At 43.0% G+C, this 288,358-nt stretch overlaps 4 protein-coding genes across 4 annotated transcripts in view; all 4 read left to right on the top strand.

The window, feature by feature from the left end:
- The first annotated feature begins 66,694 nt into the window (after nucleotides 1–66,694).
- LOC124269392 lies at nucleotides 66,695–107,230 on the top strand. The gene is made up of 13 exons (XM_046704407.1): nucleotides 66,695–66,913; nucleotides 72,053–72,243; nucleotides 72,855–72,977; nucleotides 73,383–73,495; nucleotides 73,782–73,985; nucleotides 76,395–76,509; nucleotides 90,880–90,993; nucleotides 91,429–91,517; nucleotides 94,975–95,184; nucleotides 100,671–100,815; nucleotides 102,220–102,342; nucleotides 106,822–106,898; nucleotides 107,041–107,230. Exons 1-13 carry the CDS (start codon nucleotides 66,841–66,843, stop codon nucleotides 107,228–107,230), a joined length of 1,767 nt encoding a protein of 588 aa, XP_046560363.1. The 5' UTR covers nucleotides 66,695–66,840.
- A 1,036-nt stretch (nucleotides 107,231–108,266) lies between these two features.
- On the top strand, nucleotides 108,267–166,750 carry LOC124269407. Its single transcript, XM_046704415.1, has 9 exons — nucleotides 108,267–108,442; nucleotides 110,595–110,717; nucleotides 113,041–113,070; nucleotides 127,266–127,438; nucleotides 140,049–140,181; nucleotides 144,618–144,848; nucleotides 160,380–160,572; nucleotides 161,369–161,497; nucleotides 166,665–166,750. Exons 1-9 carry the CDS (start codon nucleotides 108,359–108,361, stop codon nucleotides 166,667–166,669), a joined length of 1,101 nt encoding a protein of 366 aa, XP_046560371.1. The 5' UTR covers nucleotides 108,267–108,358; the 3' UTR covers nucleotides 166,670–166,750.
- Nucleotides 166,751–184,865: 18,115 nt separating this feature from the next.
- LOC124269416 lies at nucleotides 184,866–276,495 on the top strand. Its single transcript, XM_046704425.1, has 17 exons — nucleotides 184,866–184,886; nucleotides 187,761–187,909; nucleotides 196,679–196,841; nucleotides 198,347–198,468; nucleotides 199,726–199,811; nucleotides 204,174–204,294; nucleotides 234,610–234,730; nucleotides 242,758–242,938; nucleotides 244,578–244,642; nucleotides 245,380–245,435; nucleotides 245,970–246,063; nucleotides 259,817–259,910; nucleotides 262,831–262,948; nucleotides 263,374–263,455; nucleotides 264,030–264,170; nucleotides 265,392–265,450; nucleotides 275,953–276,495. Exons 1-17 carry the CDS (start codon nucleotides 184,866–184,868, stop codon nucleotides 276,428–276,430), a joined length of 2,151 nt encoding a protein of 716 aa, XP_046560381.1. The 3' UTR covers nucleotides 276,431–276,495.
- A 4,098-nt stretch (nucleotides 276,496–280,593) lies between these two features.
- LOC124269427 (probable serine/threonine-protein kinase roco11) overlaps nucleotides 280,594–288,358 on the top strand; it is a gene marked incomplete at its 3' end in the record, with an annotated part of 48,088 nt that continues 40,323 nt past the window's right edge. Inside the window, exons 1-5 of the mRNA XM_046704435.1 lie at nucleotides 280,594–280,640; nucleotides 281,950–282,013; nucleotides 283,982–284,738; nucleotides 286,049–286,155; nucleotides 287,818–287,941. Of these exons, the coding sequence (XP_046560391.1) occupies nucleotides 281,975–282,013; nucleotides 283,982–284,738; nucleotides 286,049–286,155; nucleotides 287,818–287,941 (1,027 nt within the window). The remainder of the gene's footprint in view (nucleotides 280,641–281,949; nucleotides 282,014–283,981; nucleotides 284,739–286,048; nucleotides 286,156–287,817; nucleotides 287,942–288,358) is intronic.

Genomic DNA, 288,358 nt, shown 5'->3' on the forward strand with positions numbered 1-288,358 from the left:
TATTTGGGACTAACCTAACCCTAGCCTGCACAAGTTGAGGTAACGGTGAGTGTTAGGGTTACAGCTAGGGTTAGGTCATTTCGGCCCCTTTTGGTGGATTTGGGTGCGGTTTTGGCCTTTGGGCATGTGCGGGGGTGCTGGGCGGGTGTGGCAAGCGCAAAAAACCGCGTGTTTGGCACTTATTTGGGCCCGTTTTGGTCCTATTTTGAGTCCAGCGGCGGGCACCGTGGGTTAGCGTTTTGCGCCTAAGTCCACGGTGCTTAGTATGACGGCGGGGAAGGAGTTTCGGGAGGGATGCGGTTTGACTTTGGGCATGTGCGGGGGTGCTGGGCGGATGTGGGAAGTGCAAAAAACCGCATGTTTGGCACTTATTTGGGCCCGTTTTGGCTCTATTTTGAGTCCTTAGGGTTGGAGCTAGGGTTACGGGTACGAGCTAGGGTTAGGTTTATTTCGACCCCTTTGGTCAATTTGGGTGCGGTCTTCGTTGGGACGTGTTGGGGGGCTGTGTGCGGGGGTGGTGAGCGCAAAAACCGCATGTTTGGCACTTATTTGGGACTAACCTAACCCTAGCCTGCACAAGTTGAGGTAACGGTGAGTGTTAGGGTTACAGCTAGGGTTAGGTCATTTCGGCCCCTTTTGGTGGATTTGGGTGCGGTTTTGGCCTTTGGGCATGTGCGGGGGTGCTGGGCGGGTGTGGCAAGCGCAAAAAACCGCGTGTTTGGCACTTATTTGGGCCCGTTTTGGTCCTATTTTGAGTCCAGCGGCGGGCACCGTGGGTTAGCGTTTTGCGCCTAAGTCCACGGTGCTTAGATATATGACGGCGGGGGGAAGGAGTTTCGGGAGGGATGCGGTTTGACTTTGGGCATGTGCGGGGGTGCTGGGCGGATGTGGGAAGTGCAAAAAACCGCATGTTTGGCACTTATTTGGGCCCGTTTTGGCTCTATTTTGAGTCCTTAGGGTTGGAGCTAGGGTTACGGGTACGAGCTAGGGTTAGGTTTATTTCGACCCCTTTGGTCAATTTGGGTGCGGTCTTCGTTGGGACGTGTTGGGGGGCTGTGTGCGGGGGTGGTGAGCGCAAAAAACCGCATGTTTGGCACTTATTTGGGACTAACCCTAACCCTTGCCTGCACAAGTTGAGGTAACGGTGAGTGTTAGGGTTACAGCTAGGGTTAGGTCATTTCGGCCCCTTTTGGTGGATTTGGGTGCGGTTTTGGCCTTTGGGCATGTGCGGGGGTGCTGGGCGGGTGTGGCAAGCGCAAAAAACCGCGTGTTTGGCACTTATTTGGGCCCGTTTTGGTCCTATTTTGAGTCCAGCGGCGGGCACCGTGGGTTAGCGTTTTGCGCCTAAGTCCACGGTGCTTAGTATGACGGCGGGGGGAAGGAGTTTCGGGAGGGATGCGGTTTGACTTTGGGCATGTGCGGGGGTGCTGGGCGGATGTGGGAAGTGCAAAAAACCGCATGTTTGGCACTTATTTGGGCCCGTTTTGGCTCTATTTTGAGTCCTTAGGGTTGGAGCTAGGGTTACGGGTACGAGCTAGGGTTAGGTTTATTTCGACCCCTTTGGTCAATTTGGGTGCGGTCTTCGTTGGGACGTGTTGGGGGGCTGTGTGCGGGGGTGGTGAGCGCAAAAAACCGCATGTTTGGCACTTATTTGGGACTAACCCTAACCCTAGCCTGCACAAGTTGAGGTAACGGTGAGTGTTAGGGTTACAGCTAGGGTTAGGTCATTTCGGCCCCTTTTGGTGGATTTGGGTGCGGTTTTGGCCTTTGGGCATGTGCGGGGGTGCTGGGCGGGTGTGGCAAGCGCAAAAAACCGCGTGTTTGGCACTTATTTGGGCCCGTTTTGGTCCCTATTTTGAGTCCAGCGGCGGGCACCGTGGGTTAGCGTTTTGCGCCTAAGTCCACGGTGCTTAGTATGACGGCGGGGGGAAGGAGTTTCGGGAGGGATGCGGTTTGACTTTGGGCATGTGCGGGGGTGCTGGGCGGATGTGGGAAGTGCAAAAAACCGCATGTTTGGCACTTATTTGGGCCCGTTTTGGCTCTATTTTGAGTCCTTAGGGTTGGAGCTAGGGTTACGGGTACGAGCTAGGGTTAGGTTTATTTCGACCCCTTTGGTCAATTTGGGTGCGGTCTTCGTTGGGACGTGTTGGGGGGCTGTGTGCGGGGGTGGTGAGCGCAAAAAACCGCATGTTTGGCACTTATTTGGGACTAACCCTAACCCTAGCCTGCACAAGTTGAGGTAACGGTGAGTGTTAGGGTTACAGCTAGGGTTAGGTCATTTCGGCCCCTTTTGGTGGATTTGGGTGCGGTTTTGGCCTTTGGGCATGTGCGGGGGTGCTGGGCGGGTGTGGCAAGCGCAAAAAACCGCGTGTTTGGCACTTATTTGGGCCCGTTTTGGTCCTATTTTGAGTCCAGCGGCGGGCACCGTGGGTTAGCGTTTTGCGCCTAAGTCCACGGTGCTTAGTATGACGGCGGGGGGAAGGAGTTTCGGGAGGGATGCGGTTTGACTTTGGGCATGTGCGGGGGTGCTGGGCGGATGTGGGAAGTGCAAAAAACCGCATGTTTGGCACTTATTTGGGCCCGTTTTGGCTCTATTTTGAGTCCTTAGGGTTGGAGCTAGGGTTACGGGTACGAGCTAGGGTTAGGTTTATTTCGACCCCTTTGGTCAATTTGGGTGCGGTCTTCGTTGGGACGTGTTGGGGGCTGTGTGCGGGGGTGGTGAGCGCAAAAAACCGCATGTTTGGCACTTATTTGGGACTAACCCTAACCCTAGCCTGCACAAGTTGAGGTAACGGTGAGTGTTAGGGTTACAGCTAGGGTTAGGTCATTTCGGCCCCTTTTGGTGGATTTGGGTGCGGTTTTGGCCTTTGGGCATGTGCGGGGGTGCTGGGCGGGTGTGGCAAGCGCAAAAAACCGCGTGTTTGGCACTTATTTGGGCCCGTTTTGGTCCTATTTTGAGTCCAGCGGCGGGCACCGTGGGTTAGCGTTTTGCGCCTAAGTCCACGGTGCTTAGTATGACGGCGGGGGGAAGGAGTTTCGGGAGGGATGCGGTTTGACTTTGGGCATGTGCGGGGGTGCTGGGCGGATGTGGGAAGTGCAAAAAACCGCATGTTTGGCACTTATTTGGGCCCGTTTTGGCTCTATTTTGAGTCCTTAGGGTTGGAGCTAGGGTTACGGGTACGAGCTAGGGTTAGGTTTATTTCGACCCCTTTGGTCAATTTGGGTGCGGTCTTCGTTGGGACGTGTTGGGGGGCTGTGTGCGGGGGTGGTGAGCGCAAAAAACCGCATGTTTGGCACTTATTTGGGACTAACCCTAACCCTAGCCTGCACAAGTTGAGGTAACGGTGAGTGTTAGGGTTACAGCTAGGGTTAGGTCATTTCGGCCCCTTTTGGTGGATTTGGGTGCGGTTTTGGCCTTTGGGCATGTGCGGGGGTGCTGGGCGGGTGTGGCAAGCGCAAAAAACCGCGTGTTTGGCACTTATTTGGGCCCGTTTTGGCCCTATTTTGAGTCCAGCGGCGGGCACCGTGGGTTAGCGTTTTGCGCCTAAGTCCACGGTGCTTAGTATGACGGCGGGGGGAAGGAGTTTCGGGAGGGATGCGGTTTGACTTTGGGCATGTGCGGGGTGCTGGGCGGATGTGGGAAGTGCAAAAACCGCATGTTTGGCACTTATTTGGGCCCGTTTGGCTCTATTTTGAGTCCTTAGGGTTGGAGCTAGGGTTACGGGTACGAGCTAGGGTTAGGTTTATTTCGACCCCTTTGGTCAATTTGGGTGCAGTCTTCGTTGGGACGTGTTGGGGGCTGTGTGCGGGGTGGTGAGCGCAAAAACCGCATGTTTGGCACTTATTTGGGACTAACCCTAACCCTAGCCTGCACAAGTTGAGGTAACGGTGAGTGTTAGGGTTACAGCTAGGGTTAGGTCATTTCGGCCCCTTTGGTGGATTTGGGTGCGGTTTTGGCCTTTGGGCATGTGCGGGGGTGCTGGGCGGGTGTGGCAAGCGCAAAAACCGCGTGTTTGGCACTTATTTGGGCCCGTTTTGGTCCTATTTTGAGTCCAGCGGCGGGCACCGTGGGTTAGCGTTTTGCGCCTAAGTCCACGGTGCTTAGTATGACGGCGGGGGGAAGGAGTTTCGGGAGGGATGCGGTTTGACTTTGGGCATGTGCGGGGGTGCTGGGCGGATGTGGGAAGTGCAAAAAACCGCATGTTTGGCACTTATTTGGGCCCGTTTGGCTCTATTTTGAGTCCTTAGGGTTGGAGCTAGGGTTACGGGTACGAGCTAGGGTTAGGTTTATTTCGACCCCTTTGGTCAATTTGGGTGCGGTCTTCGTTGGGACGTGTTGGGGGGCTGTGTGCGGGGGTGGTGAGCGCAAAAAACCGCATGTTTGGCACTTATTTGGGACTAACCCTAACCCTAGCCTGCACAAGTTGAGGTAACGGTGAGTGTTAGGGTTACAGCTAGGGTTAGGTCATTTCGGCCCCTTTTGGTGGATTTGGGTGCGGTTTTGGCCTTTGGGCATGTGCGGGGGTGCTGGGCGGGTGTGGCAAGCGCAAAAAACCGCGTGTTTGGCACTTATTTGGGCCCGTTTTGGTCCTATTTTGAGTCCAGCGGCGGGCACCGTGGGTTAGCGTTTTGCGCCTAAGTCCACGGTGCTTAGTATGACGGCGGGGGGAAGGAGTTTCGGGAGGGATGCGGTTTGACTTTGGGCATGTGCGGGGGTGCTGGGCGGATGTGGGAAGCGCAAAAAACCGCATGTTTGGCACTTATTTGGGCCCGTTTTGGCTCTATTTTGAGTCCTTAGGGTTGGAGCTAGGGTTACGGGTACGAGCTAGGGTTAGGTTTATTTCGACCCCTTTGGTCAATTTGGGTGCGGTCTTCGTTGGGACGTGTTGGGGGCTGTGTGCGGGGGTGGTGAGCGCAAAAAACCGCATGTTTGGCACTTATTTGGGACTAACCCTAACCCTAGCCTGCACAAGTTGAGGTAACGGTGAGTGTTAGGGTTACAGCTAGGGTTAGGTCATTTCGGCCCCTTTTGGTGGATTTGGGTGCGGTTTTGGCCTTTGGGCATGTGCGGGGGTGCTGGGCGGGTGTGGCAAGCGCAAAAAACCGCGTGTTTGGCGCTTATTTGGGCCCGTTTGGTCCTATTTTGAGTCCAGCGGCGGGCACCGTGGGTTAGCGTTTTGCGCCTAAGTCCACGGTGCTTAGTATGACGGCGGGGAAGGAGTTTCAGGAGGGATGCGGTTTGACTTTGGGCATGTGCGGGGGTGCTGGGCGGATGTGGGAAGTGCAAAAAACCGCATGTTTGGCACTTATTTGGGCCCGTTTTGGCTCTATTTTGAGTCCTTAGGGTTGGAGCTAGGGTTACGGGTACGAGCTAGGGTTAGGTTTATTTCGACCCCTTTGGTCAATTTGGGTGCGGTCTTCGTTGGGACGTGTTGGGGGGCTGTGTGCGGGGGTGGTGAGCGCAAAAAACCGCATGTTTGGCACTTATTTGGGACTAACCCTAACCCTAGCCTGCACAAGTTGAGGTAACGGTGAGTGTTAGGGTTACAGCTAGGGTTAGGTCATTTCGGCCCCTTTTGGTGGATTTGGGTGCGGTTTTGGCCTTTGGGCATGTGCGGGGGTGCTGGGCGGGTGTGGCAAGCGCAAAAAACCGCGTGTTTGGCACTTATTTGGGCCCGTTTTGGTCCTATTTTGAGTCCAGCGGCGGGCACCGTGGGTTAGCGTTTTGCGCCTAAGTCCACGGTGCTTAGTATGACGGCGGGGGGAAGGAGTTTCGGGAGGGATGCGGTTTGACTTTGGGCATGTGCGGGGTGCTGGGCGGATGTGGGAAGTGCAAAAACCGCATGTTTGGCACTTATTTGGGCCCGTTTTGGCTCTATTTTGAGTCCTTAGGGTTGGAGCTAGGGTTACGGGTACGAGCTAGGGTTAGGTTTATTTCGACCCCTTTGGTCAATTTGGGTGCGGTCTTCGTTGGGACGTGTTGGGGGGCTGTGTGCGGGGGTGGTGAGCGCAAAAAACCGCATGTTTGGCACTTATTTGGGACTAACCCTAACCCTAGCCTGCACAAGTTGAGGTAACGGTGAGTGTTAGGGTTACAGCTAGGGTTAGGTCATTTCGGCCCCTTTTGGTGGATTTGGGTGCGGTTTTGGCCTTTGGGCATGTGCGGGGGTGCTGGGCGGGTGTGGCAAGCGCAAAAAACCGCGTGTTTGGCACTTATTTGGGCCCGTTTTGGTCCTATTTTGAGTCCAGCGGCGGGCACCGTGGGTTAGCGTTTTGCGCCTAAGTCCACGGTGCTTAGTATGACGGCGGGGGGAAGGAGTTTCGGGAGGGATGCGGTTTGACTTTGGGCATGTGCGGGGGTGCTGGGCGGATGTGGGAAGTGCAAAAAACCGCATGTTTGGCACTTATTTGGGCCCGTTTTGGCTCTATTTTGAGTCCTTAGGGTTGGAGCTAGGGTTACGGGTACGAGCTAGGGTTAGGTTTATTTCGACCCCTTTGGTCAATTTGGGTGCGGTCTTCGTTGGGACGTGTTGGGGGCTGTGTGCGGGGGTGGTGAGCGCAAAAAACCGCATGTTTGGCACTTATTTGGGACTAACCCTAACCCTAGCCTGCACAAGTTGAGGTAACGGTGAGTGTTAGGGTTACAGCTAGGGTTAGGTCATTTCGGCCCCTTTTGGTGGATTTGGGTGCGGTTTTGGCCTTTGGGCATGTGCGGGGTGCTGGGCGGGTGTGGCAAGCGCAAAACCGCGTGTTTGGCACTTATTTGGGCCCGTTTTGGTCCTATTTTGAGTCCAGCGGCGGGCACCGTGGGTTAGCGTTTTGCGCCTAAGTCCACGGTGCTTAGTATGACGGCGGGGGGAAGGAGTTTCGGGAGGGATGCGGTTTGACTTTGGGCATGTGCGGGGGTGCTGGGCGGATGTGGGAAGTGCAAAAACCGCATGTTTGGCACTTATTTGGGCCCGTTTGGCTCTATTTTGAGTCCTTAGGGTTGGAGCTAGGGTTACGGGTACGAGCTAGGGTTAGGTTTATTTCGACCCCTTTGGTCAATTTGGGTGCGGTCTTCGTTGGGACGTGTTGGGGGCTGTGTGCGGGGGTGGTGAGCGCAAAACCGCATGTTTGGCACTTATTTGGGACTAACCCTAACCCTAGCCTGCACAAGTTGAGGTAACGGTGAGTGTTAGGGTTACAGCTAGGGTTAGGTCATTTCGGCCCCTTTGGTGGATTTGGGTGCGGTTTTGGCCTTTGGGCATGTGCGGGGGTGCTGGGCGGGTGTGGCAAGCGCAAAACCGCGTGTTTGGCACTTATTTGGGCCCGTTTTGGTCCTATTTTGAGTCCAGCGGCGGGCACCGTGGGTTAGCGTTTTGCGCCTAAGTCCACGGTGCTTAGTATGACGGCGGGGAAGGAGTTTCAGGAGGGATGCGGTTTGACTTTGGGCATGTGCGGGGTGCTGGGCGGATGTGGGAAGTGCAAAACCGCATGTTTGGCACTTATTTGGGCCCGTTTGGCTCTATTTTGAGTCCTTAGGGTTGGAGCTAGGGTTACGGGTACGAGCTAGGGTTAGGTTTATTTCGACCCCTTTGGTCAATTTGGGTGCGGTCTTCGTTGGGACGTGTTGGGGGCTGTGTGCGGGGGTGGTGAGCGCAAAAACCGCATGTTTGGCACTTATTTGGGACTAACCCTAACCCTAGCCTGCACAAGTTGAGGTAACGGTGAGTGTTAGGGTTACAGCTAGGGTTAGGTCATTTCGGCCCCTTTTGGTGGATTTGGGTGCGGTTTTGGCCTTTGGGCATGTGCGGGGTGCTGGGCGGGTGTGGCAAGCGCAAAAACCGCGTGTTTGGCACTTATTTGGGCCCGTTTTGGTCCTATTTTGAGTCCAGCGGCGGGCACCGTGGGTTAGCGTTTTGCGCCTAAGTCCACGGTGCTTAGTATGACGGCGGGGGAAGGAGTTTCTGGAGGGATGCGGTTTGACTTTGGGCATGTGCGGGGTGCTGGGCGGATGTGGGAAGTGCAAAAACCGCATGTTTGGCACTTATTTGGGCCCGTTTGGCTCTATTTTGAGTCCTTAGGGTTGGAGCTAGGGTTACGGGTACGAGCTAGGGTTAGGTTTATTTCGACCCCTTTGGTCAATTTGGGTGCGGTCTTCGTTGGGACGTGTTGGGGGGCTGTGTGCGGGGTGGTGAGCGCAAAAACCGCATGTTTGGCACTTATTTGGGACTAACCTAACCCTAGCCTGCACAAGTTGAGGTAACGGTGAGTGTTAGGGTTACAGCTAGGGTTAGGTCATTTCGGCCCCTTTTGGTGGATTTGGGTGCGGTTTTGGCCTTTGGGCATGTGCGGGGGTGCTGGGCGGGTGTGGCAAGCGCAAAAAACCGCGTGTTTGGCACTTATTTGGGCCCGTTTTGGTCCTATTTTGAGTCCAGCGGCGGGCACCGTGGGTTAGCGTTTTGCGCCTAAGTCCACGGTGCTTAGTATGACGGCGGGGGGAAGGAGTTTCGGGAGGGATGCGGTTTGACTTTGGGCATGTGCGGGGTGCTGGGCGGATGTGGGAAGTGCAAAAAACCGCATGTTTGGCACTTATTTGGGCCCGTTTTGGCTCTATTTTGAGTCCTTAGGGTTGGAGCTAGGGTTACGGGTACGAGCTAGGGTTAGGTTTATTTCGACCCCTTTGGTCAATTTGGGTGCGGTCTTCGTTGGGACGTGTTGGGGGCTGTGTGCGGGGTGGTGAGCGCAAAAAACCGCATGTTTGGCACTTATTTGGGACTAACCCTAACCCTAGCCTGCACAAGTTGAGGTAACGGTGAGTGTTAGGGTTACAGCTAGGGTTAGGTCATTTCGGCCCCTTTTGGTGGATTTGGGTGCGGTTTTGGCCTTTGGGCATGTGCGGGGGTGCTGGGCGGGTGTGGCAAGCGCAAAAACCGCGTGTTTGGCACTTATTTGGGCCCGTTTTGGTCCTATTTTGAGTCCAGCGGCGGGCACCGTGGGTTAGCGTTTTGCGCCTAAGTCCACGGTGCTTAGTATGACGGCGGGGAAGGAGTTTCAGGAGGATGCGGTTTGACTTTGGGCATGTGCGGGGGTGCTGGGCGGATGTGGGAAGTGCAAAAACCGCATGTTTGGCACTTATTTGGGCCCGTTTTGGCTCTATTTTGAGTCCTTAGGGTTGGAGCTAGGGTTACGGGTACGAGCTAGGGTTAGGTTTATTTCGACCCCTTTGGTCAATTTGGGTGCGGTCTTCGTTGGGACGTGTTGGGGGCTGTGTGCGGGGGTGGTGAGCGCAAAAACCGCATGTTTGGCACTTATTTGGGACTAACCCTAACCCTAGCCTGCACAAGTTGAGGTAACGGTGAGTGTTAGGGTTACAGCTAGGGTTAGGTCATTTCGGCCCTTTTGGTGGATTTGGGTGCGGTTTTGGCCTTTGGGCATGTGCGGGGGGTGCTGGGCGGGTGTGGCAAGCGCAAAAACCGCGTGTTTGGCACTTATTTGGGCCCGTTTTGGTCCTATTTTGAGTCCAGCGGCGGGCACCGTGGGTTAGCGTTTTGCGCCTAAGTCCACGGGTGCTTAGTATGACGGCGGGGGAAGGAGTTTCAGGAGGGATGCGGTTTGACTTTGGGCATGTGCGGGGTGCTGGGCGGATGTGGGAAGTGCAAAAACCGCATGTTTGGCACTTATTTGGGCCCGTTTTGGCTCTATTTTGAGTCCTTAGGGTTGGAGCTAGGGTTACGGGTACGAGCTAGGGTTAGGTTTATTTCGACCCCTTTGGTCAATTTGGGTGCGGTCTTCGTTGGGACGTGTTGGGGGCTGTGTGCGGGGGTGGTGAGCGCAAAAAACCGCATGTTTGGCACTTATTTGGGACTAACCCTAACCCTAGCCTGCACAAGTTGAGGTAACGGTGAGTGTTAGGGTTACAGCTAGGGTTAGGTCATTTCGGCCCCTTTTGGTGGATTTGGGTGCGGTTTTGGCCTTTGGGCATGTGCGGGGGTGCTGGGCGGGTGTGGCAAGCGCAAAAACCGCGTGTTTGGCACTTATTTGGGCCCGTTTGGTCCTATTTTGAGTCCAGCGGCGGGCACCGTGGGTTAGCGTTTTGCGCCTAAGTCCACGGTGCTTAGTATGACGGCGAGGGGAAGGAGTTTCTGGAGGGATGCGGTTTGACTTTGGGCATGTGCGGGGGTGCTGGGCGGATGTGGGAAGCGCAAAAACCGCATGTTTGGCACTTATTTGGGCCCGTTTTGGCTCTATTTTGAGTCCTTAGGGTTGGAGCTAGGGTTACGGGTACGAGCTAGGGTTAGGTTTATTTCGACCCCTTTGGTCAATTTGGGTGCGGTCTTCGTTGGGACGTGTTGGGGGCTGTGTGCGGGGGTGGTGAGCGCAAAAAACCGCATGTTTGGCACTTATTTGGGACTAACCCTAACCCTAGCCTGCACAAGTTGAGGTAACGGTGAGTGTTAGGGTTACAGCTAGGGTTAGGTCATTTCGGCCCCTTTTGGTGGATTTGGGTGCGGTTTTGGCCTTTGGGCATGTGCGGGGGTGCTGGGCGGGTGTGGCAAGCGCAAAAAACCGCGTGTTTGGCACTTATTTGGGCCCGTTTTGGTCCTATTTTGAGTCCAGCGGCGGGCACCGTGGGTTAGCGTTTTGCGCCTAAGTCCACGGTGCTTAGTATGACGGCGAGGGGAAGGAGTTTCTGGAGGGATGCGGTTTGACTTTGGGCATGTGCGGGGGTGCTGGGCGGATGTGGGAAGCGCAAAGAACCGCATGTTTGGCACTTATTTGGGCCCGTTTTGGCCCTATTTTGAGTCCTTAGGGTTGGAGCTAGGGTTACGGGTACGAGCTAGGGTTAGGTTTATTTCGACCCCTTTGGTCAATTTGGGTGCGGTCTTCGTTGGGACGTGTTGGGGGCTGTGTGCGGGGGTGGTGAGCGCAAAAAACCGCATGTTTGGCACTTATTTGGGACTAACCCTAACCCTAGCCTGCACAAGTTGAGGTAACGGTGAGTGTTAGGGTTACAGCTAGGGTTAGGTCATTTCGGCCCCTTTTGGTGGATTTGGGTGCGGTTTTGGCCTTTGGGCATGTGCGGGGGTGCTGGGCGGGTGTGGCAAGCGCAAAAAACCGCGTGTTTGGCACTTATTTGGGCCCGTTTTGGTCCTATTTTGAGTCCAGCGGCGGGCACCGTGGGTTAGCGTTTTGCGCCTAAGTCCACGGTGCTTAGTATGACGGCGGGGGGAAGGAGTTTCAGGAGGGATGCGGTTTGACTTTGGGCATGTGCGGGGTGCTGGGCGGATGTGGGAAGCGCAAAAACCGCATGTTTGGCACTTATTTGGGCCCGTTTGGCCCTATTTTGAGTCCTTAGGGTTGGAGCTAGGGTTACGGGTACGAGCTAGGGTTAGGTTTATTTCGACCCCTTTGGTCAATTTGGGTGCGGTCTTCGTTGGGACGTGTTGGGGGCTGTGTGCGGGGTGGTGAGCGCAAAAACCGCATGTTTGGCACTTATTTGGGACTAACCCTAACCCTAGCCTGCACAAGTTGAGGTAACGGTGAGTGTTAGGGTTACAGCTAGGGTTAGGTCATTTCGGCCCCTTTTGGTGGATTTGGGTGCGGTTTTGGCCTTTGGGCATGTGCGGGGTGCTGGGCGGGTGTGGCAAGCGCAAAAACCGCGTGTTTGGCACTTATTTGGGCCCGTTTTGGTCCTATTTTGAGTCCAGCGGCGGGCACCGTGGGTTAGCGTTTTGCGCCTAAGTCCACGGTGCTTAGTATGACGGCGGGGGGAAGGAGTTTCGGGAGGGATGCGGTTTGACTTTGGGCATGTGCGGGGGTGCTGGGCGGATGTGGGAAGCGCAAAAACCGCATGTTTGGCACTTATTTGGGCCCGTTTTGGCCTCTATTTTGAGTCCTTAGGGTTGGAGCTAGGGTTACGGGTACGAGCTAGGGTTAGGTTTATTTCGACCCCTTTGGTCAATTTGGGTGCGGTCTTCGTTGGGACGTGTTGGGGGGCTGTGTGCGGGGGTGGTGAGCGCAAAAAACCGCATGTTTGGCACTTATTTGGGACTAACCCTAACCCTAGCCTGCACAAGTTGAGGTAACGGTGAGTGTTAGGGTTACAGCTAGGGTTAGGTCATTTCGGCCCTATTTTGAGTCCAGCGGCGGGCGCCTTGGGTTAGAGTTTTGTGCCTAAGGACTGCCATGCACCACCACCCACTGATTCAAGAAAGAGCTTAAAATCTGTCAATCCTTCCAGTGTCCTGACCCTGTGAGTTTTCCGTGTTGAGTCAAAGTAAGCAGCAGCTGGCTCCACTCCTGGTCATGCCCTTCCGTCAATTCCTGGGGACAGAATATGTAACGCCCATGACGACTTCAGATAAAAGGGATCAGCTACCTGTCACCTGCTTACAACGCTGCACCTTACATACAGGAACAGCATTGTTTAGACAGTCACACATTCATATTCAGTATTTAGACCACAAGCCCACTGCTCATTTTCGACATGGAGTAAAAATATGTAATTCCCTGTTTGTTTTCCAATAAATCGTTTTATCAAACCCCCCAACCATGATCTCATAACGTTCAGAATTTCTCTACACCTAGTGGTTATAACACTTCAACTAAAGCATGCATAGGTTGAAATGAGTGTGTTCTTCATGACATAATGGCGTATCTACAGTGAACATGCCACCCCTGTATCTGTACATTCGCCACCAGTAGTTTACCGTAGCATAACAGTAAACCAACTGCCCTGTGATGTGTGAAACTGTTGGTTAGTTTCATATTTAAAAATATCCATATATTTTAACTTTGATATCATTGAATGCGAAGTGTATTAAACTATTATTCGGAAATTCGGAAGGGCTGGGGAGTAGAACTATTGCACACCTAGCGAAGTCAGACCAATCTCATGGCACAGACATACGTAACTAACACGACAGGCAGGAATCGCCCGCAAATTCCCCAACCGAACTAGAGCTCTTCATATTAAACACTACTGTTTCAATGACATAAAGCGCTTAGATATTTATATTGTACACAGACCAAAATTTCACTCGAAATGGCATTTTGGATACAAGCTGACATATTTCTTTGAAGACAGATACTTTCAAGAAAATTACTGAGACGGTCCCCACAAAAGAGAAAATAGTGCCAAGTTTTGCACAGAACCGCGAATCGAACACCGACAGTTTGGAGAAATAACAGCCGCGGTGAGCTTCAGGATACTGTTCCGTACAATACTGACGATATCAAAATAGCGAAGGGCTATTTTAATTTTTTAGGAACTACTTTATATCACCGACGGCCCAGGGATACATCCATATTTTTATCATAAGTGAAAAATAGTATTTTACTGAAAACAGGAACGGGAGAATTCATTTCACGGGACATTCAAAAAGCGGTTCCTACTTCACATGCCATCTATACTAGTCTTGATTCCTAAATTTCTTCGTATATTATATATATTTATGATATTCAAGGACTATTAAAGCACTGACAATGTCCGATTGTGTAAAAAATATCCCTTACAAGTGTCATAACTTTATGGCCGGAGTTGCTCCCTTCCACCCGGCATCAGATTTCGCTAACTGCTTATGATCCCACAGGAGTATTCCTAAGTACTTGGCTTTGTTCAGGTAAGTAATATTAAGGATATAGAAGACATTATGTTCAAAAGTAAATCACCTTTGTGGCAACATAAAAAGTCCGATATATTTCTAATGACAATTTTAATTAAGCAAAATAATTATAAGAGAGCTTCGGTTTCCGTTCATGGCTTTCCCCAACCGAATCAAGTATGTTGTTGTCGGCTTGTCACAAACTTTTATTAATAAAGATGCCTTCAGTGGCTCCGAACAAAACCTTGCACTCAATAAATGCATAAATAACTTTGTGATTGTTTTTAACCGTCGTTTCACCAAATCCTGTAATTTGTTCTTGTTTCGAGTCGCCTTCATCTTGTGATACTTTTATGTAATGTGCACTTATTTACAAGTGACAGCTCACCTGTGGGAGTGTGGGTATTGTGTACTTGGCACTGACGACTGAGAGGGGAATGAGTGGATGAAGTACTTATTAATAATTCCTAATGAGAATATAATTGTTGTCCATTATACTCAATGGAACCCTTAACAGTAGTATGTAACATTGTGATACAATCCTGATACAGTGTGACATTCTCACTGTCACAGTGTTCTACAGTGTTACACAGTTTATCCTTTCTCACCCTTACACCCTTCCTTGTTAAACATTGTTTAAACATTGCCCATTGTTGGTAAGCCCTCCTGGGCTTTAACTGAGTTATTCCACACTTCATATTGAGACTATCAGAGCTGTTGGATGTTGTATGTAGGTGTGGTATGACATGTGAAATTGCTAAGCCTGTGAAGATTGAAGCTGACTTTCATTCAAAGCATAGGCCAGACTATACAGGAGCCATCATGCAGTGTTTCAACACTGACATGTGCTTCTTCACACAGGACAACAGAGGCAGATGTTTACAATAAACAAGAAGCATGTAATTGAAGTTGTTCGTTTAAAATGCTTCCCTTTGAGTATGAACAGACACTAATACAGCCAGGCAAGTTGTCTCTGTGTCTCCCAGCACTGACCCTTACAACTCCAAGGCTTTAGTGGAATAACTAACCTGAGTGGCTAATGTGTGTATACTGACAGAAACATGGCAATGGTTAATACACTGAGGGGGTAAATGTATCTATTTGACAAGTGATATTTTAAGCTTACATGAATAAAAAATATGATTTCACCTGTTTCATTTCATTTAATCAAGTGCAGATTGATGCTCATGCTGTTGATCACTGGATTGTCTGGTCCAGACTCGATTATTTACAGACCACTGCCACATAGCTGGAATATTGCTGGCTGCGGCATAAAACTACACTCACTCACTCACTCACTCATTTAATCAAGTAGCAGCATAAATTAAGCTGGGATACTGACACATGCACACTGGGTTCGTATTCAATGCCAATGAATAAGTTACACAGGCAGCCAAGACACTATTGGGTTCAGTAATGTACAGTCTTTCTTCAGTTTAATCATTCTCAACACTTTGTTCAAATCAGTATCCAGTATAGTGACAAGCAATATGGTGCATGTAGTATGCTACATCTGATGAGTTAAAGCTGGTATGCTACAGCAGGTATGCTACAGCTGGTATGCTACAGCAGGTATATTTCAGAATCTGTTTATAGAACCAGGGGATTCCAGAGCAAATCACCACCGCTTTTAGGAATATTCCAGCAATATGACTGTGGGGCACAGCAGAAATGGGCTTCACACAATGTACCCATGTGGGGAATCGAACCCGGGTCTTCGGCGTGAGGAGGCGGACAGTTTAACCACTGGGCTACCCTACCACCCAGGCCAGCTTTGAGTTAAATTACCCTGGTTTATATAATGACCAACAGAAGGACAAACATCCTCCCTGGCTACAGACCAAGCTATATAGATGTTAAGGATTCCAGTGTTAGTGCAGTGACACAAACAGTGTGGTACAGTGTACCTGTTGTTTAGTTCACTCATGTTTCTTCAGACCAGTATTGTATAAGTCTCTCTAGCACTTGAATGTTATCACTTAACACACTACATGATATTTGCTGAACAAAGTATCTTGCTGATTACATGCAGCTGAATAACTCTAGCTGTTGACTCATTATATACTGAGGGAAACAAATAAGAAAACACCACTTCATGGCGGTGTTCCTCTATTTATTCTCAGATTTCCTCCTACAGCAATTTTCAAAGCTGGTGATGAAAACTGGAAAATATTAAAGGAATGCCTGAACTTTCCTGGGTTCCTTTATTTCTTTCTCTCAGTATACATGCATAAACAAATATCTCACTCAATTCACACTGGTATTTCTTATAGGTCAATGGTAGCAGATATAAACAGCTGAGTGATAGCTGGTATAGGCTGTATAGACAAACTTTATCGAAAACAACTTCTGTATTTCCTGAAGGGGGTCTGCTTGAGGGTGAAGTGACTTGATATTTGTTCATAACATTATTATGGTTCCCATGTTTATGGTTGGTGGTCCTTATCCAGTGCTGAGATCAGAGATTCGAGATGGATGCAGCTGCTTGTTATTCCACATGTTCTTGTAGCTGGTTGTAGTTAGTTCCTGGGCTCCGAGGTCCCCAAAATAGTTTATTCTCTGCCAGCTATTATGATAAGGGTCTTGGCTCCCAGTGAGGGTTCTGGTGAAACCCCTTTCCAACTGGCTAGTCTGGTTGTGGGGAATGAGCTCAGCAAAGAGTTCAAGTTCCAAGAAGCTAATTACAATTCTATTACCAAGAACAGAAAAACATAGGGTGGCCACAGACAGCCGGCACAACCCGCTGGGCTGAGAAACATCTTGTATCTATGTAGTGGTAATGTATACCTTTTGAAATAGTATGTGAGATGAGTTGAGTTTTTATTACTTTAGCTATAGTCTTTCTCTATACTATTACTGATTATGATGAAAACTAATATTCTATATTAATATTTTCCTAATATATAAATCTTAAAACATATCGCTTACAGTGGTAATAATGAATATTTGTATGAATTATTTCCTCCATTATTACATTATGTCCTCAAGATTAATATCCCACAGTGGTGCTCCACTGACAGCTCACACCTATTAATATAGAAATTCCTTATTTTTAATTTGTACTTAAAACTGGCTTGTGTATATGTATAGATTTGGTGTTGTTGATATATGGCTGAAGTATTGCCGAGAGGATTAAAAATTTTCTTTCTTTCACTCACTCACCCACCTACTCACTCAGTGACACAACTTGGTCAGCTCACATTGATGACCTGGTTACAGTACTGAGGACCTCATATAGCACAGTTACCCTGACATACCACAGTTACCATGGTGTTCCACAGTTACCCTGGACAGTTACCCTGGTATACCACAGTTACCCTGACATACCACAGTTACTCTGATATACAACAGTTACCCTGTATACCACAGGTACCCTGATATACCACAGTATGATTACATAGACAACAGGCAGTGTCTTAATGCACTTGCAGTGAAGGTTATATACATCTGAAAATTATACAAAACTTGTTTTTACAGTAGTTGAGTGTAAACTCAAAATGTTGCTGGACCATTTTGGGTGCCTATATTCTTGAGTGTCCGCCCACATCACCTGTTTCTGACCAGTAAGAGTGGTACAAGTACAACAATGATCTGGGTGTCTGTGCTTCACAGGCTTTATCCAGTTACATAATGTGAGAGGGAAGGGCCAGCTTCCGTGTTCTTCAGAGGTTACACAGAGGTTGAACAAAAACAGAGATCAGTGATTCTAGATTTACTCAAAGCAATATTTGTGATGTTTTACTTGTTTGTATGAACAGTTACATGTACATAAACATCATACATTAATATTCCCATGTACTTACATGCTGTTACACTTGTTGACCAGGAATGTTATTTCACCACATCTTTATTACCATAGTAGAATGTTATTGCTTTTTTTACTTACAGGGTTTCCTCCAAAACAATAACTTTAGTTTTCATTATATTTGCACTCAATTTCAGTATGTTACAGAATTTGTGAAATGATTTGTCAGTCATCAGGAACTTCACCACATGTAACAGTGTCATCAGCATTCAATAATAACTCCCCCAAAACTGCAACATTCACATGGCTCTTATTTACATATTTAATATGTACGCCATTCTACCTAAGGTGATCAACAAGGATGGCGAACACAAGGGGACAAATGTCTTCCCCACACTGACATTTAAAGTAACTTAAGCAATTGCTTCCTAATTGTATCATATTGTTATAAAAAAATTATACATATTATTCAACATGGTTTTAAGGAGAAAACCTTTTCCTTGATGCCCATTTGTTACAGTTTAAAGGAGATATATTACACAACTGTTTGTGATATGTTATAAAGGAGATATATTACACAACTGTTTGTGATATGTTATAAAGGAAATATATTACACAACTGTTTGTGATATGTTATAAAGAAAATATATTACACAACTGTTTGTGATATGTTATAAAGGAAATATATTACACAACTGTTTGTGATATGTTATAAAGGAAATATATTACACAACTGTTTGTGATATGTTATAAAGAAAATATATTACACAACTGTTTGTGATATGTTATAAAGGAAATATATTACACAACTGTTTGTGATATGTTATAAAGAAAATATATTACACAACTGTTTGTGATATGTTATAAAGGAGGAAACAAAGCATACATCCACAGACAAAAATGTCACATGTGCTTTCATTGTGTTCTAAAAAGTAACGGCGGTAGTGTAGCCTAATGGTTAAAGCGTTGGCTCGTCACGAAGAAGACCCGGGTTCGAATCCGGTACAAATGGGTACAATGTGTGAAGCCCATTTCTGGTGTCCCCGCCGTGATGTTGCTGGAATATTGCTAAAAGCGTTGTAAAACCAAACTCACTCAGTCAGTCTAAAAAGTAACAAACAACTGCCCAAATCAGTAAGGCAGGTGAAGTCAGGCGGTGACGTCATAGATGCGAGACGACGGCCATTTTACTTTGTTTACAGTGCTTAAATATCTAAATGTTTGATCCACATTTTACAGTTGGTGAGTCAAAAATGAAACATACAACTTTATGAATGACAGTAACTTCCCTCTGTGGCACTTGTCTCTGTCACACATCACTGATGTCATAGGCCACAGTGGGAAATCGACTAGAGGCCGTGTGCCACAGAGGTACAGGTGACCAGTTTCAATTAACGATATGTGAATGGCTGAAGTTTTTTAGTGCTTGATTAACTAAGTGTTAGCGGGGTATAATTAATTAATTGTTAAATCGCTACTGATGGTAGTGACCGCCTCCGTAGTGTAGTGGTTAGAGCATCCGCCCGGAGTGCGGAAGTTTTCGACCGCGTCATACCAAAAGACGTTAAAATATGTTACTTGTTGGTCCCTGCCTGGCGCTCGGCATTAATGGGTACAACAAGAACTGGTCGGCTCGGAGTCAGTATAATGTGTCTGAGTGGGGTATTCATGCTTCACTGCGGTATGGTATCACAGTGGGCTACTATAAAACCAGCTTCAGTCTGGGCTAGTACAAGCAGCCGCACATACACATACACACGCATGCACGTCGTCATTATAATTTTATTTTTTTAGGAACTACTTTATATCACCGACGGCCCAGGGATACATAACAAAATGGGTCATAAGTTTCTCCGACATTTACGATACCCTTGCAAAGCATACGGCAGTCTGAAGGACAGCACGAAGACAAGTATGGCCGCTCATTCAAACAGGCACTCGAGCTGTTTCTTACCGATTTCCCCACACACAGAGGCAAGTCGTACACGTTTATTCACCGTGGCAGCATGGATAGCAGCGGAAAACGAACAGGTGAGAATGCAGTGACATGTTAATAACAAATACCCAGGGCATGTTGCATCTCTGCCAATCGAATGCTGTATGTAAATGTCAACATGTGCGTGTGGGATGCCTTGGCGTCACTTTGCCTGCTTAATTTCCCCCCTTATGATATATCCCATGGCGTTTCCCAACAGTAGATTGTCGTGAACATGTACGATATTTTTTCATGCTTCAAGATATACTTTACAGCCAGTGTTTTATTCACTTCCAAGTTAAATTTGTCAATATATATATATGGAGTATTAAATGACGAAAACAAAATATACAGTTGTTGCACTGACGACACTGGTAAAATGACGCAGGAAGTACATATACAAGGCCTGTTGTTATTTTTGTTTACGAAGACTGGATACATTTTTCACAATTAAACTTCAAATTTACATAAGTTCATGTTTTATGTGTCCTTCAATTATGAATACGGTATTGTGTTGAGTCAGTGGCGTTTGGTGGGGTGGGGGTGTGTGTGTGTGTGTGGGGTGTGTGTAGGGGTGAGGTGCTCTTGGCCATATCCAGCATCATGTGCCGCCACCTGAAGCATGTTACAATCACGCTACCAACTCTACCTGACCATTGAACAATGCACATTATGATCATGATTGAACAATGCTTTAACTTTGGTATATAAACAGTTCAGTTAGGATGACAAAGCTGATGGTTCCCTTATCCTAGGGTGTACATTTGTTCTACTACATTTATGTTTCAATACTACAATGTTGAAAGGCCATGTATTGCAACATTATTTGTCAATGATAGCTGTACTTTTACATGCTAACCTGCATGATATCCTGACAGCTAAACACAGTGTTCAACATTATTATACTTTGAGCAAACCTTTAAAGTGCCATATGTTTTGTAAGTTGCATAACCTACAATATTGATTTGCCTGGTGTCTTGTTTATATTGTATGTGTTCAGTTTAGTTCATGACTTCCTTCTGCAACACTTGTACTTGTATCTGATGAACAGCTGATCTCCTATGCAGCAGTATTTCTGCAGTATGCGGTGTATCTCACCATGCAGATCATGTGTGGGATACAGGAGCGCTGTGAAGTGGAGGACACTGGAACCATAGAATCACTTTACACGTGACCTTGTTTATGTTTAACATGACACTTGGTGGAGGTTTATGAACCAGGTGTGTACTTCTAATTCATGAATTCATAGATATGTGTTCGTATATAGGTAACGGTGTTTAGACACAGGTCGTATTTCTCACACCTAAATCATGCAAGATTATAATTCTAAAACCAATTCCACAGATTTTTTAACCTGATGATGCAATCGTTTTAATTTTATATTCTACATGAATTGTTCAAGACATAAAGCAAATTGATTCAGCAAAGTCTGAACGAATTGCTTGGGAAGGACATTTGAACTCATCCCTTTCAGCACATCAAGACCTCGGCAACTTTGGCAGTCACCTGATTGGCAGAAACGTCATCGGTATATGTTAATCCAGGTTCTGTAACTAGAGACAGGAATAACTGAACACGATATCAATGAACTTATCAAGTGGCTTGAACTATACTGATAATGACCTTTAAAAAATCACTCCAATGTTATGTAGATTTATGCACTGTAAACAAAAAGAAACAGCAGGTGGCTCACCGCTATGACGTCATAGCAGCAGTTCTGCCGAGACTGGGATTACGATATGCATACCTACCATCAGGTTGTGGAGATAGAGCAGTTGTTTGGTGCTTCTTAGATAACAATAAAATAATATTACTTGTGAATATTTTTCTTGAGTGGAAATAAGTATACTTTGTTTGTCCATTTTCATGTGTTAAGAAGTTTATATTCAATGTATCTCCTTTAAAGTCCTTTACTAGTAAAGGTTGCTTCGTGAAAGGAGCCCCTGGTCTGTGTAAAGAGGTGTGGAGAGGTGTGAGAGTAGTAGGGTCTGCTTCTGTCCTGGCTTTCCGTCCTTCTTGTTCTGGTATGCTTTCTCTTACTGCAAGGCTTGCTTCTTTCCTGGCTTTCCGTCCTTCTTGTTCTGGTATGCTTTCTCTTACTGCAAGGCTTGCTTCTGTCCTGGCTTTCCGTCCTTCTTGTTCTGGTATGCGTTCTCTTACTGTAAGGCTTGCTTCTGTCCTGGCTTTCCGTCCTTCTTGTTCTGGTATGCTTCTCTTACTGCAAGGCTTGCTTCTGATACAGTTGTACTGGCATAGATGTTCCAGGAGCTGAGGAACGGAGGAAGAGGTTAGATCATGGTGGAATTTCCTCTTCTCTTCTGATTAGAGGACATCCAGTGTGCTTCCAATTGTCATATTGGCCGTCTCGATTTTCACGGCTCTCACTCATTGAAAACATGACCCCAAGGTAAATAAAATGGTTTTTGGCTTTTTTTTTTTATTTATGAACGGAAATGTGCAATTCAAACACATATCAAAATTCACAACTGGGCCTTTCATTATCTCTACCCCACCATCTTCAAAAAGGTCGTTTTACTGGTAAAAATGTAATGAATTGACATATTTAACTGATTTTAGGAAAAACATTATAACTGACGTCACAATCAGAGATGAATTACAACAGCTGCCTGCAACACTATGAGACGGGAAGATTCATTTGCACGTGCATTGTCATTTAGGGGTCGTCTCAAATCGTGGCTTTCATCAATGTTAATTGTTGGTTTGGGTTTCATTGGTGTTCAATTTTCCTTGCCTGGCAATAACATTTATTCAAGTCAAAACATTGATTACACAACAGTCTCGTTTCCTGCTGACTGGGTTTCATCACTTTACGCAACTTAGTACAATACCCAGTCTAGAATTTTCAGACATATCTAATTCAACTGGATTGATAAATATTAATCAGTATTATATGATACATCTAATTACTTGTATATATTGAAACACTACACTCCTTCTAATTCTTGCAAACACGTCGTGCAGCGCGATCTGTAGAACAGCGTGCTCTGACAAACGGAAATCTGGAAATCTCAAAACGAGGCTCGTCTGCTAGAAAAGTTTGGCGGTCTGGTACGGACTTGATACTATATCAATCACATTGTACGTTACAAAACTACATTCAATTGGCGCAAAAAACACTGAACAGTGAGCCAGATGAATTGTGAATCAGTGTACGACCTCTTCAAACAGGGGCAGTATGTGACGTCTTAGTATACGGCATGCTGCCTAAACCGCGACCTAAATAAAGAAATACGATTTTATTAAGCTTTAAAATTAAGATTAATTTGTAAATACGATTTTCTTAAGAAGCAAGGAATTCAAATTCAGTGTAACCATAGTTGTTTGTAGTGTCTCTGTTCACTTTCACTTGACTGAATTGGTTAATGAGACTCATGTTTCGGTTTGGAAATTTCCATTTCTACACTATAATGTACATAATAAAATATGTATAATTAATAATGATGATGCACAACTGTCATCGATAAATGAAGTTTATGTCAACAAAATAGCTAGTGAAACAAAAACTCCTGAAAATATAAAAAATAATATACATCCATTTCTAACTGAAAGAAATGTAACTTTTTTTTATTGAGACATCTAACACATAGGGCTGTGCAATATTACCGGTAAACCGGTATATACCGGTACAGTATCCGGCGACACGATTATCGCGATATGGTTCAGATTCTGCAATTTATTGGGTCATCCACTGTTAGCTTCCTTTGAATTATCTGCCCTTGATTTCCATGGCAAAAACTGTGTGCTCTAAAAGTGCCAAAATACACTTTAATCTCTGTTGGTTACACATATCATTTTACAAGTGGAAGTGTCGTTACAAGTGGCTCCAAAAGTGCTAAATATTCTACCAAATGCTTTACGTTTTGTGATTTTGATTGCTTTTAACGGGAAGAAGTGGCCTCAAATGGACCAGTTTTTTTATTTGGACTTACAGTAGAGTCTCTGGCTCTGAGTGACCATTTCACAACTCACAGTATTTTGTTATTCTCTTTTGTTTCATAAAGGTACATGTGATATTAATTTAAACTAAATCATGTTTCTGTTCTATTTTGCAATAGTCCATGTTAACACATGTTTATATTGGAGTTGTATCTAAATGAATCACTGACATACAGAAACAATAATTACACGAAGTGCATTCTGTTGAAGCAAACGACACTGAAAATGATGTTATACTATTACCTTTATCGTTATGTTCGCAAAACTTTGTTGTAATGCTGCAATCAAACATTCCACGTTGAGCCTCTATATCATTGCATTTATCTGTAAACCATTGGCATACAGCCATACACAATTGGGACGGGGAGCCTGAAAGTATGGTGTAACAGCAACTGAGAAGATGATGTCGCACACAGAGAGCTATTATGATTTTATGATGTAAGCACTTGGGCAGAAACCTTCTAGTCAATATATCATAATATGTATTGCAATATCTCTTAAATTATTGCAATATATCGCAATATGACAATCAGAGCAATATCAAGCCCTACTAACACACTTAACATTATTATGATCGTACGAAAAACGTACTTGTAAATATGATGGTGTTTCAGTGTAATGTTGAGTATTTCATGTGTATTTGGCAGACATTCCTGTATGTGTGTCTGATTAGTAAGGTAAGGCAAATACTTAACCTCTCTGGCCTATCCTATGTATTTCATGACCCATTAACACTGGAAAAAAAATCCATCTTTCCAAGCTTGGAAATGTCTTGGAAAGATGATGTTTCCAAGACATTTCCAATTTTGGAAAGATGATGTTTCCAAGACTTTCCAATTTTGGAAAGATGATGTTTCCAAAAATTTCCAATCTTGGAAATATCCGCAAGGGGAGATAACTGGTGGGTGATGGTAAATTATTGTTCTGCATGGGCTAATTGCAATAGTGGCATGGGGCGGCATGAGTGTTTCATGGGGTCGTTAAGGCGACTGGCGGTAGTCTTTGATGTTTGGTGTTGTTTTAGTAATGGTTGTTTAAGGGGTTAACGAAAGGATTATCGACTTGACTAGTCGAAATTGCAGTGAACACATTTTAAGTGTTCAATGTTGTGGGTGAAAAGTGAATTTGTCACGTTGAGTTTAAATATGTATCATCATAAGCTTATATCTAGTCAGTGAGAGTTAATTTCGTACAAGGGCCACCGACCCGTTTTACAATTATAAAGATGAAAATACAATCCAGCGCCATATATAATATTAAGCTGTATGCTAACGTGTACAATGTCTCATTTAATCTTATACTCTATATTCAAAAACTTCGCTCTTTTGTCAATGTTTCACATGGATTATTTATGTAGTATTGTGGGAGAAGGCTGTTTCTCAGATCACAGTAAAATGAACATTCAATAAAGAATTGGTACTCTGATTCAATGGTAAGTACAATACACAGAGGGTAGAATCACTCATGTTGTTTTATATTTACTTTTCGCCCTTATTCCAACATTAAAGGATGGTCTGAACAACGAAACTTACTCAAAGCAAAACGAATCGTTGCGTTGCCGTCAATCGTTGCGTTGCCGTCCTGGGGGTCGAGTGATGGTGTCACCATGCACTAATTTCCACCGGACCCCGCAGTTCGTGCTAAATCATTTAGTAAATGGGTTATGTTTGTGAGTGCGAAGCGAGCGTTGTGGAAGCTTGGAACGATATCTTAAATTTGTCCAGATCGCTTCGCGGAAGTTAAAGAATCAAACTACTTACTACTTGTAGTACAATATATATATGATTGATGACCAAAAATATTTTCCATGACACAACTTCGCTTCCTCGAGAGAAATTGTTATGATATAACATATGTCACGCAAAATCCTATTGGACATCAATCAAATACATATTGTACTACCAGTAGAAAGTAGTTTTGATTTTGTAACTCGGTGAAAACAAACCTAAATAGCATTTACTCTCAGACTGGCGGATGTTCGCGACAGGGCGCTGCCATTTTTAATAATCGTAATATGACGGGCTAAAGTCTGTTAAAGAATTAATGAGATTATGGTTTGTTTTCATCAAGTTAGAAAACCAAAACTACTTTCTACTCGTAGTTAAATATGTATTGGAATCATGGCCAACAGGATTTGGCATGACACAACTTATAACATAACGATTTCTTCCTCGGAAGCGAGGTGGGGTCGAAGTGACATACTGCGCAATAAATATCTTGCTACATTCCCATGGTTAATGTCCACTCACCAGTATGTAGATACTAGTCAACGTGCGTCTTTCTATTTGGTCTTATAATCCTAATTAGTTTATTATCATACTTATGTGCATTTTGAAACTAAATAAAAATCAGGCGATCTGCCTTTACTTATAACTTGAATATCTAGACATTGTAAATCATAATTCGCACACACGCCCTAGTGTATGTTGTCTGTCTCGTTACTTCACGACGAAATCATGGATTCTGTGGAATGCTGCGACAAATGAATAAAAAAAAAAATGCAATTATTAACACTAAAACAGGTAGTTATAGTGATGTCAGGCTATTACTTTGTTCGAGGAATGTATCCATCAATATCCACAAAAGCGAGCCGTATGCCATTCACCTGCAGCTGTTCCAAATGATGTGTCTTTTAACAGTCTAATACATGTTCACGAAAAGTGATATATCGTTTCAGGTATTTTACATAGGTATATAGTCTCATTGGTCACCCAAGATAGCACACCTGGCCACTAATTGCATAATGTCCGCCATTCTTTACAAAAAAGTAATTTAGTTAGCCAATAATGAGCAATCAATCAATGTCTTGGCGGTTAATCCTTCGAAAGAAGGAAGTTGTTTTACGCAGACACAGACACGACAGAGTGTATTCAGTATTGATTAGTTAATCTACATACATAAACAATACCTTTTGACAAATCCGCTGTGTAAGATAAAAGTAATTAATCAATCAGCGTGTTATCCGTTAATCCTTTGATCGATGTATATTATATTGGGTATTTACTCCAGACACAAGAAATGCAAAATGGGAACCTTTGTCGGGTTATCTAAGTGGTGTTACCTGTTTTAAATTCATTAACTGACCATCAAGTGAATGATGACAAATAACATGTGTAGGTTTATACCACCTAACGCGGGTTAAAACATGGGAGTATTAATTGCTGTATTGCATGTGTAAACTTATGGGCCGACACTATTTTGAGAATACGGACAGAACTTCATTGTTGCATAAGAAATACATATAAGCATTTGCTGTGTGCTATAACTGTATGTACCTATTTACCTAAGTAAATTTTCAGAGCCTTCTAGCAATGGCAAAGTGGGGTTGTTTAGTTTACGGATTCAAATGGATCAAATTGCATTTTTTAATATTATACGTCATATTTTTACATGACGTGAATAAATATCGAGGTAAAAAACCCACAGAAATGGGATCAATTATGAGTCAATATGCCATCCACGCATTAGAAAACCCGCAAAAGCCCACACTGCTTTGATACTTTAATACAATCCGACAAGAACTACCGGGGAAATGTTCAAATAACGGCATCTGATGGGCATCCACCCTTCCTACTGTCGCACTGTTTAGGTTGAAATAATTTACCGTAACCGAGATGAGCGAGGCTGATCATAGTTTTCACTATCACTAGCGACTGGTCTCGAACAAATAAGGCCCAGCGACACCAGGCAATTACGACAGAATCGTCTATGAAAACAAGTTGTAACTCGGAAAGGGAGCAGGACAAAAGCCACCCAGTTATTTTACCATTACAGAGAGGACAAGTACCACCCATATTGATTTTAATGTATACTTTGATGAATAATTTGGTTTCTTAAAAAATGTATTCACTTTGATAAACATACAGCTTTCATTTTCACAACAATTGTCACGATTTCTGTTCCTGCTGAGCTGTAGGCTCGTTCGATATCTCGCGATGTCATTATCGCGATAATGCACCGAGGAGATCATCAAAGGAGTGGATTGCTTAAGCGGTGCAACTTGTATTTTGTTGGATTTAGTTGATTGTGTGAATAAGGAAGTTATCATAATATAACACTGAAATCAAGTTGATGTTAGCTTGATAGTGTTCCATGGTCAACATAGCAATGTTGATGAAAATGGTATTGTATTATACGCAATTTACTTTAATACTCCCGACTTTCATGCAAATGAAAGGATCCGAAAAGAAACGGATAGTGTCATACTTAAAATTGATGTTTATTTATATTCGGAAAAGAATTTTCAGATTGCACATATGTTGCCAAGAAGACAGAGAAAGATTAAATTTCATAAAAACATACCATGTACAAATTTACAAAAATATGTTACACAAATGTACATTTTCTTCAAAGCATACCGAGGCGGTTGGGGTAGGGTACATGTATAATTGTCAATTACTATTTATGCTACAGACTCAATGTATTTACCAACAAAACAATTACTTGATAATTACCGGAGAAATTATCTCTAATCAAATGTCAGCAAGCTTTTATAAATATGACTGTAGTTCAAAGTTGAAACAAATGGTTTGGGTAGCCTAGTGGTTAAGGCGTTGGCTCGTTACTCCACAAATACAAATATATAAAACATAATATATACAAACTTATAAGAAGTTTATAGCACTAACACAAGCAAATTTGTTTTGAACGTTCTTGATAAATCATATTGTTAAAGGTCACATGCAACCAAAAAATCAAACATAATTAAAACACAATTATCACTTTTTCATGACATAATATACATTGCTGATTATGAAAAAACATATAAACAAAATTATAAGCGTACAATCGCAAAATCAAAAGTGCAATATTTTGTACTTGGGTTTACTTCCCAAGAAACGAAGCAGCCGGGATACCGAACCCAGTCAGAGCGACTGGGTGAGCTCATGCAAGTGTAACGGCTGGTTCATTTGCAGACGCCCCTCACGGTTCATTATGTGTGTATATACCGAGATGTTGGATTTTGTAAATACATCCTCATTTTTTGTGTATAACATTTTGCAATCAACAGACATCATAACATGTCATGTGTACAAGTATCACACCTGCCTGTCTGTGTAATTACATAATGTGACAGAGACCGAACGCCATTAATCAATACGTTTTGTTTATGGTGTATAGCCTGATAGGTGTTAAGTTCAAATTGCATGTGGTCAGTGATCGAAGCTGTGTATTGAACATTGTCATTAGCAGAAAGGCAGGCAGACACATAGGCGTCAATAAAACAGACACTTGTCTGCGACAACGACATATCTGTGTCACAGTTAGCTATTCTGTCAACGCTAAATAATGACATTGCTTTTAAGTATCGAACTGAGAAAGTGACTCGGTAAGAAGAACGTGGTGAACAAGACAAATGAAATTATATAAACAGTTAAATTGGTAATATACTGTCATAACATAAAAAGCTCGCGCCTGTGAAATATCAACGAAACATTTAAAAAAATAGCTCACACCAAAGCCTTCACCGAGTATTCACCGAACAAACCGCTGCGCGAACCTATCGTTTTTGTCATCGCATTATTTTTCAACTTTATAAGTTGAATTTGCATTTTTGATGATTTGTTTCGGTAAATCCATACCGAAAGGTATCAGAATCTGCAAAGTTGTGTTTTACGTTGCATGTGACCTTTAACATAACGCTAGGACCACTACTTACATTTAAAAAAAAATAATGTTATTTTTGTTACAATCTATTTGAGATTTGATTTTCCTTGACTTCGTTGTAGAGATTATGTCGTTCAATGTTGAGACTGTTGCTCTGCAGTCTTTCTGACTGCATCTCCATGAGATCCATTCTCTCTTTCTCTCTTGTTCAGAATGAACATATACCGGTAACCGTTTACACATAGATATCGTCAACCACGAAAAGTAGGAAGAAACTTCATCTAACTGTGCATTTAGCACAACTGAATTTGTGGAAATAATGGTGAAAACTGTCATTTCCAAAGTTCTTATAGCAAGTTTCTGCAATAAAATGAATACCTCACAACTTGCGTGAACTAATTTATAAATCAAAGTGACTGTGTGAACTCACTAACATGGATTCAATCTCATACTGGTAGTCTGGTATACATGTCTGATTTCTTTTCTTGAGTGAACACGTTTTTTCATCTTGTAGAATCCCTTAAAACAACACCGTAGTCAAAACATCAAACGCTTTTTACCTTGACCCAAATGTCTAACGTACCATTAACCTCGATAATGATACAAGAATGAATATGGGAACCCTTACTCTATGCATCGACAAGAATACCTGTCAAACAAGCATGGAGTTGCTATTGGCATGGCGTCGTGTTCTCATTGCAGGTTTTAACATTTTCAAACGTATATAATTGTCACCACAGCGACAAACCTATTTTACAGTTGCGTAGAATGCATCCAACCTGACCTCACAATGAGCGGTGTGATAATTCAAGACATAGATATAATCACAAGCATCTAGACCTGACCCTTCAAAATAACTGTAACTGGGATATTAACATAAATTCCATTGGCTGGCTTATTATGAAATTAATCTCTTGTATAAACTGGAATCTTTCAAATGTATATTTGTCTCTGGAATCATATCTGTGAGCTTGTGGGCTGATTACCTTGATCTAAAATGAATGTTTTATTAAAACATTCTGTAACGTTTTGCTTGTAAATGATCACATTAATCTATATAGACTTATGATTCAGTAAAAAGGGAATTCATTTGAGTATCTGCTTCAATCCGCACATGTTTGGACAACACAACCACTTTTCTATTGACAAGTTAATGGGATTTTCGTGATATACTCCCATTGCATAACACCGTTATTGAGCACAAACTCAAATGGCCTCTCCCTTGTGACAGGTGTTAATTGGAGAATGTATTCTACTACGATTAGTTCCCATGAAGTAGACTTGTAAATATATAGAGTGATTACCTCCAAGACCTGGTGATCTCGAACAAAGGCCAGTTAATGTTTTAATAGGCACAAGGTTGATACAAAAGTTGAAGGGGTAAAGAAATGAAATAAGCCTAAACTGAATTTGACATTTTCATGACATAATATATTTGGTGTTGCCACAATTAATCATCAGAAGATGAAACATATCATGTGAAATATATCTCAACTATCATTTGGAGGGCCTTTAGCGATCTTCTAAAATCTGCCATGCCAACACCCCAAGTAATAATAAGATACATAATTTTCAAATCATGTATGACCTATTTCAACTTATTACTGACCCTACGAAGGTCACCCAAAAACTCTAGCACTTTGTTAGATATTAGTAGATTAATCAATAACTCTCGCGAGACGTAGACTGTATCATCCCCGTAGACGTTGAGTGAACACATGAATCAGTATCATTATAATCTCAGTGAGCTAAACTCAGTAAATTCGATCACATTTCAAAACATGTTCAGATTTTTATAGCACCCAGTCTCTTATTCCCGTATTACAACACCGACGCAACATGAACGAGATTATACTGTAATAACAAAATCCTACTTCACGGGAATACCCCACTACGCCATGGCACGGGTTCACTTTCATGGCATGTAATACACTCAGTCAGTCACTGTCATATAGTCCATAGAGATTAGGTGTATGGAATTTGTATTCATACGAATATTGAAAGGGCTGGAGTGGGAGAGTTGAAATTAAACACATTTGCGCGTTTGTGGATAACAACTAAAACATACACTTGAAACTGACTTTTGAAAATGCTCGCCATACTAGCGGTAAATAGAACAGTCATCATCAATTTTTGACACATAGAACAAGAAGAATGCAGATGAGTGAAGTTAAACTAATATATAGAATTGGTTCCTAGTTGGTCGCATAGGACGGCGAATAGTAAACACCTACTCTATATCCCAACTTTAAAAAAATTATCACTTCACGCGTGAAACACAGTTGCATTGATATCAAGCACAAAGGGATAATATGAATATATGGCGTATTCCTGCAGTTTTCATGAATAAATATGTCACATGCAAGATGCATTATCAACAATAAGAACTCTAACAGATCAAAAGATTCGTCAAATAGTAGTTCAGTCTATACACTCATGGAACATGTGTTATATTTGGGATTACACTTTCTTAGTAAAGTACAAATTCTAGTACTTTTTGAGTTGAGCACCATCCGGGATACGAACTCACACCCTCAGTCAGGCACCCTATCGCCAGCACACAAAATCAGCCTCCTAACCAACTCAGCTACCGCGACTTCCACAAAAAATGGAAGTCGGACAACTGGTAATCTAGACTGCGGGCTTTGTGTACCCCTCTGATAAGTGTTAATTGGCACGGCTCCCACGGCCGAAAGCTATGATTACACAATGCCATACACTCATGGGCCGGGGATCCTTGGGGAAAAGGAGAAATTGAAAGAAGTAGTGGTAAAATCCTTCCTAAATTTCCAAAAATTTCCAAGCCTTGGAAACATCATCTTTCCAATTTTGGAAATTTTTGGAAATACGATGTTTCCTAATTGGAAATTTTTGGAAATCACCATTTTTTTTCTTGTGTTAAATGTTTCAAGCCAATGGCTAACGGCTCGAGGAGAACAGACTGTAAAAGATCAGTTCTATCAAAACTGGAGATCTGACGTAGAGAGAAGCCCGAAAGGGCTTTATTATAAATACTTGAAAGATATTCCTTCATTTGATAACTATCTCCTTCTGCCTAATCAAATATACTACCCTCTCTTGAAATACAGAACTTGTAACCATCATCTGCCTGTCGAGGTTGGCCGTTGGCTTGGCATAGAGAGAGAATTTAGGACAGGTAAACTGTGCATGTCATCAGCAATAGCTGATGAATTCCACTACCTTTTTAAATGTGAAGCTTTTTATGAATGTAGATTAAAATTTATTCCAAATAAATACATACAATTCCTTAATATAATAAAGTACCAAAAATTGTTGGGTAGTAGAAATGTAAAAGAAATCAAGAACCTTGCACAATTCATCTGTAAAATAAATAAGTGCCTTCGAGTGTGATGGCATACATGAGTACAGAATTTCTGATGCGGATATTATATTTATCTGTCTAGATTTATACATTCATAATTGTTTTCAGTCACAATATCTTAATGTCGCCAATTATCTGTACAACATAACCGCCATCATGTAAAGTACAAATTATTGTTGTTTTGGGAAAACATTTCTCCTGTACCACCGTGGGTGGTCCCTTTTTGAGATTAAAATGAATTGAATTGAATTGATTATTTCCGCCACAAAGTGGAAGGTGGCTTCAGGAGTGAGAGATGTTCGTCCGTCCGTCTGGAAAATAACTTGAAAGTGAATATAGATGTCACAATGACATGTAGGAATCATAGGAATGATTATTTTTTGTTTGTTTGTACTTTAAGGATACAATTTCAACGTAAGAAACATCATGGGAGGCTTTGTTGTCGTATAATATTTTATCAGTTGTTTGAAGATGTGAAGCAAGCAGTGAACAGGTTCTTTTTTGTGAATTACTGATTAGAATATAGAAAAATAAAGTCATTTTTAGTATAATGTGACTACCTTTAGTGTTGATCACAGGAAGTATTTTAAGTGTTTTGATAACAATTACTAATCATTAGCATAGGCTTACACAGCGTTTTGTAAGTGAACACATGTCGGCGAGAAATGGGAGTATGAGATGATTATGATGATGATCTCTATCATTTTATTCACTCACTAATGCCACCAACAGTGGTACATGAGCATGCATATATATATTGACATATGATTAAAAGACGCAAGATGGCTATATACATTGATATTTGTGTGCAAATATATTAGTCTATAATTGATATAGAGTATCTAAGAACTGTTCATACATGCATGATTATAATACATTAAACGAAATGTCTTGATGGACATATCAGCAACGTTTTAAGCTAACATTTAAAAATGATCATTTCTCTAAGATTGTTTGTTAACAGTAGAATTTTAATTTTTTCAAATTTGGCAAGCCATAATAATAACTATTCATCAGCTGCACCCGCTGTTGGTGAAGAACCTCGCACTTTGAACAGTAAGTAGTGAAACTCGTGCCCAACAGCAGGTGAGTTACACAACTGACAAACACGTTCTTCCCTTGGAATTGCTAGATATCGGCCTGTTTCAATCGGAATCTTATGCTTATTTAGTCTGAAACGTAGAATTGGTATATAAATTGATCTAGGAAGGTAACGGTAGTTTTAAAAATTTGTATTTTCCTTTGAAACTTTGTAGTGTAAGCCTGTTGAACTTGCATTAATTTCTGACAGCCAAGTTTGGGGAAACTGATCTGTTAGTGCTGTATTAAGCATTGAGGCAAGCCATGATGTTGAGCAGATTGATAGGGTTTCAAAAATACGTGAGAGGCAACGAGAATTATCGAGAATTGCCTTCATAAAAGAAAACCAAGTATTATTATTTACAGTACCTTGAATATTTATGGACATGAAAGAATAAAGAACCTGGGAAGGTTTACGCGATTGCATATACTGCTTGCAAGTTTATGCCAGAACGAAATAAGTCTTTTATAAATAGCTATGTACAATGGACATCTTCCAAATTCACAGTAAAGCATGAACGTAGGAGTAGAGGTCATGAGAGCAGCCGCCAATTTTTAAAAACTTTAGGTGAACTCTTCAACAGCAACAAGATATTCATGACCTCACAACCACACAACAGTATCGGGGCAACCATACAACAGTGTCGGGGCAACCATACAACACTATCGGTACAACCATACAACACTATTGGGGCAACCATACAACAGTGTCGGGGCAACCATACAACACTATCGGTACAACCATACAACACTATCGGGGCACCATACAACAGTATCGGGGCAACCATTCAACACTATCGGGGCAACCATACAACAGTGTCGGGGCAACCATACAACGCTATCGGTACAACCATACAACACTATCGGTACATCCATACAACAGTATCGGTACAACCATAGAACAGTATCGGTACATCCATACAACAGTATCGGTACATCCATACAACAGTATCGGTACATCCATACAACAGTATCGGTACAACCATAGAACAGTATCAGTACAACCATACAACAGTATCGGTACATCCATACAACAGTATCGGTACAACCATAGAACAGTATCGGTACATCCATACAACGCTATCGGGGCAACCATACAACAGTGTCGGGGCAACCATACAACACTATCGGTACAACCATACAACAGTGTCGGGGCAACCATACAACACTATCGGTACATCCATACAACAGTATCGGTAAAACCATAGAACAGTATCGGTACATCCATACAACAGTATCGGTACATCCATACAACAGTATCGGTACATCCATAGAACAGTATCAGTACAACCATACAACAGTGTCGGTACATCCATACAACAGTATCGGTACAACCATAGAACAGTATCGGTACATCCATACAACACTATCGGTACATCCATACAACAGTATCGGTACAACCATAGAACAGTATCAGTACAACCATACAACAGTATCGGTACATCCATACAACAGTATCGGTACAACCATAGAACAGTATCGGTACATCCATACAACACTATCGGTACATCCATACAACACTATCGGTACATCCATACAACAGTATCGGTACAACCATACAACAGTATCGGGGCAACCATACAACAGTATCGGTACAACCATACAACAGTGTCGGTACAACCATACAACAGTATCAGTACAACCATACAACAGTATCGGTACAAGCATACAACAATATCGGTACAACCATACAACAGTATCGGGACAATAATAACGTCGAAAGCTGATAACAGATAATCAGTTGGTAAATTAACTATTTCTAACCTTTTGTAATGGAGAGAACATTGCTTTCGTAGCACTTTCTGACAAATCCTTAATCCTTAAGCCGCCTCGTTTGTATGAAACTTTATACCAACATAATGCAGAATCGTCTACTTTATCATCCAAAACTGTGTTCCACAGGAGATATTGCTTGTGTGAGATATGTGTGAGATTTAGAGAATAACCAACGAGGTACGAGTGATTACGGGAAATATGCCCGAGTTGAAATAATGTTCACAGTGCCGAGCCTTGGCGAGGCACTGAACATTATTTTAACGAGGGCATATTTCCCGTAATCACTCGTACCTCGTTGGTTATCTATTTATTACCCATAACGTAATTTAAAGGAAGAACCACGAAATAAAAACCACCCGGAGACAGGACTTGTGACCTTAAACAGCTGATTCGTATTCATGCGCGTATTAAACCTAACTTCTCCAGCGGTAATAACATAACTACGCTATGGAAATAGTACATCATAAAATCGCTTTAAAATACAACAAAATTATTATGCCTGGAATAATTAATTAACATTTGTTAATATGATAAAAATGATCTTTTAAATGTATCATGAACTTAATAAGAGCTAAACATTTATTCGATCAAGTCAGTGCGACGGAACATCGTTCATTCACGACTGACGTGTTTTCTAGTGACGGGTGACGTTGTAGTGTTGAAACACAATCTGGCAAAAACCTGTCAATTTTTGGGAAAGTCAACGGTTAAAAGTCGGGAAATCTAAAAGACAACCATCCAACGAATACATCTAGAAAAAGTTTTCTGTCAAGAAACTCAACAAGTTTGAAGATTAAACAACATTTTGTTCTGTGGAAGGCGTGTTACACTCTCGTCTTAGTAGAGTACAGCAGTTCCAAGAAGGATAACTCTAGTCGGAATCCGAGTCTATGAAATGTGTCAATCTCTGCATCGGCTACTGGGACCAACCTCTCGGATTGATTAGGAATGCATCGATATAAAAAGTCATCTTGAAGAAGAACATTTAGCACTGATTCCGGTAAGAAAGGAGCTGTTTTCTGGTTCGATGGCATGGACGCCGTGTCCGACTTACTTGTTACACTTTCAGATAACATCTTTAGTCGGTATCTTGCTGTTTCTATTTCCCCGAATTCAGTTTCAACAACAAACAGGTTTTGGGAATTCAAGGGCTGTAAAATTCTTATCACTCTTCCTATTTGGTCAGCGTGAACTTTAACTAGGTAAGTGACCTTGATCGGGGTTAGGCTAACGGTGGCCATGTTTGTTGACAAACAATGCAAACGATTGTTTTGGTGGGTTTTTTAAAGATTATATAATTTAAAAAGACTACTATTTATAACGCAGTTTTATTCCAATGTAATAACGTCTAATAAAAATAATATTCATATTCTTTAACCAAAATGTTTTCTTTTTTAGATCTCGGAATGTGTGATTACATTACATAATGTCAATTTATCAATGAATCGATGAAACTTTATGAATGAACGTAGTGTGTGAAAGTAGTTCCGGCATCCAATGAAAATGTACAAATATACGATCAACCAATCAACGTCGAGAATCACTAAATTGCACACTGTGCAAATATCAAAAAGATATTACACGGGATCTCCTCACCCGTATGGGTAATAACATATGATATGTCCTAGGAGATATCGTTTTGACAGTAGAATTTGTACAATGTCCTGACAATGCTATGACGTCATGAACTTGATGAGGTCACAATGCTATGACATCGCTGCACTGCAAGTCTAATGGCAGAACCCTGTTCAGAGATGTACATTTGTTATTGAAAACTAATGAAGAGTGATTTTGGATGATAAATAGAATCTCACCCTGGTGTCTTCTGATATCAAATATATCAACACTCGTTGATAAAAGTAAAAATATTCGTAACTTTATCAACTCGTGGTGATATATTTGATATCAAAAGACTCTCGGGTGAGATTCTCTATATATAGTTCGGTTCATAATTATTGAGAATTTTTCATGTCAGTTTGAACTCCTAGGTTTTTTCATGAGCTCCACTGATGATAAAATTCTGCTATCAGTCCAAGGGAGGCAACTCTTCTTGTCTTTCTAGACATGTCAGATTAGAGTTACCTCTCCTGAAATTTGAGCAGAAGACATTTTCCAAAACAATGTCCAAAATGGCTGCTGATGAGAAAAGAAGGTTGATTTTAGATTTGTACAATGGAAGTATCACTGATGTCCATACACTGTCAGAAAGAGCTGACACTCCTCTATCAACTGTGTACAGGGTTAAGAAGAATATTGAGAGTGGGAGCAGGGAGGCCAAGAAAATTGGAATTTGGAGATCGGGTCAGACTTGGTATTTTGGCTTCAACTAAGAAAAGAGCAAGTATATCCAACATCAGGTATGAGATGCTAAATAGAGGCTCACCTGGTGTTTCTAAATCACTGTCAGACGAAATTTAATTGATCTTGGATGGGAGAAAAAAGAGGGGAACGCCGACTCCAGACATGAAAGACGGACATAAGGAAACCCGTGTTTTGTGGTGTCAGGACCATGAAAACTTTGACTGGAGCAACACAATTTTCACTGATGAAAGTTCAGTCTGGGTGTATCCTAACAACTTTAAGATGTGGACAAAATCTGATTCAGCACCGGCGTACCACAGGCCGAAATACAGTCCCAAGTTTCATGTGTGGGGTGGAGTGTCGTTACTGGGGACGACTCCTTTGTGCGTGTTTGAGGGAATTTTGACTAGTGAACGGTACACATAGATATTCTTGAGAACGTTCTCCTTCCAAATGCAGGAGTCTTTTATGGGAATGACTGGATTTTGCAACAGGACAATGACCCAAAACACACAGCAAAGCACTCTAAACAGTGATTCCAAGAGAAAAACGTGACATTGCTCCCATTTCCCAGCTACAATCCGGATCTGAATCCCATTGAGAACATTTGGGGGATAATGAAGGAGAATGTCAACCAAAAGGGACTCACCAAACTTGAAGACATGAAGAGAGAGGTAGTGCGATATTGGGACAGTATACCCAATGAAACTCTAACCTCTCTGATAGAGAGTATGCCTACCCGCATTAGACTGTGCATGGAAAGTAACGGGGATCTGATAAAATATTTATTTCATACCTGTACAAGTATTGAATACTGAGTAATTTCAGATTTCACTCATAATCTGCATTTTAGTAACATTCATGGGATTCTCAATAATTATGAACCGAACTGCTACGATATTTATCTCCTTATTTAACTGCCTTTTTTGTATGTTTTGAGGGACCACCTCCAAAGATCACAATTTTTGTTTCCGAGATATTGACATTTAGTTTCCATTTCTTACAATAATTGTAGAAACTGGTGAGAGACTTTTGTACATCATCTGGGTTATCATTTAAGAGGACAGTATCATGAGCATACAACAATTATATGAAAGTGATGAAAAGGGGAATATTAACTGTGGTAATAGTTTCAATACGGATCATGAGACCCTTAGAGCCATTATCTTTTAGAAAATCATCAAGATCATTTATAAACAAAGAGAACAGCAGTGGCAATAGATTTTCTCCCTGCCTAACACCTGAGTTGCAAAGGAACAAGTCAGATATATCATTGTCGACGGAAACTGCTGGTTTAATCTGCTCATACAGTTTTAACAAGTCTCATATGGTCCGTTTATTCTGCTTTTAATTAGTTCAAACCAGACACCAGCTCTCCAGTGTCAAAAGCCTTAGTGAAATCAATAAATACACAATATAACTTTTTTTCTACTTTTTCAGAACTTGATTAAACATGTGTAACACAAAAATTATTATCAGTAGTTGAGAAGCCTTTACGGAATCCAGCTTGGGATGAATTTAGAATATTATTAACCCAGGTAATGAATTAACCTTGTGTTCATAATGCTGGTGAACAACTTACCCAAACAGCTTAAGATAGTGATTGGCCATAGGAGTTTGTGTCTAGATGATCGCCTTTACCCTTGTATATTGGTTTAATAATGTCCTTTAACCACGATTCTGGTAATATCTCTGAGCTAAGTATTAAGTTGAAATATAGTTCTAAAAGGGGAGTAATATGTCCATTGAATCAATCAAATAATCACTTTCGATGAGATCCATACCTGCCACTTTATTTCTCTTTAAAATATGAACAACTTGTTTTATTTCCTCCTTAGTAATGACAGAGTTAAGTACCTGAGTATCATAGTTCACTTCCTGTTGGGGGCTACAGATATCAGCATCATTTCTATTTTTGTCTTCGTTTAGTATGTATTTGGGACTTTGATTTTTTAGAAATTGCTTTTAGCTTTACGAAATTGTTTGCGCATATTTATACATTCTGGACCAAACCATGGTTTGTTATTTTTATTTGCATAGTTAGATTTTCTAGGTCTGTTATTGGGAATGGGTCAAACGTGCGTTATATCAGCCGAAAGTGAGTTGACTAGCTCTGGGTCGCAGTGACCTTCACGAGCTAACTGTGCATGCATGATCAGTCAGGGTGGTTACATTCTCAATACTTGTTGTTTGTGGAAGTGCATCTATCTGCCCTTTCTCGTAACGCGTCGGTCTGTTGTAATGGTTATTATGGTTTCCCCACTTGATGCAACACTATTTCAGCGCATCTGTCAAAAATGCAGAAAGGCTGACAAAGTTCACCGTAATGACCAGTCAGGTGGATCGCCATAGACAAAAAACAAACTTGCAATTTATGTCAGGCATACTGATGCTGAACTCTCTGGGTCAAACTGCTGGTATACAGTATACTGTAGTTTGTTTTGATAGAATTGAACAGTGAAAAATATACTATTTATTAACTAATCACATAAATGACAATACAACACAAAACAACAACATCTTTGCAAAACTCTTGCTTTTTGATTTACTGCGGAAGTACGGAAGTGTAGTAGGGCCACGGTGAACTTTTTAGTCTCATTATCTCCTACGTAGTACTTAGTATCTCCTACGTAGGTCATAGTATCTCCTACGTAAGTCATAGTATCTCCTACGTAGGACTTAGTATCTCCTACGTAGGACATAGTATCTCCTACGTAAGTCATAGTATCTACGTAGGACTTAGTATCTCTTACGTAAGTCATAGTATCTCCTACGTAGGTCATAGTATCTCCTACGTAAGTCATATTATCTCCTACGTAAGTCATAGTATCTACGTAGGACTTAGTATCTCATACGTAAGTCATAGTATCTCCTACGTAGGTCATAGTATCTCCTACGTAGGACATAGTATCTCCTACGTAAGTCATAGTATCTACGTAGGACTTAGTATCTCTTACGTAAGTCATAGTATCTCCTACGTAGGTCATAGTATCTCCTACGAAGGACTTAGTATCTCCTATGTAGGACTTAGTATCTCCTACGGAGGACATAGTATCTCATACGTAAGTCATAGTATCTCCTACGTAGGTCATAGTATCTCCTACGTAGGACTTAGTATCTCCTACGTAAGTCATAGTATCTCCTACGTAGGTCATAGTATCTCCTACGTAGGACTTTGCATCTCCTACGTAGGACTTAGTACCTACTATCTCCTACGCAGGACATACTATCTCCTACGTAGTACTTAATATCTCTTACGTTGAACATAACTCCAGATTCAAAGACAGGTGAACAGTTAGTATTTTGTCAAATCACCATGGGCAGCAATGCAGGCTTCTATGCGGCGGGGCATACTACTGATCAAAGAAGTTAGAAAGTCGTGGTCCATGCTGTCCCAATATCGGACCACCTCTTCTTTTATTTCAGGAATATTTGTCAGATTTTTCTTATTGACACTTTCCTTCATAAGTCCCCAAACATTTTCTATTGGATTTAGGTCAGGGCTATAGCTTGGCCAATATAATAATGTCATATTTTGGGTCCGAAACCAGGCCTGTGAATGCTTTGAACGATGTTTTGGGTCGTTGTCCTGCTGGAAAATCCAAAACTTTCCATAGAACACGTGAGCAGATGGAAGTTAATGTCCCTCGAGAATATATGTGTACCGCTCACTGTTCATATTCCCTTCAAATACACAGAGGGGCGTTGCCCCTAACACAGATATGCCACCCCACACGTTAAATTTCGGACTGTACTTTGGGCGCTAATACAAAGGTTTTTCAGTTTGTTTGGTCCAGAATTTCAGTGTATTAGGAAACAGCCACACAGAACATTCATCTGAGAAAATAACATTGTCCCAGTTAAAATTTCTATGCTGTAAGCACCAGTTCAACCGTCGCTCCTTTTGTTCAGGTTTCATGATCGGTGATGGAATTCCTCGACTTTTCTGCCAACCCATTGCATGCAGCTCAGTTCTAATTGTCTCTCCACAGTTCCTCTATCAATCATATCCAGCTTTAAGTTTTCTAAACTCCTTCCTTTGTTTTTAGAAACAAGAATACCAAGCCGCCTCCTGTCACCGACAGTCAATTTTCTGGTCCTACCTGCGCCTCCCTGGTGCTCAGTGCCATATCCATTTGCAATATTTTTCTAAACACGATAGACAGTGGACAAAGGGATGCCTGTTCTACTTGAAATCACTTTAGCTGATCTGATGTCTTTGTTATAATACTCTAAAATAAACTTTCTCTTCTCTAAATCATCCATACTGAGGATCACTGAAAATGTCGTCTGCTAGCAAGTAAACAAAGGGGGGTAACTCTTCAGAAACTAATGAAAAAGGATTGACGGAGTTGTCTCTCTTGAATGAAACCACGCACTTGATAGCTGGTCAAGGTTGTTTATACTAGAAATCCAATAAAACATATTCCTAAAATTCTCAATAATTTCTGGTCATACTATATATCAATTATATATTTTTCATCCAAAAGTCCAAAGTTTATTTTCACCGTGGCCCTACTACGCTTCTGTATGAGAATCATTCTGATTACTTACATCTCATATTTATGTACAAACGATCCCTGAATCAAAGAAAGGGTCCTCGCAAAATCCTGTGTATCCTTGTCAGCAAACCCGAGATTTTGTAAGAAATCGGACATCCGTAGTAATGGCATACGTCAACATTGTTGTACATATTAGGCAATGATTCCTGTGAGGTGAAGGTCGGTTGAACAAGTGTATACGTAATACAAAAGGGTGTGAAAGATATTACATACTGGCTCGTCTTGTATTTGATTTACCCGTTGATTTCTGATATCTCAAAATAGAGCTTGTGACATTGATAAATGAATCATTGACAGCATATAAAAGGGCATAGATCTATACATGTACTGGGAATTCCCGTATTCAAGCCCCGGTCTTAAATACTGAAAATCACTGTTCTAGTGATGAAATTTTTTAACCATATTTAAGCCCAGGACTTAAATGCGAAAATACACAATATTTTGATAAAAAGGAAAAGAATGAGGATTTTCAAAAACTCTTCAATCAGGAAACTGGTCTATAAATTCAAAATTTAAAGTTATGAAAATGTTTACTCGAGTGAATATATGTGAACTTGAATGATAAGTTGACAGTCTTATAATAATAATTGCTTTGTATAGCCCCCATTTCGAGCTATATGCAGCTGCTCAATGGCGCTTTACACGTTAGAAGTCACTTTATTACAGTTCAATCACTAGATGAGAAAAGAAATGTTTTGAGTTTTCTCTTAAAACTTGGGAGAGTCACTGTTCCTGATGTCAAGGGGACCGCGTTCCACAAGGCGGGAGCTGCAACTGAGAAGGCACGATCTCCAGCCTTTGTTGATGTTGATGGAACAACCAGTTTCTCCTGGGCAGAACGTAAGGTTCTAGATTGGTGGTAGACCGATAGAATGTTCCTTTAAATAAGTAGGCGATGACTCAACATAGAGAGCATTGTACGTCAAGACGAGTAACTTGAAACTGACCCCATAATGCAAAACACGATCTTCAAACTATTGTGAGAGGACTGACTGACATCTAAGACAATGACTATTCTCTACAGTGAGTATTTAGTTTTCAGAGTTCAAAGCTGTTAAAATCTTCACTCGAGTGAGTATTTTAATTGTGAACGGAATGATGAAGTTATAACAGTCTATTCAATGCAAAACATGAACTTCAAACTAATAGTTTGAGTTTAGTTTAGTTGGGCTTTACGTCACATCGGAATTATTCCAGCCATATAGTGACGAGATCAAGTCTGAATTCATGAACATTTTAACTTCAAATTAATATGACAGGAATGACTGACTGATATCTATGGCAGTGACACTATTCAGTCAAAGTCTCCGTGTTTAGAAAGGGACGTCACTCTAAACACCCAATAATTAAGTCCAAATTTAACCCCATGGGCTTACTTAAAGAATATCCCGTATTTAAGCCTATGGGATAAAGTTCGCGTGGACCTAAATACGGGCGCCTCATACAAAATTCCCAAGTTTGTACCTCACACTAGCAAAATACCGCTTGTAGCGGTAACCAGCAAAGTACCACGTGTAGCTCACAAGTTATGCACACACTCCGCATTGTTGATCGATGTTTGAACACTCGTTCACACTGTCTTGCTTTGGCAGTATTTACCGTTGCTAAGGGACACTGCGAAGCCTCAAAGCGGAAGTGGGTATTAGCAGGTGCGTGGTATATGCGACAGTCTACTAAATGTGCTGTTGAAGGTAAACAAGTTGCTTATCGCAGTTTGTCATACACTTTTATCTGTAATAGTTGTTGTGAAACCACGCACAGTCACTCCTATGTCAGGTCACCGTGATACACTGACGATAAATGCACGGTGTTAGAAGGTGGTGATACTATTCGCCAGTCTGCGCATTGAGGGGTTGGGGAGGGGGGTGGGGAACGGGACCGGTTGGTGGGGTTCGGATTGTTATTTATTCTTCATATAGCCCCCGTGCCTGAGATTCCATGAGTTTACACTGACGAAATTAAACGGTGTATGATTTTTTTTTTCAAGTGAACTCCATGGTTAAAGGATCCGTGTGCAAAATATAGTGTACCACTTGTTGATGGTAGATTTCGTGGTGTTCCAGCAATGTTCTCTGCTAATTGAAATGTCACAAATACGTCTGACATATTTACTGACCAGCCCTCTAAACACAACGCAGGTAGGGGTGGGGACTGTTATATACTGTCTTGTGTTAAGAAATATATAACAGTTTGTTGCAAGCTTGTACAGTACTAAATTCATAATTGTTGTGAGAACTTTATTATATCAAATGGTTATACAGTTTATCACAAAAATATATCTCAGATAGCATACCTTTTATAGCTTTCATAGATTAATTAAAATATCTACATAATTGCATGACACAAGCAAATATTACAGATCAGAAATATTGACATAGCTGTAGTACCGGGAAATAACAAAGGTAACCATACACATTTATGGAAGTGATTTGCCTAATGACTTTTTCTTTACCCATTGGCACCTGTAATCAACATTTATGACTCTCATAAAACTGCATATAGTGGTATAATTAAAACTAACCTTATTCTGTGGCAGGTACAAACAGTATACAATATTGTTGGTTGAAAGCTGTACAGATAGTCTAAGAATAAATAATAAATATTACACAAATATAGACTGCATGTTAACATACATAACGTTTCACATAGAAAGTGATAAATCATCAAACAATGATGACAGTGATGAACAATGTGGAATGGGATTGGGTTATCTCCCTTCCATCAGGTGCTGAGGTACTTCTGCCTCACAACTGAGGCCATGAAAATAAATTCTGCAAATGATGACTGATTTTCAGATTTCATTATATGTATATAAACTTCTTTTCATTGGAAAGATATTGCGATATTTTCAGCAGTTGAGCTGTAAGATCATGATATTGTGCGCAGATAATAAGAAAGTGGACCTCATCCTCAAGTATACTTCTGTTAAGTATGGTGACTGATTTCGTCCATTGCTTTCTCGCCTTAAAAATCGGAGGCAAGAAAGCGATAACACGAGATGAGAAAGCAATAGCAGGAGACGAGAAAGCGATATTGCACGAGAATGCGAAAAAGCAATAAAGCGAGAAAGCGATAGAGGGAGAAAGCAAGAAAGCGATATTACCCACAATTCAGTCCTGTCTGCGCATGATAGACTACAAACGGGAGCTCAATCGCCATTCGTAGTTTCTGAATAGTATTAAATGGTTGTCAGTAATGTTCTTGCCCATGAATGGCGTTGTATGACTTGACGTTTGGAGAATATCTAATACAGGGTAGACTTTCCTTTGGCATGCTATTTGCACGTAGTGATATCATGAAATAGTCATTTTGTGAAATAATGGAAACATTCATTTTTTGGAGTGACTAAGGGAATTACAGATTTTATGCCATGACTGGATTCAAATTGTTTTACCAACTTAATGACACCAACCAATTAAATCATGATATTGTGTGACCAATGTGTCGGAAGTGTCAGATGAAAGGGCGGGGGCTATGACAATAAAGGCATTGTGATGAGTATCTTATATCCTCATGGTGAGGGGCCAGCACTAAGACAAGCTAATACCGTATATTTAACCACATCCAAACCATCCTCCTGAAATAAAATCACTGCAACACCCTACCACATTAAGTGAGTTGTGATTTATGCCGCTTTTAGCAATATTCCAACAAATTGGGGTATTACATATACATCACATTCAGAGAGTTTAGAAGTATGTGATGCTATAAATGAGCCATATGTAGACAATTCTATAGTAATTATCTGTTCTCGCTGTCTGGTTGTAGGTGGAGGAATTAGAAATGAGGTATAGGAACTTAACCATTTATGTTTATGTCACTTGATTGTATTTCAGAGTGATAAACAATACAGCTGAAGTTTCTTTGAATAAATAAAGATAATGAAATTTATTAACTAACAATCTTCACCTACATGAACCCAATCACATTAAAGATGGAGGAGACGCATATGACAGTAAAGCACTTTGGTACCCCAATGTAGAAACAAAACCATTCCACAGTCAATGGTCTTATCTAAGCAAATAAAAGGATGCAGTCAAATGTTCGTCTAATCAAAGCTGAAAATAGTACGCAGGTAAACGCGTGTCTAACCATTGTGAACTTTGAGTGGTGTTTAGAAGTTGGTGTGCTGAACAACGGAGAAAGTTCTATGGATATAAAACTTCTTTATTATACTGTAAGCGACGTTTTGGTGAGGACCCTGTTATCAAGCAAGTGATGTACAATACTGCAGGAAGGGCTGATATATACATGAGTAAAGTTTGTTCAGTAAGTTGGTTGACGTTTACTCAATAGAAATGGTGCACGATGAAGCCAAGTGTCCGCCATATCACTCTGTAAATAACAACCGTTATAAATATATTATTGAGACAGTTTCATTGACATATATATGATGAAGGGGGGAGGCTGTTAGCCTGATACCTCCAGCTATATGGCAGCATTCTGTAAATAATCGATCTGGACCAGACAATACAGGAATCAACATCATGAAAATCGATCTATGCAACTGGGTTACAATGACATGTGTCAACCAAGTCAGCGAGCCTGACCACCCGATCCCATTAGTCACCTCTTATGGCAAGCATGAGTTGCTGAAGACCAATCTAACCTGGATGATCACAGGTAACATGGGGAGTAGGGGAGGTACTGGTTGTTAGGGCTTTGAGGGGTATTATCTCATTTCCTGATACTCATCCTTACAGCGTCACAGCAAATGTGTAGCTTTAGCCTAGTGAAAAAAAGGACTCGTAAAATACCTATGGTATTTAAGAGAATTTATGGATGTCAGCTTCTGTATTTGTGGAACACGATGTAATGGAATCTATTCTTATTCCTTCCTCAGGTGAATGAAGAAACTAGGAAACAGAAAGCTATATACGTACATTTGAAATAATGATGAGATAACAGGGGAAGCCAGTAGTTAGGGACCGTTCACAATTTATGGCCAGGGGGAGGTGATGATGATTTTTATGGAGAAGCATGTACAAAGTGAATGCCCCCTAAAATTTATGTACAAAGTAAGTGACCCCCATGCATGTTGTGTAAAAATCAATGACACCCCTCCCCTTCCAATATTTTTTTAAGCATAACTTTTAAATATTTTTATGTACAAAATTGCTGACCCCCTACAAACGTGTACAAAATACATATTGTTATAGCAGAATTTTTGAAGCTATATTGTTCTATCGTTTTCCCAAACTCGCCTCAGTGCTATATCCTCATGGGTTTGATATCACTTTATATCTTTCTCGCAGCCGAATTTTAAGGAGAGAAAGCGATGGCCCTAATCAGCCACCATAGTTAAGTTCAGAAATTGCACACCCTCTCTTCTGTATTGGTTCCTGCCCAACGCCCTGTTATCCATAAAACTTGTCATGTATTCATGTTCATCCAACTTCTAAATGCCTTTCAAAAACGTCCCTGTTTCCACACTGAGATGATGGTTAATGCATCTGAATTTTGAAAGCAGCCAGTCCTGTATCTGGTGATGTGTAGCACACTGAAATATGACTCCATTTCAAAGAAGATTTATATTTGCAATAAAGTGATAACTTGCTACTTTCATTTATATTCATCTCTGCTTGAACAGAATTAGAAATGATGATTTATTTTCAACTCCTTGATTTTCCCAAACACTGCCAAAACCATATGAAAAGAGCAAAACCCTGATTGATGAATCCCATGATGTTCTTTCTGCACCATCCGGACCATAAAGCATGGAATAGCATGAATTTGATACCCATTGGTGGCAGGCAGCTTAATAGACCATAAGGCATGGAATTGCATGACTTTGATACCCATTGGTGGCAGGCAGCTTAAACCAGAAGTTCAGCATTCTACACATCAGACCAACAAATAGAGGAAATCTCCCAAGTTCACCATAGATAATTGTACAACTTGAACTTGATTTGACTGATAAGATCCTTTTGCAAAATTTCAAGTGAATGTTGTCAGCACAGTAAGATTCTTCACAGCCCCAGATTTCCGGAGCATAGTTAAGTATTGGCACCACCATCCTATCGAAGAGAAAAAGTGCATCTTTAGTTTCAGTTTGAATTTGTTTAAGAAGTTAAAGAGTAGATACATGGCTTTCTCAGCTTGCTGTGCAGGAGTCTTATGAGCTAAACTCCATGACAGTTTGGATGTGAAACAGATAAACCAGTTCAATGTCTTGTGATTTGATGTACCACTTTTCACTGCTCCTTGCTATGTCACCTCTTCTGAAAACAACAAGTTTAGTTTTTCTTGAATTGATCTTCATTCCATATCTATAACAAACTTCTGCTACACAATCAGTGTGTTTCTGTCATCTCCCAACACTGTCACTCACATCTGAAATGTCATCAGTAAACATCAGAGAAGTAATGTTATCAAACTTTATTTACAAAACTTCCTGTGCACTCCGTAGCCTTGAGCATATGTGTTAACTCATTGATGAAGAGAGTGAAAATGATGGGTGCCAACTGTACAGGAGAAATAATCAGTAATTGTTAATTTTCTTGCAAGTACACAAGATTTCAGTTGATCATACACATATGAGATGACTCTAAACATTTTCACATTTACTCCATGGCACAGAAGAACATATTTCATAATGTGATGTTGTACACTGCCGAACATCTTAGTGAAGTCAATGAATATACAATAGAAGTGACCTCTTGATTTAGACAGATACCGTTGAGCTAAGAAATAAAGAGTGAAAATATGATCCACTCTGCTTCGACACTGTCTGTTACCACATTGCTCTTCACCAAGGATGTTATTATCAATGTATTGTTCATTATATTTTGAAAGTATTTCCATTTACAGAGAGGAGTGAAATACATGTACCTCTGGAGTTGTAAGGATCTAATTTACTGGGTTTCTTATGCAGAGGAAACACAATAGCCTCATTCCATCCTGCTGGGACGATTCCTGAGTTAAGAACCCCATTAATCAGTTTATGTAGATATGGTAATCAGTTAATGTAGATATGGTAATCAGTCTATGTAGATATGGTAATCAGTTATTGTAGATATGGTAATCAGTCTATGTAGATATGGTAATCAGTCTATGTAGATATGGTAATCAGTTTATGTAGATATGGTAATCAGTTAAGGTAGATATGATAATCAGTCTATGTAGATATGGTAATCAGTTAATGTAGATATGGTAATCAGTCTATGTAGATATGGTAATCAGTCTATGTAGATATGGTAATCAGTTAATGTAGATATGGTAATCAGTTTATGTAGATATGGTAATCAGTTAATGTAGATATGGTAATCAGTCTATGTAGATATGGTAATCAGTCTATGTAGATATGGTTATCAGTTTATGTAGATATGGTAATCAGTTAATGTAGATATGGTAATCAGTCTATGTAGATATGGTAATCAGTTAATGTAGATATGGTAATCAGTTAATGTAGATATGGTAATCAGTTAATGTAGATATGGTAATCAGTCTATGTAGATATGGTTATCAGTTTATGTAGATATGGTAATCAGTTAATGTAGATATGGTAATCAGTCTATGTAGATATGGTAATCAGTTAATGTAGATATGGTAATCAGTTTATGTAGATGTGGTAATTAGTTTATGTAGATATGATAATCAGTTTATGTAGATATGGCAATCAGTCTATGTAGATATGGTAATCAGTTTATGTAGATATGGTAATCAGTTTATGTAGATATGGTAATCAGTTTATGTAGATATATAGTAATCAGTTAATGTAGATATGGTAATCAGTTGATGTAGATGTGGTAATCAGTCTATGTAGATATATTAATCAGTCTATGTAGATATGGTAATCAGTTTATGTTGATGTGGTAATCAGTTTATATAGATATGGTAGTCAATGTAGATATGGTAATCAGTCTATGTAGATATGGTAAACAGTTTATGTTTATATGGTAATCAGTCTATGTCGATATGGTAATCAGTTAATGTAGATATGGTAATCAGTTTATGTAGATATGGTAATCAGTTAATGTAGAATGGTAATCAGTTTATGTTGATATGGTAATCAGTTTATGTAGATATGATAATCAGTTAATGTAGAATGGTAATCAGTCTATGTAGATATGGTAATCAGTTTATGTAGATATGGTAATCAGTTAATGTAGAATGGTAATCAGTCTATGTAGATATGGTAATCAGTTTATGTAGATATGGTAATCAGTTAATGTAGAATGGTAATCAGTTAATGTAGATATGGTAATCAGTTTATGTAGATATGGTAATCAGTTAATGTAGAATGGTAATCAGTTTATGTTGATATGGTAATCAGTTTATGTAGATATGGTAATCAGTTAATGTAGAATGGTAATCAGTCTATGTAGATATGGTAATCAGTTTATGTAGATATGATAATCAGTCAATGTAGATATGGTAATCAGTTTATGTAGATGTGGTAATTAGTTTATGTAGATATGGTAATCAGTTTATGTAGATATGGTGATCAGTTTATGTAGATATGATAATCAGTCAATGAAGATATGGTAATCAGTTTATGTTGATGTGGTAATCAGTTTATATAGATATGGTAGTCAATGTAGATATGGTAATCAGTCTATGTCGATATGGTAATCAGTTAATGTAGATATGGTAATCAGTTTATGTAGATATGGTAATCAGTTAATGTAGAATGGTAATCAGTTTATGTTGATATGGTAATCAGTTTATGTAGATATGGTGATCAGTTTATGTAGATATGATAATCAGTCAATGAAGATATGGTAATCAGTTTATGTAGATGTGGTAATTAGTTTATGTAGATATGGTAATCAGTTTATGTAGATATGATAATCAGTCAATGTAGATATGGTAATCAGTTAATGTAGATATGGTAATTGGTTTATGTTGATATGGCAATCAGTCTATGTAGATATGGTAATCAGTTTATGTAGATATGGTTATCAGTTTATGTAGAATGGTAATCAGTTTATGTTGATATGGTAATCAGTTTATGTAGATATGGTAATCAGTTTACGTAGATATGGTAATTAGTTTATGTAGATATGGTAATCAGTTTATGTAGATATGGTAATCAGTCTGTATATATGGTGATCAGTTTATTTAGATATGGTAATCAGTTTATGTGGATATTGTAATCAGTTTATGTAGATATGGTAATCAGTTTGTGTAGATATGGTAATCAGTTTATGTAGATATGGTAATCAGTCTATATGGATATGGTAATCAGTTTATGTATATATGGTAATCAGTTAATGTAGATATGGTAGTCAGTCTATGTAGATATGGTAATCAGTCTATGTAGATATGGTTATCAGTTAATGTAGATATGGTAATCAGTTTATGTAGATATGGTAGTCAGCTTATGTAGATATGGTAATGAGTTAATGTAGATATGGTAATCAGTTTATGTAGATAGGTTATCAGTTTATGTAGATATGGTAATCAGTCTATGATTTCACTATCTAAACAGTTGTCAAATACTGCATTTTCTTCTTCTGAAACACTTTCTGCTACATAAAGAAAACGGTCAGAATCTGAATACTGTCCCAAGATATTGCGCACCTCATGCCCTAACCATAACCCTAGCCAGGATCTGGAGATGAGGCACTAGACACCCTGCCAGGCATGCCATGAAATGTAGGATGCCAGAATCTGGACGTGAGGCACTAGCATGCTGCCAGGCATACCATGACCTGTAGGATGCCAGGATCTCGAAATGAGGCACTAGACACGATGCCAGGATACCATGACCTGTAGGATGCCAGGATCTGGAGATGAATGCCTAGGCGCTCTGCCAGGCATGCCATGACCTGTAGGATGCCAGGATCTGGATATGAGGCACTGGACACCCTGCCAGGCATACCATGACCTGTAGGATGCCAGGATCTGGATATGAGGCACTAGCATGCTGCCAGGCATGCCATGACCTGTAGGATGCCAGGATCTGGATATGAGGCACTAGCATGCTGCCAGGCATGCCATGACCTGTAGGATGCCAGGATCTTGAGATGAGGCACTAGACATGATGCCAGGCATACCATTACCTGTAGGATGTCAGGTTCTGGAAATGAGGCACTAGACACGATGCCAGGATACCATGACCTGTAGGATGCCAGGATCTGGAGATGAAGCACTAGCATGCTGCCTTGCCAACATTGTTCTGTATGGTTGTCAGAGCCTGCAGATGAGGCTCTAGCACCCTCTATCTTCAGGATATCCATGACCCCTAGGGACCAGGATCTGGAATGTAGGCACAGTGAAATGATAGGCATACAATGACAGTGATAGGATGCCAGGATCTGGAAACACTACTAGCTGTACTTGCCAGCAATGTCCATAGGTTGAAAATATGAAATCAACATAGAAAATACAGGGTTCAAAGGAGAAAAAGGGGAAGCAGTATATATATCATGTCAGTATATATATCATGTCAGTATATATATCATGTCAGGACTGCTTTCCCTTGACAAAGAAATATTAAATTATTTTTTTGTCAAGTTACAATAATTCATGCTCATTTTCCTTTACAGAACCATCCGTTGTTCTACATTTGATGCCACTGAAGTTTTTTGAGGACCTCACCTGTTCACCATGCAAAATGCAAGGAAACCTGATACAGAGAAAAAACAGCTGAATCTAAATACAGGTAGGGAAGAGATGGTCAAAGTCTGAACACGATGACCTGCTGAATAGAAAGGGATAATGTAAACACATGTAACACGATGACCTGCTGAATAGAAAGGTATAATGTAAACACATGTAACACAATGACCTGCTGAATAGAAAGGGATAATGTAAACACATGTAACACGATGACGTGTGTGTATCATTTCCCTTGTGTTTGTGTTTAGTGTGTTTATTATCTAATGGAGGGTATTATCAGTGCAATAAAGCAATCTGATGAACTTGGTATCCAAATCTGATAACTATGCAAATTACGTCAAGCCACGAACTACTTTCACAAAACTCCATACACACCATGCGAATCCTAAAACGTTAACATGTCATTGATGACATCGTCGCGAGTTTACACTGGACAAGTTTGTAAACAAACATGGCTGCCCCCATTCTCAAAATTGGTGATTCTGTAAGAATTGATGACAGAGGTTCTGGAGTTGTTACTGCAGTAATTGACGGTATAGGCGACTGACTTTGTGTGCTGGCAATTAGGTGCCTGACTCTGAGGGTGTGGGTTCGAATCCCGGATGGGACTCAACCCAAAAAGTACTAGAATCTGTACTTCCCTAAGAAAATGTAAACCCAAATATAACATATGTTACTTGAAAATAGAAACACTGCCAGGAAAACCCTGCCCGATTTTGTTGTTCTATTTAGACAGAAAGATCTTATTTTAAGCATGAGTTATGTTTGCACTGTATTACCGACTAGTCGCAACCATATGCTGCCGTCATGCCAACCTCCACCTAGGTATTCTTACGCCACTGCCATGTGACGTTGTGTTTCTGTTACAATGTGTGTGACCTTGTGTTTGTGATACAGTGTCTCTTACTGACCTTGTGTTTGTGTTACAGTGTGTCTGTCTTTGTGTTTGTGTTACAGTGTATGTGACCTTGTGTTTGTGTTGCAGTGTGTCCGACTGACCTTGGGTTTGTGTTACAGTGTCTCTGACTGACCTTGTGTTTGAGTTACAGTGTCTCTGATCTTGAGTTTGTGTTACAGTGTCTGACTGACCTTGTGTTTGTGTTACAGTGTGTCTGACCGACCTCGTGTTTGTGTTACAGTATAAATGACCTTGTGTTTGTGTTAGTGTGTCTGACTGACCTTGTGTTTGTGTTACAGTGTGTCTGACTGACCTTGTGTTTGTGTTACAGTGTGTCTGACCTTGTTTTTGTGTTACAGTGTGTCTGACCTGTGTTTGTGTTACAGTGTGTCTGGCCTTGTGTTTGTGTTACAGTGTGTCTAACTGACCTTGTATTTGTGTTACAGTATAAATGACCGTGTGTTTGTGTTACAGTGTGTCTGACTGACCTTGTGTTGTGTTACAGTGTGTCTGGCCTTGTGTTTGTGTTTCAGTGTGTCTGACTGACCTTGTATTTGTGTTACAGTATAAATGACCGTGTGTTTGTGTTACAGTGTGTCTGACTGACCTTGTGTTTGTGTTACAGTGTGTCTGACTGACCTTGTTTTTGCATTACAGTGTAAATGATCTTGTGTGTGTGTTACAATGTAAATGACCTTGTGTATGTGTTACAGTGTAAAGAACCTTGTGTTTGTGTTACAGTGTGTCTGACTGACCTTGTTGATGAGGATGCCTGCTTCCTTGGCAGAATACCCCTTCAGAAGTTTGTGGTAAGTGTGGTTGTGCTGTTTTTATTCATATGAATGCTGGACAGTGTTCCTGAATGCCTGTACAGAAAATATAGAGGTATTCTTTCAGGTGTTAGATTACAGGTATGTCTCATTCACTTATGATGCAGCTGGTACACTCTGTTTCTTTCAGACACTGTTAGAGAAGAAAGCAGAAATTGGAATTGTGAATTTGGACTTTCATGCAAATGGCTACGTCACAGATGCTGTCCTCCATGTCCTGCGAGATGTGCTCTGTAAAGAGGTGAGTCTGTATCTCTCCCATGTCCTCCAAGATGTCCTCTGTAAAGAGGTGAGTCTGTATCTCTCCCATGTCCTCCAAGATGTCCTCTGTAAAGAGGTGAGTCTGTTTTCTCTCCCATGTTCTCCAAGATGTCCTCTGTAAAGAGGTGAGTCTGTGTATCTCTCCCATGTCTTCCAATGTGTCCTCCATAAAGAGGTGAGTCTGTGTCCCTCTCCCATGTCCACTAATGTGTCCTCCATAAAGAGGTGAGTCTGTGTCTCTCTCCCATGTCCACTAATGTGTCCTCCATAAAGAGGTGAGTCTGTGTCCCTCTCCCATGTCCATTAATGTGTCCTCCATAAAGAGGTGAGTCTGTGTCCCTCTCCCATGTCCACTAATGTGTCCTCCATAAAGAGGTGAGTCTGTGTCCCTCTCCCATGTCCACTAATGTGTCCTCCATAAAGAGGTGAGTCTGTGTCCCTCTCCCATGTCCACTAATGTGTCCTCCATAAAGAGGTGAGTCTGTGCCTCTCTCCCATGTCCACTAATGTGTCCTCCATAAAGAGGTGAGTCTGTGTCCCTCTCCCATGTCCACTAATGTGTCCTCCATAAAGAGGTGAGTCTGTGTCTCTCTCCCATGTCCACTAATGTGTCCTCCATAAAGAGGTGAGTCTGTGTCCCTCTCCCATGTCCATTAATGTGTCCTCCATAAAGAGGTGAGTCTGTGTCCCTCTGCCATGTCCACTAATCAATGTGTCCTCCATGTCCAAAGTGTGAGTCTGTGTCTCTCTCTCCCATGTCCACTAATGTGTCCTCTGTAAAGAGGTGAGTCTGTGTCTCTCTGCCATGTCCACTAAGATGTCCTCTGTAAAGAGGTGAGTCTGTGCCTCTCTCTCTCCCATGTCCTCCAAGATGTGTCTCTCCCATATCCTCCAAGATGGTGAGTCTGTGTCTCTCTGCCATGTCCACCAAGATGTCCTGTGTATAAGAGGTGAGTCTGTGTCTCTCTGTCCATGTCCTGCCAAGATGTAATTCAAATTTGGTTCCTCTGTAATCTAGACCATGAGTCTGATGTCTCTCAACTTCCATGTCCACCAAGATGTCCTGAGGTGTAAAAGCTATGCTCCCAAGCTTTTTTGGTATGTTGCTAAATTAAATTTGTTAATTTTTAAACTTATCCTATCTCACGACTTGCACCTCTCTCTCTTCATTCGACCATGAGTGGAAACGAATTAAAACTTTCCTCCAGGCCTACCTTGTCCCTGTCCCCGTGCTGTGCATGCCTTCCTGCCTCAGTCATGCTCACTAGTCCATGACAGCACGAGGCATGTGCAGTCCTCACCCACGTGATCACCTCACATACTCATTCTCTTTCTTGTCGCTCCACTGAGTGGACGTGAAAATATTTTCGTCTGAGAATTGTTTAAAATGGTTAAGCCTGTTCAGGCCAGTAAACGGAAGTTTTGCGCCTGTTGTAATAAAGTATTTTCAGCATGGAACCCACACACATTGTGTGTTGATTGTGTGGGTTTTTGTGACTGGGACACACGCTGTCCTAAGTGTTCAGGTCTGTCTAATGAGGCGTTAAAATCTTACAAACGTGCTTGTGCCAGATGTTTGGCAGATAGGGCTAGGACTAATTCTGTGGGGTCTGGTCAATCTCCCGCTAAGAAACAATGCTTAGATCCCCCCACCCTCACTGCTCACCTTTCTAAATCGCCCGTCTCTCCTGACGAGGATTTTATGGACGCTTCATCGGATTCCTATTTGTCTGAGAACGTTAAAAGGCATTTAGGGGAGCTTCCCTCACCCAGTTTCAGTTCTCATGAGCGTACCAGGGTGGTAATGACCGATATTTCTTCTACGCAAGACCTGCGATCTACATTATCTCGTAGGTCTGTTTCTTCGGAACGTTCACAGACTTCGAGAATTTCTAAGCATTCATCGTCGAAGCGGGGATCGGCACAGTTGGAATGTACCCGCTCTCCTCTTTCCACGTTTTCATCTCACCGAAACAATTCACCCACACAAGTTGAGTCACCAACTGGTGCGAAGGTTCGAATACGTTCTTCCACTGCTGGGAGGAGTCGTTCTAGGTCTTGTTCACGCTCGAGCTCTTGTCAGCCTTCAATTGATTCACGTAGTCGAATGGGTTCACCAGGACGAATCAGTTCACTTTCCCGAGCCGGCTCACCCTGCTGAACCGGCTCACCCTGCCGAGCCGGCTCACCAGAACATCTTTGAATGGGTTCACCTGACCGAACTGATTCACGTACTCGTAGGGGTTCACCTGACCGAACTGATTCCCGTAGTCGAATGAGTTCAGTTGATCGAACTGATTCACGTAGTCGAATGGGTTCCTCTGGCCGTACTATTTCACGTACTCAAATAGGTTCACCAGGACGAACCGGTTCACATTCCCGACTCAACTCACCTCAACATGTGCTTCCGTTCGACTCACCACAGTGTTTTGATTCCTGTAGTCGTTCAGTCTCACCTAGTCGAAGTGGTTCGCCATTTCGATCCGGTTCACCTAACTGCTTGGTTTCTTTGCGTCAGAGGGATAATAGAAGTCGGTCTCATTCACCTCAGGTAAATCAGAATATCCCCTCTAGCCAGCCTAGTGCTAGTGACGTCTTAGGGCCAGTGCCTTTACATGATAGTACACTTCAGCAACGCCGTTCTGTGCGGGTGGTTTCACCTGCTAGGCAGCGTTATGCTTCAGTGGATCAGCGTTCACCTTCACGCCATTCCACTTCTACTTTGCCGGGGCGGTGGGGTAGCCTAGTGGTTAAAGCGTTTGCTCGTCACGCCGAAGACCTGAGTTCGATTCCCCACATGGGTACAATATGTGAAGCCCATTTCTGGTGTCCCCCGCTGGAATATTGCTAAAGCGGCGTAAAACCATACTCACTCACTCACTCACTCTACTTTGCTGCGGTCACAGGTTACTGCTGAGTCTTGGAATCCTGCTCTTGATTCCTCTCCAGCGCCGGATTTAGACACCATGCTTCGTGCCGTTACGTCGGCTTGGAATCAGTGTCGCTCGTCCTCACATGTTCAACAATCGTCTGGCGTACTTAGCAATAATCGTTCTGTGGATTTGAGGGATCGGACTCGATCTCAGACTACTTTACCTTCACCTGGGCAGTCGGACATCTCCACTCCTGATGGCAGTTTTGATGTTGTTGAACCTGCTCACGTGCTAGCCTGGATAGTTGAAAAACTTCAGCTACCTCTTAGTAAATCTCCAGGTGATTTGGCCACGTCTTATGCCATGACTAATAGAGATATTTCCAGTATCACATTTCCTTTGCGTCCATGTCTTGACAATTGCCTTCTTCTCTTGACTGGCTTTCAACAAGCTTAGAAGGGACGAAGGATGGTTTGTCTGCTCAAGTTTCGAACATCGACGGCACATACTCATGGTGTGCAACTTTGGTCAGCGGCACCTTCAGTCGATGATGACATTTCCATGGTCTGTGGCAAGCGTTCCAGTTCGCCGTATTTGGTGGAAGACAGGGAATTGGCTCACTTAGATACTACGGTTCGCCATGCTATCCCTGCCATTAGCTGCATTATTTCAGCTGTTGACGCTGTGGCGGAGGCTGTCAATCATGCATATATGGACCAGGACGCATACATCAGGGGTAGTATGACTCTGATTTTAGACCAATTCCAGGTGGTCTTCGAGCAATTGTCTCATTTTTTGGCTATTTACTTGCAACACGGCTTGACGGGTCCGTTGAATTTCTCCTCATGGGAAGATAGATTCAAGGCTGAATTATTTCGTCAACCATGGTCGGGGATACGGTGTTCAGTGGGGCTATTGCAGAAGTCGCATCCAAGGTGGACCGTCTTAACCAATTTCAAGTATCTATCGATCTCTTGGAATTGCAAAAGTCAGCTCAAGATTCTTTGCGCATCGCCGAATCCGCATTAATTTACCCCTTCCAACCCAGACCTCCGGGACTGTATGAAAGGCAGCCTTCTCAAGCAAGTGGCAGGGGCAGGAAGCCATTTAAATGTGGTTCCGCATCACGTAAGCCCCTATCGACCCGACACTGGAACTGGACATAAACAGTCCAAACAGTGACTCACGGAAGTCAGAGCTCGGATTGGTTCTGCAGGATCCGCCGGTTCCAGTGTTCGATTCCCCTATAGGAGGGAGGTTAGGTCTGTTTGCTCCCAACTGGGAGTTTCTGGGAGATCCATTTGTCACAATGACTCTCATTCACGGCTATCGACTGCCTGTGGTCGGGGATCCACCCCTCACCATTCAACCTTTGCAGCAAATATATCCTCTGGATCGGGCTGCAGTCCTTTCGGCTACAATCTCAACCCTCCTGGAGAAACATGCGATAGAACACCTCAATCCGGTGTGCATAACTCCAGGGTTTTACTCCCCGATTTTTCTGAAAAATTCCAGCAAGTTGCGTCTCATCTTCAATATGAAGACATTCAACGCTCGATTCCTACAACAACCACCTCATTTTCGAATGATATCAGTCAGTCTTCTCCGCTCAATTTTGAAGAAAGGGGATTTCATCATATCCCTCGATCTTCAAGACGCATACCTCCACATTCCGATTCACCCAGATCATCGGAAGTATCTGAGGTTCACATTCGAGGGCCATCACTTCCAATGGAAAGTCCTTCCATTTGGAATCTCTACGGCCCCGTGGCTTTTTACTCGGGTGACCAAACCCATCAGCAGTTTCCTGCATTCTCGGGGAGTAACCTTCGAAAGCTATATCGACGATTGTATTCAGGCACAACAGGATCCAATCGTTCTTCAAATCCATCGGGAGTTCACCATCATGTCGCAGGAACTACAAAGTCCATTCTGGCTGATGATATTTATTGTAAGCACGAAACCTGTGGGTCACAACAACATGTTAAGTTGCTGCCTGACATGGTGTGTCATTACACAGATAATATAAATGTTTATCAATTATTAAATACTCAAAATATATTCTATGGAATTAATTGTATTTAAACAATTAATTTTATCACTGGCAATTTCCCCATAACATTGTTTAATATCATGTTGAATATACGTCATACCTGAGAAATAAATACCTTTTGCATAATTAATTAAAACAATCATTCCAAATTCACAACATTCCAAATTCACAACATATCTGTGGGTCACAACAACATGTTAAGTTGCTGCCTGACATGGTGTGTGCTGGGCCTCTGACACATGTAGTTTTTATAGAGAGCAGTCATGTGACCTGCCTCTGCAACATTTGCAGGGACTGCATGTGCCAAAGCCCAGGATGTTCCAGTCAGACCACAAGTAAGGTGTGCTGTTTACACCAACATCAGTGAGAGTGCTGGAAAGTATGGTGCAGTGTTAGTGACAGATATTAGCCTGCGACAATCAGGCTGCTCAAACAGTTAGGGTGGCTCCTCAATTACGAGAAGTCGGAGTTAACACCGACTCGCAGACTTCAGTTCATAGGAGCAGTTGTTGTTCCTCAGGACAGGTGGACCAAAATTCAGCGTCTGGTTCCACTAGCCTTGGATTACCCCAGAACTCTACGCCAGTGGCAGGAGTTGCTGGGCGTCTTAACGTCAGCTCAGGCTCTGACTTACAGAGGTCAGCTGCAGCTTCGCCCGCTTCAGTTGTTTAAGCGACCTCATCTTCAAACCAACAACCCTCAGGAGTTGATTCGGTTACCCAGGGAACTACATCCAATTCTGCGTTGGTGGCTCAACGTACAGAATGTTTGCGCCGGCGTCTCTTTGGTGCCCTTCAGTCCAACCCATCAGTTGTTTGTAGACGCTTCTCTAGAAGGTTGGGGCTCCCACTTCCTTCAACATCAAGTGGGAGGGCAGTGGTCGTCCGACGACAAGTCACTCCACATAAACATTCTGGAGTTCAAGGCAGTATTACTGGCAATTCAGCACTGGGCGGCTCTACTCAAGAGGTCTCATCTGCTGATACAGTCCGACAACTTCGACGGTAGTGTGGTACATCAATCACCTAGGGTCGACGGGTTCGGCAGCACTCCTACAGTGGACGCTTTCGATTCTATCTTCTGATAGATTCTCTCAACACATCGCCGCAAGAGCCAGGCACATTCCCGAACAAAGAACGTGATTGCCGGCGCTCTGTCTCGTTCAGTCGCCCGTCGCCCACAGAGTGGCAACTCCCGCACAAGATTTTTCGGACGATAATTTACTCCGGCTCTCGACCGAAAGTGTCGACCTGTTTGCCACTCGGTTCAACTCCCAACTGCCGAGATTCGTGTCTCCAATTCCAGATCCACTAGCTTGGGATCACGACGCCTTAGCCATTCCCTGGGAAGGTCTCAACGCTAATGCGTTTCTGCCTCCGGCTCTACTTCACAAGGTCATTCAGAAAGTTCTGTTAACCAACAAAGTACAACTGCTTTTGGTAGCGCCCTTTTGGCCGGCGAGAAGTTGGTTCATCGGCCTAAAAAGCCTAGTCAGTCGAAGCAGCATTCCTCTTCCCGTGTTGGGCGACCTACTAGTTCATCCGCACTCATGCGTGTATCACGAGTCACCAAAGACGTTCAATCTTCACGTATGGCACATTTGCAGAAATCACTAATAGCCAAAGGTTATTCTCACAGAGTGGCCTCAGCTATCACTGCAGCTCATCGTCATCGTCTACCACGTTCTTTGTATGATGATAAGTGGAAGCAATTTGAATGTTATTGTCGGGTCAGAGGATCGCTTCCCCTACTACTGCTTAGCCCCAGGTTATTTGCGGAATATTTTACAACATTTCGGCGGGCTACAAGGAAACTCAAAGGGTTCCACTTTAGCCACCTACTTGGCGGCTATTAATTAGGTCCTAGCCATGACTTCTGAGTGCGAAGGTTTCGACAGTACGGAACTGCAGTACTTGCCGTTCTTCTTTAAGCTCGCCGACCAATCCAGGAAATTTAGGTCCACCAGCTTGGGACTTATCCGTAGTCCCTGCGCCATATAGTGTCGAGCATTATGAACCCTTACAGGACAAGGAATTTGAACAGGTTTCGTTCAAGACCTTTTTCTTATTGCCTTGGCAACGGCGTGCACGATATATCAGAACTGCATGCTCTAGATGTCAACCGTGTCCGTTTTGAACAGAGTAGACATGGCAAGGTATTTTTCGGATTGCGCTGGGATTTTCTCGCAAAAAAACAGTCGGCGGGTCAACCTGATCGTCTTTTTACAATCCGCCTTTGTCTACCATATTGGGTCCAGCAGATGTCGAAGATCTGTCTCTTTGTCCAGTCAGAGCACTTCGCATTTACCTTAAAGCATCGCAAGAGCGCCGCCGTCTGCGTAAGAGACTGTTTATACCCTTGTCTACTGCTTCCAAGGTGGAAGTCTCTCGCACAACACTCTCATACTGGCTACGAGCTACAATACTATGAGCCTACACTTTTGCCGGTTTGCCACCACCTACGGCAGTCAACCCTCATGAAACCTGGGCATTGGCTTCTACTATGGCGTTGCATAGCAACTGCTCGTTATCCGCCATAATGGAGGGCTGTTTTTGGCGATCTGACACGGTATTTTCGTCTCATTACCTCAGAGATGTGTCGGTGACGGATATTCAAGGCCTTCATCAGTTTGGACCACTCGTCTTTGCCCAGCAGTTATCAGCGGCACACCATCGCAGATAATGAACTTCCTTGGGCTACGATGCTATATGGATCCCACTGTGCAGTTGATCCCAAGTCGCGATCGTTTCTGCTTGTGTACAATCTGAATAAATCTGAAAAACTTTTTTCTGGTTTACGTCTTTGTTTCTTCCAGGATTTAGAGTTCTCCTCTCATTTGTTTGAGACTATAGAGAGTCGCCACCTCATTTACTGTCCTCTGCTCCACGGAGTAATTAAGTCAGTGAAGTGAGTCCTTCCCGAAGTGTTACACTTCATAGCGTTCATGCCCCTAAGTGCCTATACACATCTATGTGATCTTACTGTGGTTAGTAGTGGAAGTCATAAGATGATGTTGTGGTACTGAACGTTAAAATTGTGAGTTTTTACCGATTCAATTACCCTTTCACCCTCCTCGTGACGGTTCTGTGGGGGTTGTTTCGAAGCAGGGGCTGGCCCGATACTAGTCGTTCGACTTTTATTACGGGGGTAACTTGGAAAATCGTAGCGATGCGACTGATTACACTCGCTAAGCTATGTCCTTTCACTTTGTGAAGGTAGTGACTGAACACCACATTGCTCGGGAATCTCGGTCCCTGGGAGCACTTGTGCTTAGTAAGTCAATGGGTTCGCGACTAACCCTTGCGTAGTAACTTGGTAGTTATTGGCCTACCTTGTAGTTGCTTCCTACGGTTGTTTGGGCATAACGCTTAGCTGTTATCGCTTGAACTTCGGGTAATCTATGACCCACCTTCCTACCGTGGGATAAGTGCAAGTCGTGAGATAGGATAAGTTTAAAAATTTGGAAATTTTAACTATAAATTGTATATTTATATACTTATCCTATCTCACGCGATAAAGTCCCTCCCTACCTCCCCACTACATAGATTACCACCGTTTCGGTTTTGTCCTTTTATGGCTCAAAGATCGAGAATGAGTATGTGAGGTGATCACGTGGGTGACGACTGCCATGCCTCGTGCTGTCATGGACTAGTGAGCATGACTGAGGCAGGAAGGCATGCACAGCACGGGGACAGGGACAAGGTAGGCCTGGAACAAAGTAATCACATGTGGGGTGCCACAGGGATCAGTCCTTGGTCCAGTCCTGTTTGTGTTGTATACCGGATATGTCGGAAGGATTACTACAGACCACACAGTTTCTCATCATGCCTACGCTGATGACACCCAGCTCCTGAAAGCATTTCATCTGTCAGATCTATCTACGTCTCTTCAGTGCATCGCTGAATGTACGCAGGACATCAAGTGCTGGATGACAGGAAACATGCTCAAACTTAATGACACAAAAACAGAAGCAGTTCTCATTGGTACAAAGCAACAACTCAGCAAGGTCAAAACCAACACCCTTACAGTCGCAGACTCTGACGTCAGATTCTCTGATGTGGTTAAGGACTTGGGTGTCCACATTGACTCTTCCTTGACTCTGGATGCTCATGTTAACCGTCTGAGCAGGACCTGCTACTTTCACCTAAGATCCATTGGTAACATTCGGCAATACCTGACAACTGCTGCAACTCAAGCCCTTGTTCGAGCTCTTGTTACATCTAGGCTTGATTACTGTAACAGCATCCTTTCAGGCCTCAGTTCTAAACTCCTTGATAAGCTTCAGAAGATCCAAAGGGGCGGTTGGGTAGCCTAATGGTTAAAGTGTTGGCTCGTCACGCCGAAGACCCGGGTTCGAATCCCCACATGGGTACAATGTGTTAAGCCCATTTCTGGTGTCCCCCGCCGTGATGTTGCTGGAATATTGCTAAAAGCAGCGTAAAACCAAAACTCAGTCAGTCAGTCAGTCAGTCAGAAGATCCAAAATACTTCCGCCCACATCATCAGCAAGACTTCTAAATGTTCCCATATAACACCAGTGTTGAAAGAACTGCATTGGCTACCAGTTAGGGCCAGAATCGACTTTAAGATCCTCTGTCTGACATACAAGTGCCTCCATGGTTTGGCTCCCTCCTACTTGTCTGAACTCCTACATCCGTATGTCCCCGCACGCAACTTGCGCTCAAACACACAAAACCGACTGGTCATCCCATCCTACAAACTGAAATCCTTCGGACACCGATCATTCTCTTACTCCGCGGCTGTGCTTTGGAACTCTCTCCCATGTGCCCTTAAAAGCTCTGCCACAATTGACATTTTTAAGTCCAGACTTAAAACCCACCTTTTCTCAGTATGTTATGTATAACTTCATCTGTAAATACTCCAGTGTAATTATTCTGTAGCGCTTTGAGCATGCCTAGGGTGTGGAAGGGGCGCATTATAAATATGCATTTATTATTATTATTATTATAAAGTTTTAATTCGTTTCCACTCATGGTCGATTGAAGAGAGAGAGGTGCAAGTCGTGAGATAGGATAAGTATATAAATATACAATTTATAGTTAAAATTTCCAATTTGTATTTATCACAGGAATATATACAAACAAAATAGCATGAAAGAATGTAAATCTTGTCTATGTGCAGCTACTATTTGGTAATACCTTCTGTGTGTACCCTCTCTATATAAATACCTTCTGTGTGTAGCTACTATGTGTGAATACCTTCTGTGTGTAACTACTGTGTGAATATCTTGTGTGTAGCTACTATTTGGTAATACCTTCTGTGTGTACCCTCTCTATATAAATACCTTCTGTGTGTAGCTACTATGTGTGAATATCTTCTGTGTGTAGCTACTGTGTGTGAATATCTTCTGTGTGTAACTACTGTGTGAAAACCTTCTGTGTGTAGCTACTACGTGTGAATACCTTCTGTGTGTAACTACTGTGTGAATATCTTCTGTGTGTAGCTACTATTTGGTAACACCTTCTGTGTGTACCCTCTCTATATAAATACCTTCTGTGTGTAGCTACTATGTGTGAATACCTTCTGTGTGTAGCTACTGTGTGAATATCTTCTGTGTGTAACAACTGTGTGAATACCTTCTGTGTGTAGCTACTACGTGTGAATACCTTCTGTGTGTAACTACTGTGTGTGAATAGCATCTGTGTGTAACTACGGTGTGAATACCTTCTGTGTGTAGCTACTGTGAATATCTTCTGTGTGTATCTACTATTTGTGAATACCTTCTGTGTGTAGCTACTATTTGTGAATACCTCCTGTGTGTAACTACTGTGTGTGAATACCTTCTGTGTGTAGCTACTACGTGTGAATACCTTCTGTGTGTAACTACTGTGAATACCTTCTGTGTGTAACTACTGTGTGAATACCTTCTGTGTGTAGCTACTATGTGTGAATATCTTCTGTGTGTAGCTACTATGTGTGAATACCTTCTGTGTGTAGCTACTATTTGTGAATACCTTCTGTGTGTAGCTACTATTTGTGAATACCTTCTGTGTGTAACTACTGTGTGAATACCTTCTGTGTGTAGCTACTACGTGTGAATACCTTCTGTGTGTAACTACTGTGTGAATACCTTCTGTGTGTAACTACTGTGTGAATACCTTCTGTGTGTAGCTACTATGTGTGAATATCTTCTGTGTGCAGCTACTGTGTGAATACTTGTGTGTAGCTGCTATGTGTGAATAGCTTCTGTTTGTAGCTACTGTGTGAATAACTTCTGTGTGTAACTTCTGTGTGAATACCTTCTGTGTGTAGCTACTGTGTGAATATCTTCTGTTTAGCTAATATGTGTGAATACCTTCTGTGTGTAGTTACTATTTGTGAATACCTTCTGTGTGTAACAACTGTGTGTGAATAGCTTCTGTGTGTAACAACTGTGTGTGAATAGCTTCTGTGTGTAGCTACTATGTGTCAATAGCTTTTGTGTGTAACAACTGTATGTGAATAGCCTCTATGTGTAGCTACTGTGTATGAATAGCTTCTGTGTGTAGCTACTGTGTGTGAATACCTTCTGTGTGTAACTACTCTGTGTGAATAGCTTCTATGTGTAGCAACTGTGAATAGCTTCTGTGTGTAGCTACTGTGTGTGAATAGCTTCTGTGTGTAGCTACTGTGTGAATACCTTCTGTGTGTAGCAACTGTGAATACCTTCTGTGTGTAGCAACTGGTTGTGAATAGCTTCTGTGTGTAGCTACTGTGTGTGAATAGTTTCAGTGTGTAGCTACTGTGTGTGAATAGCTTCTGTGTGTAGCTACTGTGTGTGAATAGCTTCTGTGTGTAGCTACTGTGTGTGAATAGTTTCAGTGTGTAGCAACTGTGTGAATAGCTTCTGTGTGTAGCTGTCTGAATAGCTTTGTGGGTAGCTACTGTGTGTGAATACCTTGTGTGTGTAGCAACTGTGTGTGAATAACTTCTGTGTGTAACTACTCTGTGTGAATAGCTTCTGTGTGTGAATAGCTTCTGTGTGTAGCTACTGTGTGTGAATAGCTTGTGTGTTAAGCTGATGTGTCGTAGTCCCATTTCTGTGTAGGTTCACCTGGATGGCTTACAGCACGAATACCTTCTGTACTAAGCTGATGTGTCGTATTCCCATCTCTGTGTAGGTTCACCTGGATGGCTTACAGCCTGAATACCTTCTGTGTTAAGCTGATGCGTCGTATTCCCATCTCTGTGTAGGTTCACCTGGATGGCTTACAGCCTGAATACCTTCTGTGTTAAGCTGATGCGTCGTATTCCCATCTCTGTGTAGGTTCACCTGGATGGCTTACAGCACGAATACCTTCTGTGTTAAGCTGATGTGTCGTATTCCCATCTCTGTGTAGGTTCGCCTAGATGGTTGCAGCAGACTGACTGATGCTGGATGTGCTGTTCTCGTCAACACGAAGCCCAACCTCACCATATCAGCCATGGCTACATCCGTGGCACACATCAATCATGGAGCTGGCATGCGGGGATGCCCTCTTGTCACGGACCCAAACAGTAATGGATATAAGATTATGTTCATTTCCTTTCACTGTGACATGTCTAAACAGAATTTCTGATAAAACATTGCTCAATGAGATGTAGGCATAGATCTTCATTCAAAATGATGACCCTGTAGGAGAAGACCCTTGATCATTAAGTGCTGAAAATGAAATATATTGGATGATGAATATGTTTTGACATGTAACAGATATCTGGATCTAACGTAAGAAGCACAGAGGCGTGTCATGCTTAGAAACAGCGTTAGAAAGACATATAGGTATAAAGACCCTACCTTAGTACAAAATAATAGGAAAGGGATGTAACGACGGAACCACCCCCTCCTCAATCAAAGTTAGATTTCACCACATAAACTATTTTTAAGGCCCCGTCGAGGCCTACGGATCAAAAGCGAGATGATTTCCCTACAAAATGAGCTATAAATGGTCACAATCGGATCATTATTTCAAAAGTTATATGCCATGACTCACCAAAAAACAGCTACCTCCACAAATCCAAGCCAAAATCATGGATCGCCGAAGACAGCAAAAACTCACCTGTTTAATTCGTTGATTAATTCCAGTCACGTTGACAGCACCTATGTAGGGCTAGATTCGATCGGCAGCAGCATTCCACGGGTCTAAAAACTTACTGCAACGGGCAGTTTCTTCAAAACCATCGGCAATCCCACTCACTTGTCGGCCATAGATGGCCTTAGCATTCAAGTGATCTGAGCAAACCCGCAGAAACTGAATTGGGCCATCCGATTGGTGGAAAATATAATCTACTGTAAGATTTTGACCCACTCTCCTACCCAAAGTTCCATGCCGCATGTTATGTTAGTCACCGCTGTGGCGGAGTGTGATTTTGACCGTTTGCTAATGGGCGCGAAATATGAACTTTGCAATATTCCTTCTATTTTGGATAATGTACGGAACAGTAAATTGTTAAGAACCTCTAAAATTATTCTTACCAATTTACTGCTCATGTCACTTAAGTGTCAAGGATCTATGGCCGACAAATGAGTATGATTGCCGATGGTTTTGTTTTGTTTTGCCTGCTTATTGTTGAGGAAATGATTTGTAGATGTTGCAATAAGTTTTTGGACCCGTGGAATGCCCGCTGCCGGTCGAATCTTCCCCTACATAGGTGCTGTCAACGTGACTGGAATTAATAAACAAATTTAACGGGTGAGTTTTAGCTGTCTTGGGTGATCCATGATTTTGGCTTGGAATTGTGGAGGTAGCTGTTTTCGGTGACTCGTGACGTATAACTTTTGAAATAATGATCCGATTGTGACCATTTAAAACTCATTTTATAGGGAAATCATCTCGCTTTTGATCCGTAGGCCTCGACGGGGCCTTAAAAATAGTTTATGTGGTGAAATCAAACTTTGATTGAGGAGGGGGTGGTTCCGTCGTTACGTCCCTTTCCTTTTATATTGTACTAAGGTAGGGTCTTTATACCTATATGTCTTTCTAACGCTGTTTCTAAGCATGACACGCCCCTGTGGTTAGAAGTTAATGTAAGCAGTTGTTTGGAAGTTAATATTATAATATCTAATGTAAGCAGCGGTGTGGAAATTACTATTTCTTAAGATCTAATGTAAGCAGTGGTTTGGAAGTTACTATTATTAGATTTAATTTAAGCAGTGGTGTGGAAGTTACTATTATTAGATCTAATGTAAGCAGTGGTTTGGAAGTTACTATTATTAGATCTAATGTAAGCAGTGGTGTGTTATTAGATGCTTTTTCAGTCAAGAATCTTCTGCTTAAGTCAACTTTGAATAGACCAGCCAGTACAGAACCTTCCAGAAAGTTACATCATATGGGTATAGGAAGTGTCTGGTAACATGCTTGTGTTATACATTTCATCATATGTTTATAGGTAGTGTCTGGTAACATGCTTGTGTTATACATTTCATCATATCGTTATAGGAAGTGTCTGGTAACATGCTAGTGTTATACATTATGTCATATGTTTATAGGAAGTGTCTGGTAACATGCTTGTGTTATGCATTACATCATATGGTTATAGGAAGTGTCTGGTAACATGCTTGTGTTATACATTTCATCACATGTTTATAGGAAGTGTCTGGTAACATGCTTGTGTTATACAATACATCATATGGTTATAGGAAGTGTCTGGTAACATGCTTGTGTTATACATTATGTCATATGGTTATAGGAAGTGTCTGGTAACATGCTTGTGTTATGCATTACATCATATGGTTATAGGAAGTGTCTGGTAACATGCTTGTGTTATACATTTCATCACATGTTTATAGGAAGTGTCTGGTAACATGCTTGTGTTATACAATACATCATATGGTTATAGGAAGTGTCTGGTAACATGCTTGTGTTACACATGTCATATGGTTATAGGAAGTGTCTGGTAACATGCTTGTGTTATACATTTCATCACATGTTTATAGGAAGTGTCTGGTAACATGCTTGTGTTATACAATACATCATATGGTTATAGGAAGTGTCTGGTAACATGCTTGTGTTATACATTTCATCTTATGGTTATAGGAAGTGTCTGGTAACATGCTTGTGTTATACATTACATCATATGGTTATAGGAAGTGTCTGGTAACATGCTTGTGTTATACATTACGTCATATGGTTATAGGAAGTGTCTGGTAACATGCTTGTGTTATACATTACATCATATGGTTATAGGAAGTGTCTGGTAACATGCTTGTGTTATACATTACATCACATGTTTATAGGAAGTGTCTGGTAACATGCTTGTGTTATACATCATATGGTTATAGGAAGTGTCTGGTAACATGCTTGTGTTATACATTACATCATATGGTTATAGGAAGTGTCTGGTAACATGCTTGTGTTATGCATTACATCATATGGTTATAGGAAGTGTCTGGTAACATGCTTGTGTTATACATTTCATCATATGGTTATGGGAAGTGTCTGGTAACATGCTTGTGTTATACATTACATCATATGGTTATAGGAAGTGTCTGGTAACATGCTTGTGTTATACATTTCATCATATGGTTATAGGAAGTGTCTGGTAACATGCTTGTGTTATACATTACATCATATGGTTATAGGAAGTGTCTGGTAACATGCTTGTGTTATACATTTCATCACATGTTTATAGGAAGTGTCTGGTAACATGCTTGTGTTATACAATACATCATATGGTTATAGGAAGTGTCTGGTAACATGCTTGTGTTATACATTATGTCATATGGTTATAGGAAGTGTCTGGTAACATGCTTGTGTTATGCATTACATCATATGGTTATAGGAAGTGTCTGGTAACATGCTTGTGTTATACATTTCATCACATGTTTATAGGAAGTGTCTGGTAACATGCTTGTGTTATACATTTCATCATATGGTTATAGGAAGTGTCTGGTAACATGCTTGTGTTATACATTACATCATATGGTTATAGGAAGTGTCTGGTAACATGCTTGTGTTATACATTTCATCACATGTTTATAGGAAGTGTCTGGTAACATGCTTGTGTTATACAATACATCATATGGTTATAGGAAGTGTCTGGTAACATGCTTGTGTTATACATTTCATCATATGGTTATAGGAAGTGTCTGGTAACATGCTTGTGTTATACATTACATCATATGGTTATAGGAAGTGTCTGGTAACATGCTTGTGTTATACATTACGTCATATGGTTATAGGAAGTGTCTGGTAACATGCTTGTGTTATACATTACATCATATGGTTATAGGAAGTGTCTGGTAACATGCTTGTGTTATACATTACATCACATGTTTATAGGAAGTGTCTGGTAACATGCTTGTGTTATACATCATATGGTTATAGGAAGTGTCTGGTAACATGCTTGTGTTATACATTACATCATATGGTTATAGGAAGTGTCTGGTAACATGCTTGTGTTATGCATTACATCATATGGTTATAGGAAGTGTCTGGTAACATGCTTGTGTTATACATTTCATCATATGGTTATGGGAAGTGTCTGGTAACATGCTTGTGTTATACATTACATCATATGGTTATAGGAAGTGTCTGGTAACATGCTTGTGTTATACATTTCATCATATGGTTATAGGAAGTGTCTGGTAACATGCTTGTGTTATACATTACATCATATGGTTATAGGAAGTGTCTGGTAACATGCTTGTGTTATACATTTCCTCATATGGTTATGGGAAGTGTCTGGTAACATGCTTGTGTTATACAATACATCATATGGTTATAGGAAGTGTCTGGTAACATGCTTGTGTTATACATTTCATCATATGGTTATGGGAAGTGTCTGGTAACATGCTTGTGTTATACAATACATCATATGGTTATAGGAAGTGTCTGGTAACATGCTTGTGTTATACAATACATCATATGGTTATAGGAAGTGTCTGGTAACATGCTTGTGTTATACATTTCATCATATGGTTATGGGAAGTGTCTGGTAACATGCTTGTGTTATACATTTCATCATATGGTTATGGGAAGTGTCTGGTAACATGCTTGTGTTATACATTTCATCATATGGTTATAGGAAGTGTCTGGTAACATGCTTGTGTTATACATTTTGTCATATGGTTATAGGAAGTGTCTGGTAACATGCTTGTGTTATACATTATGTCATATGGTTATAGGAAGTGTCTGGTAACATGCTTGTGTTATGCATTTCGTCATATATCTATAGGAAGTGTCTGGTAACATGCTTGTGTTATACATTTCGTCATATGGTTATAGGAAGTGTCTAGTAACATGCTTGTGTTATACATTACATCATATGTTTATAGGTAGTGTCTGGTAACATGCTTGTGTTATACATTACATCATATGGTTATAGGAAGTGTCTGGTAACATGCTTGTGTTATGCATTACATCATATGGTTCTAAGAAGTGTCTGGTAATATACTTGTGTTCTACATTACAACATATGGTTATAGGAAGTGTCTGGTAACATGCTTGTGTTATACAATACATCAAATGGTTATAGGAAGTGTCTGGTAACATGCTTGTGTTATACAATACATCATATGGTTATAGGAAGTGCCTGGTAAAATGCTTGTGTTATACATTACATCATATGGTTATGGAAAGTGTCTGGTAATATACTTGTGTTATACATTACATCCTGTCATACTGTTATTGGTTGTGTTATGTTGTGGTTCCTTCCCAGACAGTAAAGAGCGTACAAAGCTTCAGTATGGTCAAAGCGTGATAGTCCCACACACAGGAGTGGACATATGTCTGTCGGAGTATCTTGCCAAGAAAACCCGAAATAGTCGTAATGGCGCCCTGCTGTGTCACATGACAGACTGGAGAATCAAGAATAGGTGTCTGGGACTCACAGAGATGGAACATTCCAATGTAAGTGGGATTGGTGTGTGTCTGAGATGGAACATTCCAATGGAAGTGGGATTGGTGTGTGTCTGAGATGGAACATTCCAATGTAAGTGGGATTGGTGTGTGTCTGAGATGGAACATTTCAGTGTAAGTGGGATTGGTGTGTGTCTGAGATGGAACATTCTAATGTAAGTGGGATTGGTGTGTGTCTGAGATGGAACATTCCAATGTAAGTGGGATTGGTGTGTGTCTGAGATGGAACATTCCAATGTAAGTGGGATTGGTGTGTGTCTGAGATGGAACATTCTAATGTAAGTGGGATTGGTGTGTGTCTGAGATGGAACATTCCAATGTAAGTGGGATTGGTGTGTGTCTGAGATGGAACATTCCAATGAAAGAGGAATTGGTGTGTGTCAGAGATGGGACATTCCAATGAAAGAGGAATTGGTGTGTGTCTGAGATGGAACATTCCAATGTAAGTGGGATTGGTGTGTGTCTGAGATGGAACATTCCAATGGAAGAGGGATTGGTGTGTGTCTGAGATGGAACATTCCAATGTGATATGCTGTAATTTGTAATGTGGCACGATTTTGGTACACAGTATCATGAAATAACCAGATGTTTTCTTATATCAGCCGCTGTTTGACATCCTGTTGCCTAGCAACCCAGCCCAGGTACTGATCCCAGTTGCAGCTGCCTGTGATTTGAGTGAAGCACGGGCTCACATCGCCACCACCATCACCAGAGTGCTGGGCAAGGTGAGTCTCTGTGATTTCAGTGAAGCACAGACTCACATGTCCACCACCATCACCAGAGTGCTGGGCAAGGTGAGTCTCTGTGATTTCAGTGAAGCACGGACTCACATTTCCACCACCATCACCAGAGTGCTGGGCAAGGTGAGTCTCTGTGATTTCAGTGAAGCACGGACTCACATGTCCACCACCATCACCAGAGAGCTGGGCAAGGTGAGTCTCTGTGATTTCAGTGAAGCACAGGCTCACATCACCACCACCATCACCAGAGTGCTGGGCAAGGTGAGATTCATGGTGCTACAGAGTGCTGGGCAAGGTGAGACTCATTTTCCAAAGCTTAAATGATGTGTTGACATAACTATGTATGTAACTTTCATACCAAAAGTCCTATACCATATGATATGTCACCAGGAATACATCAACCCCGTCTTGAGGCAGGACCAGCTACAGGCCATCACCACGGACCACTTCATGGACATCCATGTCCTACAGAAAATTGACTTCACCCCGGATGGGAAGATGAAGTAAGTGCGACAGCAGCCTGCACGCTTCATTGTCGTCCTACAACACATCAGTCACTTTCATGCAAGCATAGTTGATGTCTTTGAACTAGGGTTGTACTTAATATGATGTATTGAAATTCTACATTTCTATGCTGAGACAAAATTCAGAGAAGCCCAATGAAAACATTTAGAAGAACAAATACTTGCAAAGTCAAGTGGAAAAAAATATTTTGCTATTGTTACAAACACAAGTAACTTTGTTCCTGCAGAAAATCCACAAGCTGTTGAGGGGATGGTTTAATTCCAGAAACATCTCCCTGTCTGAGAAAGTTGTTGGTGTCTTCGTGTCAAGGCAGCCTCTGAGTCGCAGCAACACCTACTTTGAAGTGGAAGTCCTGGCTCATGACGGTACGAAGGAGCTCGGCATGGTTCTCGGATGCATGTTTGATGTCCTCTTCTCTGCCAGATTCCCCATGGATGTGAACGAACAGAAAGGGGGAGCAGTGGAAGGGTAAGTTTCAAGGTTGGTAGGGAGACATGGGTGTAGGTGGGACATGGGTGTAGTTGGGATATGGGTGTAGTTGACACATTGGTGTAGGTGGGACATAGGTGTAGGTGGGACATGGGTGTAGGTGGGAGACATGGGTGTAGGTGGGACATGGATGGGTGGGAGACATTGGGTGTAGGTGAGACATGGGTGTAGGTGGGACACATGGGTTTAGGTGGGACATGGATGGGTGGGGACATGGGTGTAGGTGGGACATGGGTGTAGGTGGGACATGGGTGTAGTTGGGACATGGGTGTAGTTGAGACATTGGTGTAGGTGGGACATAGGTGTAGGTGGGACATGGGTGTAGGTGGGACATGGGTGTTGGTGGGACATGGGTGTAGGTGGGACATGGGTGTTGGTGGGACATGGGTGTAGGTGGGACATGGGTGTAGGTGGGACATGGATGTAGGTGGGACATGGGTGTAGGTGGGACATGGGTGTAGGCGGGGACATGGGTGTAGGTGGGACATGGGTGTAGGTGGGACATGGGTGTGGTTGGTGGGACATGGGTGTTGGTGGGACATTGGTGTAGAGTGGGACATGGTTGTAGGTGGGACATGGGGGGTGGGGGGACTAGGGGGTGCAGGGGACTTGGGTGTAGGTGGGACATGGGTATAAATTGGGACATGGGTGTAAGTGGGACATGGGTGTAAATTAGGACATGGGTGTTGGTGGGACATGGGTGTAGGTGGGACATGGATGTTGGTTGGTTTGACATGGGTGTTGGTGGGACATAGGTGTAGAGTGGGACATGGGTGTAGGTGGGACATGGATGTAGGCAGGACATGGGTGTAGAGTGGGACATGGATGTAGGCAGGACATGGATGTGTGGGACATAGGTGTAGGTGGGACATGGGTGTTGGTGGGACATTGGTGTAAGAGGTGGGACATGGGTGTAGGTGGGACATGGGTGTAGGCAGGACATGGGTGTTTGTGGGACATGGGTGTAGGTGGGACATGGGTGTAGAGTGGGACATGGGTGTGGAGTGGAGACATGGGTGTAGGTGGGGGACATGGGTGTTGGGTGTAGGTGGACATAGGTGTAGGTGGGACATGGGTGTAGGTGGGACATGGATGTTATAGGACATGGGTGGGTGGGACATGGAGTGGGACATGGGTGTAGGTGGAACATGGGTGTATAGGTGGGACATGGAAGGAGGTGGGACATGGGTGTAAGTGGGACATGGGTGTAGGAGTGGGACATGGACATGTACATTATGTGTGGGACATGGTGGTGTGGAGTGGGACATGGGTGTAGGTGGGACATGGGTGTAGAGTGGGACATGGATAGGCAGGTGTAGGTGGGACATGGTGTAGGTGGGACATGGGTGTGGTGGGACATGGGTGTAGGTGGGACATGGATGTGACATGTAAGAGTGGGACATAGGGGTGGAAAATGGATGGGACATGGGTGTGGAGTGGGACATGGGTGTAAGAGTGGGGACATGGGTGTGGGTGGGAGGAACATGGGTGTAGGTGGGACATGGGTGTAAAAGTGGGGACAGGTGGACATAGGTGGGGACATAGGTGTACACATGGTGTGGACATGTAGGGACATGGTGTAATGGACATGGGTGTAGACAGGACATGGGTGTAGGCAGGGACATGGACAGTGGGACATGGGTGTAGGTGGGACATGGGTGTAGTGGACATAGGTGGGACATGGGTGTAGGTGGGACATGGACATGTAGGAGGTAGGACATGGACATGGGTGGTGGGACATGGGGTGTATGGTGGGACATGGGTGTAGGTGGGACATGGGTGTAGGTGGGGTGGACAGAGTGTAGACATGGGTGTAAGGGTGGACATAGGTGGTGAAGGTGGGTGGACATGTAGGGTGGGACATGGACATGGAGTGGGACATGGTGGGACATGGAGTAGGTGGGACATGGAAATTGGTAGGTGGGACATGGATGTAGGTGGACATGGGTGTGTAGGTGGACATGGTGTTATGGAGTGGGTGGACATGGACATGGTGTATGTAGGCATGGACATGGGTGTAGAGTGGGACATGGACATGGGGGTGGGACATGGATGTAGGTGGGATGGTGCAGGTGGGACATGGGTGTAGGTGGGACATGGGGGACATGGAGGGGTGGGACATGGAATGGACATGGACATGGTGGACATGGGGTGGACATGGTGGTGGACATGGACATGGGTGTAGGTAGGACATGGGTGTGGTGGGACATGGATGTTGGTTGGTTTGACCTGGGTGTTGGTGGGACATGAGTATAGGTGGGAAATTTGCTGGATGAAGAGATTTGCGTAGGTGGGGCGATTGTGGAGCTGGAAACAAGGGTGTAGGTGGAATGTAGACAGGTAGGCAGGGAGGACTGTTAATGTGGTTTTGTTGTTTTTTTGTTCCAGAGTTGAGATTAAGCCAGATGATGTCTTCGGTTTTGGAATTGAGGGAGAATGGGATTCTGAATATGTTCCGAGGGAAGGGGCCTGCAGCTTTTTCTACACGAAGAATGGAACTAGAGTATGTACTTGAAACTGACACAATGCTAGTGCTAGATACTTTTGAACACTAACACTACACTAGTATTGGACACTGACACAGTCCAGGGCCATAGTTAACTTTTCTTTTTAGGGGGGGCACTATCCATGTTCAAGGCCGCGAAGCATCCAAGCATCTGGGGGTCCTGGGAATTTCTTAAAATTAGATGCTCTCAGATGCAATTCTGAAGGTAAAATGGCTCCATTTATGCAATTTCCAATTTTGTATCAAAGTTTTTCCCTGCTATGTTTGACCATTTTTTTCATGTTTTTTAATAAAGTTTCTTTGTTCAAAATTGTAGCATCTGTACATAATGTTCTGAACTAAACTTTAAAAAATGTTTCGACATCCATTGTATCTGTATATATGCAAAACAACTGTTTTGTTCAGTTTAAGTGAGTGAGTGAGTGAGTTTGGTTTTACGCTGCTTTTGGCAATATTCCAGCAGTATCACGGTTGGGGACACCAGAAATGGGTTGTTCAGTTTAAGAATCAATCTAAAATATTTGTATTATTTAATTCAGTGGAGAGTCCAGAAATTGCACGTGACATTTACATCATATACATGATATCTTCAGGTTTGTTCAATATTACTCACTCACTCAGTTTGCTCATTGCACCTTAACAAGATAAGTCAGTCAGAAAGATTGCTGTATTTATAATCATCCCTGAAATTAACATGTACATTTACAGTTCCACAAGGGAATATCAAATATGATTTTGACTTCACTATACACTTTTAGCTGTATTTGAATTTCCTCCAGTCTGTCTTTAGACCACCTCCGTGGTGTAGTGGTTAGAGCGTACACCCGGAGAGACCGGAAGGTTGCGGGTTCGATCGTCATACCAAAAGAGCGGAAGGTTGCGGGTTCGAGCGTCATACCAAAAGACGTTTAAATATGGTACTTGTTGGTCCCTGCATGGCGTTCGGCATTAATGGGTACAACAAGGACTGGTCGGCTCGAGTCAGTATAATGTGTCTGGGTGGGGTATTTATGTTTCACTGCGGCATGGTATCTCAGTGGGCTATCACTATAAAACCAGCTTCAGTCTGGGCTAGTACAAGCAGCCGCACCTACACATACACACACATGCACATCGTCATATGAGCAAAATATTCTCAAGCACAAAGTTAAACCGAATTTCACCTCACCTCACCTCACCTCACTAGTCTGTCTTCCTAGAGTAGATAGTGCATGGACTTGGTATCAAATGTGTACTTCTGTGTGTGTGCAGCACAGCCAGACCAGTTAGATGTTCTGTGCTCATTGTCCACACCTTGTGCCTCGAAGACAGGAGATCGAAAGACCTTTCACAAGCCACACTGTCGACTGGTATGGTCATGAACACTGTCAGATCATGGTCATGGAGATGAAGGAATGGCTCATTATATAGCATATGTTCATTGGGTTCATAGTTCCAAAAATAGAGTCACTAGTTTATATAATACTATTTATATATTTTTACACCAATCAATGTTTCATTGTGTATTCATTGTTTTGTATGTTATTCTCTATTTTGTCTATCCTGTCTGAGTATATCCTGGTGTCATGTGGATTGACTCCTTCTTCTAATTGAGTCTTTTGTCGTTAATTATCATTAGGTATTGCACAATATGCCTTCAGTTCATAAGGTTCCCGGTTGTCTATATCATTGTCCTGGATTCCTTATTTTATTTATTAATGGTTGTTGTAATCATATGTAATTAGGTGCATCATTCTGGTACCGATCATCTGTCAGATTGGCTGCTTGCAATCTTTGGGTCTTTAATTGAGGTGTGGATTTCAGGGCTGTGGTGAGGGTATATCACTCATTCTCAATAATGGGGTGCAAATGCTGTCACTGCCATGCTTCTCCAAAACTAATTAGCAAATGTTATTTTCAGTGTGGTTGAATAATGGTACCAACCTGCCCAACATACATCATACACAAACAGTCCAATAACCCCCACGGTATATTTGTTACAGCTAAGGTAATAGGTCAGTTTGAAATGTTTGTTACTGTCGCCGGTAGCGAAACCTTACTTTGCAGTTTACTTAACGCACCTTGGTATACAAATACCTGGATATTAGGACATTGATATTGGTCAAAAGTTTCATTTTCTGCAAATTGTTAGGCCAGTGCATTCTTTTTAGATAAATGAATTTGGTCTAATGTCATGAGGAAATGTCCGTGATGAATTTTCAGCTTGACACGTGCATGTGTAGAACAAAGCATAATCTCACCCATTCACTTTGAATGAATACAGTTTATCTTTACATTAATGGTACTTGTCATTATTTGGGGCTTTGAATATCTCTCTGCATAACATATCTCAATACACAGAAAATATTCCATGCGTAGAAATAAGAGTGAAATGTCCGTTACCACCGCCAAATTAGCGAATTGTGCTCTTTTTGACATAGTTTAAGTTACATTTAGAACACGAAGTATGCCAGGTGGGAAAAGGAAAAATATTCAAAGCTTGTGTGTGGTTAATGGTAACTTAATACTTGATTTGCAAGTTGATTTGCAAGAGGATGTAATCTCCGTTACATAGCTTCTGAAGTTCTGATACTATTTTTCAAATATCACGTGACTCCTATCCCATCTGGAAAATCAAAGAGGATGCATAATTATACAATCACCAAAGTAGCGAACATTTCATTTCTAAATATAAAATCGACACCATAACTTACTGCTTAGTTATTTGTCACGTTTTGGAGTTTACAAAATAATGTCACTCTCTATTTGATAAGACAGACTTACAACTGGGAAATAGAAACATTACCATAACATCAATAACAACCACAAGGAACATTCCATCCTAGTAATAGATATTTCTGTCGCTTCGATTGGGTTATAATTGGTCTACAGTCCTATTATTTCCAGAATGTTTGTTGCTAGTCTCATGTTAAATAATTACAGTATAGGATTATATAAAATTAATACCCCAAAAATATTGAATGATAATAGGTAGATTTGAGTTTACTTCTCTGGCTTAAAACAGTTGACATTTATAAAGATATGTAGATTTTTAGTTTGCAAATTAAATTGCTCCCAAACATGCATTGCTCCCAAGACAGTGTTTCTGAAGACATGACATTGTTTGAATGTTCGTTACTTATATAGTGGTTTATATCTAGTGGTTGGAAAACTATTAAACCGTGTTTCCTTCTTAAATAGACGACATATGTGTTTTATGTTTGAACTTTAAGAGGATTTGTCACTTCATGGCATTTTGTTTCATGTGTATCCTGCGTTCCTAAAGTTTGTTTTCACACAGCTTAACCAATGTTTCCAAGTTTAGGTATGTTCTATCCGGCACTGTACTGGCTGGGGATTAGTTTAAGGAAACGTGTTTAAGGAGTTAAGGAAACGTGTACTCACAGGCTTGGTAATAAGGGCCTTTGATATAATGAAAATTTCAGTCTTAGGATTCTCTAAGAAGGTACCTATCTTGTTAGCTGGTATATTCAAAAGCCTTCAGCTCTTGTAGAATTCCTGTTGGTTTTAAGCAGGCCCATATGTTACCTTGGCAAAATAAATGATTTCACTCATATATAAATGGTTGATTTTCAATATTTTTGTGAGCCGGTTGCGATATGACACTCAAAAGAGTGTTATATCAATACTTTGATGTAAAAACAATAATCTGTAAAAAATTCTAGGTGGCAGCTGCCCCCCTGCCCCCCCAGCCTACCTACAGCTCTGTAGTCCTATTACTGGACACTGACACAGTGTTACTACTTGACACTGACACAATGCTACTACTGGACACTGACACAGTGCTACTACTTGACACTGACACAATGCTACTACTTGACACTGATACAATGCTACTACTGGACACTGACACAATGCTACTACTTGACACTGACACAGTGCTACTACTTGACACTGATACAATGCTACTACTTGACACTGACACAATGCTACTACTTGACACTGACACAGTGCTACTACTTGACACTGAAACAAGGCTACTACTGGACACTGAAACAATGCTATTACTTGACACTGACACAGTGCTACTACTTGACACTGACACAGTGCTACTACTTGACACTGAAACAATGCTACTACTTGACACTGAAACAATGCTACTACTGGACACTGACACAGTGCTACTACTGGACACTGACACATTGCTACTACTTGACACTGAAACAATGCTACTACTGGTCACTGAAACAAGGCTACTACTGGACACTGAAACAATGCTACTACTTGACATTGAAACAATGCTATTACTTGACACTGAAACAAGGCTACTACTGGACACTGACACAATGCTACTACTTGACACTGAAACAAGGCTACTACTGGACACTGACACAATGCTATTACTTGACACTGACACAATGCTACTACTTGACACTGAAACAATGCTACTACTGGACACTGATACAATGCTACTACTGGACACTGACACAGTGATACTACTTGACATTGAAACAATGCTACTACTGGACACTGAAACAATGCTACTACTTGACACTGAAACAATGCTACTACTGGACACTGACACAGTGCTACTACTTGACACTGACACAGTGCTACTACTTGACACTGAAACAATGCTACTACTTGACACTGAAACAATGCTACTACTGGACACTGACACAATGCTACTACTTGACACTGACACAGTGCTACTACTTGACACTGACACAATGCTACTACTTGACACTGACACAATGCTACTACTTGACACTGAAACAATGCTACTACTGGTCACTGACACAATGATACTACTTGACACTGACACAATGCTACTACTTGACATTGAAACAATGCTACTACTTGACACTGACACAATGCTACTACTTGACACTAAAACAGTGCTACTACTGGACAGTGCTACTACTGGACACTGACACAGTGCTACTACTTGACACTGATACAATGCTACTACTGGACACTGACACAATGCTACTACTGGACACTGACACAATGCTACTACTTGACACTGATACAATGCTACTACTGGACACTGACACAGTGCTACTACTTGACACTGAAACAAGGCTACTACTGGTCACTGACACAATGCTATTACTTGACACTGACACAGTGCTACTACTGGACACTGACACAGTGCTACTACTTGACACTGAAACAATGCTACTACTGGTCACTGACACAGTGCTACTACTTGACACTGAAACAAGGCTACTACTGGACACTGAAACAATGCTACTACTTGACACTGACACAATGCTACTACTTGACACTGACACAGTGCTACTACTGGACACTGACACAATGCTACTACTGGACACTGACACAATGCTACTACTTGACACTGACACAGTGCTACTACTGACACTGATACAGTGCTACTACTGACACTGACACAGTGCTACTACTTGACACTGAAACACAAGGCTACTACTTGACACTGAAACAAATGCTACTACTTGACACTGAAACAATGCTACTGCTTGACACTGAAACAATTGCTGCTACTGGACACTGACACAGTGCTACTACTGGACACTTACAGTGCTACCACTACTTGACACTGACACAATGCTACTACTGACATTGAAACAATGCTACTACTGGACACTGACTGCAGTGCTACTACTTGACACCGACACAATGCTACAACTGACACTGAAACAATGCTACTACTTGACACTGAAACAATGCTACTACTGGACACTGACACAGTGCTACTACTTGACACTGAAACAATGCTACTACTGGACACTGAAACAATGCTACTACTGGACACTGACACAATGCTACTACTGGACACTGACACAATGCTACTACTGGACACTGACACAGTGCTACTACTTGACACTGAAACAATGCTACTACTGATCACTGACACAATGCTACTGCTGGACACTGACACAGTGCTACTACTTGACACTGAAACAATGCTTCTACTGGTCACTGACACAATGCTACTACTTGACACTGACACAATGCTACTACTTGACACTGACGAAATGCTACTACTGGACACTGAAACAATGCTACTACTGGACACTGACACAGTGCTACTACTTGACATTGAAACAATGCTACTACTAGACACTGACACAATGCTACTACTTGACACTGACACAATGCTACTACTTGACATTGAAACAATGCTACTACTTGACACTGACACAATGCTACTACTTGACACTAAAACAGTGCTACTACTGGACAGTGCTACTACTGGACACTGACACAATGCTACTACTTGACACTGATACAATGCTACTACTTGACACCGACACAATGCTACTACTTGACACTGAAACAATGCTACTACTGGACACTGACACAATGCTACTACTGGTCACTGAAACAATGCTACTACTGGACACTGACACAGTGCTTCTACTTGACATTGAAACAATGCTACTACTAGACACTGACACAATGCTACTACTTGACACTGACACAATGCTACTACTTGACACTGACACAATGCTACTACTGGACACTGACACAATGCTACTACTTGACACTGACACAGTGCTACTACTGGTCACTGACACAATGCTACTACTTGACACTGACACAATGCTACTACTTGACACTGAAACAATGCTACTACTTGACACTGTGAAACAATGCTACTACTAGACACTGACACAATGCTACTACTTGACACTGACACAGTGCTTCTACTTGACACTGACACAATGCTACTACTGGTCACTGACACAATGCTACTACTTGACACTGAAACAATGCTACTACTTGACACTGAAACAATGCTACTACTGGACACTGAAACAATGCTACTACTGGACACTGACACAGTGCTATTACTGGATACTGACACAATGATACTACTTGACACCGACACAATGCTACTATTTGATACTGAAACAATGCTACTACTGGACACTGACACAATGCTACTACTGGTCACTGAAACAATGCTACTACTGGACACTGACACAGTGCTACTACTTGACATTGAAACAATGCTACTACTAGACACTGACACAATGCTACTACTTGACACTGACACAATGCTACTACTTGACACTGACACAATGCTACTACTGGAGACTGACACAATGCTACTACTTGACACTGACACAGTGCTACTACTGGTCACTGACACAATGCTACTACTGGACACTGACACAATGCTACTACTTGACACTGAAACAATGCTACTACTTGACACTGAAAGCAACTTGCTGCTACTACTACTGGACACTGACACAATGCTACTACTGACACTGACACAGTGCTACTACTTGACACTGACACAATGCTACTACTGGTCACTGACACAATGCTACTACTTGACACTGCAAACAATGCTACTACTTGACACTGAAACAATGCTACTACTTGACACACGAAACAATGCTACTACTGGACACTGGAAACAATGCTACTACTGGACACTGGAACACAAGTGCTATTACTGGATACTGACACAATGATACTACTTGACACTGACACAGTGCTACTACTTGACACTGATACAATGCTACTACTGGACACTGACACAATGCTACTACTTGACACTGACACAATGCTATTACTGGACACTGACACAATGCTACTACTGGACATTAAATGTATATACTACTGACACAATGCTACTACTGGACACTGACACAATGCTACTACTGGACACCGACACAATGCTACTACTGGACACTGACACAGTGCTACTACTTGACACTGAAACAATGCTGCTACTGGTATGCCTGGTGATATAAATGAGGTCTTCACAGGGTATACCTATTTTCCTTATCCTGACTCATGCTTATTGCTTGTCTTCTTCTTCTTTGCGAACATAGTGGAACACGTGTATCTCCCAATTGAAGTTCCCTTCAATAAAAAATCACTAATTAGTACTCACCACGAGTTACCTCCCTTCCACAAGCGCGGGAACGAGGGCCCCACCTCAACCCATGTGCCTCACTCTCTCCTTCTTCGCCCAGTGAGCTGGACGTGAGAGCACCTGTGTCTCCCGACACACTATATCCTTTAATTATATTTAGTTTAGTACCTCTTATACTCATTTATAGAGGTGTAACTAGTATCCTTATTCAACTTGCATTGATTATTAGTCGTGTTTCTGCTGTTTTATTCACGGTTCGCCGTGTTTGTTCAGCAGTTTACGTTAATGAGAATCTGCACAGGTTGTAAATTACGTTATTCCGCTACCGATCCACATTTAAAATGCCCTAGTTGCATTACTCCATGTTCTATTGTTTCACGTTGTAAATTATGTATTAATTTGCCTAATTCTGCCTTTGATAAATATTTATGTTCCGTCTTGAGACGGAAGGCAGATAAATCTCGTAAACAATCTTCAGTCATGGCTAATAGATCGGAAGCAAATGATACCCTGTCAACTGTTGACGGACGACCCGCTACCGGCTGGTGGCCCGCCTGAGTTTCCCTCGGGGGATAAGCGTGGGACGCAGTCCGCTATGTCCAAGAAGCGACCTGCATCTCAAGACGTTCCTTCTTCACAGTCTAAGACTAGAAGAGCTTCCACATCATCTCAACGTACGCTTCGAACCCCCAGGTCCACAGCTTCGTCAAAAGGGAAATCCACGAAAGCTATAAATAATTTTGCCTCTGATATTCTACCTGTCTCAGAATTATGTTTATATGATGATGACATTCCGATTATCATTCCAGATGTACGTCATAAGAAACGTCCAGTATCTGCTACCGTCACTACAGCGCAGATCAACACGCAACCAGAGATGCCTACGCTGACGCCGGAGATTATGACTGAGGGTCCCGTCACTTTCACAGAGAGGCCACCCTCAACGCCAGCGCAGACCGTCCCAGACGACCTGGTCAACCAAATCATGAGACTGATGGAGGACCGTTACGGTTTACAGAGGCCCCAGAGCCACGGGCCCCAGAGCCCAACCCATAATAAGTCATACAGGGCCCCAGAGCCCGCCTTGGCTTCGCGTAGGGCCCCAGAGCCCACAAACGTGCCTCCGCGAAGGGCAACCCAGCCCGTAGCGATCACTTCGCTAAGGAAGTCCCAGGCCGCCTCCGCGAAGGAGCTAGAGCCTCACCAGTTGCGAGGGACATCGCGAAGGAGAAGGAGCGCTTCGCCGAGCCCACACCCTGTAGAACACAGAGGTCGTTCGCGAAGCAAGAGCTCATATATTGATTCGGACTCTGACTCGATACCTTCGCGAAGGTCGCGAAGGCTAAGTGGCTCCAAGTCTACCCAGAAGATCTAGAAGGGATACTTCGAGAGCTTCGCGAAGTCCCCAGCGTTCGCCGAGGAAGTCTCCTCCAAGGTCTCCTTACACTAGCCACTCGTCAGTCCGTTCACCACAGTCCTCTCATCGATCTTCCTACAGATCTAGGACTCTTACATGTGACCCTACGTCAGAAGAGGAAGAAGGTATCATTTTCTCAGATGCAGAAATTAGATACTGGATGGTGAATGAGTTACAACTTGCTTCCCCATCGAAGAACGAGAATTCAGCTCAGACTTACTTGATGAAGGATGATGATGTAGACAATATCACCTTACCTCCTATTGACCCGATTGCAGCGGTACCAGCTAATCTGGATACAGCCTGTTCCAAATCCACGAAGTTCAATCTACACATTTCCCGGTCTTCAACGCCAAGAAATTTGCAGGACACAATATGGACCCCTTTTTGAAGGCCCAAGATATTGATGACAACTTTAAATTAATCAGTGATGCCAAGTCCAGAAATTACAGAATAGACGATCGCAAATTGGCCCAATTGGATACCATCTCTAGGAGAATGTTCTTTGGATTGAATAGATCTAGAACTATTAATGAAACTCTCATCACCAAGTTCAAGAATTCTACAGAGGAGGAAGATAGAATGATCTACTCGGCTCTACTCATGCAGAAAAGAGACCACCAATTTCTTACAGAGCACCTGTCAGCGCGCTTACTGAAACTACTACCATGGCTCGTCGGCAAGGCTTACTAGCCTCCTGCTCTTGGGATAAGCAATTCACAGAATCTCTCTACGCAGCTCCATGGTCATCGCCCTTACTTTTTGGTGGCAACATAGACAAGGTCTCCAAAGAAGTATCTAAGGACTCGAGAGAGGTGCTTATGATCAGATCCATGGATACCCTAGCGAACGTCATTAAACAGTCAACACAGAGATACTCTGGCAAGTCTAAGTTTTCGGGGCTACAGAAAGCACGGGACAAGAAATTAGCTGCAGCTAAAGATCCCAGGGATTCTTTTCGTCGCCCATACAGCAAATTCAGAGGAGGATCAGCTAGAGGCAGATCATCCAGAGGTTCCCGAGGATTTAGACGATGAAATTCAGGTTCGGAACGACTGGAGTCTTCCACCCCAAGCCGTTCCAGTACAACCTTCCCAAGTGGGTGGACGCCTTCAGCTGCACTGGGAAAACTGGGGAATACTACAAGATCCATATGTATCCAACATCCTACAGCACGGATATCTAATACAACTCAAGGCCAAGCCTCCGTTAACAGTCACCCCTCAGGGTTCAACGTTCAACCGGCACAACTACCTATGTTAAGAGAAACAGTAGCTACTCTGCTAAACAAACAGGCCTTAGAAGTTCTGGATCAACGAAACATCGTACCAGGTTTCTACTCCCCAGTTTTCCTAGTGCCCAAGAAAAATTCCAAGGAGAAGTTTCGTCTCATATACAACATGAGCATCTTCAACAGAGAATATCTATGCAAACCACCAACGTTTCGCATGATACACTTACCGCAACTTCGGCACTTAATTCGTCCCAAAGATTACATGGCCAGCATAGATTTGCAAGACGCATATCTACACATTCCGATTCATCCCAACTCAAGGAAATATCTAAGATTTATCCTAGACGGGAAACATTACCAATGGAAGGTTCTTCCCTTCGGGAATCACATCGGCCCCTTGGGTATTCACAAGAGTGACCAAGCCTATTGTCTCATACCTACATCGTCAAGGTCTTCGCAGCGCATTTTACCTAGACGACGGTATACAAGTGGATCCAGATCCACAGCGTCTCAGACTACAGCTGAACTTTATAATCAAGTTACTAACTCAACTAGGATGGTTAGTAAATCTACTCAAGTCGGACCTAGAACCAACGCAAGATCTGCAATTTCTAGGTATACGATTTCTAACAGCTCAGAATCGTATAGTAGTCCCCGGAGGACAGATGGATCAAGATCCAACAACTTATTCCTCAAGCCCTACTCTCTCCGCTACCACTACGACAGTGGCAGAGCCTATTGGGACTACTCACATCAGCTCAAGACTTGACAGTCAGAGGCAGGCTTCAATTACGTCCGTTACAAGTCCTCATCAATGCTCATCTCGAGGACCCTCTACCATTCAGTCTACCAGATTATGTCAAACCACATCTACTCTGGTGGACCAAGAGATTGAATGTTTGCGCAGGCGTCTCCTTAGTAGAGCCGGAATCGAAAACACATCTCTACGTAGACGCGTCACTACAAGGTTGGGGAGCCCACCTTGCCGGCAAGACAGCGTCAGGCCTATGGAGCAAGCAAGAGAGCAAATGTCACATAAATCTGCTAGAGATGCAAGCAGTCATAAACGCCATAAGTCACTGGAGCAACCTACTACAGAACGCTCAGTTGATGGTTCACACAGACAATTCAACAGTGGCGTTTTATGTGAACAAACAAGGCTCAACAAGGTCACAGAACCTACTGGCTCGATGTTTCAGATTATTCGATCTAATCAACAATCTAAACATACACGTCAGAGCTTGCCACATTCCAGGAGCAAAGAATGTATTAGCAGACGCTCTCTCTCTCGGCCACACCAACCGTCGCCGACAGAATGGATGCTCCACACAGAGATATTCAATCAAATAATCATGGAAATAGGATCTCCACTAATAGACCTATTCGCCACTCGATTCAACAAACAACTGACAACATTCGTATCGCCAGTTCCAGACCCACTAGCATGGGCAACGGACGCACTAAGCATATCGTGGGAGGGACTCAACGCGTACGCTTTCCCGCCTCCAGCGTTAATCCCACAAGTCTTACAGAAAATCAGTCAAACGCAGAGCCTCCATCTCATTTTAGTCGCGCCCTACTGGCCAGCGAGAACCTGGTTTCCAGATCTCATTCAAGAAATCGGAAAACCAATTCTTCAGCTCCCACAACGCGCCAATCTATTGATACATCCGCACACCAAACAAGTGCACCAAACACCAGAAGCATTCCAACTTCACGTATGGATTGTATCAAGGCATGTCTGAATAAGAGAGGTTATTCTGCCAGAGCGGCTAAAGCAGTCACGCTTGCACTACGTAACTCAACTCGCAACTTATACGATGACAAATGGCACAGTTTTGTCAATTACGCTGCTAAGAAAGGATTTACAGCCAGATATGCTACACATCCTCAAGTGGCAGATTTCTTATGCTATCTACGTCAAACTAAGAATCTAAAAGGCTCGACCTTGTCCACTTATCTTGCAGCTATAAGTTCTGTGATAACTATGAGAACGGGCGTCAAGTTAACAAAAACACCAGAGTTACTCGCTTTGTTACGAGCGTTCCGATTGGAGGATCAGAAACGGAAGTTTCACGCTCCAGCCTGGGATCTAAATATAGTGCTCCAACACCTCACTAGTGAGGCTTATGAACCATTGCAATCTACATCGTTTGAATCACTGACCCAGAAAACCTTGTTCCTGTTAGCACTAGCTACGGCTGCCAGGATGTCAGAGATTCACGCACTGGATTACGAGAGAACACGCTTTGATGATATTCATAACATCGTTCATCTGGGACTTCGCTGGGATTTTATAGCTAAAAACCAACTGCCAGGTCAACCAGACAGATTATTCCACGTCCCAGCTCTCTCATCCATACTTGGACCTCATGATACGATGGATCTATCACTATGCCCAGTAAGAGCACTGAAAATATATCTCCAACGATCCAAACAGAGCAGAGGGAAATTCAAGAGATTATTTATCCCTATATCTACAGCTACGCAGACGGAAGTCTCACGTACTACTATCTCTATCTGGATCAGAACTGTCATACTACGTGCCTACAAGGCTGCAGGACTCGACCCTCCAAGAGCTTCTAATCCTCACGAAATTAGAGCGCTAGCCTCAACTCTTGCTCTACATGGGAATTGCTCATTGAATACCATAATGGAGGGATGTTTCTGGAGATCCGATATGGTGTTTGCCAACCACTATCTGAGAGATATCACCACCGAGGACGTCTCAGGTATCCACCATTTCGGTCCCATGGTCCTCGCTCAACAGTTGACAGTTCCACGGAGAAGATAAGTCTATCTTACAGATTTTATACTTATCTGATAACAGTACTAATAGCTACAGGCTATCTATATATTTTGCTTAAGTTTAATCTATTATCTTAAGCTCAGTACTATGGTTTTATATCATACTATATATAAGCTAACAACTCCTAGGAGTTTTGCTATTATATATATAATTAGCTTAAGTTTCATCAATTCTTAAGCTCAGTTATATGGTCATATTCATAAATGTATTAGCTAACAAACTCTAAGGAGTTGGTTACTATTATACAGCTTAAGATAAAATTATATCTTAAGCACAGTACTATACTCTTATAGCTTAAGTGTATGCATATCTTAAGCTTAGTACTTTGGTTAATTCATAAAAGTATTCACTATAAACTCACAGAAGTTTATACTATCACATTAATAGCTTCAGCTTACATTAATGTTGTATATACTTTATCATAATAAGTACATTGTAATAACCTTTATATGGCAGCTGATAAGTTAGCAGCAGGAATTCATCAGTTCAGTGCCTTTATGAAGTTCCCATAGGGTTATTACAATCATCACAGTTCAAATCACTAATTATTAAAATCCAAAGTATTATATATTCCCACCTCCTTTTCCGTCGGATTCTACAAGCAATAAGCATGAGTCAGGATAAGGAAAAATATGTAATTTTTAGAGTAAAATTGATATTTTATACTTATCCTGACTCATGAGGTAAGCCCTCCCATCCTCCCCACTTAACACTTGGGATTTTTTTGGAAAAATAAAGTGTCGGACTCGAAACAAAAGGAGAGAGTGAGGCACATGGGTGGAGGTGGAAGCCCTCGCTCACGCCAGCTTGTGGAAGGGAGGTAACTCGTGGTGAGTACTAATTAGTGATTTTTATTGAAGGAACTTCAACTGGGAGATACACGTGTTCCACTATGTTCGCAAAGAAGAAGAAGACAAGCAATAAGCATGAGTCAGGATAAGTATAAAATATCAATTTTACTCTAAAAATTACTTTTTCTGATGTGATTGAAGCCTTCACTGGGTATACCTGATGATATATAGATGAGGCCTTCACAGGGTATACCTGGTGATATGAATGGGGCCTTTCAAGCATGCTCGTTGTTGCAGATGGAGGACAAGGCTGTCAAGGAGACGCCCCATATTGGCATGTACCCTCTTGTCACAATCATCGGGAACGGAGTTGCAGAAATCAAAGTGAAGAATTTGAATTCTCCTCCTCAGGTGAGTGTAACACTCATTGTTGGAAAACAGAAATCAACTGGAGAACTACTGCATTGTTACCTGTTGTAGAACTACTGCATTGTTTACCTGTGTTAGAACTACTGCATTGGTTACCTGTGTTAGAACTACTGCATTGGTTACCTGTGGGAGAAATACTGCATTGTTACCTGTTGTAGAACTACTGCATTGTTTACCTGTTGTAGAACTACTGCATTGTTTACCTGTGTTAGAACTACTGCATCGGTTACCTGTGGAAGAAATACTGCATTGTTACCTGTGTTAGAACTACTACATCGGTTACCTGTGGAAGAAGTATTACATTGGTTACCTGTGGGAGAAATACTGTCTTGTTTACCTGTGAGAGATGTATTGCATTGATAAAAAGAAGAGGCCCTTAATTCAGTATGGTATAAGAGTCATTATCGATATTTTTAGGGTTTGATTACCCAATGGGAAAGAGACAAGAAGACATTTGAACAAGGTTACCTTCAGAACATGCTTTGTGATGAAGACGGTGTACTATCGTAAGTATTGTGTGATGAAGACGGTGTACTATCGTAAGTATTGTGTGATGAAGACGGTGTACTATCATAAGTATTGTGTGATGAAGACGGTGTACTATCGTAAGTATTGTGTGATGAAGAAGGTGTATCGTAGAATGTATTGTGTGATGAAGACGGTGTACTATCAAAAGTATTGTGTGATGAAGAAGGTGTATCGTAGAATGTATTGTGTGATGAAGACGGTGTACTATCGTAAGTATTGTGTGATGAAGAAGGTGTATCATAGAATGTATTGTGTGATGAAGACGGTGTACTATCGTAAGTATTGTGTGATGAAGAAGGTGTATCCTTGAAAGTATTGTGTGATGAGAAAGGTGTCCTGTCATAGATATTGTGAAGGTGTACTGTAGTAAGTGTTGTGTGATGAAGGTGTACTGTAGTAAGTGTTGTGTGATGAAGGTGTACTGCAGTTAGTGTTGTGTGATGAAGGTGTACTGTAGTAAGTATTGTGTGATGAAGGAGTACTGCAGTAAGTGTTGTGATGAAGGTGTACTGCAGTAATGTTTGATGAAGGTGTACTGCAGTAAGTGTTGTTTGTGATGTGAAGGTGTACTGTAGTAAGTGTTGTGTGATGAAGGTGTACTGTAGTAAGTGTTGTGTGATGAAGGTGTACTGCAGTAAGTGTTGTGTGATGAAGGTGTACTGTAGTAAGTGTTGTGTGATGAAGGTGTACCAGAAGTAAGTGTTGTGTGATGAAGGTGTACTGCAGTAAGTGTTGTGTGATGAAGGTGTACTGTAGTAAGTGTTGTGTGTGAAGGTGTAGTGCAGTAAGTGTTGTGTGATGAAGGTGTAGTGTAGTAAGTATTGTGTGATGAAGGTGTACTGCAGTAAGTGTTGTGTGATGAAGGTGTACTGTAGTAAGTATTGTGTCATGAAGGTGTACTGCAGTAAGTGTTGTGTGATGAAGGTGTACTGTAGTAAGTGTTGTGTGATGGTGTACTGTAGTGTTGTGTGATGAAGGTGTACTGCAGTAAGTGTTGTGTGATGAAGGTGTACTGTAGTAAGTGTTGTGTGATGAAGGTGTACTGCAGTAAGTGTTGTGTGATGAAGGTGTACTGTAGTAAGTGTTGTGTGATGAAGGAGTACTGTAGTAAGTGTTTTGTGATGAAGGTGTACTGTAGTAAGTATTGTGTGATGAAGGTGTACTGTAGTGTTGTGTGATGAAGCTGTACTGTAGTAAGTGTTGTGTGATGAAGGTGTACTGCAGTAAGTGAGGTCTGATGAAGGTGTCCTGTATTAAGTGTTGTGATCCTGGAGGTGATACAGACATGAGAGTATGTTTTCAGTGATCCTGGAGGTGATACAGAAATGAGAATATGTTGTCAGTGATCCTGCAGGTGATACATACATGAGAGTGTGTTGTCAGTGATCCTGGAGGTGATACGGACATGAGAGTGTGTTGTCAGTGATCCTGGAGGTGATACAGACATGAGAGTGTGTTGTCAGTGAACCTGGAGGTGATACAGACATGAGAGTATGTTGTCAGTGATATTGGAGGACACAAAGACATGGGAATGTGTTGTCAGTGATCCTGGAGGTGACACAGACATGACAATGTGTTGTCAGTGATCCTGGAGGTGATACAGACATGAGAGTATGTTGTCAGTGATACTGGAGGTGATACAGACATGAGAATGTGTTGTCAGTGATCCTGGAGGTGTCACAGACATGAGAGTATGTTGTCAGTGATATTGGAGGTGATACAGACATGAGAGTGTGTTGTCAGTGATATTTGAGGTGACACTGACATGAGAAGACAGTGATGGAGGTGGACATGAGAGTGTGTTGTCAGTGATCCTGAGGTGATACTGACATGAGAAGAATGTTTTGTCAGTGATCCTGAGGTGATACATACATGAGAGTGTGTTGTCAGTGATCCTGCAAGTGATGCAGACATGAGAATGTGCGTTGTCAGTGATATTGTTGAGGTGATACAGACATGAGAATGTGTTGTCAGTGTTGTCACAGACGTGAGAATCAGTGATACTGCAGGTGATACAGACATGAGAATGTGTTGTCAGTGATCCTGGAGGTGATACAGACATGAGAGTGTGTTGTCAGTGATTCTGAGGTTGACATGACACATACAGACATGAGAATGTGTTGTCAGTGATCCTGAGGTGACACAGACATGAGAATGTGTTGTCAGTGATCCTGGAGGTGATACAGACATGAGAGTGTGTTGTCAGTGATACTGGAGGTGATACAGACATGAGAATGTCAGTGATCGTGGAGGTGATACCATGGAGGTATCAGTGATCCTACATTACATGAGACAGACATGAGAATGTGTGTTGATCAGGTGATACAGACTGAGGTGATGACAGACATGAGAATGTGTTGTCGGTGATCCTGGAGGTGTCACAGACATGAGAATGTGTTGTCAGTGATACTGGAGGTGATACAGACATGAGAATGTGTTGTCGGTGATCCTGGAGGTGTCACAGACATGAGATCAGCGATGAGGTGATACAGACATGAGCAGTGTGTTGTCAGTGATATTGAGGTGATACAGACATGAGAATGTGTTGTCAGTGATATTGGAGGTGAGACAGACATGAGAGTGTGTTGTCAGTGATATTGGAGGTGATACAGACATGAGAGTGTGTTGTCAGTTAACCTGGAGGTGATACATACATGAGAGTGTGTTGTCAGTGATCCTGCAGGTGATACAGACATGAGAATGTGTTGTCAGTGATATTGGAGGTGATACAGACTTGAGTGTGTGTTGTCAGTGATCCTGGAGGTGATACAGACATGAGAATGTGTTGTCAGTGATATTGGAGGTGAGACAGACATGAGAGTGTGTTGTCAGTGATATTGGAGGTGATACAGACATGAGAGTGTGTTGTCAGTGGAGGTAACAGACTGGAGGTGAGTACATGATAGTGATACAGACATGAGATTGGTGTGTTGTCAGTGATCCTGGAGGTGATACAGACATGAGAGTGTGTTGTCAGTGATATTGGAGGTGATACAGACATGAGAGTGTGTTGTCAGTGATATTGGAGGTGATACAGACATGAGTGTGTGTTGTCAGTGATATTGGAGGTGATACAGACATGAGAGTGTGTTGTCAGTGATATTGAGGATTACATGCGATACAGACATGAGAGTGTTGTCAGTGATATTGAGGTGATACAGACATGAGAGTGTGTTGTCAGTGATATTGAGGTGATACAGTCATGAGAGTGTGTTGTCAGGTTATATTGGAGGTGATACAGTGACATGAGGTGATACAGACACGAGAGTGTGTTGTCAGTGATATTGGAGGTGATACGGACATGAGAGTATGTTGTCAGTGATCCTAGAGGTGATTCAGACATGTGAGTGTGTTGTCAGTGATCCTGGAGGTGATACGGACATGGGAATGTGTTTCCAAGAAGTGATGCATCAATGTTAATGGTTCCTCTTCCAGATTTGCCAAATCCTACAAGACCTCTGACCTGAAGGGACTGTGTGTCAACCTACTCCCAATTACCAAGGCCAACAACAGTTGTACTGTTCAGTTGGTCAAGCAAGGACAGAATGGCCATGTTACTATTGGCCTTGGACCAGAGAACCTCTCTGGTGAGCAGGGCATCGGCAGTACGGCAGGGTCAGCTGGTTTCAGTCTCACGGATGGAATGTAAGCCCTTTGTACATTTCACCCCAAACTGTTTCCAAAGAGAATATCTCTTGGTAGAGATCAAGTAATAGCTCCTTGAAGATATCTGTACAATGGATTGCATGCAATGAGTTTGCTGAATATTGTAGTGTCGTTGTTTGGAATGCATCCCCATCTTGGTAGATTATTCATTTCTCTGCCAATGAAGCTGGATAATTTTTAAACATTCTTAAACATTGTTACTGTTTTCACTTAAGGGGTGTGTTAGTACTGTTTACACTCAAGGCACTGATTGTCACTTTCTACATTCAAAAACACTGATTGTCACAGTTTGCACACAATGCATGTCACTCATAGTACACCTGGACAATACCATGTCACTCATAGTACACCTGGACAATAACGTGCAATCATAGACAATACACCTGGACAATAACGTGGACAATACCATGTCACTCATAGTACACCGTGAACGTGGCAATTTCATGTCATAACGGTCTCATAGTACACCTGACAATAACATGTCACTCATAGTACACCTGGACAATAACATATCACTCATAGTACACCTGGACAATACCATGTCACTCATAGTACACCTGGACAATACCATGTCACTCATAGTACACCTGGACAATACCATGTCACTCATAGTACACCTGGACAATACCATGTCACTCATAGTACACCTGGACAATGTCACCCTGTCACTCATAGTACACCTGCACACAATACCATGTCATGTACATAGTACACCATGTCTGGCATAGTAATGGTTAATACCATGTCTCATAGTACACCTGGACAATACCATGTAACTCATAGTACACCTGGACAATACCATGTCAGTCATAGTACACCTGGCTAATACCATGTCACTCATAGTACACCTGGACAATAACGTGTCACTCATAGTGCACCTAGAAAATAATGTGTCACTCATAGTACACCTGGACAATAATGTGTCACTCATAGTACACCTGGGCAATTTCATGTCACTCATAGTACACATGGACAATAACTATTTAACGTGACACTCATAGTACCCCTGGACAATAACATATCATTCATAGTACACCTGGACAATACCATGTCACTCATGGTACACCTGGGCAACAACATATCACTCAAAATACACCTGGACAATACCATGTCACTCATAGTACATCTGGACAATAACATTTTACTCATAGTACACCTGGACAATACCATGTCACTCATAGTACACCTGGACAATAACATCTCACTCATAGTACACCTGGACAATACTATTTCACTGATAGTACACCTGGACCATAACATGTCACTTATAGTACACCTGGACAATAACATGTCACCATGTGCACTCCATAGTACACCTGGACAATACCCTGTCAGTCATTGTACACCTGGCTAATACCATGTCACTCACAGTACTCCTGGACAATACCATGTCACTCATAGTACACCTGGACAATACTATATCACTGATAGTACACCTGGACCATAACATGTCACTCATAGTACACCTGGACAATAATGTGTGACTCATAGTACACCTGGACAATACTATGTCACTCATAATAAACCTGCACAATAAAGTGTCAGTGATAGTACACCTGGACAATAGCATATCACTCATAGTACACCTGGCTAACACCATGTCACTCATAGTACACCTGGACAATAACTTGTCACTCATAGTACACCTGGACAATACCATGTCACTCATAGTACACCTCGACAATAACATATCACTCATAGTACCCCTGGACAATAACATATCACTCATAGTACACCTGGACAATACCATGTCACTCATAGTACACCTAGGCAATAACATATCACTCTTAGTACACCTGGAGAATACCATGTCACTCACAGTACACCTGGACAATAACGTGTCACTCATAGTACACCTGGACAATAACATGTCACTCATAGTACACATGGACAATACCATGTCACTCATAGTACACATGGACAATACCATGTCACTCATAGTACACCTGGACAATACCATGTCACTCATAGTACACCTGGACAATAACATGTCACTCATAGTACACCTGGACAATACCATATCACTCATAGTATGCCTGGAAAATTATGTGTCACTCATAGTACACCTGGCTAATTCCATGTCACTCATAGTACACCTGGACAATACCATGTCACTCATAGTACACATGGACAATAACATGTCACTCATAGTACACCTGGCTAATACCATGTCACTCATAGTGCACCTGCACAATATCATGTCAGTCATAGTGAAGTGTAACACGTGTAATTCAGACACCTGTTTACAGTAATGTAGCATAGTTTCTTCACTCTAATGCCAGACAGTATTTACAAATCAAGACAATGTCTTTCAGAAACTGGTTAAATGCAACGTGTCATTTTGGGGATTACACTTTCTTTGTTATCAAAGTCATTGCATATTCTTGGCTTTCAACTATAGGAGCTGTGGCAATTTACGCTAGTCAGGGGGTACACACAGTTCATGATCTAGTCAGGGTGTACACACAGTTCACGATCTAGTCAGGGGGTACACACAGTTCACGATCTAGTCAGGGGGTACACACAGTTCATGATCTAGTCAGGGGGTACACACAGTTCACGATCTAGTCAGGGGGTACACACAGTTCACAATCTAGTCAGGGGTACACACAGTTCACAATCTAGTCAGGGATACACACAGTTCATGATCTAGTCAGGGGTACACACAGTTTACAATCTAGTCAGGGGTACACACAGATCATGATCTAGTCAGGGGGTACACACAGTTCATGATCTAGTCAGGGGGTACACACAGTTCATGATCTAGTCAGGGGGTACACACAGTTCACGATCTAGTCAGGAGGTACACACAGTTCATGATCTAGTCAGGGGGTACATACAGTTCATGATCTAGTCAGGGGGTACTCAGTTCATGATCTAGTCAGGGGGTACACACAGTTCATGATCTAGTCAGGGGTGCACACAGTTTACAGTCTAGTCGGGTACACACAGTTCATGATCTAGTCAGGGGGTACACACAGTTCATGATCTAGTCAGGGGGTACACACAGTTCATGATCTAGTCAGGGGGTACACACAGTTCACGATCTAGTAAGGGGGTACACACAGTTCACAATCTAGTCGGGGGGTACACACAGTTCACAATCTAGTCAGGGGTACACACAGTTCATGATCTAGTCAGGGGTACACACAGTTTACAATCTAGTCAGGGTACACACAGTTCATGATCTAGTCAGGGGGTACTCAGTTCATGATCTAGTCAGGGGTACACACAGTTCATGATCTAGTCAGGAGGTACACACAGTTCATGATCTAGTCAGGGGGTACACACAGTTCATGATCTAGTCAGGGGGTACACACAGTTCATTATCTAGTCGGGGGTACACACAGTTCATTATCTAGTCAGGGGGTACACACAGTTCACAATCTAGTCAGGGGTACACACAGTTCACAATCTAGTCAGGGGGTACACACAGTTCATGATCTAGTCGGGTACACACAGTTCACAATACCTAGTCAGTACACACAGTTCATGATCTAGTCAGGGGGTACACACAGTTCATGATCTAGTCAGTACTCAGTTCATGATCTAGTCAGGAGTACACACAGTTCATGATCTTGTCAGGGGGTACACACAGTTCATGATCTAGTCAGGGGGTACACACAGTTCATGATCTAGTCAGGGGTACAACACAGTTCATGATCTAGTCAGGGTACACACAGTTCATGATCTAGTCAGGGGTACACACAGTTCACGATCTAGTCTAGAGTGCACACACAGTTCACAATCTAGTCAGGGGTACACACAGTTCACAATCTAGTCAGGGTACACACAGTTCATGATCTAGTCAGACAGTACACACAGTTCATGATCTAGTCAGGGGTACTCAGTTCATGATCTAGTCAGGGGGTACACACAGTTCATGATCTAGTCAGGGGTACTCAGTTCATGATCTAGTCAGGGGTACACACAGTTCATGATCTAGTCAGGGGGTACACACAGTTCATGATCTAGTCAGGGGTACACACAGTTCATGATCTAGTCAGGGGGTACACACAGTTCATGATCTAGTCAGGGGGTACACACAGTTCACGATCTAGTCAGGGGGTACACACAGTTCACAATCTAGTCAGGGGTACACACAGTTCACAATCTAGTCAGGGGTACACACAGTTCATGATCTAGCCAGGGGTACACACAGTTTACAATCTAGTCAGGGGTACACACAGTTCATGATCTAGTCAGGGGGTACACACAGTTCATGATCTAGTCAGGGGTACTCAGTTCATGATCTAGTCAGGGGTACACACAGTTCATGATGTAGTCAGGGGCTACACACAGTTCACGATCTAGTCAGGGGGTACACACAGTTCATGATCTAGTCAGGAGGTACACACAGTTCATGATCTAGTCAGGGGGTACACACAGTTCACAATCTAGTCAGGGGTACACACAGTTCATGATCTAGTCAGGGGGTACACACAGTTCATGATCTAGTCAGGGGTACTCAGTTCACGATCTAGTCAGGGGTACACACAGTTCATGATCTAGTCAGGGGGTACACACAGTTCATGATCTAAACTACCATTTGTCTGATTTTCTGTTTGTTGAAATCTTGGAAGCTGGGGGTTAGATAACTGACTTTGTGTGTAGTCAAGTTGGTGCCTTAGAATGTGGTTTCAAATCGCAGATTGGACTCGGCCCCAAAATACAAGAATCTGGACTTCTTTGAGAAATTGTAATTCACAATTCACTTCAAAATACTGTATATGATCGTCTATAAGCCGAATTCGTTTCGATCCGTGAGTAGACACAATACATATGACAGTGAATTTTTTGAATAATGTGGATTGACTTACAGTATGAGGAGGACAGTGACACGGAATTTGACGGGTTTACGGCCGATGACTTGTGAAAATCTCAGAACTCTCTTGCAGAAATGTCAGTGTTTGTTGTTAGTGGACTATTTTTCTTATTGTCATATATATATAGATGAAATATGGACACTTAAATAATATATTTTGAAACAAAAGTTGACTTCAGTTTTTATTTCCACCGATGGTACTTTTTCTCTCCATACTCACCGATTTCACAAATGGCGTCTCGTTGTTGATGCAAGCAGTGATCGTCGGGATATAAAAGGAACACAAACACATGTTGCCACAATACACGGTAATCTTTATTATGTAATATTCTTACCAACACTTACGCTGCATATCCACTTTCCAAATGGCGCCTCGTTGTTGATGCATGCAAGCAGTGATCATTAAAAAGGTAAAACAAACACCGTAATCTTTATTATGTAATATTCTCGTAATGGTGTCTCGTCGTTGATGGAACATACTTACCGGGTACTCTGGTCTCTGTTGGCCGCGACCCATCGCGGGGGGTCGGCCTATCCATGAGAGATATGATTTTGACACTGATTTTGAGGGTCAAGTTTGGGGGTCGGCTTATCCATGGGGTCGGCTTATAGACGGTCATATACGGTACTTATTTTACAGGATCATGGTTAACAAGTCAAGAACAGAGACCAACACCCCTTGCAAAGTTGGAGACAAGGTGACCTTGGTTGTCAGTGGCTTCACCACAGACTTGATTCAACCTGAACAGAAAATCAAAGTTACAGTCTCTGTCAACAAAAAAGAGGTACATTATTTAACACTGGCTGGCTGTCAACAGAAGGTAGTTACATGATTTAACACTGACTGTCTGTCAACAGAAGGTAGTTACATGATTTAACACTGGCTGACTTCATAATGTAGTTACATGATTAAACACTGGCTGACTTCATAATGTAGTTACATGATTAAACACTGGCTGGCTGTCAACAGTAGGGAGTTACATGATTTAACACTGGCTGGCTGTCAACAGATTGTAGTTACATGATTTAACACTGGCTGGCTGTCAACAGTAGGGAGTTACATGATTTAACACTGGCTGGCTGTCAACAGAAGGTAGTTACATGATTTAACACTGGCTGGCTGTCAACAGAAGGTAGTTACATGATTTAACACTGACTGGCTGTCAACAGTAGGGAGTTACATGATTTAACACTGGCTGGCTGTCAACAGAAGGTAGTTACATGATTTAACACTGGCTGGCTGTCAACAGTAGGGAGTTACATGATTTAACACTGGCTGGCTGTCAACAGAAGGTAGTTACATGATTTAACACTGGCTGGCTGTCAGCAGAAGGTAGTTACATGATTTAACACTGGCTGGCTGTCAACAGAAGGTAGTTACATGATTTAACACTGGCTGGCTGTCAACAGAAGGTAGTTACATGATTTAACACTGGCTGGCTGTCAACAGAAGGTAGTTACATGATTTAACACTGGCTGGCTGTCAACAGAAGGTAGTTACATGATTTAACACTGGCTGGCTGTCAACAGAAGGTAGTTACATGATTTAACACTAGCTGGCTGTCAACAGAAGGTAGTTACATGATTTAACACTGGCTGGCTGTCAACAGAAGGTAGTTACATGATTTAACACTGGCTGGCTGTCAACAGAAGGTAGTTACATGATTTAACACTGACTGGCTGTCAACAGTAGGGAGTTACATGATTTAACAAGGCTGGCTGTCAACAGAAGGTAGTTACATGATTTAACACTGGCTGGCTGTCAACAGTAGGGAGTTACATGATTTAACACTGGCTGGCTGTCAACAGAAGGTAGTTACATGATTTAACACTGGCTGGCTGTCAACAGAAGGTAGTTACATGATTTAACACTGGCTGGCTGTCAACAGAAGGTAGTTACATGATTTAACACTGGCTGGCTGTCAACAGAAGGTAGTTACATGATTTAACACTGGCTGGCTGTCAACAGAAGGTAGTTACATGATTTAACACTGACTGTCTGTCAACAGAAGGTAGTTACATGATTTAACACTGGCTGGCTGTCAACGGAAGGTAGTTACATGATTTAACACTGACTATCAACAGTAGGGAGTTTCTTGGTAAAACACAGACTATCTCTGCCAACATATGTAGTCACAGAACACAACACAACACTGGGTTACTCACTGTTGAAATTTCTGTTTGTGCAGGTTGGTAGTTGTGACCTGGTGTTCACTACAACACTGGGCAACAGGTGTGTGTTCCAAGTCAGCATAGACAATGAGGACAATCAGGTGCAACTCCTTAATTACCGGAAACCATACATGTCACAGGTGAGTGAAAACATGCAGGTGGTGTGACACAGGTGCTACAGATTACAGGTAGTCACAACATACAGGTGTACAACAGCCTTTAGATTACAGGTAGTCACAACACACAAGTGTACAACAACCTTTAGATTATAGAACAAAATTTATGGATAACAACTTCTTTTATTCGTGAGTGCGACGTTTCGATACAGATTCTTGTACCGTTGTCAAGCATAATGGGACATGAAGAAGGGGGAAGTGTATATATACTGGATGTAACAATGTAACAAAGAAACAACATAATTAACATAATTGGCTAGGCAGAAAGCTGAAGAAGCCAGAGAGTAGACAAAGGACAGGCGTGGAAGCCAATGATGTACAAATAATAATGAGATGTTTATACAGCAGAGTTTATACAGTAGATTGGGCTTGGTGGATGAGTGCATCATAAGCGGATGGAATGAAGTATCCTTGGTCTCGGTTGATGGTGGGCTTTTGGCGTTTGATGTGGATGGTTTTGGTGAGTTTGCGTTTAGTGAAGTCTGTTTGTTTGTTAGAGAGAATGGTGATGTCAGACCACTCTATTTGATGATTGGGGCTTGCTTTGATGTGGTCGGAAATGGCTGATTTGCTGTCGGTATTGGTCCCATTATGCTTGACAACGGTACAAGAATCTGTATCGAAACGTCACACTCACGAATAAAAGAAGTTGTTATCCATAAAGTTTGTTCTATATTGTACTTCCCAACTTCTAAAATGCCACTCAAAGAAGTTAACCTTTAGACTACAGGTAGTCACAGCATACAGGTGAACAACAACTTTTAGATTACAGGTAGTCACAGCATACAGGTGAACAACAACTTTATGATTACAGGTAGTCATAACATACAGTTGTACAACAACTTTTAGATTACAGGTAGTCATAACATACAGGTGTACAACAACCTTTTGATTACAGGTAGTTATAACATACAGGTGAACAACAACTTTAAGATAACAGGTAGTCATAACATACAGGTGTACAACAACTTTTAGATTACAAGAAGTAATAACATACGTGTACAAAAACTTTTGGATTACAGGTAGTCACAACATACAGTTGTATCATAGCATACAGATTACAGGTAGTTATGACATACAGGTGCACAACAACTTTTAGATTACACATAGTTATAACATGCAGATGTTCCAACAACTTTTAGATTACACATAGTTATAACATGCAGATGTTCCAACAACTTTTAGATTATACATAGATATAACATGCAGATTGCAACAACTTTTAGATTACACATAGTTATAACATGCTGATGTTCCAACAACTTTTACATTATACATAGATATAACATGCAGATGTTCCAACAACTTTTAGATTATACATAGTTATAACATGCAGATGTTCCAACAACTTTTAGATTATACATAGATATAACATGCAGATGTTCCAACAACTGTTAGATTATACATAGATATAACATACAGATTGCAACAACTTTTAGATTACACATAGTTATAACATGCTGATGTTCCAACAACTTTTACATTATACATAGTTATAACATGCAGATGTTCCAACAACTTTTAGATTACACATAGTTATAACATGCTGATGTTCCAACAACTTTTAGATTACACATAGTTATAACATGCAGATTACAACAACTTTTAGATTACACATAGTTATAACATGCTGATGTTCCAACAGCTTTTAGATTATACATAGTTATAACATGCTGATGTTCCAACAACTTTTAGATTACACATAGTTATAACATGCAGATGTTCCAACAACTTTTAGATTATACATAGATATAACATGCAGATTGCAACAACTTTTAGATTACACATAGTTATAACATGCTGATGTTCCGACAATGCAGATGTTTTTTTTTAGATTATACATAGTTATAACATGCAGATGTTCCAACAACTTTTAGATTATACATAGATATAACATGCTGATGTTCCAACAACTTTTAGATTACACAGTTATAACATGCAGATGTTCCAACAACTTTTAGATTATACATAGTTATAACATGCAGATGTTCCAACAACTTTTAGATTATACATAGATATAACATGCAGATTACAACAACTTTTAGATTACACATAGTTATAACATGCTGATGTTCCAACAACTTTTAGATTACACATAGTTATAACATGCAGATGTTCCAACAACTTGTTAGATTATACATAGTTATAGCATGCAGATTACAACAACTTTTAGATTACACATAGTTATAACATGCTGATGTTCCAACAACTTGTTAGATTATACATAGTTATAGCATGCAGATTACAACAACTTTTAGATTACACATAGTTATAACATGCAGATGTTCCAACAACTTGTTAGATTATACATAGTTATACGATGCAGATGTTCCAACAACTTTTAGATTACACATAGTTATAACATGCAGATGTTCCAACAACTTGTTAGATTATACATAGTTATAGCATGCAGATTACAACAACTTTTAGATTACACATAGTTATAACATGCAGATGTTCCAACAACTTGTTAGATTATACATAGTTATAACATGCAGATGTTCCAACAACTTGTTAGATTATACATAGTTATAACATGCAGATGTTCCAACAACTTTTAGATTATACATAGATATAACATGCAGATTACAACAACTTTTAGATTACACATAGTTATAACATGCTGATGTTCCAACAACTTTTAGATTACACATAGTTATAACATGCAGATGTTCCAACAACTTGTTAGATTATACATAGTTATAGCATGCAGATTACAACAACTTTTAGATTACACATAGTTATAACATGCTGATGTTCCAACAACTTTTAGATTACACATAGTTATAACATGCAGATGTTCCAACAACTTGTTAGATTATACATAGTTATAGCATGCAGATTACAACAACTTTTAGATTACACATAGTTATAACATGCTGATGTTCCAACAACTTTTAGATTACACATAGTTATAACATGCTGATGTTCCAACAACTTGTTAGATTATACATAGTTATAGCATGCAGATGTTCCAACAACTTGTTAGATTATACATAGTTATAGCATGCAGATTACAACAACTTTTAGATTACACATAGTTATAACATGCTGATGTTCCAACAACTTTTAGATTACACATAGTTATAACATGCTGATGTTCCAACAACTTGTTAGATTATACATAGTTATAGCATGCAGATTACAACAACTTTTAGATTACACATAGTTATAACATGCAGATGTTCCAACAACTTTTAGATTATACATAGTTATAACATGCAGATGTTCCAACAACTTTTAGATTATACATAGTTATAACATGCAGATGTTCCAACAACTTTTAGATTACACATAGTTATAACATGCTGATGTTCCAACAACCTTTTAGATTACACATAGATATAACATACAGATGTTACAACAACTTTTAGATTACACATAGTTATAACATGCAGATGTTCCAACAACTTTTAGATTACACATGGTTATAAGATGCAGAAGTTCCAACAACTTTTAGATTACACATAGTAATAACATTCTGATGTTCCAACAACTTTTAGATTACACATAGATATAACATGCAGATGTTCCAACAACTTTTAGATTACACATAGATATAACATGCAGATGTTCCAACAACTTTTAGATTACACATAGATATAACATGCAGATGTTCCAAGAACTTTTAGATTACACATAGATATAACATGCAGATGTTCCAACAACTTTTAGATTACACATAGTTATAACATGCAGATGTTCCAACAACTTTTAGATTACACATAGTTATAACATGCTGATGTTCCAACAACTTTTAGATTACACATAGTTATAACATGCTGATGTTCCAACAACTTTTAGATTATACATAGTTATAGCATGCAGATTGCAACAACTTAAAGTTTACACTTAGGGACCGTTCATAATTTATGGCAGGGGGGGGCTGGGGGTGATGATGATTTTAAGGGGTCACCCATTTTGTTCTGGGGAGGCAGTGGGGGTCATCAATTTTGAACTCATGTACTAGGGTGGTGGTGGTCAGCAATTTTGTACATGAAAATATTTTAAATATTATTCTTAAACAAAATTGGAAGGGGAAGGGTGGTGGTAATTGATTTTGTACATGACATGCAGGGGGTCACTTACTATGTACATAAATTTTAGGCTTCTCCATAAAAATCATCACACACACACACACACACACACACACACACACACACACACACACACACACACACACACACACACACAATTACACACGGTCCACACACACACGGCCATACAGATTACAACCACTTTTAGATTACACTTAGTCACAAAACACAGATGTACAACAACATACAGGTGTAACATCAACTTTTAGATTACATTTAGTTATTACATACAGGTGTACATGAACTTTTGGATTACAGGTAGTCACAACATATAGATGTATAACAACCTTTGGATTACAGGTGTTAAAAAACATGCATTCAATCACCTGTCTATTTGTCTTTACAGCCACCAGTCATGGACAAGCTGACAATGGGTCGTTCAAACTACATTAATGTGTACGATGATGGCACTCTTCAGTACAGGTGAGGCATCCAGGGCCCAACCTACTCCACATTAACTGTGTCTATATAACAATGACAAATGATGCAGATGTAAGAAGCACAAATTTCCATAGTTCTCGCTATGAGAAACAATATAAGATAATGTTTTTGTTCTTTTGACCAGAAAATTTGATTCTCGTGCACATTTTGGGCTGTACATGTCCAAGACAGCACTGAACGCCCAGCTGAGATATTTTGAGATGCAGATTCAGAGCTCATCCCCACACAAGCACATTGGTATCGGTCTGTGCCATCGCAGCTACAGGATCAACAACATGCCTGGCTCGCGGCTCCATTGCTTACCATGCGGATAATGGCTCCATTGCTTACTGACTGACTGAGTTTGGTTTCGCCAGCTTTTAGGACGGCGGGGACGGCCAGTCACACAAGTGCCCCATTGTCTTCTATAGGAATAAGTCAGGTACTTCCACTGACTGATTAACTACATTCATTTTCATTCCTAGTTAAAGTTGACATCTGCTATATTTGGTGTTACACTTTCTTTACAAAGAATATATTTGTCTACTGTGTTACTTTACTGAGGTCCTAAGTTTAACTGTGGTCTTGGTGACTGTTGACACAACACATGAACAATGAAAAGGTGGTTGTTATTCAATCAGTCCAATAACTGAACAACATGATATCATGAGTCTAAACATTGCACTGTGATGATCTGTGGTATTCTACATGACAGTTTGCAATCTATCTAAGTGACAATCTAGCAACTGTGGTCTTGTGTCTACTTAGTGTTGACACAACACATGCACAATGAACAACTGTGATCTTGTATCTACTCAGTGTTGACACAACACATGAACAATGAACAACTGTGTCTTGTAATCAGTTTGACACAACACATAGAACAACTGTGATCTTTTATGGATAACAACATGCACAATGAACAACTTATCTTGTTTATTCAGTGTTGACACAACACATGCACAATGACAACGGTCTTTATAGAAAATCTTTATCGATAACAACGTATTTTTTATTTGTGAGTAATGACAATGGTACAAGAATCTTATCCATAAAGCACTTTGTTCCTAAGTTTTGTAGTTGTAGTTCAACTTCTAAAATGCCACTCAAAGAAGTTAAACTGTGATCTTGTGTCTACTCACTGAAATATTGCTGCCTGTTTCCAGTCTACTGGGCAGTGGGGTAGCCTAGTGGTTAAAGGATACGCTCATCACGCTGAAGATTCTGGTTTGATTCCCCACATGGGAACATTGTGAGAAGCTCATTTCTGTTGTTCCCGGCCGTTATATTGCTTGAATTTTGCTAAAAGCGGCATAAAACTAAACCCAGTCAGTGAGTCAGTACAATCAACCATTTTCCTTCAAGGCTGTATCACAACTTCGGCCCATGGAAGTTGCTCAACCATCGTAAAGGATGACAGTACAGTGTACGGTCCAGGAGACATTGTTGGGTGTGGCATTGTAATGGAGACAGCCAGACTCACTGAAGATGGACGACTTCAGCCGCAGCAGCTGCTGGATGTGTATTTCAGCAAGAATGGAGTCAAGGTAGAGTATGCATCCCCTCATCAGTGTTCATGTAAAGTTCATATTACAAAGTAAACACTGTGTCTTATTGTAAGGAATATATATGTAGAAATCAACATGTGCATGTTTCACCACACATCTGTTTGGAGACACAATCTTTTACATAAGTCATCTGTTGTAAGGCACCATCCTTTAGACAAGTGACCTGTCAAGAGGCACCATCCTTTGTGTCAATCATCTGTTTTGAAGCAACAACCTTTACATGCTATTGTAATCAAGCTTGACCACTCAATCATGTAGAAGACTTTAAATCACAAACTGAGGAGTACTCCTGGAATTGTCTTCTCTTTGGAACTACTTTGGGTAATCATTCATCCTCAGCAGTCCAACACAGGAAAGGTTTAAACTTAAGGTTGCCAGCACTGTGGGCTTGTCATCCCTTGAGAATTGGGTGGGTAAGAATAGGTTGCCAGCACTGTGGGGCTTGTCATCCCTTGAGAATTAGGTGGGTAAGAACAGGTTGCCAGCACTGTGGGGCTTGTCATCCCTTGAGAATTAGGTGGGTAAGAATAGGTTGCCAGCACTGTGGGGCTTGTCATCCCTTGAGAATTAGGTTGGTAAGAACAGGTTGCCAGCACTGTGGGCTTGTCATCCCTTGAGAATTAGGTTGGTAAGAATAGGTTGCCAGCACTGTGGGGCTTGTCATCCCTTGAGAATTAGGTTGGTAAGAACAGGTTGCCAGCACTGTGGGGCTTGTCATCCCTTGAGAATTAGGTGGGTAAGAACAGGTTGCCAGCACTGTGGGGCTTGTTATCCCTTGAGAATTAGGTGGGTAAGAATAGGTTGCCAGCACTGTGGGGCTTGTCATCCCTTGAGAATTAGGTGGGTAAGAACAGGTTGCCAGCACTGTGGGGCTTGTCATCCCTTGAGAATTAGGTGGGTAAGAATAGGTTGCCAGCACTGTGGGCTTGTCATCCCTTGAGAATTTAGGTGGGTAAGAACAGGTTGCCAGCACTGTGGGCTTGTCATCCCTTGAGAATTAGGTGGGTAAGAACAGGTTGCCAGCACTGTGGGGCTTGTCATCCCTTGAGAATTAGGTTGGTAAGAACAGGTTGCCAGCACTGTGGGGCTTGTCATCCCTTGAGAATTAGGTTGGTAAGAACAGGTTGCCAGCACTGTGGGCTTGTTATCCCTTGAGAATTAGGTTGGTAAGAACAGGTTGCCAGCACTGTGGGGCTTGTCATCCCTTGAGAATTAGGTGGGTAAGAACAGGTTGCCAGCACTGTGGGGCTTGTCATCCCTTGAGAATTAGGTGGGTAAGAATAGGTTGCCAGCACTGTGGGCTTGTCATCCCTTGAGAATTAGGTGGGTAAGAACAGGTTGCCAGCACTGTGGGGCTTGTCATCCCTTGAGAATTAGGTGGGTAAGAATAGGTTGCCAGCACTGTGGGCTTGTCATCCCTTGAGAATTAGGTGGGTAAGAATAGGTTGCCAGCACTGTGGGGCTTGTCATCCCTTGAGAATTAGGTGGGTAAGAACAGGTTGCCAGCACTGTGGGGCTTGTCATCCCTTGAGAATTAGGTGGGTAAGAACAGGTTGCCAGCACTGTGGGGCTTGTCATCCCTTGAGAATTAGGTTGGTAAGAACAGGTTGCCAGCACTGTGGGGCTTGTCATCCCTTGAGAATTAGGTTGGTAAGAACAGGTTGCCAGCACTGTGGGGCTTGTCATCCCTTGAGAATTAGGTGGGTAAGAATATGTTGCCAGCACTGTGGGGCTTGTCATCCCTTGAGAATTAGGTTGGTAAGAACAGGTTGCCAGCACTGTGGGGCTTGTCATCCCTTGAGAATTAGGTGGGTAAGAATAGGTTGCCAGCACTGTGGGGCTTGTCATCCCTTGAGAATTAGGTTGGTAAGAACAGGTTGCCAGCACTGTGGGGCTTGTCATCCCTTGAGAATTAGGTGGGTAAGAATAGGTTGCCAGCACTGTGGGGCTTGTCATCCCTTGAGAATTAGGTGGGTAAGAACAGGTTGCCAACACTGTGGGGCTTGTCATCCCTTGAGAATTAGGTGGGTAAGAATACGGACTGTATAGTTTGTGTTTCACTGATCACTATGTGCTGAGTTGTACAAAACATATCAAACTATCCAAACTGACAAATGCTGCATGTATTCAGGTGCATGAAGCCAAGTTTTGCTACCAGAGTGATGGATTGTTCCCCTGTGTGTGCCTTCACCACGACCAAGATCGAGTCCAGCTGGCAAACTATTATCCTGGCTGCTTTCCAGTCGAGAAACAGGTATGTGTGACAGTCTTTCATTTCTCCACTTTCTCCTGCACCTCTTCCAGTAACAGAGGTGTTGGTGGTAAGACAAAGTCGTCATCATGTAGCAGAGGTGTTGTAGTAAGACAAAGTTGTTATTGTGTAGCAGAGGTGTTGGTAGTAAGACAAAGTTGTCATTGTTTAGCAGAGGTGTTGTAGTAACACAAAGTTGTCATCATGTAGCAGAGGTGTTGGTAGTAAGACAAAGTTGTCATCATGTAGCAGAGGTGTTGGTGGTAAGACAAAGTTGTCATCATGTAACAGAGGTGTTGGTAGCAGTACAAAGTTGTCATTGTGTAACAGAGGTGTTGTAGTAAGACAAAGTTGTCATCATGTAGCAGAGGTGTTGGTGGTAAGACAAAGTTGTCATTGTGTAGCAGAGGTGTTGTAGTAAGACAAACCTGTCATTGTGTAGCAGAGGTGTTGGGAGTAAGACAAAGTTGTCATTGTGTAGCAGAGGTGTTGGGAGTAAGACAAAGTTGTCATCATGTAGCAGAGGTGTTGGGAGTAAGACAAAGTTGTCATCATGTAGCAGAGGTGTTGTAGTAAGACAAAGTTGTTATTGTGTAGCAGAGGTGTTGGTAGTAAGACAAAGTTGTCATTGTTTAGCAGAGGTGTTGTAGTAACACAAAGTTGTCATCATGTAGCAGAGGTGTTAGTAGTAAGACAAAGTTGTCATCATGTAGCAGAGGTGTTGGTGGTAAGACAAAGTTGTCATCATGTAACAGAGGTGTTGGTAGCAGTACAAAGTTGTCATTGTGTAACAGAGGTGTTGTAGTAAGACAAAGTTGTCATCATGTAGCAGAGGTGTTGGTGGTAAGACAAAGTTGTCATTGTGTAGCAGAGGTGTTGTAGTAAGACAAACCTGTCATTGTGTAGCAGAGGTGTTGGGAGTAAGACAAAGTTGTCATTGTGTAGCAGAGGTGTTGGGAGTAAGACAAAGTTGTCATCATGTAGCAGAGGTGTTGGGAGTAAGACAAAGTTGTCATTGTGTAGCAGAGGTGTTGGGAGTAAGACAAAGTTGTCATCATGTAGCAGAGGTGTTGGGAGTAAGACAAAGTTGTCATCATGTAGCAGAGGTGTTGGGAGTAAGACAAAGTTGTCATTGTGTAGCAGAGGTGTTGGTAGTAAGACAAAGTTGTTATTGTGTAGCAGAGGTGTTGGTGGTAAGACAAAGTTGTCATCATGTAGCAGAGGTGTTGGTAGTAAGACAAAGTCATCTGTCAGGTGTTGGAGGTTTGTCATCAGGTGTTGGTGGTAGAATTGTTGGTGGTAAGACAAAGTTGTCATCATGTAGCAGAATTGTTGGTGGTAAGACAAAGTTGTCATGATGTAGCAGAGGTGTTGGGAGTAAGACAAAGTTGTCATCATGTAGCAGAGGTGTTGGGAGTAAGACAAAGTTGTCATTGTGTAGCAGAGGTGTTGGGAGTAAGACAAAGTTGCCATTGTGTAGCAGAGGTGTTGGGAGTAAGACAAAGCTGTCATTGTGTAGCAGAGGTGTTGGGAGTAAGACAAAGCTGTCATTATGTAGCAGAGGTGTTGGAAGTAAGACAAAGTTGTCATCATGTAGCAGAGGTGTTGGTGGTAAGACAAAGTTGTCATCATGTAGCAGAGGTGTTGGGAGTAAGACAAAGCTGTCATTATGTAGCAGAGGTGTTGGTGGTAAGACAAAGTTGTCATTGTGTAGCAGAGGTGTTGGGAGTAAGACAAAGTTGTCATTGTGTAGCAGAGGTGTTGGGAGTAAGACAAAGTTGTCATCATGTAGCAGAGGTGTTGGTGGTAAGACAAAGTTGTCATCATGTAGCAGAGGTGTTGGGAGTAAGACAAAGTTGTTATTGTGTAGCAGAGGTGTTGGGAGTAAGACAAAGCTGTCATCATGTAGCAGAGGTGTTGGTGGTAAGACAAAGTTGTCATCATGTAGCAGAGGTGTTGGGAGTAAGACAAAGTTGTTATTGTGTAGCAGAGGTGTTGGGAGTAAGACAAAGTTGTCATTATGTAGCAGAGGTGTTGGTAGTAAGACAAAGTTGTTATTGTGTAGCAGAGGTGTTGTAGTAACACAAAGTTGTCATCATGTAGCAGAGGTGTTGGGAGTAAGACAAAGTTGTCATTGTGTAGCAGAGGTGTTGTAGTAAGACAAAGCTGTCATTGTGTAGCTGAGGTGTTGTAGTAAGACTAAGTGTTAAATGTAATCTTGCTATAATTATGCTACCATTAAACATTTTCCAAAGTAAACTTTGGTCAATAGTGCCATGCTGGAGACTTTTTGGATTTTGTCATCAACAATCAGTATTGTTTTCAGGTGGATGACAAAACCACAAAACAAGCACAGGTACGTGTAGCTTATAGTGGTGTGAGCATCCAGGTATGTGTAGTATACAGTGTTGTGAGCATCCAGGTACGTGTAGCATACAGTTGTGTGAGCGTCCAGGTATGTGTTGCTTATAGTGGTGTGAGCATCCAGGTATGTGTAGCTTATAGTGGTGTGAGCGTCCAGGTATGTGTAGTGTACAGTATTGTGAGCATCCAGGTACGTGTAGTTTACAGTTGTGTGAGCGTCAGGGTGCGTGTAGTTTACAGTTGTGTAAGCGTCCAGGTACGTGTAGTATACAGTGTTGTGAGCATCCAGGCATGCGTAGTAGTATACATTGTTGTGAGCATCCAGGCACGCGGTAGCATACAGTTGTGTGAGCGTCCAGGCACGCGTGTAGTATACAGTTGTGTGGCGTCCAGGTAATGCGTACGTAGTATACAGTGTTGTGAGCATTCCAGATGCACGTAGTATACAGTTGTGTATGCGTCCAGGCACGCGTGTAGCATACAGTTGTGTGAGCATCCAGGTGCGTGTAGTATACAGTTGTGTGAGTGTCCAGGTAATTTGTAGTTTACAGTTGTGTGAGTGTCCAGGCACGCGGTAGTTTACAGTTGTGTGGAGTGGCCAGGTGCGCAGTAGTATACAGTTGTGTGAGCATCCAGGCGCGTGTAGTATTCATTGTTTTGAGCATCCAGGTACATGTGGTATACAGTGTTGTGAGCATCCAGGCACGTAGTAGTATACAGTTGTGTAAGCGTCCAGGTATGTGTAGTATACAGTTGTGTAAGCCGCGTCCAGGTAAGTGTAGTAGTATACAGTTGTGTAAGCATCCAGGTGCGTGTAGTATACAGTGTTGTGAGCATCAAGGTACTTGTAGTATAGAGTGTTGTGAGCATCCAGGTAACGCAGTAGTTTACAGTTGTGTAAGCATCCAGGCACGTGTAGTATATGGCAGTGTTGTGAGCATCAAGGCACTTGTAGTATACAGTTGTGTGAGGCGCCCAGGTGCGTGTAGTATACAGTTGTGTGAGCATCCAGGTACGTGTAGCATACAGTGTTGTGAGCATCCAGGTGCGTGTAGCATACAGTGTTGTGAGCATCCAGGTGCACGTAGTTTACAGTTGTGTAAGCATCCAGGCAATGCGTGTAGTATACAGTGTTGTGAGCATCCAGGTAATGTAGTATACAGTTGTGTAGCGTCCAGGTGCGATGTAGTATACAGTGTGTGTAAGCGTCCAGGCATGCAGTAGCATACAGTTGTGTGAGCATCCAGGCATGCGCAGTAGTATACAGTTATGTGAGCATCCAGGTATGTGTAGTTTACAGTTGTGTATGGCGTCCCAGGCACGCGTGTAGCATACAGTTGTGTGAGCATCCAGGCACGCGGTAGTATACAGTTATGTGAGCATCCAGGTATGTGTAGTTTACAGTTGTGTAAGCGTCCAGGCATGCGTAGTAGTATACAGTTGTGTGAGCATCCAGGTACGTGTAGTATTCATTGTTTTGAGCATCCAGGTACATGTAGTATACAGTGTTGTGAGCATCCAGGTAACGGCGGTATACAGTTGTAAGGCGATCCAGGTATGTGTAGTATACAGTTGTGTAAGCCGCCCAGGCACGCAGTAGTATACAGTTGTGTAAGCATCCAGGCATGCGTAGCATACAGTGTTGTGAGCATCAAAGCAACTTGTAGTATACAGTGTTGTGAGCATCCAGGCACGGTAGTTTACAGTTGTGTAAGCATCCAGGTAACGTGTAGTATACAGTGTTGTGAGCATCAAGGCACTTGTAGCATTATAGCCAGTGTGAGCGTCCAGGTGCGCAGTAGCATACAGTTGTGTGAGCATCCAGGTATGCAGTAGCATACAGTGCTGTGAGCATCCAGGTAACGCAGTAGTATACAGTGTTGTGAGCATCCAGGCACGTGTAGTTTACAGTTGTGTAAGCATCCAGGCACGCGGTGTAGTATACAGTGTTGTGAGCATCCAGGCACGTAGTATACAGTTGTGTGGCGTCCAGGTCCGTGTAGTATACAGTTGTGTGAGCATCCAGGGCGTAGTATGGTATTCATTGTTTTGAGCATCCAGGCACGTGTAGTATACAGTGTTGTGAGCATCCAGGTACGTGTAGTATACAGTTGTGTAAGCGTCCAGGTATGTGTAGTATGCAGTTGTGTAAGCGTCCAGGTACGTGTAGTATACAGTTGTGTGAGCGTCCAGGTACGTGTAGTATACAGTGTTGTGAGCATCCAGGTACATGTAGTATACAGTTGTGTAAGCGTCCCGGTACGTGTAGGATACAGTCGTGTAAGCGTCCAGGTATGTGTAGTATACAGTGTTGTGAGCGTCCAGGTATGTGTAGTTTACAGTTGTGTGAGTGTCCAGGTAGGTGTAGTATACAGCTGTGTAAGCGTCCAGGTATGTGTAGTATACAGTTTTGTGAGCATCCAGGTATGTGTAGCATACAGTTGTGTGAGCGTCCAGGTATGTGTAGTTTACCGTTGTGTCAGCGTCCAGGTATGTGTAGTTTACAGTTGTGTAAGCGTCCAGGTATGTGTAGTATACAGTTGTATGAGCGTCCAGGTATGTGTAGTTTACAGTTGTGTCAGCGTCCAGGTATGTGTAGTTTACAGTTGTGTGAGCGTCAAGGTACGTGTAGTTTACAGTTGTGTGAGCGTCCAGGTACGTGTAGTTTACAGTTGTGTGAGCATCCAGGTGTGTGTAGTTTACAGTTATGTGAGCGCCCAGGTACATGTAGTTTACAGTGGTTAGCTGTGAGCGTCCAGGCAGTGGCAGGGTTACAGTTGTGTGAGTGTCCAGGTAACGTGTAGTTTACAGTTGTGTGAGTGTCCAGGTAATGCGTGTAGTTTACAGTTGTGTGAGTGTCCAGGTACTTGTAGTTTACAGTTGTGTGAGTGTCCAGGTAATGCGTGTAGTTTACAGTTGTGTGAGCCAGAATGTGTGTGAGCATCCGGAATGCGTGTAGTTTAGAGTTGTGTGAGGAGTCCAGGTGTGTGTAGTATACAGTTGTGTGGCGATCAAAGGCAAGTGTAGTTTACAGTTGTGTGAGCGTCCAGGTACATGTAGTTTACAGTTGTCTGAGCATCCAGGTGTGTGTAGTTTACAGTTGTGTGAGCGTCCAGGTACATGTAGTTTACAGTTGTGGTCAGCTGTGTGAGCGTCCAGAATGCGTGTAGTTTACAGTTGTGTGAGCATCCAGGAATGCGTGTAGTATACAGTTGTGTGAGTGTCCAGGTACTTGTAGTTTACAGTTGTGTGAGTGTCCAGGTACGTGTAGTTTACAGTTGTGTGAGTGGCCAGGTACTTGTAGTTTACAGTTGTGTGAGTGTGTAAAAAAGATTTGGTTCCCCCATAGTAAAAGTTCCGGCGGAACTTTTCATTCCAACGTTTGTTCCTGTAATAGTGCATGCAGAACAATTATTTCGTTCCGCACACACTGAATTTATTCCGGGTAAAGAGGAACTTCCACACACATCATAAAAGTGTCTAAAAAGAAGGTTTTGTTTGTTGGGGTGGTCTTAAAAATTGGGGCGTGGGGAAACGGAAAGGAAAAAAAGATTTTCCTCTCGGTATTTGTTCCATATGGAACAAATCATGTGGCTATCAAGAAGCAATTATCGTATTGTGTGAAAGTTACTTAATTTTTTTATGAAAATACATTGTAGATTCCCAGAATTTTAACTGATGATTCTAAATGAATCTTGTGTTAAAAAGAGTTCAGTTATTATGTAACCAGGTTACCTTCATTAATCAGGTTACAGTCAGTAGCCAGGTTACAGTCAACATGTAACCAAGTTACAGTCAGTCAGTAGCCAGGTTACAGTTATTATGTGACCAAGTTACAGTTGGTCGGGTAGCCAGGTTACATTCAATATGTAACCAAGTTAGAGATTAGTCAGTAGCCAGGTTACAGTCAAAATGTAAACCAGCAGTTACAGTCAGTCAGTAGCCAGGTTACAGTCAACATGTTACCAAGTTACAGCTAGTCAGTAGCCAGGTTACAGTCAACATGTAACCAAGTTACCATGTAACCAAGAACATTTACTACTCGGAACTAAATCATGTTTACAAGTGTCCAGGTACGTGTAGTTTACAGTTGTGTGAGTGTCAATGTATATGTAGTTTACAGTTGGGACACATTTGTGGGTGTGAGATTTGCATGGAGTTGGCAGATGTGTGGGTGTCACTACTGACACTCAGGACACCTACACTCTCTACCTGCACAGTACACAGTTCACTACCGACTCTCAGCAACTACAGTCACTATCTATATAAGACATCTACACTCTCTACCTGCACAGTACACAGTTCACTACCGACACTCAGCAACTACAGTTGCTATCTATACAGGACACCTACACTCTCTACCTGCACACTACACAGTTCACTACCGACTCTCAGCAACTACAGTCACTATCTATATAAGACACCTACACTCTCTACCTGCACAGTACACAGTTCACTACCGACACTCAGCAACTACAGTCACTATCTATATAAGACACCTACACTCTCTACCTGCACTGTACACAGTTCACTACCGACACTCAGCAACTACAGTTGCTATCTATACAGGACACCTACACTCTCTACCTGCACAGTACACAGTTCACTACTAACATTCAGCAACTACAGTCACTATCTATATAAGACACCTACACTCTCTACCTGCACTGTACACAGTTCACTACTGACACATTCAGCAACTACAGTCACTATCTATATAAGACACCTACACTCTCTACCTGCACTGTACACAGTTCACTACCGACATTCAGCAACTACAGTCACTATCTATATAAGACACCTACACTCTCTACCTGCACAGTACACAGTTCACTACCGACACTCAGCAACTACAGTCACTATCTATACAGGACACCTACACTCTCTAGCTGCACAGAACACAGTTCACTACTGACACTCAGCAACTACAGTTGCTATCTATACAGGACACCTACACTCTCTACCTGCACACAGTACACAGTTCACTACCAACACTCAGCAACTCACACAGTCACTATCTATACAGGACACCTACACTCTCTACCTGCACAGTACACAGTTCACTACCAACACTCAGCAACTACAGTCACTATCTATACAGGACACCCTACACTCTCTACCTGCACAGTACACAGTTCACTACCAACACTCAGCAACTACAGTCACTATCTATACAGGACACCTACACTCTCTACCTGCACAGTACACAGTTCACTACCAACACTCAGCAACTACAGTCACTATCTATACAGGACACCTACACTCTCTACCTGCACAGTACACAGTTCACTACTGACACTCAGCAACTACAGTTGCTATCTATACAGGACACCTACACTCTCTACCTGCACAGTACACAGTTCACTACCAACACTCAGCAACTACAGTCACTATCTATACAGGACACCTACACTCTCTACCTGCACAGTACACAGTTCACTACCGACACTCAGCAACTACAGTCACTATCTATACAGGACACCTACACTCTCTACCTGCACTGTACACAGTTCACTACTGACACTCAGCAACTACAGTTGCTATCTATACAGGACACCTACACTCTCTACCTGCACTGTACACAGTTCACTACCGACACTCAGCAACTACAGTCACTATCTATACAGGACACCTACACTCTCTACCTGCACTGTACACAGTTCACTACCGACACTCAGCAACTACAGTTGCTATCTATACAGGACACCTACACTCTCTACCTGCACAGTACACAGTTCACTACCAACACTCAGCAACTACAGTCACTATCTATACAGGACACCTACACTCTCTACCTGCACAGTACACAGTTCACTACCGACATTCAGCAACTACAGTCACTATCTATACAGGACACCTACACTCTCTACCTGCACAGTACACAGTTCACTACCAACACTCAGCAACTACAGTCACTATCTATATAAGACACCTACGCTCTCTACCTGCACACTACACAGTTCACTACCGACACTCAGCAACTACAGTTGCTATCTGTACAGGACACCTACACTCTCTACCTACACAGTACACAGTTCACTACCGACATTCAGCAACTACAGTCACTATCTATACAGGACACCTACACTCTCTACCTGCACAGTACACAGTTCACTACCGACATTCAGCAACTACAGTCACTATCTATACAGGACACCTACACTCTCTACCTGCACAGTACACAGTTCACTACCAACACTCAGCAACTACAGTCACTATCTATATAAGACACCTACGCTCTCTACCTGCACACAGTACACAGTTCACTACCGACACTCAGCAACTACAGTCACTATGTATATAAGACACCTACACTCTCTACCTGCACAGTACACAGTTCACTACCAACACTCAGCAACTACAGTTGCTATCTATACAGGACACCTACACTCTCTACCTGCACTGTTGTAGACATAACAACAAGGTTTGTTCATTCTTGTACACGACGTTTTACTTCCTTTTTATCATGATTATATACATCGCAGTGTTCATTGCTTCTTGCATTCCTCCATATTGTCGGTTGTCGGTTCAAGCTAAAACATGATGGAAATGTTTTCTACTAACTTCACAGTACTAAATACCACTGAAAAATATTCCTCCAAGTTACAGAATAAATGTTACTCGGTAAATAAAGTATCCTCGGATTATGTTTTTGTGAATGAAATACACTTACTTTGGCTTTAGTTGCCAGAAACAAACATTACAAATACTTGTGTAATGCAACACGTTAAACATGGAAAATTGTGATTGATAAAGTCATGACAAGGTGTGAAATTGTTTCTGCAAGAACAACAGAAATTCCTACACTTCCAAAAAACCCAAAACATGAGGATACTGTTCACTTATAACAGTCAAAATAACATAAAACGTGACACTATTTTAGGCCAACCCACGTGTTCCTAAACGTGGAAATAACTGCACATTTATGGCTTAATTTAACATGTTTAAGTGTATTATGTAACTCTGTAATACATATATGTTGCGTACTACATGATTTGTAACTACAAAATTATACTTACAAAATTTGTAAACCCATCAAACTGTCTACACATCTTGTTGTCAACTTCACCACCGCGAAGCACATGGCAAACCGCAGTTCCCACTTTTGGAGTTACCTCCCTTGCCCCCTTGGGCATAAAAAATGTGGATCGCAATCCGGAAAAATTAAATCTTTCAGTTACATTCCCGGCCCCTAAATGTGCAGCAAAATCCAAAAGCAAACATTTATCTCTTTAAATCATGAAAACACTTCAAATCATAAGCTTCATTCAAAAGTTCCTGTTTTGCGCCATGTTCAGCAATATTTCAGCTATGCGACAGCTATCGGCGAAATCAAGTCAGGTACAGACACTCCAGTGGTTGACATCACGAGCAATCACCCAAGCAACACAATCATATGCATCAATGACCCTGCCAACAAGCATGGGCAACAGAAAATCAAAACAAAACGGGACCCAAAGTCCTCATTTGATGAAACAAAATTAGTCTTACTGTCATAGTTCAATCACAGAATCTCTGCAATAGTTCATTCAACATGTTCCAACAGACAAAGTTTGTGAATGGGTCTCAACAACAGTGAACCCCTCAACTTCACTTCCACAGATCTCACCAACCTGTCCTTTCCAGGAAATGTCCTTGTGACCCTAGCCAAAGGCCATATCTTTCGAGGTGTGTTTTCTTCCATCACTAACACAATGTCTCCGACACTCAAGTTCTCACTGGGTTTTAACCACTTCTGGCGTAACTGCAAAGTAGGTAGATACTCTTTTATCCACCGTCTCCAAAAGTATCAGAAAGAAACTGTACATGTCTCCACATTCGACCATAAACATCTTCCTTTCGAAATTTACCCGGTGGTAATGATATGTTTGAGCGCAATAGAAGTAGGTGATTTGGAGTAAGTGGCTCACAATCATTCACACTATCTGACACAACAGTTATTGGCCGGCTATTGATGACAGATTCAGCTTCACAAAATAATGTATTGAGACCTTCATCACTGAGGCCATTCTGTTTGCTAAGTAGAGCAGACAGAACTTTGCGCACCGTGCGAATCTGCCTTTCCCACGCACCCCCCGTGTGCGAGGCGGTTGGTGGATTGAAGATCCACTGTATGTCTCTATCCAGCATAGAATTGTAGATCTTACTTTGATCCAACTGCCGAATAGCTTGTTTAAGTTCTTGATTTGCCCCTTTGAAGTTTGTCCCATTATCTGATCTAATAATCTCTGGTTTTCCTCGACGTGCCTCAAATCTTGTCAAGGCATTGATGAAGGAATCTGTTTCCATAGAATCAAGTTTCTCAATGTGTATTGCTCTCACTGTCAGGCATGTGAACAAACATCCATATCGCTTTACCAAACTTCTGCCCCTTTTTACAAGAAATGGGCCAAAACAATCAACCCCAACATAAGTAAATGGCGGTTTGTGAGGAGTTACCCTTTCCTTGGGTAAAGTTGCCATTTGCTGTGAGCTCTGAATACCTTTGATGTCGTCGACAATGGACACATTTTCGCAGTATCTTGTTAATTGTGGTACATGCATTGATAAGCCACAACTTTTGCCGCATGTGAGACAAAACATGTTCTCGCCCTGAATGTCCAAGGACCTCATGGTAGTGAGATGATATGAGAACTCCAACATAATGATTCTTTGGAATGATCATAGGGTGTTTAGATTCTTCTGGAATAGGGGCGTTACCCAAACGACCTCCAACACACAAAACACCAAGACAATTCAAGACTGGATCAAGTTTGTAGAGTGGACTAGATTTCTTTACTTGTTCACCTCTTTTCCGACAATCTATTTCCTCATGAAAATGACATCTCTGTAAATACTTTACAAGCTGAACTTCTGCAGTCTTCAGTTCTTGTACAGTCAAATGTTTCTGATAAACAGTTGATGTAAATTCCGTTCCCTTTGATCTCTGAAGCAGCCACTGTTTGAATCTCAGAAGCCATGCTGTGGCTTTCTTCAGTTTCAGCCATGATGAGAATCTCTCCAGTAATCTGTCCATACCACACACAGTTGTATTCATTTGTACAAAAGATTCTACTGTGTTCTTAATTTCTAAAGAACTCTCTGATACCTGTAATATTTCAGGCATCACTGGCCATCTGTGCTCCTCTTGCCATAAGAAACTTGGACCATGAATCCATTGATCACGATGAAGAATTTCATCAGCATCTAAGCCACGGGATGCATCATCAGCTATATTCATGTCTGATCTAACATATCGCCAACTGTCCGGTGAAGAACCTGAATGAATAGCACTCACTCGATTTGCCACGAAGGTTTTGTACCGCAGGGACTTACTCTTGATATAATGTAAAACTGTCATACTATCAGACCAGAAAATGGACTCCCCAATTTCCAACCTCAGTTCTCTGCGTAACATTTGATCAATTCTAACTGCCATCAAAGCAGCAGATAATTCAAGACGAGGTACTGTCATTTGCTTCAAAGGCGCAAGTCGAGATTTTCCCATCACAAAAGCGCAATGTATCTGTCCTTCATTGTTGACTATTCGTAGATAGGACACTGTGCCATATCCCACCAATGACGCATCAGCAAAATGATGCATATCACACTTGAAGTTTTCAAACCCTGAGGGGATTAAACATCGGTCAACCACAAAAGTTTCAATCGATGGCAATTTCTCAAGCCAAGCAGACCATTTCTGGGCATTGTCTTGTTCCAGTGGGTCATCCCATTGTTTATGTAATCGACATTCACTTTGAAAGATGATTTTTGCCTTGAGGACAACAGGGCAGATGAATCCAAAAGGATCGTACACTGAACCAATAATGCTCATTAACCCTCTCTTGGTAGCTGGTTTAGATTTATTGGTAGTTCGAAACCCGAGTGTGTCATATTCTGTATTCCACTTTACTCCAAGAGCTCGCTCTTGAGGTAGAAAGTCACTAGCCAAGTCAATGTTCTTTATTTCTTTTGCTCTCTCTTCACTAGGAATTGAATCCAACACAGTTCTATTGTTACTGATCCACTTTGTCATCCTAAAGCCTCCCTTTGACAGTAGCTCACAGAGTTGCTTAATGAGTCGAATGGCTTCATTTTCTGCTGGCACTGACTTTAAACAGTCATCTACATACAAATTTTCCTGCACTGTTTGAACTGTTTCCTGATCAAAGTCATTAGCATTGTCCTCCGCTGTTCGTCTAACAGCATACGAAGCACAACTTGGGCTCCATACCCCACCAAACAAATGTACAGTCATTCTATACACCTGAGGTGGTTTAGTTCTGTCCATATTAGCCACCACAAAATCTCAGTGCATCCTTATGCTTCTCACTAACCTTCACTTGATGAAACATAGCTTCTATGTCTCCCATAAAAGCCACCTTGTGTTGCCGAAATCTCAGAAGTACACCAATCAGTTTGTTGGTAAGATCAGGTCCCTGTAGGACTTCAGTATTTATACTTGTACCTGCACACTGTGCAGAACAATCAAACACAATTCTTAGTTTGTCAGGTTTCTGAGTAGTAACTACTGCATGATGAGGAATGTACCATACTGGCTTATCTCCTGTAATGATTTCATTATCAGGCACCTTTTCTGCATATCCCCTTTCCAATAGGTCTTTTATTCCATCTTGATATCTTCCAGCCAAGTTCTGGTCCTTTGAAAGTCTCCTATACAAAGATTCCAATCTTGCTTCCGCAATAGCATAATTGTTCGGCAATTCTGGATTATCAGACTTGAATGGAATGTCCATCTTGTAATGTCCATGATCAATTTCCACACTTTGGTCCACGTGTTGACAACTTTCTGATCATTCACAGACATAGTAGTTTCACTATCCAGTCCATATGAATCCACTTTCCAAAATTTCTCCACTAAAGACTGTAACTCACAATCGTTTGGCACAGCTTGGACGTAATGAGATGTTACTGCACATGGGCTGCCATGCTCCAATGGTCCATTTACCACCCAGCCTAACATCGTTCTTGAAGCATAGGGTTCATCCAAACCACCTCTACAAATGTCAATTGGTGCCAGCGCTGAGGGATTGTCCTGTCCAATAAGAAGTTCTACCTTAGCCCCTTCCAGTTCATGCAGACTGATATCTTTCAAATGTGGCCATTTGTCTAAGTCTCTTTGAGATGCCATACTGTTTGAAAAAACTGGAATTTCAGGAATCACAAAAACATGATGCATCTTTATCCAGTGCTTACCACTCAAGTCAGCAACATCCAAATTTACCATAGTAGTGTCAGATTTTGAGTTATCACTAGTGAGTGTGGTCAGTGATAAAGTTGTTCTACTACCTTGAAGGCCAAGTTGTTTAACTATGTCCTGTGTACAGAAAGAATTTGTGCTTCCTGGGTCAAGTAAGGCATAAGTCCTGATGCAGTTACTTTCACAACCTTTAATGGTAACTGGTACAATGGGAAGAGCTATCCTGCTCATCCCGGCCCCATTAACCCCACACACTGAATTGTGAAGAGACTGGACTGTTGTTTGTGTAGATATTTCCTGATATTTCTTTTCAGCATCATTAGCCCGACTCCACTGGCTTCCTGTAAAGTGCAAAAGTCTTGAATGCTTACGTTTACATCCATCCACACCACATTTGCTTGGATGTAAACAGTTGTATGACATATGTTGATTGGAAAAACAGTTATAGCACAAATGTTTCTCGGTAACAAACTCACGCCGTTTTTCTGGACTCATCTGTTTGAACTGTGTACAAGTGTATATGGCATGGTCACCAGTACAATACTTGCAAGCAGGTAATTTCTTTCTTCCAAACTGTGTTTGCCCTCCATATCCTTTGTAGCCAGCTTTGGTTTGAATATTAAAGTTAGATGCAGAATTCCTCTTCGAATTCAACTTTGTATTCATTTTGACATCTCTAGAAAAGTTGATTGTTCCGAACACAGGATCATTCGCCTCCTCCGCAGCAGTCTCTATGAATCCAGCCAGGTGAGCAATGTCAGGGTAATAGCCAGTTGCCTTCAGAACACCAACAGCTTCTCTCTGCCATCTTCCTTGAAGAAAAGGTGGTAACTTTTCCACTATCTTTCCCATCCGCATCTGATTATCAATTTCATTGAGGCGACCCATGGTTGTTAAAGTGACAACACAACTCCTGATGTTGTCTGCATATCGTCGCAGTTCTGCACTGTCTCCATATCTCAAACAGGGTCTCTCAGTAACCTTCTGTATCCAGGCCTTTGATATGACAAACTGATTTCCAAAACGCTCACTTAAAAGTCTCCTTGCTTCCAAGTACCCAGCTTTGGGTTCCATTACTGCACAACATTCAATGACTGACAAAGCCTTCCCAGTGCAATACTGTAGCAGGCGATTCAACTTGACACTATTATTGACATATGCATCTCCAAAACTGTTCTCGAAGGAACGTACAAACATCCAGTATTTCAATGGATCTCCATCAAATGTCATTAGCTCTGTTTTAGGTAACTGAAGTAAGTTGAGCATTTGCTTCTGCATCGATAGAAATTGGCTATCACTGTGATGACTATCTGACTCATCATGCTTATCGACACGGTCCACTTTATCCAAACGATCTGTAATCTCATACCTTGGTAAAACATCTACATGAGATGAAACACTGTTTTGCTGCTGCAGCTGGAGAGCTCTTATCTGCTGATCTTGTTCATGAATTACATTTAATAATGCTGCATGACTCCATCTATCTGAATCCGTCTTCTCATCTGAAGCCTCATTATCATTAGGATTTGGTGGCTGATTACCATTTTCTACCTTCTCCTCCAAAGTATCAGTCCTTTCAGGTGTGCGTTGAAACCCCTGTTGCATTTCATGAGGTAACATACGACGTTTACCTGTTGACAAAGTATCACTTCCATAGGCTGCCATATATACACACTCTTCAGCTTCTATCGCTGCAATATCTGTCTCCAATTTGAGTGTTTCTTGTAATTCTTCAAGCTCCATTTGACGGCGTTTAAGCTCTTGTGTTCTTCTCAATGCATCAGCACGAACACCTAGTGCAGCCTTCTTAGCAGCAACTCTAGCAATCAATGATTTTGCGGGAAAGTTGACTTGATGCAGAAACCTGACTAACAGAATCTTCTGGATTTACAGTTGTATTTTTTACATTCATATCATATTTTCTGTTTCTGTCTGTTTCTCTCTCATCTTTATCTAATTCACCATCAGTGACATCTGACTTGTATGAGTCATTCAAAGACATCTTGACAATAACTTCTGTATCTCTCGATAACTATGTTAGTTCAAATTTTCTTGAACTTTTGTTGTAGACATAACAACAAGGTTTGTTCATTCTTGTACACGACGTTTTACTTCCTTTTTATCATGATTATATACACCGCAGTGTTCATTGCTTCTTGCATTCCTCCATATTGTCGGTTGTCGGTTCAAGCTAAAACATGATGGAAATGTTTTCTACTAACTTCACAGTACTAAATACCACTGAAAAATATTCCTCCAAGTTACAGAATAAATGTTACTCGGTAAATAAAGTATCCTCGGATTATGTTTTTGTGAATGAAATACACTTACTTTGGCTTTAGTTGCCAGAAACAAACATTACAAATACTTGTGTAATGCAACACGTTAAACATGGAAAATTGTGATTGATAAAGTCATGACAAGGTGTGAAATTGTTTCTGCAAGAACAACAGAAATTCCTACACTTCCAAAAACCCAAAACATGAGGATACTGTTCACTTATAACAGTCAAAATAACATAAAACGTGACACTATTTTAGGCCAACCCACGTGTTCCTAACCTGGAAATAACTGCACATTTATGGCTTAATTTAACATGTTTAAGTGTATTATGTAACTGTAATACATATATGTTGCGTACTACATGATTTGTAACTACAAAATTATACTTACAAAATTTGTAAACCCATCAAACTGTCTACACATCTTGTTGTCAACTTCACCACCGCGAAGCACATGGCAAAACCGCAGTTCCCACTTTTGGAGTTACCTCCCTTGCCCCTTGGTCATAAAAATGTGGATCGCAATCCAATCCAGTTACAGTCACTATCTATAAAAATTAAATCTTTCAGTTACACTCTCTACCTGCCAGTATTAGCCCTGAGTATCCGCCTTTAGTTTCTACACCAACTACCCACCCTCCACACCACCTATCAATGCCCTCCACTTGTTGATGTATATTGACTCTGTGCTTGCTGGTCCCCCAGGACAAAGAGGCTGTGTTTCCTGAAGGATGTCAGTTCGTGGTGGTGTCTGTCGCTTCTTCGGAGCAGGGGTCAGATGAGAAAGCCAAACTGGAGCTGATTGAAAACAGTCTTGACCTTCACCACGACATGACAGTGATTGCTGATCTGAAGTCAGAAGTGCAACGGCTTGAAAAGTAAGATCTTATGACCACCACTGAAGTCACTGATAAGCCCATTTCCTGCACTGTTGAATGTTGTCTTGTAGTCTGTAGGCTTATTCATTTATGCATCTACCTAGACAGCATAGAAAGGGTGGTGAAATAGGCATCATATATAGATCCAACTTGAATGTGAAAGTTCTGATCCCCTTTTCACATTTCAGTCTTTTGAACTTATGAACCCTTGATACAGTGGACTCTGTCAATACCGGCCTCTCTTAACACCGGCACTCTGTCTACATCGGCACAAAGTTTCAGTCCGGCAGAAATGCGTTATTATCATTTAGAAACTTCTGTAAACATCGGCATCTGTCTATTCAGGATATCGGCATTGTTTTTCAGTCCCAGCGAACAAGTTGTTATGAAAGCGAATCTGTAAAACCGGCACCTGAAAGGCGGCGTAACCCTTTGATGCAATTAGGTCCAAATGATGTAACAACACAATTGGCTCTGACTCGAGATTATTCAGAAGCGGGAAGTGTTAATCAGTATCTTGTTAATCAGTGAGTGGTGCGTAACACTTACCCAGAGTAATTAATACATATAGTGGGCAGTTTGACTGTATAAACAAGCAAGTGTTTACATGTTGTTGATTAGCGGGTATTGACTCGAGATTATTCAGAAGCGGGAAGTGTCAATCAGTTTCGTGTTAATTAGTGAGTGTACGTGTCACTTACATAGAGAGGCGAATCGTTTGATGGCGTGTATCGTTGAAAGCTCTGAACATCAACAATATCACTGTACTCTTGCGAGAGTATTTTCACATTTGTAAGAAGCGATTTTATTGGATAAAGATTGGTTTCTAACGGCGGCTTTTTCACTACACTCTGCTTATAAGGGTCGTGATTGGTCAAAATCAGACCGTGACCTAAGCAGCCAATCATATTATGGAAATGGATACCGTCCTAAGTAAGCGAAAAGTTTTAGATTAAGACAAAAGTTTTTGGGTAAATAATGCTATTCTGAACATATTAAGAAAGACATCGCTACCTATCGTAAATCATGGAGCGTATTGGACATATCGTGCTAGGTTATGGCCTATGACAAAATGCTTCAGCATATATTTTCACATTAAGCATCGTGTGAAAGCCGAGATGTAACTTGTCAGTGACTTGACTTACATTGCATGATCGCTCAAAGAATGGAAATAGTAATTTTATATATATGCGTTTGACAACTTTTATGAATGTTATTGTTGATTTCAATTTATTTAATGATTTCCTCGATGTTTGAAACATCGTTACTTTGCTCTTTGACAATGCTATTGTAGACCAGCTGCGAAGCATAAACAAGAATCGTTGTTTGCAATAACATTCGCGAAAAATAGTTTATAATTTTAATTCTGCCGATAATATATGATCAGTTGAAATTTAATAAGAGATTTCAGACATTTTTATTTGATTTAAACAACATGAATGTGCATTCAGACACTGCCTTGTTTCTTATTCAAACATCTTGTTAATGCTAGCGTGACAGTCACGACAGAGAACTTCCGTAATGCTTGGCGTCATAAGCGAACCTAGCTAAACCGGCACTCTGTCAAAACCGGCATTTTACTTGGTCCCGACTGATGCGGTATTGACAGAGTACACTGTATTTGGGCTAGCCTAGTTTATACCCTGGGGGTATATTCTGAACTAGGCTATAGTATACCCCCCTAGCCCAGATTATACCCCTACAGAAAACAAGTGATTAAGGATACTACTAAAATTTTATTGTACTTCTCACACAATTAAACACTGGTTACAACATTGAAATGGTCCGATACATTTTCCAGATACAAAGCATAATAAGTGTGAGTTTTCATGCTGCAGCTGGCAGCCATTGCATTGACTGACCAACTGCACTGTAAATATAAATGGCACATTTTAACAGACTGGCTGTTGACATAACTTCTGCATCTGTTGCCCACACTCCATCTCGTGAAATTCCCGAATTAGTGATGTACTCATTGACATTTGGTTCAGGAAATCTAACCTTGATGATATATCAGCATGGCTGCAACACCGGCACTCGTTGTAAGGATAAACAAACCAAAATGGCGGACACCACTGCGGATGCTTTTCCTCGAGTTCGAAACTTTAGAGTTAAGTCTTTAATTTAGAAACATTTTCAATTGATCTCTTGTACGATCACATCTGAGTCCTGAGAGTGGCCACTGGCATCGTTTCCAAAGCAAGGAAATAGTAATTTCATTACCTTAACCCATGTGTTACACTTTCATGATATATTGCAATACACATTGCAATACGCCAACACATATCGCAATATATCGCAATCATCTGAAAATTTTGACAATGCCCAATGCTAGTCATCTCTTCGGAGGATTTTAGCAATTACATCGTAGAAGATAGCAAAGATCTTGACAGGTGTGAACTGTCTGAATCTCTACAAGGCGACATTGCAGCCTCAGATATGTATCTTGACAAATTTGGCATTATTCAGTGAGAAAGAGGTAAAGAAACTGGTAGTAGCTTCAGAAACCAACCTTCTGTGTGATGGATCCAATCCTGTTTTGGGATATTCTCCTTCCATTCATTACACAGATCACAAACCTCAGCTTGGTCTTAGGACCGTTCCAGAATGCCTGAAGCAAGCTGCTGTGAAGCCTTTATTGAAGAAACCCAGCCTTGACACTGATGATTTGGCCAATTATAGACCCATCTCAAATCTATCCTTTGTGTCCAAGGTGCTGGAAAGGCTGTGAAGACCCGCCTTATTGCTCGTTTGAAGACCACAGTCTATATGATGAGTTCCAGTCAGCTTATCGAGACAATCACAACACTGAGACAACTTTACTTCATGTAATGGACACTCTGGGAGCAGTAGGCTGGCCAGGCTTGTGTACTTGTCCTTCTTGATTTATTGGCGGCGTTCGATGCAGCTAGATCACAAACAGCTTCTTGATTGTCTACAAAACTGTTTGGATTAGTCGGCTCTGTTCTAAAATGGTTTTCCTCATACCTGTCAGAATGATCTCATTTTGTGCTCCTCCAAAATATTAGATTTTTTACCTTTTCCTGCATTACTCCTTAATTCATTTACTGCTTTCCTATGACAAGATGAAGCTGTGCGATGGAAACATCGAAGAAAGTTCTTCCAACTAAGCGAACTGCCATATTGCCATTGCACTGCGCCCACGTGACCCGGAAAGTGCTGACTTCACGTACCTTCACATTACTGCCTGACAGGCCATGCGATTTTTTCCGTGATTAAACTTGCAATTTTACACAGTTTTTTTTTTTCTTTTGTAGTTTTCCTTTTGGATAGTTTCTTCAGAACCCGGTTTGTGTCTTCTCATATTACTATATATTTGAAGAGAAGTGTGTTATTTTGCAGTAATACAATTCAGATACATCTGCAATCTTATTTACCACACACCAGTTTCGGTTTTCATCATGCTCCATTGTTTTACATGCTGTCATCTGTTTTTACAAAACACATACTCATGAGCGAAACGAAATATTCCGCATCTGACAATACCGACACGACATCCCTCCCCCATCAGAGAAATGCAGTAATTACTGCTACCTTATTGCTTAAACAAATATAACATAAACTGACATTTCTGCAGAATCATGAAGTCTGGACAACTTGAGCCAAATAACTAAGCATATCCCCAATACTCTGCTTTATGAACTCCAGTTCTCGTGTCTCAGTCATTATCAACATAATCAGAACTGAAACTAAATGCTGCGAACTACTGAACCAAGTCAAAACAACATGAATACTTATGTCCATGAAACTGAACCCTCAGTCTATGCTGAAACAGTAAAAACTATCAACTTAACAATGGTTAAGCAATCAGATCCCCAATCAGTCAAGCATAACAAAGTCATCAAACTTCTTTGGAACAGACTTCTGTCTGTCAGACCTCCTAAGACACTGATCAATATCCACAGTCTCTGATTGGCTAGCTTTATTGTCATCAACTAGTGCACTGGTTGGTTCTGTCAGATTGTTCAGCTGTGACTGATATGGTTTCACTTGCGAAGTATTACGTCTATACTGAGCACCATCCTCACTTTGCACAGTCACCATGTTTGCTGCCTTAGAAACAACTTCAACTGGTGTTGGGAAATAAGGTGTGTCTACCTTACTCATGTGTTCCCTTTTAAGCAACAACTTGTCTCCTGGAACAATTTTGGACTCTGCAGCATGATGTTTTTCATCATTCTTTTTCAGAAAGATCGTCCTTGGGGTACATATATGCATTTTCTGCGGCTGAAAATGTCTTGTGACAGTTGTATCAATGTTTTAATGAGTTGAAGTCTCAGACATTATTCTTTATACAAGAGGTATTCAGCAAGGCAACTTCGAAACCGTCTGAGCGGTTGGTGACAGCAGAAGGAAGTTGAAGGCTCACTTTCGGTCAGGGCAGTAGCCCGTCAAAAGCTTTTGCATCGGCACTACCCATTGAAGAGATATGCTCTGCGCTATTTGGAGCAGGCCTAGCACTTTTATCAGGCACTATCAGCTCGATACACATTCCGCGTGATGCGTGCGGCGTTTTAGCCGTTCTGTTCTCTCCAGTGGACGGTGTCCTGTCACCCTGACGAGTGAGTCTTGGTTATCTGGTTAGTTGGCGCTTCTTTCAATTGTGTTTATTGATATATCCGCTGTTGTGTGATCTAACTCCTTCGATTCTCTCCGGAGATTATGGTGGGTTGTGAGTTGGTTTTCCTCCCTACGATTGCTCTCTAATAGACCATGATGTAGGTGTGGTTGTTTATTTTAAGCACTGTGTGCGAACTTGCTATATCTAACCTCACGAGGAATTCGGTTCTAAGTACCTATCCTCCCTATCGGTTACCCTCCCATAATGCCTCTCGTGGAAGCTCCAGGACCGTGACAGGTGAGTGTTGTTAGCGTCTGTTACATTATTCCTAGCGATCGCTATTCATGTGTACTTTGACAGAATTCCCTCCTCCCTGGCCTCCAGTCATTGGGAGTCTGAGTTTATGCATATATGTACCCCAAGGGACGATCTCTCTGAAAAAGTAACTAAACCTGCAGAGGTTTCCAATTCTTTGAAGAGAGTCGATCATGAGGAGTAGAACCACCACCTCCCGCAATTCTGCTCACTGATTTATTCAGCAGAAGGAATGATGATACGGGCCTATAGTTTGGCATGAAATGCATGTGGACCCGGTTTTTTGTAAATATCTCTTCATCCAATGACCCAATCGATCTCAAACTGTGCAAGTGGATGTTTTGTCAGACAACCTAATCACATTGTAAATCACCGATTTTAAGCATTTGTATTAAAGAATCTGTCTATGTAACTGTCAACAAAATAAACAGCAGAACGCAGAATGCTTGCAGAGGGAGGGAGCCAATGACCTGTAACAGAAGCAGTGTTGGGTCATAAAGGTCAACGTTCCCAAGGTTTTGATGGCAGTTCTGTTGTCTGAATAGGTTCTGGAGGACTCGGCTTGCTGACCAGCTGACAACCGTGACATGTTTTGCAGAGCCTTTCTGCATCCTTATCCATATTTGGCCTCCACACCTTGGATCTCAAGTTCTGCTTTGTACCAACAACACAAAGATGCCCTTCATGTGCAAGTGACAAAACTCTGGAGTGCAAACACATGGGAATCACTATGGGATTACCTCACAACACCAACTTCCCTATTCTGCACAATTCAGAACTCACAATCACATATTGCTTCAATTCACAATGATTCCAATCACTACAATCAATACACTGAAGCACCATTTCCAACTCATCATCCGTTGCAGAAGCTCTCTCGACTTCTCGAGGTGTTACAGCTTGAGGAGTTGCATTCACTGCTACAAATCTCACATATTCTTCAGCACTACTTGACACAGCTTGAGGTTTCACTAACTGTTCTCTCGACAACCTGGACAACGGATCAGCTATATTGCTCAAATGATAACCCATATATGTACGGGTGAAACTTCTCACACTCCCAATCTAAGTCAAGAGCCTCTTTTTCAGTTTGTGAGCACCTGCGTTGTGAGTACCCAAGTCCAACAGGACTGGCATCTGCAATAACTCTTGTTTTGGCAGCTAGACTATAGTAGCCTAAGGTTTCACTACTTGCAAGGGCAACTTTGAGTGACTCAAATGATTCAACTTGATCCTTTCCAAACACAAACAGCTGGTTTTTCCTTGTTTGTTGTCTCAACAGGTCTCGGCTAATGTGGAGTAATCAGGGATCAAACGAGAGCAGAAGTTTACTAGTCCATAGAAACTTTGGACCTCGCTCGCATTTTCAGGCTGTCTTGCACTCACAACAGCTTCAACTTTGTCTTTGGTGATATCAATCCCCTGATCTGACAAATGGTGCCCCATAAATGTTATACTGGACTTCTTGAACTCGCACTTGTCAACGTTTAAGGTTAAATTTGCTGATGAAAGTCTCTTAACGACTTGCTCAAATCGTTTGTCATGCTCAATTGTGGAAGGACCATGGACAACAATGTCATCTGATATATTGGCAACCCCTGGGATTCCTTGCAGGGTTTTCTCGATTTCATGCTGATATATCTCAGGTGCAGCATTTATCCCAAACAGCAGCCGCTTATACCATACAGTCCACAAAGAGTCACAAAAGTTGTAATGTTACGCGACTCAGGATGTAGCTCCAGTTGATGGAAACCCCACTTCAGGTCTAACTTTGAGAAGACTCTACTTTCGTTCATGTCCTGTAACACTTCATCTGTTGTAGGTATAGGGTGCCTTTCTCTCAAGATAGCCGTTGGCATGTCTCATATCAAGCATAGCCTTATATCACCCAAGGCATTTGGTGCGATGACAACAGGATTCACCCATGGTGTCGGTTCTTCCACGGCTCATTAATATCGCCGCCAATGCGTTCCTGAACTTTGGACTCAACTTTTCCATGCAGCCCAAATGGAGCCGCGTCGCGTGGCTGAGCAATGGGCTTAACTTCTGGATCAATTTTCAGCTTGATGCGGCTTATTTTCATTTTGCCAAGTCCAAGAAATACTTCAGGGTACTCATTGAGGCACTCAGGAATCACTGATGAAGAATGCACTGAATTGATATTAAGTCCAATCTTCAGCACGCCAATCTTCGTAGCGGTTTCTTTGCTGAGGAGCGGTTCTGCCCTACCATCAATCACAGTGAACATGGCGTCTGTCCTGTAATCCCCAGCTACTACTTCTGCTGTGAAAGTGCCTAGAGTTTTCAATGGTGTCCTACTTGAATGGGGAAACAACTATTTGCCACCCTTCTGTGACACACACCTGATGTTCTTAGACTTCAAATAGTCCCACAAGTCAGCATCAATAATGTTACTATCACTGCCAGAGTCAACAGTAATGTCAATGTTAACACCACCCACAGACACTGGAATGACTTCACTGCTATCACCATTGCCTCTGTTCACGCTGTGCACATTGCTTCTCATAAGGTAAGCATAACCTTGGCCTTCATTATCTTCATCATCACTGCTATCTCTGCCTGTTTTCTCAGTTTCTAAATGCTTCACATCACCACGGCCATGGGATTTCCTGTTAGTTTTCTTGCCTCTGCAACCACTTCTATCTCTCTTTACTTTTGATCTAGATGACTTTCAGGATAAGTCTGAATAGCATTTTGAAGCAAAATGATCAAACCCTTTACACCTTTGACATTGTTGACCTCTTGCGGGACATGTAGAATCTCTGCCATAGTGACCAACTTGCCCACAGCGGAAGCAGGAGTTGTCAACTTTCCCTGTCTGATTACTATTCCTGTTGAATGTTTTCTGTTCTCTTATTCTTTGGACCCTATCTGACTGTCCCCCTTTAGAGTTCATATCTTTCATCTGTTCCTCGATATCTTGACATGTTGCAGCCATTTTCAATATTGATTTCAATGACAGTTCATCTCCTTTTTCCAGAAACTTGCATCTCAAATGGTCCGACTTACAATTTTCAACCACCTGATCCCAAATCTGTTTTTCAACATCCGTATATTCACAGCCTTCAGATGCCTCACGTAACCTTGTTACATACTGTGACACAGTTTCATCACTCTGCTTCATTTTCCTGAAAATATGGTGTTGGTACGTCACATTAGGTTTGTCAGTCAGATGATCATTTAAAGCCTTGATTGCCTTGAAATATTCTTGAGACGACCCCCAATCTTGCAACGTCTTAAAACACCTTTAAGTCCAGCTCCGGCTATATACAACAGTAGTGCACTCCTTTGTGCCTGATTATCTACTTTTCCTTCCTCAGCAAATAATGCTCAGCTGTCAGCGTATGCCTCAAACTCCTCTATCCAAGCTTTCCAACGGATACTCACTGCGCTCGAATCACCAGTGAGGTCAAATGACGGCATGGTACGAACATCGCTAAATTCTGACAATTTGTCACTGAACAAAGTTGCAATTTACCCTTCTACGGCTTCCTTGTTAGTTTATGATCCTCGTCGCCAATGTTATTTTGCAATATTACAATTCAGATACATCTGCAATCTTATTTACCACACAGCAGTTTCGGTTTTCTTCCGCCACATGCTCCATTTATTACATCCGGTCATCTGTTTTTATCAAACACATACTCATGAGAGAAACGAAATATTCTGCATCTGACAATACCGACCCGACAAAGTGTAATTTCTGCACAATGATTATTGGATTCACGTTATTATTGTGCGTCTGCTTGTTCCACTTAGCCATGTTGAATTCAGTCAATGTACTCCACTCTGTTAGTCATGTATTATTCTTTGGTAATTTCTCTTATGCTTCTTGGCCAATGTTCTGCTTATATACTACAAGTTTAATTACTAAATACTTTTGTAATTTATTTAGTATATTGTTACAAACATGTAGTTTTCCCTTAACCATGTTTTGGTAGGTGGGAAATAATGTTTGTCTAGTTATTCATGTGTGTTTTCTTACACATTGTATTGTTTTTGGGCTTCTGCTTATTTTTGCAGATTTATTCCAGGTTGTATTGCCTGCAATAGCAGCAAGTCGGCAGTGTTCCCTGACATCCAAGTGTTCACATTGTCTCAGACTTTGTTTGCTTCTGAAGACTCGGTTATCTCCCCGGCTACTACGGAGATGCATGGTTCTTCGGAGGAGACGTTCCTTCCCCACCACCACCACCACCCCCCCCCCCCATCGACTATGGCGATGTCTGGTTTGTCTACAACAGCATCTTTGAGTGGTTTGTTGACTCTTCCCACCGCATCAGTGACTTCATCATCAACAGCATCAGTGGTTTTTGCTCCGACACCATAGTCAGTGATGACAGCTTCAACGCCTGTGGTGCCTCCTAGTTTACCTGCTGACCAGTGTGCGTCTCCGGCACCCTACATGGATCCAGGTTGGATACAGTCCTTTTTACAGTCTATGTTTGAACAGAGGATGGCGCCTTCAGTGGTCCCCCTGTTTACTCCACAGCCGGCGTTCTCCTCACACCCGGGACATGCAGTGTTTGCAGTGCCTCCGGCGCCTGTGGCGACCTCTTCTGACGGCAACTCCTCCCACACACTCGGTACCTCTGTTGTCTACTGCACAATCAGCACTGCCTTTACCTGCCGTGCCTATGGTACTCCCAGCACCTCCTTCATCTGTTTCTCCTCCGACTCCTCCGACGCTTGTGGCTCCCGTTACTGATTCGGTGTTTGTGGCGTCTCCTGGCATCTCTTGTTTTGGCTCCTTCAACAGTTACGGGTAGCCTCTACTTCTAGGGCTACTTCCTATCGTGATTGGACTTCACCAGGAACCAGTTCACGCCATAGCAGGAAATCCACTAAACAGAGACGCAGGTCGAGAAGTCGTTCTCCAGTCCGGAGGTCTTATAACTACCATTCTGATTCATCAGAGGGCGCCTTTGTTCCGATTTATGAGGACTCATCTCAATACTCACTCAGGACTTCGCCAAGTCCCGGATTGGATGGCGGATCGGCTTAGGATTTTGCCAAGTTATCCCTTACTCCATCCATTAAGGCGCTACGTTTTTGTAAGGATGATTTTCCTATCCATGCTCTTGAGGTGGGTGATTTGCCTCCCTGCAGCTTGATGAGGACTTACACCATGTGACAGGCTCATCTAAACCTGCAAGCAGCTTCATTATGCCAGACACTCGTTTAGCCTTTATTGAGATGGAAATTCGATGCTCCTTAAAACTTTGTATCGGCATTGGCTTCCTCTTTGAGGGTGATTAGTCAGGACTTAACTGAAAGCAATCCAAATCACATAGACCATCTCCCTGTGATGACTTTTCAACAGAGGCATATTGAGCATATAAGCAATCATCTGAAATCACGTCAACACGACGCCTGGGATATTTGGTTCTTTCTGAATGGGACTCTGAATTTAAACGACGTCTACTACATCAGCCTTGGTCTGCTTCCTCCATTTGTAATGGTGGAGTTTCCAACTACACTCCCGTGTCTGTGCTTATGCCCGTGATGAGACAGCCCTCAAGGTCTTGGAACAAGTTTGGAGGAATTCGGCACAAAAGGTTCCTAGGGTAGGAAACTATCAGCCCCGGCATACCTCTCTCAAGCCCCAGCCCAGCCAGCCCTTTCGGGGTAGAGGCCATGAAGGGGGGAGATAATCTGGTTTCATCTGCACGCCTGGTACATTTGCAAAGGGTTTTAAGCGCCAAGGGTTATTCAGCTAGAGGTAACTTTGGCACACAGCCCCTCTACTCGAGGTTTATATGATGACAAATGGAGATCCTTTGAGAGTTTTTGCAAGGACAAACACCAGGATCCTGTTACTGCATCACCTCAATTCTTGGCTGAATTTCTTCTGTTTCTGCGTAATCACAGACACCTCAGGGGTACATAATTACCTCGTATTTGGTAGCTCTGAGCTCATTGTTGGCTGTTCCAGATGACAGGAAGATGACCAAGATTCCAGAATTGCAAGCCAAGAAGACCAGAAGGCCAAGTTCAGGCTGCCTGCTTGGGACCTGAATGTGGTACTCCGGTTGTTGCGGGAGGTGCCGTTTGAGCTGCTTCACGTCATATCTTTTTACAACCTCACCAAGAAGACGGTCTTTCTGCTTGGGTTGGCCCCGGCAGCTAGGGTGATCGAGCTGCATGCTCTTGATGTCACCCGTGTTCGCTTTGAACAGTCCCTACATGGAGCCGTTCACATGGGACTGTGCTGGGACTTCATTGCAATAAGCCTACTTCCAGGACAGCCCACAGATCTTTCATGATTCCACCTCTCTCTTTGATTGTGGGATCTGAGGATGATGCAGAACTTCATTTATGCCCGGTCCGTGCACTTTGGTGTTTTCTCCGTCAGTCTAAGGCTCATCGTGGTTCGAGGAAATAGCTCTTCATTCCTGTCTCCAAGACATCCAAGGCAGAAGTTAGTCATAACACTTTGGTGTAACCCTCATGAGATCAGAGCAGTAGCCTCCATAGTAATTGTTCCATTAGATCCATCATGGAAGGATGTTTCCACTTTCCGGGTCACGTGGGCGCAGTGCGATGGTAATATGGCAGCTCGCTTAGTTGGAACAACTTCTCTTCGATGTTTCCATTGCACAACTTTGTCTTGTTATAGGAAAGCAGTAAATGCGTTAAGGAGTAATGCAGGATAAGTATACAAATATAAAAACTATCTAGATTTTACTAGATCTCAGACATACAAACTTTCGTGTGGCGTCCCGCAAAGGTTCTGTGTTGGGACCGATGATATTCACTCTCTACACCGTCTTGGGGACGTTGTTATTCTGCATAAAATCTTACATCATTGTTATGCTGATGAAACTCAACTCTTAAGAAAACACAATGCTAATGCTGCAAGATCACAAGTTGAAGAAGTTGAAGTGTGTGTAGGGAATGTGAAGACATGGATGACCGCAAGTAAACTCTAACTAAACTATAACAAACCGGACATTCTCATGGCTTGTTCACCAGTCAACAGAGATAAACTGAGTGTGAATTCACTTACGATAGGTGAATCTCGGATCTCTATGAGCCCTACAGTGAAAAACCTGGGTGTCGTGGTAGATTCTACACTTTCCATAGAGCCACACGTCAGTAACTTATGTAAAATCTGCTATCATCACATGAGGAATATCTCCAGCATCCGCCACCTATTAACAACTGACGCAACACACCATCTTGTAAGATCTATGGTGTTGTCCCGCTTGGACAACTGTAACAGTTTGCTAGGGAACGTGAACAAAAACCTGCTCTCCAGGTTGCAAAAAGTCCAGAATGCAGTTGCCAGATTGATCTGAAGAACCACCAAGCACAGCCACATCTCCCTAAAATCCTCATGTGTCTGCACTGCTAACTACTCCCAGCCAGGATAGAATACAAGATATTTAGCATGACTTACAGATGTCTTAACAATGCAGCTCCACCCTATCTCTCTAGTCTTGTCAGAGAGTATGTCTCAACCAGGACTCTGAGATCAGCCAATCAGTCGCCGCTCATCGTGTGAAGACACACAGACATCAATGTTCTTTCCTACTTGTCAGCTATTCTCTGGAACAATCTGCATGTGTCTCTCTAAGAATCCCCTTCAATAGCCAGCTTCCAATCTAACTTAAAAACTTTCCTGTTCAAGAAGCACTATGACATCTAAATGAACACCTGTTGTAAATATGTATATATGTCCTCTTCCAGGAACCTGGCCACCCTGGACTTCCAGGGCCAGAACTACTACAGCCGTCTGTGTTGGAAACTGGAATGTCTGCAGAGAATCTGTCAACAGAAGGACAGACTCCATTTCATGTCTGTCAACACCAAGTCAATGGAGGTGGGTATTGGAAGACAATATGTCAGTGTCACCACCACAGAGGTAGGTGGCCGAGAATATCTCAACGTCTAGTTAGGAGAGGTAGGTGTCAGGACGTTCTCCCAACATCTGGTTACAAAAGGTAGGAGGCCAAGAATCTCTCAACATCTAGTTAGGAGAGGTAGGTGGCCAAGAATCTCTCAACATCTAGTTAGGAGAGGTAGATGTCCAAGAATATCTCAACATCTAGTTAGGAGAGGTGGGTGGCCATTAATCTCTCAACATCTGGTTAGGAGAGGTGGGTGGCCAAGAATCTCTCAACATCTACTTAGGAGAGGTAGGTGGCCAAGAATCTCTCAACATCTAGTTATGAGAGGTGGGTGGCCAAGAATCTCTCAATATCTAGTTAGGAGAGGTAGGTGGCCAAGAATCTCTCAACATCTAGTAAGGAGAGGTAGGGGGCCAAGAATTTCTCATCTAGTTAGGAGAGGTAGGTGGCCAAGAATCTCTCAACATCTAGTTAGGAGAGGTAGGGGGCCAAGAATCTCTCAACATCTAGTTAGGAGAGGTAGATGGCCAAGAATCCCTCAACATCTAGTTGGGAGAGGTAGGGGGCCAAGAATCCCTCAACATCTAGTTAGGAGAGGTGGGTGGCCAAGAATCTCTCAACATCTAGTTAGGATGGGTGGGTAGCCAAGAATCTCTCAACATCTAGTTAGGAGTGGTGGGTAGCCAAGAATCTCTCAACATCTAGTTAGGAGAGGTAGATGGCCAAGAATCGCTCAACATCTAGTTAGGAGAGGTAGGAGGCCAAGAATCTCTCAACATCTAGTTAGGATGGGTGGGTAGCCAAGAATCTCTCAACATCTAGTTAGGAGAGGTAGGTGGCCAAGAATCTCTCAACATCTAGTTGGGAGAGGTAGGGGGCCAAGAATCTCTCAACATCTAGTTAGGAGAGGTGGGTGGCCAAGAATCTCTCAACATCTAGTTAGGAGAGGTAGGTGGCCAAGAATCTCTCAAAATCTAGTAAGGAGAGGTAGGTGGCCAAGAATCTCTCAACATCTAGTTAGGATGGGTGGGTAGCCAAGAATCTCTCAACATCTAGTTAGGAGTGGTGGGTAGCCAAGAATCTCTCAACATCTAGTTAGGAGAGGTAGATGGCCAAGAATCTCTCAACATCTAGTTAGGAGAGGTAGGAGGCCAAGAATCTCTCAACATCTAGTTAGGATGGGTGGGTAGCCAAGAATCTCTCAACATCTAGTTAGGAGAGGTAGGTGGCCAAGAATCTCTCAACATCTAGTTGGGAGAGGTAGGGGGCCAAGAATCTCTCAACATCTAGTTAGGAGAGGTGGGTAGCCAAGAATCTCTCAACATCTAGTTAGGAGAGGTAGGTAGCCAAGAATCTCTCAACATCTAGTAAGGAGAGGTAGGTGGCCAAGAATCTCTCAACATCTAGTTAGGAGAGGTAGGGGACCAAGAATCTCTCAACATCTAGTTAGGAGAGGTGGGTGGCCAAGAATCTCTCAACATCTGGTTAGGAGACGTGGGTGGCCAAGAATCTCTCAACATCTGGTTAGGAGAGGTAGGTGGCCAAGAATCTCTCAACATCTGGTTAGGAGACGTGGGTGGCCAAGAATCTCTCAACATCTGGTTAGGAGACGTGGGTGACCAAGAATCTCTCAACATCTAGTTAGGAGAGGTGGGTGGCCAAGAATCTCTCAACATCTATTTGGGAGAGGTAGGGGGCCAAGAATCTCTCAACATCTAGTTAGGAGAGGTGGGTGGCCAAGAATCTCTCAACATCTAGTTGGGAGAGGTAGGGGACAAGAATCTCTCAACATCTAGTTAGGAGAGGTGGGTGGCCAAGAATCTCTCAACATCTAGTTGGGAGAGGTAGGTGGCCAAGAATCTCTCAACATCTAGTTAGGAGAGGTGGGTGGCCAAGAATCTCTCAACATCTGGTTAGGAGAGGTGGGTGGCCAAGAATCTCTCAACATCTAGTTGGGAGAGGTAGGTGGCCAAGAATCTCTCAACATCTAGTAAGGAGAGGTAGGTGGCCAAGAATCTCTCAACATCTAGTTAGGAGAGGTGGGTAGCCAAGAATCCCTCAACATCTAGTTAGGAGAGGTGGGTGGCCAAGAATCTCTCAACATCTAGTTAGGATGGGTGGGTAGCCAAGAATCTCTCAACATCTAGTTAGGAGTGGTGGGTAGCCAAGAATCTCTCAACATCTAGTTAGGAGAGGTAGATGGCCAAGAATCTCCCAACATCTAGTTAGGAGCGGTAGGAGGCCAAGAATCTCTCAACATCTAGTTAGGATGGGTGGGTAGCCAAGAATCTCTCAACATCTAGTTAGGAGAGGTAGGGGGCCAAGAATCTCTCAACAACTAGTTAGGAGAGGTGGGTGGCCAAGAATCTCTCAACATCTAGTTAGGAGAGGTAGGTGGCCAAGAATCTCTCAACATCTAGTAAGGAGAGGTAGGTGGCCAAGAATCTCTCAACATCTAGTTAGGAGAGGTAGGTGGCCAAGAATCTCTCAACATCTAGTTAGGAGAGGTGGGTGGCCAAGAATCTCTCAACATCTGGTTAGGAGACGTGGGTGGCCAAGAATCTCTCAACATCTAGTTAGAAGAGGTAGGTGGCCAAGAATCTCTCAACATCTGGTTAGGAGACGTGGGTGGCCAAGAATCTCTCAACATCTGGTTAGGAGACGTGGGTGGCCAAGAATCTCTCAACATCTGGTTAGGAGACGTGGGTGGCCAAGAATCTCTCAACATCTAGTTAGGAGTGGTGGGTAGCCAAGAATCTCTCAACATCTAGTTAGGATGGGTGGGTAGCCAAGAATCTCTCAACATCTAGTTAGGAGAGGTAGGGGGCCAAGAATCTCTCAACAACTAGTTAGGAGAGGTAGGTGGCCAAGAATCTCTCAACATCTAGTTAGGAGAGGTGGGTGGCCAAGAATCTCTCAACATCTGGTTAGGAGACGTGGGTGGCCAAGAATCTCTCAACATCTAGTTAGAAGAGGTAGGTGGCCAAGAATCTCTCAACATCTGGTTAGGAGACGTGGGTGGCCAAGCATCTCTCAACATCTGGTTAGGAGACGTGGGTGGCCAAGAATCTCTCAACATCTGGTTAGGAGACGTGGGTGGCCAAGAATCTCTCAACATCTAGTTAGGAGTGGTGGGTAGCCAAGAATCTCTCAACATCTAGTTAGGAGAGGTGGGTGGCCAAGAATCTCTCAACATCTAGTTGGGAGAGGTAGGTGGCCAAGAATCTCTCAACATCTAGTTAGGAGAGGTGGGTGGCCAAGAATCTCTCAACATCTAGTTGGGAGAGGTAGGTGGCCAAGAATCTCTCAACATCTAGTTAGGAGAGGTGGGTGGCCAAGAATCTCTCAACATCTGGTTAGGAGAGGTGGGTGGCCAAGAATCTCTCAACATCTAGTTGGGAGAGGTAGGTGGCCAAGAATCTCTCAACATCTAGTAAGGAGAGGTAGGTGGCCAAGAATCTCTCAACATCTAGTTAGGAGAGGTGGGTAGCCAAGAATCCCTCAACATCTAGTTGGGAGAGGTAGGGGGCCAAGAATCCCTCAACATCTAGTTAGGAGAGGTGGGTGGCCAAGAATCTCTCAACATCTAGTTAGGATGGGTGGGTAGCCAAGAATCTCTCAACATCTAGTTAGGAGTGGTGGGTAGCCAAGAATCTCTCAACATCTAGTTAGGAGAGGTAGATGGCCAAGAATCTCCCAACATCTAGTTAGGAGAGGTGGGTGGCCAAGAATCTCTCAACATCTAGTTGGGAGAGGTAGGGGACAAGAATCTCTCAACATCTAGTTAGGAGAGGTGGGTGGACAAGAATCTCTCAACATCTAGTTAGGAGAGGTGGGTGGCCAAGAATCTCTCAACATCTGGTTAGGAGAGGTAGGTGGCCAAGAATCTCTCAACATCTAGTTAGGAGAGGTAGGTGGCCAAGAATCTCTCAACATCTGGTTAGGAGACGTGGGTGGCCAAGAATCTCTCAACATCTGGTTAGGAGACGTGGGTGGCCAAGAATCTCTCAACATCTAGTAAGGAGAGGTAGGGGGCCAAGAATCTCTCAACATCTAGTTAGGAGAGGTAGGTATCAGGACATTCTCTCATCATCTAGTTAGGAGAGGTAGGTGGCCAAGAATCTCTCAACATCTAGTAAGGAGAGGTAGGTATCAGGACATTCTCTCAACATCTTGTTAGAAAGGAGAGGTAGGTGTCAGCCAAAGAATCAGGTGAGTGGTGTTTTGGCAGAGAATCTCAGAGAGCTTGGGTTAGTCAAGCTTTGTAAAGACATTTTCTCCTTTTCATTCAGGGCTATGACAACTGGTACAGAACCATTGTATTGTGTCCATAATGTGTTTCTGTTCTGTGTCGTATTGCTGACTGCGGCGTCAAACTAAACTCACTCAATCACCATTCTGTACACAGGGCTATGACAAGCTGGTGGATAATCTGATCAGCCTCCATGAAAATCACAGAAACCAGTACCCCGTGCAATACGATGTCCACACATTTGTCCAGAAAGGCCTTGAGAAGATTGTTGCTGTTGTCAAGTCTCACAGGATTGTGCCTGTGTCAAGTTTGCTGAATCTGACAGAGGACATTCTGCAGAACTCCTGCCAGGTCTACAAAGAGGCTGTGCGGATCCTACACAACATGGTGAGTTCTGCTATCTGGTACATTCAGTCAGATCCTACACAACATGGTGAGTTCTGCTATCTGGAACATTCAGTCAGATCCTACACAACCTGGTGAGTTATCTGGAACATTCAGTCAGATCCTACACAACATGGTGAGTTCTGCTATCTGGTGCATTCAGTCAGATCCTACACAACATGGTGAGTTCTGCTATCTGGAACATTCAGTCAGATCCTACACAACATGGTGAGTTATCTGGAACATTCAGTCAGATCCTACACAACATGGTGAGTTCTGCTATCTGGTACATTCAGTCAGATCCTACACAACATGGTGAGTTCTGCTATCTGGAACATTCAGTCAGATCCTACACAACATGGTGAGTTATCTGGAACATTCAGTCAGATCCTACACAACATGGTGAGTTCTGCTATCTGGAACATTCAGTCAGATCCTACACAACATGGTGAGTTCTGCTATCTGGTACATTCAGTCAGATCCTACACAACATGGTGAGTTCTGCTATCTGGAACATTCAGTCAGATCCTACACAACATGGTGAGTTCTGCTATCTGGAACATTCAGTCGGTTCCTACACAACATGGTGAGTTCTGCTATCTGGAACATTCAGTCAGATCCTACACAACATGGTGAGTTCTGCTATCTGGAACATTCAGTCAGATCCTACACAACATGGTGAGTTATCTGGAACATTCAGTCAGATCCTACACCACATGGTGAGTTCTGCTATCTGGAACATTCAGTCAGATCCTACACAACATGGTGAGTTCTGCTATCTGGAACATTCAGTCAGATCCTACACAACATGGTGAGTTCTGCTATCTGGAACATTCAGTCAGATCCTACACAACCTGGTGAGTTATCTGGAACATTCAGTCAGATCCTACACAACATGGTGAGTTCTGCTATCTGGTACATTTAGTCAGATCCTACACAACATGGTGAGTTCTGCTATCTGGAACATTTAGTCAGATCCTACACAACATGGTGAGTTCTGCTATCTGGTACATTAATTCAGATCCTACACAACATGGTGAGTTCTGCTATCTGGAACATTCAGTCAGATCCTACACAACATGGTGAGTTCTGCTATCTGGAACATTCAGTCAGATACTACACCACATGGTGAGTTCTGCTATCTGGAACATTCAGTCAGATCCTACACAACATGGTGAGTTCTGCTATCTGGAACATTCAGTGAGATCCTACACAACATGGTGAGTTCTGCTATCTGGTACATTCAGTGAGATCCTACACAACATGGTGAGTTCTGCTATCTGGAACATTCAGTCAGATCCTACACAACATGGTGAGTTCTGCTATCTGGAACATTCAGTCAGATACTACACCACATGGTGAGTTCTGCTATCTGGAACATTCAGTCAGATCCTACACAACATGGTGAGTTCTGCTATCTGGAACATTCAGTGAGATCCTACACAACATGGTGAGTTCTGCTATCTGGTACATTCAGTGAGATCCTACACAACATGGTGAGTTCTGCTATCTGGTACATTCAGTCAGACTTGGCCCTGTTGTACATGATTAGTACAATAGCTACACATCAATAGACATTTATATATTACATATTGCCAAATAATGTACATTGATTGATGATGACTCTAGTAATATTCTAAATAAAGAGATAACCATATAATATATGAAATAACAAATGCATTATCAGCTATAAAACTTGGCGAAACATGTGGTCCTGATGGACATCGTCAGTTCCTGACCTCACAATGCTATGACATCACTAAGAACACAGCTGACAATGCTATAACCTCACTGGGATCACTGCTGACAATGCTATAACCTCACTGGGATCACTGCTGACAATGCTATAACCTCACTGGGATCACTGCTGACAATGCTATAACCTCACTGGGATCACTGCTCATGAAGCCTAATGGCAGTTTTGTGTTCAGATAAATTCATTCTTTTACTGATATTTGATGAAGAATGATTTTGGTGGATAAATAAAATCTCACAGTGTGTCTTCTGATATCAACACTCATTGATTTAAGTAAACATATTTGTATTTGTAACTTTCATCATCTCGTGATGATATATTTGAAGACACTTGGGTAAAATTCTCTAAAAGCCCTGTTTATACGGCGACATTTGCACACGTGTGTATATTTTGCATCTGTGTAAATTTGCTTACGTGAGTATATTTGGTTGTATTTACAACTGCAATTACACATATGCAAATTTTACTACCCCAAGCAAAAATACTCCTATCCTGGACCAGATGTAAATGTTTTATTACCGGTGAGTCAATGCTTATTTTTGGCTACCCTAAGCAAATGTGGTTGTATGAACGCATAGCAAATTTACTCAGGGTGAGTTTTTTCTTCCCGCTCGATTTTCATGATGGCCATTTTGGTGGTTTCCCACCAAAACTTTATGCATCTTTTAGGTCAGATATCTATCAGTTTATGTCAAGCTTCCATTAAGAACGGACACACGACAATGGCGAACCGGAAAGAACCTTGTAGTGCCAAAAGATGGGGTTCTGCTTGGAATGACGAGGAAACAAAATGCCTATTGGCAATATGGGAAGACAACAGTATAGAGGAATTACTGGAAAACCCCACAGCAGCAATGTTTCAGTTTACAATACTGTCGCGACGGATATGGCTGCAAGAGGATTCAACAGGACATCTGACCAATGTAACGTGAGAATCCATACCCTAAAGAGGACACACAGAGAGAGTAAATTTTACCTGAAGAAAAGTGGAAAGGGAAGGAAACTTTGAAAGTTTTTGAAGAACTGGACGCCATTCTTGGTACCAGACCAGCCTTGTCACCTCTGAAGGTTATAGATACATTGACCAAGAAAGTCGAAGATGAAGAAGGGGATCCTTGTGAACCAGATGCATATGACAGTACAGCACAGGCGAACACACAGGCTGTTGATGACAGTTGTGCTGACATTACACCTCTTGTTGATAATAGAACTGAAAGGGATGAAAAGGACGGAAAGAATGCATCTGATACGGAAAGCAGAAAGAATATAAAAAAAGGAATCAACTGGAGGGGAAAATGGAAAGGTGAAGAGTGAGAAGAAAAGAGCTCAAAGACAAGGATGGAAGTAGCACTGAAATCTGTGATGGATGGATTTAGTGCAGCAAACAAGAGAGCTGATGATAAGGTTCTTGACCTTCAATGACATAAAATAGAACTTGAACGCCAAAAACTTGATGTTGAGAAAGCCAAGATGGAATGAGATGAAAGACAGAAGCGTGAAGAGAGACAGCACTTCGTTGTTGAGGGGGATAATAATTGCTTTTATCTTCAGAAAATACTTTCATTTGAAGTTTAAAACATGTGCATGTTCAAGTGTACATGTTTACAAAAATCACCAGTATGAACTATACATGGTTTATTGAAAGTAAATGTCTTCACAAATGAATAGTGTCTTTAAAACACATCATTGCAGAAAGCCAGTGCTGTTTCATTCACGGAAAGCTTTCTCACATTGGATCCCTTCGTTGCCCCAAACCTGTACATCCAGTTGGTGGTCATTTTCTTCTTCGTCTTTTTCTGCATCCCAATCCTCCCTGTAGAGGTCACGGACACTCTCGCAAATGTTGTGGAGGACAACACAGCATGTAATTACCCTGCAGGCAAATTAGACGTCAGCATCGGCAAACACCACCAACATCTGTTCAAGGTCGCCGTGCGGTAAATTCGAAATTGTTTGAGTAATATTTTGCACTGCTGACAACAGTATGGCGTTCTCGGCATTATCTCCCCTGTCGTTGGGCCGGGTCACGTGATGACGCTGTAGGAGATGATTTCCTAGTTACCAACGTCATGTCAAAATCTGATGCGAAATATCGACTTCTCGCTTTATATGAAGATGGGTGCAAATCAGTTCAAAAGTTATGGACAATATTGAGGCTTCCTCGGAGTACCATTACCGACTTACTACCAGATTTAGTCTTAAGGCTATAGTTTTCAGCGAAAGCGTAAACTCGATGGAAATGACAGGAGACGACTCACACAACTGGCAGTGGTGCATCCAAACTGGTTGGCAAAACAACTAGGGGAGCCTGACACAGCTTTAGGGAGTACTAGAGTATCTGAATTGACCATAAGGCGGAGTTTAAAAGAATAAGGAATTTTGAAGAAAGTGCCGACAAAGATTCAGTTGATGACGCAAGAGCACAAGCGGAAAAGACGGAAGTGGTGTGAGCATAATGGGGACACTGACTTTTCAAACTGGTTATTTACAGACGAATCAAAGTTCCAATTTTTCCGAATTACAAGGAAAAGGTTGTGTCGAAATGGAAAATGCGAAAAATGTGCCCAAAGTTCTCGCTTTCTGTGATGGTGTGGGGTGGGATCGGGACATTTGGGTTAATGCCGCTTCTGGAAATTACAGGCTGCATTGATTCAAGGAAGTACTGTGAGCTTTTGCAAGAGGGACTGCTAGATTCAAATATCGGACAACATGGAATTCCCTATGTAATGAGTAGTATTAGGATGGGGTTCCAGCTGCAGTATGTGTTCTATAGGGTTATTGGTGCCTGAATAAGTCTCCCATCGATGGTGTAAAAATGGTTTGTTTGATGGTGGACCAACATTGGATGTGCCCTTTATTTGAAGTATTATTTTTTAAAGTATTTTTTTTAAACGTAACCGTAATATTGAGCGAAGAAGTGCTGGCTTGCATCTGCCATAAACTCATCAGAGTCGACTAAGGAGTAGGTTGAGTACGGGGCGGTGTGTTCTCTGGTCTTAAGGCTATAATCGACTAAAGTATCCATGAGATATTGTAACCGCTCGGTACCCAACAGACCTAAACTATTGTACAGGGCCGTGAATTGTCCTCGACATAGGGATGAGTAAATATTGAGTACATCGACGTCCACCCCGATGCAACTGAACAACCGTTTCTCGATCAATCTCCACATGATGATAAATATGCATATACAAATCTTTATAAGGGGGTAATACCGTATCGTGGGGTACGACAAGCAATTCCTCTCTCACGAATCCCCTACCTGGCCCATCATTCAAGTAATACAAATGGGGTTCATCTTCTTTGATGTCCACTCGCTCAATGTAGTACGTTTTGACAGACCATACAGGGTCCGTAGCACGACTTCGATCCCCTCCCTCAAGTTCACCAGGCTGATGCAAATACCTCACGCTGATCTGACCTGATAGTTTTTTCTGTCAGAATTTTTTCTCAGATCAGTATTCAATCTTATGTAAGGCTCCATCCAGGGGCTTTGATCAAATTTTAGAACTCGATGTATTTTTTTCAGCTTCATCCCAAATGACAGATACAGCTGTAGATTTCTATAATGCACGACGTACTTGGTCTTATCCATCAAGTTGGGAACGAGTTTTTCCACCTGAGCTTGTTTAGTCGTTCCCAACAATTCTCGCTGATAGTCCGACATCCATTCTTGTTCGATCATCAACCATTCAGGGGCCAGCGGATAACTGTTGTGGGTAGCGTGGAGTTCCGCGTCTCAAAGTTTTCGGGGATAGCCATAATGTTCTTCGTTTTTCGCTATTCGTCGAACCCGCCTGTAGGAAATGATTGGAGGGTTTACTCGAATCATAGCCTTTCACGTATTTTTAATTGGCTTTGGCCTAGTGCTTGGAGACCATCGTGACCCTGCCTCGCAGGCCTTTCTTGATAAACATATGCATATCGTAATCTGTTAATAATTCCAATTTGACTCTGGTTTCCTTCAAGAGCGCATCCCAAGACAGACCGGGGCTGGAGTAATACCAGGCTGGGTCAAGACCGTACTGTTTCAGACGTGTTTTTCTGAATATCTCGAATACATTGGCGAGCAGGAGCACATCCGTTCTCAAGTAGAGATCGTGGTAGTCGCCTAAATTCTGACAGCCTAGTTTCTCCTACACGTTACAGGCGTGGGTGTAATCATCCTCGGTGATATTGGATTAGGTTAAGAGACTACAAAAGCAGTGGATGGGAGGTAATCATGTCTCCGTAAACTTAGACCAATCATCCATGTACTCGTAGGGGTACACACCCTTCTTCAACAGCAAAGACGGAGTCGCCACATCAGTGTATCGATTGGTGATGGCGAAGGTATTGGGGTCATTGGCGTTCACCAAACTGTCGAGGGACGACAGGAGAAACTGAATGCTATCGATGAATTTCAGACCGTTTAACGAGAAGGAGATATATTTTTCCATGTTGTTGGGGATGGACTTGATGTTGCCATTGATTTTCAAGATGGCCTGCATGATCAGGTGGGTATCGTACCCTCGAAGGTTGTGAAACACCACAGGGATGGGTATCTTTGGGGATCGGTCCTTAGTTTCAAGTTGCACGCGTTGTGAGCTGCACCTCGGTACTGACCCGTGATGAGGCAATGATCTCTCACGGAATCACCGTTCACGGTTTGGTTACACACGTGGCAATTAGTCGACGTTTTGTGAGTTCTACAGTCATCCTTCATCATACACATGGGCACGATTTTAGATAAAGTGTCCCAGATTGCTTTTTCTTCATGTTGTAGATGGGTGATGGGCTCGCCAGATCATGGGAGTGTTCATTTGTTCGATTGTCAGATGACCATGTATCCGAAGCCACAAGCTTTTTGTCCTTGCGTTTTATACGTAAAACTTTGTTCGGTCGTGTCGGTCGTGATGTGTTCAAGCTGTTTGATGAGGGCTTCGAAGTCGGCGTAAATCACGTAGGGCCTGGGCGTTTGTTTGTTATAATGGTTAAAATTGAGAATATTTATATTTTCTTCTGGCATGTTGATCCTAACATCTGTCTGTTCCAAACCTCTACAGTCAAGAAGATCAAGAAGATCTAGTGTACTGTAACCGTGCAGGCACCGTTCGCAGAAGTGTTTCTTTTCCTTGTGGTTTGCTTTATCATCGAATAGTTTTGTCAAACCTTTAATCCACGTGTAGTGAAATTAATTATTTTTTTAGACTAGGAATAAATTGATCCTGGGTATGTTTTCTGGAACGGAGCTTATTCTGTGTACGATAGTACCCTTATTGTGTCCAAAGACATTGATGGCTAAATTGTTCTGTTTTTCCACCATAATAATTTGGGAGATGTGTGAGTCATACCACCGGTCATAGAGATGACAAAAGTCGATATGATGAACCCGAGTGCGGTCAATAGGCTACCGATGGTGATCCCTTTGTTCTCTAAATAACGTTTTAAGCCTTTTGGCTACCGTGGTGTCTGCCTGGAGGACTCGTTTGATGGTTTCGCGAATGCGACTGATTTGGGATGGAAGCGCTTCTCTGTTGCATGACGCCACTTCTAATCGGGTCGATCTTTCATCTCGCATGTTATGTGGCCTTTCCTGGATCCAATGTCAGCTGATCTTGTCATCGGAATCGTCCACATGTTCGAGTTTTGTTTGCTCTTAAGCAATACAATCATTGAGTTCTTTCAGTTTGGCCATGTTGTCCATGAGCAATCTACAAATGGTTTACAAGGCCTTGTCTAGCCCTCGCAGTTCCTGAACGGTCAATTCCAGCTCCGGTGTTTCTAATGTGGAATCGTTTAAGGTGGCCTGCACTTTTTGTAAAGCCTTGGCGGTCTTCGCAGAAATATTTTGTCAATAGCTGACTATATTTAATTTGTCGTGGATTAAGTGGGCACCGTGGCGACTGGCCAGCGTGGACAAGGCAAGGGGTTTTCTTGTACGGGAATGCATGAGATCGAGGTCCAGAGCACCTGTCAGTCGCAGTATCCCTCAATCATCGATTTCGAACTTAGAATAATTGCGATAAAGAGGACGAGATTTTCTTTTCGTTTTAGGGTATCATAATATTCATCCACAGTCGTCTTTAACAGGATATCGCCTATGCTTTCACCCATTAATGAGTTGTCAGCTTGTACATCGAGGGTTTATCACCCAAATCGTCCATTAGAATACCTTCACCACCTTCAGCCATGGTTCTGTTATATTAAAGATATAAAAACATACTTTCAATATAAATGATGTTGTCGGCATACGAACAAAAACTAAACCCTTTCCGAAGATTGAGGGAACCCCTGGGGGTCAAAGCCATTCGTCAATCCGTGACGAAAACCAAACGCTGTTGGTGCGCTTTCCCAACCTGGGCGTGAATGACGTCATCGTCAGTTTGGATTACAATGATGAAACAAGAGAAATCGTGACGAACATCGGTCGAGCCATCGTTAAAAAAACATCGACAACAGTGTTTTTCAGTTACACAGACCCCTGGAGATCTGCGAGTAAACGGTAAAACATGAAATGCCAAGGCATTTGTGCAACCGATTGTCTCTTGACTCGGTTGCACGTTGTTTATACTTTTGAACAGACCGATCTCGCCGATATACCGAGGAGACATGAGGCTATAGCCGAGGCATTCGGTAACCGATTTTGCATTCCACTCGACTTCCAACTACAGGAGGATCACATGCTGATTTACCAAGCCGCGCTGGGTGATAGGCTGGAATACAAACTCATGTTTAACAATTATGGCAACGTTGTTATTTCAAGTACCGGAGGCAGCTATACCATCGACAATATTTTGTTGGAGTTCGACAAGGTCACGAATCCAGAATTGGCTCGACAAATTCGCAACCAGTATTCAGGAACATTAGCCATCTCGTATGATCGCATGCTGCGTCATCTGAAGATTGTCGCGAAGGAAAGCAATACATTGTAGAATATCAATCTGAACGTACCCGCTCGATCGATGAAGGGTATTTTGATCATTCCCGTGGAAGATTTTACACTGTTTGAAAGAGTTAGCGAAAAATATTGGAGCCCCGAGATTATCAAAATGGAAGTGACTGTCCAATCAACTCTTTAGCCAAGTCATGCGAGCTTACCAGCAGTGGGACGAGATCCAAAAATAACCGGCGATCAAGAGCCCACTGGGAATCAACGATCTCGGTCTCGCCTCCATGACGCTAGGACAATATCTTACGACCAAGTATGCGTTGTGGTTGGACATGCGTTCCAAAACGACGATCGGCTTTATGGGAGCGGGTGCCGCATCGACAACGGAAGCAAAGGCATCACGATCAAAATCACTAAGAAGGCCCAAACCGCCGGTAAATTAAACTTATATTTGTACGTGATTATGGATGCGCAGCTTTATATTCAAGATGGAAGATTCGTGCAAGCCATCTATTAAGTTCGATATTGAGCTTCCCCTGGAGCCGCATTGCGCCATTGTGTGCAGTCAGACGGGGTGTGGGAAGACCATTTTTGTATTGGGTATGCTAGAAGGGTATTATCAGGATGTGTTCGATCATATCGTGATTCTTTGCCCAACTATACGCGTCAATAAAACATACACGGAGAGAGTGTGGGTGATGATGACACAGAGATTAATAAAATCAACCCGGGAGTACGTTTACAGGACTGGTTGCGCCCCTTTCACGAGAAGTTTCAGGGAGAATCGACGCTGTTTATTATAGACGATTGCAGCACGAATAAAGAGATCACCAAACAGAGAGATATGTTATCGTATTTAGCGTTTTCGGGACGTCATATGAAACACAGCGTTTGGGTCCTCACGCAAAAATTCAACTTAGTCCTGAAAGACCTCAGGGAACAGAGGCGATAGGTTGCCTTATTTCACTGCAAGGATAGGGATTCGTTCGAGGAATGTTTAAGAGAAAACGACACGATTCCCACCAAACCCAAGTGAGAACGCATGAGAAAGTTGTTAGCCAAAACAAAACAGCCAAACTAAGCAATACTTAGAAAAAATCAAGCAAAATCAAGCAACCTGCTTAGGAAATTGAATGTATAACCTTTATATAAAACCATGACGACGTTTTAAATTATTGTGTTGTTTTACCTGACATTCATATCGTTCTGTTTGGGTTATGTTCAATTTTATTATATTAGGTTTAAAAACCGATTGATGTATTATAAGATGGAGTTGGACGACATGCTCGAACAAATGATTTCTGAGAATATCTCGCCATGTGTGGGAAGGGGAAACAATACTTCAGTGAAAACACCACCACTGATAAAATTTATTAAATGTCCGATGGAGACATCAACAAACTGTACGCAAGATGCGAAGCCCGATTCCGTGCTGAAATGGCGAAACCATAGGATTGGCTATAACGCAATTTTACACCGTTCGTCTCTGCTTCCCATTCCACCGACACGTCAACTTCGTGGGAAGATCTCAACGCGGATCCGTTTATCGGTCACGCCTTGAACACACTCAGTTGTGAGTTGTATCACCGATATGGTATGTTCTTAGCTCCCGTCACCACGGCGATCATTACGGGCAAGCAGTGTTAATTTAAATATAAATGTTTGACTAATGATATACAAGATGACAGAGGCGAACATCGAAACGACCTCGACACCTGCAGAGGAGACCACCCAAGTGATTGATACCGTAACGAAAAAACCCAAGAATCCGAAAAAAGTAGCCGCCGGTTAAAAAGGGGGTTAAGCTAGGCATCATCATGAATACCGATGAATACCCCACCATGGATTCTGTACGCCGTGGCAGCCACTTTCATGTTTATCACTGCGGCTGTATGGTTATATCAACCAAACAAAAAGACGACACCACCGGTGATGGTCCACCATTAACAAAACAATTAGAGGTAAACCCACACGTTATGTTATAGTCATGTCTACCGCCAATGGAAAAAATTTGTCAACGATGCGTATCACTCCGCCATGGTTAGCGGTCTAGCCATCGGCTATGTGCATTTAAGTAAAGTGATCACGAAACAACCAACTCCCAAACTCGACATTGGCATGCTTGTCGTAGATTTGGGAATGGTGATAGCCACCAAAGCACCCAAACTTGATTTCAACCTGCAAGACATGGGCTTGGGACTGGTGATGGCCACCAAAGATATGCTCATCAAGCAAGGGATCATTCCGGAAAACGTATTAAGGTAAGAACCATTATATATCAAATATAAATGGCCACGATTGCCTTGATGGTTGGTGGGTCTTAGTCAACGCCCTAGCCTTGTCGGGTAGCAATTACCTTTTTTCTTATCTACGAACGTCGAACGTGGCCGAAATAGAAGCGGATCGGAAACGTCATGATTTACCCATCGAGAAATTTAAGCCGCACAAGCCTACTACACGAAAAAACACATACTAAAATAGATTTTATCCACGACCAACTCCAACGAGAAGGTCACACCATGCGAGCGTTTAAGGACGTGGGTGAAGCCATGCATGTCTATTATCTCGTCACCGTAAAACGACTCGACTCTAATCAATTAGACAAACAATATATCTAAGTGCATATAGCAAAGATGAGACTAGCTTAGTATCATTGCAAATATGTGCTTTGGGGAAAAGCCGAGACTTTCTGCAAGAAATGCAGGACAGAGTACTGCGGGATAAACATGTCTATCAGAAAGGGTTTCGTGAACTACACATGCACGGTATGTGGTATTGGAGTGAAATGTCATTATGGTTTGTGCAAAGCCCACTGAGCGGCCATGGTCTGAAACCAACTTATTTATGATAAGAAAAAAGATTATCTCAACAAACGTAACCGACTACTCAGAATAAAAAATAAAAAATTAAAAAATAAAATAATTCGGGTAATTAACCCCAATAAACCAATCAACACAAACTGCCGCAGGAAACCTCACTAAGGAGGTGCGGCCTGTCATGTGGCTAAGGTATCTAGGCCAGTCCAGCGCTCATGTATGAGTGCTGGCTTGACGTACAAACCTCACTAATGGGATATCTAGGCCGGTCCATACAAACATCACTCTGCTCACTTGCAAAAGTTTCCTCCGCTAGCCTGACTCGAACCAGAACCGAACCAGAACCGCAGGATTCTCAGTCCAGTGCTCTACCATCACGCTGTCGGGACTGCTGTGACTGCCTAAGCTGGCGAGCTAGTCTTTTTTTAGACCTCGCTTAGACTCCATACTCAGCTCACTTCGAGCCATTTAAGGACGCATCCAACGATGGTCCGCCATCAAACACACCATTTTTTCACCAACATTGGAGGCTTATTCAGACACAAATAACCCTATAAAACACAAACTGAACCCCATCCTAATACTACTTAATGCAACAAGATAGTGCCTGCATACACATGTCCGCCTACACCGAAGCTTGGCTTTGTCGGAACTGCATTCAGGTAGTGCATTTTCCGGCCGCTTCACCAGACCTGAACCCCATCAAAAATGTCTGGCAAATCATCAAGGACAAAGTGGAAAAGTTGGAACCGAAAGACATTGCAGATTGGAAATAAGTGATTCATGAAATGAGGTACAAGCTATCTGAGGAACTGATAGACATTCTTGTAAATTTCATGCCTCGGTGGACTGAACAGTGTTTGGAGCAAAATAGTGGACTGAGTCACTATTGACTCATTGTAAACGATTTAACAATGCATTATCTACATGTGTCCCAATTTTCATAGATTTATGTCAGTTATTAAATCAAGACATTGAATCAAAACTTGTCTCATATTTATTGCTCAATACTGTATGCAAATTTGCACATGTGTATATTTTCGCGGTATAAACAGGCCGGTCGATTTTATTGTATATATGTTTGCTTCTCATAAAGCATTTGATTGTGTAAATAGAGAACTATCATGGTATATTCTTTCTCAAAACAATATTCGGGGTAAAATGCTTTCAATAGTGTGTGATTTGTACATTAAATCAATTTCAGCTGTAAAACTATCAAGTTGTAGTATTTCAGTATATTTCAATTCCTTGAGTGGTGTACGCCAAAGATGTATACTCAGTCCATTGTTATTCAGTATGTTTGTAAATCAAGTCGAAGGGGATCTTACATCATCTGACAATAGAGGTTTTGTTTTTTTTCGAACGGAACTTTAAGAACTCTTTTTATTATTTTATGCTGATGATTTATGTTTATTTTCTGACACAGTTATAGGTTTACGAAGGAAGATTAATATTTTATCCTAAGTTTGCACAAAATGGGTTTTAACAGTTAATTGTTTTTGGCAATGGAGGTATACTAAAGATGACTGAAAAATGGATGTTTAAGAATGTGAAGTATATAAAACTACAAGCTATTACAGCTGCTAAATGATGCTCTGCCACTTCATTCTCTACACTGGTTGCCCATGCTCTACACTGGTTGCTCATTATCTACACTGGTTGCTCATTCTCTACACTGGTTGCTCATTCTCTACACTGGTTGCTCATTCTCTACACTGGTTGCCCATGCCCTACACTGGTTGCTCATTATCTACACTGGTTGCCCATGCCCTACACTGGTTGCTCATGCTCTACACTGGCTGCCCATGCTCTACACTGGTTGCTCATGCTCTACACTGGCTGCCCATTCTCTACACTGGTTGCCCATTCTCTACACTGGTTGCTCATTCTCTACACTGGCTGCCCATTCTCTACACTGGTTGCTCATTATCTACACTGGTTGCTCATTATCTACACTGGTTGCTCATTCTCTACACTGGTTGCTCATTCTCTACACTGGTTGCCCATGCCCTACACTGGTTGCTCATTCTCTACACTGGTTGCCCATACCCTACACTGGTTGCTCATTCTCTACACTGGTTGCTCATTCTCTACACTGTACACTGGTTGCTCATTCTCTACACTGGTTGCTCATTCTCTACACTGGTTGCTCATTCTCTACACTGGTTGCCCATGCCCTACACTGGTTGCTCATTCTCTACACTGGTTGCCCATGCCCTACACTGGTTGCTCATTCTCTACACTGGTTGCTCATGCTCTACACTGGTTGCTCATGCTCTACACTGGTTGCTCATTCTCTACACTGGTTGCTCATTCTCTACACTGGTTGCTCATGCTCTACACTGGTTGCTCATGCTCTACACTGGTTGCTCATTCTCTACACTGGCTGCCCATTCTCTACACTGGTTGCTCATTCTCTACACTGGTTGCCCATGCCCTACACTGGCTGCCCATTCTCAACACTGGTTGCTCATTCTCTACACTGGTTGCCCATGCCCTACACTGGTTGCTCATTCTCTACACTCGTTGCCGATTCCCCACACGGGCACAATGTGTGAAGCCCACTTCTGATAGAAATATTTCTTGTAAAATACTGTAAATATGTCGTTGGTGTTGGTATTATCACAACAGATACAACAGTTTTATCTGAATGCGGTTATTTATTTAACAAGGAAAATATAGACTGGATGTTACAATCTTTAAATTGTTGTGAAAACTGCTTATTAAATAAATCAGTGTTAACAATTAATTATTTTGAAAATCCCATGCATAACTAAAACCATAAATATATATTTGACAACTTTACACAACAAAGATTGACAAGGATTTTTATCACTTTTAAGATTAGGTGAATTGAATATCTGACATGAAGAATGCAAGAACAAAAAATAATATACAAAGAGAATTAAGATTTTGTCCATTTTGTAATAACATTGTAGAAGAGGAGGCTCAGTTTATGTTTATTTGCCCACTGTATAATGATTTCAGAATACATTATATGCTAAATATGGACTGTAAAGATTCTATCATACACCTTCTCCAAAATGAAAATAGTAACTATCTAAATATGTATGCAAATTATACCAAAGAAGCATTTATGCGACGTAACACATTCTTATTGTAAACATATATTGATATGTTCTAGTTATTGTGCATATCATTCCTTTTCTATTGTATTGTATTATACATTGTACATTGTACATCATCAGTAGGTGTACTGACACACACCAATACTACAATACCAACACAGCAATAGATGTACTGACAGACACCAATACTTACATATGTTATATTTGGGATTACACTTTCTTAGTAAAGTACAAATTCTAGTACTTCTTTGAGTTGAGCCCCATCCGGGATTCGAACTCACACCCTCAGAGTCAGGCACCTAATCGCCAGCACACAAAGTCAGCCGCCTAACCTATTCACCTACCGCGGCTTCCACAAAAATGGAAGTCGGACAACTGGTAGTCTAGACTGCGGGCTTTGTGTACCCCTCTGATAGGTTCCCACGACCGAAAGCTATGATTACACAATGCCATTTAGAAAGTGGTCAAATGTAACATATGTTATATTTGGGATTTCACTTTCTTAGTAAAGTACAAATTCTAGTACTAGCTTTCAGTCGTGGGAACCGTGCCAATTAACACCTATCAGAGGGGTACACAAAGCCCGCAGTCTAGACTACCAGTTGTCCGACTTCCATTTTTGTGGAAGTCGCGGTAGCTGAATAGGTTAGGCGGCTGACTTTGTGTGTTGGCGATTAGGTGCCTGACTCTGAGGGTGTGAGTTTGAATCCCGAATGGGGCTCAACTCAAAGAAGTACTAGAATTTGTACTTTACTAAGAAAGTGTAATCCCAAATATAACATATGTTACATTTGACCATTTTCTAAATGGCATTGTGTAATCAAAGACACCAATACTACCATACCAACACATCAATAGTTTTACTGACACACGCCAATGCTACAATACCAACACAGCAATAGTTGTACTCACACTCCTACACAGGCAAAGGTACTGTTTGTTGAGGTAAACTGTATGTTATTGAGGTAAACTGTATGTTATTACAGGCTTCCCTCATTTCAGGGTCAACTGTTCCTTGTTAAGTTCAACTGTGATGAGTTTGCTGTGGACCGAGGATTTCTCCACAAGGTGTTTGCCCAGGTGGCGTCTGTAGAGGGAGGGAACCCAAGACCGGCGGGTGGTGGTGGCAGGGGAGGGCACTCTGCTGTGGGAAGAAGACGTCATCACATCAGCAAGAGAAATGGACAAGGAACAGGTGGGGTCTCCTTACTAGTAAAGCTCACACCACATGTCTTGGTGACATTCATCATACAAGTAATACTCTATTCATATAGCACTGAGGCTGAAAGGGTCGTTGTCGGCACGGTTTATACAGATGTGTACCCCAGGTACGCTTCTGTATACAGAAATGTACCTTGGCCATAATCAGAATACAGAAATGTACCCTAGGACGATTCCATTCTGCATTGTGGAGTTTTCTTGATCGGAACTGTCATACTGTTGTATTAGATGCATTTGATTGCGTTATATAAGAGCATACACAGTATAACGAATATTTCACAGTGCACAACATACACCACTCGCAATCAGCTGAACGGGAATAACTACATACGATGTCGGTATTGGGTCGCGGAATATGGACTCGTCCGTCGTTTAGGGTACCGGGTACGTTTCTGTAGTTTGACTTTGTTTAGGGTACATGTCTGTATACAGAAACGTACCTGGGGTACATATCTGTAGTACCTGTGCCGACAACTACTCCTTCAGCAGCACTGAGCCCCAGCTTCCACATTATTATAGCCATGTCACTGGTTCCACATGGTTTTCAACTCCCTCAGAGGCACAGAAGGTAAACCGTGACACATTCACAGTTGCCATAATGCAAAACAAAGCTTCTTAGCTAAGGAAACCAAAGCCCTTGAAACTCAAGCTGCCAAAATACAGTCCTCCATCCTAATCCTCTCTGTGACAGATGTTGTTTCCACCCCAACTGAAGCACATTCCTGGAAACACTCAGGAGTAGTTTCATTGGTTACTGCGTCTCTCTTCAGACAAGTGTGTTGAAGCAGCTGCTGATCCAGATGGGCCTCCTCCGAGTTCCGTGTTTGAGGACAGACCCGTCAGACCCTTCCCACTTCTTTACCCTCACAAAGCATATTGGCCAGGCCAGCACAAGTATGGTGAGTAGCCTTCAAACTCCTGCCTGGCAATTAAAAACACAGACTCATATAACCCTGTGTTGTGTGTAGTCCGTGTATAACCCTTTGTTGTGTGTAGTCCGTGTATAACCCTGTGTTGTGTGTGGTCCCTGTATAACCCTGTGTTGTGTGTGGTCCCTGTATAACCCTGTGTTGTATGTAGTTCCTGTATAACCCTGTGTTATATGTAGCCCCTATATAACCCTGTGTTGTGTGTAGTCCGTGTATAACCCTGTGTTGTGTGTAGTCCGTGTATAACCCTTTGTTGTGTGTAGTCCCTGTATAACCCTGTGTTGTGTGTGGTCCGTCTATAACCCTGTGTTGTGTGTAGTCCGTGTATAACCCTGTGTTGTGTAGTGTATAACCCTGTATAACCCTGTGTTGTGTGTACTTCCTGTATAACCCTGTTGTTGTGTGTAGTCCCTGTATAACCCTGTGTTGTGTGTAGTCCCTGTATAACCCTGTGTTGTGTGTAGTCCCTGTATAACCCTGTGTTGTGTGTAGTCCCTGTATAACCCTGTGTTGTGTGTGGTCCCTGTATAACCCTGTGTTGTGTGTAGCCCCTGTATAACCCTGTGTTGTGTGTAGTCCCTGTATAACCCTGTGTTGTGTGTAGCCCCAGTATAACCCTGTGTGTTGTGTGTGTAGTCCTGTATAACCCTGTGTTGTGTGTGGTCCCTGTATAACCCTGTGTTGTGTGTGCCAGTAACCCTGTATAACCCTGTGTTGTGTGTGTAGTCCCTGTATAACCCTGTGTGTTGTGTGTAGTAACCCTGTGTTGTGTATAACCCTGTGTTGTGTGTAGCCCTGTATAACCCTGTGTTGTGTGTGGTCCCTCTATAACCCTGTGTTGTGTGTAGCCCCTGTATAACCCTGTGCTCTGTGTAGCCCCTGTATAACCCTATGTTGTGTGTAGTCCCTGTATAACCCTGTGTTGTTTGTAGCCCCCTGTATAACCCTTTGTTGTGTGTGGTCCCTCTATAACCCTGTGTTGTGTGTAGCCCCTGTGTAACCCTGTGTTGTGTGTGGTCCCTCTATAACCCTGTGTTGTGTGTAGCCCCTGTATAACCCTGTGTTGTGTGTAGCGCCTGTATAACATCTAGTTTGATTGTCCCTACTCTCAAGTATACAGCCAGTTTGATTGTTCCTCCAGCCAACATCCAGTTTGATTGTCCCTACTCTCTAGTCTACATCCAGTTTGATTGTCCCTACTCTCAAGTCTACATCCAGATTGATTGTCCCTACTCTTAAGTGTACGTCCAGTTTGATTGTTCCTCTAGTCTACATCCAGTTTGATTGTCCCCACTCTTTAGTCTACATCCAGTTTGATTGTTCCTCTAGTCTACATCCAGTTTGATTGTCCCTACTCTTAAGTCTACATCCAGTTTGATTGTTCTTCTTGTCTTCATCCAGTTTGATTGTCTCTACTCTCTAGTCTACATCCAGTTTGATTGTCCCTACTAGTCTACATCCATGGGCCAGTTTGATTGTTCCTCTAGTCTACATCCAGTTTGATTGTCCCTACTCTCTTGTCTACATCCAGTTTGATTGTCCCTACTCTCTAGTCTACATCCATGGGCCAGTTTGATTGTTCCTCTTGTCTACATCCAGTTTGATTGTCCCTACTCTTTAGTCTACATCCATGGGCCAGTTTGATTGTTCCTCTTGTCTACATCCAGTTTGATTGTCCCTACTCTTTAGTCTACATCCAGTTTGATTGTCCTCAAGTCTACGTCCATGCGCCAGTTTGATTGTTCCTTTTGTCTACATCCAGGTTGATTGTCCCTACTCTTTAGTCTACATCCATGGGCCAGTTTGATTGTTCCTCTAGTCTACATCCAGTTTGATTGTCCCTCTTCTCTTGTCTACATCCAGTTTGATTGTCCCTACTCTCTAGTCTACATCCAGTTTGATTGTTCCTCTTGTCTACATCCAGTTTGATTGTCCCTACTCTCTAGTCTACATCCATGGGCCAGTTTGATTGTTTCTCTAGTCTACATCCAGTTTGATTGTCCTACTCTCTCTTGTCTACATCCATTCCCTGTTTGATTGTCCCTACTCTCTAGTCTACATCCAGTTTGATTGTTCCTCTTGTCTACATCCAGTTTGATTGTCCCTACTCTCTAGTCTACATCCAGTTTGATTGTCCCTACTCTCTTGTCTACATCCAGTTTGATTGTCCCTACTCTCTTGTCTACATCCAGTTTGATTGTTCCTCTCTCTTGTCTACATCCAGTTTGATTGTCCTACTTCTTACTCTAGTCTACATCCAGTTTGATTGTTCCTCTTGTCTACATCCAGTTTGATTGTCCCTACTCTCTAGTCTACATCCAGTTTGATTGTCCCTACTCTCTAGTCTATTGTCCATCCATGGGCCAGTTTGATTGTTCCTCTTGTCTACATCCAGTTTGATTGTCCCTACTCTTTAGTCTACATCCATGGGCCAGTTTGATTGTTCCTCTTGTCTACATCCAGTTTGATTGTCCCTACTAGTCTACATCCATGCGCCAGTTTGATTGTTCCTCTTGTCTACATCCAGGTTGATTGTCCCTACTCTTTAGTCTACATCCATGGGCCGGTTTGATTGTCCCTATTCTCTAGTCTACATCCAGTTTGATTGTCCCTACTCTCTTGTCTACATCCAGTTTGATTGTCCCTACTCTCTAGTCTACATCCACTTTGATTGTTCCTCTTGTCTACATCCAGTTTGATTGTCCCTACTCTCTAGTCTACATCCAGTTCGATTTGATTGTTTCTCTTGTCTACATCCAGTTTGATTGTCCCTACTCTCTTGTCTACATCCAGTTTGATTGTCCCTACTCTCTAGTCTACATCCAGTTTGATTGTTCCTCTTGTCTACATCCAGTTTGATTGTCCCCTACTCTCTAGTCTACATCCAGTTTGATTGTCCCTACTCTCTAGTCTACATCCAGTTTGATTGTCCCTACTCTCTTGTCTACATCCAGTTTGATTGTTCCTCTTGTCTACATCCAGTTTGATTGTCCCTACTCTCTAGTCTACATCCAGTTTGATTGTTCCTCTTGTCTACATCCAGTTTGATTGTCCCTACTCTCTAGTCTACATCCAGTTTGATTGTCCCTACTCTCTTGTCTACATCCAGTTTGATTGTCCCTACTCTCTAGTCTACATCCAGTTTGATTGTCCCTACTCTCTTGTCTACATCCAGTTTGATTGTCCCTACTCTCTAGTCTACATCCAGTTTGATTGTTCCTCTTGTCTACATCCAGTTTGATTGTCCCTACTCTCTAGTCTACATCCAGTTTGATTGTCCCTACTCTCTAGTCTACATCCAGTTTGATTGTTCCTCTCTAGTCTACATCCAGTTTGATTGTCCCTACTCTCTAGTCTACATCCAGTTTGATTGTCCCTACTCTCTAGTCTACATCCAGTTTGATTGTCCCTACTCTCTAGTCTACATCCAGTTTGATTGTCCCTACTCTCTAGTCTACATCCAGTTTGATTGTCCCTACTCTCTCTAGTCTACATCCAGTTTGATTGTCCCTACTCTCTAGTCTACATCCAGTTTGATTGTCCCTACTCTCTAGTCTACATCCAGTTTGATTGTCCCTACTCTCTAGTCTACATCCAGTTTGATTGTCTCTACTCTCTAGTCTACATCCAGTTTGATTGTCCCTACTCTCTAGTCTACATCCAGTTTGATTGTCCCTACTCTCTTGTCTACATCCAGTTTGATTGTCCCTACTCTCTAGTCTACATCCAGTTTGATTGTCCCTACTCTCTTGTCTACATCCAGTTTGATTGTCCCTACTCTCTAGTCTACATCCAGTTTGATTGTCCCTACTCTCTAGTCTACATCCAGTTTGATTGTCCCTACTCTCTAGTCTACATCCAGTTTGATTGTCCCTACTCTCTAGTCTACATCCAGTTTGATTGTCCCTACTCTTGTCTACATCCAGTTTGATTGTCCCTACTCTCTAGTCTACATCCAGTTTGATTGTCCCTACTCTCTAGTCTACATCCAGTTTGATTGTCCTACTCTCTAGTCTACATCCAGTTTGATTGTCCCTACTCTCTAGTCTACATCCAGTTTGATTGTTCCTCTAGTCTACATCCAGTTTGATTGTCCCTACTCTCTTGTCTACATCCAGTTTGATTGTCCCTACTCTCTAGTCTACATCCAGTTTGATTGTCCCTACTCTCTAGTCTACATCCAGTTTGATTGTCCCTACTCTCTAGTCTACATCCAGTTTGATTGTCCCTACTCTCTAGTCTACATCCAGTTTGATTGTCCCTACTCTCTAGTCTACATCCAGTTTGTCCTACTCTAGTCTACATCCAGTTTGATTGTTCTAGTCTACATCCAGTTTGATTGTCCCTACTCTCTTGTCTACATCCAGTTTGATTGTTCCTCTAGTCTACATCCAGTTTGATTGTCCCTACTCTCTTGTCTACATCCAGTTTGATTGTTCCTCTTGTCTACATCCAGTTTGATTGTTCCTCTAGTCTACATCCAGTTTGATTGTCCCTACTCTCTAGTCTACATCCAGTTTGATTGTCCCCTACTCTCTAGTCTACATCCAGTTTGATTGTCCCTACTCTCTAGTCTACATCCAGTTTGATTGTCCCTACTCTCTAGTCTACATCCAGTTTGATTGTCCCTACTCTCTAGTCTACATCCAGTTTGATTGTCTCTACTCTCTAGTCTACATCCAGTTTGATTGTCCCTACTCTCTAGTCTACATCCAGTTTGATTGTCCCTACTCTCTTGTCTACATCCAGTTTGATTGTCCCTACTCTCTAGTCTACATCCAGTTTGATTGTCCCTACTCTCTAGTCTACATCCAGTTTGATTGTCCCTACTCTCTAGTCTACATCCAGTTTGATTGTCCCTACTCTCTAGTCTACATCCAGTTTGATTGTTCCTCTAGTCTACATCCAGTTTGATTGTTCCTCTAGTCTACATCCAGTTTGATTGTCCCTACTCTCTAGTCTACATCCAGTTTGATTGTCCCTACTCTCTAGTCTACATCCAGTTTGATTGTTCCTCTAGTCTACATCCAGTTTGATTGTCCCTACTCTCTTGTCTACATCCAGTTTGATTGTTCCTCTTGTCTACATCCAGTTTGATTGTTCCTCTAGTCTACATCCAGTTTGATTGTTGCTCTAGTCTGACTACTGGGCCAAGGGCAAGAGACCACCTGACAGTGTGTTGATATGGAGGACATACAAGTTTGTGACGGGGATGCCATCCAGTCTTCTAAGTGCAGTGGTGACGCTGTGCTCACAGTTCTCTCGACTACAACTGATAATGAAAGAGGGAGGAGTTCTACAGAGTGGAGCTGTTCAGACAACCATTGTGAAACATACAACACTGAAGCAAGGTTAGTAGAAAGACAATTCTTACAAAACTGCAATCACACTGAAACTAAATTTTCAGATTTTTTAACAGAATAAAGCTGTGAGCTATGCATTACCATTTTTTCCTACAGTACAGCTCTTCTGTGTATAAGGTGGAAATCCTCACTTCTTTCTTGTGTGTGTTAGTGTTAACCTTTCTGTGGTATCGTGACTAACATTCCCCAAAAGCACACAACACGACTTGAAGAGCAGCAGCTTTGTTGCGGTCGGCTGGAGCATACATACTTGGGCGAGAAGCACATGGCCTGATGACGTAATAGTCCCATCATGCATTGGGGTACACATAGAGCAGTTGTTTACATCGAGTAGTTAAGGGAGCATTACTTCTCAATTCAGTCACGTTAATAGTTACATTACTACACCTCTCCCCTCCAGATTTTTTTGTTTCCATAAACAAAAGCTCAACAATACTTGTGATAAATAATCTTTAAAACATTAAATTTTTTCTTATCCTGACTCATGATCTTTTGCTTATCTCCCTTTCCTTTTCGAATGGTAGTGGAACACTTGAATCCCTTGAAGTTCCCGAAGCGGACGTAAAAATACACTCACCCACGAGTTACCTCCCTTTTGCCATTTTCCCGAGCAAACAGTCATGTGACCAGCCTTATTTGTCACTCTCTCCCTGTTTGCCTAAGTGGATGGTTGGGCGAGCACTGGAGTCCCTATACGGCATTATATCCTTTTTATTTAGGTCCTATTCTTCAAAATTACACTGTATATGGATTTGGCAATAACTACTGCTGAAGTTCATAATACTGGTGCTATGTTTAGTGCGTTGCAGGGGCAGTCTGCTGGTACGGGGGCCAAGTAGACATCGGCTACAACGCAGTTGACTCCGACTCAGGCTAAGAAAAAGACCTCATCTTCTTCTACATCTCAGAAGAAAGCATCTGTTACCAGATTGGAGGGTAAATCTACGCGTGCTAGTAAGTCAATGCAGCAGAAATCCTTCAACGAAGAGATATTACCTCCACATGAAGTAGACGTTTTTTGATGACCCCCTGTTACAATCGACTTCTACAACAACTAGATCGTCCACTGCAATGGTCACAGCAGGCCAGCTGTTTGACGAACTACCACTTACTTCTCAACGGAGTGAAGTTGAGGCGCAGAACACATCAGCTTTCGCGAACGTTCGTCTACACCAATGCAGCTTCAACCAACGCAGAACTTTTACCCAGGCGAATGTATGAGACAATTCACTAACCAGATGATGGCCATGATGGAACGTAGGTTCGAGGAAAAAGTGAAGGCTCGGCGAAGCCTCTCATCTACCGACACCATGCGCAAACTTATGGACCTGCGCGAACCTACTCCTCATAGAACTACGTCTCAAGACTACGTTGGCGAACGTACACCTTTGCAAAGGTCTCCACAGTCGGACAACTCTGTCATCTTGGAAGAGGATATAAGAGATGAGATGCCTACTCACAGTTCTACATCCGCGAACCCTCAACGTTCGAGAACATTGAAGGATCCATCTCCTACACCTAGTCGCTCTAGATCGAGATCTTATATCTCTCACAGACGTTCGCGAAGTCACTCATCACGAGACAGAGGTTCGTGAAGAGAAGGCTCACATCACAGAAGTTCGCGAAGGAATACATCTAGCGACAGACATTCGCGAAGGGATAGCTCACATCACAGAGGTTCGCGAAGAGATGAATCAACAGATAGAGAGGACTCTCAAGATAGACGTTCGCATAGGGAGGAATCTTGAGATAGAGGTTCGCGAAAGGATGATGAAGGTTCAAGAAGGGATATAGGTTCGCAGATGGAAGAGTCGCAGAGGCCTAGCACTAATAATCAGGAGACTCTGGATCAGCAAGCAGACTTCGTCTTCCCAGACTCAGAGCTTACAGTGTGGATTGCCAACGGGTTGAACTTGGAGTCTCCTTCTAAGGATAAAGATGAAGTCTACACTTATATGATGCGTAACGACGAGTTTGACTCTGTCACTATCCCTCCGATTGAACCTATATCCAAGGTACCCTCTAACCTACGCACAGCTTTCGCGAAAGCATCCAAGTACCAGAGTCAGCATCTGCCATCATTTAATGTGAAGAGATTCCCCTTACATTATATGGATGACAACATAAAGCTAGTCAACGACTCCCGAAACAAGATGTATAAAGTGGAAGATAAAAAGTTATCTCAACTTGATACTGCTACAAGGAGGTCCTTCTTGGGGTTGGCCAGGTCCAGAGCCATCAATGAAGCATTGATCAATAAATTCCAGAACTCAAGTTCGAAAGAGGATAGAATGATATATTTGGCCCTCATAACACAGAAGAAGGACCAATACTTTTTATCGGACCATCTGGCAACTATATCTGCAGGTCTCACTTTACTACCTAGACAAGGGCTACTTGCATCCTGTTGATGAGTGATAGATTCACCCAACCGCTACTGAGAGCTCATGGGAGGCGCCTACTATCTTTGGAGGACAAATAGACGATGCAGCTAAGGAAGCTACATATGACTCTAGAGAAGTTATGATGATAGATAAATCCATAGATACTCTGGTCAACGTCATCCGTCATACTTCGCAAAGGTATAACAGCAAGTCCAAATATTCCGGCATACAGAAGGCAAAGGAGAAGAAGTACCCCAGCTTCAGAGGCAGCAAAGGATCTTTTCGTCGCCCATCCGGAAATTACAGAGGAAACTCAGGGAGAGGCTGCACTCCCAGAGGATCCAGAGGAACTAGACGTTGATATCAAGGTTCGGAACGACTGGAGTCTTCCATCCCCAGCCGTTCCTGTAAAACCGTCGACAGTGGGTGGACGTCTACAAAGGTACTGGCAAAATTGGGGAATACTAGAGGACGACTACGTCTCCCAAGTACTAAGAGAAGGATACAGACTACAACTCAAGGCCACACCTCCGCTAACCCTCAGCCCGATGGTCTTCAACTATGCAGAGGAACAGGCAGACAAACTACAAGAAGCCATCAACTCACTACTTATGAAGGAGGCAGTAGAGATAATAGATCAGCATCATCTCACTCCAGGCTTCTATTCCCAATTTTTCTAGTAGCCAAGAAGAACTCCAAGGAGAAGTTCAGACAACATGATTTACAACATTCGCAAATTCAACAAAGACTATCTACTGAAACCAGAGAGGTTCAGAATGATCCACCTACCTCAACTCAGACTACTCGTCCATCCAGCAGATTACATGGCCAGCATAGACCTGCAGGATGCGTATCTACACATCCCCATACATCTGGAATCAAGAAAGTATCTACGATTCCTATTCAGAGGCACAGCACTTCCAATGGAACGTCCTACCATTTGGAATATCTTCGGCTCCGTGGCTATTCACACGAGTAACCAAGCCTATAGTCGCATATCTACATCATCGAGGTCTACGCAATGCCTTCTACTTGGACAACGGAATTCAGGTTCACCAAGATGCCCATCAACTCAGACTACAGCTGAACTTAACGATCAAGTTGCTCACTCAACTAGGATGGCTGGTGAACATTATGAAGTCAGAGTTGGACCCAAAACAAGATCTGCAATTTCTGGGGATAAGGTTTATCACAACACAGAATCGTATTGTCATCCCAGAAGATCGTTGGGTCAAGATACAAGCCATGATTCCACCAGCAGTCATCTCTCCGTTAACACTACGATCATGGCAAGTTCTACTCGGTCTACTAACCTCGCACAGGAATGTTACAACTAAGACCGCAGCAACGGTTCCTGACAAAACATCTAGACAGCGTCGACCCTATCTTGCTGCCAGACAACCTCAAGAGGCATCTACTGTGGTGGACGCACAAATCGAATGTTTGCAGAGGGACCTATTTACAAGAGCCGGCCTTCGACACACATCTCTACGTAGACGCTTCGATGCAGGGCTGGGGTGCGCATCTCAACAATCAAGTTGCATCAAGAAGGTGGTCCAAAATAGAACAGCATCTTCACATCAATCTGCTGGAGATGAAAGCTGTGATCAACGCCTTACAACTATGGTCGAGCTCGCTGAACAACAGAATACTGATGGTCCACACGGACAACTCTACAGTGGCATTCTCCATAAATCAGCAAGGATCCACAAGGTCTCCAAGCCTGCTACAGCTCACATTCCAGTTGTTCCACATCACGGAGGAAGCAAACATCTGGATAAAGGCGTGTCACATACCCGGAGCCAAGAACGTACTTGCAGACGCTCTCTCCCGACCACTGCACCTGTCACCTATGGAATGGATGCTCCATCCGGAAGTGTTCCGGCTCATCATAAGGGAAATAGGATCCCCTTGCATAGACCTGTTTGCCACGAGGTTCAACAAACAACTACGTTTGTCTCACCAGTTCCAGATCCTCAAGCCTGGGCAGCAGATGCACTGAGCATATCTTGGGAAGGACTAAACGCTTATGCATTTCCACCCCCTATATTACTTCCGGAAGTACTGTTGAAGGTCAAACAGACACAGGCGCTACAACTGACTTTGGTCGCGCCATACTGGCCAGTGAGAGTATGGTTCCTAGACCTAATAGAAGATCTCGGATGACCAGCAATCAAGTTACCAGATTGGCCGAACCTACTCGTACATCCGCACACCAAGCAAGTCCACGGGAACCTGACAGCGTTCCAGCTACACATGTGGACCGTATCAAAACATGTTTGAAGAAAAGAGGATACTCCGCCAGGGCAGTCAAGGCAGTAATGCTAGCGTTACGAAGATCTGCTCGTAACCTGTATGATGACAAATGGCTGAAATTTGAGACTTATGCAAGGCGGAAAGGCTTCATTGCGATGAAAGCTACTCATCCTCAAGTGGCGGAATATCGGTGTCATCTTAGACAGACCAGGCATCTGAAAGGTTCAACATTATCTACATACCTCGTGCCATCAGTACAGTGATTACCATGAAAACAGGCATCAAGTTTACAAAAGTACCAGAATTACTTGCTCTGCTGAGATCTTTTAAACTGGAGGACCAGCAAAAGAAGTTCAGAGCTCCAGCCTGGGATCTGAATGTAATTCTGCGTCATCTTATGAGTGATGCCTACGAACCTCTAGACCAGACTACCCTCGAGCTGCTGACACAGAAGACTCTGTTCCTGCTTGTGCTAGCCACGGCAGCTCGAATATCAGAGATACATGCGCTGAACCAGATCCGACACGGGGCAACATGCTCAAGTTCATCTAGGACTTAGATGGGACTTCATTGCCAAGAACCAACTACTTGGTCAGCCAGATAGACAGTTCCACGTACCAGCGCTATCTACAATCCTCGACCCAGAGGATATAGAAGACCTATCCTTGTGTCCAGTCAGAGCCCTGAAGATATATCTTCAAAAGACTGAGACAAGGAGACAACAATTCAAGCGCCTGTTCATCCCATTATTAACAGAGACATCAGCAGGAGTCTCAAGAATGACCATATCGTTCTGGATGAGAGCTGTCATATTGAGAGCCTATAAAGCAGCAGGACTAGAACCTCCTAGAGCTTCCAACCCACACTAAGTCAGAGCACTGGCGTCAACACTGGCTCTGCATGGAAATTGCTCTATACCAGCAATTATGGAGGGCTGCTTTTGGAAGTCGGACACGGTGTTTGCCAACCACTACCTCCGAGATATAGCCACTGAAGACATCTCAGGCATTCACCAATTTTGGCTTCTCGTTGTAGCACAGCAACTAACGGTTCCTCAAAGGCGCTGGAGTTGGAAAATCTCACCCTTTATCACGCTGACTTGTTGATACGGGTAAAGATCTTACCTGTACGTGAAGGGGTCGCAACTCATTTATGAAAAAGATCTTATCATAATCTATGGGTTGTTATGAGATATCTAGTAATAAGAAGATACTAGTTTATCTGTAGCCACATGAATCAACATGATTCAACTTGTCTGAGAGTGAAGTATGACAAGAAAGAGGTCCCCTGAGTTATAACGGAAGTTTGAAGAATAGGATCACGGAAATGCCGTTTCGCAGTTCCCATGGGGGATACAGGACGTATCTAAGGACAGCTGATGAATACACGAAGTGGCTTGACCCACCACCAATCCGTCGGATTCTATATGCAAAAGATCATGAGTCAGGATTAGAAAAAATATGTAATTTTTCAAGTAAAATTGATATTTTTATACTTATCCTGACTCATGACGAGAAGCCCTCCCAACCTACCCGCTGGAAACACTTCGGATTTCACAGCAGATCCAAGTGCATGGGCAGAAAAATCAGGAGAGAGTGACAGGTAAGGCTGGTCACATGACTGTTTGCGGGGGAAAGGGCAAAAGGGAGGTAACTCGTGGGTGAGTGTATTTTTACGTCCGCTTCGGGAACTTGAAGGGATTCAAGTGTTCCACTACCATATGAAAAGGAAAGGGAGATAAGCAAAAGATCATGAGTCAGGATAAGTATAAAAATATCAATTTTACTTGAAAAATTACATTATCCTTATCATGATATTATGAATTAGCAATTCTTATCATTGAAGGCAACTACATGTACTTATGTAGTCAAGGTCATTTTACTGTTACCTTACTGATGCAATTACATTATTATGACACCCTAAACATAACTGTAGAGACTTGAAACTTTAGAGTTCAATACACTTTCATTTAAACAAGTTCAGTCTTTAGATTCAGTCTATCCGGTCCTCTGGTCACAGCTTGAACTACGCAGTCTCTCAGACACTGACAGCCCAGTCATAGTAGATTTGGGGATCTGCGGACTCTCTACCTCTACCTACTCTCTACAACTTTTGGTGTGGCCTTCTGGTCAGGCCTAGATATTGAATCATCACCACTAAGGCTAACATCACAGGCTGAGATTGATTTGGCACAAGAGGTGTTATCACCTCTGTAACATTTGGCACATCAGACTTTACCTCTACTGGCTCAGTCTTCACACTTCCTTTCGTCTCGCAACTCATCTCCCATCTCAAGCTCACATGGTTAAGATTATGACGCACAACACCACCTTCTGGTAGGCGGATTTTTTATGACACAGGACCTGTTTGCTCTACGGCAACACCAGGTAACCACTTTTCACCAGGGCGGAAATTTAACACATGTATACACAAGATCACCAACTTGATTCTCACGATACTTGGCATGAGCATCATGGGTGATTTTCTGCTTTTTCTAGCTTCTGTTGAACTTGCCGACTCACATCTGGGTGTAGTAGTCCCATTATCTGTGACAACTGTCTCCGGTAACCTAAGAGTAGCAACCGTCCGTCTCAGACACTCAGTGGTTACAGTCGATGTGGAACTGTTAAGTGGAACAACTTCTAACCACTTAGATTGAGCGTCTATGCAAGCAAGGAACATCTTTCCAAGGAATGGGCCTGTATAGTCTAAGTGTAGACGACTCCATGGTTTCTCTGGCCATTCCCAAGGATGTAGTGTCGATTCAGGAGGAACCGGACGACTCTGCTGACAGATTTCACATGTCTTGACCTTTTATTTCCAAATCAAGATCCATATTCGGCCACCACACCATTCCGCGTGCTACCGACTTCATACGTGTTATGCCTGGGTGAGCTTCATGTAGAGTGTCCATCACTCATTGTCATCCCTGGGGTGGCACAACAATACGATTTCCCCAAAGTATACATTCAGATTGTACACTCAGTTCATTCTTCCTCTTCTCATAAGGACGAAATTCCTCTCCTAAGGTGATGTCATCAGACCAGCCACTCAGTAGATCTTACACGAGATAGTGTGCTGTCTCTGTCTGTCCACTGCTTGATTTGCTATGTCTTCACTGGGAATGCCTCCAAACTCTAACAGCAGAATTGTGTCTCCAAGTAGCGATGGATGACAAACGGACCTCGACAAGGGGAGGCGACTCATGCAGTCTGCATTTGCTAATATGGTTCCTTTCCTGTACTCAATGGTGTAGTTGTACGCTGATAAAGTCAGGGCCCAGTGTTGAATTCTGCTAGATGCCATTGTCGAGATAGCCTTGTCTGGACTGAAAATGCTCTCAAGAGGTTTGTGATCAAACACTAGTGTGAATGTTCTTCCATATATATACTGATGGAATTTCTTTGCTCCAAAAATGATTGCCAGAGCTTCACGGTCTAGTTGAGAATAATTCTTCTCAGCTTGAGACAAGGATCGTGAGGCAAATGCGATAGGTCGTTCAATCCCGTCTTTCATCATGTGAGATAGTACCGCTCCTATACCATACGGAGAGGCATCACAGGCTAGGAGAAGCTTCTTTTTCAGGTCATAGTGTGTAAGAAGTTTACACGATGACAAGTGGTCTTTCACTTTGTTGAAAGCTGTCTCTTCTCAGTTTTCCCACTTCCATTTTACTTGTTTTCCGAGGAGATGATGCAGGGGTGCCAATGTTGTGGACAGGTTTGGGAGAAAACGTTGGTAATATTGTACCAAGCCCAAGAAGGATTTCAGTTCACTGATGTTATGCGGTGCTGGAGCCGACACAACTGCTTCGACCTTCTCATTCAGGGGATGTAACCCATCCTTGTCGATTCGGTGTCCCAGTTATTCCACTCATTTGGCCAAAACTTGCACTTCTGACCGTTGAGTCGCAGTCCAGCCTTCTTCAATCTGTCTAGAACAGCTTGTATGTTGTCCAGATGGTTGCCTTCAGTGTCTCCGTTCACTGGTGTGTCATCAAGGTAAACGCAGACGTGAGGAATGCCCTTCAACAAACACTCGATTGTACGCTGAAAAATAGCCGGAGCGGCAGATTTTCCAAACGGTAAACGTTGATAATGGTACAGTCCACGGTGAGTGTTTAAAGTTATGAGCTCCTTGGATTCTTCATCTAACGTCAACTGCTGATATGCCTGACTGAGGTGCCCACCTGATAGTGAAGCAAACAAATCTTCAATACGGGGTATTGGGTCCACATCTACCTGCGCAACTCTGTTTACAGTGAGTTTGTAATCTCCACATATTCTCACTCTGCCATTGTTCTTGACAACAGGCACAATAGGTGCCGCCCACTTTGAGAATTGCACAGGTCTTATAACTCCTTGCCTTTCTAACCTATCGAGTTCATTTTCTACCTTTTCTCTCAATGCGTAGGCCACATTCCTATGGTTGTAAAGTCTTGGCACATTTGCTGTTATCTGAATCTGCACTGTCTGTCCCTTGAGTTCTCCCAAATCTTCTTGAAAGACTTCTTCATGTGATTTTATCATGTCCTGCAAACCTTCATTCCTGATGTTCATGATTCTACCCCAGTCTATCTTGATCACTTGTAACCAGTCTCGGCCCAAGAGATTATCTCTATCTCCTTCAACAACAGTCAAAGGTAACCTTGCAGTTTGACGCCCATAGCAGACTTCCACTTCAGTGGTTCCAAGAACCGGAATTCTCTCTCTATTATAACTTCTCAGAATTTCCTTCGCTTCTCACAGAGCTGGCCTCACAGAGTTGTATGTTAGTTCGTTGATCACCGTGGTAGCTGCCCCTGTATCCAATTCTAAGGTTACCTTTATTCCATTAACAGTCACCACGATCATGGAGGGTTCCGCTCTCACTGATCGTCTCTTGTCTGGATTGCATTCAGTTCTGTACATTTCATATTCAACTTCTTCCTCAACTGGCTTCTCTTCAATGTGATGAGCATGATTTCCTCGTCCCCTGCCACGGCTACAGGGATGACCGTGCTGACCATGACCATGACCCCTACCTCGAAGATTACCTCTAAAACCACGCCCATGCTGATGTGAAGGATAATTCGGTGCAGAATGACTTGAAAGGTGACCACGTCTACCACATCTGTGACAGTCACTGTTCCTATGGAAACACTATGACCCTGTGTTAAACATACTGCCACACCGATCACACTTTGCAGATCGACCTTCACCCAGCACAGAAGTTTTATTCACAGTCCATGGGGTTTGAGTTTCTTCTTTAATGGTTTGAATTTCTTTAGCTGCCATTTCCATTCCAACACAAAGTGCATAGGCTATATTATAATCTAAAGTCTTTTCTATCAAAGCCTTTTTTGCATTTGATCAGTATTGATTCCACACACCAACCTGTCTCTGAGTTGTGCCTCAATATCTGGATAATCACATGTCGACGCAAGGCGCCTAAGTTCCGCTATGTAAGCCGAAACACTCTCATTCTGCCATGACAGTTCGCTTTGGACTAATGTGATTCTTCATTAACTTGACTATTGCTTCGTAATAGAGATCGCCCAGTTTCGATGGTATGGTCAGATTCCTCAAAAGTTTATAAGATTTATTTCCAATCTCACTCAAAAGAATTGCTCTTTGGTATCCTGCATTTTCAATACTATTTGCAGTGAAATAATGTCCTAATCTTTCAGTATATTCACCCCAATCATCATTATCTGGATCAAATTCCTCTATTTTTCCAAACGCCGCCATTTTGTTTGAATTTCACTTACGCCCTTTCTGTTCTCTTCGATCAGGGTCCCAGGAGATTTCTGATGAGTTTTTCTCGCACCTGGAAATGAAATTCCACAGCCTTATAACCTTGTCTCCTCGTCGCCAAAATGTGGTATCATGACTAACATTCCCCAAAAGCACACGACACGACTTGGGGAGCAGCCGCTTTATTGCAGTCAGCTGGAGCATACATACTTGGGCGGGAAGCACATGGCCTGATGACGTAATAGTCCCATCATGCATTGGGGTACACACAGAGCAGTTGTTTACATCCAGTAGTTAAGGGAGCATTATGTGTCAATTCAGTCATGTTAATAGTTACATTACTACACTTTCCTTTAACTGAGCCACACCCCCTTCCCCATCTCTAGCACTGACCATCTTCTAGTCCATTCCTTCTGACATTAGTCTACTTATTCTGCTACAATTATATTTTATCATGCTTTTGGCATGTTCACAGGAGTACAGTAATTTTTTTTGTTATTGTGAACTCTAATATGTTCTGCAGCCCTACCACTGTGTCAGTGATATGGAGGTTTCACTTTAGTAGGTGATCTGCACAACATGTGTTGAAAGTGTACTGATAGGTGTCTCTTGGTTCAGGGGTCAAAGATGAGGCTAAGAACCATAAACTAAATTCTCCTTCAAGAGCTATAGCTAGTTGGGGCATAGATCAAACAAGTTCTCTGTAAAGATTTGAGTACTGAGAATGGTTGTGTCTCAAGCATCTACCATTTTAAATGATTGGCTTGGGAATGTAATAGAAGATGTCAGACAAGAGACTACAAAGTGTTTTCTTTTGTTAAATCTCATGGATTAGTGTAACCTTCCAAGGGATCATGTGCTGATTCAGGAAAATTTCCACAACAATCTGATTCTTTTTGTTCCTCTCATTCAAAATGGTAGTTTCCTATTCCAGTTGATGCCCTGACCCTGGAGTGCAAGTGTCTGTGTATATGGCCACCCCCTGTTTCCTGTTCCAGTTGCTGCCCTAACCCTGAAGTGCAAGTGTCTGTGTATATGCCCACCCCCTGTTTCCTGTTCCAGTTGCTGCCCTGACCCTGGAGTGCAAGTGTCTGTGTATATGGCCACCCCCTGTTTCCTATTTCAGTTGTTGCCCTGACCCTGGAGTGCAAGTGTCTGTGTATATGGCCACCCCCTGTTTCCTGTTCCAGTTGCTGCCCTAACCCTGAAGTGCAAGTGTCTGTGTATATGCCCACCCCCTGTTTCCTGTTCCAGTTGCTGCCCTGACCCTGGAGTGCAAGTGTCTGTGTATATGACCACTCCCCGTTTCCTGTTCCAGTTGCTGCCCTGAGCCTGGAGTACAAGTGTCTGTGCATATGCTCACCCCCTGTTTCCTATTCCAGTTGATGCCCTGACCTTGGAATGCAAGTGCTTTATGCCAGACTCTGATGTTGGTCCGGTCAATGATGACACCCGCTACCATGTTGAGGAATACACCTGGAACGTGTTCTGTATCCTAGCAGATGTGATTGACAGCCATCTTGACAACTGTGGGCTTATTCCAGTCATAGAAGAGGATGTGCCGAATTGGTTTGGTAAGTCAACAAGACATATGCTCCACTATTTTGGTGATGATCGGGTGAGGAATACATGAGAACCAGCACATCGACTAACTGTGAAGGACTTCTAAATGTTGCCTTTCAGCCAATACTTCAGTCGGATGTAAACACGAGTGGGGCATGTCTGATGCCGAGACCACCCAGAGCATCTGCACCCTGTGTAATCTTTGCTGTGACCAGGGCTCAGAGTGCAAGTACAATGGCATCATGGGGCAGTATCTGAGGGAATGTGAGTGCCGGACCAAAGTGACTGGCTGCAAGTCTTGTGGGATATGTCGGAGGTGCTCAGCATCTGTGGGTAAGTTGGTGGGAAACTTCCATGTGGTGATCATGAAAACTCTCTCTATTTTCTCATACAGTTAATACCTTACTACACCATGTATGATGATAATTTGTTTGCAACCCTGTTATTATCGTGATGCCATTATCAAGTTTACATGTTCCCAGGCTTTCTGGTTGGCTCATGACAATGGCATCATTCATTTGGGCAGAGCAGAGGCAGACAAATCTGTATATCTATGTAGCTCATACAGATGGCGGCGTCACTCACCTTTATACAGGAACACAAACAAAGATTGCCTTGTAGCTCACCTTTATACATGAATACAAACAAAAACGGCCTTGTAGTTCACCTTTATACATGAACACAAACAAAGATGGACTTGTAGCTCACCTTTATACATGAACACAAACAAAGATGGCCTTGTAGCTCACCTTTAAACAGGAACACAAAGATGGCCTTGTAGCTCACCTTCATACAGGAACACAAAGATGGCCTTGTAGCTCACCTTTATACATGAACAAAAACAAAGATGGCCTTGTAGCTCACCTTTATACATGAACAAAAACAAAGATGGCCTTGTAGCTCACCTTCATAGAAAAACACAAAAAAAGATGGCCTTGTAGCTCACTTTCATACATGAACACAAGATAAGGATGGCTTTGTAGCTCACCTTCATACAGGAACACAAACAAATAAAGATGGCTTTGTAGCCCAATTTCATAAGGAACACATACAAAGATGGCCTTGTAGTTCACCTACATACAGAAACACAAATAAATAAAGATGGCCTTGTAGCTCATTTTCATACATGAACACAAATATAAATGGCTGTGTAGCCAACCTTCATAAGGAACACAAACACAGATGGCCTTGTAGTTCACCTTCATAAGGAACACATACACAGATGGCCTTGTAGTTCACCTTCATGTAAGCAGGGTAAGGAATACAGAGAGTTTTTGATCTTCTATAGAGAGACTTTATTGTTCATTGTGGATGGATGAATCCATGTAACGAAAAACCTACAACAAAAGACAAGGCAGTTTGTAAGGACATGCCGAGATATATACTCATCAACAAATCATACCATAATTCAAATACAATAGACATGATAATTACTACTTATTGATGTTGACCAGCAAAAGTATTACATATGATCAATCAATAATATAACATCACACTTGACTTTTTGAACAATAGATGAAATGTACATGAACTGAGGTTGATCAATTAACATGGCTGAAAATATCAGTAACATTCAAACCAATCTCTACACATGAATCTTACTACCATACAAAATATCCTATATGAGACGTTTTACGCTTACAGAATGACAAAATGCAATTAATGTTAATAATTATGAAAAATAATGATGTACAGAACTGCCCCTTTAACTCACCCCCAGGAGACAAGAACACTCCTGTCAGCAGCGGTCAGTGGTCACATGACCCAGGGCACGGACCAACTAGCTAATATCAAACAATAATTATACTTAGTACAATAATAACCAACCGTTATTATGCAGTAAAACACAATATAATTCTAATAAAGGTGCCTAGAAATGGCATAGTTTATGAATATAATTGAGGAGAGGTACTCAGAGACATTTGTAAACAAAACACTGAACCAAGAGGGAAGGGAGGTAACTCTTTGCAATCATCACACACAAAGAAAAACTTGCTTGTTTCAACCCATAATGGTCATACAAAACTATTTTACAAATAACAACAATTTCAGTGAATGAATTACAATTCACTCGCAATAAAATATGTGTAAACAAATACTAGAACTACTAATACTCAACGGACATGGACTACACACAAGTTGTGGTGATGATGACCATCTCGCTTACACTTGAATGTTATGAATGAAATATTTCAAAATACAACCTTTCTAACACCTCTAACCTATTGTGAACATAAAAGCAAAACACTACGAACAAAGAGCATGTACTCACATTAAAACGGTTGTGACAAGCTGAAGGAACGATCGACTGTATACTCTGAAAACTTGGCTACATGTGAGAGGTGGTGGTGCGAAATGGAACAATAGCGAACTGCACTATGGGAAAAGATGTTACATCTTTTTACACCAAATGCCTAAAAGTTGGATTAACGTTAATGGAACATAACATTTTTAATGGTAAATAGATTAGAAAAATATATAATTCTAAATATGGGGTATTTGTTTGAGACATGAAATTTGTGTTTCCGACTACTTTTCGGAAACTTCGAAGATAGACGACATGAAAACAAAGGGCAAAACAAATGTGTATATAAACTCCCTTACATTCATAAGGAACACATACACAGATGGCCTTGTAGTTCACCTTCATAAGGAACACATACACAGATGGCCTTGTAGTTCACCTTCATAAGGAACACATACACAGATGGCCTTGTGGTTCACCTTCATAAGGAACACATACACAGATGGCCTTGTAGTTCACCTTCATAAGGAACACATACACAGATGGCCTTGTGGTTCACCTTCATAAGGAACACATACACATATGGCCTTGTAGTTCACCTTCATGAGGAACACATACACAGATGGCCTTGTAGTTCATCTTCATAAGGAACACATACACAGATGGCCTTGTGGTTCACCTTCATAAGGAACACATACACAGATGGCCTTGTAGTTCACCTTCATAAGGAACACATACACAGATGGCCTTGTAGTTCACCTTCATAAGGAACACATACACAGATGGCCTTGTGGTTCACCTTCATAAGGAACACATACACAGATGGCCTTGTGGTTCACCTTCATGAGGAACACATACACAGATGGCCTTGTAGTTCACCTTCATAAGGAACACATACACAGATGGCCTTGTGGTTCACCTTCATAAGGAACACATACAAAGATGGCCTTGTGGTTCACCTTCATAAGGAACACATACACAGATGGCCTTGTGGTTCACCTTCATAAGGAACACATACACAGATGGCCTTGTGGTTCACCTTCATAAGGAACACATACACAGATGGCCTTGTGGTTCACCTTCATAAGGAACACATACACAGATGGCCTTGTGGTTCACTTTCATAAGGAACACATACACAGATGGCCTTGTAGTTCACCTTCATAAGGAACACATACACAGATGGCCTTGTAGTTCACCTTCATAAGGAACACACACGTAGATGGCCTTGTAGTTCACCTTCATAAGGAACACATAAACAGATGGCCTTGTGGTTCACCTTCATAAGGAACACATACACAGATGGCCTTGTAGTTCACCTTCATAGAGAAACACCTTTTCAGTCGTCTTCTATATTTCTGAACTCTAGGCCAGAGGCCCGTAGTACATGTAAAAACAGTTATAATGGGTGAGTGGTACAAGCGCTTTTGCGTTTTAACAGTGCATGGTGTATAAACATGGCAATATTCTAAAGTAGCTCTCGTTTTTGGTTGACATTAGGAAACAGAATTTGTAAAATGTGTGACAGGACGTATACGTAGATGGTATATAATAGCTCCTTAGATTTTCATACTGGACAAATTAGAAGGACATGCAAGACAAATCTTATGGATAACAACTTCTTGATTTATTTTTCCAAACGTTTCTGGGCTAGTTCTTGCCCCTTCTTCAGGTGAATAATGGTGATGGTGAACAGTACAGTATATGTATAGATGTACAGGAAGCCAGATATGGAAATTGAGTATATATACAATGGAAGAAGGAGGTATAATTAAGTATGTACAAACAATGCAGTGAGATCAAAGAGCAGAATACAATGATAGGGTATGTTTTTACTGTAAGGGGCAAGAACTAGCCCAGAAACGTTGTGAAAATAAATCAAGTAGTTGTTATCCATAAGATTTGTCTTGTACTACAACACCAACTTCTAAATGCCTTTGAAGAATTTAGAAGGACATGGTATTCATCTTCAGTAATATCCCTGTCACACATTTTCCAGGATTGGTTCTCAGTAGCATGACATATTCTTTTAAAATACATAATAACCACATCGAAACTGCGATAACAACACTCTTAATTTCTTTATATTTACAACTGTTCAATACTTTTCACACATAAAATGTTGTTTCAACAAAGAAAACGAATATGAACTTTTTCCAGTTTGGATATATCTGGTCCACTCTTGCTCAAAGCAATCCTTACATCGTTGTTGAACAATGGATAAAACTCCCCAACTCCCTGTCTGACCCATGCATATCCAAGGCCAAGTTATAACAATGTATTTTTAATTAACATAGCCCAGTTATGTAATTTCTAGCCTCCCTTGCATTTTCAACCAAATACAGTAACATCTTATAGGCTTTTAAGGGATAGCGGTGAGGACGCATTAAGATGACTTTCAACCAATATAAAAAGAACGCTTCTGTGCCAAGATATAGATTGGGTATCTTCCGCATTCACCTAATACAATATCACTAGTTGTTAATCTGTGGATGCCCAGGAAACGTTTCCATGCTTGCAACTGTATATTTCAATGCTGTTAAACCTTTGAATACCCCATACCTCAGAACCATACAATAGAAAGTGTCAAAGATTTTCAAACTTAAAGGTCACGTGCAACGTAAAACACAACTTTGCAGATTCTGATACCTTTCGGTATGGACTTACCGAAACAAATCATCAAAAATGCAAATTCAACTTATATAGTTGAAAAATAACGCGATGAAAAAAACCGTGCGAAATCGGAGTTCAACAGATTCATTAATTTTCTCCCGACTTTTCGGGGGAAAACTGGTTTCAACAGCTGGGATGCGCTCATAGCACGTGCGCAGTGAAATAGGTTCGCGCAACTTGGAAGCGGGCTGTCCGGTGAATACTCGGTGAAGGCTTTGGTGTGAGCTATTTTCCTAATGTTTTGTTGATATCTCACAGGCGCGAGCTTTATATATGTTATGACAGTAAATAAACTGTTTATATAATTTCATTTGTATATTTCACCACACATTCTTCTTACCGAGACACTTTCTCAGTTCGATACTTAAAAGCAATGTCATTATTTAGTGTTGACACAATTTCTAACTGTGATATAGATATGTCGTTGTCACAGACAAAACTCAATGTCTTGTTTTATTGACACCTGTGTGTCTGCCTGCCTGTCTGCTAATGACAATATTCAATACACAACTGCGATCACTGACCACATGCAATTTGAACTTAACACCAATCAGGCTATACACCATAAACAAAACGCATTGATTTATGGCCCGAGTTCGGTCTCTGTCACATTATGTAATTACACAGACAGGCAGGTGTGATGCTTGAACACATGACATGTTATGATGTATGTTGATTGCAAAATGTTATACACAAAAAATGAGTATTTACAAAACCCAACATCTCTATATATACACACACAATGAGCCGTGAGGGAATCTGCAAATGAAACAGACGTTACACTTGAGTGCACACCCACCCGCTCTGACTGGGTTTGGTATCCCGGCTGCTTCGTTTCTTGGGAAGTAAACCCAAGTACACAATATTGCACTTTTGATTTGCGATTGTACGCTTATAATTTTGTTTATATGTTTTTTCATAACCAGCAATGTATATTATATGTCATTAATAAGTGATAATTGTGTTTTAATTATGTTTGATTTTTTGGTTGCATGTGACCTTTAAACAAACTATGCTGAACAGTTGTGAGAGCCTTCTTAGCTTTAAGAGTCAGACTGTTTATAGATGCCTGCCAGGTGAGACTTCTAGTAAATAGCATACCAAGGTATTTGTATGATGATGAAACTTTACTTGGAGCAAGTTTGTAGATCCACATTTCCGTTCTAGAAAGTCTGCCCCCGTGTTTAAATACAACAATACAATAATTTACTTGGAGACACCATGTTTCACATAGAGAAACACAAACATGGTCATGTAGTTCACCTTCATAGAGGAACACATACAAAGGTGACCTTGTAGCCCACCTTCATAGAGAAACACAAACATGGCCATGTAGTTCACCTTCATAGAGGAACACATACAAAGATGACCTTGTAGCAATCCTTCATAGAGAAACACAAACATGGCCATGTACCTCACCTTTATACAGAAACACAAACAAAGATGGCCTTGTAGCTTAACTTCATACAAAAACACAAACAAATAAAACATTGCAAATAAACAAATATAGATGTCCTTGTAGTTCACTTTCCGACAGGAACACAAACAAAAATCGCCTTGTAGCCCACCTTCGTACAGAAACACAAACAAATAATGATGGCCTTGTAGCTCACCTTCATACAGAAACACAAACAAATAAAGATAGCCTTGTAGCCCACCTTCATACAGAAACACAAACAAATAAAGATGGCCTTGTAGTTCACCTACATACAGGAACACAAACAAATAAAGATGGCCTTGTAGCCCACCTTCGTACAGAAACACAAACAACTAAAGATGGCCTTGTAGCCCACCTTCATACAGAAACACAAACAAACAAAGATGGCCTTGTAGCCCACCTTCATACAGAAACACAAACAAACAAAGATGGCCTTGTAGCCCACCTTCATACAGAAACACAAACAAATAAAGATGGCCTTGTAGCCCACCTTCATACAGAAACACAAACAACTAAAGATGGCCTTGTAGCCCACCTTCATACAGAAACACAAACAAATAATGATGGCCTTGTAGCCCACCTTCGTACAGAAACACAAACAAATAAAGATGGCCTTGTAGCTCACCTTCATACAGAAACACAAACAAATAAAGATAGCCTTGTAGCCCACCTTCATACAGAAACACAAACAAATAAAGTTAGCCTTGTAGCCCACCTTTGTACAGAAACACAAACTAATAAAGATGGCCTTGTGGCCCACCTTCATACAGAAACACAAACAAATAAAGTTAGCCTTGTAGCCCACCTTCGTACAGAAACACAAACAAATAAAGTTAGCCTTGTAGCCCACCTTCGTATGACAGAAACACAAACTAATAAAGATGGCCTTGTAGCCCACCTTCATACAGAAACACAAACAAACAAAGATGGCCTTGTAGCCCACCTTCATACAGAAACACAAACAAACAAAGATGGCCTTGTAGCCCACCTTCATACAGGAACACAAACAGATGAAGATGGCCTTGTAGTTCACCTTCGTACAGAAACACAAACAAACAAAGATGGCCTTGTAGCCCACCTTCATACAGAAACACAAACAAACAAAGATGGCCTTGTAGCCCACCTTCATACAGAAACACAAACAAACAAAGATGGCCTTGTAGCCCACCTTCATACAGAAACACAAACAGATGAAGATGGCCTTGTAGTTCACCTACATACAGAAACACAAACAAATAAAGATGGCCTTGTAGCCCACCTTCATACAGAAACACAAACAACTAAAGATGGCCTTGTAGCCCACCTTCATACAGAAACACAAACAAATAATGATGGCCTTGTAGCCCACCTTCGTACAGAAACACAAACAAATAAAGTTAGCCTTGTAGCCCACCTTCGTACAGAAACACAAACAAATAAAGTTAGCCTTGTAGCCCACCTTTGTACAGAAACACAAACTAATAAAGATGGCCTTGTGGCCCACCTTCATACAGAAACATAAACAAACAAATAATGATGGCCTTGTAGCTCACCTTCATACAGAAACACAAACAAATAATGATGGCCTTGTAGCCCACCTTCATACAGAAACACAAACAAATAAAGATGGCCTTGTAGCTCACCTTCATACAGAAACACAAACAAATAAAGATGGCCTTGTAGCCCACCTTCATACAGAAACACAAGCAAATAAAGATGGCCTTGTAGCCCACCTTCATACAGAAACACAAACAAATAAAGATAGCCTTGTAGCTCACTTTCATACATTAACACAAACAAATAATGATGGCCTTGTAGCCCACCTTCATACAGAAACACAAACAAATAAAGATGGCCTTGTAGCCCACCTTCATACAGAAACACAAGCAAATAAAGATGGGCTTGTAGCCCACCTTCATACAGAAACACAAACAAATAAAGATAGCCTTGTAGCTCACTTTCATACATTAACACAAACAAATAATGATGGCCTTGTAGCCCACCTTCATACAGAAACACAAACAAATAATGATAGCCTTGTAGCCCACCTTCATACAGAAACACAAACAAATAAAGATGGCCTTGTAGCTCACTTTCATACAGGAACACAAATAATGATAGCCTTGTAGCCCACCTTCATACAGGAACACAAACAAATAAAAATGGCCTTGTAGCTCACTTTCATACAGGAACACAAATAATGATAGCCTTGTAGCCCACCTTCATACAGGAACACAAACAGATAAAGATGGCCTTGTAGCTCACCTTCATAAAGGAACACAAATAATGATAGGCTTGTAGCTCACCTTCATAAAGGAACACAAACAGATAAAGTTGGCCTTGTAGCTCGCCTTTGTACAGGAACACAAACAGATAAAGATGGCCTTGTAGCTCACCTTCATAAAGGAACACAAATAATGATAGGCTTGTAGCTCACCTTCATAAAGGAACACAAATAATGATAGGCTTGTAGCTCACCTTCATAAAGGAACACAAACAGATAAAGATGACTTTGTAGCTCGCCTTCATACAGAGACACATATACAGATTACTCACAGGGCTTTACATGATTTGTACTTATCCTATTTATGTTCCAGACTGTACGTACGCAACTGCGTCCATGTTGTGAAGTATCTCTTGGGTACAAGACAGAGTTGACTGATGTGGTTCCACTGGATGGTGTGACATTCAACCAGGTGGACTGTATCAGCCTACAGGCTGGAGGAGATCCCATCTGTCTTAAGAAGTAAGCCAACCCTTTGTTCATTCATACACCGTCATAGGATAGTAGGCACTGAAATACTGAACCCCAAATTGTCTGTGTGGTTAGGTTTTCTATGTAGATAGACATCACTGAAGCTAAGGAATATTTGTTCTTGTAAGATCTTTGGCTGATGTTTTTCATGAGTTTCATCAATCTCTCCAAGCATTCTGTTAACATGACATACGTTATTGATCTCACCAAGCCCTCAGCTGACATGACACACGTTATCTATCTCTCCAGACCCTCAGTTGACATGACACATGTTATCTATCTCACCAGGCCCTCAGTTGACATGACACACGTTATCTATCTCTCCCGCCCCTCAGTTGACATGACACACGTTATCTATCTCTCCCGGCCCTCAGTTGACATGACACACGTTATCTATCTCTCCCGGCCCTCAGTTGACATGACACACGTTATCTATCTCTCCAGACCCTCAGTTGACATGACACATGTTATCTATCTCACCAGGCCCTCAGTTGACATGACACACGTTATCTATCTCTCCAGGACCTCAGTTGACATGAAACATGTTATCTATCTCTTCAAGCCCTCAGTTGACATGACACACGTTATCCATCTCTCCCGCCCCTCAGTTGACATGACACACGTTATCTAGCTCTCCAGGACCTCAGTTGACATGACACACGTTATGTATCTCTCCCGCCCCTCAGTTGACATGACACACGTTATCTATCTCTCCAGGCCCTCAGTTGACATGACACACGCTATCTATCTCTCCAGGACCTCAGTTGACATGACACACGTTATCTATCTCTCCCGCCCCTCAGTTTACATGACACACGTTATCTATCTGTCCCGGCCCTCAGTTGACATGACGCACGTTATCTATCTCTCCCGCCCTCAGTTGACATGACACACGTTATCTATCTCTCAGGCCCTCAGTTGACATGACACACGCTATCTATCTCTCCCGCCCCTCAGTTGACATGACACACGTTATCTAGCTCTCCAGGACCTCAGTTGACATGACACACGTTATCTATCTCTCCTGCCCCTCAGTTGACATGACACATGTTATCTGTCTCTCCCGCCCCTCAGTTGACATGACATACGTTATCTATCTCTCCAGGCCCTCAGTTGACATGACACACGTTATCTATCTCTCCTGGACCTCAGTTGACATGACACATGTTATCTATCTCACCAAGTCCTCAGTTGAGATGTCACACGTTATCTATCTCTCCAGGACCTCAGTTGACATGACAGACGTTATCTATCTCTCCCGCCCATCAGTTGACATGACACATGTTATCTATCTCACCAAGTCCTTAGTTGACATGACACAGGTTATCTGTCTCTCCCGCCCCTCAGTTGACATGCCACACGTTATCTATCTCTCCAGGCCCTCAGTTGACATGACACACGTTATCTATCTCTCCGCCCTCAGTTGACATGACACACGCTTATCTATCTCTCCCGCCCTCAGTTGACATGACACATCGTTATCTATCTCTCCCGGCCCTCCGTTGACATGACACATGTTATCTAATCTCACCAAGTCCTCAGTTGACATGACACACGTTATCTATCTCTCCAGGCCCTCAGTTGACATGACACACGTTATCTATCTCTCCCGCCCCTCAGTTGACATGACACACGTTATCTATCTCTCCCACCCCTCAGTTGACACGACACATGTTATCTGTCTCTCCCGGCCCTCAGTTGACATGACACACGTTATCTATTTCACCAAGTCCTCAGTTGACATGACACATGTTATCTATCTCTCCGCCCTCAGTTGACATGCTACACACGTTATCTATCTCTCCGCCCCTTAGTTGACATGACACACGTTATCTATTTCTCCGGCCCTCAGTTGACATGACACATGTTATCTGTCTCCGGCCCTCAGTTGACATGACACCGTTATCTATCTCACCAAGTCCTCAGTTGACATGACACATGGTATCTATCTCTCCGCCCTCAGTTGACATGACAATACGTTATCTATCTCTCCAGGCCCTCAGTTGACATGACACACGTTATCTATCTCTCCCGGCCCTCAGTTGACATGACACACGTTATCTATCTCTCCAGGACCTCAGTTGACATGACACATGTTATCTATCTCACCAAGTCCTCAGTTGACATGACACACGTTATCTATCTCTCCCGCCCCTCAGTTGACATGACACACGTTATCTATCTCTCCAGGACCTCAGTTGACATGACAGACGTTATCTATCTCTCCCGCCCATCAGTTGACATGACACATGTTATCTATCTCACCAAGTCCTTAGTTGACATGACACAGGTTATCTGTCTCTCCCGCCCCTCAGTTGACATGCCACACGTTATCTATCTCTCCAGGCCCTCAGTTGACATGACACACGTTATCTATCTCTCCAGCCCTCAGTTGACATGACCTGACATGCATTATCTATCTCTCCCGCCCTCAGTTGACATGACACGTTATCTATCTCTCCGCCCCTCAGTTGACATGACACACGTTATCTATCTCTCCAGGACCTCAGTTGACATGACAGACGTTATCTATCTCTCCCGCCCATCAGTTGACATGACACATGTTATCTATCTCACCAAGTCCTTAGTTGACATGACACAGGTTATCTGTCTCTCCCGCCCCTCAGTTGACATGCCACACGTTATCTATCTCTCCAGGCCCTCAGTTGACATGACACATGTTATCTATCTCTCCAGGTCCCTCAGCTGACATGACACATGTTATCTATCTCTCCAGGCCATCAGTTGACATTACACATGCGAGCTTTCTGGCCATCCTATCTGTACTCAGGAAACATTCTGTACCTGTCCCTATTTTCTGTACTCTTTAATTTTTTCTTATCCTGACACATGTTCTTTTGCTTATCTCCCTTTCCCTTGCGAATGGTAGTAGAACACTTGAATCCCTTGAAGTTCCCGAAGCGGAAGTAAAAAAAATACTACCCGACTTACCACCCTTTTGCCCTTTCAGCAAACAGTCATATGGCGAGCTTTTACTTTGTCACTTCTCCCTTTTAAGCCCAAGTGCATGGTTGGGCGAGCACTGGAGTGCCGTATACGGCATTATATCCTTTTTTTTTAGGTCCTATTCTTCAAAATTATGCTGTGTATGGATTTGGCAATAACTACTATGTGTTATATGTAAAAAAATTGTAAAAATTATTTGTATTGTGTCATAATTTCATCGTTATGTTACTTTGTTTACATTTCATGAAATCTTGCAGTGTTTGCAGGCACAGGTTATCTGTGGCTGATCCTCACCCCCAATGCCTTTCGTGCATAAAACCATAAAAACACCAAGAAAAAGACGTCGCAGAAGATAGCATCTGTTACCAGATCGGAGGGTAAATCTACGCGGCCTAGTAAGTCAACGCATCAAAAATCCTTCAACAAAGAGATACTACCTCCACATGAAGTAGACGTTTTTGATGATCCCCCATTACTTCCACCCGAAGTACCTTTGAGATCAGCGACGCAATCGACTTCCACGACTACTAGATTGTCTCCTGCAACGGTCACAGCAGGCCAGCTGTTTGACGAACTACCACCTACCTCTCATCGCAGTGAAGTCGAGGCACACAACTCATCAGCGTTCACGAACGCTTCTTCTACACCGCAGCAGCTTCAATCAACACAGAATTTTGATCCAGGTGAATTTATGAAACATGATGGCTATGATGGAACGTAGGTTCGAGGAAGAAGTGAAGGCTCGGCAAAGCCTCTCATCTACTGACACCGTGCGCAAACCTACGGACCTGTGAGAACCTACTTCTCATAGAAATATGTTTCCAGACTATGTTGGCGAACGTACACCTTTGCGAAGGTCTCCACAGTCTCCACAGTCTGTCATCTTGGAGGGAATAGAAGACATGAGATGCCTACTCACCGTTCTTCATCTGCGAACCCTCAACGTTCAAGAACATCGAAGGAACCATCTCCTACACCTAGCCGTTCTAGGTGTTTTTTTTCGCTTCCCACATCCACCCAGCACCCCCGCACATGCCCAAAGGCCAAAACCGCACCCAAATCCACCCATATCTCACAGACGTTCGCGAAGTCACTCATCACGAGACAGAGGTTCGCTAAGAAAAGGCTCACATCACAGAGGTTCATGAAGCGATACATTTAGCGACAGAGGTTCGCGAAGAGAAGGCTCATGTCACAGAGGTTTGCGAAGAGATGAATCCACAGATAGAGGTTCGCGAAGAGAGGACTCTCAAGATAGTCGTTCGCGAAGGGAGGAATCTTCAGTTCACGAAAGGATGATGGAGGTTCGAGAAGGGATACAGGTTCTCAGATGGATGATTCGCGGAGGCATAGCTCTACCGATCAGGAGATAATTGATGAACAACCAGACTTCTTCTTCCCGGACTCAGAGGTTACAGCTTGGATAGCCAATGGTTTGAACTTGGAGTCTCCTCCTTAGGATATAGATGAAGTCTACACTTATAAGATGTGTAATGACGACTTTGACTCGGTGACTCTTCCTCCGATGGAACCTATATCCAGGTACCTTCTTACCTTCGCACAGCTTTGAGAAAGCTGCAGACATCTACAAGGTTCGAGAACTCTCAGATCTACAGGCAGATAACAGAAATGCAGACATCTACAGGGTTCGCGAACCCTAGGGTTAACAAACCCTTACATCAACAGGCAGGATGTTGACGTCGACTCTATTACCATAAGGCTGAATAAAACGATGTTTATTTTGGAAGTTGTCGCTGATAAAAGTCGGTATGAGTACCTGTCCCCTGCGATGCTACGCAGGCTTGCTGTAATGAGTGAGTGAGTTTAGTTTTATGCCGCTTTTCCAGCCTTGCTATAAATAGACAACGCTTCGATGTATGCTGTTCAACACAGATCGCCTGCGTATATAAGGGGAAGAATGATGTATCATCACTGCAATCAGAGTTTAGCACTTCCAATGGAACGCCCTACCGTTTGGAATATCATTGGCTCTATGATTATTCATACGAATAACCAAACCTATCGGCACCTATCTGCAGCATCGAGGTCTACGCAGTACCGGTTATCTGGACGACGGCATACAGGTTCTTCAAAGTGCCAATCAACTCAGACAGCAGCTGAACTTCACAATTAAGTTGCTCACGTAACTATGATGGCTAGTGAACCTGATGAAGTTGGAGTTAGAATCAAACAAGATCTTCAATTGCTGGGAATAAGAATTATCACAACACAGAATCGAATTGTGGTCCCAGAAGATCATTGGGTCAAGATACAAGCCATGATTCCACCAGCAGCCATCTCTCCGTTAACATTACGAACATGGCAATGTCTACTCGGTCTACTCAGTCTACTAACCTCGGCACAGGACTTGACTGGAAGGTTACAACTAAGGCTGCTGCAACGGTTCCTGACAAAACATCTGGACAGTGTTGACCCTATCTTACTGCCAGACAATCTTAAGAGGTACCTACTTTGGTGGACCCAGCAGTCGAACGTCTGCGGAGGGACCTATTTACAAGAGCCGGCCTTTGACACATATCTCTGCGTAGACGCATCGATACAAGGTTGTGGTGCACATCTCAACAATCAAGTTGCATCAAGGAAGTGATCCAAAATAGAGCAGCATCTTCACATGGAGATGAAAGCTGTCATCAATGCCTTACAACTATGGTCGAGCTCGCCGATCAACAGAATGCTGATGGTCCAAACGGACAACTCTACAGTGGCATTCTCCATAAATCGGCAAGGATCTACAAGATCACCAAGCCTACATCAGTTCTCATTCCAGTTGTTTGACATCACGGAGGAGGCAAACATGTGGATAAAGGCATGTCACACACAGGCCCTCGTATCTTTGCGAGATTTAATTATTAAAAAAATATCGTTTTTGAGATGACCCCCGACTCTAAATGCTTCACAGTACAATACATCATGACGAGGCCGGACACTTCGGTGCACCCCACCCGACTGCTTTGAGGGCTTGCTTCGACCACACCCTCGTTTGTGCAGATATATCGTCAGCCATTTGTGTCAAGATCGTTTAGTTGTGAGTCAAAATCGGGTTTCAATCAACTTGCAGGAATAACAATAAAGAAATGGTAGGTGTCATGGGTGGTGCTTGATAGGCCAATCATCCATGATTATGTTTCCATAAAGTTTTAATTGATTGCATGCGATGGTAGCGTAGTGATCGGCAAAGCAGTCGGGTGGGGTGCACCGAAGTGTCCGGCCTTTTGATAATGTCTTATACTGTGAAGCATTTCGAGTCGGGGGTCATCTCAAATTTTTGTATATATTTAATTAAATATTTAATCCTCGCAAAGAGACGAGGGCCTGTGGTGTCACATACCCAGAGCCAAGAATGTGCTTGCAGACGCTCTCTCCCAACCACTGCACCCGTCACCTATGGTATGGATACTCCATCCAGAAGCATTTCGGCTCATCATAAGGGAAATAGGATCCCCTTGCATAGACCTGTTTGCCATGAGGTTCAACAAACAACTACATACGTTTGTCTCACCAGTTCCAGATCCTCAAGCCTGGGCAACAGATGCACTGAGCATATCTTGGGAAGGACTAAACACTTACGCGTTTCCACCCCCTATATTACTTCCGGAAGTACTGTTGAAGGTCAAACAGACACAGGCGCTACAACTGACTTTGGTCGCGCCATACTGGCCAGTGAGAGTATGGTTCCTAGACCTAATAGAAGATCTCGGAAGTCCAACAATCATGTTACCAGATTGGCCGAACCTACTCATACATCCAAGACACCAAGCAAGTCCACGGAAACCCGACAGCGTTCAAGCTACACATGTGGACCGTATCAAAACATGTTTGAAGAAAAGAGGATACTCCGCCAGGGCAGCCAAGGCAGTAACGCTAGCGTTATGCAGATCTACTCGTTACCTGTATAATGACAAGTGGCTGAAGTTTGAGACTTATGCAAGGCGGAAAGGCTTCATTGCGATGAAAGCTACTCATCCTCAAGTGGCGGAATATCGGTGTCATCTTAGATTGACCAGGCATCTGAAAGGTTTGACATCATCTACATACCTCGTGCCATCAGTACAGTGATTACCATGAAAACAGGCATCAAGTTGACAAAAGTACCAGAATTACTTGCTCTGCTGAGATCTTTTAAACTGGAGGACCAGCAAAAGAAGTTCAGAGCTCCAGCCTGGGATCTGAATGTAATTCTACGTCATCTTATGAGTGATGCCTACGAACCTCTAGACAAGACTACCCTCGAGCTGCTGACACAGAACACTCTGTTCCCGCATATCAGAGATACATGCGCTGGACTTTGGTCGAACCAGATTCAAAACGGGGCAACATGCTGCAGTTCATCTAGGACTTAGATGAGACCTCATTGCCAAGAACCAACTACCTGGCCAGCTAGATAGACAGTTCCACATACCAGCGCTATCTACAATCCTCAGACCAGAGGATATAGAGGACTTATCCTTGTGTCCGGTCAGATCCCTGAAGATATATCTTCAAAAGACTAAGACAAGGAGATTAAAATTCAAGTGCCTGTTCATCCCATTATCCACAGAGACATCAGCAGAAGTCTCAAGAATGACAATATTATTCTGGATGAGCGCTGTCATATTGAGAGCCTATAAAGCAGCAGGACTAGAACCTCCTAGAGCTTCAAACCCACATGAAGTCAGAGCACTGGCGTCAACACTGGCTCTGCATGGAAATTGCTCTATATCTGCAATTATGGAGGGCTGCTTTTGGAAGTCGGAAACGGTGTTTGCCAACCACTACCTCCGAGACATAGCCACTGAAGACGTCTCAGGCATTCACCAATTTTGGCCTCTCGTTGTAGCACAGCAACTAACGGTTCCTCAAAGGCGCTGAGTTTCAAAATCTCACCCTTCATCACGTTGACTTGTTGATAACTTTTACTAAGGAAAAGTATTAGTTTGAAAGTTCATGCGCACAGTCTAGGACAGGCTAGCATGAGTGATTAAAGATCCTGTACGGGTAAAGATCTTACCTGTACGTGAAGGGTTGGCAACTCATTTATGATAAAGATCTTATCATAATCTATGGGTTGTTATAAGATATCTAGTAATAAGAAGATACTAGTTTATCTGTAGCCACATGAATCAACATGATTCAACTTGTCTGAGACTGAAGTATGACAAGAAAGAGGTCCCCCCGAGTTATAACGGAAGTTTGAAGAATAGGATCACGGAAATGCCGTTTCGCAGTTCCCATGGGGGGATTGCAGGACATATCTAAGGACAGCTGATGAATCCACGAAGTGGCTTGACCCACCACCAATCTGTCAGATTCTATAAGCAAAGATCATGAGTCAGGATTAGAAAAATATGTAATTTTTCAAGTAAAATTGATATTTTTATACTTATCCTGACTCATGACGAGAAGCCCTCCCAACATCCCCGCTGGAAACACTTCGGATTTCACAGCAGATCCAAGTGCATGGGCAGAAAAATCAGGAGAGAGTGACAGGTAAGGCTGGTCACATGACTGTTTTTGCGCGGGAAAGGGCAAAAGGGAGGTAACTCGTGGGTGAGTGTATTTTTACGTCCGCTTCGGGAACTTGAAGGGATTCAAGTGTACCATTCGCAAGGGAAAGGGAGATAAGCAAAAGATTACTAGTCAGGATAAGTATAAAAATATCAATTTTACTCAAAAATGTAATTTTTCACCAAAGCAACAGTGTCTTATAAATGGCGCTGGTGAATTTCAAGGCATCCAGTAATGTAGACCTAATTGAATTTCCTGGTTCCCATGGTCCTCTGTGCTTGTTTCCAGACAGAATGATACATCAGGCGCCCTGGTCCAGGTGTTTCCAGGTCCAGCTGTGATTGTTCCTGAGCAGAACAAACTGAAGGACTACAACAAAAAATCGGATTTCCCAAAGACCCATCAGCTGAGGCAGGGCGACACGATCTCCTTAACTCTCCATGAAATACAGGTACTCCTGCTCACCACATGACGGTTCAGATAAGGCAGGTGTTTCCTGTTCTTTGTTGACTGTTGTATGTTTAGGCAGGTGTTTCCTCTTCTTTGTTGACTGTTTTATGTGTAGCCAGGTGTTTCCTCTTCTTTGTTGACTGCTGTATGTTTAGCCAGGTGTTTCCTCTTCTTTGTTGACTGTTGTATGTGTAGCCAGGTGTTTCCTCTTCTTTGTTGACTGCTGTATGTGTAGCCAGGTGTTTCCTCTTCTTTGTTGACTGTTTTATGTGTAGCCAGGTGTTTCCTCTTGTTGTTGACTGTTGTATGTGTAGCCAGGTGTTTCCTCTTCTTTGTTGACTGTTTTATGTGTAGCCAGGTGTTTCCTCTTCTTTGTTGACTGTTGTATGTGTAGCCAGGTGTTTCCTCTTCTTTGTTGACTGTTTTATGTGTAGCCAGGTGTTTCCTCTTCTTTGTTGACTGCTGTATGTGTAGCCAGGTGTTTCCTCTTCTTTGTTGACTGCTGTATGTGTAGCCAGGTGTTTCCTCTTCTTTGTTGACTGTTTTATGTGTAGCCAGGTGTTTCCTCATCTTTGTTGACTGCTGTATGTGTAGCCAGGTGTTTCCTCTTCTTTGTTGACTGCTGTATGTGTAGCCAGGTGTTTCCTCTTGTTGTGGACTGTTGTATGTGTAGCCAGGTGTTTCCTGTTCTTTGTTGACTGCTGTATGTGTAGCCAGGTGTTTCCTCTTCTTTGTTGACTGCTGTATGTTTAGCCAGGTGTTTCCTCTTCTTTGTTGACTGTTTTATGTGTAGCCAGGTGTTTCCTCTTCTTTGTTGACTGTTGTATGTTGTATGTTTAGGCAGGTGTTTCCCCTTCTTCGTTGATTGCTGTATGTGTAGCCAGGTGTTTCCTCTTCTTGTTGACTGTTGTATGTGTAGCCAGGTGTTTCCTGTTCTTTGTTGACTGCTGTATGTTTAGCCAGGTGTTTCCTCTTCTTTGTTGACTGTTTTATGTGTAGCCAGGTGTTTCCTCTTCTTTGTTGACTGTTGTATGTTGTATGTTTAGGCAGGTGTTTCCTCTTCTTTGTTGATTGCTGTATGTGTAGCCAGGTGTTTCCTCTTCTTGTTGACTATTGTATGTGTAGCCAGGTGTTTCCTCTTCTTTGTTGACTGTTGTATGTGTAGCCAGGTGTTTCCTCTTGTTGTTGACTGTTGTATGTGTAGCCAGGTGTTTCCTCTTGTTGTTGACTGTTGTATGTGTAGCCAGGTGTTTCCTCTTGTTGTTGACTGTTGTATGTGTAGCCAGGTGTTTCCTCTTCTTGTTGACTGTTGTATGTTTAGGCAGCTCTTTCCTTTTCTTTGTTGACTGCTGTATGTGTAGCCAGGTGTTTCCTCTTCTTGTTGACTGTTGTATGTTAAGGCAGGTGTTTCCTCTTCTTTGTTGACTGCTGTATGTTTAGGCAGGTTATTCCTGTTCCATGGTTGTGTAAGTATATAGCTTGATTCCTATTCCTTGTTACCTACAGAGAAAGTCTGCTCAGCAGCAGGACCTGGATGTGGATGATGAGGAGGTCCTGGAGATAAAACCAGTTTACCACACTCTAATCTGCCGGGAAGGTCGTGTCTGGCATGACACAGGTATTGTGTGGTGAGTGCAGTTCTGTGGGTGGTGTTACACAGGTATTGTGTGGTAAGTGTATTTCTGTGGGTTGTGTTACACAGGTATTGTGTGGTGACTGTATTTCTGTGGGTGGTGTTACACAGGTATTGTGTGGTAAGTGTATTTCTGTGGGTTGTGTTACACAGGTATTGTGTGGTGAGTGTAGCTCTGTGGGTGGTGTCACACAGGTATTGTGTGGTGAGTGTAGCTCTGTGGGTGGTGTAACACAGGTATTGTGTGGTGAGTGCAGTTCTGTGGGTGGTGTTACACAGGTATTGTATGGTGAGTGCAGTTCTAAGGTTGGTGTAACACAGGTATTGTATGGTGAGTGCAGTTCTGTGGGTGGTGTTACACAGGTATTGTGTGGTGAGTGTATTTCTGTGGGTGGTGTGACAGAGGTATTGTGTGGTGAGTGTAGCTCTGTGGGTGGTGTTACACAGGAATTGTGTGGTGAGTGCAGTTCTGTGAGTGGTGTAACACAGGTATTGTGTGGTGAGTGCAGTTCTGTGGGTGGTGTTACACAGGTATTGTGTGGTGAGTGTATTTCTGTGGGTGGTGTGACAGAGGTATTGTGTGGTGAGTGCAGTTCTGTGGGTGGTGTAACACAGGTATTGTGTGGTGAGTGTAGCTCTGTGGGTGGTGTAACACAGGTATTGTGTGGTCAGTGCAGTTCTTTGGTTGGTGTGACAGAAGTATTGTGTGGTGAGTGTATTTCTGTGGGTCGTGTCACACAGGTATTGTGTGGTGAGTGTAGCTCTGTGGGTGGTGTGACACAGGTATTGTGTGGTGAGTGTAGCTCTGTGGGTGGTGTGACACAGGTATTGTGTGGTGAGTGTAGCTCTGTGGGTCGTGTCACACAGGTATTGTGTGGTGAGTGTAGCTCTGTGGGTGGTGTGACAGAGGTATGGTATGGTGAGTGTAGCTCTGTGGGTCGTGTCACACAGGTATTGTATGGTGAGTGTAGCTCTGTGGGTGGTGTGACAGAGGTATGGTATGGTGAGTGTAGCTCTGTGGGTCGTGTCACACAGGTATTGTGTGGTGAGTGTAGCTCTGTGGGTAGTGTGACAGAGGTATTGTGTGGTGAGTGTAGCTCTGTGGGTCGTGTGACAGAGGTATAGTGTGGTGAGTGTAGCTCTGTGGGTCGTGTCACACAGGTATTTTGATGTATGTTAGTCCACTGAGTTCATTTCTCTAAGTGACATGACTGCTTAGGTCGGTGCTGTGAGTTATGTTTTTGTATTCCAGCTATGATTCCACATCTTCAGCAATTCCTGTTGCACAGTTTATAGCTACACGACCGCTGACCGCTGAATGCAGCCAATTCTCCTTTGGTAGGTAACATTGTGTTAGCCGTAAAATGTAATCATTTCTCTCTTTTAAGGAAGACATTGTATGGGCCTTATCGCAGGCCATACAATGGAGGAAGTTCTCCGCCAGTAAGTAACAATTGCCTTTCCAATCAGTGCATTCCTTCTCTAAGTAGCATTGCCATTCCAGTTTGTACAGTGCAAGTCAGTAACATTGTTCCCAAGTCCATGCAATACATTGACCTAGCCTCTGCAAGGCAGCAACATCTCCCTTGTAGATTACATTACCCTGACCTATAGAAAGTAGCAAGATCTCGGTTGTAGGTAACATTGCCCTAGCCTCTACAAAGCAGCAAGATCTCCCATGTAGGTGACATTGCCCTAGGCTCTACAAAGAAGCAAGATCTCCCTTGTTGGTAATATTGCCCTAGCCCCAACAAAGCATCAAGATCTTCTTTGTAGGAAACATTAGCCTAGCCTCTACAAAGCAGCAAGATCTCCCATGTATGTGACATTGCCCTAGGTGCTACAAAGCAGCAAGATCTCCCTTGTAGATGACTTTGCCCTAGCCTATACAAAGCAGCAAGATCTCCCTTGTAAATGACATTGCCCTAGCCTCTACAAAGCAGCAAGATCTCCCTTGCAGATGACATTGCCGTAGGCTCTACAAAGCAGCAAGATCTCCCTTGTAGGTGACATTGCCCTAGCCTCTACAAAGCAGCAAGATCTCCCATGTAGGTGACATTGCCCTAGCCTCTACGAAGCAGCAAGATCTCCCATGTAGGTGACATTGCCCTAGCCTCTACAAAGCAGCAAGATCTCCCATGTAGGTGACATTGCCCTAGCCTCTGGCCAAAGCAGCAAGATCTCCCATGTATGTAACATTGCCCTGGCCTCTACAAAGCATCAAGATCTCCCTTGTGGGTGACATTGCCCTAGCCTCTACAAAGCATCAAGATCTCCCTTGTAGGTGACATTGCCCTAGCCTCTACAAAGCAGCAAGATCTCCCATGTAGGTGACATTGCCCCAGCCTCTACAAAGCAGCAAAATCTCCCATGTAGGTGACATTGCCCTAGCCTCTACAAAGCAGCAAGATCTCCCATGTATGTAACATTGCCCTGGCCTCTACAAAGCATCAAGATCTCCCTTTGTAGGTGACATTGCCCTAGCCTCTACAAAGCAGCAAGATCTCCCTTGTAGGTGACATTGACCTAGCCTCTACAAAGCAGCAAAATCTCCCATGTAGGTGACATTGTCCTAGCCTCTACAAAGCATCAAGATCTCCCATGTAGGTGACATTGCCCTAGCCTCTACAAAGCAGCAAGATCTCCCTTGTAGGTGACATTGCCCTAGCCTCTACAAAGCATCAAGATCTCCCATGTAGGTGACATTGCCCTAGCCTCTACAAAGCAGCAAGATCTCCCTTTGTAGGTGACATTGCCCCAGCCTCTACAAAGCAGCAAAATCTCCCATGTAGGTGACATTGCCCTAGCCTCTACAAAGCAGCAAGATCTCCCATGTAGGTGACATTGCCCTAGCCTCTACAAAGCAGCAAGATCTCCCATGTATGTAACATTGCCCTGGCCTCTACAAAGCATCAAGATCTCCCTTGTAGGTGACATTGCCCTAGCCTCTACAAAGCATCAAGATCTCCCTTGTAGGTGACATTGCCCTAGCCTCTACAAAGCAGCAAGATCTCCCATGTAGGTGACATTGCCCTAGCCTCTACAAAGCAGCAAAATCTCCCATGTAGGTGACATTGCCCTAGCCTCTACAAAGCAGCAAGATCTCCCATGTATGTAACATTGCCCTGGCCTCTACAAAGCATCAAGATCTCCCTTGTAGGTGACATTGCCCTAGCCTCTACAAAGCAGCAAGATCTCCCTTGTAGGTGACATTGACCTAGCCTCTACAAAGCAGCAAAATCTCCCATGTAGGTGACATTGTCCTAGCCTCTACAAAGCATCAAGATCTCCCATGTAGGTGACATTGCCCTAGCCTCTACAAAGCAGCAAGATCTCCCTTGTAGGTGACATTGCCCTAGCCTCTACAAAGCATCAAGATCTCCCATGTAGGTGACATTGCCCTAGCCTCTACAAAGCAGCAAGATCTCCCTTGTAGGTGACATTGCCCTAGCCTCTACAAAGCAGCAAAATCTCCCATGTAGGTGACATTGCCCTAGCCTCTACAAAGCAGCAAGATCTCCCTTGTAGGTGACATTGCCCTAGCCTCTAATGAAGCAGCAAGATCTCCCATGCATGTAACATTGCCCTGGCCTCTACAAAGCAGCAAGATCTCCCTTGTAGGTGACATTGCCCCTAGCCTCTACAAAGCAGCAAAATCTCCCATGTAGGTGACATTGCCCTAGCCTCTACAAAGCAGCAAGATCTCCCATGTAGGTGACATTGCCCTAGCCTCTACGAAGCAGCAAGATCTCCCATGTATGTAACATTACCCTGGCCTCTACAAAGCAGCAAGATCTCCCTTGTAGATGACATTGCCCTAGCCTCTACGAAGCAGCAAGATCTCCCATGTAGACGACATTGCCCTAGCCTCTACAAAGCAGCAAGATCTCCCTTGTAGATGACATTGCCCTAGCCTCTACAAAGCAGCAAGATCTCCCTTGTAGATGGCATTGCCCTAGCCTCTACAAAGCATCAAGATCTCCCTTGTAGGTGACATTGCCCTAGGCTCTACAAAGCAGCAAAATCTCCCTTGTTGGTAATATTGCCCTAGGCTCTACAAAGCATCAAGATCTTCCTTGTAGGAAGCATTAGCCTAGCCTCCAGAAAGCAGCAAGATCTCCCTTGTAGATGACATTGCCCTAGCCTCTACGAAGCAGCAAGATCTCCCTTGTAGATGACATTGCCCTAGCCTCTACAAAGCAGCAAGATCTCCCTAGTAGATGTCATTGCCCTAGGCTCTACAAAGCAGCAAGCTCCCCCTTGTAGATGACATTGCCCTGGTCCTACAAAGCAGTGAGATCTCTTTTGTAGATAACATTGCCCTAGGCTCTACAAAGCAGCAAGATCTCCCTTGTAGATGACATTGCCGTAGGCTCTACAAAGCAGCAAGATCTCCCTTGTAGATGACATTGACCTAGCCTCTACAAAGCATCAAGATCTCCCTTGTAGGTGACATTGCCCTAGCCTCTACAAAGCAGCAAGATCTCCCTTGTAGGTGACATTGACCTAGCCTCTACAAAGCAGCAAGATCTCCCATGTAGATGACATTGCCCTAGCCTCTACAAAGCATCAAGATCTCCCTTGTAGGTGACATTGCCCTAGCCTCTACAAAGCATCAAGATCTCCCTTGTAGGTGACATTGACCTAGCCTCTACAAAGCAGCAAGATCTCCCATGTAGATGACATTGCCCTAGGTTCTACAAAGCAGCAAGATCTCCCTTGTAGATGACATTGCCCTGGGCTCTACGAAGCAGCAAGATCTCCCTTGCAGATGACATTGACCTAGCCTCTACAAAGCAGCAAGATCTCCCTTGTAGGTGACATTGCCCTAGCTTCTACAAAGCAGCAAGATCTCCCTTATAGATGACATTACCCTAGGCTCTACAAAGCATCAAGATCTCCCTTGTAGATGACATTGCCCTAGCCTCTACAAAGCATCAAGATCTCCCTTGTAGATGACATTGCCCTAGCCTCTACAAAGCATCAAGATCTCCCTTGTAGATGGCATTGCCCTAGCCTCTACAAAGCAGCAAGATCTCCCTTGTAGATGACATTGCCCTAGCCTCTACAAAGCATCAAGATCTCCCTTGTAGATGACATTGCCCTAGCCTCTACAAAGCATCAAGATCTCCCTTGTAGATGGCATTGCCCTAGCCTCTACAAAGCAGCAAGATCTCCCTTGTAGATGACATTGCCCTAGCTTCTACGAAGCAGCAAGATCTCCCATGTAGACGACATTGCCCTAGCCTCTACAAAGCAGCAAGATCTCCCTTGTAGATGGCCTTGCCCTAGCCTCTACAAAGCAGCAAGATCTCCCTTGTAGGTGACATTGCCCTAGCCTCTACAAAGCAGCAAAATCTCCCTTGTAGATGGCATTGCCCTAGCCTCTACAAAGCAGCAAGATCTCCCTTGTAGGTGACATTGCCCAAGCCCCAACAAAGCAGCAAGATCTCCCTTGTAGATGACATTGCCCTAGCCTCTACAAAGCAGCAAGAACTCTCTTTTAGATGGCATTGTCCTAGCCTCTACAAAGCAGCAAGATCTCCCTTTTAGATGACATTGCCCCAGCCTCTACAAAGCAGCAAGATCTCCCTTATAGATGACATTGCCCCCAGCCTCTACAAAGCAGCAAGATCTCCCTTGTAGGTAACATTGCCCTCACCTCTACAGCCCAGTAAGATCTGTTCATGAATGTTTCAGAGATTATGAACCCTGGTGTGGGGTGCTACATTGCTATTGGACTGGTCCACCGACGTTACCGAATGAACCGACAACCAGGCTGGGATCCCTCCTCCATCGCCTTCCATGCTGATGATGGAGGGTGAGAATATCTTTATCTGTTTTCTGATATTATCTACCTGAACACTTGTCTGTTTATAGTTTTATTTAGTTTCCTTCACTGTGAAAAATGGAAATCTGACAACTGGTAGTTGAGACCACATACTTTGTGAACCCCTCTACCATGGCTGAATCTATGAATGCATAATGCCCGTTAGAAAGTGGTTTAGCTGAAATTAAATAGATAAAATCCATAGTTTTGTGTCGTTTTTCTTCCCAGTGGTCTTTCCAAGTGCTGTCTGTAGGTGTTATCTCCCTTGACAAGCACGGGATCCACATAGTTGTTCCTGTGTCATGTGTTTATGTGTTCCCTGATAAAATTTAAGTCGTAATATCAATCTCAACTCCCTGGGGATCATACAACTCTTGCAGCCACTAGGCGCACTGAGTTAGTGTGGCTCTTCGATCCTTACGAGGTACCCATTCACAGCTGGGTGGACTGGGACACATAGTCACAGTACTTTGTCCAAGTTTACTGCACGTTGCTGTACCCGCAACTGGGTGTTTGCACGTATTCATGTGGCCACCATCTGGTCAAATACCAATGGATTCGTGGGTTATTTTAAGTGCACAGGGTTGTGTACTGTACACTAGGGGTTGTGACAACACTGAAAGAGTCTGCACACAAAGCTGACTCCAAGGTTTTAACACCCTGGTCACAGGGCTCGATCCCGTCACCTCAAGCTCGCTGGATCACTAGCCTGGTGCTTTAGCCAGTTCGCCACAACCACGCCTACATCACTGAGGCCAGACATGTCACTATGATATGGAATACCATGAGAGATGAAGAAACAGTCATCACTGAGGCCAGACATGTCACTATGATATGGAATACCATGAGAGATGAAGAAAGAGTCATCACTGAGGCCAGACATGTATTGTGACAATGATGTGGAATACCATGAGAGATGAAGAAACAGTCATCACTGAGGCAAGACATGTATTGTGACAATATATGGAATACCACGAGAGATGAAGAAACAGTCATCACTGAGGCCAGACATGTATTGTGACAATGATATGGAATACCATGAGAGATGAAGAAACAGTCATCACTGAGGCCAGACATGTCACTATGATATGGAATACCATGAGAGATGAAGAAACAGTCATCACTGAGGCCAGACATGTGTTGTGACTATGATATGGAATACCATGAGAGATGAAGAAACAGTCATCACTGAGGCCAGACATGTATTGTGACTATGATATGGAATACCGTGAGAGATGAAGAAAGAGTCATCACTGAGGCCAGACATGTGACTATGATATGGAATACCATGAGAGATGAAGAAAGAGTCATCACTGAGGCCAGACATGTCACTATGATATGGAATACCATGAGAGATGAAGAAACAGTCATCACTGAGGCCAGACATGTCACTATGATATGGAATACCATGAGAGATGAAGAAACAGTCATCACTGAGGCCAGACATGTCACTATGATATGGAATACCATGAGAGATGAAGAAAGAGTCATCACTGAGGCCAGACATGTATTGTGACTATGATATGGAATACCATGAGAGATGAAGAAACAGTCATCACTGAGGCCAGACATGTATTGTGACAATGATATGGAATACCATGAGAGATGAAGAAACAGTCATCACTGAGGCCAGACATGTGTTGTGACTATGATATGGAATACCATGAGAGATGAAGAAACAGTCATCACTGAGACCAGACATGTATTGTGACTATGATATGGAATACCATGAGAGATGAAGAAACAGTCATCACTGAGGCCAGACATGTATTGTGACTATGATATGGAATACCATGAGAGATGAAGAAACAGTCATCACTGAGGCCAGACATGTCACTATGATATGGAATACCATGAGATATGAAGGAAGAGTCATCACTGAGGCCAGACATGTGTTGTGACTATGATATGGAATACCATGAGAGATGAAGGAAGAGTCATCACTGAGGCCAGACGTGTGTTGTGACAATGATATGGAATACCATGACAGATGAAGAAACAGTCATCACTGAGGCCAGACGTGTGTTGTGACTATGATATGGAATACCATGAGAAATGAAGAAAGAGTCATCACTGAGGCCAGACATGTCACTATGATATGGAATACCATGAGAGATGAAGGAAGAGTCATCACTGAGGCCAGACATGTCACTATGATATGGAATACCATGAGAGATGAAGGAAGAGTCATCACTGAGGCCAGACATGTGTTGGGACTATGATATGGAATACCATGAGAGATGAAGAAAGAGTCATCACTGAGGCCAGACGTGTGTTGTGACTATGATATGGAATACCATGAGAGATGAAGAAAGAGTCATCACTGAGGCCAGACATGTGTTGTGACTATGATATGGAATACCATGAGAGATGAAGAAACACAGTCATCACTGAGGCCAGGCGTGTGTTGTGACTATGATATGGAATACCATGAGATGAAGAAAGAGTCATCACTGAGGCCAGACATGTGTTGTGACTATGATATGGAATACCATGAGAGATGAAGAAAGAGTCATCACTGAGGCCAGACATGTGTTGTGACTATGATATGGAATACCATGAGAGATGAAGAAAGAGTCGTCACTGAGGCCAGACGTGTGTTGTGACTATGATATGGAATACCATGAGAGATGAAGAAAGAGTCATCACTGAGGCCAGACGTGTGTTGTGACTATGATATGGAATACCATGAGAGATGAAGAAAGAGTCATCACTGAGGCCAGACATGTGTTGTGACTATGATATGGAATACCATGAGAGATGAAGAAAGAGTCATCACTGAGGGTCAGTTTACATTGAACATGGAATCTGAGGTTGATAGTTGTGATCCTGGAAGCTTGTTTTTGCAGCGTATAGTTGAATCTAACACTGACCAAATAACTGAAAACAAGTTACGTCCAATCACAGATTATGACTTGTTCTTCAAGGAGTTTTTGTTTTTGTTTTTGTTTGTTTGTTTGTTTTTTTATTCTATTTCAGTTCTCAAATAAATTACATATGACGTAAAAGGCAATCTATATGACATCATTGGGGTGATGCAGGATTAAAACAGAAATAGATGCATAAAATATTGTTAAAGTTTCTGTAGAGGGTAGAGAAGATTAAAGGAATAAGGTTTAATAGTTGTGATTGTAGTGAGTGGAGTAGTATAGGGAATGGGGGTTCTGGACCAAGTCCAACAAAAGCCTCTGCAAAGCCTTATTTGTGAAATAAGGCTTTGGCCGGACCCTTGATCCAGCTACCATTACCCCTACTGCTTTCCCGATCTTATAAAAAGTTCAGACGCTAGCGGGATACGAACTCCACATGTATACCTCACAGCCTCACTACTCAACCGACTGAGCTACCGGGGACGTGGTTGAAGTGTGTCGGTTTAACGGGTCTATCCTGAGATAGCGAACTAGCACTTTCCTGATCATGTGACATGCCGTGTTGACAGGATACTATATTGGGATTACTTGATAAGTGTTAAATATTTTGCTTGGGGGGTAACATTGTGCCGTACGGCACGATCAATAATTCCGCTCTAACAAACCCTCTACCTGGCCCATCCCTCAAGTAGTACAAGTTAGGCTCGTCGGCTTTCATGTCCACTTTATCTATGTTGTAAGTTTTGACTGACCATATAGGATCGGTGGCTCGCTTACGGCTATCACCCTCGTGTTCCCCCGGCTGGTATAGATACCTCACTAGGGCCCTATCTGGTATCTGTTTCTCTTTCCCACGCAATGGAGCAGCCGACTCTGCCACTATTGATTTTAGTTTGATAGCGTCTGCCGGTTTCTTGCCGGTGAGACGGGTGGCTTCATGGATGATTGCCGACACCACCTTAGGTAACCTCGCGACCCATTCAGTTGATCGCTTCCCCGGGTTGGCCATCTCCCTCGCATACTGATGGCCGAATAAGCGCTCAGCCAAAGTCCTATTGAATCTCTCAACTATGGCTTGGCTGCGATGGGCTCCTGCCGTGCCACGCCTGACCTTTGTATCGTGTTTGTCTAACAGGTGTGACACGACACCCATGAACTCCCGCCCGGGGTCAACTTGCAGCTCTGTTGGCCACGCCAGCGGACTGCGTTTGTATATACGCTCGAATCCGTGGGCTACCTGGACCGAGTCTTTCGCGGTCAAGGGTTCGGCTTCCTTGTAGCGACTGGCCACATCCACGACGGTTAAGGCATACTTGTACGGCATACTTGTACCTCTTGTCGTGGGGTAGGAACAGTAGGTTTGCCTGGTGAACGCTATTGGGTATGTTAATACCAAACTTCCTTCTAGGCAAGTAGCGTGGTGGCGGCAAATAGATCTGCCAAAGTGCTTGTTTTTCAAGCCACGCTTTGGCCTCCTCCGGGGATACTCGCGCCATTTTAGCCAGCTTATGTACAGCGCTAGCTCCTTTCCAGTACCCACGCGGGCTGTAGTAAATAGCCTCAAACTTTCTCTGGTTCCGTGACATATATATATCTATGTTCTTGGTTCAATTTTCTCATGCCCGTGACGGCGCATGCGTGTTTATCCCATCAATAGCTATCCAACGCTTAGTGTCCATCGGCGACAGGACGTCTTGTTTATAGTCAGTCCGTGATATCCTATGCCCATCACTTCTAAGTGTGTTCATTTTATGTCTAAAGGTACTGGTCTTGAACAGGGCTTCCTTTGAATCTGGCGTGTTTGATGTGTTGTTTCACCACGCACTTCTTAACACCCTTAGCCTTCCCGGATCTCACCATTGTCGGCCTTCAGGATGGAGTACATCTTAGGCCTCAAACCTATGTACTCGGCTATGGGCGTGCCAGCACACTCGTCCTTCATCTTACCTAGGACCTTTTATTTACCGTGCTGTGTATGGCATGGTCCTTGGGGTAGTCACTGGTGTCGCATAAATCGGCGTTTTTTCATGTCATCGTACACGTCCTCGGTTCGAATCTCCATCAGCAGGGAATCCGTGTCAGTGTACAGCACTTCACACCTGTCGTCATTACTGTTTCTTAAGCTCGTTGTAGTAAAAGTCGTACATCAGGTGTTTGGATAAATCGAGGATGCTCATCCCCACGTAAACAGGCCGGTTGAATTTGATGTGGCTTTTCTTCATGTGTAGGGCAACTAGGTCATCGGTGAATATCTTGCTACGGTTGAATGCGGACTGGCTATCAGTCTCCTGAGCTTGTCTTTCTCATTCGACCGGACCAGCTTCACGGTCACGCGTTTCCTAAGGTTCTCCATAGTCTTACCAAACACCGAGTTGTTCATGAGCTTGTAGAGGTTTTTCTCAAAGTCACTGGTAGCAAGCTTTCGGAGGTCTGTGTTCATTCTGATGTAAGGCTCCATCCAGGGGCTCTGGTTGAACACGAGCACCCTGTGTATTTTAGTCAGCCTCATACCCAACGACAGGTACAGCTGTAGGTTGCACTAGTGAACGATGTACTTGGTCTTATTCATTAAGTTAGGCACGAGTTTTTCAACGTCTGCTGCCCGCCCACCTAACAAGTTATGTTGGTACTCAGACATCCAGGCTGGGTTAACCCTCATACGTTCGGGGGCCAGGGGGTAGCTGTTGTGTGATGTGTGTAATGCCTTGGGGTATTCCAAGTCAACCTCGAGGATATAACCTTTGTTCGAATCTGGTGCGATGCTCATAACATCGAATTCGCATGCGATTCCCATTCGAATCCCCTGTGGGTAGATACTGGCTCATGGCCCAGCCGTTACAGGTTGTTGGTGTCTAGGTAGAGAATATGATTGGTTGGCTTGCTCGGTCGTGAGCCCTTCACGTATTGATTATTTGCTTTCGCCAGCATCGTTTGGTTGCCATGGAGATCCCGCCTCCAAGCCTTTCTCAATGAATAGGTGCATGTCATAATCTGTAAGCAATTCCAACTTAACTCCGGTCTTTTCAACAAGGCATCCCACGACAGACCTGGGCTGGTGTAATACCATCGCGGGTCGAAGTTTATACTGCTTTGAAACATGTCCGCCTAAACGTCTCAAACACGCCGGGCTAACAGCAGTACATCTGTCCTCAAGTACAGGTCGATAGTCACCCAGATTCTTACAGCCCAGTTTATTCCATACGTTAATAGCGTGTGAGTAATCGTCTTGGGATATTGCCGAGTCGGTCAGATTGCTGTAAAATTCTCTGATGGGGGGTAGTCTGGTCTCAGCGAACTTGGCCCAGCCATCCATGTACTCATAGGGGTACACACCCTTCCTCATCAGCAGGGTCTAGTCTCGTGTCTGTGTATCGATCGGTGATAGGGAAGGTATCGTTGGCCTTGACCAGACTGTCGAGTGACGACAGTAGGAACTGAACCGAGTCAATGAACCTAAGGCCGTTTAAGCTGAAGGAGATGTATCTCTCCATGTTGTTGGGGATGCACGTTATATTGCCATCGATTTTCGCGATGGCCTGCATGATTAAGTGAGAGTCGTACCCTCTCAAGTTGTGAAAGACCACGGGGATGTTTATTGTCTTAGGGATGATTCTAAGCTTGAGGTTACACGCGCTGTGAGCGGCACCTCTATACTTACCGGTTACATGCAGTGATCTCTCACCGAATCACCGTTAAGTGGTGAGTCACACACGTGACAATTAGTGCTACAGGCGTGAGCTAGCCGGTCGGCTTTGGTCATACGAATGGGAGCGACTGTATACACTGCATTCCTGATAATTTTTTCTTCCTCCTGCAAACACTTTAGAAACCTTTCAGCCGCGTCGGGACCCCTATACACTACGGGAGCTTTCGTTTTCCCATCACAATGGACGACTACGTATCCAAACCCACAGGCTTCATGCTCCTGTGTTTTCTGTGTGGTTGGGGTACCCCCAACAGCCCCGCCGGCGGCAGCCTCAACAGGTTTGACCAAGGCTTCAAAGTCGGCATGATATGATATAAGGCACAGACATTTGGTTCTTGTGGTTACCGAATTTTAGGATATTATCACCTTCCTTAGGCATGTCGACTCGTGATAGCCGTCTGCCCCACACCTTGGCAATCCTCCCGTGGGATTCTAATAAATCAGCTCGTGTGAAGCCATGTAGGCACCGTTCGCAGAAGTGGCTCTTTTCTCTGTGTGCCGATTGGTCATACAACAGCCTGCTAAAGTGTTTTATCTACGCCAGAGTGGTACTTGTCACCTCGCTGGATCATGAATATATTGATAACACGCCCCAACACTGGGCTTACTCTGTGCACTATTGTTGTGTTACCTTCTCGTGCCCAAAGACATTTATAGCTAGATTATTCTGTTTTTCTATTTTAGTTATCTGGGATATGGGGTGGGTTCATCTATACCATCCCAGTTGAGCCCATCGTCTTGGGGATAGCTAGAAAGCCTGTCTGAATGAGTGTCAGCTGGAAACAAGGCTGACCTGATAGCTACCCTCAGGCAATCGCCTCCTCTATTCTTGACGTTGACCATGGCATGTTTTTTCCTATAGTAGGGGCAAGTCTAGGTATGACCCGCCTCTGAACGCACGTAGTTAGCTATGTCTAGATAGACATTATCGATTTTATCTACAGCCCACCCGACCCCAAGTGTGTGTAGCGCTCTAGGTATTCTCAGATCTGCTGAAAACTGGTATCGCATTGATGCCTATGGTCTCTATATGGGTCACGATTTCTTGTTTACCTCGGAAGTAAGGCTGAACGCATCAGTGACACCATTTCCCTGTTTATCGAAAGTGACATTTTCACTGTGATCTGAAACTTGATACCCCAGATCGCTTAGTTCCTGGTTGACTTTATCAGCTATCAGAGGCTTGATATCTGTGATGTCTATATTCCTATCAACATGCATGCGCCAGCCTTCAAATAGTTGCCTACAGCTACCAGTGCGCATTAACTGTAGGTCAATAGCTCTATTCTGCCGTAATAGTTCTACAAGCTGTGGTTTCCTCATACGGGAATAACCCCCCTAAACCCAAATTGCGTACCTCAGCTTTTAATTGTTTTACAGTGGGGAGCTGACGGTTACCGTTCAGCGGTACGGGGGCATGTGATAACAATGCGATTAACCCGGCTCTCCCCAGGTTTGCATAACCCGTGAATCCAAGCTGTTTTGCTTGAGCTTTTAATTGTTTTACCGTAGGAGGGGTTTGTATGTTAAGTAATCTCAACAATGCTGGTTTGGTCATTCAAGAATAACCAATTACACCTCTCTGTCTCGCGATCTGCTTGAGCTCGCGAATAGTAGTCATAGTTGCACACACCTAAGAATATCAATCTCTAATTGGGCTGCCATAAAGGTAAAAAATAGTGAGGCGCTCATAAAATCACTAGATGGGCCGTTTCAATCCAGTACTTACACTGTTGGATATAGTATTCCTTGAAGTTGTACATGTATTCCTGTATACTTGTAAAACAATTTATCTGGTATTGAGTTGTGATGTCCCGCCCACATGTGAAGGGGTGAGTATACTTAACACCCTCCTTAATCCATGCCACTTCCAATATGACCTGAAATCTGAAGCGTCCCCATAAGTTCAGTTCATCTTTGAGTATGTTTTTGACCAGAGATTCGATGACAGGTATACTTTCCCTGTGGTCAATTTCCACAAACATAGTTATACCTAGGTGTTTACAGTCTCTAATTGGGGACTTATCCTGAGGAGGCGCCTACGTTCTTTTATGTAGGCCTTTTTATTCTCGTAGATGAGATGATGTCTGACTACGTTAAGCCCGTGAGCTTTACATAGGCAGTAGTGCCCTTTAACCCCTATACCACACACAGAACACGTGTAGTTAGGGCTTCCCATGTGGAAACAACAGTACCCCTCAGTCCTGCATCTCCTATCACAGGCTTCTTTCTTCCCCATAAGTATGTATTTGCATATGTACGAGCAGGTCTCATCTTTAGCATTCTTATATGAAAGTATTTAGTCTAATTGTTTTGCAACCAACGCAGTCGCTAAGCTGCTATACCCAGCTGATGAAGACCAGTTCACGGTCCATTTGCCCCTTTGATGGTGTGTAGTACTGAGCGAGTGTGGGCTTATGTAGGGGTTTCAGCTGTTTACCTGTTAGTAGGTAGTATTCTCTTGCTGCGTCGCCGACATCGTGGAATGTTTTGATGGCATGGCTCTCACGCCTGAGTTGTTCGTTAATGTAATCGATCCTCTGAACACGTTTTTTAGCATACTCGGCCTGTGCCGTCTGTAATTTTTCAATAGCGAGGTTATGTCGCTTCCTTTCTGCCTGTATTTCAGCTGCGTGTGACTCTCGTAGTTTCGAAGAGGAAATTACTCCCGAAAATGCTAAGGCATTTACTTACGCCCCACCGACCATCATGGCAATCGTAGCCATCCTATATTTACTTCATAATATTTTCAGGTAGTATCCCTTGTTTTACTAGGATGTCTTTTGTAGCCATCACCATACCAAGGTTCATTATGAGCATACCCATATCCTGCAGGTTGAAATCTAGCTTGATAGTTGGTTGTTTAAGCACCATTTTAGTCAACCGAGCGCACTTCTACTGGCTAGACTGGCGACCACGGTGGCGTGGTATGCGTCGTTGACGAACGTTTTCCCCTCAGACATTATGTATATGATATAAAAATATTAAATTATAACATGATATGTGGGTTGACCTCTAATTGCGGGGGTTTCTCCCTTGGTCGAGTATATAACCATGAGATAGCCACGGCAGCAGTTACGCCTACAACCAACAAGAGTCGAGACGGGTGAGTCACCGTGATAATTTTATGTTGGTTACACCACCTTTTTTTACCGGCAGCTACTCTCTTAGGATTCTTCTGCCTGGTTACTGTAGGTGGGGTCTTCCCCACTTGTGGGGTCTCCTCTGAAGGGGTCTGGGTCTCCCCCAGTTGGGGGAACCCCAACTTTGGGGTCTCCTCCTGTGCAGCATCCATCTATACTATTATTATTATTTTTCCTCTCAAATTGACAATGCTTTGCCGTGATAATTGCCGCCGTCACTGGGGCTAACAACATACCATATTTGTGGTACAGCTCGCAGCTGATAGAGCTCAAGGCGTGTTCAATAAAAGGGTCTTTCTCAAGGTCTTCCCACAGGTAAAGTCAGCGCTCCGGGGGGGTGGGAAGGAAGTATGATGCAATACCAGTGTATATCTGGGTCATAGCCGATCCTATAGTCTTCGTCATCTCTGCCCCGAGTCTAGCTTCGTATCTAGCGTACAGCTTATCGATTTCTTCGGCTGACATTTTGTGAATTTTATCGGGAGTGTAGTCTCCAAGTAATGTTTGGCTTTACCACCAACAGCCAACGCCACCAGTTTCTCTCGCTTATCATCACTCTCCCCTGGCACCAACAATTGTTCTAGCAATTCATCACACTCCATCTTATAATGTAACAAGTAAGTTTTAGTTTTAACAATATAATATACGGTATAGGCAAAACACAGAGAAATGAAGGTTAAGTTGCACACGACGAACACTTCAAAAACAACCATAACTATAACTATAACTGATAAGTGCTAAACGCTAAGAGCTAAGCTTTGCTAAGCTTTTGCTAAGCTTTGCTAAGCATTGCTAAGCTAAAACACCCTACAGGCTACTGGTTGGTCGGTCTTGAGCACGAGCTTAGCGTGTTTAGTTTCAGCGAGCTGTTTCTTCACCCGTTCCCGTTCTAATTTACTCATCACATCGTTTCTCTCAAACACTCCTCGAACGTAATCCCTGTCCTTGCAGTGAAATAAGGCCACCCATCGCTCTGCTCTGCCCTGAGGTCTTTCAACACCGAAGCTGAACTTTTGGCGTTAGTACCCAGACGCTGTGATTTGCGGTCGCCAGAGAAGGCCAGGTACGATTGCATGTCCTCTTTTTGTTATCTCGATTAGCTGCAGTCGCCCAGTATGAACAGTGTCGACTTCTTTAAATTTCGTGAAGAGCTTTCAACCAGTCCTGCAGCGTGTTCCCGGTCGACTTTGTGTACGTCCGGTCCGTCATCACCCAAGGTCTTTCCCGCACGCTTTTATTCATGCTCAGAGTAGGTCACATGATAACGATGTTGTCGAACACATCCCTGTAGTACCCCTCCAACATATCCAACACGAAAACGGTCTTCCCACAGCCAGTCTGCCCGCACACTATGGCGCAGTGTGGGTCACGGGGCAAATCAATAGATGGCTTGCACGAATCTCCCATTGTCTATATTAAGTTGCACGTCCATAATCACGCACAGATATAATTTCAACTTGCTGCGGGTTGAGCCTTCTTGGTAATCTGGATGGTTATCCCTCGCTGCCGTTATCGCGGCGCTCGCCACCGCAGCAGTTTATCGTCATCCGTGGATCGCATGTCCAACCATAGGGCGTACTTGGTGGTCAGGTATTCACCAATCTGCACGGAGGATAGGTCCAGGTCCTTGGTTATGTATGGGTGTTGTTTGATAACCGTTAGCTTTTTTTATCTCATCCCACTGCTGGTATGGTCTCATACCATGACTGAACAGCTGGTTGGGCATACCGATGGTCACTTCCACCTTTTCAATCTCGGGTTGAAAACTTCGCTGTCCTCCGAACGCTCGTAATCCTCCACGGGGGCGACCAGGATGCCTTTCATCGATCGCTACCGCATGTTCAGGTTGATATTCCACACAGTGTCGCTCTTATCACGCACGACGACTGATCTATGCCGCAGTATGCGATCGTACAGGATGGCCATCTTCCCCGAAAGTACTGGCTTCAACCTGCCTTTGCCAGCCCGGCTAGTGACCATGTCAAACTCCAGAGAGATGTTGTCTATGACGTAACTGGCCTCATCGCCGCTCGGGCGACGCGACTACTTTGCTGCAGTCGTTAAACGTTAGCTCGTGATTCAAGCCTATCACCCAGCTGCCTGGTAAAACGGCGCTGCGCTCCCGTGGAGCAACTCGAAGTCGAAGGCACGCAGAACCTGTTCCCCGTGACGCTTTTGAGCCATGGCCTTTTCACCGTCCCGTGATCTTGGCTAACTGGTCTGCCATGAAGCCATACCCTATGCGCAACCGGTCGATTTGTTGATACCCTGGTACACGCCATTGACGCCGTTCTCCCTCGCTTTTCCAGAGGTCCCCGTGAATAGTGAAACACGCCGCTGTCGCCGATGCTCAGCACCTCGCTACCGCTGATCTTGATGGTGTTTTTTTATGATGGCTCGCCTAATGCTCCGCACTAGCTCACGCTTGTCGCCGCCGGAGGTCAGCGTGAGGTTGAACGCCAGTCGAACCGCGCCTGGTACGATGAGGTCATTCTCGCCAAGGTTTGGGGAATCTAACCAACAGCGTTTGATTCTGGTCTATCTTGCTGGGATTGTTGGTGATGGTCACCGACTGGCGACGGCTCTGACGCTTAGAGGCTCTCTTTGATCTTCTGAAAGGATCTAGTTTTCTACCAAACATTGTTATATAAATGAAATATATAAGTTTTAATACTAAATAATGGCTGAGTACATACCTATGGATGATATGTGGGATGATAGTGCCCAGGCATTCGAGGATGACACCACATTCGAGATCTCACAAGGCAACGAACTCGCGGAAGCAGGCCGTCAACGGGTTTTATGATGGCTTAAAAGGGGATAAAATACCACGAGAGCCGTAGCTTAGACTATTCCAAGTTTTTGTTGATGGCAATGGCACGCTGTGACTGAGGGGTCGCCCGGAGATCGATCTCATGAATAAGCGCGACGAGAGAACCGCTGCCTTATCAACACTTCGGCAGTCGCCATGGTGGTGACTTTATCCGCGATGAACTAGGCTTCATAGATTACGGGCGCACGGCCTAAGCTTCCTAAGGAGGCCGCTCAAGATCTGCAAGACGCCAGGGGCTTTACATCGGATCAAGACATGACTGATAACATTGAAAAGCTGTTGGCCACCTACCATAACAAACCCTTACCCGGTTCGAATTCTACCGCTCGGGAACTACGGGGCTGGACAAGGCCATGCAAACCATTCGCTGGACATCTCGCGGAACAACACGCCAAACTGGACGCCGATAGATCCACACACATCGCCCATGAAAAGGCCAAACTTGGTGAAATGGAGGACGAAGTCTCTGAAAGCCACCATCGAGGAACAAATACGTAATTTGGAAGAGGAAAGGAAGACCCGGCTGGAAACGGCATCCTCCTTCCGAGACCAGCTTCGATCCGAGGTCAGCCGTGCGTGGGAAACCGTTGATCGAGTCCTCTACCAGGACACCACGCTAGCTGACAGGATTTGGATACTGTTCCGGGAGCAAGGGATCACCATCGCCAGCATTCTGACTGCATTGGGCTTCATCATATCAACCCTGGTGGTGTCATTGATGCCTGCCGGCGGCAGTGGTACACCAACACCAACACCACCAAGTGGGGGGGGTTTCAAGGACTGGATAAAAAAACTCGGGGAAGCCCTGGCTAAACTGGCTGGTAAGGCCGCCGAGGCCCTACCCGTCATCCTGGGTAGCATCGTCTCATGGTTGCTGAGCGCTCTGGCTAAAACTGCCACGTGGCTCAGTCAAAACCTGTGATCTCTTTAAGGATACGCCTGACTTGGTAGTACACGTGAAACGTGAATACAGACTGACTCAGCGGTCCACGCCGAGTGTCGGTCAATGTCACACCACACCCCGTTGTAGCGCACCACACAGCGAAGTTGAGTTGATTCTGCCAGAACTGCATCGGGTTGTTGAACCAAGCATGAACTACCTTAGCGTTAGTCACCGAAAATTTATACAGGCTGAACACCTCTAAAAGCTGGGCGTCGAAAAACATCCCATCAGCGACCGCGATCTTCATGGGTGAGAAATCTACGTCCAGTTTAGGGTAAAACACTCCAGGGGAGTACATTTTAAAACTATTATATAATGAGCTTATATACTCTAACATGTACATAACACTTCCAGGAATAACGAAGCGGTGAGGCCGCCTCAGCTGACGACGCGATCGATAATACGCCGGGTCAACTCGAAGTCGCGACTCTGGCGATATCACCTACCTACCGCAGAATGGACTAACATCAACGCCAGCAACAATAAGCTGTTCGTCAGTGGGGATCGCAGCCAGATAACTGACGGCTACTACAGCGTGTGCTCGCTAAGAGACGAGGTCTTCAAGCCCCTGGGAGCCGAACTCCAGATGAACGACTCAAACGGCACAGTGGTGTTAATCAACAATGGAAGAAACTCCTTGAGGCTCGGTCGACCATTGGCAAGGACACTCGGTATGTCACCTGACGATAAAACCAACAACTACCGTCACAGGTATGAAGTTACCCGACCTAGTACCGCATCGAGAGCTGTACATTCATCTCGCCAGGTGAGCACAACGCACAACATTCAAGGGGTCACCCTTCCACTATACTGAGAGCAGTGCCGGTTAAAACTGAGAAATACAACGACGGTAGAACCGAAGTCGCTTTCACCGCTGTGGCAGTATAAGAGGTTGACTCAGGGCAACATACCTGAGCTGATGATATCGGTGTTAGATATCAATCATAATCCCGCCAATATAGGATACCTCAGCATAATGCTGCACATAAAATGACCAGCTTAACAAGGGCCCGGGTGAAAAATGCATCAATGCTGGGATCTCCGACCTTTGGGGACACACGCGGTTTCGACGCCCCGAGTAGATGGTAAATTATGTGCCTTTGCAACTGAAAACAACATTTACAAACGCGTTGAAGTCCCCTCTGGTGGAGCCCTAGGTGATATAGTAGATACCTCAAGAGCGGGCCGTCAACACTAAGTACACCCTAGTCAACACCGGTGATGATAAATGGATGATATACCCATCGCTCGGGGCAAACTGTTCGACTTAGATGATGTTGAGAGCACTACCGCCAACCGAAACCAGCCATATACGCTCGTCACCGAAGATGACAAGTGGGTGTTGTTACCCGATAAAGACGACTGGTTTCTCAATATTAGGCTCTCTGCCCTCACGCCGTTCACGGATAACAAAGACAACTACCTAAACAAAGTCGGAACAACGGAACCCTACTCGTGGCTTACGCCCCACTCAGAGACGAGCGTAATCATCAGCCCAGTCGCCAGTATGGCAGCCCACATACTATCGAAAGTAAAACCGAATGCAAAACGTGACATTGCAGTTGGTGTCTGAATTGGCTGGCGTGGTCACCATCCTGGGGAGTCTACCGCAAACTCAACACTGGTGATCCAAGTCTACCTAGGGGAACCATCGCTGGGTGATGTCGAGATCGTGAAGGGAATCAAACTCGGTGGGCTTAAACGCACACCAGTATCACGCTTTGTACAGTTTACGTATGGGTGGGTGTCGACTCCAAAACCAGTCTGCAGGGTGTCACCGCGGATCGTGGAAAACACGATATCACTAACCAAGATCTTCCTACCCGACAACATACACTTCATGGGGGTGAAATTAACCCTGAACTATTATCAGAAAACCAGTTGGAAACTATATCGTAATAGTATTATAACAATGACCAGTCATCGCCCCAACACTACGCTTAACGATCTAGGGGAGGGACACAGAGGGATTCGATCAGCCTGGTGAGGAAGACACCTTATACATCCTGCACTTCAAAAACAATGTGTATAGGCACCAAGGGTGCCGCTATCAGATTTTAAAGAGCCTGAATGGTTAGTTAACTTAACCCCTCACCTCACCTTTACATCTCCTTGAAACAAAATGATACTATCTCCGAGATTAAGAACAACGGCATAATTATAGGATCGCTTCATTCCGAATCTAGTGTACATATCTTACCAATACCAGACAGCCGCACAGGCAACATGTTAACTTCCAGTGGGAAGGTGAAGACAGAGATCAAATTACTCAGTTACCAAGAGAATCTTAGAACTGTCTTGGGAGATTTCACATTCATCATAGACGCGTCTTTCTCGGAGATATAAGTTTGACTAATAATTATATTCACATTATAGACGATATGATGATAGGTTGGGAAGACAGGTGTAATTACAACGTTGCCGTATTACTAAGGTATCGGGAAACGAACCTTTAGCAAGCCTTGATGGGGTTCGCCTCCTTAATGGAAGTAGAGCTAAGACCCCGCTTTTACGCAACGCAAATTAATCTAAGTATTATCAGCTTTAAGTACATTAATCAAGGTTAAATGAAACCCAATTAAAATATCTTTTGTAATATATATTATAGGATGGGTCTATACCCAGTCGTAGAGGAAGTAGCGAAGACCCTGGAAACCGTAGACGGGTTCTGCTTGAGACAGTTATGTGATGTAAAACGCCAACTAGAACAAGACCTCGACACGTGGAAAGCACTATGTAAGAAGTACCATAGAGCTTTCAATATCGTGGACGGGGCTGACACTGCCCTTATGACAACCAGCATGGGGCTAGGAGCGGCAGGTGTTGGGTTGTTAGCTACCATCGTGGCTACCCCCGTAGTGCTAGGCATTGAAATAACAGCTGGGGTGGTAGGGGTGTTAGGGTTGGTGCTTAAGTTTGCATCCCGCAGACTGCATCGTAAGGCATTGAAACACGACGAGATCAGGTTTCTGGCTGAAGCAAAGCTGAACACAGTAAGTGAGCGTATTTCCACGGCACTCACTGACAGTAAGATCTCAGAGGAGGAGTTTCGTTCAATCCTCTCTGAACTCACAAAATATAATAAAATGAAACAAGAGATTCGATCCAAGTCTCGTAAGTCTGCTATCAGCGAGGATGAGAAAAAAAAGTACATAGAACAGGGAGTACAAAAAGCCCGGCAAGCCTTTATTACAAACACCAAAGAGATCATAGGCGATTCACATTAAACTGTTTCATCGAGGTAAACGTGGCATAGCAGCACGTTAGACGCAGCCCAGCTTTGGATGATGCAATCCCAGGATAGACCCGTTAAACCGACACACTTCAACCATGTCCCCGGTAGCTCAGTCGGTTGAGTAGTGCGGCTGTGAGGTATACATGTGGAGTTCGTATCCCGCTAGCGTCTGAACTTTTTATAAGATCGGGAAAGCAGTAGGGGTAATGGTAGCTGGATCAAGGGTCCGGCCAAAGCCTTATTTCACAAATAAGGCTTTGCAGAGGCTTTTGTTGGACTTGGTCCAGAACCCCCATTCCCTATACTACTGTGGAGACTGGAAATATTAATTTGCGCTTCAATGCTCAATACATAATAAGGCAGATAAATGTGCCCACTTCCTTAGGGATCTCAGCTGTTGTCTTTCCTAGCCAAATATTTTTCACTTGTACATATATATATATCTTTTAATAACTTAAGAAATCCCTCAAAAGAAAGTGCATATTGTTTAATACTTGAAACATAAATGAATATTTTGGCTAGAAATATAATATGATTTAGTATTGTATTGTTCGAGCACACTCCAAACATAATAATGAATTTTGTAAATGTGATATCAATATCAACTAGCTTCATCCTCAATCATTCTTCCTTTGTATAAATTATCTTGTAGATAAATCTGTATTGAAAGTCTAACAGATTACAATCATTTGTACATTCCTGTAATATCTGAATACATCACTCCACATTATATGCTGCTGAAAGACAGTTTTCCAATACTCTAGTACCTAAGGGGTATTGTTGTTCTTAATCAATTTATCATCTGAGATCATATCTTGGTAAACACTATTGATTTTTTATTGATTTAAGCAGAGAATTCTGTTTCCTACAAGTTGTCTTCAGTTCACCCGCAGGGGCCCAGGCTTACACATGATTGTTTCTAAAAAAGAATGGGCAAGCCCTCAATACTATCTAAATATAAAGCTTTGCAACCTATCGGGTGTACATGACAAAATTGTCTTGCTAAGTACCTGACTGAAATATTATTTAACACATGATGACAATTTAAGAAGGTTCCTCTTATTTTGTACTTCTGTTTCAGATCTTCAAAACTGAGAAATCAATTTTCATTACAAATATCTCTGACATTATGTATACCACAATCAAACCAATTTTTTATCATATATGAAGATTTAAAGAAATGAGTTAACCAAAGTAGATGAGCCAAGATTTGGTATAAGTCATCACTGTCAAAGGTGTACTGTTTGTAAAATACTCTCCAAGCAGATAAATCATCTCTCCAATAAGGATTATCATTGCCAGATAAGCAATCAACAGCTTTAGAACCTAGAAAGTACAAATGACTTAAGGGAAGGATGCTATTAAAGCTTGAATTTTTCTTTAAGTGACATTTCAGTGATGATAATTTCAAGGCATGGATGAAACATTCAGTGTCAATCATTCTGAAGCCTCCATCCTTCAGTAGATGGGTTTTTTCTCAGACTCTCTGAACATTTGAACACTTACCACTTAGATGACCCCTTTCAATCTGCGTATCTCCAACATCACAGCACTGAAACTGTGCTCCTCAGGGTGTTGACTGATCTCAGACTTGAAGTCAATAAGGGGAATCTAGCATTACTCGTCTTGTTGGACCTTAGCGCAGCGTTCGACACAATAGACCGTAGCATAATGATTTCCCGTCATAACGTGGAGTTTGGAATCCAGGGAGTGGCATTGAGTTGGTTTAAGTCCTATCTCAATGACAGGTGCTTGTGGATGGCTGTCTGTCAGAACCTGTCCTATTTACATGTGGTGTGCCACAAGGGTCCGTCCTTTGGCCGATCCTTTTTACGCTGTATAGAAGACAGCTTGGTAAATTCATTGACAGACACTGGATGTGACGTCACCACTATGCTGACGACTCACAACTTCTGAAACCCTTTCTCCCTAATCCGGCAGATGCTGCTGATGCTCTGGAACAAATATCCCTCTGTTCTCAGGACATTAAGTCCTGGATGTTGAGAAACAAGCTCAAACTCAACAATGACAAAACAGAGTGCCTCATAGTTGACCCAAGCTGAGGCGGTTGAAAGTTGATATCACTTCCATACATATTGGGAGTTGTCTCATTAACTCATTAAGGCTGAGAGCCGCATATATGGGGCAAATTAATCAGCTCCTCACAGCGAGTGACGTCTTTATGGGGCAGGTAATTGGCAGGTTCTCACAGCGAGAGCCACGTATATTCGTCAACAGAAAGACGCACATGTGTGTTGTACTTTTAAAAATCGCACTGTACCTATTATTTTAACCAATTTAGTAGTACTGAGCAAATATTAGCTTTTCTTGTGAGAGATCCCACCTTTAGTGTCAATATCAGAAGACGTATTTAAAGTGTTTTGATAGCAATTGCTAATCATTATCATAGGCTTGTACAGCGTTTGGCAAATGAACACATGTCAGCGAGAAAGAGGATTATGATGTTTTTACAGAGTTAAGTGTCTGGTATTCTTCATACTAAAATCCTTTTTTTTATTTATGCACATTGATTGAATTAGATGTAATGGTTTAGAGGTTACTGAAGATTATATTTTCTTCAACTTCCTTATAAATAGGAAACAATATACGAAATTTCAAGGACATACAAAGAATTCAAACACAATAGAATAGTTTGAATTTATATTTTAGGTATTATTACGTTGTCATGTTTCATATAATGAAACATAATGTATAAACACAAATAATTATACATCCAAGCTCGAATAGATTAGACATAATTTAACTTACTAATTTGAAGCTTACTGAATTGTAACTAGTTATTTTCCATAATCTAAAGTTGATAATGTTACCTAATCGAATATCGTGCCTTTGCATCGAATATATATACATGTCAGTGTTATAACAACAATGAAATCTTTTACTACGTTTGTTACAAAACACAGTAAGATGGTAATCCAAAAACTTCTCACACATAGACAGCAGTAATATCATAAGTTATTACATGTAAACCATTCAGAGGTATTTCAAGCATTTTTGTTCAAGTTTTCTATGCAATTTACATGAGCATTGTGTAAAACATTTGTATTTGATCTCTGTAATTATCAAATCCGGTGTAATTATCACGTGTATCAATGAACTCGGTCTCTATTGATCCATTGTCAATAAAAGCAGGATAGTATATCAGCTACGGTATCGATACACATGCATATAATCATTCAATCAGATTACAGTAATGAGATAATTGAACACCTCTTTCGACCTTGAAATAACAGCCTCCAGTAGAATGCATATGTAGTTACGTCCTTGTTGAAAGGTTTGTCTGTGACAAGTGTAAAATAAACAGATGCGCTGTTATATAATTGGACAACTTGCTTTATGGAGTCACGCCCCTCTCTGTAATGTTTATGCATGCATGCACATCTGTAATCTTATGAACCTTGTTTGCATTCAGTATAAATATAGGCACGCCCATCTTCATAAATATTTGGCGGGTGTGTGTGTGTATGTGTGTGTCAACTGCAAGTTTATACACTATAATAATTCAGTATAGTGTCATTTCGTGAATTCTGTAATACGTGTACTTTAGTTTGGATATTCATTCGTATCAAGGTGAAGATTGTATTTACATGTACAGCAAACCATTATGTTTTATGTACTAGTTGTGTGCGTAAAATCTATATGAAAATAAATACTATCTCTACTCAATGGTTGGATTTCAATTGCTTTGTTTTACGTATCGAAAAACACTAAAATGAGGACAAATAAACTCGCCAAAGTGTCTATCTACTCCTATTTGTCTTATGTGTATATTTCATACATCATTACCAGTGTGTATGTTTACAATACACAAACTGTTACATGATAGCTTGAGTTGATAAAGTTTCTAAACCCAGCATATCGACTGGTCAACGATATAGCCAATAATCGATCTCTATCAAGCTGTTGAGTGACCAAACGCGTGCTATTCAGAAATTTTGCCCACGCCCCATCACCTGTCTTTTCCTCTGTGACAGGTATCTCATGATACGATTGGTCACAGATAACATATGACCAGCCACTATATTGAACAGTTGAGATACTTGCACGCTCTATTCGAAATTTCATGACGCCCTATCACGTGACTCTTTTTTCATTTCTATGCAAGGAATATGTAGTATACATTTTTTATATGTATGTTCGTATGATCACGTATGTTTTCTGCATTAAATATAGATGAAACAAAGTGCCAAGCTCTGAATGTGCTCTATGTTAGTCACAGATGAGCGTAATAGTACTTTCATTAAAATATTTCGTATACACCAGAAATGTATCGGCAAAAACGCTATTTTCGTCGAAGATGATAAAGTATGTAAGTAAATTCTTCTTTACAGTATGTCATCGTCATAGATGTTTTGTAAAAATTAAACCTCACACAATGATATGAGAGGGAGAATTTGTGGTTATGGCCCAGGAAAACGAAATTTGGACTAAACCTCCTCAATTTAGGTTTCGCTTTCGAGGAAACGGTCAAGCTACAGTTAACACTGCATTTCGCGTTCCCGGGACTCTCAATACACAAGAAAAACAAAGAAGTGTGAGTCGTCATCTGATACCGTAGTCATGGTAGAAATTTAATGTATGAATAACAATAAATGTTTGAGCCACAGACTGTTACCGATAAGTTACACGGATGGATCATGTGGAGGTGAAATTGAAAATATTGTGCATAGACAACTTACATCGTTAAGCATTCATTGACGTCATTTACGTTACCGCAAAGTAATGTACGTTACTTATAGATATAGGGGCGATAACAACCTAAAACTACTTTCACTTGTCAAAGTTTGATTCACATTTGATATTTAGGCAATGCCAGACAACAAAACACAAAAGTTTCGTGAAACTCTCCAAATTTCCAAATATGGCGGTAATGTAAATTATAGTAACGTAATTAGTTCTGGTAATGAATAATGTTATGGCAAGATGAATAAATACAGAATGCTTGGTTGGGGCACATGTATAACAACACACCACCGGGCCCCAAATGTACAGTGATGAAGACTATCACTGGGATGCTGGTGTTATAACGGTAACGTGTGATTTCTTGCTTAAAAAATCTCTACTGATGTCGAGCATATTTTTCCATATTGTCAGAAAACTCAATGTTAACGAAAGTATATGTTTTTAGATATCGAGAATAGATGAACAGGCCAATCAAGAAAAATTATCTTGTGGGTCTGTGCGATGATTTATCACAAGAAAAGCTGTAAACAAACACAACGTAAATTACTCTGACTCTACCGACATAATCAAATGTCGGCGACAGCCATTGTCTCGGTTAACTGAGAATTAGTGAGATCTGCTCGAACAACCGTCTTTGCACGCTGGATTAAATAAAATAGTAAAAAAACAAACAAAGTTTACTACACAGCTCCAATACTTCTTTTCTGGGAGGGTTTTCCTACACCGATGCTTAAACTTGTCATAGATCAAGTGCTGAAACTTCATCTCAGTTAAGCGGCTCACAGAACGAGTATTGGGGTCGCGCGCTAATCTGAAGTATGGTAATCCGATGTTTTCATAGCAATTCACTTTTGCTAGCACAACTTTGGTTTTCACTTTACCAGGAATAGGGAATATTGAAATTTCGCTTTTCTGGTCCGACACCGAATTTGTTTATGTGTGTCTCATCTCTTACATACAAAGAATACATGCAAATGGTGATAAAATATAAATGTACAAGCCACCAAAGGTCTACAAGAGAAGCTTGCAATAAAATTACATAAAACTTTGCAATACACGATATGTATTCACACCTGCTTTCTTCCAACATATATCTTTACGACACAATTAAACAATCAGGACTTGCTTGTACGACTAGACAGTTTCCAGTCATCCCCGAAACCTTCCAGGGAAATCAGGTGTGATTAGCACTAACTAGTCTCGGCACAGCGAGTGGGCAATCAGCAAGGGGTTCCAGGTGTTGAGTAGTGAGGTGGCTCTCGGGCTTAATGAGTTAAGGTAGCAGAGTTAGTCAAAGGTCTAGGTGTCCATCTTGATTCTGAGTTATCCTTGGAGAACCACGTCAACAACTTAAACAGGAACTGCTTCCTCCAGCTTAGAGACATTGGAAATATAAGGAAGTATCTCAACAAACAATCGGCAATCATTCTTGTTCTTGTTCTTGGCAAGGTCCGCATACTTAGCATGCTTTTCCTGAATCTTGCCAATCATGTTGCTGTCAAAATTCCATGATATAAGGACAATATCAATAAGGACAAGATCAGGTTTGTTGGCCAGAATTCTTTTGAGGCTGTATACGGGCCTATTCCACAGAAGTTTGAAGCATCATTTTCCATGACGCCCTGGACATGTTCAGGGTCGTACCATGGATGGACCTCGGAGTCAAAGCCACAGGCATGGCGGAGACTGTAGTACAAGCAACAAGCCATGCCATCATGTCGTTTAAGATATGCGGTTTGTGCCAAAGAAGGGCATCCACTGACAAGGTGTTGGACAGTCTCTGTAAATTCATTACATAGTCGACATTTTATATTGATATTTTCTTTAAGAATCACATTTTGGCGATTATGAGTGGGAAGTGACTGGTCCTGAGCAGCAAGAAGGAAGCCCTCAGTTTCACATTTAAGACCAGTCGACTTCATCCAGGCTAGGAGTCTGTGGGATTGCCATTCTGTTCCACACACTGCATGTACACACAATGCAATGGCTTCTCAGAAAGCTTCTCCACAAAAGACCGACTCAGGGCAGACTTGGTGAAGGACTTCACCTGGTTAACTCCCATCACTGCACCGTCCAGCAGTACATCGCCATCAACAAAATCAACCTCAAATTTCAGATTCTGTCCAACAACCTTGGCACGCTTAAAATAGCTGTGGAATTCCTTGCTTTCATCATGAGTCTTGACATGCATCACCAGAGGATCATCCAATAAATAAATATCTGCAAAAGTACACAATAAAATTCTATCATGAAGAGCCTCCACATTAATCAAACCCCGACCTCCAGAATTGATTAGCATGTATAAACGGTTAAGAGAGGAACGAGGGTGGTGGGTTCTGTTATCAGACATGATCCTTCTGGTCAGACGGTCAAGACTCTGGATGTCTTGTTTTGTCCAATCAACTACTCCAAAGGAATAGGAGAGTACTGGCACAGCAAAAGTATTGGTGGCTTTGACCTTGTTTCGAGCATTTAGCTCTGAGCTCCAGATTTTCTTTAAGCCAGCTTTTACTCGGCCTGAAGTTTTTCTTGAATCTGGGCATTCTGGAGCTTGTCTCGAACTTGCATTCCAAGATGCGTGTAGGCCTGATCTTCCATGAGATGCTCAATAAATCCTTCCCCCTGTAACTTCACCGATTCATCATTAACTACCTTGCCGTGTTTCAAATGAAGAGTATTACATTTGTCTTGTCCAAATGTCATGCCAATATCATTAGAAAAGGACTCGACAAGGAGAACCTATTCATTCAAATTGGTATCTGCTTTGGCAAGGAGCTCGATGTCATCTATTTAAAGGAGATGAGTAAGCGTTTTTAGGGATCTGTACTGAGAAGGTCTGGGATGGTAACCCTCCTCTTTATTGAGCAGACAGCTCAAAGGATTTAGAGACAAACAAAAAAGCAAAGGACTGAAGGAGTCCCCCTGGAATATTCCCCTTCTGATTGGAATAGATTCCAAAGTCTGCACCTGCCCTTGCGAGTACATCTCAAGTTGAGTCGACCAACAACTCATTAAAGACTTGAGTAAATCAAGTAGTCGCTCCGGGAGATCAATACAACAAAGAGACTTCAGAATCCATAGAGTCGTATGCATTTTTGTAGTCAATCCAGCACATGGACAGGTTGAGGTAATATGTTTTAGCCTCTTCCAAAATCATTTTTTGTACAAGAAGTTGATCCTTGCACCCCCAACATCCCTTTCTCGCTCCCTTCTGCTCTATATAAAGTATATCTTTGGAAGAACAGTAGGATGGCAAGAGGTTTGTCAAACACCCTGTGAATATTTTATACTGGGTATGCAAACATGTGATAGGGTGGAAGTTTTGGGGATCAGTCAAATCTCCTTTATAGGGAAGGAGTATTGTCCGTCCTTTGCAGAACCATGGAGGAACATATTATTATAAGTTCTGCTAATATTTGAACTTTTAATCTTACATTTTTATTATACCATATGAATCAATAGATTATATTGTTGAGTACATTAATGACCATCACATCATGACTGGCTGCACTCATCCTACAAGTGTTAGCCAAGATCAGGAACCATCACATCATGACTGGCTGCACTCATCCTACAAGTGTTAGCCAAGATCAGGAACCATCACATCATGACTGGCTGCACTCATCCTACAAGTGTTAGCCAAGATCAGGAACCATCACATCATGACTGACAGCACTCATCCTACAAGTGTTAGCCAAGATCAGGAACCATCACATCATGACTGAGCACTCATCCTACAAGTGTTAGCCAAGATCAGGAACCATCACATCATGACTGACAGCACTCATCCTACAAGTGTTAGCCAAGATCAGGAACCATCACATCATGACTGACAGCACTCATCCTACAAGTGTTAGCCAAGATGAGGAACCATCACATCATGACTGACAGCACACATCCTACAAGTGTTAGCCAAGATCAGGAACCATCACATCATGACTGACAGCACTCATCCTACAAGTGTTAGCCAAGATCAGGAACCATCACATCATGACTGGCTGCACTCATCCTACAAGTGTTAGCCAAGATCAGGAACCATCACATCATGACTGACAGCACTCATCCTACAAGTGTTAGCCAAGATCAGGAACCATCACATCATGACTGACAGCACTCATCCTACAAGTGTTAGCCAAGATCAGGAACCATCACATCATGACTGGCTGCACACATCCTACAAGTGTTAGCCAAGATCAGGAACCATCACATCATGACTGACAGCACTCATCCTACAAGTGTTAGCCAAGATCAGGAACCATCACATCATGACTGACAGCACTCATCCTACAAGTGTTAGCCAAGATCAGGAACCATCACATCATGACTGACAGCACTCATCCTACAAGTGTTAGCCAAGATCAGGAACCATCACATCATGACTGACAGCACTCATCCTACAAGTGTTAGCCAAGATCAGGAACCATCACATCATGACTGACAGCACTCATCCTACAAGTGTTAGCCAAGATCAGGAACCATCACATCATGACTGGCTGCACTCATCCTACAAGTGTTAGCCAAGATCAGGAACCATCACATCATGACTGACAGCACTCATCCTACAAGTGTTAGCCAAGATCAGGAACCATCACATCATGACTGACAGCACTCATCCTACAAGTGTTAGCCAAGATCAGGAACCATCACATCATGACTGACAGCACTCATCCTACAAGTGTTAGCCAAGATCAGGAACCATCACATCATGACTGACAGCATTCATCCTACAAGTGTTAGCCAAGATCAGGAACCATCACATCATGACTGACAGCATTCATCCTACAAGTGTTAGCCAAGATCAGGAACCATCACATCATGACTGGCTGCACTCATCCTACAAGTGTTAGCCAAGATCAGGAACCATCATATCATGACTGACAGCACACATCCTACAAGTGTTAGCCAAGATCAGGAACCATCACATCATGACTGACAGCACTCATCCTACAAGTGTTCAGCCAAGATCAGGAACCATCACATCATGACTGACAGCATTCATCCTACAAGTGTTAGCCAAGATCAGGAACCATCACATCATGACTGACAGCACTCATCCTACAAGTGTTAGCCAAGATCAGGAACCATCATATCATGACTGACAGCACACATCCTACAAGTGTTAGCCAAGATCAGGAACCATCACATCATGACTGACAGCATTCATCCTACAAGTGTTAGCCAAGATCAGGAACCATCACATCATGACTGACAGCACACATCCTACAAGTGTTAGCCAAGATCAGGAACCATCACATCATGACTGGCTGCACTCATCCTACAAGTGTTAGCCAAGATCAGGAACCATCACATCATGACTGGCTGCACTCATCCTACAAGTGTTAGCCAAGATCAGGAACCATCATATCATGACTGACAGCACTCATCCTACAAGTGTTAGCCAAGATCAGGAACCATCACATCATGACTGACAGCACTCATCCTACAAGTGTTAGCCAAGATCAGGAACCATCACATCATGACTGACAGCATTCATTCTACAAGTGTTAGCCAAGATCAGGAACCATCATATCATGACTGACAGCACTCATCCTACAAGTGTTAGCCTAGATCAGGAACCATCACATCATGACTGACAGCACTCATCCTACAAGTGTTAGCCTAGATCAGGAACCATCACATCATGACTGACAGCACACATTCTACAAGTGTTAGCCAAGATCAGGAACCATCACATCATGACTGACAGCACTCATCCTACAAGTGTTAGCCAAGATCAGGAACCATCATATCATGACTAACAGCACACATCCTACAAGTGTTAGCCAAGATCAGGAACCATCACATCATGACTGACAGCACTCATCCTACAAGTGTTAGCCAAGATCAGGAACCATCACATCATGACTGACAGCACACATTCTACAAGTGTTAGCCTAGATCAGGAACCATCACATCATGACTGACAGCACACATTCTACAAGTGTTAGCCAAGATCAGGAACCATCACATCATGACTGACAGCACTCATCCTACAAGTGTTAGCCAAGATCAGGAACCATTATTTTATGGTCTTTCATCATAGTTATTTTGGGTGTATTTTTATAGGTGTAGATGTGATCCTTGCAATGGGATCATATCTCCCAAACACAAGACACGACATTTCGGAGTATATTCTTACTCCTTCATCAGGTGAATGAAGGACTAGGAAGCAAATAGTTGTATATATGTCAGTCATTCTCAAAACCCATGCATATTTATGGTATATGTTTGTACCTGTCAAACTTAAGTCAAAATCAATAAAAGAAATTTATCTCCACTTTACAGTAATAAAATTGAGAAAAAAGTATTTTTATATTATTTTCAACCCCCAAAACTCCCCAATTTTACTCAATTTTCATGTCACAACTCCAGTGGCTGAGGTGCAATTTGATTCTTTTGGTCTTGTTCATGTTTTTCAAAAGAAATTTTTTAACATATCATAATTATGATGTTACACTGACATGCTTGGCGTGGTTTGTCCTTTTTTGTATGGAAAATCATTTTGTAAACAAGGTCAAACTTTGTCCCTAGGTTTGATGTCACTGCCTTGACAGATTTTGTGACAGCAGTGACATTTTTCTAGTTTAATGTTGTTTGTACAATCGAACCCCGTTTATACGGACATTTTGGTTACACTTGGAAATCGAGGCGAGGCGAGGAGTCACGGTTAACTGGATCAAACAAGCAAAACATATCGACAATGTATATTGAAAATTTATTCATTTATGTATACTAGCCACATAAAGAAACTGTGCATTGTCAACATATTATCCCAGTTGATAAGTACGATAACAATGTCAAAGGTACATATAAACTTTAATGGAGGGATCATGAGACCATAACAAGTCGGAAGAATTTCAATTGAAAAGTCAGTCACAATGATGTCACGAGTCCACAAGCGGGACAGGGGTCAAACGACCATGTCACAAGCTCAATAACGGGTATGTCCACCATCGGCATTGAGAACAGCAGTGCATCGATGACGCATAGAGCCTATCAAACGTGCAAGGAAGGCTTGTGGGATGTCACGCCAGATTCTCTCAAGTTCTGTTGCAAGGTCAAGGATGTTATCTGGCGGATGAGGAAGACGGCGTAGACGTCGATCCATCTCGTCCCAAACATGCTCTATCGGGGAGAGATCCGGTGAATTTGCAAGGCAGTAAGTCAACGTTGTGGTGTTGCAAGAACCCTTGCCGTATGAGGGCGGGCATTGTCCTGTTGGAATGTTAACCCAGGGCCATGATGTTGAAGAAAAGGATTTGCCACAGGTCTGCCCTGAACAATCTCCAAAGGAGTTCTTTGGCGTGCTGTTATTCCACCCCAAGTCATCACTGAACCACCACCAAAGCGATTCCTCTCCAAGACACAGGCCTGTGCATACCATTTTCCCACGCGTCTATAGGCATGTTGACGTCCATCACTATGGGAAATGTTCAACCTGGACTCAGCTGTAAAAACAACATTTCTCCACCAAAACAAGGGTCTGCGGACATGATTTCGGCACCACATTCGGCGAGCTTGTCGATGACGTTGTGTCAGGATAGGCCGTATGGCAGGATGTCGTGGTCTGATCCCGTGATGACGTAAATGTTGTCGAACTGTGTTGGGGTGGATACGGCAAAGTCCTGGGATGGTTCGTGGATTGTGGATTTGTGTATGCACAGTTTCTTTATGTGCCTAGTATATATAAAAAAGTCCACAGTTCCGCAGCTCAGCTTAATCCTAATCCTAATTAACATGTGTTTTTGTTACTGATGAGATGTTCTCACACCTGCCACCACTGAAGTGACATGCGCCACTAGTGTTTTGATGGGTAATTACTGAATTCACATCAAATGCCTGCCGAGAGATTAACAATGAATACACTTAGTCGTGCGGTAAACCAAACATACACATGTGCACAGATCTTTCCGTCCGGATAACTGGATCATTTTGTCAATGGAAATCTATGGGAATGGTTTGAAACTTCTCCGTCCGGGTCCGAAAGCGCGGGAAGGCAGGGTTTCCTGATATACGGGGTCCGAGTAAACAGGGTACGACTGTATCTAAATTTCCAATTCGAAGATATCAAATGTTTTGGAATCTTATTTAACATAAAATTGTTGTATCAAATGAATAAAATCAATTAGCATATAAGTATGATGTTTTTGTTACGGTAAGGACAGGGTAGTGTAATGGCTGTGACAAAGACAGACACGGCTGTCATAGGGCCGTAGTCACGTAGTCACGGTAGTGACATTATATACCGGCACAATGTCACTACAATAACAATATATGACAATGTCAATGCCATCACATTTTCATTTTCCTTATTTAATTAAAATTGATTTATCTGTTTATGTCTGGAATCTGTAGTGCAAGTATGTGTGTTAGTAGAGCTCCAAGTGAGCATAATATTTATAATTCATATTCTCAGTTTTAATTTTTTCCTACATATTACTTTATATTTGCAAATCAGAAATGAAAGGAATTGTTTGGCTTGTTGGCCTCTTTTAATCAATAAATATAAATTTTCAAAACTTATTAGCAATGTTAGGTTGTAAAACTAGATATTTTAATATATTTGCACATTAAGTGATTTCAGCTTTGGATGTTTTTCTTTTCAAAATGGCGTTACAAGTTTCATAACGGTAGTGACTAAATTTCATGAAATTTCCATTAAAAAGGAAAAAATATGAAAAATGAAATGTCTTTAAGCTTGCATAATTTATGTTTTGTATATTCAGAATACTATGAATGTAATCAAAAACATCATATGTTATGGGTAGTATTTTAAGAATTAGAATCAATGTTGGAAGTATTTCAATGTTATGAATTTTGACTGGGGTGATAAACCAATTGACTCATAGAACTAAACATTTGTCATTTGCAGAGTATTTATAGGGTCTGGTTGGCCACTACGTCGCACTGAACCTTGTCACGTTGGAGATGTCATGACCTGTGTAATGGACTGGGAACAGCAAAAGGTTTCCTTCTTCAAGAATGACAAGATGGTCAGTGAACAGTGTTAGGTTTATGTTGTTGTTATCACCACTGGTTACCACTACATTGTTGTTATCACTGGTTACCACTACATTATTGTTGTTATCACCCCTGGTTACCACTACACTTTTGTTATCACCACTGGGTACCACTACATTGTTGTTATCACCACTGGTTACCACTACATTGTTGTTGTTATCACCACTGGTTACCACTACATTGTTGTTATCACCACTGGTTATCGCTACATTGTTGTTGTTATCACCACTGGTTACCACTACATTATTGTTGTTATCACTGGTTACCACTACATTATTGTTGTTATCACCACTGGTTACCACTACACTGTTATCACCACTGGTTACCACTACATTGTTATCACCACTGGTTACCACTACATTGTTGTTATCACCACTGGTTACCACTACATTGTTGTTGTTATCACCACTGGTTACCACTTCATTGTTGTTGTTATCACCACTGGTTACCACTACATTGTTGTTATCACCTCTGGGTACCACTACATTGTTGTTATCACCACTGGTTACCACTACACTGTTGATAGCATGATGGGTTATCACCACAGATTGTTGTTGATAGCATGATGGATTGGTTACTACTAGATTGTTGTTGATAGCATGATAGGTTGGTTACCACTAGATTGTTGATAGCATTGGTTACTACTAGATTGTTGATAGCATGATGGGTTAGTTACTACTACATTGTTGTTATCACCACTGGTTACCACTACATTGTTATTATCACCACTGGTTACAACTACATTGTTGTTATCACCACTGGTTACCACTACATTATTGTTGTTATCATGATGGGGTTACCACTACATTGTTGATAGCATATGGGTTTGTTACCACTACATTGTTGATACATGATGGGTTGGTTGGTGTAGTGGTTAGATGGGTTCCGCCCAGAGAGTTGATAGGTGATGGGTTCGATACCACCAGACCACGCATGATGGGTTGGTTACCAGAAGACGTTGATAAATGGGTTGGTTACTACTACATTGTTGGTCCATGCCTGAGTTAGTTACTACTACATTAATGGGTAGCATGACAAGGACTGGTCTTCTCAGTATGATAGTGTCTGATGGGGTTATTCATGCTTCACTGTGGTATAGCATCTCAGTAGGCTAGCACTATAAAACCAGCTTAAGTCTGATAGCTAGTACAAGCAGTGGGCGACATACACATGCTGATAGCATGCACGTTGGTTACTACCAGATTGTTGAAATATTCTCAAACAGACGAAAACCCTATTTCACCCTCACTACATTGTTGTTATCACCACTGGCATTACATTGTTGTTATCACCACTGGTTATCAGTACATTCTTGTTATCACCACTGGTTACCACTACATTGTTGTTATCACCACTGGTTACCACTACATTGTTGTTGATAGCATGATGGGTTAGTTACTACTAGATTGTTGTTGATAGCATGATGGGTTGGTTACTACTAGATTGTTGTTGATAGCATGATGGGTTGGTTACCACTAGATTGTTGTTGATAGCATGATGGGTTGGTTACTACTACATTGTTGTTGATAGCATGATGGGTTGGTTTCTACTACATTGTTGATAGCATGATGGGTTAGTTACCACTAGATTGTTGTTGATAGCATGATGGGTTGGTTACTACTAGATTGTTGTTGATAGCATGATGGGTTAGTTACCACTACATTGTTGATAGCATGATGGGTTAGTTACCACTACATTGTTGTTGATAGCATGATGGGTTGGTTACCACTAGATTGTTGTTGATAGCATGATGGGTTAGTTACTACTAGATTGTTGTGATAGCATGATGGGTTGGCACTGATTGATTGTTGATAGCATGATGGGTTAGTTACTACTACATTGTTGTTGATAGCATGATGGGTTGGTTACCACTAGATTGTTGATAGCATGACTGGTTACTACTAGATTGTTGATAGCATGATGGGTTGATTACCACTAGATTGTTTGATAGCATGATGGGTTGGTTACTACTACATTGTTGATAGCATGATGGGTTGGTTACCACTAGATTGTTGTTGATAGCATGATGGGTTGGTTACTACTACATTGTTGTTGATAGCATGATGGGTTGGTTACTACTACATTGTTGTTGATAGCATGATGGGTTGGTTACCACTACATTGTTGATAGCATGATGGGTTGGTTACCACTAGATTGTTGATAGCATGATGGGTTGGTTACCACTCCAGATTGTTGATAGCATGATGGGTTAGTTACTACTACATTGTTGTTGATAGCATGATGGGTTGGTTACCACTAGATTGTTGTTGATAGCATGATGGGTTGGTTACTACTAGATTGTTGTTGATAGCATAATGGGTTGGTTACCACTACAGATTGTTGATAGCATGAAGGTTTGTTACTACTACATTGTTGTTGATAGCATGATGGGTTGGTTACCACTAGATTGTTGATAGCACGATGGGTTGGTTACCACTAGATTGTTGATAGCATGATGGGTTAGTTACTACTACATTGTTGATAGCATGATGGGTTGGTTACCACTAGATTGTTGTTGATAGCATGATGGAGATTCGGTTACTACTACATTGTTGTTGATAGCATGATGGGTAGGTTACCACTAGATTGTTGATAGCATGATGGGTTGGTTACTACTAGATTGTTGATAGCATGATGGGTTGGTTACTACTAGATTGTTGTTGATAGCATGATGAGTTGGTAACCACTAGATTGTTGTTCATAGCATGATGGGTTGGTTACCACTACATTGTTGATAGCATGATGGGTTAGTTACTACTACATTGTTGTTGATAGCATGATGGGTTGGTTACCTTAGATTGTTGATAGCATGATGGGTTGGTTACAACTAGATTGTTGATAGCATGATGGGTTAGTTACCACTACATTGTTGATAGCATGATGGGTTAGTTTAACCACTACATTGTTGATAGCATGATGGGTTAGTTACCACTACATTGTTGATAGCATGATGGGTTGGTTACTACTACATTGTTGTTGATAGCATGATGGGTTGGTTACTACTACATTGTTGTTGATAGCATGATGGGTTAGTTACCACAAGATTGTTGATAGCATGATGGGTTGGTTACCACTAGATTGTTGATAGCATTATGGGTTGGTTACCACCAGATTGTTGATAGCATGATGGGTTGGTTACCACTACATTGTTGATAGCATGATGGGTTTGTGTTTACCACTACATTGTTGTTGATAGCATGATGGGTTGGTTACCACTCAGATTGTTGATAGCATGATGGGTTGGTTACCACTCAGATTGTTGATAGCATGATGGGTTAGTTACTCACTACGTTGTTGATAGCATGATGGGTTGGTTACTACTACATTGTTGTTGATAGCATGATGGGTTTGGTTTCTTCTACATTGTTGTTGATAGCATGATGGGTTGGTTACAACTACATTGTTGTTGATAGCATGATGGGTTGGTTACCACTAGATTGTTGATAGCATGATGGGTTGGTTACCACCAGATTGTTGATAGCATGATGGGTTGGTTACCACTACATTGTTGTTGATAGCATGGTGGGTTTGTTACTACTACATTGTTGTTGATAGCATGATGGGTTGGTTACTACTAGATTGTTGATAGCATGATGGGTTAGTTACTACTACATTGTTGTTATCACCACTGGTTAGCACTACATTGTTGTTATCACCACTGGTTAGCACCACATTGTTGTTGTTATCACCACTGGTTACTACAACATTGTTGTTATCACCACTGGTTACCACTACATTGTTGTTATCACCACTGGTTACCACCACATTCTTGTTGATAGCATGATGGGTTGGTTACCACTAGATTGTTGTTGATAGCATGATGGATTGGTTACTATTAGATTGTTGTTGATAGCATGATGGGTTGGTTACCATTAGATTGTTGATAGCATGATGGGTTAGTTACTACTACATTGTTGTTTATCACCACTGGTTTAGCACTACATTGTTGTTATCACCAATTGGTTAGCTAACTACATTGTTGTTGTTATCACCACTGGTTACTACAACATTGTTGTTATCACCACTGGTTACCACTACATTGTTGTTATCACCACTGGTTACCACTACATTCTTGTTGATAGCATGATGGGTTAGTTACCACTAGATTGTTGTTGATAGCATGATGGATTGGTTACCATTAGATTGTTGTTGATAGCATGATGGGTTGGTTACCATTAGATTGTTTGATAGCATGATGGGTTGGTTACCACTACATTGTTTGATAGCATGATGGGTTAGTTACTACTACATTGTTGTTGATAGCATGATGGGTTGGTTACCACTAGATTGTTGATAGCATGATGGGTTGTTGTTACTACTACATTGTTGTTGATAGCATGATGGGCAGGTTACCACTAGATTGTTGATAGCATGATGGGTTGGTTACCACTAGATTGTTGATGATAGCATGATGGGTTGGTTACTACTACTATTGTTGTTGATAGCATGATGGGTTGGTAACCACTAGATTGTTCATAGCATGATGGGTTGGTTACCACTACATTGTTGTTGATAGCATGATGGGTTAGTTACTACATTGTTGTTGATAGCATGATGGGTTGGTTACCACTAGATTGTTGATAGCATGATGGGTTGGTTACAACTAGACTGTTGATAGCATGATGGGTTAGTTACCAATACATTGTTGATAGCATGATGGGTTGGTTTAACCACTGGCTTGTTGTTGATAGCATGATGGGTTAGTTACCACTACATTGTTGTTGATAGCATGATGGGTTGGTTACCACTACAATGTTGTTGATAGCATGATGGGTTGGTTACTACTACATTGTTGCTGATAGCATGATGGGTTAGTTACCACAAGATTGTTGATAGCATGATGGGTTGGTTACCACCTAGATTGTTGATAGCATGATGGGTTGGTTACCACTCAGGATTGTTGATAGCATGATGGGTTGGTTACCACTACATTGTTGATAGCATGATGGGTTTGTTACTACTACATTGTTGTTGATAGCATGATGGGTTGGTTTACCAGATTGTTGATAGCATGATGGGTTGGTTACCACTAGATTGTTGATAGCATGATGGGTTAGTTACTACTACTGTTGTTGATAGCATGATGGGTTGGTTACTACTACATTGTTGTTGATAGCATGATGGGTTTGTTTCTTCTACATTGTTGTTGATAGCATGATGGGTTGGTTACAACTAGATTGTTGATAGCATGATGGGTTGGTTCACCACTACAGATTGTTGATAGCATGATGGGTTGGTTACCACCTAGATTGTTGATAGCATGATGGGTTGGTTACCACCACATTGTTGTTGATAGCATGGTGGGTTTGTTACTACTACATTGTTGTTGATAGCATGATGGGTTGGTTACCACTAGATTGTTGATAGCATGATGGGTTAGTTACTACTACATTGTTGTTATCACCACTGGTTAGCACTACATTGTTGTTAATACCACCGGTTGGTTAGCACTACATTGTTGTTGTTAGCATCACCACTGGTTACCACAACATTGTTGTTATCACCACTGGTTACCACTACATTGTTGTTATCCACCACTGGGATTTACCACTACATTCTTGTTGATAGCATGATGGGTTAGTTACCACTAGATTGTTGTTGATAGCATGATGGATTGGTTACCATTAGATTGTTGTTGATAGCATGATGGGTTGGTTACCCATTAGATTGTTGATAGCATGATGGGTTAGTTACTACTACATTGTTGTTATCACCACTGGTTAGCACTACATTGTTGTTATCACCACTGGTTAGCACTACATTGTTGTTGTTATCACCACTGGTTTACTACAACATTGTTGTTATCACCACTGGTTACCACTACATTGTTGTTATCATCACCACTGGTTACCACTACATTCTTTGTTGATAGCATGATGGGTTAGTTACCACTAGATTGTTGTTGATAGCATGATGGATTGGTTACTATTAGATTGTTGTTGATAGCATGATGGGTTGGTTACCATTAGATTGTTGATAGCATGATGGGTTGGTTACCACTACATTGTTGATAGCATGATGGGTTGGTTACCACCATACATTGTTGATAGCATGATGGGTTAGTTACCACTACATTGTTGTTGATAGCATGATGGGTTGGTTACTACTAGATTGTTGATAGCATGATGGGTTGGTTACCACTACATTGTTGATAGCATGATGGGTTAGTTACTACTACATTGTTCTTGATAGCATGATGGGTTGGTTACCACTAGATTGTTGATGATAGCACGATGGGTTGGCTACTACTAGATTGTGGATAGCATGATGGGTTGGTTACCACTAGATTGTTGATAGCATGATGGGTTAGTTACCACTACATTGTTGTTGATTAAGCATGATGGGTTGGTTACCACTAGATTGTTGATAGCATGATAGGTTGGTTACTACTAGATTGTTTATAGCATGATGGGTTGATTACCACTAGATTGTTCATAGCATGATGGGTTGGTTACTACTACATTGTTGATAGCATGATGGGTTGGTTACCACTAGACTGTTGATGGCATGATGGGTCATTTATTACTACATTGTTGTTGATAGCATGATGGGTTGGTTACCACCAGATTGTTAATAGCATGATGGGTTGGTTACCACTACATTGTTGATAGCATGATGGGTTGGTTACTACTACAATGTTGTTGATAGCATGATGGGTTGAGTTACCACTACATTGTTGATAGCATGATGGGTTTGTTACCACTAGATTGTTGATAGCATGATGGGTTGGTTACCACTAGATTGTTGATAGCATGATGGGTTAGTTACTACTACATTGTTGTTGATAGCATGATGGGTTGGTTACCACTAGATTGTTGATAGCATGATGGGTTGGTTACTACTAGATTGTTGATAGCATGATGGGTTGGTTACCACTAGATTGTTGATAGCATGATGGGTTGGTTACGACTAGATTGTTGATATCATGATGGGTTAGTTACTACTACATTCTTGTTGATAGCATGAAGGGTTTGTTACTACTACATTGTTGTTGATAGCATAATGGGTTGGTTACCACTAGATTGTTGATAGCATGATGGGTTGGTTACCACTAGATTGTTGATAGCATGATGGGTTGGTTACCACTAGATTGTTGATAGCATGATGGGTTGGTTACCACTAGATTGTTGATAGCATGATGGGTTAGTTACTACTACATTGTTGTTGATAGCATGATGGGTTGGTTACCACTAGATTGTTGATAGCATGATGGGTTGGTTACTACTAGATTGTTGATAGCATGATGGGTTAGTTACCACCAGATTGTTGATAGCATGATGGGTTGGTTACCACTAGATTGTTGATAGCATGATGGGTTAGTTACTACTACATTGTTGTTGATAGCATGATGGGTTGGTTACCCTCTAGATTGTTGATAGCATGATGGGTTGGTTACCACTAGACTGTTGATAGCATGATGGGTTAGTTACCACTACATTGTTGATAGCATGATGGGTTGGTTACCACCTACATTGTTGATAGCATGATGGGTTAGTTACCACTACATTGTTGATAGCATGATGGGTTGGTTACTACTACAATGTTGTTGATAGCATAATGGGTTTGGTTACTACTACATTGTTGCTTATAGCATGATGGGTTGGTTACCACTAGATTGTTGATAGCATGATGGGTTGGATTTACCACTAGATTGTTGATAGCATGATGGGTTGGTTACTACTACATTGTTGATAGCATGATGGGTTAGTTACTACTACAATGTTGTTGATAGCATGATGGGTTGGTTACTACTACATTGTTGCTGATAGCATGATGGGTTGGTTACCACTTAGATTGTTCATAGCATGATGGGTTGGTTACCACTACATTGTTGATAGCATGATGGGGTTGGTTACCACTACATTGTTGATAGCATGGCTGGTTAGTCCTTCACTGTGTTGCATCTGTCAGGGTCAGGGTTTTCCATGCACATCTAGCAGCCAGCCAGCCTACCATGCACCCGGATCTACACACACTGTTATCCATCTCTGTGTTGCAGCTGTACACAAGCAACAAGTTAAAGCGGGTTCCGACTGGCGGCTTCTTTCCATGTGTTGGCCTTCACTCTAAAGCGAGGGCGGTCCGTCTTCTGGATCTGGATCCATGGCTTCCACCTAAGGAAGGAGGCGATATGTCATTAGAAGCTCCCATGCTCACTAGCCATCTAACAAAGTCAAACAGTAATTCCACTTACCACAATATCTCCATTACATCACTATATAGTCTCTATTACATCACTACATAACTTCTATTACATCACTACATAATTTCTATTACATCACTACATAATCATGCACATAGAGAGAGAGAGAATGTTTTTCAGTATAAAGGCAATAGGCAATACCAGTTAAACTACAAAATTGTTCAAATGTATTTACAACGTTTTTGAAGCTGTAAGGAAGAATCTGTGACAGAAGATCCATCATCTTCAAACATTACTATGAAAATATTCTCAAAAGATGGACGTGCATAAACTTTTCTGCCACCATGAACCACCATGGTCTCAATAAGTTGATTCAGGAAGATAAGAAAAGTTTATGGACTTAGAATACAACCCTGACATGTGCCAATATCACAGGAGAAATACTCTGTCCGGCTACCCTTCCAGTATATGTCATGGTGTAACACAGTACCCCAGTACATGTCAAGGTGTAACACAGTACCCCCCAGTACATGTCAAGGTGTAACACAGTACCCCAGTACATGTCAAGGTGTAACACAGTACCCCCAGTACATGTCAAGGTGTAACACAGTACCCCCAGTACATGTCAAAGTGTAACATAGTACCCCCAGTACATGTCAAAGTGTAACACAGTACCCCAGTACATGTCAAAGTGTAACATAGTACCCCCAGTACATGTCATGGTGTAACACAGTACCCCAGTACGTGTCATGGTGTAACACAACACCCCAGTACATGTCAAGGTGTAACATAGTACCCCAGTACATATGTCATGGTGTAACACAGTACCCCAGTACATGTCATGGTGTAACACAGTACCCCCAGTACATGTCAAGGTGTAACACAGTACCCCAGTACATGTCAAGGTGTAACACAGTACCCCAGTACATGTCAAGGTGTAACACAGTACCCCAGTACATGTCAAGGTGTGACACAGTAACCCCAGTACATGTCAAGGTGTAACACACAGTACCCCAGTACATGTCAAGGTGTAACACAGTACCCCCAGTCAAGGTGTAACACACAGTCATGGTGTAACACAGTACCCCAGTACATGTCAAGGTGTAACATAGTACCCCAGTATACAGTCATGGTGTAACACAGTACCCCCAGTACATGTCATGGTGTAACACAGTACCCCCAGTACATGTCAAGGTGTAACACAGTACCCCAGTACATGTCATGGTGTAACACAGTACCCCCAGTACATGTCAAGGTGTAACACAGTACCCCCAGTACATGTCATGGTGTAACACAGTACCCCAGTACATGTCAAGGTGTAACACAGTACCCCCTAGTACATGTCAAGGTGTAACACAGCAGTACCCCAGTACATGTCAAGGTGTAACACTGTACCCCAGTACATGTCAAGGTGTAACACAGTACCCCCAGTACATGTCAAGGTGTAACACAGTACCCCAGTAACACATACCCCCAAGGTGTAACACAGTACCCCAGTACATGTCAAGGTGTAACACAGTACCCCCAGTACATGTCAAGGTGTAACACAGTACCCCCAGTACATGTCAAGGTGTAACACAGTACCCCCAGTACATGTCAAGGTGTAACACAGTACCCCCCAGTACATGTCATGGTGTAACACAGTACCCCCCAGTACATGTCAAGGTGTAACACAGTACCCCAGTACATGTATGTCAAGGTGTCACAGTGTAACACAGTACCCCCCAGTACACATGTCAAGGTGTGACATTGTACCCCAATACATGTCAAGGTGTAACACAGTACCCCCAGTACATGTCATGGTGTAACACAGTACCCCCCAGTACATGTCATGGTGTAACACAGTACCCCCAGTACATGTCAAAGTGTAACACAGTACCCCCAGTACATGTCAAAGTGTAACACAGTACCCCAGTACATGTCAAAGTGTAACACAGTACCCCAGTACATATGTCATGGTGTAACACAGTACCCCCAGTACATGTCAAGGTGTAACACAGTACCCCAGTACATGTCAAGGTGTAACACAGTACCCCCAGTACATGTCAAGGTGTAACACAGTACCCCCCAGTACATGTCATGGTGTAACACAGTACCCCCCAGTACATGTCAAGGTGTAACACAGTACCCCAGTACATGTCAAGGTAACACAGTGACATTGTAACACAGTACCCCAAGTACATGTCAAGGTGTAACATTGTTTCCCAGTACATGTCAAGGTGTAACACAGTACCCCAGTACATGTCATGGTGTAACACAGTACCCCCCAGTACATGTCATCATATGCTAAGGTGTAACACAGTACCCCCCAGTACATGTCAAGGTGTAACACAGTACCCCCCAGTACATGTCATGGTGTAACACAGTACCCCCCAGTACATGTCAATGTGTAACATAGTACCCCCAGTACATGTCAAGGTGTAACACAGTACCCCCCAGTACATGTCAAGCTGTGACTTATCCACCTTATGTTTTCAGATTCCAGCATTGCCTCCAGCCTTCGACACCTACAAGTATGGCAACCTGTGGATCAGGTGGGTTGCAGGTTGACAATCATCTTCACAGGCACATAGTGGGTTAGATGTTTAATAGACCCCTGTCTGTATAAGCAAGAGGTTGCTTGTTTAACAAATCGGCTTTCCTTTTGTGAAATATTGATGTGTTTTGATATTGTCTTCACCTTGCTCATGTCAATAAAGTCACTCATTTTTATCATGACATTCATTAGCATATTTTCCATGCATAGTTTGCACTGAAAGTGTGGTAGTTCTTCTCTCCAAGTTCTCTGCAGCATCCTGTCAGTTTCTTTACACAGGTTGGTGAGATCAGTTACTACAGTCTGCAACTGAGCATCTCAGTGTCTGTGTCACCTTGTATGTTTGTCTGTGTCAAATAGTATATTTCTAGTATAGCAAAGTATATTGTTTTTGCCACAGCTGCATGAGTTCGATATTCTCAAATCACCTATGCGTTTCTTTTCTTGAAGATTGTAAATGTACATTGTCTTCACAAGGGCACATTGTGTAAAAAGTAATGTAAGTTTGTTTGCATTTTCTGTTTCACTTTAGTCCAGGACTGAAGTTATCTCTTCACCGTCAAAAACAGAATTTGGAAGGATGGCTAATGTTACATAATCCAAGCAAAGATCTTGTAGGATTTGTGGTGAGTATAACATTTTGCAGGATACTTGTTGAGTATAAGATGCAGTTGGCATTGTAGGATTGAATGATCGTAGGATATGTGGTGAATGTAACACCCTGTAGGATATGTGGTGAGTGTAACACCCTGTAGAATATGTGGTGAATGTAACACCCTGTAGAATATGTGGTGAATGTAACACCCTGTAGAATATGTGGTGAATGTAACACCCTGTAGAATATGTGGTGGGTGTAACACCCTGTAGAATATGTGGTGAATGTAACACCCTGTAGAATATGTGGTGGGTGTAACACCCTGTAGAATATGTGGTGAATGTAACACCCTGTAGAATATGTGGTGAATGTAACACCCTGTAGAATATGTGGTGGGTGTAACACCCAGGAGAATATGTGGTGGGTGTAACACCCTGTAAAATATATGTGGTGAGTGTAACACCCTGTAGAATATGGTGAGTGTAACACCCTGTAGAGAATATGTGGTGAGTGTAACACCCCTGTAGAATATGTGGTGGGTGTAACACCCTGTAGAATATGTGGTGAATGTAACACCCTGTAGAATATGTGGTGGGTGTAACACCCTGTAAAATATGTGGTGGGTGTAACACCCTGTAGAATATGTGGTGAGTGTAACACCCTGTAGAATATATGTGGTGAGTGTAACACCCTGTAGAATATGTGGTGGATGTAACACCCTGTAGAATATGTGGTGAGTGTAACACCCTGTAAAATATGTGGTGGGTGAAACACCCTGTAGAATATGTGGTGAATGTAACACCCTGTAGAATATGTGGTGGGTGTAACACCCTGTAGGATATGTGGTGAGTGTAACACCCTGTAAAATATGTGGTGGGTGAAACACCCTGTAGAATATGTGGTGAGTGTAACACCCTGTAGAATATGTGGTGGGTGTAACACCCTGTAGAATATGTGAGTGAATGTAACACCCTGTAGAGATATATGTGGTGAGGTAACACCCTGTAGAATATGTGGTGAATGTAACACCCTGTAGAATATGTGGTGAATGTAACACCCTGTAGGATATGTGGTGGGTGTAACACCCAGGAGAATATGTGGTGAGTGTAACACCCTGTAAAATATGTGGTGGGTGTAACACCCTGTAGAATATGTGGTGAGTGTAACACCCTGTAGAATATGTGGTGAGCATAACACCCTGTAGAATATGTGGTGGGTGTAACACCCTGTAGAATATGTGGTGAATGTAACACCCTGTAGAATATGTGGTGGGTGTAACACCCTGTAGAATATGTGGTGGGTGTAACACCCTGTAGAATATGTGGTGAGTGTAACACCCTGTAGAATATGTGGTGAGTGTAACACCCTGTAGAATATGTGGTGGGTGTAACACCCTGTAGAATATGTGGTGAGTGTAACACCCTGTAAAATATGTGGTGGGTGAAACACCCTGTAGAATATGTGGTGAATGTAACACCCTGTAGAATATGTGGTGGGTGTAATACCCTGTAGAATATGTGGTGAGTGTAACACCCTGTAGAATATGTGGTGAGTGTACCACCCTGTAGAATATGTAGTGGGTGTTACACCCTGTAGAAGAATATGTGGTGGGTGTACCACCCTGTAGAATATGTGGTTAGTGTATGCCACCCTGTAGAATATGTGGTGGGTGTTACACCCCTGTAGAATATGTGGTGGGTGAAACACCCTGTAGAATATGTGGTGAATGTAACACCCTGTAGAATATGTGGTGGGTGTAACACCCTGTAGAATATGTGGTGAGTGTAACACCCTGTAGAATATGTGGTGAGTGTACCACCCTGTAGAATATGTGGTGGGTGTAACACCCTGTAGAATATGTGGTGGAGTGTACCACCCTGTAGAATATGTGGTGGGTGTAACACCCTGTAGAATATGTGGTGGGTGTAACACCCTGTAGAATATGTGGTGGGTGTAACACCCTGTAGAATATGTGGTGAGTGTAACACCCTGTAGAATATGTGGTGGGTGTAACACCCTGTAGAGATATGTGGTGAGTGTACCCACCCTGTAGAATATGTGGTGGGTGTAACACCCTGTAGAATATGTGGTGGGTGTAACACCCTGTAGAATATGTGGTGAGTGTAACACCCTGTAGAATATGTGGTGGGTGTAACACCCTGTAGAATATGTGGTGAGCGTAACACCCTGTAGAATATGTGGTGAGTGTAACACCCTGTAGGATATGTGGTGGGTGTAACACCCTGTAGGATATGTGGTGGGTGTAACACCCTGTAGAATATGTGGTGGGTGTAACACCCTGTAGAATATGTGGTGGGTGTAACACCCTGTAGAATATGTGGTGGGTGTAACACCCTGTAGAGATATGTGTTGGCGTAACTCCCTGTAGAATATGTGGTGAAGGTGTAACACCCTGTAGAATATGTGGTGGGTGTAACACCCTGTAGAATATGTGGTGGCTGTAACACCCTGTAGGATATGTGGTGGGTGTAACACCCTGTGTAGAATATGTGGTGGTAACACCCTGTAGAATATGTGGTGAGTGTAACACCCTGTAGGATATGTGGTGGGTGTAACACCCTGTAGAATATGTGGTGAGTGTAACACCCTGTAGAATATGTGGTGGGTGTAACACCCTGTAGAATATGTGGTGGGTGTAACACCCTGTAGAATATGTGGTGGGTGTAACACCCTGTGGAGATATGTGGTGGGTGTAACACCCTGTAGAATATGTGGTGGCTGTAACACCCTGTAGGATATGTGGTGGGTGTAACACCCTGTAGAATATGTGGTGAAGTAACACCCTGTAGAATATGTGTGGTGAGTGTAACACCCTGTAGGATATGTGGTGGGTGTAACACCCTGTAGGATATGTGGTGAGTGTAACACCCTGTAGAATATGTGGTGGGTGTAACACCCTGTAGAATATGTGGTGGGTGTAACACCCTGTAGAATATGTGGTGAGTGTAACACCCTGTAGAATATGTGGTGGGTGTAACACCCTGTAGAATATGTGGTGGGTGTAACACCCTGTAGAATATGTGGTCGATGTAACACCCTGTAGAATATGTGGTGGGTGTAGGTTATGAGGTGAGTTTAATAACATCTTGTAGGATATGTGGTGAGTGTAATATTTTGTAGGAAATATTGTAAGTGTGACATCTTGTAGGATAAATGGTGAGTGGTGTCTAATGTCATCAGTAATGAACTCAGTAAATGTCATCTGTAGTCAACTTTGTCTAATGTCATCAGTAATCAACTTTGTCTAATGTCATCAGTAATCAACTCTATCTATTGTTGTCAGTTATCAACTGTTTCATGTTGTCAAACAAGACTCTGTGTATTAAAAGATTTTAGCCAATGTGCCAATCTGTGAGCAGGGTACACAAGGCTTAAAGGAGAATGCTAGACAATTGCAATAACTTGCTGGGTGAAATATAAAGTCACTGGAAACATGTACCCCAATTTTAATTTAAAATATGGTTATTTATGTCTTACTCACAAAACAGTTTCTATTATCTGAGCTTTGGTCATTATGCATGTTCCACTGGAATTCAAGTGACCTTTGCTTGTGACATCGTATGTGACTAGAGCCCGCCATATTGCCAAAGACCAGGTTCTACAGTAATACAGATCGTGTTGTTTCTGTCATTTCTGTAAATGGTACGATGGTGTATTGCATTGCCTGGGGATGCGGCATCATCATTACAATGGAAAGAGTCACTATTTCTTCCCTTTTCTAAGTAAAAGTCAGATTTAGGCAGGAGAAATGTTCTGACCATTTCGATTTGAAGCATATAAAGAGACATGCATACATGGGGTATGAAAATCGAAAGCTTGGCTGAAGAAGGAAGCAGTACCCATGAGAGTCATTTATACTACATCATTCCATGTTACAACTTACTTTCAGTGGTATTATTTAACATAGATTAAATCAAGTTCAATTGTGATGAAATAGGCCTAGGGTTCCAGTCAAATTTCCCCAGCTACAAAATGCCCGAGGAAAATTCTTTAGAGTGTCCCGGATTTCTGGTCAAATTGCCCCAGGGGGTAGGCAAAATGCCCCAATGTATTTAAAATGATTAAATATATGCCATAAATGCATAGATTTTGTCAACTTTGATATTATGTTCTTCATATAAAAGTTATTTATATATATATAGTTATAAGTTTACTAATGGAACATTTATCAGAAATATTACTTCCTAATAACCTTTTGAAGAACATAATATCAAAGTTGATGAAAACTATGCATTTATGGTATATATTTAATCATTTTAAATACATTTTACCAAATTAGGATCAATGACCAAATCTGCTGGGGCATTTTGTTAGCTGGGGCCGTTCGACTGGTACCCTTGAGATATATATTATCAAAATCAGTAAGAGATTTCACATGAACTTGAAAATGTTTCGCTATATAATGTTTGTTTCGGTTTTGACACCTTATTGCTGCAGTCTACCCAAGAAAAATTGCCGAATACAACAGCAAATCATGAAGTACTTGTTACTTTCATTGTTTTCCATTTTGTCCAATTACGCACATCAGCTTCAGACTTGCTGTTTGTCAGTAGTAAGTTGCCGTGAAAGTTGTCCTGTATTCTCATTGGCTGACAAGATGTCATTCTAAGGTTGTGATCGAGCTCCATTACTGTTTACATCAGCAAGAACTAGGGAAATATACATTGTCCTGAATAGTATTTTATAATTCACCAGTTTTCGGGGCATAACTTATCTGCATCACTCATATTATCTCTGCTTGACCAGGCTGGGATCTTGTATGGAAATGTGATACATTATTAATGAGAAGCTTCGATCCTAAGTTTTTTCAACAAAATAATTGCAGTATAAGTTTTGTAGCAGATAATTTCTGTTTTCCCCCGTCTGAAGCATAATCATTCTATTTTCAAATCCCAGACACCCTGTGACACAAAAGGAACTGCAATCACATTTCCAAAAAAACATATTTACTTAGGGACTGGTCATTTATTTATAGGGGTGGGTGTACTAGTTGGACTATCACAGTTTGCCGACAAACAATATTCCTTATAAATTATATGATCTATTTTCAAAATTATTTTAACATCTAGTGGTGCCTCCGATTTGTTTGATTCTTCTTCTTCATCTTCACTGGAAGATTGTCTTGCGGATTGTATTGATAAGTTGTGAAGTAAATTCAAAGAGAAAGCACTCCCTCTGCTCATTAACTGTCACGTGTTTCCATAATAGGTGGAAATACGTGCACATTTTCAGTGTGTTTATTGCAAATTTACAAACATTTAGTTCAATTTTAACCATGGAAGGTGACATTTAGAATGCCTTTACCTGTATGAAAAAGCGTTTTCGTTACTATTCTCCTTTAGATATGCAGTCCAGACTACCAGTTATCAGACTGCCACTGTAATGGAAACCATGGTGGCTGATTGGGCAGAACTGCTGATGTTGTGTGGTAGTGCCTCACTGTGAGAGTCATGATGTGTGGTAGTGCCTCACTGTGAGAGTGATGTTGTGTGGTAGTGCCTCACTGTGAGAGTGGTGTTGTGTGGTAGTGCCTCACTGTGAGAGTGATGTTGTGTGGTAGTGCCTCACTGTGAGAGATGTTGTGTGGTAGTGCCTCACTGTGAGAGTGATGTTGTGTGGTAGTGCCTCACTGTAAAGAGTGATGTTGTGTGGTAGTGCCTCACTGTGAGAGTGTGTTGTGTGGTAGTGCCTCACTGTGAGAGTGATGTTGTGTGGTAGTGCCTCACTGTGAGAGTGATGTTGTGTGGTAGTGCCTCACTGTGAGGAGTGTTGTTGTGGTGGTAGTGCCTCACTGTGAGGAGTGATGTTGTGTGGTAGTGCCTCACTGTGAGAGTGATGTTGTGTGGTAGTGCCTCACTGTGAGAGTGATGTTGTGTGGTAGTGCCTCACTGTGAGGGTGATGTTGTGTGGTAGTGCCTCACTGTGAGAGTGATGTTGTGTGGTAGTGCCTCACTGTGGAGTGATGTTGTGTGGTAGTGCCTCACTGTGAGAGTGATGTTGTGTGGTAGTGCCTCACTGTGAGAGTGTTGTGTGGTAGTGCCTCACTGTGAGAGTGATGTTGTGTGGTAGTGCCTCACTGTGAGAGTGATGTTGTGTGGTAGTGCCTCACTGTGAGAGTGATGTTGTGTGGTAGTGCCTCACTGTGAGTGATGTTGTGTGGTAGTGCCTCACTGTGAGAGTGATGTTGTGTGGTAGTGCCTCACTGTGAGAGTGATGTTGTGTGGTAGTGCCTCACTGTGAGAGTGATGTTGTGTGGTGTGCCTCACTGTGAGAGTGATGTTGTGTGGTAGTGCCTCACTGTGAGAGTGATGTTGTGTGGTAGTGCCTCACTGTGAGAGTGATGTTGTGTGGTAGTGCCTCACTGTGAGAGTGATGTTGTGTGGTAGTGCCTCACTGTGAGAGTGATGTTGTGTGGTAGTGCCTCACTGTGAGAGTGATGTTGTGTGGTAGTGCCTCACTGTGAGAGTGGTGTTGTGTGGTAGTGCCTCACTGTGAGAGTGGTGTGCCTGTGTGGTAGTGCCTCACTGTGAGAGTGATGTGTGGTAGTGCCTCACTGTGAGAGTGATGTTGTGTGGTAGTGCCTCACTGTGAGAGTGATGTTGTGTGGTAGTGCCTCACTGTGAGAGTGATGTGTGGTAGTGCCTCACTGTGAGAGTGATGTTGTGTGGTAGTGCCTCACTGTGAGAGTGATGTTGTGTGGTAGTGCCTCACTGTGAGAGTGATGTTGTGTGGTAGTGCCTCACTGTGAGAGTGATGTTGTGTGGTAGTGCCTCACTGTGAGAGTGATGTTGTGTGGTAGTGCCTCACTGTGAGAGTGATGTTGTGTGGTAGTGCCTCACTGTGAGAGTGATGTTGTGTGGTAGTGCCTCACTGTGAGAGTGATGTTGTGTGGTAGTGCCTCACTGTGAGAGTGATGTTGTGTGGTAGTGCCTCACTGTGAGAGTGTTGTGTGGTAGTGCCTCACTGTGAGAGTGATGTTGTGTGGTAGTGCCTCACTGTGAGAGTGATGTTGTGTGGTAGTGCCTCACTGTGAGAGTGATGTTGTGTGGTAGTGCCTCACTGTGAGAGTGATGTTGTGTGGTAGTGCCTCACTGTGAGAGTGATGTTGTGTGGTAGTGCCTCACTGTGAGAGTGTTGTGATGTTGTGCCTCACTGTGAGTGATGTTGTGTGAGTGCCTCACTGTGAGAGTGATGTTGTGTGGTAGTGCCTCACTGTGAGGAGTGATGTTGTGTGGTAGTGCCTCACTGTGAGAGTGATGTTGTGTAGTAGTGCCTCACTGTGAGAGTGATGTGTGTGGTAGTGCCTCACTGTGAGAGTGATGCTGTGTGGTAGTGCCTCACTGTGAGAGTGATGTTGTGTGGTAGTGCCTCACTGTGAGAGAGTGATGTTGTGTGGTAGTGCCTCACTGTGAGAGTGATGTTGTGTGGTAGTGCCCTCACTGTGAGAGTGATGTTGTGTGGTAGTGCCTCACTGTGAGAGTGATGTTGTGTGGTAGTGCCTCACTGTGAGAGTGATGTTGTGTGGTAGTGCCTCACTGTGAGAGTGATGTTGTGTGGTAGTGCCTCACTGTGAGAGTGATGTTGTGTGGTAGTGCCTCACTGTGAGAGTGATGTTTGTGTGGTAGTGCCTCACTGTGAGAGTGATGTTGTGTGGTAGTGCCTCACTGTGAGAGTGATGTTGTGTGGTAGTGCCTCACTGTGAGAGTGATGTTGTGTGGTAGTGCCTCACTGTGAGAGTGATGTGTGGTAGTGCCTCACTGTGAGAGAGTGATGTTGTGTGGTAGTGCCTCACTGTGAGAGTGATGTTGTGTGGTAGTGCCTCACTGTGAGAGTGATGTTGTGTGGTAGTGCCTCACTGTGGGAGTGATGTTTGTGTGGTAGTGCCTCACTGTGAGAGTGATGTTGTGTGGTGCAGTGCCTCACTGTGAGAGTGATGTTGTGTGGTAGTGCCTCACTGTGAGAGTGATGTTGTGTGGTAGTGCCTCACTGTGAGAGTGATGTTGTGTGGTAGTGCCTCACTGTGAGAGTGATGATGTTGTGTGGTAGTGCCTCACTGTGAGAGTGATGTTGTGTGGTAGTGCCTCACTGTGAGAGTGATGTGTGGTAGTGCCTCACTGTGAGAGTGATGTTGTGGTAGTTGATGTTGTGTGGTAGTGCCTCACTGTGAGAGTGATGTTGTGTGGTAGTGCCTCACTGTGAGAGTGATGATGTGTGGTAGTGCCTCACTGTGAGAGTGATGTTGTGTGGTAGTGCCTCACTGTGAGAGTGATGTTGTGTGGTAGTGCCTCACTGTGAGAGTGATGTTGTGTGGTAGTGCCTCACTGTGAGAGTGATGTTGTGTGGTAGTGCCTCACTGTGGGAGTGATGTGTGTGGTAGTGCCTCACTGTGAGAGTGATGTTGTGTGGTAGTGCCTCACTGTGAGAGTGATGTTGTGTGGTAGTGCCTCACTGTGAGAGTGATGTTGTGTGTGGTAGTGCCTCACTGTAGAGAGTGATGTTGTGTGGTAGTGCCTCACTGTGGAGAGTGATGTTGTGTGGTAGTGCCTCACTGTGAGAGTGATGTTGTGTGGTAGTGCCTCACTGTGAGAGAGTGATGCTGTGTGGTAGTGCCTCACTGTGAGGAGTGATGTGTGGTAGTGCCTCACTGTGAGAGTGATGTTGTGTGGTAGTGCCTCACTGTGAGGAGTGATGTTGTGTGGTAGTGCCTCACTGTGAGAGTGATGTGGTAGTGTGTGGTAGTGCCTCACTGTGAGAGTGCCCCACCGTGAGTGATGTTGTGTGGTAGTGCCTCACTGTGAGAGTGTGATGTGTGGTAGTGCCTCACTGTGAGGAAGTGATGTTGTGTGTGGTAGTGCCTCACTGTGAGAGTGATGTTGTGTGGTAGTGCCTCACTGTGAGAGTGATGTTGTTGTGTGGTAGTGCCTCACTGTGAGAGTGATGTTGTGTGGTAGTGCCTCACTGTGAGAGCGGATGATGTTGTGTGGTAGTGCCTCACTGTGAGAGTGATGTTGTGTGGTAGTGCCTCACTGTGAGAGTGATGTTGTGTGGTAGTGCCTCACTGTGAGGAGATGATGTGTGTGGTAGTGCCTCACTGTGAGAGAAGATGATGTGTGGTAGTGCCTCACTGTGAGAGTGATGCTGTGTGGTAGTGCCTCACTGTGAGAGTGATGTTGTGTGGTAGTGCCTCACTGTGAGAGTGATGCTGTGTGTGTAGTGCCTCACTGTGAGAGTGATGCTGTGTGGTAGTGCCTCACTGTGAGAGTGATGTTGTGTGGTAGTGCCTCACTGTGAGAGTGATGTTGTGTGGTAGTGCCTCACTGTGAGAGTGATGCTGTGTGTGTAGTGCCTCACTGTGAGAGTGATGTGTGTGGTAGTGCCTCACTGTGAGAGTGATGTTGTGTGGTAGTGCCTCACTGTGAGGCCAGATGTTGTGTGGTAGTGCCTCACTGTGAAATGATGTTGTGTGGTAGTGCCTCACTGTGAGTGATGTTGTGTGGTAGTGCCTCACTGTGAGTGAGAGTGACTGTGTGAATGTAGTGCCTCACTGTGAGAGTGATGTGTGGTAGTGCCTCACTGTGGAAGTGATGCTTGTATGGTGATGCCTCACTGTAAAGAGTGATGTTGTGGTAGTGCCTCACTGAAAGAGGAATGATGCTGTGTGAGTGCCTCACTGTGAGAGTGATGTGTGTGTGGTAGCAGTGCCTCACTGTGAGAGAGTGATGCTGTGTGGTAGTGCCTCACTGTAGAGTGATGTTGTGGTAGTGCCCTCACTGTGAGAGTGATGTGTGGTGAGTGCCACCACTGCTGAGAATGATGCTGTAATGGTGAGTGCCTCACTGTGAGGGAGTGATGCTGTGTGGTAGTGCCTCCACTGTGAGTGATGTTGTGGTGGTAGTGCCTCACTGTGAGAATGATGCTGTGTGGTAGTGCCTCACTGTGAGAGTGATGTTGTGTGGTAGTGCCTCACTACGTTAGAGATATTGTGTGGTAGTGCCTCACTGTGAGAGTGGTGTCTTGTGGTAGTGCCTCACCATTGAGAGTGATGTGTGGTGAGTGCCTCACTGTGAGAGTGATGTTAGTAGTGAGTGAGTGCCACCACTTGAGTGAGTCATGTGGTGTGGTGAGGTGCCTCACTCTGTAGAGAGTGATGTGTGAAGTGTGGTGCCTCACTGTGTGAAATTGATGTTGTATGGCGAGTGCCTCCTGTGAGAGTGATGTTGTGTGGTAGTGCCCTCACTGTAGAGAGTGATGTTGTGTGGTAGTGCCTGAAACTGTTGTAGAAAAGCCCATACTGTGAGTGCCTCACTGTGGTAGTGCCCCACCAGTGATGCTGTGTGGTAGTAGTGCCTCACTGTGAGAGTGATGCTGTGTGGTAGTGCCTCACTGTGAGAATGATGTTGTGTGGTAGTGCCTCACTGTGAGAGTGATGTGTGGTAGTGCCTCACTGTGAGAGTCATGCTGTGTGGTAGTGCCTCACAGTGAGAGTGGATGTTATTGTGGGGAAGTGCCTCACTGTGAGAGTGATGCTGTAGTAGTAGTGCCTCACTGTGAGAGTGATAATGTGGTAGTGCCTCACTATGAGAGTGATGGTTGTGGAGAGTGGTAGTGCCTCACTGTGGAGAGTGGATAAAGTGATGTTGTGTTATGAGTGCCACCAGAGTAAGACCAGTGATGTTGTGTGGTGAGTGCCTCACTGTAGCCTCACCAGTGATGTTATTAAGAGTAAAGCCCTCACTGTAAAGTGATGGATTGTATGTGAGGAGTGCCTCCTGTAGGAAGTGATGTTGTGTGCCGTAGTGCCCTCACTGTGTTGTGCGGCAGCGCCCCAGTGAGAGTACAAGTAGTAGTGCCTCACTGTAGCGGATGGAAGCCCCACCGTGGTGATGTTGTGTGTGGTAGTGCCTCACTGTGAGATGATGCTGTGTGGTAGTGCCTCACTGTGAGAGTGATGTTGTGTGGTAGTGCCTCACTGTGAGAGTGATGTTGTGTGGTAGTGCCTCACTGTGAGAGTGATGTTGTGTGGTAGTGCCTCACTGTGAGAAGTGATGTTGTGGTGAGTGCCTCACTGTAGCGAGAGTGATGTTGTGTGGTAGTGCCTCACTGTGAGGAAGTGATGCTGTGTGAGTAGTGCCTCACTGTGAGAGGTGTGTGTGGTAGTGCCTGCCTTGTGTGAGAATGATGCTGTGTGGTGGTGCCTCACTGTGAGTGAGTGATGTTGTGTGGTAGTGCCTCACTGTGAGAGTGTTGTGTGGTGAGTGCCTCACTGTGAGAGTGGTGTTATTGTGGTAGTGCCTCACTGTGAGGAGTGATGCTGTGTGGTAGTGCCTCACTGTGAGAGTGATGTTGCTTGTGGTAGTGCCTCACTGTGTGAGAGTCCATGTGGTGTGGTAGTGCCTCACTTTCGGATGAGGTGATGTTGTGTGGTAGTGCCCCACTGTGAGAGTGATGTTACGGCAGCGTGCCTCACTGTGAGAGTGATGTTGTGTGGTAGCGCCTCACTGTGAGAGTGATGTGTGTGGCAGTGCCTCACCTGTGAGAGTGATGTGTGTGGTAGTGCCCTCACTGTGAGAGTGATGCTGTGTGGTAGTGCCTCACCGTGAGAGTGATGCTGTGTGGTAGTGCCTCACCGTGAGTGATGTTGTGTGGTAGTGCCTCACTGTGAGAGTGATGTTGTGTGGTGGAAGTGCCTCACCGTGAGAGTGGAGTTGTGTGGTAGTGCCTCACCGTGAGAGTGATGCTGTGTGGTAGGTGCCTCACTGTGAGGAGTGATGTTGTGGTAGTGCCCTCACTGTGAGAGTGATGTTGTGTGGTAGTGCCTCACCGTGAGAGTGATGATGTGTGGTAGTGCCCCACTGTGAGTGATGTTGTGTGGTAGTGCCTCACTGTGAGTGATGTTTGTGTGGTAGTGCCTCACCGTGAGGAGTGATGTTGTGTGGCAGTGCCTCACTGTGAGAGTGATGTTGTGTGGTGCAGTGCCTCACTGTGAGGAGTGATGTTGTGTGGTAGTGCCTCACTGTGAGAGTGATGCTGTGTGGTAGTGCCTCACTGTGAGAGTGATGCTGTGTGGTAGTGCCTCACTGTGAGAGTGATGTTGTGTGGTAGTGCCTCACTGTGAGAGTTATGCTGTGTGGCAGTGCCTCACTGTGAGTGATGTTGTGTGGTAGTGCCCTCACTGTGAGAGTGATGCTGTGTGGTAGTGCCCTCACTGTGAGAGTGATGTTGTGTGGTAGTGCCTCACTGTGAGGAGTGATGTTGTGTGGTAGTGCCTCACTGTGAGAGTGATGCTGTGTGGTGAGTGCCTCACTGTGAGAGTGATGTTGTGTGGTAGTGCCTCACTGTGAGAGTGATGTTGTGTGTGCAGTGCCTCACTGTGAGAGTGATGTTGTGTGGTAGTGCCTCACTGTGAGAGTGATGTTGTGTGGTAGTGCCTCACTGTGAGAGTGATGTTGTGTGGTAGTGCCTCACTGTGAGAGTGATGTGTGGTAAGTGCGCCTCACTGTGAGAGTGATGATGTGTGGTAGTGCCTCACTGTGAGGAGTGATGTTGTATGGCAGTGCCTCACTGTGAGAGTGATGTTGTGTGGTAGTGCCTCACTGTGAGAATGATGTTGTGTGGCAGTGCCTCACCGTGAGAGTGATGTTGTGTGGTAGTGCCTCACTGTGAGAGTGATGCTGTGTGGTAGTGCCTCACTGTGAGAGTGATGTTGTGTGGTAGTGCCTCACTGTGAGTGATGTTGTGTGGTAGTGCCTCACTGTGAGAATGATGATGTGTGTGGTAGTGCCTCACTGTGAGAGTGATGTTGTGTGGTAGTGCCTCCGTGAGAGAGTGTTGTGTGGTAGTGCCCTCACTGTGAGAGTGGTGTTGTGTGTGGTAGTGCCTCACTGTGAGAGTAATGATGTGTGGTAGTGCCTCACTGTGAGAGTGATGTTGTGTGGTAGTGCCTCACCGTGAGAGTCATGTGGTGTGGTAGTGCCCTCACCGTGAGAGTGATGATGTGTGGTAGTGCCTCACCGTGAGGAGAGTGATGTGTGGCAGTGCCTCACTGTGAGAGTGATGTTGTGTGGCAGTGCCTCACTGTGAGAGTGATGTTGTGTGGTAGTGCCTCACTGTGAGAGTGATGCTGTGTGGTAGTGCCTCACCGTGAGAGTGATGTTGTGTGTGGTAGCCCTCACTGTGAGAGAGTGATGTTGTGTGGTAGTGCCTCACTGTGAGAGTGATGCTGTGTGGTAGTGCCTCACTGTGAGAGTGATGATGCTGTGTGGTAGTGCCTCACCGTGAGAGTGATGTTGTGTGGTAGTGCCTCACTGTGAGAGATATGTTGTGTGGTAGTGCCTCACTGTGAGAGTGATGCTGTGTGGTAGTGCCTCACTGTGAGAGTGATGTTGTGTGGTAGTGCCTAACTGTGAGAGTGATGTTGTGTGGTAGTGCCTCACTGTGAGAGTGATGTTGTGTGGTAGTGCCTCACTGTGAGAGTGATGCTGTGTGGTAGTGCCTCACTGTGAGAGTGATGCTGTGTGGTAGTGCCTCACTGTGAGAGTGATGTTGTGTGGTAGTGCCTCACTGTGAGAGTGATGTTGTGTGGTAGTGCCTCACTGTGAGAGTGATGTTGTGTGGTAGTGCCTCACTGTGAGAGTGATGCGTGTGGTAGTGCCTCACTGTGAGAGTGATGCTAATTCAGGATGGACCTCAGTATAAAGAAGAAGAAGATAATTTACTGGGAACACTTAGTCATAAATGTAACCCTTGTTACACAATGTCAACAGGTGAAGTCGACACCAGCCTGTATAGACCTTGTTCGACATCTTGATCCAGGTGCCTCCTGCACTGTCCTCATCAACAAACCTGGAACAGACATCAGTGAGTTGGCAATACCTCAAACACTCTAGCCATTGTAATAACTGATCATGAGTACGATATCATTTTGCTGTGTATGCAGCAGCTGTAGAATGTCCTATGATGGGACATGGGCCTTCTGATCCAAGGTGGACGCCTTGACCACACAGGTGCCCCCAGCAGCAAGCTGACAACATATGGATGTCACCTGTGGGATGAATCCACTCGTGTAGGAAAAATTATATCAATGTTCAATCAATTTTGTTTTATTTTTCCTTAACCTGACTCATGCTCTTTTTGCTTGTCTTCTTCTTCTTGCGAACATAGTGGAACACTTGTATCTCCCTAATTGAAGCTCCTTCAATGTAAAATCACTAATTAGTACTCACCAAGAGTTGCCTCCCTCTTCCATTTCTTGCTGGAAAGGAGGCATGCCCTCTGGCCTCATGCTTCACTCTCTCCTTCTTAGCCCAGTGAGCAGGATGTGAGAGCCTGTGTCTCCCTACACACTATATCCTTTGATTATTCTTAGTTAGTTACCTCTTATAGTTTACTATAGAGGTGTAGCTAGTATCCTTCAACAATTATGTATTGATAATTACTTTCGTATTTCTGCTGTTTATTCACGGGGCCTTGATTGATTGTTCAACAAGTTTACGTTGATGAAAATCTGTACTATTTGTAGATTACATTTTTCTGCTGCTGATCCGCATTTGATATGCCCTAGCTGTACTTCGCACCATGCGTTTTCTTCACATTGCAGTTACTGTATTAATTTGTCTAATTCTGCGTTTAACAAATATTATCTTTGCGTCTTGAGGCGTGCAGCAGATAAGTCACGCAAACAGGGTTTAGCCCCTCGCCAGTCAGCTGCTGTCGGACGACCCTCCCCCGTCTGGTGTTCCGCTGGGGAGTTACCCTCGAGGAGGCGTGGGGACGATGATCCACCGCCTCAAGGCGTCCTGCATCCCCAGACATCCCGGCCGCCGCAGCCAAAGACTAAGAGGGACTTCTATCATCACAACGCAGACTCCGTACCCCAGGGCAGCGTCTACCTCCAGAAGCGGAAATGGACGAAGTCTTCTAGAACCTTCTCAGCTGAGATTGTTCCCCACCTGCGGTTATCCCTAGCAACCGCGAGCCAGGATGTCAGAAATTCACGCGACTAGATTATGAGAGAATACGTTTGACCGACAATCAAAACATAGTGCACATGGGACTACGATGGGATTTCATCGCCAAGAATCAACTCAGTTGCCGGTCAACCAGACAGACTATTTCATGTTCCTGCACTCTCCTCAATTCTCGGATCTCAAGATAACGCTTGACCTATCTCTATGCCCAGTCAGAGCTCTCAAAATCTATCTACAATGATCCAAAACGAGGTGGACGACTAACTCAAGATTATTCATCCCTCTATCGACAGCTTACTCAGACGAAGTCTCTCGTACCACCATATCGATATGGATCAAGAACTGTACTCGCCGCCAGCACCACAATGCTGCAGGACTCGACCCTCCAAGAGCATCTAATCCACATGAAATCAGAGCACTGGCTTCCACACTCGCTCTACACGGTAGCCATTCTCTTCCCACAGAGGTTACTCCTGTCATATCTTCCCTCGTAACCTCTGTTCTAATCACGGCCCTTTCATGGTGTGAGCGTTCAAGACTTCGTGATTGGAGACAATCAGATTTAGTTATTGCAATCAGCGGCGTTGTTTCAAAGTGATCATTCGCAAGGCCTCGGTAATTTCCGTATGCTTGAAAACTAAACTTCTTCCCCTGCGCGTGCGCCATAAGCGTTTCTTCTAGACAGAACTCAGTCATGTTATGGCGGATCAGTAAAGCGTCTCCATAAGCCCTCGTTGACAGCGGACAAGCTAGCCATTAAGCGTCTTGTGTGTAACATCAACACAAGTCCCGGCAGATGGGGATATTTGTGGCCCCACATTTGCTTGTGTTAGTCAAGTTGAATCTAAAAATTCGATGTAACAGGTGTTCTGATTGGATAGAAAGAAGGGAGATAATTAGGTGTTGCGATCTTTTGCCGCTAGGGATTTTCACGAGAACCGGGAAATATGGCGATATTAGAACAGAGAGTTTACGTGGGAAGATATGACAGGAGTAACCTCTGTGGGAAAAGAATATGAGTCAGGATAAGTATAAAATATCAATTTTATTCAGAAAATTACATTATTCTATTCACAGCATTGAGGTAGTTCAATAAATTACGTGGGATTATTGGATATTGTTAAGCAGAATACAAATAAATTAAAGGGGAAAATCCCCTTTTATCTGAAATGAATCAAAATGAAATTTTATATAATTAGTTGATATGAATTTTTGAAAATGTACACTCATTTTTCTGACACAGGACAGTTGTTAAAAGTGCTGAAATGCCATTCGCGACCATTGTTTTCTGAGCTAAACAGGCAAGAGTTATTCCCCAATATAGAACAGTCATCAGCAGGACAGATTGATTGTGCATCATTTAATTCATGGTCCTTCTCCACCAGGGAAAAAACTCTAAATAACACCATGAGTGGTGACTTAGTAATGTGTCAAAAATGACTAGATTTACGATGTACGTCATTTTCAGTATCGTTGGATTACATATATTTGGATGACAGCAGTGTTTACAACGGTAGACTGCCACACATCAAGATGTAAGAACACTGCATGTTGAGTTTGGTCATTTATCACTTTCCACCAGTCACTTTATTTTTCAAGGGAAATAGGAGATGGTGTTTATTATGGAAATATAACTATCGGTAAATGTGAAAAATATGAATCAATATATCTGAAAAAAAATGTGTGTGGTAGCAACTACTTCCACCTTGGTATGACCTAACACAGTGTGAGTGCTGTGTTGGTCTGGAGTTGTCGCTGCCTCTACAACCATGCCTCACTCTAAACCTGCTTGCGTTAACCTCCTGTTTCAGCATCAATGAGCAAGGTAGAAATTGCCTGGTTTGCTCTCGACTCGGGGAAGGTGTACACAGAAAAGGAGATAAATGACATCTACTCTGTCCTCACGGCCGAGAGTTACCACACCCATATGTAAGTACTTCTACCTCTCATTACCCTCCACCATATGTAACTTCTATGCAACTTTCTCATTAACTTCTATCTTCCTCCACCATATGTAACTTCTCTCTCTCATGTAACTTCTATCTTCAGTCCCTCTCCACCATCTCAGTCCCTCCCCCATGTGTAACTTCTATCTCTCATTCCCCTCCACCATATGTAACTTCTATTTCTCATTACCCTCCACCTCTCATTACCTCTCCACCCATCCCATGTAACTTCTCTCTCTCATTCCCTCCCCCATATGCAACTTCTATCTCTCAGTCCCCTCCCCATATGCAGCTTGTATCTTTCAGACCCCACTGTCAAGTTTGTGTTGAAGTTGTCTCTCAGTTGCTTCAATAACATGATATAGTTGTATCGATACTTGTGTACTTTCACAACTGACTGAATTACAGGCTGAAGGTCAAGATCACAGAAACCCAAGTGTCAGATGTTACAAGGTTAAAGAGGAAAGCCGAGGGGGACCCGGACATTCAGGTAGAGAACCACATGGAGACAGGCACACACCTGTACAGAACCACATGGAGACAGGCACACACCTGTACAGAACCACATGGAGACAGGCACACACCTGTACAGAACCACATGGAGACAGGCACACACCTGTACAGAACCACATGGAGACAGGCACACATGGGACATGGAGACAGGCACACCTGTACAGAACCACATGGAGACAGGCACACACTTGTACAGAACCACATGGAGACAGGCACACACCTGTACAGAACCACATGGAGACAGGCACACACTTGTACAGAACCACATGGAGACAGGCACACACTTGTACAGAACCACATGGAGACAGGCACACACTTGTACAGAACCACATGGAGACAGGCACACACCTTGTACAGAACCACATGGAGACAGGCACACACCTGCAGAACCACAGAACCACTTGTAGACAGGCACACACACTTGTACAGAACCACATGGAGATGTGTTTGGAGTGAGATAACATGCCAATTTCTTCAGCTACTGTATTCTTATATATCATTGCAACTGTGAAAGGTATACACTTAATTGGCTTCTGTATTCTTCTACACAGGACCAGTATGAGCTTCAAGTGAGAAGGAATGGGAGTCTAGTGGACTCCTACTACCTGGCTGCTGGAAGATACACCTGTGTGCTGCCCAGAGAAGGCCAAGCTGGGTTGCAGAACATCCTTCTCAGATACCCCAGATTCCCAGTAAGTAACATTAAGGGGAGCCAGTGTAGGTTTAGGGAGCCTATATGGGATTAAGGGGAGCCAATGTAGGTTTAGGGAGCCTGTATGGGATTAAGGGGAGCCAATGTAGATTCAGTTTAGGGGAGCCTATATGGGATTAAGGGGGAGCCAGTGTAGGTTTAGGGAGCCTATATGGGATTAAAAGGGGAGCCAATGTAAGGCATTTAGGGAGCCTATATGGGATTAAGGGGGAGCCAGTGTAGGTTTAGGGAGCCTATATGGGATTAAGGGGGAGCCAGTGTAGGTTTAGGGAGCCTATATGGGATTAAGGGGGAGCCAGTGTAGGTTTAGGGAGCCTATATGGGATTAAGGGGGAGCCAGTGTAGGTTTAGGGAGCCAATATGGGATTAAGGGGGAGCCAGTGTAGGTTTAGGGAGCCTATATGGATTAAGGGGGAGCCAATGGTAGGAGTTTAGGGAGCCTATATGGGATTAAGGGCAGTTAATGCAGGTTTAGGGAGCCAATATGGGATTAAGGGGAGCCAGTGTAGGTTTAGGGAGCCAATATGGGATTGGGATTGGGATTAAGGGGGAGTCAACTATATGTATTAAGGGAGCCAGTGTAGGTTTAAGGAGCCTATATGGGATTAAGGGAGCCAGTGTAGGTTTAGGAGCCTATATGGGATTAAGGGGAGCCAGTGTAGGTTTACGGAGCCTATATGGGATTAAGGGAGCCAGTGTAGGTTTAGGGAGCCTATATGGGATTAGGGGAGTGTAAGTTTAGGGGAGCCTATATGGGATTAAGGGGAGCCAGTGTAGGTTTAGGGAGCCTATATGGGATTAAGGGGGAGCCAGTGTAAGTTTAGGGAGCCTATATGGGATTAAGGGGGAGCCAGTGTAAGTTTAGGGAGCCTATATGGGATTAAGAGCGGAGCCAGTGTAGGTTTAGGGAGCCAATATGGGATTAAGAGAAGTTAATGCACCATTAGGGGAGCCATGGGTAAAGGTAGAGCCAGGAGCCAATATGGGATTAAGGGGGAGCCAAGTATTCGCTGCTGTTTCCCTTGGCTGAAGGTCAACTGAATCCAAGAAACCTAACTGAAGAAGTTACTTAGTCTTCCCACATTGAGTTGAGAAAATGATGTAGTATTGATGGTTCGTGGACTGCAATGAGCATTAAACTCTTCAGATGATCATAAATGTCACCTTACTTGACCACATTGTCACTTTCTTTTTATTGCAGACGTTTGATCTGCCAAATATTTTCCAGAGAGGAATGCGGCTCATCGCTCAGCCCACAGAGTAAGTTGCTGCTGTCACTACCTTCCATGGTTGAATAATGATTGTTAAACAATGGAAGTCTTCAAAATTGATTCAACAAATATTAAAGTTTATTTCTGTTTACTGATTGAAATTCAGCAAACTCTATATTTCAGAAATTAGTTTAATGGCACTATCTACAACAATATGTCCTTTCTTGACAGGTTTAAGTCCTTATTTGACTATATCAAAGCTCTTTATTTGGGTTCATTACAGTCTGTATGTGATTTTACGCAAGTTTAAAGGTCACATGCAACCCAAAAATCAAACATAATTAAAACACAATTATCACTTCTTCATGACATATAATATGCATTGCTGATTATGAAAAAACATATAAACAAAATTATAAGCTATGTCGAAACGGCAAATCAAAGTGCACTCAATACTTTTGTTGGCCACCTCATTGTGTGCCTGGAAGCGAAGCATCATAAATACGTCATGTGGGATCACACCTGCACGAACCCAGTCAGCGTTTTGAAGCCTGCCTCAATCGTGGTAACATTGAATACTGGTTCATGTTAGCAGATGCAGGCCTTCCTGCGACAACGACTCATTGTTTGAGTCAACGCTTATATATAGAGATGTTGGGTCTTAAGAAGTAAATACATGCTAAACATTTTTATGTATAACATTTTGCAGGAGATATCAACAGACATCATAACAATGTCAGTGTTCAGTGCTTTAACCTATTTACTTGGCGACGCATCTGCACATGTCTGTTGTAATTACATCATGACTTTGACCCGATTGCCGTTCATGCCATATTTTTCAACCATATAAGCTGAATTTGAATTCATTTGTTTCGCATGTCCATACGCTGTACCAAAGTTGCGGGCTACGTGACCTTTAAATTACTATGGGGCCAGGTAAGTTTTGCAACTTTATGCATAAAGAACAATTGTATAGTTGTCAGATTCACTGCCGTGCCTTTGTGCCGCAAGGCAGTTTCAAGGCCTCACAAGGTGTTTTGGGATCAATGACCTGGTTTGTGCAATTCTGCAGTCATGACGATATCAAGTATGTCACGCTCTGTACTCGAAAAGTATGGCAGATTCTGTGAGAAACACACTACATTGTTTCTGTGAAAATAACAATCACGATTACCTCCTTCAATAATTCTTCTTTGGAATATCCATGTGAAGTTTAAGAATGTCTGTTTAATGTCTGTAATCCTCATCTCTATTCCATCTTTGTTTCCCTGTCCCATAATGACATCTTTCTTGTTCGAATCACCTCTGTCTCTAATAGACATTGAATTTCTGTCCTATCACCTTTCGCCTGTGAGATATCAACCATTATGAGAAAATCTCTGTCACCATCACCCGACTTCTCTGTTCCAACCTTGCTCTGCTATGAGCCAGCCCAGCTGTTCCCGTTGTCCCATCCTTCTCTCTTCGATTTCGGTTTTCATCAGCGTTATTTTTCAAACTTCTATAGTTTGAAGTCCCATGGGACCGTTTGTTCTGTTCCATCGAAAGGTATCAGAATCTGCTGTTTCCATCCCTGTGACTCTGATCTGGGCCATCCTAATGACAAGTATTCTTCTGTCCAAAGCATAAAGGAACAATTTATCTGTTGAGGTGACAGAGTTCATCTGCAAGCCTTGTCGTGCTCCAGTTTTTCGTTCACACAATTATCCCAGTGTTTTGGGATTCCCATGAACCTTCTAGCCTTTCTCCACTATGATAACTCAATGTCCATCCTTAATTCAATCTTCATGACAATGCAGTATTCAAGCTACTAAACATTCTTATTTCAGGCGTTCTGTACCTGAAAGAAAATCAAAATGGCACTTCAAAGTATATTCTGAAGAGAAACACTACTCTGGTCTCTTGAAAAAATAGCAATCAATGACACATACTACTAATTCAAGATATCTATTCCAGACCATTGCAGACATATTTCAGTGGCTGTCACTCTGGTTCCAGAATGTCAGTTTAATGTCTTAATCCTTCTCTGTTCCATCTTTGTCTCTGTCCCATCCCTTCTCTGATCATCATCTCTGTACATCCTTCTCTATCCATCTCTGTCCCATCCCATTCCTCTGTTCCATCACCTTCCTCCATCACCTTCTTGTCCCATCCCTTTCTCTGTTCCATCACCATCACCTCTCTGTTCCATCACTTTCTCTGTCCATCCCTTCTCTGTCCATCCCCTTCTCTGTTCCATCACCTTCTCTGTTCCATCACCTTCTCTGTTCCATCTCTTTCGACCGCCTCCGTGGTGTCTGGTTAGAAGCCATCCGAGGAGAGCTTCTCTGTTCAATCCTCACAGCTTCTCTGTTTCCATATGGTACTTGTTTCTCTGTTCCATAAGCCTTCGAGGACTGTTCCATATAATGTCTCTGAGTCCATCCCCTTCTCTGTTCCATGGTTTCTCAGTGCTTCCATAAAACCCTAAGTCTGGGCTTGTTATAAGCCAGCCTACCTCATGCACATGTTCCTATCAAAATATTCTCAATCCATGACCTTCTTGTTCCATCACCCTGTTCCATATCCCTTCCTTTCTCTGTTCCATCACCTTCTCTGTTCCATCCTCTCCTCTGTTCCATACCCTTCTCTGTTCCTTCTGTTCCATCACCTTCTCTGTTCCATCACCTCTCTCTGTTTCATACCCTTCTCTGTTCCATACCCTTCTCTGTTCCATCACTTTCTCTGTTTCATCACTTTGTTTCTCTTTGTTCCATCACCTTCTCTGTTCCCCATTCTCTGTTCCATAATTCCTTCTCTGTTCCATACCCTTCTCTCTGTTCCATCCCCTTCTCTGTTCCATCACCTTCTCTGTTCCATCACCTTCTCTGTTCCATACCCTTCTCTGTTCCATCACCTTCTCTGTTTCCATCCCTTCTCTGTTCCATCACCTTCTCTGTTCCATCACCTTCTCTGTTCCATACCCCTTCTCTGTTCCATACCCTTCTCTGTTCCATCACCTTCTCTGTTCCATCACCTTCTCTGTTCCATCCCCTTCTCTGTTCCATACCCTTCTCTGTTCCATCACCTTCTCTGTTCCATCACCTTCTCTGTTCCATCACCTTCTCTGTTTCATACCCTTCTCTGTTCCATCACCTTTCTCTGTTCCATCACTTTCTCTGTTCCATCACCTTCTCTGTTCCATACCCTTCTCTGTTCCATACCCTTCTCTGTTCCATCACCTTCTCTGTTCCATACCCTTCTCTGTTCCATACCCTTCTCTGTTCCCATCACCCTTCTCTTCTCTGTTCCATCACCTTCTCTGTTCCATACCCTTCTCTGTTCCATACCCTTCTCTGTTCCATACCCTTCTCTGTTCCATCACCTGTTCTCATCTGTTCCTTACCCCTTCTCTGTTCCATACCCTTCTCTGTTCCATCACTTCTCTGTTCCATCACCTTCTCTGTTCCATACCCTTCTCTTGTTCCATCACCTTCTCTGTTCCATAACCTTCTCTGTTCCATACCCTTCTCTGTTCCATACCCTTCTTTGTTCCATAACCTTCTCTGTTCCATACCCTTCTCTGTTCCATACCCTTCTCTGTTCCATCACCTTCTCTGTTCCATACCCTTCTCTGTTCCATACCCTTCTCTGTTCCATCCCTTCTCTGTTCCATACCCTTCTCTGCACCTTCTCTCTATTCCCATACCCTTCTCTGTTCACCTTCCCTGTCCCACCCTTCTCTGTTCCATACCCTTCTCTGTTCCATACCCTTCTCTGTTCCATCACCCTTTCTGTTCCATCACCTTCTCTGTTCCATCACCCTTCTCTGTTCCATACCCTTCTGTTCTGTTTCTTCTGTTCCATCACCTTCTCTGTTTCCTTCTGTTCCATCCACCTTCTCTGTTCCATACCCTTCTCATACCCTTCTCTGTTCCATCACCTTCTCTGTTCCATCACCCTTCTCTGTTCCATACCCTTATTTGTTCCATCACTTTCTCTGTTCCTTCTTCTGTTCCATATCCTTCTCTGTTCCATACCCTTCTTTGTTTCTTAACCTTCTGTTCCATACCCTTCTCTGTTCCATACCCTTCTCTGTTCCATCACCTTCCTGTTCCATACCCCTTCTCTGTTCCATCACCTTCTCTGTTCCATCACCTCTCTGTTCCATACCTTCTCTGTTCCATCCCTTCTCTGTTCCATCACCTTCTCTGTTCCATACCCTTCCTTCCTCTGTTCCATCCACCCTTCTCTGTTCCATCACCTTCTCTGTTCCATACCCTTCTCTGTTCCATACCCTTCTCTGTTCCATACCCTTCTCTGTTCCATAACCTTCTCTGTTCCATACCCTTCTCTGTTCCATCACCTTCTCTGTTCCATCACCTTCTCTGTTCCATACCCTTCTTTGTTCCATCACCTTCTCTGTTCCATCACCTTCTCTGTTCCATACCCTTCTTTGTTCCATACCCTTCTCTGTTCCATACCCTTCTCTGTTCCATCACCTGCTCTGTTCCATACCCTTCTCTGTTCCATACCCTTCTCTGTTCCATCACCTTCTCTGTCCCATCACCTTCTCTGTCCCATACCCTTCTCTGTTCCATCCTCTCCTCTGTTTCATCACCTTCTCTGTTCCAGATCAGCCCTCTATTAGCCAACAATGACTTCACCTTCTCTGTGTCCAGTTTAGCAACAACTTGCTCCAGTTCATTTGTAGCTCTCTTGTTGGCATTCATGGATCTCCTCATGACCAGCCATTGACAACACAGCAAGCATTTGATTTGTATTAATAACATGATTGCCATCCTCATGATGTTCTTGACTTTCAAATTCGTTACCCAGTGTTTTCTAGGCACAGTAATTGGGAACTTTGTTTGTAACAGCAAATAATCTGCATGTTTGAATCTGCCATCAGACCTAAGGAGACCATCACCATACAGAACAGGATGAAGATTAATGAGTTTGTTACCTTTAGAAATGGGATTTTCATTTGCTATTGCCAAGTAATCTTCAGAGAATGCATCTTTTTGTGCATTACAAATGATGTGCTTTTTGGATCAGCCATTTCTGCTGCTTTCATCTGATTTAACAGAAGCATGCAGTAATGTTTGTAAACCTATTGAAATCTGAATGTTGTAAATGCGACCACAGCTTGGAATGTTTTTGCAAATCAATAACATGCATTTGATCAGTGACCTGACGGTACTAAAAGCAGACATTGTCACATCAACTGACCCATCCATGACTTCAAGACCAAACTGAACAGCTGTCATCTGCTTTTCATTTGTCCATAAAGAACATTGATAGAGATGCCGCATTAAGTTTGGACGTTGTGATAACATAAGTTCCAATTCATTCAGTTCAATCGTCATAGTTCCCTTTTGGCAGAAGTACACACTGACCAGGACAGTCTGGCAACTCATAACATGGCGGGCGTGCTCAGGGAGCCTTCATTGCATGCGATATTTTATGAGATCAGGGAGTGGCTTATTATTTAAGTTGTATCATGACAGATGTGAGGTTGATTTTTCTGATCCTAGATAACCTCATTGCTGCACATATTTGAATTTAACATCTCAAATGGTAGACTTTGACTAAAATTGGAATCAAGTCATAGTCAACAGGAATAACACTTGGTCTTCATAGAGTGGACGAGAAATGGACCATTGTGATGCCACTGTGATGTCATCTGAAGTACAATTAACTGGAAGTCATATCATCAGAACTGGCTATGCCATCATCTGAGAAGTCATTAACCAAGAACTGCATCTGGATAGACCTACCGCCAAACTGTTGATGCAGTGTCTTGTGCCTTCCAAGATTGATTACTGTAATGCCCTGTATGCAAATCTTCCAAACACAAGCTACAGAGGATTCAGAACTCGTCAGTTTGGTGTATCTCTAGGAACCCTAAATCAGAGCATCTAACACCAGTTCTCAAAGCCTTGTATTGGCTCCCTGTCTCCTCTCGGATTGTCTACCAGATTTTTGCATGACTCATGACTGTCTCTTCAACGACTCACTCACATTATCCAGTAATCACCAACTCTGTGATGTCTGATCACACCTTTTCAGTTTGCAGTCCCATGTTCCGGAACTCTCTACCTTCAGAATTAAGGACCACTATATCCAAGGAGCATTTCAAGTGTCTCCTCAAAACCCACCTCTTTCACACTGCCTTTCACTAGACTCTATGGATTTTGTCTGTACATTTGTTCCTTGACTTTTTCTCTGGGCCCATCAAGCCTATGAGGTACTCAGCAAATCAAATGTTGTGTTTTCGAGACATATTCACAAGAATGACTTAATCCTGGTATTCTACCAACACAGGTCCATCCTAGGGCAGCCATCCAGCTGTTGGGTCACCTCCTTGACCAGGGATATCCTGATATGACCTATGTAGTTCAAGACAGGCCATGCCAATAAGGAGATCTGATATGAGGCCTGTATGAGGAGATCTAATATTAGAAAACTCAATGTTTTCAAGGTGTTTCCACCTCCTGCAAAGTTCTGCCAATCAACAACTTGCATCTGTCCAGTAATCCTAGTAGTTGTTAAGGCAGATAGTGTAGTATTGACCGATACCCATCCAAGCTCTCTAACCCAACCTGAACTGTCATGGTGTCGAGCATTTCATGTTGCCTATTGGGGACATTAACAGTAACCTTCTGTGCTGGACCGGATAAGCCTAATTCTGAGGCACCAGCTCTGCTGATATAAGTCTGTGTACTGGCATCACCCAATAGTGCATTAACAATAATTCATTTGCTTCCATTCTGTAGAACTGCTGGCAATGTCTGTTCTCAGTGATACCATCGTTGACCTCCTGGATATCAGATGAGAACATTGGAACTACAGAGGGACTCTGACAGCCATGTTGCTTTTCAGTTTCAGCTGCAGTAACATCACTGCCACAACTTGTCTTTGTTGAGTGAAGATGTACATTGAAGTGATGCAGTACATTTATCTATTCCACAGCTGATTTGATGATTCAAATTTTTACCACTGTGGTTAGACATCTGAAACAATGGTTCAATTGTTTGGCAGTTTCTCATCTTTTGAGAACACTCACAGATTTCAACTGTTTACAATGCCAAATGTGGTGACAGAGCGCTCATGTTAGTCTGTCGATCACCAAAGAACAAACCTGATTTGGTTTGACCTCTAACTGTAGTCTCTCCCTTGTGGGATAGACCATACAATGTTTCTGATGCCATAACACTAAAGTCAGCCTCTTGCAACACCCACTCATGCAATGTTTCAACTGATTCGTTGATGATATTCAGTTAACATGGATTCTGTCATTTTCTTCAGTAGCTGATTGTAATAATAATGCTCCACTGTCTAACTCTTCTAGTCTGTCAGTATCTCCAAGATTGATCACAACTATGTCTAGCATGTCTGCATACCTCTCAATATCCTTAAAGGTCACATGCAACCAAAAAATCAAACATAATTAAAACACAATCATCACTTATCATGACATATAATATACATGGCTGATTATGAAAAAACATATAAACAAAATTATAAGCGTGCAATCGCAAATCAAAAGTGCAATATTTTGTACTAGGGTTTACTTCCCTAGAACTGAAGCACCAGGGATACCAAACCCAGTCAGAGCGGGTGGGTGTGCACTCAAGTGTAATGAACACTTTCACTGGCTGGTTCATTTGCCGATGCCATCACGGCTCATTGTGTGTGTGTGTATAATGTCATTTTTTGTGTATAACATTTTGCAATCAACATACATCATAACATGTCCTATGGCCATGGCCACACATACATTATGGAAATAAACAAACATCATGTGTACAAGTATCACACCTGCCTGTCTGTGTAATTACATAATATGACAGAGACCTAACTCGGGCCATAAATCAATGCGTTTTGTTTATGGTGTATAGCCTGATAGGTGTTAAGTTTAAAATGCATGTGGTCAGTGATCGAAGTTGTGTATTGCATATTGTCATTAGCAGACAGGCAGGCAGACACATAGGTGTCAATAAAACAGACACTGAGTTTTGTCTGTGACAATGACGTCTGCATGTGACCTTTAACATTGCCAGTATTGGAGTATAGGTAGACACATATATAGCACTCAGTGACTGGGTGCTGTGTTTCAGGAACACTTATGTGGAGGTGTGTTATTGCCTATACAGACAGACAGACAGATTTATTTCAGTATGAGGCCATTGGCCAAAAATATATTTATACACATGAAATAGATATACAGCATGCTTTAACTCTGATTTTTTGGCAATAAGGTGTGTAACTTTAGAAGAAAATAACACAAATTCTGCAAAGTAGTTTTTCCAGTTGATTGTAGCAGAGTTTTGAGTATGTTCATAGAACTTTGGATTTTGTAAATAGAATGGTTTTAGATGTGTTTTAGTTCACAATATGATGGGCACTTAAATAGCACATGGAGCTTATCTTCGATGACATGAATGTTATTTTCTTGCATCTGTTGCATAGTCTTACTTCCTTCAAATATTGTTATGGCAACCTAGTTCGATTTCTATTTTAAAGTTGGAACACCGGAATTTAGATAATATTCTGCATAGTTGAAGGGGAAGGTCAAGTGTCAGATATGCTTCAACATTTAGAATGGGTTTGAAATGTCTGAAGATTGAAAACTTAGTACTTGAGTATAAGGAGGAGTGCCAGTCTTGTGTTAAAGTACCATTTAATTGTTGTTTATAAAATGATATGAAGATGTCAGTATTTCCTATTTCCTGCTGAATCCAGACTATTCCGAAGCCAAGTTTGTATAGATTTTATGTCTGCAGCCCAAGTTTGGTGCTGTGTTTCAGTAACACATATGTGGAGGAGTGGTATTACATATATACTAGCCCAAATAAAGAAACTGTGCATTGTCAAAATATTATCCCAGTTGATAAGTACGATAACAATGTCAAAGGTACATATAAACTTTAATGGAGGGATCATGAGACCATAACAAGTAGGGAGAATTTCAATTGAAAAGTCAGTCACAATGATGTCACGAGTCCACAAGTGGGACAGGGGTCAAACGACCATGTCACAAGCTCAATAACGGGTATGTCCACCATCGGCATTGAGAACAGCAGTGCATCGACGACGCATAGAGCCTATCAAACGTGCAAGGAAGGCTTGTGGGATGTCACGCTAGATTCTCTCAAGTTTTGTTGCAAGGTCAAGGACGTTATCTGGCGGATGAGGAAGACGGCATAGACGTCGATCCATCTCGTCCGAAACATGCTCTATCGGGGAGAGATCCGGTGAATTAGCAGGCCAAGGCAGTAAGTCAACGTTGTGGTGTTGCAAGAAATCCATAGCAACTCTTGCCGTATGAGGGCGGGCATTGTCCTGTTGGAATGTTAACCCAGGGCCATGACGTTGAAGAAAAGGAATTGCCACAGGTCGAAGAATCTGATCCCAGTAGCCCACACCAGTTAAGTTGCCCTGAACAATCACCAAAGGAGTTCTTTGGCAGTGGAAATGTGCAGCCACTTGTCGTTGAGACATTCCCCGACGGACCATCCCAATGGCCTCATGACGTTGTGCAGACGTGAGCCTTGGCATGCTATGCGTTTCAATAGCCGTTTAATGTTTTGAACGATCGCAAGGGCAGGGGTTGAGCTTTCCAAAGTGACAGTATTGTGTGGCATTCATTCGCTCTGTTTCCCTTTCCCGGAATGCACGTGCAACAACGTATTGCACGTCTCAAGGACGAACCAACGTCATGGATTCAAACGACCATGTCACAAAAAGGAACACATATGTAGAGGTGTGTTATAGCATATGTAACACACAGTGACTCTGTGCTGTGTTTCAGGAACACATATGTAGAGGTGTGTTATAGCATATGTAACACACGGTGACTCTTTGCTGTGTTTCAGGAACACATATGTAGAAGTGTGTTATAGCATAGATAACACAGTGACTGCTGTGTTTCAGGAACACATATGTAGAGGTGTGTTATAGCATATATAACACACGGTGACTCTGTGCTGTGTTTCAGGAACACATGTATAGATATGTTATAGCATATATAACACACAGTGACTGTGCTGTGTTTCAGGAACACATATGTGGAGGTGTGTTATAGCATATATAACAGTGACTCTGTGCTGTGTTTCAGGAACACATGTGTAGAGGTGTGTTATAGCATATATACAGTGTATGAAATAAGCCAAGAATCCAGCCAGACATCATAACTTCAAAATGTTACCAACCCAAAATATATTTAACCAGACCAAATATTTTGAATTTACTCAGATGTATGGAACATCTAAAACATTTACCAGACCATCAGGCTTGCTAGCTGTAAATTCGGACCGTTCAACGGAAATCTTGCCCGTCATGGGCGGTCAGACAGGCCTTATGTCATACACCGATATATAACTCACAGTGACTCGGTGCTGTGTTTCAGAAACTGAATGTCATATGTAGAGTGTGTTATTGTTGATGTCTAACAAAATGACTTGGTGCCATGTTTTGGGAAAAAGTCTAATGAGTGTGTTATTGCCAATTTAACATTTCATGTCGCTGTGTGTGTAAGTAATACAATGGCACTGTGCTGTGTTTCAGGAACACATATGCGGAGTGTGTTATTGCTGATGTGACACATGATGGGCTTGGCCTGACCCTGGAGTTCTCCCCCAAAGACCAAGATGAGAACACACTGCTGTGTGTGGAAGCAGACTCGCCAGCCATCCAGCTGGAAGAACTCCCTCTGGAGGTCATCGAGGAAATGTCCACTGTCATCAAGGGGAGAAGGAGGGCAAGAAGGGAGATAAACCTGATGGGACCAAGACAGAGCAAAAGAAACCTGATGACGGAACCAAGACAGAGCAAAAGAAACCTGATGACGGAACCAAGACAGAGCAAAAGAAACCTGATGACGGAACCAAGACAGAACAAAAGAAACCTGATGACGGAACCAAGACAGAACAAAAGAAACCTGATGACGGAACCAAGACAGAACAAAAGAAACCTGATGACGTTCCAGCACCAAAACTTCTTCCTACTGATGAGGCATCCACCACAGAAGGGTTCTCACTCCTGAAGAGGTCAAAGAATATTTACACAGCCATTGAGGATGACAAGGAAACCATTATTGTTGACACTGAGTATGTCTTTCAATATCTAGCTTCTGTATATCACAGTATCTGTATACCCTTGGACTAAAAGTATAAACACAACACTATTTTAAGCAAATGAGTTGACAGTACAGTGTAATATTCTCTGTGGATTTGACACTGTAGAGCAGTATACACTCAGAACTTGACACTACAGTCTGGTATACTTACAGGACTTGACACTACAATATGGTATACTTACAGGACTTGACACTACAGAATGGTATACTTACAGAACTTGACACTACAGAGTGGTATGCTTACAGAACTTGACACTACAGTCTGGTATACTTGCAGGACTTGCAGGACTTGACACTACAGAGTGGTATACTTACAGGACTTGACACTACAGTGTGGTATACTTACAGGACTTGATACTCCAGAGTGGTATACTTACAGGACTTGACAATACAGAGTGGTATACTTACAGGACTTGACACTACAGAGTGGTATACTTACAGGACTTGACACTACAGAGTGGTATACTTACAGGACCTGACACTACAGAGTGGTATACTTACAGGACTTGACACTACAGAGTGGTATACTTACAGGACTTGACACTACAGAGTGGTATACTTACAGGACTTGACACTACAGAGTGGTATGCTTACAGGACTTGACACTACAGTCTGGTATACTTACAGGACCTGACACTGCAGAGTGGTATACTTACAGGACTTGACACTACAGAGTGGTATACTTACAGGACTTGACACTACAGAGTGGTATGCTTACAGGACTTGACACTTATCTACTTGGAGTATACTGTGTGGCTCTACTGCCCTTATTAAGGCATTGCAACTCCATTGTCAAGTCCATGGGGAGGTGTTTTGTTGGACAGAATTTCTTGTTATGAGTCCTACCAATCACTTGCATATATGTTTGTGTTAGTTTGTAACCATCACCCAGTCAATTTTTATTTCAGGAAAACAGAAAAAAAAGAGATTGTGAAGGCTGATGTGGAGATCTATGGGTTTGAAAATAGAGGTGCGCAACCATACATGTCATTCAATTCCTTAGAATAAATATGTTTTAAAATTTGAATTCGCTAAGCTTTCAAGGGCTGGCTTTGGGTAAACGCCTTGTCCAATGTAAGTACGTCTTGAACTCTATAGTGACCACTCTCCTGCTAAGACCAATGTTAAAACACTGTTAACAGCTCTCTTTCACTGTGTCCCACACAAATGTGTGTGTGTCAGTATCAGTGTTGTGTGTGACTATCGGTGTTGTGTGTGTCTGTCAGTATCAGTGTTGTGTGTGTCAGTGTTGTGTGTGCCTGCCAGTGTCAGTGTTGTGTGTGTCTGTGAGTGTCAAAGATTTCTTTTGGGTCTATGTTTTGTGGGTGTCATGCAATGTGTGTCAAGATACTGCATGTGTCTTCTAGTATCAGTGTTTTTTTGTGTGAGAAATAGTATCAATAGGCTGTGTGTGTTTGCACGTGTCAGTGTGTTGAGTGAGTCCAGTAGTACCAGTTTGTTGTGTGTGACAATCCACTGATTTGCAGGTGCCTACTTATATAATGCAGATATTTGAATAGTGAAAGTGTTTGTCTGGTGTCTAGGTAACATGGTAGTGGAGAAGCGAGCCTACATGTTCCCACCTCCATATCTGCTGACCCAGGGCAGTCAGTACGCCATCATGGCACTTGACTCCAGCTGGAGGGCCAACTCACTGGAATCTCTTGCAAAATGTGATGCCATGCCCACACGACTTACAGGTGAGTCCACATACCTGCCCACATGACTGACAGGTGAGTCCACCCACCCACCCTCACATCTCGCAGGTGAGTCCACCCTCCTACCCTCAAAACTCATTGGTGGGTCACCCACCCACCCTCACATCTCGCAGGTGAGTCACCCACCCACCCTCAGATCTTGCAGGTGAGTCCACCCTCCTACCCTCACATCTCATTGATGAGTCACCCACCTACTCTCACATCTCGCAGGTGAGTCACCCACCCACCCTCACATCTTGCAGGTGAGTCCACCCTCCTACCCTCACATCTCATTGGTGAGTCACCCACCCACCCTCACATCTCACAGGTGAGTCACCCACCCATCCTCACATCTCACAGGTGAGTCCACCCACCCACCCTCACATCTTGCAGGTGAGTCCACCCTCCTACCCTCACCTCATTGGTGAGTCACCCACATCCCTCACATTGGCAGGTGAGTCACCCACCCACCCTCACATCTTGCAGGTGAGTCCACCCTCCTACCCTCACATCTCATTGATGAGTCACCCACCTACTCTCACATCTCGCAGGTGAGTCACCCACCCACCCTCACATCTTGCAGGTGAGTCCACCCTCCTACCCTCACATCTCATTGGTGAGTCACCCACCCACCCTCACATCTCACAGGTGAGTCACCCTCCTACCTTCACATCTCACAGGTGAGTCCACCCACCTACCCTCGAATCTGGCAGGTGAGTCCACCTACCAGCACACATAAATCACCAGTACAAATGAGTGGTTGCATCCACAACCAGTGATATACTGCAAATGTAGGCATTGCTTTTCATAACAGGTCACTAAGTTGGAGTACTGGTGTCATATATATATAGATGTATGTAGATGTATATATGGTATGCCTTGAACAAACATTAGGTAGACATGTCATTACACAAATTGTATGTAACTATGTTGTTGAACATATAGGTGAGTGGTGTCTCTTCCAGTGCAAGAGCTGCAGATTTCAGACCTCAGCAAGAAGTTGGCTGCGTGGTCTAAGGGTCACAAGAAAGACTCCCACCATTTGTTTGTGTTCCTGCCTCGCACCCTGGACTCGACCAAACTGTGCCATGCCCCCGTCTTGCAGCTGTACAATGACATCGAGGTCCACAGGCTCTGTTTCCGTGGAGGTCAGTAACTCATTCTGTGCTTTTTCCATGAAGGTGAGTAAGCATCACCTGGTTTTTTACGCAGAGCTCATTTCTGTTTCTGTAAAGATGACTTGCGTCATCTGTTTGGTCTCTATGAAGGTCAGTGTTACTCAGGTGACTTGTGTCATCTGTGGAGATCAGTACCTTTAATGTTCCTTGTCCATTTGTGTGGAAGTGAGCAGCTCTAACAGTTTCAGTGAAGGGATGGTTCAGTAGAGATGAGTAGCTTCAACTATGTATATTTCCTGCTTGTTATGTTTCATGTTAGTATCCATCATTCTTTAGTTCTGGCTCTGTGGATGTCATTCCCTCATCCCTTCTGATCCAAAATTCTTTCGTATGGTTTCCATGAAGCTTCATTTGTACATGTATCCTTATTATTTGGTTCCAGAATATGGTACAGGTTATGTTTGCTGTTTTAGACCAGGTTAATGAACAGTGGCAGGAGGAGATCTCCCTGGACATGCCTCTACACTTCGTGGACATGCCTCCAATTTCCCCCGAGGCTCCACTCCCTCTGGACCTTTTGTATGCCAGTCTCAACTCAGGATGGACTTACACAGCTCTTGTAGCTACAAAGGTAATCATTCCTCATGTACTCCAGTCTCAACTCAGGATGGACTTACACAGCTCTTGTAGCAACAAAGGTAATCCTTCCTCCTGTACACCAGTCTCAACTCAGGATGGACTTACACAGCTCTTGTAGCCACAAAGGTAATCCTTCCTCATGTACTCCAGTCTCAACTCAGGATGGACTTACACAGCTCTTGTAGCCACAAAGGTAATCCTTCCTCCTGTACACCAGTCTCAACTCAGGATGGACTTACACAGCTCTTGTAGCCACAAAGGTAATCATTCCTCCTGTACACCAGTCTCAACTCAGGATGGACTTACACAGCTCTTGTAGCCACAAAGGTAATCCTTCCTCCTGTACACCAGTCTCAACTCAGGATGGACTTACACAGCTCTTGTAGCCACAAAGGTAATCCATCCTCCTGTACACCAGTCTCAACTCAGGATGGACTTACACAGCTCTTGTAGCCACAAAGGTAATCCTTCCTCCTGTACTCCAGTCTCAACTCAGGATGGACTTACACAGCTCTTGTAGCCACAAAGGTAATCCTTCCTCCTGTACACCAGTCTCAACTCAGGATGGACTTACACAGCTCTTGTAGCCACAAAGGTAATCCTTCCTCCTGTACACCCAGTCTCAACTCAGGATGGACTTACACAGCTCTTGCAGCCACAAGGGTAATCCTTCCTCCATGTAATCCAGTCTCAACTCAGGATGGACTTAAACAGCTCTTTGTAGCCACAAAGGTAATCCTTCCTCCTGTACTCCAGTCTCAACTCAGGATGGACTTACACAGCTCTTGTAGCCACAAAGGTAATCCTTCCTCCTGTACACCAGTCTCAACTCAGGATGGACTTACACAGCTCTTGTAGCCAGAAAGGTAATCCTTCCTCATGTACACCAGTCTCAACTCAGGATGGACTTACACAGCTCTTGTAGCCACAAAGGTAATCCTTCCTCATGTACTCCAGTCTCAACTCAGGATGGACTTACACAGCTCTTGTAGCCACAAAGGTAATCCTTCCTCCTGTACACCAGTCTCAACTCAGGATGGACTTACACAGCTCTTGTAGCCACAAAGGTAATCCTTCCTCCTGTACTCCAGTCTCAACTCAGGATGGACTTACACAGCTCTTGTAGCCACAAAGGTAATCCTTCCTCCTGTACACCAGTCTCAACTCAGGATGGACTTACACAGCTCTTGTAGCCACAAAGGTAATCCTTCCTCATGTACACCAGTCTCAACTCAGGATGGACTTACACAGCTCTTGTAGCCACAAAGGTAATCCTTCCTCCTGTACACCAGTCTCAACCCAGGATGGACTTACACAGCTCTTGTAGCCACAAAGGTAATCCTTCCTCCTGTACACCAGTCTCAACTTACACAGCTCTTGTAGCCACAAGGGCACCACATACTTAAACAATATATTGGCCTACAGTTGGGGCACCACATACTTAAACAATAAATTGGCCTATGGTTGGGGCACTTCATACTTAAACAATAAATTGGCCTATGGTTGGGGCACTACATACTTAAACAATAAATTGGCCGACGGTTGGGGCACTACATACTTAAACAATAAATTGGCCTATGGTTGGGGCACTACATACTTAAACAATAAATTGGCCGACAGTTGGGGCACTCCATTTAAGCAATAAATTGGCCGACGGTTGGGGCACTACATACTTAAACAATAAATTGGCCGACGGTTGGGGCACTACATACTTAAACAATAAATTGGCCTACGGTTGGGGCACTACATACTTAAACAATAAATTGGCCTACAGTTGGGGCAGATTGCTAAGATGATAGGAACAATGGCACCAACCTGTCCCTGTAGGGTGGAGGGTCAGTCACCCCTTAACCAGCACTTCAAGCATTTGCTGACAACCACTGCAACAATCCTCACAAGCACACACTGTGAAGCTCATACACCTCCATGGCTGCTCAACTCTTACCTTGATTTCTGTATTTTCTCATTTCAGTTGAATCTGCCCAAAGTATGACAAGATGTTCTCAGGTGGAGAGCCAGCCTACTCCAGACGGCAGGTAAAGAAATATCACTAAATCAGACAAGTAAATCAGTTGGGTTTTAACAACGCTTGTAACGTTATTCCAGCTAAACCACAAGGAGTTCAGTTATATCACTATTTCAGGAAAGCACACTACCCCTGACAGCAGGTAGACTAATCTCACTAACCCTGACAACAGGTAGACAAATCCCACTACATCTGACAACAGGTAGACAAATCCTACTACCTGTGACAACAGGTAGACAAATCTCACTACATCTGACAGCAGGTAGACAAATCCTACTACCCGTGACAACAGGTAGACAAAGCTCACTACACCTGACAACAGGTAGACAAATCTCACTACACCTGACAACAGGTAGACAAATCTCACTACACCTGACAACAGGTAGACAAATCTCACTACCTGAAAACAGGTAGACAAACCCTGTGACAACAGGTAGACAAAGCTCACTACACCTGACAACAGGTAGACAAATCTCACTACATCTGACAACAGGTAGACAAATCTCACTACACCTGGCAACAGGTAGACTAATCTCACTACATCTGACAACAGGTAGACAAATCTTACTACACCTGACAACAGGTAGACAAAGCTCACTACACCTGACAACAGGTAGACAAATCTCACTACACCTGACAACAGGTAGACAAATCTCACTTCACCTGACAACAGGTAAACAAATCTCACTACAACTGACAGCAGGTAGACAAATCTTACTACATCTGACAACAGGTAGACAATTCCCACTACACCTGACAACAGGTAGACAAATCTAACTACACCTGACAACAGGTAGACAAATCTCACTACACCTGACAACAGGTAAACAAATATCACTACACCTGACAACAGGTAGACAAATCTCACTACACCTGGCAACAGGAAACAAATCTCACTACACCTGACAACAGGTAGACAAATCTCACTACATCTGACAACAGGTAGACAAATCTGACCTGACAACAGGTAGACAAATCTTACTACACCTGACAACAACAGGTACTACAAATCAGGTCACAAATACTACCTGACAACAGGTAGACAAGCTCACTACACCTGACAACAGGTAGACAAATCTTACTACATCTGACAACAGGTAGACAACATCATCACTACACCTGACAGCAGGTAGACAAATCTTACTGGCAACAGGTAGACACCTGGAGGTAGACAAATCTCACTACACCTGACAACAGGTAGACAAATCTCACTACACCTGGCAACAGGTAAACAAATCTCACTACACCTGACAACAGGTAGACAAATCTCACTACACCTGACAACAGGTAAACAAATCTCACTACACCTGACAACAGGTAGACAAATCTCACTACACCTGACAAGCAGGTAGACAAATCTTACTACACCTGACAACAGGTAGATAAATGCGTAGAGTTACCTCATGTTACCTACAGTTACATAGGTAACATTATCTCACTACACCTGACAGCAGTTAGACAAAGCTCACTACACCTGACAACAGTTAGACAAATCTCACTACACCTGACAACAGTTAGACAAATCTCACTACAACTGACAAGAGGTAAACAAATCTCACTACACCTGACAACAGATAGACAAATCTCACTACACCTGGCATCAGATAGACTAATCTCATTACACCTGACAACAGTTAGACAAATCTCACTACACCTGACAACAGGTAGACAAATCTCACTACACCTGACAACAGGTAGACAAATATCACTACACCTGACAACAGGTAGACAAATCTCACTACACCTGGCAACCGGGAAACAAATCTCACTACACCTGGCAACAGTTAGACAAATCTCACTACACCTGACAACAGGTAGACAAATCTTACTACACCTGACAACAGGTAGATAAATGCATAGAGTTACCTAATGTTAGCTAGAGTTACCTAATGTTGCCTAGAGTTACCTAATGTTACCTAATGTTACCTAGAGTTACCTAATGTTACCTAGAGTTACCTAATGTTGCCTAATGTTGCAGGTTGAGCATCTTCTGTCTTCATTACTGAGGGTTTTTGTGGCCCAGTGTCATATCTTTGCTGAGCAGCAGGGTGGGATGGATCTACAAGATGAGTTTAGAAATTATGCAAAAGCAGTCATGAAGGATATAAAAGCTGGTGACGTTCACCTGCAGAAGTTTAGTGGCCAGTGTGTTGACGACCCCTCTGTGTTGGTAATGTCTAAGTTCAAGAGGCGTGTTTTGTGCAAGGCCCACCTGCTCACCTCAGAGATGGACACGCTCATGGAGATGACTGACAATGTCGATGTCCATCATTTTGAGCCGTACCATGAGACTGTCAATACCTTCTGCCGGGAACTACCTCACCAGACATCTTTCTCTAAAGACTTCTTTCCAAGCTTCCCAAACCTGCAAGTCTTTTCACTTCACGAATGTGGCAAACTCACATCTCTTCCTGCAGGAGTGTCAGAATGTGCCCGCCTTAAGATTGTGTCATTCACAGAGAGTGCCATCAAAGAACTTCCCAGTGACATCTTCTTGGTGCCATCGCTGATACGACTCAATTGTCATATATTGCCTGTATCATCTTTACCCAATCAGTGGCCGGCATCAAGTCAGCTGACTCACCTTGAACTTGTTGGACTTCAGTTGACACAGATACCTGCAGACATTGGGGGCTTGCACGAATTGTTGACCTTGAACCTCAGCAGTAACCCTTTGACTGACATTCCCCCGGAAATCGGCCATTTGAAAAAACTGAAGGTTTTAAATCTATCAGGTATTTGTATATTCATCTTGTGCAGTCTTTTCTCCTGATTTTAGTTGATGTAGGTCATAGTCTCTTGTCTTGATGTAGGTCATAGTCTCTTGTCTTGATGTAGGTCATAGTCTCTTGTCTTGATGTTGGTCATAGTGTTTTGTCTTGATGTTGATCGTAGTCTCTTGATTTGATGTAGGTCATAGTCTATTGTCTACATGTTGATCATAGTCTCTTGTCTTCATGTTGGTCATAGTCTTTTGTCTTCATGTTGGTCATAGTCTCATAGTGTTTTGTCTTGATGTAGGTCATAGTCTCTCTTGTCTTGATGTAGGTCATAGTCTCTTGTCTTGATGTTGGTCATAGGTGTCTTTGTCTTGATGTTGATCATAGTCTGTTAATCTTCATGTTGATCATCTCTTGATTTGATGTAGGTCATAGTCTATTGTCTACATGTTGATCATAGTCTCATATGAAGGTTGTCTCATAGTCTCTTGTCTTCATGTTGGTCATGTAGGTCATAGTCTTGTCTCTTCATGTTGGTCATAGTCTCTTGTCTTGATGTTGATCATAGTCTGTTGTCTTGATGTAGGTCTTGATGTTGGTCATAGTCTGTTGTCTTCATGTTGGTCATAGTCATTTTGTCTTGGTCATATGTGTGGATCATAGTCTGTTGTCTTGATGTAGGTCATAGTCTGTTGTCTTGATGTAGGTCATAGTCTGTTGTCTTGATGTTGGTCATAGTCTGTTGTCTTGATGTAGGTCATAGTCTGTTGTCTTGATGTAGGTCATAGTCTGTTGTCTTGATGTAGGTCATAGTCTGTTGTCTTGATGTTGGTCATAGTCTCTTGTCTTGATGTAGGTCATAGTCTGTTGTCTTCATGTTGGTCATAGTCTGTTGTCTTGATGTTGGTCATAGTCTGTTGTCTTGATGTAGGTCATAGTCTCTTGTCTTGATGTAGGTCATAGTCTGTTCTCTTGATGTAGGTCATAGTCTCTTGTCTTGATGTAGGTCATAGTCTGTTGTCTTGATGTAGGTCATAGTCTGTTTTCTTGATGTTGGTCATAGTCTGTTGTCTTGATGTAGGTCATAGTCTGTTGTCTTGATGTAGGTCATAGTCTGTTGTCTTGATGTAGGTCATAGTCTGTTGTCTTGATGTATGTCATAGTCTGTTGTCTTGATGTTGGTCATAGTCTCTTGTCTTTATGTAGGTCATAGTCTGTTGTCTTCATGTAGGTCATAGTCTCTTGTCTTCATGTTGGTCATAGCCAACACTGGGGTTGATGATGGACACACTAAGGATGTTCAATCTCTCTTTTTCACATTGTAGGAATGGCCTGGATTACATTTGAAGGCTCCAAAACTGCAATGTCACGAGAGCAGTATGACAGCTGGTTTGATGACCACAAGTTTGTGCAGACCTATCTGCCCCAACTGGTGAGTGATGTAGGTATGTGTGGTGGACTTACCTGGCCCAATTGGTGAGTGATGTAGGTGTTTGTGGTGGACCTACCTGGCCCAACTGGCGAAGTGATGTCAGTGTGTGTAGTTGACCTACCTGGCCCAACTGGCGAGTGATGTCAGTGTGTGTGGTGGACCTACCTGGCCCAACTGGTGAGTGATGTCAGTGTGTGTAGTTGACCTACCTGGCCCAACTGGTGAGTGATGTCAGTGTGTGTAGTTGACCTACCTGGCCCAACTGGTGAGTGATGTCAGTGTGTGTGGTTGACCTACCTGGCCCAACTGGCGAGTGATGTCAGTGTGTGTGGTGGACCTACCTGGCCCAACTGGTGAGTGATGTGGGTGTGTGCGGTGGACCTACCTGGCCCAACTGGTGAGTGATGTCAGTGTGTGTAGTTGACCTACCTGGCCCAACTGGCGAGTGATGTAGGTTTGTGTAGTTGACCTACCTGGCCCAACTGGTGAGTGATGTAGGTGTGTGTAGTTGACCTACCTGGCCCAACTGCTGAGTGATGTCAGTGTGTGTGTTGGACCTACCTGGCCCAACTGGAGAGTGATGTCAGCGTGTGTGTAGTTGACCTACCTGGCCCAACTGGCGAGTGATGTAAGTGTGTGTAGTTGACCTACCTGGCCCAACTGGCGAGTGATGTAGGTGTGTGTGTTGGACCTACCTGGCCCAACTGGCGAGTGATGTAGGTGTGTGTGTAGTTGACCTACCTGGCCCAACTGGCGAGTGCTGTAGGTGTGTGTGTTGGACCTACCTGGCCCAACTGGCAAGTGATGTAGGTGTGTGTAGTTGACCTACCTGGCCCAACTGGTGAGTGATGTAGGTGTGTGTGGTGGACCTACCTGGCCCAACTGGCGAGTGATGTCAGTGTGTGTGGTGGACCTACCTGGCCCAACTGGTGAGTGATGTCAGTGTGTGTGGTTGACCTACCTGGCCCAACTGGTGAGTGATGTAGGTGTGTGTGGTGGACCTACCTGGCCCAACTGGTGAGAGTGATGTCACTGGTGAGTGATGTGTGTGTGGTGGACCTACCTGGCCCAACTGGTGAGTGATGTCAGTGTGTGTGGTGGACCTACCTGGCCCAACTGGCGAGTGATGTCAGTGTGTGTGGTGGACCTACCTTGCCCAACTGGAGAGTGATGTCGGGTGTGTGTGGTGGACCTACCTGGCCCAACTGGTGAGTGATGTCAGTGTGTGTGGTGGACCTACCTGGCCCAACTGCTGAGTGATGTCAGTGTGTGTGGTGGACCTACCTGGCCCAACTGGTGAGTGATGTAGGTGTGTGTGGTGGACCTACCTGGCCCAACTGGTGAGTGATGTCAGTGTGTGTGGTGGACCTACCTGGCCCAACTGGTGAGTGATGTCAGTGTGTGTGGTGGACCTACCTGGCCCAACTGGTGAGTGATGTCAGTGTGTGTGGTGGACCTACCTGGCCCAACTGGTGAGTGATGTAGGTGTGTGTGGTGGACCTACCTACCTGGCCCAACTGGTGAGTGATGTAGGTGTGTGTGGTGGACCTACCTGGCCCAACTGCTGAGTGATGTAGGTGTGTGTGGTGGACCTACCTGGCCCAACTGCTGAGTGATGTCTTTGTGTGTTGGACCAACTGAATTTTGTTATGCTGCCTTCAGGATACACAGAGAACATTCATGCAGCATGATGTGAACAAGAATGGGATGCTGGACGAGGAGGAGTTGGCGGTACTCAACCTGCGGCTGTACTGGGACATTCCTCGCATAGGCTCTGCCTGCATCAGTAGGTCACTCACTGTCATTCAGTGTCATGCAATGTCATACCTAAAACTGTCATACCACTGTCATCCCCAGGAATAAACACATGCAAAGTCACCTCCATACACTGTCGACCATCTCTACAGAGTCATCTCCTGGTCACACACTCTGTCTTGTAATGTCATACCTACACACTGTCATCTCCTGGTCACTCTGTCTTGTAATGTCATACCTACACACTGTCATCTCCTGGTCACACTGTCTTGTAATGTCATACCTACACACTGTCATCTCCTGGTCACTCTGTCTTGTAGTGTCATACCTACACACTGTCATCTCCTGGTCACTCTGTCTTGTAATGTCATACCTACACACTGTCATCTCCTGGTCATACTGTCTTGTAATGTCATACCTACACACTGTCATCTCCTGGTCACTCTGT

Source organism: Haliotis rubra, unplaced genomic scaffold (genome assembly GCF_003918875.1).
Source record: "Haliotis rubra isolate DU_JTF1 unplaced genomic scaffold, ASM391887v1 Scf1013, whole genome shotgun sequence".
Lineage (NCBI taxonomy): Eukaryota > Metazoa > Mollusca > Gastropoda > Lepetellida > Haliotidae > Haliotis > Haliotis rubra.

What these genes read in the sequence shown, in the direction of transcription:
- LOC124269392 (XM_046704407.1), top strand. Translation starts at nt 66,841, where the DNA reads ATGGCTACATCCGTGGCACACATCAATCATGGAGCTGGCATGCGGGGA. An exon ending in ACCCCGGATGGGAAGATGAA is followed by an intron (nt 73,496 to 73,781) that starts GTAAGTGCGACA and finishes GTTTAATTCCAG; the next exon opens with AAACATCTCCCTGTCTGAGA. An exon ending in TCTCTGTCAACAAAAAAGAG is followed by an intron (nt 100,816 to 102,219) that starts GTACATTATTTA and finishes CTGTTTGTGCAG; the next exon opens with GTTGGTAGTTGTGACCTGGT.
- LOC124269407 (XM_046704415.1), top strand. Translation starts at nt 108,359, where the DNA reads ATGGAGACAGCCAGACTCACTGAAGATGGACGACTTCAGCCGCAGCAG. An exon ending in GCTTTCCAGTCGAGAAACAG is followed by an intron (nt 110,718 to 113,040) that starts GTATGTGTGACA and finishes TATTGTTTTCAG; the next exon opens with GTGGATGACAAAACCACAAA. An exon ending in TCAACACCAAGTCAATGGAG is followed by an intron (nt 140,182 to 144,617) that starts GTGGGTATTGGA and finishes TTCTGTACACAG; the next exon opens with GGCTATGACAAGCTGGTGGA.
- LOC124269416 (XM_046704425.1), top strand. Translation starts at nt 184,866, where the DNA reads ATGAAACTTTACTTGGAGCAA. An exon ending in TATGGCAACCTGTGGATCAG is followed by an intron (nt 245,436 to 245,969) that starts GTGGGTTGCAGG and finishes GTTTCACTTTAG; the next exon opens with TCCAGGACTGAAGTTATCTC. An exon ending in CTCATCGCTCAGCCCACAGA is followed by an intron (nt 265,451 to 275,952) that starts GTAAGTTGCTGC and finishes GCTGTGTTTCAG; the next exon opens with GAACACATATGCGGAGTGTG.